This window comes from Mus musculus, chromosome 8 (assembly GCF_000001635.26).
Source record: "Mus musculus strain C57BL/6J chromosome 8, GRCm38.p6 C57BL/6J".
Classification (NCBI taxonomy): domain Eukaryota; kingdom Metazoa; phylum Chordata; class Mammalia; order Rodentia; family Muridae; genus Mus; species Mus musculus.
Window position 1 is genome coordinate 85,248,621 of NC_000074.6, and position 288,358 is coordinate 85,536,978.

General features: G+C 43.1%; 5 protein-coding genes and 1 non-coding gene across 12 annotated transcripts; 3 read left to right on the forward strand and 3 right to left on the reverse strand.

Annotated features, from left to right (window-relative positions):
* Positions 1–11,764: 11,764 nt before the first annotated feature.
* Positions 11,765–50,897, reverse strand: Vps35 (VPS35 retromer complex component). Its single transcript, NM_022997.5, has 17 exons — positions 50,835–50,897; positions 46,239–46,337; positions 41,086–41,182; positions 39,076–39,199; positions 37,721–37,903; positions 35,373–35,586; positions 33,221–33,304; positions 32,616–32,725; positions 30,340–30,436; positions 30,084–30,232; positions 26,200–26,407; positions 24,852–25,007; positions 22,073–22,195; positions 15,524–15,703; positions 14,691–14,930; positions 13,375–13,518; positions 11,765–12,689 (listed from the first exon to the last, which is right to left on the reverse strand). Exons 1-17 carry the CDS (start codon positions 50,835–50,837, stop codon positions 12,510–12,512), a joined length of 2,391 nt encoding a protein of 796 aa, NP_075373.1. The 5' UTR covers positions 50,838–50,897; the 3' UTR covers positions 11,765–12,509.
* A 114-nt stretch (positions 50,898–51,011) lies between these two features.
* On the forward strand, positions 51,012–59,659 carry Orc6 (origin recognition complex, subunit 6). 3 transcript variants are annotated; one of them, NM_019716.2, is made up of 7 exons: positions 51,012–51,372; positions 52,489–52,618; positions 54,176–54,339; positions 54,742–54,831; positions 56,589–56,701; positions 57,597–57,698; positions 58,966–59,659. In NM_019716.2, exons 1-7 carry the CDS (start codon positions 51,308–51,310, stop codon positions 59,088–59,090), a joined length of 789 nt encoding a protein of 262 aa, NP_062690.2. In that variant the 5' UTR covers positions 51,012–51,307; the 3' UTR covers positions 59,091–59,659. The 3 variants fall into 3 exon arrangements, 2 of the variants coding, with proteins under 2 accessions (NP_062690.2, NP_001157263.1); NR_028268.1 differs by lacking the exon at positions 56,589–56,701; NM_001163791.1 differs by lacking the exon at positions 52,489–52,618.
* A 6,860-nt stretch (positions 59,660–66,519) lies between these two features.
* On the forward strand, positions 66,520–66,626 carry Gm22336. Its single transcript, XR_003947663.1, has one exon. It is a non-coding gene; the product is annotated as a U6 spliceosomal RNA (small nuclear RNA).
* Positions 66,627–76,307: 9,681 nt separating this feature from the next.
* Mylk3 (myosin light chain kinase 3) lies at positions 76,308–137,720 on the reverse strand. 3 transcript variants are annotated; one of them, XM_006530825.3, is made up of 13 exons: positions 137,488–137,720; positions 111,860–111,953; positions 110,295–110,703; positions 106,547–106,947; positions 104,941–105,046; positions 104,217–104,310; positions 103,343–103,452; positions 101,743–101,884; positions 94,037–94,107; positions 87,748–87,876; positions 79,911–80,063; positions 78,528–78,660; positions 76,308–76,900 (listed from the first exon to the last, which is right to left on the reverse strand). In XM_006530825.3, exons 1-13 carry the CDS (start codon positions 137,491–137,493, stop codon positions 76,841–76,843), a joined length of 1,908 nt encoding a protein of 635 aa, XP_006530888.1. In that variant the 5' UTR covers positions 137,494–137,720; the 3' UTR covers positions 76,308–76,840. The 3 variants fall into 3 exon arrangements, with proteins under 3 accessions (XP_006530888.1, NP_001284541.1, NP_780650.2); NM_001297612.1 differs by lacking the exon at positions 137,488–137,720 and adding an exon at positions 132,239–132,421 and having other exon boundaries at positions 76,309–76,900; NM_175441.5 differs by lacking the exon at positions 137,488–137,720 and adding an exon at positions 116,069–116,704 and having other exon boundaries at positions 76,309–76,900.
* A 22,418-nt stretch (positions 137,721–160,138) lies between these two features.
* 4921524J17Rik (RIKEN cDNA 4921524J17 gene) lies at positions 160,139–184,221 on the reverse strand. Of its 2 annotated transcripts, NM_025722.3 has the most exons (4): positions 184,039–184,221; positions 178,240–178,336; positions 163,493–163,675; positions 160,139–161,270 (listed from the first exon to the last, which is right to left on the reverse strand). In NM_025722.3, the coding sequence occupies exons 1-4, from the start codon at positions 184,102–184,104 to the stop codon at positions 161,152–161,154; spliced, it is 465 nt and encodes a 154-aa protein (NP_079998.1). In that variant the 5' UTR covers positions 184,105–184,221; the 3' UTR covers positions 160,139–161,151. The 2 variants fall into 2 exon arrangements, 1 of the variants encoding a protein (NP_079998.1); NR_033144.1 differs by lacking the exon at positions 178,240–178,336.
* A 59,734-nt stretch (positions 184,222–243,955) lies between these two features.
* Gpt2 (glutamic pyruvate transaminase (alanine aminotransferase) 2) lies at positions 243,956–280,282 on the forward strand. 2 transcript variants are annotated; one of them, NM_173866.4, is made up of 12 exons: positions 243,956–244,069; positions 244,285–244,549; positions 254,645–254,734; positions 256,959–257,067; positions 260,559–260,689; positions 263,493–263,736; positions 267,538–267,617; positions 269,357–269,493; positions 270,828–271,002; positions 272,719–272,874; positions 274,636–274,748; positions 276,916–280,282. In NM_173866.4, exons 2-12 carry the CDS (start codon positions 244,307–244,309, stop codon positions 277,004–277,006), a joined length of 1,569 nt encoding a protein of 522 aa, NP_776291.1. In that variant the 5' UTR covers positions 243,956–244,069; positions 244,285–244,306; the 3' UTR covers positions 277,007–280,282. The 2 variants fall into 2 exon arrangements, with proteins under 2 accessions (NP_776291.1, XP_006530622.1); XM_006530559.3 differs by lacking the exons at positions 243,956–244,069; positions 244,285–244,549; positions 254,645–254,734; ... (1 more) ...; positions 260,559–260,689; positions 263,493–263,736 and adding an exon at positions 263,925–267,409 and having other exon boundaries at positions 276,916–278,940.
* The last annotated feature ends 8,076 nt before the right edge of the window (positions 280,283–288,358 follow it).

Here is a 288,358-nt window from a genome sequence, read left to right on the forward strand (position 1 = left end):
GTGTGTTGAATTCTCCCACTATTATTGTGTGAGGTGCAATGTGTGCTTTGAGCTTTACTAAGTTTCTTTAATGAATGTGGCTGCCCTTGCATTTGGAGCATAGATATTCAGAATTGAGAGTTCCTTTTGGAGGATTTTACCTTTGATGAGTATGAAGTGTCCTTCCTTGTCTTTTTTGATAACTTTGGGTTGGAAGTCCATTTTATTCCATATTAGAATGGCTACTCCAGCTTGTTTCTTCAGACCATTTGCTTGGAAAATTGTTTTCCAGCCTTTCACTCTGAGGTAGTATCTGTCTTTTTCCCTGAGATGGGTTTCCTGCAAGCAGTAGAATGTTGGGTCCTGTTTGTGTAGCCAGTCTGTTAGTCTATGTCTTTTTATTGGGGAATTGAATCCATCGATATTAAGAGATATTAAGGAAAAGTAATTGTTGCTTCCTATTATTTTTGTTGTTAGAGTTAGCATTCTGTTCTTGTGGCTGTCTTCTTTTTAGTTTGTTGAGGGATTACTTTCTTGCTTTTTCTAAGGCGTGATATCCGTCCTTGTATTGCTTCTTTTCTGTTATTATCCTTTGAAGGGCTTGATTCATGGAAAGATAATGTGTGAATTTGGTTTTGTCGTGGAATACTTTGGTTTCTCCATCTATGGTAATTGAGAGTTTGGCCGGGTATAGTAGCCTGGGCTGGCATTTGTGTTCTCTTAGTGTCTGTATAACATCTGTCCAGGCTCTTCTGGCTTTCATAGTCTCTGGTGAAAAGTCTGGTGCAATTCTGATAGGCCTGCCTTTATATGTTACTTGACCTTTCTCCCTTACTGCTTCTAATATTCTATCTTTATTTAGTGCATTTGTTGTTCTGATTATTATGTGTCTGGAGGAATTTCTCTTCTGGTCCAGTCTATTTGGAGTTCTGTAGGCTTCTTGTATGTTCATGGGCATTTCATTCTTTATGTTTGGGAAGTTTTCTTCTATAATTTTGTTGAAGATATTTGCTGGCCCTTTAAATGAAAAGCTTCATTCTCATCAACTCCTATTATCCGTAGGTTTGGTCTTCTCATTGTGTCCTGGATTTCCTGGATGTTTTGAGTTAGGATCTTTTTGCGTTTTGTATTTTCTTTGATTGTTGTGCCGATGTTTTCTATGGAATCTTCTGCACCTGAGATTCTCTCTTCCATCTCTTGTATTCTGTTGCTGATGCTCGCATCTATGGTTCCAGATTTCTTTCCTAGGGTTTCTATCTCCAGCGTTGCCTCGCTTTGGGTTTTCTTTATTGTGTCTACTTCCCTTTTTATGTCTTGGATGGTTTTATTCAATTCCATCACCTCTTTGGTCGTTTTTTCCTGCATTCTTTAAGGAATTTTTGTGTTTCCTCTTTAAGGTCTTCTACCAGTTTAGCTGTGTTCTCCTGTATATCTTTAAGTGAGTTATTAAAGTCCTTCTTGATGTCCTCTACCATCATCATGAGATATGCTTTTAAATCCAGGTCTTGCTTTTCGGGTGTGTTGGGACTAGGTGTGGTGGGAGTGCTGCGTTTTGATGATGGTGAGTGGTCTTGATTTCTGTTAGTAAGATTCTTAGGTTTGCCTTTCACTATCTGGTAATCTCTGAAGCTAGTTGTTATAGTTGTCTCTGGTTAGAGCTTGTTCCTCAGGTAACTCTGTTAGCCTCTATCAGCAGACCTGGGAGACTAGCTCTCTCCTTAGTTTCAGTGATCAGAGTATTCTCTGGAGGCAAGCTCTCTTCTTGCAGGGAAGGTGCCCAGATATCTGGTGTTCGAACCTGCCTCCTGGCAGAAGTTGTGTTCCACTCACCAGAGGTCTTAAGATCCTGTGGAGGGTCCTGTGAGGACCTTGGGGGTGTCCGGAAACACTGTGCGCAAGGCACTCCGGTGCTGGAGTGGACTGGAAGGGACTTGTGCCCCTGATCAGGCCGGGTTATCTGCTTCACTAGTTAACGCAGTCTCAGGTCCCATGCAATTGGATTGGAGCAGATGCTGTGTTCCACTCACCAGAGGTCTTAGGATCCCATGGGGGATCCTGCGTGGGTCCTTGCGGGTGTCCGGAGACTCCGTGGGCAAGGCACCCCAGTGCTGGAGTAGACCGGAATGGACTTGTTTTCCTAGATATTCTACCTCTAGGATTATCTCTCTTTTTATTTCTTTATTGTTTCTATTTCCATTTTAAGATCCTGGACCGTTTTGTTCAATCCCTTCACCTGTTAGATTGTGTTTTTCTGTATTTCTTTGTGTTCTGCATTTCTTTATGGGAGATATTTATGTCCTCCCAAGGTCCTCTATCATCTTCATGAGATGGGATTTTAGATCAGAACCTTGCTTTTCAGGTGTGTTAGGGTAACCCAGGCTTGCTGTGATGGGAGAACTGGGTTCTGATGTTGCCAAGTAGCATTGGTTTCTGTTGCTTAAGTTCTTGTAGTTGCCTCTGGCTATCTGGTTACCTCTGGTGTTAACTGGTCTTGCTGACTAGAGCTTGTCCCTCCTGTTAGCCTGATTATGTTGGGCCTCCTTGGGTCAGGCTGTCTCTGGGAGTGGGAGGGGGTCTGGAGAGCCTGATCTGTGAGCCTAGCTGTGTCAGACCTCCTGGAGGTTAAGGTGTCTCTGGGTGTGGATGGGGTGGGGAGAGGGATAGAGCACAGGATCAGCTCCTGGGTGTAGATGAAAGCTGGAAGGAAGGTCTCTATAATACTTTCAAAGAAGATTGTGGTGCTTTGAATAGGAATGGCCCCCATAGACTCTTGTGCTTGAATGCTTGGCCATAGAGAATGGCACTCTTAGAAAGTGTGGCCTTGGGGGCTGGTGAGATGGCTCAGTGGGTAAGAGCACCCGACTGTTCTTCCGAAGGTCCAGAGTTCAAATCCCAGCAACCACATGGTGGCTCACAGCCATCTGTAACAAGATCTGACGCCCTCTTCTGGAGTGTCTGAAGACAGCTACAGTGTACTTACATATAATAAATAAATAAATCTAAAAAAAAAAAAAAGAAAGTGTGGCCTTGTTGGAAGAAGTGTGGCCTTGTTGTTGGAAGCAGACTTTGAGGTCTCCTATGCTCAAGCTACTATGCCCAGTGTGTCACACAATCTCCTTCTGCTGCCTACAGATCAAGATGTAGACCTCTCAGTTCCTTCTCCAGCCCCATATATGCCTTCATGCTGCCATGTTTCCTGCCATAATGTGTAGCAGAATTTCCCCTCAATTAATTTAAATATTGATACAACAAGACGCCTGTGGTTCGGCAGAGGAAAAGAAAGGCAGGTGGAGATTTTTAAAGACGAGAGAGAGGACAAGAGGAGGAAAGAAGATGGAGGAAGAGAAAGATGATTCAGACTTCACATGGCTCTAAATAGCCACAGGTAGCTATGAATATCATAAAAGGATAGGATGATTGGGATAACTTGTCTAATCTAGCTTGTATCTTTATCAGTTGGCTCTAAATTGTTATGTGGGCATCTTGTGAATTGAGAATTTGATATACAAAACTGACTGATAATTATAAGCTTCTAGAGTTTTGATTTACTGGGTTAAGGGGATTTGTGACAACTAGCCATGTGTGTAGGAGGGGGTTGGCTGGGAAGCAGCCATCTGGGGCTAGCCATGGAGATGGGGAGACTGAGACTGCCAGAGCAGAGAGTAGCATGGGATGGTGACATTTTTAAATATTTCCCATAACAATAGTGGGCTAAACCTCTGAAACTGTAAGCCAGCGCCAATTAAATGCTTTCCATTAAAGGAGTTGCAGTGATCTCTTCACAGCAGTAAAACTATAACTAAAGACAAAGATCTATAGCCATTAAGTTATTCAAAAAATAAAAAAATAAAGGGACAGGGCACTTCCAAGCTCTTTGTGTGAAGCCACTACTACTCTAAAACCAAAACCAGGTAAAGACACAACAAAAAACCCAATATCCCCGATGAACGTAAATGGAAAAGCATCAATAAATTACTAGTAAACCAAATACAGGTACACAGCATTAAGGCCATCTATCACAACCAAGTGACTTAATCCTGGGAAAGCAGAGTTGGGTTTTCGTTGTTGTTGTTGTTGTTTTGATACAGGGTTTCTCTGTGTAGCTCTGGCTGTCCTGGAATTCACTCTGTAGACCAGGCTGGCCTCCGACTCAGAAATCTGCCTACCTCTGCCTCCCGAGTGCTAGGATTAAAGGTGTGTGCCACCATGCCCAGGTAGAGTTGGTTTTTATATATCATATAAATGGAGTTAGGGCAAAAAAAAAAAAAAAGTCATATGACCATCCCAATGGCTGCAGCAAAAGGCCTGTGACAAAAATCTAACAAACTTCCATGATAAAAGTCCTAGAGATAGAAGGCCTAGAAGGAACATGCATCAGCATATCAAGGTTATATATGACAAACATTGTTATAAATAACACTTGAAGCAATCTCATTATAATTAGAAATGAGAGAGTTGTCTACTACCCCCACTTCTTTTCAGTATAGTCCTCAAAGCAGTAGTTGGAGCAATAATGTAAGAAATCAATTGTAGGGACATAAATAGTAAAAATAAGTCAAATTGTTCCTCTTTGCAGATGTTTTAATATTATTCATAAGAGAGATCATATTTTTATTAGAAAAATTTTAGAAACAATAATTTTAACAAAGTGGCAGAGTACAAAACCAATGTACAAAACTTAAGGGATTGCCAGTTCAGATTTCAGGATATATATTATAGAATTACAGTTGTAAGGCCCTCAAGTTGTAAGCTTCAAGGCTCAAGAGGTTAGGTCCCACCCCCTAGACTATTCTAACAGTCAAAACCAGTAATTTCCAGCCCCTCAAAGTAGGAGAGTGGCCAGGACCCATCCTATAAGAAAAAAAAAAAAAAGGCTCAACTCCCAAGCCATCCTGTACAATTCTGCCCTACAGGAAACCTTGTATAAAGTCTGCCTCCTGCTCAGTTTTTTGCTACTTCTCTCCTAAGCAAAGGCAGGCACCCTCTTGCATCTTTCCCAACAAATCTCTTGTGTGAATCTGTTGTGCAGTGTGACTCTGTGGTATTCCTTGGCTTCCAACTGCCAGGATACCTTTCCCCTCAGAGTTGTAACACCTACAATAATAATGAAAACAACATAGTATTGACATAAAAATAGACACATAGACCAATGGAATAAAACAGAAGACCTAAATGTAAATATTCGTAACTTCAGTCACCTGATATTTGGCAAGGAAACCAAAAATATACACTGGAGAAAAGACAACATCTTTAAAAATAGTACTAGAAAAACTGAGTGTCCATATGTACAAGAATGAAATTAGACCTGTATCTATTACCTTGTACAAAAATTAGATCCAAGTGGATCAAAGACCTCATTTTAAAACCTGAAATGGTAAAACAGCTAGAAGAAAACACAGCCAGTACTCTATAAGAATATAGGCTTAAGAAAGGAGTATTTGAGGCCAACATCTGACAAGTGGATCTCATAAAACTAAAAAGCTTTCGATGAAGAAGAAATCAAAGAATGGTGGAGGATCTTACAGTAGACAGAGAATTAATATTCAGAATATACAAAGAACTCAAATCAGAGTCAAGAAATGAACTATTAAAAAATCGGGCTAGAGAATTGAACAGAGTTCTCATGAGAAACAATAAAAATATCTATGAAATATATCAGTACATGTTCATCATTTTTAGCAGTCAGAGAAATGATAACTAAAACAACTTACCATGGTCAAAATGACAAAGATCCAACAAAACAGCTGATAACAAATGCTGGGTGGTACGTGGGGGGAAAGAACTCAAATTTACCTTTGGTGGGAATGCATGTTCCTCAAATCCAAATCCTTGAGGAGCTGAAAAGATTCCACCATATTACCAGCTAGACCACTCCTTTGCATATGGCTAAAGGACTCAACAGACATCCTACTCCACAGGTACTTGTTTAACAATAGACACTGACCCCTATTTACAATACCTAGCAAATAAAAACAACTTAAAAGTCTTTTTGATGAATGACACAAATAAATACTTTTCATCTGTAAGGAAGTGAAATAAGGAAATTTGCAGGTAAATAGATGGATCTAGAAAATATTGATTCAGGTGACCCCTGCTTTTTTGATAAAGCCTTAAAGAACATTATTTTGTATTTACCTACAACTATATATAATACATATAAGTGTAGTGTATGCATTTGTGTACACATATGTGCATATATAACTCTTAAATGAAGTTATGTCACTTGGACTGATAATGCTCTTCACAAGAGCCATGAACTGCTTAAAAAAATCCTAGTATCCAGGATTAAGAAACCTCCATTTTAGTTGTTCAGAGTAATCTAAATGATTCCTAAAATAACAGGCTGTTATTGTTGCCCTTGCCTTCCAGAAGTTGAAGATAAATCCCTACTGTTGAAGACACCAGATACTTAAGATGAAGGACTGGGATGGTTTGAATGGGATCTAACCTGAAAGCTTTCCTCCTGCAGTCTTGATTCCATAGAACCAGAAAGGACTATGCAAACTGCTTAGGGAGAGAAGCAACCCTAGTCATCTCCAGCTGTGAGGCCTGAGAGCAATGACCAGCATGGGGAGATATCCCTAAAGATGCAATACTGGCCCTCATCTGAGGTGGAACCAATAGCTTAAGTCTAATTGGATTCCAGGCTTGCTCAGTGACTCAGAGACAGTGAAGTCATGGATCTTAGAGAACCTACTACTGCCATTTTACTTGACCTGCATAATATCTAACTGCATTCTGAATAGTTAACCTTATATTCACAGAAAAGTGTAGCTCTCAGCCTTCACCAAAGATGCTTCTCTTTGGAATAGTTACAGAAAACCATAGCTGGTCAAAATACAGAAGACAACTGATCTATAACACAATTCCTGAATCTAAGGCTCAGGAAACTTCTAAGAAAAAAGGAAAGAAAGACTTCAAGAGCCAGAAGCCCAGGAAGTCTGCTGTCAAATTGTAGCTCCTAGAAATGACAGAGAATCTTCCCTATGATACCTAAACAAGACCTGAACAAGAACATGACCAATAAGCATGTTAATGTGAAAGGAAGAAATCTCATGGGGTGTCACTACCGTCTCCGACCAGCAGAAAAGAAGCGACGAAACCGATGTCCTTCTCAAGGCAGTTTATTCAGGAACTTTACAATGTCCAGGAAAAAGGAATGCCCTGACCTTTCTCGGCCATCCCCCTTTATACCCCATCACCCCAGTCAACATAGGCACAGTTCATTGGCTCAGGACTACATTGGTCACATCATCCGATCTTACGTCGTGGTGCATCTGTGCAATGCAGCTCAAGGTACGTGGCTATCTTGAGGGATATGAGGAAGTCAGGTGCCAGTCATAAGACTTGGCAGCAGTCCCGGGCGCCATCTTGGGGCCGCGGCCACACCCACTCCTCACAATGGGGCATCTCTAGACAAAGAACTAAGTAGTCAGTTTGGAGAGATGGCTCAGCAGTTAAGAGCACTGATTGACTGCTCTTCCAGAGGTCCTGAGTTCAATTCCCAGCAACCACATGGTGGCTCACAACCACCTGTAACCCACCTGTAAACATCTGATGCCCTCTTCTGGTATGTCTGAAGAGAGCAACAGTATACTCACATAAAATAAATAAATCTTAAAAAAACAAAACAAAAACTAAGTAGTCTTCCTCCCATAGAGAAGGCCACTAAAATTGAATATTCAACACTGTATTAGTTACTGTACTATTGCTGTGAAAAGACATTACAACCAAGGCAACTCTTACAAAAGAAAGCATTTAACTGGAGACTTGCTTACAGTTTTAGAGGGTTAGTCCATGATGTTCATGATGGGAAAGACAAGCTTGGTGCTGCAGCAGTAGCTGAGAACTTAATATCCTATCTGTATATAGGCAGGACAGAGAAAGAGAAAGAGAAAGAGAGAGAGAGAGAGAGAGAGAGACAGAGAGAGAGAGCTAGACAGAGACAGAGACACAGAGACAGAGAAAGAAGAAACAAGGCACAAGGTCTGGTATGGGCTTTGAAAGCTCAAATCCCAAATCGCATCCCTCTAACACAGCCACATCTTCTCAAACAGTCCTATTAACTGGGGATTGAGTTTTCAAACATGAGCCTATAGGGGCCGTTCTCATTCAAACCAACACAAACACTAAGTGATCAGCCCTGAAATCACATACACCAATACTTAATAGACTTATCAGGCTTCATCTATATATTTACACATAAACACACACACAAAACAAAAGTAACAACAGCAATTAAAGGAGGAGGCCAGGAGTTTCAGAGGAAGTGGAGCATGGTAGGAGTTTGAGGAACAAAATAGAATGAATAGAATGCTATCACATCTTAATGTAAAAATGTCTATAAAATTAGGATCACAGGACTGAGCAAGGTGACACACACCAGTAACCCAAGAACTCAGGAGGCAGAAGCAGGTAGATCTCTGAGTTCAAAGTCAACCTCACCTAGTGAGTTCCAGGATAGCTGGGGTTACACAGAAACTATGAGTCAACCCCTCCTTGCAAACAGAATCACAGTTACATGAGAACATACTAAATTATGTATTACAATTGCAAAAATTTATATTTCACTAATCTGGAAATTCTAAATGTAATGGATGATTTTCTAGTGTGTATAACCTACCAAAGTTAAGCTCAGATGTAATAAATACATAATTTAACAGATAGTAATTGTTTTGCTAAATGGCACATTAAAAACTGCCTTCCAAATGTTTGTGCTTATACCCAGATTAGTGCTGCTCTCACCTTTGATCACAGCTTTTTTTATGGTGGAAAAAAGTCAATGCAAATTTGTAAGCAGTCAAAGTGTTGAGTGAGACATCTCTATCAACTTCCTTCCTACTTCCTACCTTGAGTTAACTTCCAGCTCCCAAGGCTCAGGGAGCATTGCAGAAGCGGGGGTAGGAAGAATGTAGGAGTTGGAAGATGTGAAGTACTACCTTCTGAACGAGTGATGTGGGACTGCACTCATCAACTCATATCAAGTCACATTTGTTCCAGTAGACGGTTCCATATGTAGACAGCAGTCACCACTCAATGATTTATTTGGGGGTAGGAGAGAAGACATGATGAGGAATGTGGTGTGTGTGTGTGTGTGTGTGTGTGTGTGTGTGTGTGTGTACATTGTAGCCTAGTTAGACGGTGGTGACCCATGCCTTTTATCTCTTGGAGGCAGGTAAATTTCTGAGTCTGAGGCCAACCTGGTCTACAGAACTAGTTCCAGGTCAGCCAGGACTACCGAGAGAAACCCCGTTTTGAAAAACAAAACAAAAACCAAAAATACAATGTATACTTCTATGAAATCCTCAAAGCATAATTTAAAAATATTCTTTAAAAAGAAAATAAAAAAGAAAAAGAACCAGAGGAGCTTATGGTAGAAGAGGCCTGTAATCCTAACCCTGAAGAGGAAGATACAGAGCGTCAAAGTTTGGAACCAGCTCGTGCTGTAGAAGGGAAACATATCTAAAGAAAAGTAAAAAGTTAGAACATAATTCTCTTTTGAGTGTGGGCTAGATTTCTAAGATCAGGTTATCACATGGTATTGTAGTATCCCCTTGCTCTTTCTGGGGTTTATCCTGGAGAAGCCAGCTGCCATGTGGAAAAGGACCCATAAGTTACACTGTGGAAAGGCCATGGGACAGGATCTAAAACCTCCAGTTAACAATCATGGAGTGTCCACAAACAGGCCAGTCATAACCAAACCTCCAGACGGCAGCACCCTAAGATGTGATAAAGCAGGCCGACCTAGAACCTAAGCTAAGCTGTTCTCAAATTTCTGATCTAGACTATCACAACATACTAGGTTGGCTCCTGAAACCCTGACAAGTGGTAGTGAGGAAATGAAGACAGGATAGACAAAACAGGTACAGGAAAGCTGGGAACAGGATCAGTAAGCTAACAGCCCAAACACTAAAATCTCATAGTGTTTATTAGGTACAATACAGAGGGGAGGGAGGAAATCTTGTAGGTGAGCAAATACCAAGGAGGAGGAAGCTACCGTTGGCAACTGTCCACAAAGACTAATACTCAGCTTCTAGAGGAAAGAGCCTCACCCAGGTAAAGCTCTATTACACATGGGGATGAGGCATTCCCTTCACCTGGCAGTCCCTATGTCAGCAATACATATTTATTCAAGACTTTATTTATCCAGGCTCTCCACCACGCCTCACACTGCACAATGGTGAAATGAATGTTTTTAGGCAGTTCCAAGAGTGACTGATACACAATAGTTAACTACACAGGTAGAGAACCTTTAGGGATATGATGGTAACTCATCTTACCCTAAAAGGGACGGTGGTGGTGGTGGTGGTGGTGGAGTGGTTGAAGAAGGTAATTAGCTGTAAATATCTAACAGATGGTATCTTATTCACTAAGCGCTTAAAACTAGAGTTAAATGGGTGAACACCACGCAGGAGGAACTGTGGTGGGCAAGAGAGCTTCCTGGAGACCAGGTCTGTTTCTGCATAGCTGCAATGGATGTATCTCAGAGAGGCACAGCCCCCAGGGGGCTCATCTCTAGACTGCCTCTTGCTGCTGCTGTACCTTCTCATGTTTGTCATTGCTATGTCCCTCCTGAATGTGTGAATGAGCATGGGGAGGCCCTCACTGCCTACAGTCTGGCGTGATTGTATGTGATTGTATCGTGGGAGACAGCCCACAATTTTCCTGCAGATCAACATGAACTTTCATAAAATAATATTGTTTAGATAAATTAATGATTTTTACAAATTCCTGATTTAAATAGTTATACAAAGTTAGGATAGTTGGTAGAAAGTTTAATTATTTATATTTATTTATAATAAAGTACAATGTGGCCCCTCCTTGTAGTGAGGGCTGTATAGGTTAGGAAAGAGTACAGTAAGCTTTCATACGTTACAAGCACATAATTGTACTTGGAAGAGAAAATAGACTTGAAAAAAGTTAATGAACAAAGAAAACATTCATTCTAGGTTGGGTCTGAGTTCCTTCATCTTGTGATCTAGGGATATGACCATAGGTTTCAGTGTGCAGCATGAAAAAGACAGGATTATGAACAAAGAGTAAATAATTCTGTAAGAATAGAGTCAATAATTTGCTAGTTTAGCTGAACAAGACTTCAAAAATAAGATGTAAGAAGATGATCTGTTGCTTGGTAAATACAAATTGTCAGCTAATCATTAGGAAAAACTACTTTAGACTTGGCTTGCATAAACTTTGTTAATCAATGACAAAAGAATTATTGCTTCTGGGTTATGATGAATTGGAGAGAGAAAGATGGAAAATGTTCAGTTAGGTTGAGTTTCGAAAGAAGAATATAAATCCATAATCCTGTAGTAATCTCCTTCTGTGTAATGATTTTAGCCTAACTTAAGGAATATGTTTTTGTGGTGGTAGTTTTTGGAGAATATATAACTGTGGCTATGAGGTAACCTTTTTTCCTTTCATAGAGAATTTTTGTCTAAGGTGGTATAAAAAGGCTAAGAGAAAAATAAAGTTGGTGGATCTTGTTGGAACCTTGCTTCGTGTACCGTGTGCATGTGAGTGTATGTTTTCTCCCTTTTTCATTGGCCCCAGAGAATTAAGTTTTGCTCCCTCACCCTTTTTGCAAGTTTTACTCCCTCAGAGAAAAAGTCTACTGAGTAATTAATCACTGACTCCATGCCTCCTTCTTGGTTTACTTATTTAACCTGTCAAAACTGGCCTTCAGCATTAAATAAGAGAATTCAGTAAGCACAAGACTACATGGCAACCATTCCACAGGTAATCTACTAATTTCCTTCATCAATTGTACAAAAAACAAAGATAATCCAAAATTGTTAACAGCAACTTTATTATTCCACTGATGAAAAAGTTGTAGTTGTGATGCATTTCACATAAATTTACAATAGTGGAGGTTATACATAAATTACATTAAGTCACAAAATTTCTATTTTATAGAATCAAATTACTTTGATGTATCCAGATAATGGCATAGTTCTTAATGGATAGCTGAGTCCAAATATGCAAAATATAGCTTCTGCTTCTGACCATGGTGCTTTAAAATTCTTCAACATGCATTAATATATTCTAGTTGTAGGGAATATATTACACATAGGCTTTATCTTGCATTCAGGGAAAGCCCACGCTGAATTTCACGCACAGTACTCCTGTCCTCTAAAGTAATCTCACATAGGACCAGAGAACGAAGAAACAAGTATGTTTGGGTTAGTATTCCTCATTAATGAAGAAAATACACAATCAACAATTCATCAAAATAAAAATAAGAAAGGAGAGCTCCATTAGTAGCCAGAATAAGTGGGTTTTGCTTTCAATTTTCACAGATCACAGAAGTTTAAAGAGCAGATCAGTCATGCTACTTGGGTGATCAGACAGACTTAAACAATTATGAAGTGAGTTAAGGTCCTGAAGGTGTCTGGAGGTGCTGGGTAAACACATCACAGGTAAGGAATGGGAAACCTACCTCAGCATTTCTGAAAGGCACAATCTATGGAAGGGAGACCTAGTTAAGCCCTTTCTGATGTGTAGAAAGGAGTATGCTGAGCTGTCTTCTTTTAAAGGATGAGACCTTCATAGATTGGCCCCTCAGACTCTGGTGATTCCCGTCTTGAGCGCAAGTGCTCCAATGTGTTGTGAAAATGCTTGTTTATTTGTTCTGTTTCTTCACTGGACTCAAGATTTGGGAGATCTTCTCGAATCTTTTGAATAAGTTGGTTCAAGACTTGAATGGTTACCTACAAAAAGAATAATTGTGTAGCAGGCATGTATCACAAAAGAAAATTTAGCAGCACTGTTTTAAGGAACTTGCATTACTTTCATCAAATACTTGAGTAATTATGAAAAAGAGATGAGAATATGATTCTGAGTTTAAGCAACATCTATTAGCTATTCATTAAGGAAAAAAGAATTGTAAAAACTCAAAATATAGAGCAACATAAACCAGCAAAAGAACAAAAAAACAAAACTGTATTTAACTTAAAAATCTTTTAAAAATGTATTTACTTCTATTTTATGTGCATTGGTATCTTGTCTGAATGTATGCCTGTGTGAGGGGGTTGGATCCCGGAGTTACAGACAGTTGTGAGCCGCCATGTGGGTGCTGGGTATTGAACCCAGGTCTTCTGGAAAAGCAGTCAGTGCCCTTAACCACTGAGTCATCTCTCCAGCCCCTAACTTAGAAATCTTAATAATTGCCATAATGCTACAAATGGACAATGCCCTTAGGAATGACTGAACTGCTACACAGTGACCAATCAAGCCTACAAGTTGGCAATGTGTATTTGGTATTTTGTTAATTGTACAGTATAAACAGAAAAAGATTCTGGATAATGGAAATAGATTGCAGGTAGACCAAGCAAAGTTAAATTTTCACAAATTAAAAGTATCAAATCTACAGAAAGAGAGAGCAATTTCACTTACCGCATCATTTTCTTTTTCATAGAAATAGATGTACCTGTTCAGAATCTCTATAAAGAGCTGAACTTGTAGAGAGGGGTCCATGCACTGATTTGCTATTTTTAGTGCCTTCTTTAGGCACTCCATGACCCTTTTACCTCCATGAAGCTAAAATAAACAGCATGAAAATATTAAAAGGATTAATGAATGAGAAATATCCCATTTTATCACCATCAAAGAAGCACAACACTATAAGGCTCTTTTATGCTGCAAAGAGAAACAAGGAAATCCTAAAACAAAGCAACTGTATTTAAAAACAGAACTGGGAGTGAGATAAAAATAAATAAATAAATAAATAAATAAATAAATAAATAAAAAATAAAAAAAAATAAATAAAAACAGAACTGGTGCCGAGTGTGGTGGCAAATATCTAACTTTAACCCCAGTACTTGGGAGACAGAGACAGGTAGATGGGTCTCTGTTAGTTCAAGGCCAACCTAATCTACATAGTGAGTTTCAGGACACCCAAAGCTACATACAGAGATTCCAACTCAAAACAAACCAAAAGAAAATTACAACTAGTAGTAAACAAACTGTAGTGACAATTTTGGCATTTTGGTTTCTTAAAAAAAAAAAAATTCAGAAATATTTTAAGGATATGTTTTGGTTTTAAGCCCAGATGTGAAATATGGGGTTGCTTCAGATTGTCCACAGCAGCTGACTATGATTTGCCTGGTGCTCTAGCAGGGATGTGATTTTGCCAGCTGTAGGTAGTTTCTGCAATTGTGTTATGTTTGGAATTCTGGGGACTTTTGAGAGAGTACATAAATGCTAGGGATCAGAGAGGCAGGGTTGTTGTTGTTGGATTGTTGGTTGCTGTTGGTCACAGTTTATTAAGTAGTGGTGCACAAAGCAAAGACAACAAGAAGAAATTAGATATCCTGATAGCAAAGACCAAACTTGCCCTAAGAACTCGACATCTCTAATCAGCAGAAAGTCTAACTTGACCCCTTTCCCCTCTATCCTTTTTTAATCTCTTATTTAGTGTTAGGGGATTGAAAGGGTGAAAGAAAAGGGGAGGAGAAAGGTGGAAGAAAGAAGAACCCACAAAGTAGCAAATACCAGCTACAACAGTTGCTGTAAACATAGCCTTTTTAAAGTAGACCCTTTACCACAGGGTGAAATGCTAACATTAGGACCCATTCATTTCCTCTAATAAAGCAAAGCAATTGTCTTTGTCAAATTTCCAAGCTCCCAATGTTTCACTTCCAAAGTCCAACGACAGGTGACCAATCCCTGTTACGAATTCTATCTCCTCTAACAACCAAGAGGAACCTTACCTCTTCCCCATTTTTGTCTGTGTTTCGGCCAGACCAAAAGAGATGCGCACATGTGCTCACGGCTCGGCCTTGATCTGGTTTTTTCAGAAGTTTTGATGCAGCAAGTGCACACTGAGTTCTCAAGGGTTCATGATTCTCTTCACTGAAGCATTTCATCCTCTCAAAAGTACCGATGATCAAGGTGATAGCAGCCAGCTGTGCTTTAGAATCACTGATTTCATCTTCATATAGAGAAAATGCCTGGTATACATAGAACAAAGAATATTCATGAACCAACCATCAATAGGAACACTTTCTAAAGTTCTTCCAAACCCCATTCTATGAGATGGTCCAAGTGCCATTCACACTAGTGCACGGTGTACCTTTCAGTGAAGAGGCACAAACTACAGCCAAAAGAACCCTAGTCCAACTTTCTTGAGCTAATACTTCTCAACTGAACTAACCACAGAATGAATGTTTTGTTCATGAAATACTTTCGCAGCTACCCACTAGTAAATCTTGGGTTTCTTCAGTTTCTGGAAACTCAACAATTTTGCTACTCTACAGAGGCAATGTGACTACCACAATGAAGAGATTCCCACAGGGTCAGATAGTTAGTCACAGATTAAAAGATAAAGGAGAGTGCTTGGCATAGTGGTGCACCCTTTTAATCCCAGCACCGAGGAGGCAAAGACAGGTGGGTCTGAGTTCTAGATCAGCTAGGTCTACATAATGAGAGCCTGTCAAAAAGCAGTAAACTAGTTAACACCAAGTGCATTCCCTTAAAAATAATGGACCAGTGACTGAACCCAACAAACTGGACAGGAAAACCCAAGAAGGAAGAGAAAGCTCACCTGGGACATAAATTCATATGCTACTGTTTCATGATTTTCAAAGCCAATTTCTCCAGCAGCTAATGCTCCTTGAAGAAAAAGTCTCAGTGGTAATTCAGCCAGCTCAGCTTTAATCAAAGCACTGATAGTCTGGTGAGCAAATGAAAATATCTTCTGGCATTTCTTTTCCCACTTGTCATCCTGAAACAGGAAAAACCTATCAAGTCCGAAGGTAATTTGTTCATTCTACTGAGAATTTCTAATAAAACCTCTAAGCAAAAGTACTGAATCTCAGGTCAGTTTCTCTGTCACTTTTCTTTTCCCTCATTTATAGAACGCAGAAGTAAACTAAGCAGGATATTTCCTTAAAAACTAAACCCATCTAAAGCTGCTGCTTCTGTAATTTATATAGATTTGATATTTCTTTTTCTGATTAGAAAAGCAATACATCCCTAAATTGAGGAAAATAACACAAAAAAACTTAGAAAATACAATCAACCCTGGTAACACAGTTGCTAATGTCTTCTTGTCCACTTTTTTTCTATGTAAATATAATGGAGATATTTTTGTGTAGATTTGTGATCTGTTTGCTTTAAAGCAGATCACTGAAAAAAAGTTAAAATTGGGTTCATACTACAAACGATTTGTATGTAACTTCTTGTCAACAAGATTCCTCATAATACTAAGTTATTATTATTTTAACAAGGAAGTATTCCTTCAACTCATTTATAATCTAATTGGCTATACAGTCCCCCTTTAGAAAGCATCTGTGAAAACATATAAAAGGTCAGAATATATACAAAGCTTTATTAATACCCTAATTATGTGCCAAGTGCTATGATTTAGCAGGTACAAACACGGGCCATAAGTCAGATAACCTGAGGTCAATCCTGGAGCCCCTAAAGTGGAGGGAGAGAACTGACTCTATAAACTCATCCTTCGTCCTCCACATACACACCACAGCATCATCCCAACCCATCATACACATAGTAGTAAAACACATAATGACATTTAAAAAACTTCCACGATTATCTCTTAGTGTAAAATCTTAGAAGAAGAATTAATGTATTTATAACACTACAGTTACACATTGGCAGCATGCTAAAAATATAGTACTAATTCACATTTCTACCACTACTAGATATTCTTAACATTGCAATTGCTTAAAATTATTTTTCTTTTCCCTTTGCCATCTAATTTCCAGAAAATTGTAAATACCAATGAGGTTAATAACTTTATCATGCTATACCATCCAAACTTCTATAAAACTGTAAATTCTCTTTACTTTTTTAAAGATGATAGTAAGACTTGTTACAAGGATTAAATACAATAATCCAAGTATGTAGTCCTTGTTACACTAGTTGCTACTTGGGGAGGGTGTCTTAAATTTTGTTTTCCCCTTTACTTTCTTTCTTTTTTTTTTCCATTTTTTACTAGGTATTTAGCTCATTTACATTTCCAAACCCCTTTACTTTCTTGTCCTCAAATTTTTTCATCTGATAACATTCCATATAACTTGCCAGCCCCTGGTCTCCTGCTGATGGTTTTAGGTTAGACATGTGAGATAGTATTCTTTCAGTAACTGGTTTATTTTACTCAGCATGCTGTCTTCCAGGACATCTATATTGTCACAAATGCTAGGGGTTCTTTCATTTTATTCAATAGAATAATGTTCCAGTATATGTATGCACAGATGTGTATGTATACACACATCATATTTTCATTACCCATCATTGAGGTGACTATCCATGGCCACTGTAAATAATGCTGCATTGAACATGAAAGTATACAATCTCTCGATAACAAAAACTGATTTCATCTTCTATGGATATTTATCCAATAATGTACTCTACCACTGAGCTACATTTCAGCCTAACAATTTTTGGAGTAGTTCTCCCCTCCCCTCCCTCCTTCCTTCCTCTTCCTCTGTCTTCTTTTCTTTTTTTTATTTTTGAGACAGGGTATTTCTGTGTGACAACTCTAGCTGTCCTGGACATTACTTTGTGAACCAAGGAGCCCTCAAACTCAGAGATCCAATTGTTTCTGACTCCTGAGTGCTGTGATTAAAGGTGTGTGCCACCATGCCTGGCCCACACCGTTTTCTATAGAGAATGCATTATATTTATATGCTAACAGTGGTCCCTTTCACCACTTGTACGTGATGCCAAGGAATAATCCTAAAGCTTTGTGTATGCAAAGTAGGTAATCTACCAGCGAGGCTATGTTTCCAGCCATTCTCCTGTCTTTTTGATAGTAGTCCACTAAAGATGAATCATGTATTTTCATTTGCATTTCCCTCGTGATTAATGTCACTCAGCATATTTTCTGAAGCCTACTGTTATATCTGTATGTGCCCCTCGGGAATATATCTACTTTGTCTATCTTAGTTAATTGTTGTTTTGGAGACAGAGCTTCATTATAGAGTCTAGACTGGCATCATCTGCCCACTTTTAGATCCATTTATATATTTTCTTACTACTGAACTGAGTTTCTTATTTTGTTTTATGGGGTGTTGAGATTTACTTTTATTTTACGATGACTGCTGTGCTTGCATGTAAGTATATTGTGTGTATGCTTGGTGCCCACAAAGATAAGAAGGGGATGAAAAGATACCTCAAACTGGACTTAAAGATAATTGTAAGCCACCATGTGGGTGCTAGTATTCAAATTCAGGTCTTCTGCAAGAGCAATAACCTCTGAGGCATCTCTCCAGCTCAGTGTTCTTTATTTTGGCTCTAGTGCCTTATAAAATGTATGATTTACAAATTTTTGTTCCATTCCATATACTATCTCATTGTACTGCTGTTTCCTTTGCTGTGCAAAACTTTTTAGTTTTATACAATCTATTTGTCCATTTTTGCTTTTGTGCCTTATGCTTTTAGTATCTCCTATCCCAAAAAATCAATAACAAGATCAAGGTTTAGTTCCTTAATCCATCTTGAGTTCATTTTTTGTGCATGATATGAGATAAAGAGCCTATTCCATTCCACTATAAGTGGATATCCAGTTTTCCAGTCCCCTTCATTAAAAACTGTCCTTTTCCCTTGTGTTTCTGGCATAGAATAGAGATTTAAGGAAGATGGGGCAGGGTGGTACATGCCTTTGATCCTGGCACTTGAGAGAAGAGAAAGGTGGATCTGATCTCTAGAGTTTGAGGCTAGCCTAGTCTACACAGAGAATCCTTATTTCAAAACAACAGAACAGAACAAAACAAAACAAAAAACAAACAAACAAAAACAGATAATCTGGTCACACATGGTTTTCTGGATAACTCCTCAGTTCTCCTGGCCTATTTGCATATATTTCTATTAGTACTACACCATTTTGATCATTATTGCTTCATAATATGGCTACTTTTTAAATTACTTTTTTAATTAGATATTTTCTTCATTTACAATTCAAATGCTATCCCGAAAGTCTCTTATTCACTCCCCCGACCCAGCTCCTCAACCCACCCACTTCCGCTTCCTGGCCCTGGCATTCCCCTGTATTGGGGCATATAATCTTGGCAAGACCAAGGGCCTCTCCTCCCAAAGAAGACCGATTAGGCCATCTTCTGCTACATATGCAGCTAGAGACACAAGCTCTGGGTAGTTCATACTGCTGTTCCTCCTAATAGGGTTACAGACCCCTTCAGCTCCTTGGGTATTTTCTCTAGCTCCTCCATTGGGAGCCCTGTGTTACATCCAATAGATAGCTGTATCAGGGTCATGTCAGCAAAATCTTACTGGCATATACAATAGTGTCTGCATTTGATGGCTGATTATGGGATGGATCCCTGGATGGGGAAGTCTCTGCATGGTCCTTCCTTCCATCTTAGCTCCAAACTTTGTCTCTGTAACTCCTTTCATGGGTATTTTGTTCCCCATTCTAAGGAGGGACGAAGCATCCACACTTTGATCTTCCTTCTTCTTGAGTTTCATGTGTTTTGTGAATTTTATCTTGGGTACTCTGAGCTTCTGGGCTAATATCCACTTATCAGTGAGTGCATATCATGTGAGTTCTTTTGTGATTGGGTTACCTCACTCAGGATGATACCCTCCAGATCCATCCATTTGTCTAAGAATTTCATAAATTCATTGTTTTTAATAGCTGAGTAGTACTCCATTGTATAAATGTACCACATTTTCTGTATCCATTCCTCTATTGAGGGGCATCTGGGTTCTTTCCAGCTTCTGGCTATTATAAATAAGGCTGCTATGAACATAGTGGAGCATGTGTCCTTATTACCAGATGGAACATCTTCTGGGTATATGCCCAGGAGTGGTATTGCTGGATCCTCCGGTAGTACTATGTCCAATTTTCTGAGGAACCGCCAGACTGATTTCCAACACAACAGGGAAATTTCTTAACCCTTTACCCCCTTTTATTAGTTATTTCCATTTTCTTTTCTTTTTAATTTTTTATTAGATATTTTCTTCATTTACATCTCAAATGCTATCCCAAAAGTCCCCTATACCCCCCCCTTGCTCCCCTACCCACCCACTCCCACTTCTTGGCCCTGGTGTTCCCCTGTACAAGCTTGCAATCCCACCAGCAATGGAGGAGTGTTCCTCTTTCTCCACATCCTCGCCAGCATCTGCTGTCATCTGAATTTTTGATCCTAGCCATTCTGACTGGTGTGAAGCAGAATCTCAGGGTTGTTTTGATTTGCATTTCCCTGATGATTAAGGATGTTGAACAGTTTTTCAAGTACTTCTCAGCCCTTCGGTATTCTTCAGTTGAGAATTCTTTGTTTAACTCTGTGCCCAATTTTTTAAAGGGGTTATTTGATTTTCTGGAGCCCAGCTTCTTGAGTTCTTTGTATATACTGGATATTAGTCCCCTATTGGAATTAGGATTGGTAAAAATCCTTTCCCAATCTGTTGGTGGCCTTTTTGTCTTATTGACAGTGTCTTTTGCCTTACAGAAGCTTTGTAACTTTATGAGGTCCCATTTGTCGATTTTCGATCTTATAGCACAAGCCATTGCTGTTCTGTTCAGGAATTTTTCCTCTGTGCCCATATCTTCGAGGCTTTTCCCCACTTTCTCCTCTATAAGTGTCAGTGTCTCTGGTTTTATGTGGAGTTCCTTGATCCACTTAGACTTGAGCTTAGTACAGAAGATAAGAATGGATCAATTCTCATTCTTCTACATGATAACCTCCAGTTGTGCCAGCACCATTTGTTGAAAATGCTGTCTTTTTTTCATTGGATGGTTTTAGCTCCTATGTCAAAGATAAGTGACCATAGGTGTGTGGGTTCATTTCTGGGTCAATTCTATTCCATTGATCTACCTGTCTGTCGCTGTACCAGTACCATACAGTTTTTTAATCACAATTGCTCTGTAGTACAGCTTGAGGTCAGGCATGGTGATTCCACCAGAGGTTCTTTTATTGTTGAGAATAGTTTTTGCTATCCTAGGTTTTTTGTTATTCCAGATGAATTTGCAGATTGCCCTTTCTAACTCTGTGAAGAATTGAGTTGGAAGTTTGCTGGGGATTGCATTGAATCTGTAGATTGCTTTTGGCAGGATAACCGTTTTGACTATATTAATCCTGCCAATCCATGAGCATGGGAGATCTTTCCATTTTCTGAGATCTTCTTTGATTTCTATCTTCAGAGACTTGAAGTTCTTATCATACAGATCTTTCACTTCCTTAGAGTCACACCAAAGTATTTTATATTATTTGTGACTATTGTGAAGGCTGTTGTTTCCCTAATTTCTTTCTCAGCCTGTTTATCCTTTGTGTAGAGAAAGGCCACTGATTTGTTTGAGTTACTTTTATATCCAGCTACTGCACTGAAGCTGTTTATCAGGTTTAGGAGTTCTCTGGTAGAATTTTTAAGGTCACTTATATATACTATCATATCATCTGCAAATAGTGATATTTTGACTTCTTCCTTTCCAATTTGTTGACCCTGACCTCCTCTTGTTGTCTAATTGCTTTGGCTAGGACTTCAAGTACTATATTGCATAGGAATATGGCTACTTTTATTGTTATAATGACAAATACTTAGTCATAAAGTGCTAGAAAACAGAACAGAAGCTATCCTGACAAAAACCTGGTATGTAAGCAGGTAAGAGTATTCAGATAAAAATGCTTTTAAAACATTATTAGAAAATCAAGTTTACTGAGCTTTATTCCGTAACATAAACCTGAATGTTCAACTTCCATGAATATGAGACTGAGGTGTTTTCTTTAAAATTATGCCACCGAAGACTAGCCATGGTTCTGTTTTAGAAAGAAACAAACTCTTAAGAGTAGTTGCATGCAATTCATAACAATATTCAATAACAAGCTTTTTTGAGAAGTGATTATACAGTGCTAGACCTTGTCACTAGGTAAAGTTACACTGATTCAGACCCTAAGGAAACGTTTTAGCATCAATTCAAACTGATTCAGTCTCATACTTCCAAGTGCTGCTATGTGATTTCTCAGCCAGTGTATAGTTCACCAGCGTCAGCTAAAATCAGCAAAGGGTGAGTAATGATCACTCATTCTGTGTGTGTGCTTGAGCTTTTCTACAACTTAGAAGATACAGTAAAGGAAAAGGAGAAACGTAGTGACAAATTTCAAAGTAAACCTACCATTTGGGAATTCTCTTTGTATCGAAAAGCCAACTGGTAAGCTGCAAATACCAAAGGTGGCAGTGTGAAGCGAATCCGCTGATTTCCACCAGCCCCAAAATGTTTTCGTGCCGTATTCAAAATCTGACAAAGAAAAAAAATTTAAAATAATTTTCCATGCTAGGATTATTTGTTTACAAAATTACATGGGAACTCTATTCCATAACTTTATTCCAAGCTGCTACTGTTTTATGATAAACCAGGCTTTACTGAAGTACACACTTCCTATATTATAAAATACTAACTCATTTTATATAAGCAAATTGGAAGCTTACACGGGTTGTAATACTAGCCTTAGGTAACTAGTCAAGAATAGATATGTGCTCTTTCATTCACAAACTATACTTCATTGATAAGGACTGCAGGCTGAGGAAGCTGAACAGACTTACATGTAAAAGTAGATTCTAGTCCTGTCTAGTCTTTATTGCTGCAGTGTAGCAATCTGCTGAAACATTCCATCCTGGAGAGAAGCTCCTAAGATTCAGGAAGTAAATAAACTTACAAGTCCCAGACAGCTGAAACTTGTAAGACTAACAGGTTCCTCCTCAAGGAACAATAAAGCATGCTGGTGGAGGAGACGGACCAGCAAGGTGGCCTGGAGGAGCTTGTCCAACATGGAAGCTGACTGCAAGTCATGCAGAGCTTCAGGACTGCAGCTTTTATGAGTTGTCACCTGTACCAGAGTGTGATTTTCAGTTATGCCATTGTCTTTGAGACAGCCCTGTTCCTGTGAATAACCCCACCCTCTTACTGCCCATACTCCTGTAAGTAATCCCAATAAACTCACTTGTTGGCCAAATTGAACATTAAATGGTCTGAAATCTATTCCTAATAGCAGTGAAGAGATGTCTGAGTTGCATCTCCCAAGGATAAGTCTCATACTGCCTTCCTCTTAGCATAAATTTCACTTGAAAAATGAGGTAGCATATTCCTATAAAACTGTTGGGAAGATTAAATGACACAAAGTTTCAATTATGTCATCAATACCTTGCACAAAGTATGTGCTCAGAAAAGTAGGCAATTATGGAAAAACGGCTCTGGTGTGTGTGTAGGAGTAGGAGAATCACTCCTAAAAGTCAAGGCCCTAAACTGAGCTCAGAGCTCCAGGAAGCCAGCTATTTGGAAAAAGTAGCTGCCTCAAACACCTTGTGGTTGCAGAAAGAGATGACAGACCCCGCAGTCTCCAAAACCAGAAAACAAACAAACAAACAAAAAACCCAGGTTATCTAAGGAAAGCGGCTAAATTCCCCTTTCCACCTTTCCTATCCTTAGCTTCAAAAGGCTACATATAACCCCTCATTCTCTTGAACTCTGACCACTGAGTGACTGGGGCCTATGCCATGATTAGTTGGCCAGAATTAGAGAAACCATCTTTCTGGAATTAAATAAAGCCTGTTCTAGCTATTTGGGGTTGTCTAAACTCTAATCTTTTAGATCTTCCTATAACCTTAATTATTTATCCTTACAGGTAGATCAAACTTCCTAAGCACACTTAAATTAAGAAAACTACAATATAATTTAAAAAGCCGTATGAAACAAATGTATGGTTGGTTCAGAAAGAAAAGAAGAAAAGAAAAGGAAAACCAAAGGATTGGGCAGATGGTTCAGTCAGTAAAATGCTTCTAGCATAAGCTGAGTTTAGATTCCCAACATCTTCATAAAAGGCCAGGCGCAGCCATGCAACTGCAGTCCCAGCACTGGGAAGGCAGAAGCAGCTGACTCCAGGAGCTCACTGAGGAACCCTGTCTAGAAAAACACAATGGAAAGTACCTGACTTGATGCTGACCTTTAACCTTCAGGTGCACCTACATAAACACGCAAATATAAACACTAAAGAATTCACGTAAAATACAGTATGTGATATATTTGGGTCTTGTGGATTTCTTTGATATGGTGACATACAAACATAACCAATCAGCCATAAATACTATCGATGTGACACAGAAAATGAGAGCAATCCCCTCCACACACACAGAAGGAAGAGCGAAGAAGGGGGAGCAACTTAAAATATTTCAGTATTCACATACTGTCTTGATCACATAGTGCATAAAAGACTCTCCCTAAGACAAATTAAAGAAATCAGCCTTTTAAATCATCCACTATCAGATGCCAACTTACCTACTTAGGTCACATTTAAATCTTCATTTCATAAAGATTAACTGAGGACTATGATAAAAGAGAAAGCTTTGTCTTGTCTGATCACTAAACTTTAAAGTCCTTCATACATTTTCATCTGACAAATATCTTCCTATCAGATTTTATGTCTCATTAAGTTTATTATGATAAACAACTAAACATTCTAAATGCACTACACTGTTGAAAAAGACACAGAACACAGAACAATTACGTAATATCCAACTAAAGGAAAGCAAGCTTTTCTGCAATTCTCAGGTTTTCAAGAGAAGCTGGAATACCTGACTTGTTCTTCATGAGTGCCAACAATTTAACTATTCATTTATACAAAAATAAAATCCCAGCTGTGCACGGTGGTACACAACTGAATTTGTAGCACTCAGGAAGCTAGGGCAGCAGGATCATAATTTTAAGGCCAACATGGCTACAGTGAGAACTTGCCTCAAAAAAACTAAATAGGTAAATAAATTTTTTTAAGGTCATGAACTTTAATTCAGTAACAAGTTTTTTAACACCTTAAACCAATGCAAAAGCTGCATTAAACCATTTTAAACACTTTTCTGCTCATTAAGCGTGAGGAAAGGTTACAGTAAGAGATAACTCATACCAAATACTGCTGGTCAGGATCATCAGAACGTAGCAGATGAATAAATCGGCCAACAAGGCTCTGTTCATCAGCGAAGTCTTCTGGATCAGGGTCTTCTACAGGTTGGTCTGGCTGATCCTGAATCAATGTGGACACCAAATTCATTATGGAATCTACCTGCAACACAGAAAGTAGAAAATATTAGCCTGACACTATCAACAAAAAAGGCAACAGTTTCTAAGTGGATACATAATGAAACAATATCAGCAAAATAATTCAGTGTTTTTGTAAAAAAGTTAGAATAAACAGTTTCACCCAGCTGTGAACTTTTTAAGCTACAGTAACAACCAGTTTGACAAAATTCGCCCATTGGTACAATAGTGGAATGAATATTTTAGGAATAACCAGGGCTTTCTACTTGGACTTAAGGTTTGTTCCACAGGGTAGAATTCATGCCTGGTACTGGTACTGCAAACCTGGCAAAGAACCCAAGGATTACGAAGAAAAAGGGCTAAGGCAGAGTCTACTACTATTATTTTGCTAAGTGGACATAGTAACAAACTATCTTCTAAATATCCTTCCAGCCACAGATTATTATAGCTTTCTCCCTTATCAATGATGCTTCTTTTTGCAGTGGATAACAGTTAATAGAACTCAAAGGGTAGAAAGTAAATGACTATGGAGTGTTAAGCCCTAAATAGCATGTCTTTAGCATACCCTCCCCAACATGGCTCAGGGAACACTGAAGAGGGGACAGAAATATTATAGCCAGAGGTCAAGGACTACTGCAAAATAGCACCTTTCCACAGTAGCTTTGATTGCCTGCCCAAGATCAAGCTAGTCAACACTCATCCTGGATAGAAAGGAAGTTCCCAAGGAGCCAACCCTAGCTGAAGAGCTATTGGCAAATACTGGCTACTGAAGGCGGGAGAGTCACTTCTATGGGGTACAGTCACTGGTAGGTTGCTTATATTCCCAGCAGGTGACCCTCTTCTACTCATTCACATACAGGAAGTAATAATTGAGCTGAATTTAAAAAAAAAAAAAAAAAAAGGAGGACATAAAATTGGGAGAAGTAGGGAGGTTGTTCCAAAGGCATTGAAAAGTTGATAGGTCAATGTATTCATTTATGGACAAAAATCTGAAAAGAGGTATGCCAAATGTTAATCAACTGTGGTGAAATCAGAGGTATTTAATAATTCTTTGTACATCTCCAATTTTTTAACTTCTATATAACAAATAAGCTATTCATATTTTTATTATTATGTTACCTCCTTCATTTATAACCAGTGTCTACAGCTCAATATCTAAAATCTTAGTCAACCATATTTTTCTAATTCCCTAGAAGAGCATATCTGTGTTCTCTTACCTGGTCCTGAGAGACGATTTCTGTGTTATAATCCAGAACATTACTAAGCACATAACAGCTCATGCTCTTTCTGGACTCGTAGTCAAAGTACTCAAAAAGTGGGTGGAAATGCTTTAACTTTAATACTGTTAAGATATTGTTGTAAGTATCAACAGGTATCTTCAAAAGTCTGGTAAGCTCCTTTGAAACTGCACTACTGGTAGCAATACTACAAAGAGAAAAACAGCAACCCTTTCATGAATAAAATTAATCTTTATAACAGAGCACTTGATTCACATTTTAAAAAAAAAAATCTTTATTTACCATCTATGGCAGGCAGAGGAGTTGGCCCCAGAGTCATGAGAATCAGAGAACTGGCCATGTCCCTTATTAGCTGTAACACTCAGGAGAGCAGGCTCTGCACCTCACCTGGGCAGCAGGGTAGAGCTGACCCTGTTTCCAGGGGTTGCTGGTGAGCCAGCCCCAAGGTGGAGAGAGCAGGAGAGCCCTCAGGAAGACCAGCTCAGATACCTCTCAGGCCCAGATCCAGGGCTCTGAATTGGCCCACTCCAACATCTATCGCATTGATGGAACTACTGGAGGGCACGAAGGGGCCCAATCCCATAGATCCAAAATTACAAGATCTCCATGACACAGGGCAACAACAGGATATCTGAGAGGAGTCCCACTGAGGCAGCAGAAGTCAGAGGCATTGTATCAGACCAATGAGTCTTTGCAATGAACATTTGTAAAGAAATGGGAACAAAAGGATGCATGAGCTCTGTATACACTGTTATACACTATAGCTTCCATGAGGATTTTTTCCTCCATTGGGGAGAGGATGCAAGGGTAGAAGAGACGGAAGGAGGAGATGAGAAGGATTGGGGTACATGGTGTGAAATTCACAAAGAACCAATAAGATGTTTTTAAAAATTCATTTACACATTTAAAGAAATAGGTCAAGCAAACTGAGAAAATCATATAATTAATCTCTTCTATTTCAAAATGATCTCCTCTCCAGACAAATATAGCCAGGCCTGGCTCACTCTTGGAGGGATAAAGGGTAACACAGACATCGTTTAGTTTTCTCTCTTATGTTAAAGGTCTGTACTGTTTTTCAGTTCACAAGAAATAACTATAGGGGACTAATATCCAATATATACAAAGAACTCAAGAAGCTGGGCTCCAGAAAATCAAATAACCTCATTAAAAAATGGGGCACAGAGCTAAACAAAGAATTCTCAACTGAGGAATACTGAAGGGCTGAGAAGTACTTGAAAAACTGTTCAACATCCTTAATCATCAGGGAAATGCAAATCAAAACAACCCTGAGATTCTGCTTCACACCAGTCAGAATGGCTAGGATCAAAAATTCAGATGACAGCAGATGCTGGCGAGGATGTGGAGAAAGAGGAACACTTCTCCATTGCTGGTGGGATTGCAAGCTTGTACAGGGGAACACCAGGGCCAAGAAGTGGGAGTGGGTGGGTAGGGGAGCAAGGGGGTGGGGGTATAGGGGACTTTTGGGATAGCATTTGAGATGTAAATGAAGAAAATATCTAATAAAAAATTAAAAAAAAAGAAAAGAAAATGGAGGGGGCTGGTGAGATGGCTCAGTGGGTAAGAGCACCCGACTGCTCTTCCGAAGGTCCAGAGTTCAAATCCCACCAACCACATGGTGGCTCACAACCATCTGTAACAAGATCTGACTCCCTCTTCTGGAGTGTCTGAAGACAGCTACAGTGTACTTACATATAATAAATAAATAAATAAATCTTTAAAAAAAAAAAAAGAAAAGAAAATGGAAATAACTAATAAAAGGGGGTAAAGGGTTAAGAAATTTCCCTGTTGTGTTGGAAATCAGTCTGGCGGTTCCTCAGAAAATTGGACATAGTACTACCGGAGGATCCAGCAATACCACTCCTGGGCATATACCCAGAAGATGTTCCATCTGGTAATAAGGACACATGCTCCACTATGTTCATAGCAGCCTTATTTATAATAGCCAGAAGCTGGAAAGAACCCAGATGCCCCTCAATAGAGGAATGGATACAGAAAATGTGGTACATTTATACAATGGAGTACTACTCAGCTATTAAAAACAATGAATTTATGAAATTCTTAGACAAATGGATGGATCTGGAGGGTATCATCCTGAGTGAGGTAACCCAATCACAAAAGAACTCACATGATATGCACTCACTGATAAGTGGATATTAGCCCAGAAGCTCAGAGTACCCAAGATAAAATTCACAAAACACATGAAACTCAAGAAGAAGGAAGATCAAAGTGTGGGTGCTTCGTCCCTCCTTAGAATGGGGAACAAAATACCCATGGAAGGAGTTACAGAGACAAAGTTTGGAGCTAAGATGGAAGGAAGGACCATGCAGAGACTGCCCCACCCGGGGGTCCATCCCATAATCAGCCACCAAACCCAGACACTATTGCATATGCCAGTAAGATTTTGCTGAAAGGACCCTGATATAGCTGTCTCTTGTGAGGCTATAGCAGTGCCTGGGTTAAGAAATTTTCCTGTTCTGTTTGAATCAATGGGTAGAAACTAGAAAAGAAAAAATAGTACATTAACACCTAAAAATTACAAATGACTTAGAGAAAAGCAGGAAGCCTACTTAAGAGATTCAGGAGGCAACTGTTGGGGAAAAGATACACACACACACACACACACACACACACACACACACACACACACACACATATATACATACATAACACATGTATATATGTATGTATATATGTATGTATGTATGTATATATATATATGCATCAAAATGCCTAAAGTGAATCCCAGTACTCAAGGAAACAGAGGCAATAGGGGATCTCTTGAGTTCTCAGTTCCAGGCCAGCCTGCTGGTCTACAGAGCAAGTTCCAGAATAGCTAAGGCTACAGAGAGAAATCCTGTCTCAAAAAAAAAAAAAAAAAAAAAGAAAAAAGAAAAAAAAAAAGCCAAAGTGACCCTTGTAGGGTGCCACAGGTCTAGGACAGTATGTCGGAGGAAGCATCCAGTGTAGGGAACATTATTCTTTTCTCAAAAGTATTAAAACCAAAGCTCAAATAAAAGAAAAATATTTAAATCATTTTGTTACACTGCAAATATATACATGTCCCTAATTTTTCAGCCTAAATATACATATGTCCTTATTTTTCCCAATTTAGTCATGTGCAGAAAACCTTTTTCTTTTTTGCAGGGGTGGGGTGGTGGGGTGGTTGATGATGTTTTCTAACTAGTTTTAAAACTGGCTCATTCTTGAAGCTGAAGAGATGGCTCAAAAGGTTAAGAGCATTGGCTGTTCTTATAAAAGACCCAGATTCTGTTTCCATCATCAACATGGCAGCTTTTAAATGCCTGTAACTTCAGTTTCAGGGTGTGTCAAGCCCCTCTTCTAGCCTCTGAAGGAACTAGGTACACATGATGCATATACAATAGTAAAGACAAAGCAAACAACTAGCTCAGGAAGAGATGTGAATTGGAGACACTGGACTTTGAAGCCTGTCTACAGACCTTATAGGCCACGACTTCACTACTGTACACAGGAAGTAAGCAGCTAGCAAAACTTTCTATCCTGTTTAGCACCACACAGGAAAACTCTCAGCATATACTTCTAACAAGACCAACGCTAACATTTCAAAAAAACTGAGAAAAGAAAAACTAATATAACGCTAAGAATTTTTTTCCATGTTATAACTTTGGGGTAGACAAGATGGCTCAATGTGTAAATACACTTGCCACTAAGCCTACCAACCTGAGTTCTACCCATAGAACCCACCTGAAAGAGACAAACAACTAAAGCAAGTTTTTCTCTGATCTCCACATGTGCATATGTTCTAACTCCCTCCCCAACAAATAAATGTAGTTTAAACTGTTTTAAATATAATTTTGACTTACTGTTCAAGGTTAAGCTTATTGAATATCTCCACTGTTGTTTCTAGAACTTTATCGACGTAGTCCACACGATCAGGGTAACATTTCATAGCAAGATTAATGAGAGAGACTTGTAAAGATACAACATCCTCTGATGGCATGTCTTGTCTGGACTGCAATGTTTAGAAAATCATATAATTTATTTTAAACAATTAGAAAAAAAGATATACCAATAGAGAAGTTTCAAAGTCGAGAACTTAAGAGAAAATTCTATACAAACCTGTATGACTGTAGCCACCTGTTGTGAAAATATGTCAAAAAGTTTAATCTCAGCTGGAATTCCGGGTCCATCTTCACGATGAGCAAATAAAGCTAATCTAAAAAAGAAAAAAAATTTTTTTTCTTTTTTTAAGATACAGGGATCTGAGCAATGGTTTCATTTTCTCTTTACTGCTTTTCTTTATTTTCTGAGTCTATTTCTTAGGACATTAAGAATGGTTTTTAAGATTATAACTAAAATACCAAGATATTACTATTAATTTCAGGTGAATTAAATCCCAAACAAGACTTTGGAAATTTAGCCTAGATGCATAACATAGTGATCGAAGGAAATTATTTTAACAATAAATGCTACTGTTGTTCTATGGAGGGTGGGATGTGTGTGTATGACTTTTTATTCAATGTCTTAACTAAAGTTTTGTTAATGATGCCTTATTCCATTGGCAATCATGTTTACTTATTTATTCACTTTCTTTATGTAGTACAACCTAGCCTAGAATTCACGGTACTCCTGTCTCTACTTCAGAAGTGCTGGGGTTACAGTCATGTGCTACCACACCCAGATTAAATAAATAGGGGCTGGAGAGATGGCTCAGTGGTAAGAGTACTTACTACTCTTGCAGAGAACCCAAGTTCAGTACTCAGCATCTATATACAATGACTGGAAATAATGTAAACTTTTATAAGCTGCATCTTAAGCTATTCAAAGTTGTGCATACTGCCTTACCTGTCGAGGTTGGAGCTACATTTTGTTAACTGATTGGGATTGCTAAATGACATTACACTACACAGGAAATTCTGGTTAACCATCTTTCTTCAGGAGTTGGCTCAATAAGCATGCAATGTATGCTCTCCAAGACAATGTGGAGACCTATGCTTTGTTAGTTCCTAGATCTTAAGATTAGTAACTTAATTAGATAGCTTAAAATATATATATAAAAAAAGTTTGCTGAAATAAATCTTTGGTGTTGTTTCTAAGTTCATAATGATATATGCTCACAGCAGGATAAATTATGCATTATTTATCATGTAGCAAGGCTACCAAGCAGTCGTTCATTACAGACATTATCAAAAGCCAAGTTATACATACATATGTTATGCATATATATGTGTGTATTATTTATATAGATATAAATGTTAAATATATTATATATAACATACACATAATATATTAATATAATATGTAAATATGTAAAATATAAAAATATATTACAATAATTTTTATATATTCATGTGTGTATATAAATATATACTTATACACACACACACAAACACCAAAAAGTTTTACTTTTAAACCCTGGATTTTGTGTGTGTATAAATGCAAGTGTCTATGGAATCCAGAAGGAATGTCAGGTGCCCTAGAACTGGAGTCTCAGGCAACTGTGAGCTATTAGGGTGGGTGTTGGGAACTGAACCCAGGTCATCTTCAAGAGTAGTATGTGCTCTTAACTGTTGAGCTAATCCCAACTTTTATGTTTTATCAATTAAAACCAATGGCTAAAAAAGTATACTTAGGAGGCTGGAGAGATGGCTCAGCTGTTAAAAACACTGATTGTTCTTCCAGAGGTCCTGAATTCAATTCCCAGCAACCACATGGTGTCTCACAACAATCTATAATGAGATCTGGTGCCCTCTTCTGGTGTGCCTGAAGACAGCTACTTATATAAATAAAATAAATAAATAAAAACTATACTTAAAGGGGATCTACTAAAAATGTGATTCTTAAAAATTCTTTATGAAAATGTGACAGCAGAATGATTACTTAAGCATTCTTAATCATGCTTATGTTGTTGTTAGTTTAAAAAACTAAATCAAGTAAGTTACTACTGAAAGATAATTTACATAATTGTGAAAAATTCTGTTCCTCCATAAGCTTTGGACAAGGAAAGATCTGCACAATAATGTCTACACATATCAGTTAAACAGATTAAAGAACTCATTGTAAACTAGGTATGGTGACTCATGTCTATGCCAGCACTTGAACTAAGTCAAGAGAATCAGAAATTCAAGGTCATTCTCATGTACTGGACTACATAAAAAAACCAAACTTAAAAAGCAAACAAACAAACCATATCCACATGCCTTCAAATGAAAAGGCAAACAAACCTTCACGCTTAAGTCAGGCAATCACTAACTAGATGTTGAACGCTAAATTATCTACAGCAAAACTAAGTTAAAATCAGTACTTAAATCACAGAAACAAATGATTTGTGAAAATGTTCTAAGTTTCTCATTTCCATTTCAGAGCATTTCCCTTCCAGTCCTGAGCAGTCTTACCTGTCAATTAAAGCAATGATTATGTTTTTCACATTTACATTTTGGTGTAATTCAGCACAAGCTCTAAGAAAAGGATTCAAAGTCTGAAGATGAAACTCATCAGGAAAAACCTAAAAGTCAGATATGATTAATCAATACAAGGAAAAAAACTTCACAAAAAATTCTGATCTTATGAATGGTATATAAAATCATTACTTATAGAAAAAAAACTTAATCTTAGATAATTAAAATCAAAACCAGAAATATCCCATTTCCAGCATATAAGTAAGTCTAATAAAACATAGAAAACTCAAGTTTATTTTCCTACATTTTTGAGAAAACAAAACAAAACAAAACAGATTATTAGTACAAAGACCAAGTTTGAAAATGGAAGTTTTCTATTCAAGAAAAAATTTTTTTCCTAAGATTTTTTGTTTTTCTTTTTCTGAGACAGAGTTTAGGCACGCTGGCCAGGTTGGCCTTAAATTCAGGGCTTCATGCTCACAAGTAGCTGGCACTACAGGCCATGCACCTCCATAGTGGGCTTAGAATTTCTTTTTCCCCAAACAAAAATGAAAATGAAAAAGAAAATCCTTTCAAGAATTCCTGTTCTCTCTCTCACTCACCTGAATGATGCACTCCATGAGATACTCCTGAGCCAGAGCATCCCTACAATTCACAACCTGCTCCAGAATGCCTGTTAGAACAATCTGAAGACAGCAAAGAAAAAGAGGTAAGCTAAAAATTATTTTGAAAATTCCAAAGTACTCCTCTAGCAATAAACTGAACATGAGAATCATTTTATATTGCTTTCATCCATACTTCAATGTTCAACTTTAAAAAATAGCTTATTATTAAATATAAAAACTTTGTTTCATAAAAAGGGTTTTGTTTTTTTTAAACAGTTTGTGCTTTTTTGTCTGTCCTAACAAGATTATGAAGATTTCCCTTGTGCTTTCTTCTAGAACTTTTAAATTATATGTAAGTCTCTGATCTGCTTTTCTAGAGCTTCTACACTGTGGGAGTAATGGTCAAGACAGAAAAGTTTCTTTGTTTGCACATACTAAGTAGATATTCAACTGTTCAGAGTAATAAATTAAGGTTACCCTGGGCAGGCACAGTAATCCCAGCACTCACAAGCAGATCTCTGTGAGTTCAAGGCCATCCTAAGCTACAGAGGACAACCTAATTTCCAGGACAGCCAGGACTAAAAAGACTGACCCTGCCTCAAAAGACACACAGTAAGTTTGCCTTTGCACCTTCATAAAAATCAACTGCAGGGCTAAAGATGTAGCTTAGTTGGCAGAGTTAATCTCTAGGACTCACTTAGGAGGATCAAAAGTTGAAGGCCATCCTTGACAACAAAATGAGTTGGGAGCCAGCCTGAACTACCTCAGATGATCAAGGGAGAGGGAGAAAGAAGAAAAGAGGTCAATATGTGAGCCAATAATTGGCAACGAATCCCAGGACTGACAAATCTAATTCACTCCTGAAATTTGGGGTTTTGTTTCATGTTTTTGGTGCTATGGATCCAAATCCAGAACCTGAAACATTAAATAAGAGCCAAACTGAGCTATACTTTAAAATGTGAGTGGGACCAAGCCCTGCCCTGCCATTTTCTTAATGTTTTTTCTGCTTTTACCCTATATCCATCTAGTTTACTACTTATAACTAATAACTTACAAAATTAAAAAATACCATCTAGACTTTTAAGAAAACATTTTGTTGGGAGCTGGTTAAAACCACTGGCTGCCCTTCTAGAGAACCTGGGTTTGGTTCCCAGCACCCACGTGGTGCTCACAGTCATCTGTAACTCCAGTTCCAGAGCATCTGACACCCTCTTTTGGCCTCTGGGCACAGATACACATGTGGCACATAAACACACATGCTGGTAAAAAAAACCTGGCACATTTTTTTAAGTCTTTAGAAAAGTGTGCTGATCCCTACTTTATTCCCCTTCACTGACTTATGTGTCTGTTCCTTTCATCACTCACTTTTCATGCTTCTCTCCACTGGGGTCTTAGTCAGGGTTTCTATTACTATGATGAAACACCATGACCAAAAAGCAAGCTGGAGAGGAAGGGGTTTATTTGGCTTACACTTCCAGATCATAGTTTATTACTGGAGGAAGTCAGAATAAAAAAATCAAGCAGGCCAGGAACCTGGAGGCAGAAGCTGATACAAAGGCCATGGAGGGATGTGCTTACTGACTCACCGCCCCTGGCTTGCTCAGGCTGTACCACCCACAATGGGCTGCACCCTCAAACCCCCACTGAGCACTAATTGAGAAAATGCCATAATGCTGGATCTCATGGAGGCACTTCCTCAACTGAGGCTCCTTTCTCTGTGATGACTCCAGCTTGTGTCAAGTTGACATGCAAAAAATACAGCCAGCACAACCGGTATATGTCAATACCACAAATCTACCTTCACTTCAGTGAGAGTGCATTTAGGTCCTTTTGTCCTAGTCTTTCAAAACTGCTGTGGGTATTATAGGTTCTCTTCTTTTTCTCACATATTTTAGAATCAGTTTATTGACTTTATAAAACAGTCAGAGAGGTAGATATGACTGAGACTGCATGAATCTATAGTTATATTTAAGTAACACTGTTACCTCGACAATACTGAATCTCTAATCCGTAAAGATGGTAGTACTTTTATCTAGATCTTTTTTAGTTAAAAAAAAATATTTTTCAATTTAACAAAAATACATTTAAAATAAGATTTTCAGTTTATATCTCATAATGTAAGAAAAAATGACAACAAAAAGATAAGAACCTGTTTGTAACGTTCCACATTTACACCTTCCAACTGACTAAGGCGCACCAAATTTGTTCCCACTAAAATTCTCAGTTCTTGTCTCTCTCGTTCTCTTTTTTCTCTATCTCGACTATGTCCTTGATGCTGCATCCGCACCCAGAGCTTATTCATTTCTGCAAAGTTGAGTAGTACAAAATCCATGGAATCACTGATATCACCAGTTGTTTCTTCACTGCCAAGAAAAAGTTAGAAAAATCTTAGTACACGTGACAGGATCAATTTACTCCTCCTCCATTCGTTTCCTTCTTACTCCACAACCACTCATGCTTCAAGAAGCACTTTCAGCTTCATTTCATTTGGCTCATTGTTAAACTTCAAGAATAGACTCTAGCGTAAGAAATAAATGCTAGGGGGAGAATACAATACATTTAAGGGGCAAATCACTTTCCATGACTCCCTGTGCTGAGCTCACTGGACTTTGCCCTTACGGCAACACACTAGAATATAACAAGATGTGCTCTATTTGGTAGCACACACTGAAATGGAAACAGTACAGGGACTAGCATGGCCCCTACAGTGACAGCATCTGTAAAGCACCCATACTTGTAAGGGAGCGTCACAGGGCTTCACACGATGCTGGCAGCTTCTGTTACTCTTCAGCTACCACACTTCTTACAAGAACTCAAGCATGCATGATGACCCAGCACCACTGAAGAGGGGTCAGGATGGAGGGCACTGCACTCCTGAGCATGATGGCTTCCCAGCTCCCACCATAAAGAAAGAGTCCAACTACAGCTGAATCATTCCATATCCTGACAAAACTAATGTCCAACAAAAGTTAATTGATTAAAAACAAAAATTAAAATCTTTAAAAGACCCCAAAACTTGACACTTAGGGTAGACTGATATCTGTCACTTTATTATTAAGATATTTTGGCTTCAAATGAAATATTAGCTTTATGAATAAAGACCTTATTTTTCTACATCTTATAAGACGGGAACTCAGTTTTTCAAATATTTTACTGGTTGCCTAATATTTAAATTCACAGTCAAATTATAATAATAAAAATAACATCATCTTCTTTGTACACTACTACATCTTTTATGTATAGTTTAGTTTAATACGTAGTAGTAGTAGTAGTAGTAGTAGTAGTAGTAGTAGTAGTAGTAGCAGCAGCTGTAGTAGTAGTAGCTGATTCCTGGCATAGTGACACATGCCTGTAATATGGACATTTGGGAGGCAGGAGGAGGAGGAGGAGGACTACATGCTCAAGGCAAGCACAAGTTATACAGTGAGAATCTTTTTCAAAATGAAAAGGAATGGAGGGCTAGTGAGTTGGTTCAGAGGGCAGAGGCACTTATCATGTAAGCCCTGTGGTATGATTTTGGTCCCAGAACCCATGTAAAGTTAGAAGAAAAAAAATCAACTACACAGTTGTCCTCTGACCATGACACACACACACCATGGCACACATTCACACATGCAAACACATATACATCATCACACACATACATATACATAATAATGTATTTACAAAGGGACTGATGCAGACAAAACAAAAACCCTACTGATTTATTAGTCTTAGAAATTTTAAAAAACAGATAAACTTTAAATAAAAGGAAATTATTAGTTCTCCAGTCTAGGGATCCATCACATAAAAAGTTTACCATACCTAGCAGCAATCTGCCATTGCTGGGAGAAAAAGGTGTCATGGATTTTAATGCTGGAATAGAGGCCACAAAAGAAACAGGGGTCTCTACAAACTATTTTTAGTTTTTTCCCCACGAGTTAACACCTTTAAAAGGCACACTTACAAAGATTATCTAATGTAATGGAAAAATGTTCTAGACTATATTAGATGCCTGAAATTCCGTCATTTGAGAGTCTGCATGCAGGAGAGCTACTGAAAATTCAAGGCCAGCCTAGGTTACAGTGAGTACCAGCCACTCAAAGCCACATAGCAAAATCCTGCCTTAAAACAACAACAAAAAATTAAAATTTAAAAGGCAGATTTTCCAGAGCCAGGCAGTGGTAGCACATGCCTTTAATCCCAGCACTTGGGAGGCAGAGGCAGGCGGATTTCTGATTTCAAGGCCAGCCTGGTCTACAGAGTGAGTTCCAGGACAGCCAGGGCTACACAGAGAAACCCTGTCTCTCTGGCATATTTTGCAAATATTTTTTCTAAATATATAATTGAATGTGAGACATTTTATCTCATACCACACACACTGAATTATATAACTCAATGAAAGTCTAGACACAACTTACTGACACCCATCATCTATTTCTGTATACTTTTCTACAATTTTAAGACATTTTACTACGGGGTTGGTGGGGACACTACAACTAAACCAAGATTACTTACTCTGTTGGCTCTCCTTCATCAGGTAAAATGTTCCTAGTACACTGAAGAAGGTAATTTCGAAGAAACAAACCCCTTAGCGGATGCTGCACACCACGGCACATTTCTACCAAATCTTTCAAAATATCTTTCCTGGATTGAGGAAATGACTTGACATATACAACTCCAACTGTGATCAAGAGATAACTAAGAGAATAAAAAATTCATTTGATTAGAGACAGAATATGTAAAAACTTGACTGTATTCAAACACACTACAAACATATTAAATAAACAAAACAGAAACTATATTGTTTTAAGCAATATTCTTTATGGGGAGAAAAATCACCTATCTTTAAATATAACTACAAAAACTATTTGGAAAAAAAAATCATGACTGATTTCAGTGGTCAGTCCCCTCTTAACTCATGAAGAATATGACCCAAGATACCGATCTGCTAACTGAAACTGCAGCTAGTATGTACCATTACTTTCCCTTATACATCTACATTTATAAGTGTATTAATTAGCCAAGGTGATTAACCACAGTAACTAACACAACAGCTGTAACTGTATGTTGTAACAAAAGATAACATAAGTGAATGACGTCTTTCCTCTATCTTACTATGCTGTATTCACCATTCTTGCAAAGATGTGAGATGAAATAATGATTATGCTGAGAATAACATAGTAGGTGAGTGAACATGGGGTAGCATTAGGCTATCTCAGCAGCACAGCTATTCCAACAAGATGGTTACTAAGTGACTAAAGGGTAGATAACATATACAGTATGCTCAACAAAAGGATGATCCACACCCCCAGTGGAACCATAACAAGTTTTATCAGGCTACTTAATATAGTGCAAAAACTGAAAATTAATTGCTTCTAGCACTGTCTTTCTAATATTCTAGACTATGACAACCATGGTTGCTTGTGGAAATTGCTACTCATTTCTTTCTCTTTGATTTTCTTATTCACACACCTGCTCTTTCTTACTATGGCAGGCCCAGCTAACTTAGATATGTAAGTTAGCTATGTAAACCAGACTACTCTTAAACTTGCAGCAATGTCTCTGCAGCTAAGTGCTGGGATTACAGTATATGTCACATGCCTGCCTCTTAAATAAAGCCAATGTTAGCTAGTCATGGTGCCTCATGCCTGTATTCTCAGCATTTGGGAGACTGAGCCAGGAGATCATGAATTCAAAGCAATGAGATGCTGTCAACAAAAAAGAGAGGGATGATTTCTAAGAAAAAATATATTATTATAAGGCAAGAAATGCAAGTGTGAGTTTTAAACTAGCATAAACTTTTGTTGGATGAGACTTGACCACAACACAAAGCCTAGAAAGTGTGGCTATAAAATATGTTAATTACTTACAGCCTTGGAATAATGTTTCCCGCGTACTGTACAAGTTCATAGAGATCTGCCACCTTTCTTCCTTTAGCAAATTCATCAGTCAGGTAGACCTCCAAGTAGTGCAGTTCATCAGAAATAGCCATATCTTTTAATTATGATTAAGGATTAAGAATAAAGGTAAATTAATTAAAAAAACAATAAAACAAACAAAAATAAAAAAAATTTTGCTGCAACTACTGTTGGAATAATTAAAACTTTTAGTCAGGGCTAGTGATCTAGCTCAGTAGTGGAAGCATTTACCTCTTACAAGAAAAGCTTTCTATTTTGATTTCCACCATTGGCAAAACAAAACAAACCTGCACACTTGGAATGCCTGGCACAGAGAGAGGTCCATGGCTACAACCCCAGCTACTCATGAGGATGCAGCTGGAGGGCCATGAGCTCAAAAGAAAACCCACTTATAAGGTACTTTACATTTAGATGGATGTTAGAAGGGAAGAGAGGATTTCAGTTGGCTTTTATTACTTTAAAATAAAGATTCATTGGACTGTAGAGATGGTTCAGCAGTAAAAAACACCTGCTGCTCTCACAGTGGATTTGGGTTCAGTTCCCAATACCCACATGATATGATAGTTCAGAACCATCCCAGTTGCAGGAGATCTGATACTCTCTCTTGACTACCCTGGGCACCAGCTACATGCATACATGCAATGCAAACAGCCATACACATAAAAATAAATAATTCTTTTCAAGCTGGCACATGTCTGAAACCAGCACTCAGGCAGAAGAATAGTAAGTTCTTCTACACCTGAGCTATACTATAACACATTGTCTCAAAAACAAACAAACAAACAAAAAAACCAACCTCCCAGCTACTTGGGAGGCTGAAGGTGAGGATCAGCTAAACTCAAGAGTGCAAGAGCGACCTCATTATCTTAAAAGGGGAATTGAGGGGGAATGCCAGGCATGATGGCATGCACCTGTTATCCCAGCACACAAGAGGCAGATACAAGAGGATCACTGTGAGGCCAGGGAAGGCTACACAACAAGATCTTACCTCAAAAACAACAACAACAAAAAAAAAAAAAACAGATAACAAATGCCACTTAATGGCTTCAATTTTTTTTCAAAAATTAAGAGCAATCTATTTGTGAAAATTAAAAATATGGGTATGGATTTAGTTCAATTGGCAAATTGCCTGTCTAAAATTAAGGTCAACAGCCAACACTGAAAAAAAAGGTGGGGGGGTGAAGGAAGGATTATTCTTAGAAAAAAGGGGACACTTTTCTCATTTAACATATCTGCCTAGAGGAGAACTAGTTGTCTAAAAAAAATAGAACTGACCCCACACATTTTTAATAAAAAACAAAAAGCCAGGCATGATGGTTCATCCCTATAACCCTAGCATTCAGGAGGTTGAGGCAAGAGGACTGCAAGTTTGAGGTTACCCTGGGCTAAGAAATAAGCATCCATTTCAGAGGAGGCAGGGTGGGAGGGAGGGGAGCACTGGTTGCTTTTCCAAAGGACCTGGGTTCAAGTACCAGCACAGTGGTTTGCAACCATCTGTGACTACAGTTCCGGGGAATCCAATGCCTTCTTTTGGCCTCTGCAGGCACTAGTTATGAGTGTGGTCCAGATACATACACACATGCAGATAAGACTTACACATACAAAGTAAAATAAATAAGTAAATAAATAAATAAAAATAAAACAATATAGAGTAGGCCTTAAAGGCCCTCCCACTCTCAAGTTCTTTTCTCACTTTTTTCTTAATAAATCTGTATAGGTTCTGCTTTAAATACAAATCTAGTAACAACAACAAAATTGGCCTTATCAAGAAATAAATATAAACCAGGTATGGTGGCACACGCCTTTGCTCCTAGCGCTCAGGAGGCAGAAGCAGGTGGATCTACCTGCGTTCCAGGACAGCCAGGCTACATAGAGGAAACAAAAACAAAAACAAAACAAAAAATAAACCAAACAATAAATAAATCTGGCCCAAGTGTTTATCCTTCAACAGTCAAAGGATACAAAGTTCATAGTAACTCTTTGGTGACAGCATAGAGGTCCGGAGCTCTCCAAGCATATTGGAGGCATGCTTCAGAGCATCCATCAGCTTGTTTTTGTCCTACAGAAATGCCAACGGAAGAAAAAAAAAAGACAAGAATGCTTCATTTACCTAAACATTTATCTTGGTCCTATTTAACCAAACACCTGTTACACAGTTTTAAGAATCTACAACACTTATTTTAATCACATAAAAATCAACTTCACAAGTCTCTTTATTGAAAATTTAAATTAAAAATACAAGAAAAAAAAAGCCTAACTCCTCACCAGGGCTATAAAGCTTGCAAGGCTTACATAACTAAGACAGTATGTTTCATAGAGTAACTTCAAACTTTTCAACCTCTACAAACTAGGAAACTAGTCCAAAAGTCCACATTTGACTGCAGTCAAGAAAGTAGGCATGCAGCCGGGTGTGGTGGCACATGCCTTTAATCCCAGCACTCGGGAGGCAGAGGCAGGCGGATTTCTGGGTTCGAGGCCAGCCTGGTCTACAGAGTGAGCTCCAGGACAGCCAGGGCTACACAGAGAAACCCTGTCTCGAAAAACAAACAAACAAACAAACAAACAAACAAACAAGAAAGAAAAAGAAAGTAGGCATGCTAAAGCAAGGTAACTATCCTAACAATGGCTTCGTCCCAGAACTTCAGGCTCTCGGTAGCTTGTGCAGTGATTAGCCATCTAAGTCTTTCCTTGTGTCCTTCAAGCTTCATAACCACCACATGCCCCACTTCACTCATAGATATAGACAATTTTTGAAACACAGTAAGAAACATTCTACATTCTCAGAAAAAAAAAAACAAGAGAAAACTCATTTTCTAAAACATTTAATTTTCTTTCCAATTTTATTGATAAGAAAATCAAAACAATAAGGCATAAGAGAATATTAAGATTTAGAAAATGTAAGACAATGGGGCTAAGGAGATAGCTCACGAGTAAAGTGCTTCCTATGCAAGGGTCTGAATTTGAATCCCCACCACTCAGGTAAAAAAACTGGGGTATGGCAGCACACATCTGTCATCCAAACTCTAAGGAGGACAACAGAGCAGATCCCTGGGGCTCACAGTTAGTCTAGCCTTTTCAGTGGACTCAGATGAGAGATGCCATCTCAAAAAATAGATGGAAAGAGAGGTGAGGAAGGGCTACTGGTACTTAGGACCCTGCTGTTGTCACTCTCCAAGATCAGGGAGGAAAATCAGGACTTAGAGGCCCCACAGCAGTCACAATCTGAAGCCAGGTAGTGGGTAAAGACTTAGTAACTCACTGCCAGTCATTATCTAAGGTCACAGAAGTTACCAAAACATAGTTTCCCATTACTGGTTGCATTCGGAGATCAGAAAATGTAGAGAGCTTGGGACCCACTGCCAGCGGCACTCTGAGGACAAAAAGGGAACAAAGGGCTAGAGAGATGGCTCAGAAGTAAAGAGTACTTGCTGCTCTTCCAGGGGACCCAGGTTCAATTCCCAATACCCACACGGCAGTTCAAAGATGTCTATAACTCCAGTCCTAGGTTATCAGACCTGACAACCTCTTCTGGCCTCTGAGGGCTCCAGGTACACATGTGGCTCAAAGATACACATGCAGGAAAAATACACAAAATTATAATAAGACATAGATAGGCCCTAGAACTTTAGCCCCATACCAGTCCACCCTGTTAAGTCAAGGTGCCGCTGAGATTCTACCTAGTTCTATTTCCTTTCCGATGAGTGGATAAAAAAAACATGGCACATATATGCACAACTGAGTTTTACTCAGCTGTAAAGAAAGATGAGGTTTCGGACACTGTAGCAGAAATTTTCAGTCTTATTTTTACTGTTTCTATATTGGAGGCTGCTGCACGGATAGATGATCTTCATCCTTGCTGTTTTCAGAGGAGCTTGGTTTCCTAGAGCAGATTGTTAACTTTCAGAATTCCTTTTTCTTGCTGAAGTAGAGTCCTGGTTTTCCTTGTGAATGATTATTCATATTTGTAAGTTCTGGGTTTATAATTCAGGTTGGAGCAAGGTGTGAATAGCTAAAGGAAATAACTTGTTGGCAATATAGGAAATGCCATGGAAATGAACTGTGTATATACCTCTGAGAAGAACAAAATTAATCTTTTTTATTTTCTGTTAAGCACTAGTCACTATAGTGCATCTCCTGGTTCGGTACTGTATTTTATACGCAATGTACATGCTTTAATATTTTAATTAAATATTTTTAATACATTTTGTACATTAATATTTTCAGTTTGTTTAACCACTTTGATGCTAAAATTTTGCCATCCCGTTCCCATTTTTTCCTTTACAATTTTAAACATTTCTCTTCATTAAAAACAATGATAATAATAATAAAAAAAGATGAGGTTTACAGGTAAATAGATGGGATTGGAAAAAAGTACATCATGCTGAGTAAGGTAAAAAACATCCAGAAAGACAAAAACACTGCACGCTCCTTCTTAAATGTGGTTCTTTGCCTTCAATCTTTAGCTGCATTAAACTAGGAATACCTATAGATACTAAGAAATTAGAAAGAGGCTTTAGGGTAGTAGTGGGGGTAACGAGGAGGTGGAAGGCAGAAAGGCCTTGAGGAAAGGGTGCAGCAGAACACAGTGGTACGGAAGTGGAAAGGAGTGAGAGGAAGAGGAAAGATTTATATAAGGCAAGGGATGGGACAGGAGGGAAGGGTAAAGGAGGAAGCAGCAGAAGGATAGCTAACACTAAGGATGTATGAAGACGCTATATGGTAACTCATTATTTATACGTTTATTTAAGAATATGTAAGTCGGGCTGGAGAGATAGCTTAGTGATTAAGAGCACTGACTGCTTTTCCAGAGGTCCTGAGTTCAATTCCCAGCAACCACATGGTGGCTCACAACCATCTGTAATACCCTCCTCTGGTCTCTGGTGTGTCTGAAGAGAGTGACAGTGTACTTACTTACATTAAATAAATAAATAAATCTTAAAAAAAGAAAAAGAACATGTAAGTCTTATAAGGAGTTTAACTGGGGCACCCTACACAAGGAAATAACTGTCCTTTCGAAGCCATAGGTTACTAAACAAAAAGTTCTAAGCCAGGTATAGGATATCCCTCTATGAGTGTTGGTCAGCAAGGTCCCAGAAGCCCCCAAACAATATAAATATGCTATTGCTACTGCTCATGTTTTTCCCACCAGAACTCAGTGATAAGATCCTACTGCTGAAAAGAGCACATATTCCAGTTGCAGTAAATGGGAAACTTGAGAAAATCAAGCTATTAACTGATCAGAAAGCTTCTTCTCAACTGGCTACTTTTCATAATACGAGAAGATGTGATACTAGGGGAAGAAAGTCACCAACAGTCTTATCCAGATGAGAATCACTGACGGTAAAATAATGACCAGCCTGGCAAGATGTGCCCATTGGTGCAATAGTAGTCATGAATGTTATAGAAGTAACCAACCACCTCTTAATTGGCTTTAAGGCCCTCATCACAGTACTATATAAACCTCAACAACTCATGACAGGACCTGTTAAGAGCACTTGTAGCTTTTGTACAGGCCCTGGGTTCAATTTCCAGCACCTACATGGTAGCTCACAATCATCCATTAACTCAATTCCAGGGCATCATCTCCACCAGCACCAGGTATACACAGGTACATATACAGACAGGCAGTTAACAATCATACACATAAAATAGTCTAAAGAATAAATAATCTAGGTGAAAGGGCAAAAGTTCTTGGAGGAAAACCTACTACTACTGTTTTGCTAAACAGTAACAAACTGCCTTCTACATGCTTACAATTAAAGTTGCAGATTAGTACAGTTCTCTACCTTCATCAGTGACACTTCTTTTAAAGGTGGAAGGAAACTAATACAGAGACACAACTGGCCAAAGTGACTGCAGAGTTCTCCACCCTGTCCCCGAGGCTCACAGACTGTCTCAGAAGAGGGTGAAAAGAATCTAGGAGCCATAAGTTGGGGAGGAATGCAGTCTTCTGACCTGATATGGCCACTGCACTCACTGCAGCTATGGATAGCTATACAATGTCGGATCTGTCACTGTTTCACCCTGTGTGCAGGAAGAGTTAAGGTTCCACTGCTCACTGAGTGACTAGAGGCTTTTAATGGGTCCTGGGACAGAGTATGTCATAAGCTGCTCATGTTCTGGGATCTAACCCCTCACTCATACTCATGCAACCCTACATAATTAACATAAAAGATGTAACTTAAGAGGGAAAGAAGGGTTTTAGCAGGAGAGAAGGTAATAGAGCACAAAAATAACCAAAGTTAAGTTCTGTTCGTGTGTGTGTGTGTGTGTGTGTGTGCGTGTGCGCGCGCGTGCATATGTGTGTGTGTGTGAGAGGGGGGGGGGAGATTGAAATTGTTTATGAGATCAAGGGCAACTGAAAGAAAACATCTGACATCAATCAACCTCTGAACTCCATACACATGCACAAATACATACATATACTACATGAAAATGTAAGACACTTTACAAAGTATCATTATTATTCCAGCAACTTTTAGCTTAAAGTATCTGCCTATGTGGTTCAATTCTTTAAACTTTAACACACAGAATATAAAGTACTTACGCAGATTATTCCTATCTTTAGATAATAAAAATATATAAACAAATATATATGTAATTTTTGTTTTTGTGTTTTAAGGGTCTCACCTCATAAACCAGAACTGGCTTCAAGTTCATGGTCCTCTTTTGTCTCCAGAGGTATTGACCACATGTATGTATCTTTAAGTATAGTTTTTAAGCTAGTTCCTACAATAAAAGTACATATTCACAAGTTCTCAGGATACTCAGGTGAAATAAACTTAGCTGAATAATTCAAATTGAGGCATTCAAATCTATTCATTCATTAAGTATTCACTGAACACCCATTCTATATTAAGTTCTCCTCAGGTCTAAGGTATAAACCAAACAGGCTCAGATACTTAAATTAGATGTTAATATGCCAATGTATAACTGAACTTTGTATCAGGGCTCTTTGTTCCTGAGTCTCTACAGTGCTAAGCACAGATGAAGATGAGACAGCTGCTGGCGGTGACACGACTGACGGAGAGCAGAGATGACATAATCTTACAACCGGTGGTGCTTGCTTGGGGATTTACAGCATACAGCTGTGTCTTTCACATTTCCATACTTACCAGGCATCTTTTCATCTGGAATGACTGAACCTTCACAGCCTGGATGGCTTCATCCAAAAGTTTTTCCTGCTCATCCTGGGGTGACTGCTGTGTTGTAGGCTAAAATGAAGATTTTAAAAATACTTTCATTAGTGGCTCATAAGCACTTTCTCCTGTCAAAAAGAATTTTTAATTTCCATAGTTTTAGTCATAATCCTTTTCCAAAACTTTCACCAAAGGCCCTTTCTAGCTTCATATCCCAAACAAATTTGTCTATTCTGGCCTCAGCCCAGCATGGTGATGTATGCCTTTAATCCCAGCACTGGGAGATGGAAGCAGGCACATTTCTTTGAGTTCAAGGCCAGCCTGGTCTACATAATGAGTACCAGAACAGCAAGAATTTCCTAGTGAGACCCTGTCTAAAAATGACCAAAATATCTGGCATCAAAGAAACCTGTGGTAGGAGTTTATAGTTATGTTCTGCTAATATGCAGTACATCCAATTGGAACATAGCTATAAAGCCAAACCTTTTCTTATGATAATTCTAGTATAAATTTAAATTTTTAATAACTTCTCTCTCCCTCTCAACTACATTCACCTACATTTTAGTCTACTTTACACCAAAAAATGAGTTTATAAAAACACAGCCCCCAGCCGGGCGTGGTGGCTCACACCTTTAATCCCAGCACTCAGGAGGCAGAGGCAGGTGGATTTCTGAGTTCGAGGGCAGCCTGGTCTACAAAGTGAGTTCCAGGAGAGCCGGGGCTATACAGAGAAACCCTGTCTCGAAAAACCAAAAAAAAAAAAGAAAAAAAAAAAAACCCCAAACCCACAGCCCCCTCCATCATAACAAAAACTAAACAACTTGGAAATAAAATAGCTAGAATTGTTAATGACTTAGAAAAAGGTAAAGATAGTTTCTTCAAATACCTACTATTTCAAATATACAGATAAGCAGCTAAAAACAAAGTAAATCTATTCTTCCATGTCATCAGCAAAACTCTGCTTATAAAATGAACTCATTCTCCTTGTTAAGTAGAATTAACCCATACTTCATGTTTAATATCACCATGTTAACATTACTTCCACAGCCTGCCTAACAATGTAATTATAAATAATCATGTGTTTGAGATCCAGCATACACAATGTGTGCTTCATAAACGTTCACTGCACAGATAGGCTGATTCTAGGCCTTTCTGATCATATATTTGATTAAAAAAAACTAACCAGCAAATTAATGGATAAGCAGTATACACACAACAGACTATTGTTACGCCATAAAAAGGTCTCTAGTACTGAAACACACATATTATAGAAGTAAACCTAGAAAACACTACACCAAATGAAAGAAGTCTGACAATGCACGCTGGAAGACTCCACTTATATGAAATATCTTAAACAGATAAATCATCCACAGATTTACTAATTTAGAAGAGGAATGGTGGGCAAACCACTGATTAATGACTACAGAATTTTCTTTTGAGGTAATGAAAATATTTTAGAACAAAAGGTAATGTATTAAAACCCATTTACCTGTTCATTTTACATAAATTCATTAAAAAAATTTAAGACTAATTAGAGGAAAAGTACCTCTCTGCATAATGTTAGAAAAAGTAGAAGGATTTACACATAAACATGAAAAAAGGTCATGTTTCATATCTAAGACAAGTATAAGATTAAATAACAACAACAAAAATCCACTTCTGAAATACAATGGTTCATAAAAATTAAAAGCTTTGTCTTGGCTTCACTTCAGATAAAGAGAAAAACTGAGTAGAGAGCAATGCCGTGTGCTGTTTTTGCATAAAATAGTAAGATGAGTTTCCTACAACTATTTCTTTTCAAAAATCATAAAGGACTGAAGGGATAACCTGAACTCAATTCTTAGTGAGCTCAATTCTTACTATCCACACACTGGGTGGTTGGAAACCAACATAACTTCAGCTCCAGGGAAGCCAACACCATTGGCCTCTACAAGCACCTGCAGTCACATGCTCATACAAATGAACACACACATGTAATTAAAATCTTTTAATGAAAAATGCTTATTTTAATTATAAATTAATTAAAAAACAAGTATCTTAAGAAACGTTAATTTATATAGGAGAAATATTAGCATACACTCCCAATGTCCGTCAGCTAAGCAGTTCTACCCTTTTCTCTAACTTTTATTACTCTAAGTACCTTATATACATAGAACTACACAGCATTTTCCCTTTTGTATCTGGCTTATCTAGGATTATGTCCAAGATTCATCTGTATGAAAGCGTTTATCAGAATTTCTCTCTTTTTAAAGACTGTGTAATATCCCAGTATCTGTATATACTTGTGTGTGTATGTGTGTGTGTGTGTGTGTGTGTGTATACATTTATTGATTCACTCAATATAGACATATGGATTGTTTCCAGCGCTGGCTACTATGTGGAAATAACCTATAAATGGGCTATAAGCAATCACAAATTTTTGGTACAGACTAGAAAAATAAAAAAGCACACAAAGTTATGAATATGCACAGCACTCAGTAACGAGCGCTTCATAAATGTCAGCTATTATTATATCCAGTTTGAGAGTATTTACCTCTACTGGTTATAGGGACCTGTTTGTTGGTTAGTTTTCCCACTTATAAGTTGCATGTGCAATATGACAATACAACATAAATTGTAAAATAAACAGAATCATCATGTTGATGAATATAGTATTTAAACCTGATGAGAAAGCACAAATCAATACTTCAAGGAGAACTGAGGGTAACAAGAAAACAGGAAATTTAAAATAATTTAGGTTGGGGAGTTTGTGTCTAGCAGGCTGAAGGCCTTGGGTTCAATCCCCAAGACTGCAGAAAAGACAAAGTTAACCGTCTGGATCCCATACACACACTAACTTAGCAATACCCCAGAAATCCGATGACGGAGCACACCATGAACATTAAATGGCAAAATTCTTTCTTTGTGCAGAATTTCTGCCCATTCTCCTCAAAATCTGTTTGCATTACCTCCAAAGCTCCTAACACAACCTCTTTCCCACCAGGAGCCCAAAGAACTATAGCAGAATGTTTCAAAAGCACATCTCTGCCATTTATTTCTATCTGGTGCCTAGCACATTCTATAAAATTGAAAGTACACCAGATGTTTGGTTAGTGCTGGACTCAGGATTTTTAGGAGTACAGTACCAGTGATATCAACACTTGCTTCCAGATGCAAAAGTGAGACTTAAAGGCTAACTACCTACTCAAATCATAAAATTGCCTATGACAGAACTGATACCCAGGTTCCATTTTCCAATAAAATTCACAGGGAAAACTGGTCCAATCTGGTTCCCCAGGCACATAAATATAATTTATAGTGTATCCTCAAATGCTTTGTATTATAAAACACTATGTCAACCAGTAAGTGTTGAAAAACAAAAAAGTTAAACTTCACACCAGTCATGTGCCAAATCTCAATTGTACAAAGTTCCGAGGGGGGAAAACATCTTGTAAGGCAATATATTATATTAAATATACATCAAATATTTATCAAATTACGGGAACAAACGCTCAGAACTCAGCCAGCCAGAACCAAAGATGACATAAATACCAAGCTGATCGGAGTCTAGCAAGATCATCATAAAGGTCCATTCCAAAAAAAAGGAAAAAAAAAATCAACAAAAAGATTTAATGCTGGTTTTTCCTATTAACACACTTAAAGTGAAGTATGTGCAGTGGCACATAGAATTATCAATACAAAGAATGAATATTGAAATTAAAAAAAAAGGACATAAGCATAGCACATCCAAAACCACTACCTGTTCATACTACAGCAAATGCTCGTATAACGCAAGTGACAACTTGCCCTGTGGAAAACAGGATCCGAATTTTGCGGAAGTTCCTGTTTATAAGGCTAGTGCCACAAAGCATCACGACATGCTATCGTCGCGGAGAAACCTTTGAATGACTGCTTCCAGCAAGTGAGTTAGAATCCTCAGAGAGCAAATGCGAAACGGAGACCTGTCTCCTATCTGATGGTTGGGCTCAATGAAAAGAAAGCAGGAGTCCTTCGGGAAACTCACGTGAGCAGGTCCCTAGAATTCGCTGACAGGCGCTGCAAGATGAAGGGGGCTCTGCGGCCACGGAAGGCCGGGAGACCACTGCGCCCCCCCCCCAAGGATATTTCCAGCAGAGAAAAGGCAATGGGACCCCCGAGGACAGCTGAGTACAAAGCTGGAAATGCACCATCTGGGCGCGACCCAGCTACGGCGCCAGCTCAGAAGCTCGGGGGCTCCTCACTGTCCCAACTCCGCACAGACCCGGGAGTCCGACTCTCAGAGGGAAGGTGGCCGTTCCGTACAAGAGTCTGACGCAGGCCTCCACCGACACCCAGAACCTGCAGCCCGCGACACCCCTAAGGGAGGCTCCTGGTCTCGGGGTAACGACCAAATTCTGCGCCACCGCCCACCGCAGCCCACCGCAGCCTAACGCGGCCTTCCTCAGCCCGTGCCAAGCCCGCAGGCCCAGCCTGGACCGGACCGGCCTCGATCGAAATGCAGGGCCTCCTACTCCGCCAGCAAGGCTCCTGTCCGCCGAAGGAAAACGTGGACTGCGACTCGGCAACCCAGGCCCACCGCTTCCCCTCACTCACCATGGCGACTCCGGGGACCACAAGCAGCAGCGCCTACCCCGCCGGAGCCGCCCGCCGTCAGGTGACCGAGCCTTGCGAGCCCCGCCCTCTCTAGCCCCGCCCTTGGATAGAAGCGGCTTTTCGATTGGCCCACTTAAAATCTCGCGTAGTTTGGGGAGAATGGGCAGCCGGCGGTGTATAGTGGACGGGGCGGGGCGAGAATAGTACAACGCTGCGGCGAACTAGGGACAGCAGGAAGGGAAGCCTTAGTTAAGGAGATCCGCGGCCGAGGAAGGGCAGCGAGAGAACCTTCTGCGCGTCCACTTCGCCTGGGCCCGCGCCTCATCGTGTGCACATGCGTAGAAGGATGACCAGGATTGGTGTGTGGAACGGTCTCAACCTCTGGTCGCAACCAATCTGGACGCGCCGGGGGTGGGTCTTAACCCTCTGACAATCTGCGCGCGCATTGCTCTTGGCGCGCATTTCTTCCAGCGATGGAGTCGGAGCTGGTACGCCGCCTCGCCCCGCGTCTCGGCCTTGCGGAGCCGAGTGTACTGAGGTGAGTGTGGCCGTGTGTGCGGGTAGACGTCCCAGACTGCGGCCCTGGGTCCTCCCAAGGCAGCGTCGGATGAGGGACTGGCGATGAGGGAATGACCGCACACTGGTCTGGGCGAGACTCGGGCCCAACATCAAGAAAAACTGTTGTTGGCTTGTAGAAGATGGTTTGAGAGGACGTATATAGTCGTCCTTGAAGCACTCTAGCTCTGTTGGATACACTGTGGTCGGAAAAGCCGGGGAGGACCTCTTGTCATTCCTTCAGACTCGATAATCTTGATAAGCCAGCCTTGCAGGGCAGACCCTGTGCAAATCACTATAGATGGCAAGAGAAAGGTAGATTATGGTACAGAGTGAAGAGCTGAAGTGATGAGCAGGGCGTAAGAATTCCAGAAAAGGCCGGGCGTGGTGGCGCACGCCTTTAATCCCAGCACTTGGGAGGCAGAGGCAGGCGGATTTCTAAGTTCGAGGCGAGCCTGGTCTACAAAGTGAGTTCCAGGACAGCCAGAGCTATACAGAGAAACCCTGTATCGAAAAATCGAAAAAAAAAAATTCCAGAAAGGGCCCAGTGGCGTTGGGGCTGATTTATTAAATAGTGGCACGCATGGGAAAATATGGTAAGAGTGGCCCAAATAGCTTCCATTTTCCGAAGCCCTTGAGATTAGGAGGGTCATTGTAGGATCTGTCTTAGGAAATAAAGCTACAGCAGGCAAGTGTGTAGAAAGTTCGTAGGTCTATTCCCAGGGCTACTGACCGGAAATACAATGGGACCCAGAACTATTTTCACAAGCCGCCGAAACTGAGACCCAATCAGTCATTAAGGAAGAGAAAGGGATTTAATTTACTCTAATCTGCCTGAACCAATTCTTTATACTTGTTGAAATAATGTAAGAAGGAAAGGTAATGTCCAAGGAACACGCTTGGACACAGCTAAGTCTGGAGTCATTTTGGTTCTATGTAAAGAACTTCCACCTCTCCAAAGGATGTGCTTTCTAGGCCCCAAATGAACTTGCACAGTAGTTAGGTGGTGTGCAAGTCCACCATGCTGAATTCAGTTCTTTGCCTAAGTGTTGACAAAGTTCTGCAGCAGTTTTAGTGACCATACTGCCTTTATAACCAGGAAAGCAGAGGAGTTCCTGCGGCTGTCTAAGGTGAAGTGTGTCAGTCTGTCTGCACGTAGCTCAGAAACCAGCAATGCTGTCATATGCCTGGACCTTGCAGCTTCCTGTAGGAAGTGCCCCTTGGATAGAGTAAGTTGGCTCCAAAGGACATTTGAGTGATCTGATGTGACCCTGAGGTTTCTTTGTTTTAATCTTCTTGTTGGCGGCTCCGTTTCTTTTTTATTATTACGGTTATATGTAAGTACACTGTAGCTGTCCTCAGACACTCCAGAAGAGGGCGTCAGATCTCATTATGTTTGGTTGTGAGTCACCATGTGATCGCTGGGATTTGAACTCAGGTCCTTCGGAAGAGCAATCACAGGAGAGAGTTTTTAATCAACTTCAAGGGTACGATCTATCCTGACACAGAAATCAAAGCAACTTGAAGAATCTACATGGCACCTACAGTCATGAAGCAGAAATCAAGTAATCTTTGTACCCAATTCAGTTTCTCCTTTTTTTTTGTACATATAGGATCCCATTGCAGGAGATTTTGCCATCAGAAATGGTCTGTCCACCTCAGTTAATCTAATGGGCACAATCTCCCCTAGGCATGCCCAGTGGCTCTTTTTCCAAGTGAGTCTAGATCTCATCAAGTTAACAGTTGAGAGTAACTCTCACAGTTTGTCCAAATCTTTAATGTTTAAAATTAGAGTCAGGAAGAGTCACATGTTGAAACCAAATGTCAGTATTATTTACAAGATCCATGAACTGCTAGTTTCTTCATCCATCAAATAAGAATAAAAACCGTCTTTTACTGGATTATTATTCTGACTAAAGAAGGTATCTATCTTCTTTATGTAGTAGATGTACACAGTACTTGTGTCATAATGGATGTATTTATTCATTAAAGCTCTGTTAACTTTTCTGTTGCTATCTAACTCTTCAGTCTCTTTTACCCTGGCCTCAAGCTATGATACACACTTTGTGAGTCATAGTTTTGTAAAGGAAACACTTTTCCACCCTGGAATGCTTTGTTGCCAAGTTCCTTTCTGTCCTAACGTGACTCTGCTTTGTTGTATATCTTTTATAAAGCTCTCCATGATTTCCCAAGATAGACTTGGCTCCCTACAGTGGTGGATTATCCTGTTCTTCCCTTCCAGATATACACTTTCCTCACCCTACACCCAGTACTTCCTTTAATTTTCCTAGTGGTTTGTTTTGTGCAGCTGAGACAAGCTATACTATTTAGTCGTTTTTAAATTATTTGTAAGTGCTCTTGCTCCTCTCTCTCTCTTGCTAGTCCCTTCCTGCTCCTGCCCTCTCCCTATTCCCTTCCCCTCTCTCCACATGCTTATGGCTGGCCTCTACTCTTCTACTTCTCTACTCTCCCTCTCTGTTTCTACTACCCTCTTAACTCCCCTTCCCATACCCTGAATAAACTCTATTCTATACTAAAAAAATATTATTTGTAAGTATGCATAATTGTACCTTTCTATAATACGAATTCTTTGAAATAGTCTGCTCTTAAAGTGATTGAAACGTTTTGGGTTAAATAAAATTAGTATATAATTAATATCACAGACTGGAGAGGTGGCTCAGCCATTAAAGGCTAGGCTCAAAACCAAAAGCATAATTAATATACCTCTTAATAAATATTTAAGAAGAATAATACTGAATTTAAAATGTGTGTTTTTCTTTTCAAAGGCATATTTAATTAGGCTCTCTGGTTTGAACAAGATGGTGTATCAGAGCTGTCTTAAATCTTTTGAGTGTTTACTAGGATTAAATTCAAATGTTGGAATCAGAGACCTAGCTGTACAGTTCAGCTGTACAGAAGCAGTGAACTTGGCTGCAGAGATACTGCAGAGGTATGTATAATTTTATAATACTTACTCTATGTGTATAAGTGTTCGCCTGCATGTATGTATGTGCACCCCATGCATGCCTGCTGCTCTCAGGTCAATAGAGAGCATCAGGTCCCATGGACTGGAGTTAGAAATGGGTGTGAGTTACCATGTGGATGCTGGGAAGTGAGCCCAGGTGCTCTCTAAAAGCAGAAGTGTTCTTAACTGCTGAACCATCTCTCCAGCTCCTAAATAAATACTAAAAACGTTGTTAGAAGCACAGTCAGCGAACAAATGCTAACAATAGGTCAGGACAATTTAAGTTAGGGGCCAAATTTTGTTTTGTTTTCTCAATTGTTATTGCATTTTCAGTCCCTTTAAGATATTTTCCTGACAAATAATTTCACAAACATTGCTGTCTCCTAGCTACGAGTCTGGTCTTCCTGAAACACAGCGAGCAGATCTTGACTTGTCCAGGCCACTTTTCACCACTGCCGCACTACTCTCAGCATGCAAGTAAGAGTTCTTGGGCATTACTTTATTGTGCTGGGTTTGCTTGTTTGTTTTTGCTTTGAGAGAGTTTTATGTGTAGTCCATGCTGGCCTGGAAGTCACTATGTATCATAAGCCAGCCTTAAACTCATGATGATCCTCCTGCTTCAGACTCCCAGATGCTGAGATTTCAAATGTGTGTGACTCAACACCCAGCTAGTGTAAGTGTTCTTTCACCATCCGGAAATGTTGCCAATATGAGCTTCTCATCCTCAGAGAACACTTGTCATTCGTTCTCCTCGGCTCAGCACAGTTTGCACTGTAGCCCTGGAACACTACGGTTGTGGCCTGGTAATGAGACTCTTGGCTTGGCTGATAATAGAGCTGCCAACTTCAAACGAGTGTTCAAGATGTTTACTTGCCATGTGGCACCCATGTCTGTAAACAAGGTATTCTCCTTTCAGACCCTACTTTTACTAAGTGTAAGTTGTAAATCTGTCAGGACAGTGATCGTGTTTGATTTTCCAGGCATATTGTTTAAAAAGAACTGAAAAACATTTCTAAAATAAATTCTTACATTTAAATCACCAAAATACTTAGTTATTAGTATACATACTGAATTATTCCATGAAATACTAATTTTTTATATCTTTGAAGTTGTTATTTTACTTTTTTTTTTTGGGTTTGTTTTTTTGTTTTTGTTTTTTGGGGTTTTTTTTGTTTGTTTGTTTTTTCGAGACAGGGTTTCTCTGTGTAGCCCTGGCTATCCCGGAACTCACTTTGTAGACCAGGCTGGCCTCGAACTCAGAAATCTTCCTGCCTCTGACTCCCAAGTGCTGGGATTAAAGGTGTGCACCACCACCGCCCAGCTTGTTATTTTACTTTTAAAGAAAACTTTCTACAGAAAAATCATGTAGTCTGTTAAAGAATATATTTCTCAGTTTCCAGTCATTAATTTTGGTGTACTTGGCACTTTTAGCAGCATACCTAGGAGTGATTGTCATCCATAGATAATATTCTTTTAATTCAACAAGGGTATGTGTACGAAGAAGGAATGTAATTGATGTTACAAAAGAAACTGAAAATAGTCAAATAACTCCACTTTTGGAACTATATTAAACTGAACACGAAATGGTTAATTGTCTTGGGGGGGGTGGGTGTTGCTTGCCATATATGCTGCCTGTGGAGGCAAAAAGAGGACATTGGCTCCCCTAGAACTGGAGTTACAGGTGGTTGTGAGCTACTATATGGGCGTTACTCGGGCCCTCTTAAAGAGCAGCAAGAGCTCTGAAGCGCTGAGCCATCTCTCCAGCCCCCTTAACCACTGAGCCATCTTTCCAGCCCCAGGTCTTTTGCTTTTTAATTGCTTGCTGTAGAAGAATATGAACAGGATTGAGGCTTCAGGAGTAGGGCAAAGAGATGTGACACTCCTGTGTAAATAGAAACATTCTCAAAGCGAGTTGAACACTTAACAGATACTGAGTCCATTCAGCAAATTGGTAACATCTGAGAGGCATGAAGCGCTGTAGCAGATGTCTTTGTTTGTTTGCCTCATTTACTGCTGAACAGATGAATTTTCCGCTCTCAGTTTAATAAGAAACTAAAGGACTTAAGAGAGCAAATCTGCAAGCTTCCAGCTAATGACATTTGGAAAACAGGAAAGTCCAGACAGCTGGAGAATTTTAGTAAATCGTGGGCAAAGGGCCATAGGTTTGTAATCTGTTTTTCTTGCCCAGAAAACTGGTGATATTGAAAAAACAAATTTATGAAATTGTTTTTTAGAATTCTAAAGATAAAGGTGGATAAAACCAAAATGATAACTGCATCCGGTGTGAAAAAGGCAATACTTGATCGACTGTGTAAGCAGTTAGAAAAGATTGGGCAGCAGATTAACAGTGAGTATTCTGTGGTTGAAAATGCTGATTTTATTAATTTTTTAGTGAGATAATTGACATGTCTGCCCTGCGAATAAAGTGGTTTAGTACCTGTCTTAGTCAGGGTTTCTATTCCTGCACAAATCATTATAACCAAGAAGCAAGTTGGGGAGGAAAGGGTTTATTCAGCTTATATTTCCACATTCCGGAGGAAGTCAGGACTGGAAATCAAGCAGTTCAGGAAGCAGGAGCTGATGCAGAGACCTTGGAAGAATGTTACTGGCTTGCTTCCTCTGTCTTGCTCAGCTTTCTTTCTTATAGAACCCAAGACTAGGCCCTCCCCGCTTAATCACTAATTGAGAAAATGCCTTACAGCTGGATCTCATGGAGGCATTTCCTCAAAAGAGCCTCTTTTCTCTGTGATAACTCCAGTTCATGTCAAGTTGATACACAAAACCAACCACTACAACTATACCTTTAAAAAATATGATTCTACAAATCTATGCTGAGAAAATACATTCCTTAAGAAACATCAGTATCAGACAAGCTTGGTGGCACATGCCTGCTATTCCAGCACTTGGGAGGCAGAAGCAGGCAGATCTCTGTTCAAGGCCAGCCTGGTCTACAGAGTGAGTTCCAGGTCAGCCAGGGCTACACAGAGAGACCCTGTCTCAAAAGAAAGAAAGAAGCTGCAGTGTTAAGTGCCAGTATCTGAGTACTGCTTGGGATGGGAGTGATTCCATGTCTAATAAAAGAAACAGCCAGAACAAGAGGAGCAGGATTATCTATCTGCCGCTCCATCTCTTTTTGCTCCTCTGGGTACTGGCTTTCTATCATCCAGCTGAGGACTTAGATGACCAAATGTAAAATTGATTAGAAAAATTAACCTTGAAACCAACTTTTCTTTTTCTAAAAGGAGACTCTGCAGATTTAGCTAGACCAGCACTGAAGAGAAAGAAGCCAGAGTTTAGTCCAACACTGAAGAAAAAGGAGCCAGGACTTGAACCACCAGCAAAAGGTAGGGTACACTAGCTCTCTTGGTACTGAAATTGGTGCAGTATAATTTATACACTGAGCAGTCCTGTGTTGATCCCAACAGTTTATATGACAAGAAGCAGCACTAGAGGAAAGCCTGACAACTAATTATTTGATAAGACCTATTTTTCAAGCCAGGCATGATTTACACACCTGTAATTACTTCTACATGCTTAGAAAATAGACACAAAGGATTACTGTAAATTGAAGGCCAGATTGATCTGTATAGTGAATTCCAGGCCAACGTGGGCTACACATTGATACCATCTCACAACAACAACAAAACAGCCTTTTAAGCAATAATTAAAGGAAGTAACAGAAGTGTGAGTAAAAATATATCTGGTGGCCAAAGAATACAGATATTACTAATTTTTAGAGGTATATCTGGTACAGCATGACATGTCTTTAATCCCAGCACTCAGAGACAGGGCCAGGCTGATCTCTGAGTTCCAGGCCAGCCTGGTATACAAAGCAAGTTCTAGATCAGTCAGAACCACACAGTGAGAATTTGTTTAAAAAAAAAAAGAGCGAGAGAAGAGAAAGAAAAGTGTGAATGTTGGTAACTAAACTGTACCTGGGTTCATATTTTACTTTGCCAGTGTTAAAATCTTTAGGCAAATTAAACAATTCAAGCAGACTGACTCATAAATTGGACAGCTTCAAATCTAAAATTGGTTCCGAAAACACCACCCAGTGGTTAAACAGAAGTCCTAATAGAGTTAATTAGGTTATAAGGAGATAGAAAACATCCAATTGAGTCAAACTACTCATTTACTTTATTTAAGGATATCTAGTGTGAGGTCCCTGTTTGGATAACCAGAAAGGTAGCTTTTGTGATGGGCTGCTTTTTTTTTTTTTTTCTTCCTCTAAAAATATATTTCCAAATTAAGTTCTAGTTACCTACATAGGAACTCTAGCTACAAGAACAATCTTGATACTAATGGCTAATTGTTTAACACTACCTACTGGCTGTGTGCATTTGAAAAGGTGATAAAATTTCTACAAGCTTCATTCTCCTAATCTGTAAAATGTGACTAATGTTAGCATAATGTTGTGATGGGATTACTTGAGGTACAAGGTTGATGTCTTAGAGTGCTTAGAGTATAGGAGAGAAAAGTGAGAGCTGCCATGTTACACTGCACTCTAGGGTCTTAATCTCTTACCTTAATTGAAGTAAATACTTGCCAATTTTTACTTTTATGCCATTTATAAACTTGTTTAAAATTGCATTTGCTGACTTTCTCTCACAGAAATAGAAGTAATAGAAACCCTTCATAAACTACCTAAAGATGAAGATCTGACACAGGATTATGAAGAATGGAAAAGGAAGATTTTGGAAAATGCTGCCAAAGCTCAGACAGCCACAGCAGAGTGATTTCCATCTCACTGCAGGCATGTGCAGTCTGTCTGGGAGATGAAGGGTGTGGAAGTCTTCTCTAAGCCTGAATTCCAGGTGTGCTGAGGAGTGTCTCAGTACAGAGGATGCTAGCACTGGGCACCTCACATGGACATTAGATCAACCATATTGCCTCTGAAGACTCAGATCTGTCCTCTCACGTGGGGTGAAATTGGGACCATTTTGCTTCTATGTGTTTAAGAAAATTTCCTGACTAAACCTAGAATGCAAATTTCAAGCTGAAAGACATCTCAGACATTTTATTTGGTTTTGTGGTTTTTTAAATTTTATTTCACTAAATGTTATATAGCCTAAGTTAATAAATATTTTTTAAACATTTTTTTAAATGTGTATGAGTATTTTGCCTGCATGTATGTCTGGTGCAGTGGAAGCCAGAAGAGAATGCCAGATCCCTAAGCCTTGAGTTACAGACAGTGAGCGTTGCCATATGAGTGCTGGGACTTAAACCCCAGTCCTCTAGAAGAGCAGCTAGTGCTTTTTACCACTGAACCATCTCTCAAGCCCAATAAATGTTATTTTTATATGCATTTGAGTTGTGATTGTCAGCTTTGAGTAATCTTTCTTAGGCAAAAATCTGTATCTACTCAAATTTTAAAAAAGCCCATGTTCCTGTGTAGTGAGCCCTAATACCTAGAACACAGATTAAGACTTCCTGGGTTTAAGACCCAGTCTACTTTGCCACTTGAACAAATAAAATTAACTTCTGTTTGCTCCATCTAGAAAGTGGGAAATAAAAGGTACTCCTTTGGCTATAGATGTGGCTCAGTTGCTAGGGTTACAAACATGAAGTCCTGAATTTTGATTACCATCACTCCATAAAACCAGGCTTAGTGCATCCCTGTTACCCCAGCACTTAGGAAGAGAAGGCAGGAGAATCAGAAGTTCAGAGCCACCCTTAGCAACATAATGAGTGGGATACATGAAACCCTGTCTCCAAAACAAGAAAAGAGAACCTTTCTCACTGCTGCCTAGAATAGCTGGGAGACCCAATGCATCAAAGCACTATAGTGCAAATATCTGCTGTGAAGAAACAATAAAGACAGGCCTGACATAATGAATTACACATTAGTACGTATTACAAAACAATCCACCGAAGTTTACTTCTTTGCTATCCATACACAGGAAAATGTAACCTTGGTAAACCCTTTATAGAAGGGGCTTTATAGATTTTCATACAGTATATTCTGATTGATTTTCTCTTCCATCTTCTAGATACTCCCCACCTTCCCACTCATCCAGCTCCATACCTTCTTTCTATAGGAAACAGGCAAAAGCACAAGAAACATGCACATACACAAAACCCATAAAAACAAAATTTCAGAACAAACCAGAAAAGTGATATGAGACCAAAAAAAAAAAAAATGTACAAAATAACATGCAGTTAGATTTGTGTTGGCCACCTACTGCTGGGCATGAGGCCTGCCATTTAGTGTGGTTTATATAAACCCAGTGACACTCCATTAGAGAAAACTAATTTTTCCTTTGTAGTTGTCAAATTGAAATGTTTTTTTTGTTAGAGCTCGTGCCCACCTCTCCCATCTCAACATTGGGACCCCATCTGTCTTGGACCCGTGCAAGCCCTGTGCATGCCACTATGTCTCTGAGTTCACATGTCTATCAGTCCTGTTGTATCTGTAAGACATTCCTGTGTCATCCATCTCTGGCATTTATTTTTGTTTGTTTGTTTTTGTTTTTTTGTTTTTCGAGACAGGGTTTCTCTGTATAGCCCTGGCTGTCCTGGAACTCACTTTGTAGACCAGGCTGGCCTTGAACTCAGAGATCCACCTGCCTCTGCCTCCCAAGTGCTGGGATTAATCTCTGGCGTTTATAATCTCTGCCTTGTTCACATAGCTCCCTGAACCCTGAGAAGAGTCCCATTTAGGACTGGGCTGAGTGAGACAAATGAGCTATAGGTGTAACAATATCATTAGGAGTCATTTTATTGCTATGTTCCTTTAGCAGAACAATAGTATTTAGTTTTTCCCTAGGGCCAAGATCTGTCTGGCCTCAGATTCTTAGCCACTGGGGTAGTGTCAGGCCTGGGTTCCATCTCATAGAGTGAGTTTTAAATCCAATCAGATAGTGATTGGACACTCCCACAACATTTGTGCCACTATCGCACCAGAGTAGCATCCCGGCAGGTCTCCATTGTTGATCAGAGGGTTTGTAGCTGGACTGATGTTTACCTTTCTCCTCTGGCCCTGTGCAAAGTACCTTCCAGCACCATGAACACAAGTCAGTAGGGATGAAAACTCTAGGTAGGCACCAGCTGGACTTCTACATAATGACATGTAAGCATTGTTTACATCAACAGGGCCTTACCATCAGTTTGTAATAGCATTGACAGTTGCCAAGTTATTTAGGGGTTTCCATGGTGTCCCTTCGGACAATAACTCAATTAGATGTAACTAATTCTTGGCACTACAGGTTTCACTTAGCAGCAAAAGATGTCTAGTTGGAACATTATCTTCCTCATTGTTTGGTGACTCCATTTAGATTACACACACACACACACACACACACACACACACACACACACACACACACGTTTTAAGAAGCTTCTACTGTAGTAAGTTTCCAGAAGTAGAAGTAAGGGCCTTCCTCAAAGGCCCATCTCTTCATAAGTATATATTCGTATTTTCCTGTTCATGAGAGATCTCTCTTCCCTCCTAGTTCCTTACTTTGTGCCTAACCCCTATGATTATATGGATTGTAGCATGCCTATGAAAGCCTTAAAAGCTAACATCTACCTGTAAAAAAAAATACATATGGGAGTGGTTAAAAGCTCTGACTGCTCTATTAGAGGTCCTGAGTTCAATTCCCAGCAACCACATAGTGACTCACAACCTTCTGCAATGAAAGCTGATGCCGTCTTCTGGTGTGTCCCAGACAGTACTCATATACATAAAATAAATAAATAAATCTTAGGAAAAAGAAAGAAAGAAAAATATATGCCACATTTGTCTTTTTCAATCTGGTTACCTCATTCAGGATGATTTTTCCCCCTAGCTCCACCCATTTACCTAGGAATCTCTTGATTTTGGTTATTTCCTTTTAATAGCTGAATAATATTTTCCATTGTGTAAATGTATCACATTTTCATCATCTACTGATGGGCATCTAGGCTGCTTTTCAATTCTGGCTATTATGAATCGAGCAGCAATGAACATGGCTGAACAAGTATCTTTGTAGTAGTATGTGAAATACTTTGGATATATGCCCAAAGGTAGTAGAGCTGAATCTTGAGCTAGATGTATTCCCAGCTTCTTAAGGTACTGCCACACTGGGTTCCATAGCGGATGTACAAGTTTGCACTACCACCAGCAATGGATGAGTGTCCCCCATACCCCACCAGCAATGGATGAGTGTTCCCTATACCCCACATCCTCGCCAGAACTAGGTGTCATCTATCTATCTATCTATCTATCTATCTATCTATCTATCTATCTATCTATCTATCTATCTATCTTTCTATCTATCTATCTATCTATTTATTGCTGTTGACCATTCTGACTGGTATAAGGTGAAATCTCAGAGCAGTTTTGATTAGCATCTCTCTATAATTAAGGATGTTGACCATTTCTTTCAGCATTTCTCAACTATTTGAGCTTCATCTTTTGAGGAACTCTGTTTAGTATCCCTTTTTTATTGGGTTATTTCTTAATGTTCAGTGATTTTTTTTTAGTTCTTTATATATTTTAGGTATTAACCCTTTATTGGATGTGTAATTGGTAAATATCTTTTCCCATTCTGTAATGTTGAAGTTGCCTTGGAGACCCCAAGATGTTAGACATGCCAGAACCATGGGATACTTGTCAAGGAAAGTTGCCAATAGGGAGTAGAACCAATCCAAGAGAATGAATTGTGTTATAGTCAACAAAGCTAAAAGAAGTGTTACATCAGCCATGGAGATCCAGAGTTTAGCGTTTGCCCAGCTAGTTTTCAGTCTTGCTTTGGTCCAGTACTTCCTCACTCTGTTCCCTGCGTCCTGGAACAATAATGTATATCCTGTGCCATGATATGTTGAAAATATGTGATCTGATTATTGACTATAATTTTATAGGGATTACAGTTAAGAGATTGCATAACTCTCAGAAGAGACTTTGAATTTTGGACTTTTTTTTTTTTTTTTAAGATATGTATACAGTGCTCTGCCTGCATGTATGCCTTCAGGCCAGAAGAGGGCAACAGATCTCATTACAGATGGCTGTGAGCCACCATGTGTTTGCTGGTTATTGAACTCAGAACCTCTAAAAGAGCAGCCAGTGCTCTTAATATCTGAGCCATTTCTCCAGCCTAACTTTGGACTTTTAAACATTGTTGATATATTATGGGAAGTTTTGATATTGGACAAGGAGTACCCTTGGGGGAATAGAACAAAGTAAATAAAATAGATTGACTTAAAAAAAAAAGGTATCCATAGGAATGTGGATTTATGTCTGGAATTTTAATCCTATTCCATTGATTAGCATGTCTGTTTTAATGCCAATAGCATGCTGTTTTTAATTCTATATCTCTGTGGTATGGCATGAAATTTGGAATGTATTCAGAATTGGTTTAATTATCCTGGGGTTTTGTGTTTTTGTTTTTGTTTTTGTTTTTTTTATGAAGCTGAAAGCTATCCTTATGTTGGAATTTTGATAGGAATTGCACTAAATCTGTAGTTTGCTTTTAGTATGATGGCCACTTTGATCATATTAATCCTACATATACATGAGCATGGGAGATCTTTCCATCTTCTGAGATCTTCAATCTCTTTCTTCAGTGTCTTAAAGTCTTTATCATATAAGTGAAAAAACTCATTTTTATATATACATATGTATATATATATATATATATACATACATATATTTGGTATTTGTATATGTATGTGTATACTTCATACACACACACACACACACACACACACACACACACACACACACACTATTATCATGAAAGCTATTGATTCCATGATTTCTTTCTCAGTCTGTTGGTCATTTGTATATAGGAAGGCTTGACCTAGACCAGCAAGTCATTTTTCAGTGATAGGGTCCAGTAAGAGGATGGAAAGCTGGGGTCAGGAGAACTTTTCTAAGCTAATGGCTTGTGCTATCTTACTACTTATTGAAGAAAAATGGGACAGAGCAAAAGCCATCATACAATGGGACGACGTCAGCAGGAAGCTAGTTTAAGTAGTGTTCCACCAGGGTAACACAGGATATCTCAAGGATATCACAGAGCAGCCTTAGGACTGATAACTCTGTTCTCTTCCATGAGGAAAGCCAAGCTCTCAGGAACCAAAACCTGAACCTCTCAAGGCCCTGGCCCCAGCCCCAGCCTGGACCTTGCCAAGTCTCCCCCCTGGGCAAAGACACAGAACTAAGTTCCTTTTTGTAAGTTGTCTTTGCTGCTTTGTGGGTTCTTCTTTCTTCCACCCTTTTCCACCCCATTCCCACCCTTTCAACCTCCTAACTCTAGTAGAAAAATAGAAGAAAAAAAAAAGACAGCGAGGAAAGGGAGCGATGTCATCATTAGACTGCTTCCTGCTGATTAGGGGCATCTAGTTCCTTGGAGGCAAGTTTGATCTTTGCCATCAGGATGTCTAATTTCTTCTTTTTCTTCTTCGTGCACTATTCTGAAGAGTCCCCAGAATTCCAAATTTCACACATTAGCAGAAACCATTTGCAGCTGACAAAATCATGCTGCTGCTAGAGGATGGGGCAAATCACAGTCAGCTGCTGTGGACGGCCCATATCCCACACCTGGGGTTAAAATTAAAACATATTCTTGACAGGCGGTGGTGGCACACACCTTTAACCCCAGCACTTAGGAGGCGGAGACAGGCAGATTTCTGAGTTCAAGGCCAGCCTGGTCTACAGATTGAGTTCTAGGACAGCCAGGGCTACACAGAGAACCCTGTCTCAAAAAAACAAAAAACAACAAAAAAAGTTCTTACATTTTCCTGGGTTTTTTGTTTTGTTTTGTTTTAAGAAACCAAAATCCCCAACGTGTCACTACACTTTTTTTTTCTTCTCAGGGGCCTCTGAAAAAGCCTTGGCTCAGTCTGGCTCTGACCTCCAGGTCAGACCTCCTATTATTACTCTATTCCTATTATTCATAATTTGGGTTTTTTTTTAAATAATATCCCAGATTCCTTGGATATTTTTGCCTGGGGTTTTGTTTTGGTTTGATTTGGTTTTTAGTTTTAACATTTTCTTTGCCTGAAATATCTATTTCTTTTACCTTGTCTTCAACATCTGAGAGTCTTTCTTCTATGTCTTCTTGTACTCTGTTGGTGAAGTTTCCTTCTGACGCTCTTTCATTTCTGACTTCCTAAATTTTTCATTTCCAGTTTGACTTCAGTTTGGATTTACTTTAGTGATCCCATTTCTACTTTAAGGTCTTGAACTGTTTTCATTACTTCATTCCACTGTTTGTTTGTGTTTTTCCAGATTTCATGAAGGGATTTGTTCACACCCTCTCTAAGATCCTTGAACATATTCATAGTAGCTCTTGGGAAGTCCTTGTCTTCTGCTTCAGCTATATTGCACTTCTCAGGGCCTGCTGTAGTAGGGTTGCTGGGTTCTGGTGGGAGCACATTGTCTCAGCTGTTAGTGGTTGTGGTTCTGCGCTGGTGTCTAGGCATCTGGGGTCTGGATGATTGAGGTGATTCTAGGTGTTGTCTTAGCTGGTATGGTTCTGTTCCTTGGGTTCCTTTGCCCTCTCTGATCTTAGGAAAGCGTGGTGACTCTGAGTTGCCTGGTAGAGCGTGCTTCTGCAGGTCAGTGGGTGGCAGAGAAGCATAGGGGTGGGCTAGGAGAAAGGCTGAAAGGGGCATCAGGAAAGAGCTAAGGGCATCCTGTCCACACAAAGAGGTGGGGTCACCAGAGAGTTATAGGTATGGTGAGAGGAGGAGGCCTAGCAAGTAGGTTGTAGTAAGACAAAGAATAATCTGGAAGGATACAGGTGAAAGGACCAGGGAGGTCTGACCCAAGAGTTGGAGTTTTCAGTGAATGGAGTTGAGGTGAGACATGGTGCACCTGCAAGTAGATTGTTACCACACTGAGGGTGCGAATGGAGGACAAGCAGAATGCTACTCACCTACCTGTGTCCCTGGCAGGTGTGGCCACAGGAGTCCCACCTAGAAAGTGTTTCCAGGTGTTGGAGGTTCACACAAAGAATGGGGATGGATTGGAAGGGAGGGCTGAGAGTGTCCACAAAGAGGAGGGAAACTGTGTCCACACCATGGTCTTGTGGAGTCCCCAGGGAATGGAGGTAGGGTGGAAGCAGGCTTATTCAGGGATGGAGATAAGACTGTAAAGATTGTGGCCGTTGTAGATGTTAAAAATCTGCTAGTAGCATCATGTCATAGATGGCTTTGACTAAAATTAAAATGAATGATTGTCTACTCACTTCAGAAGTACGTATACTAAAACTGTCAGAATACAGAGATTATTACCATGGACCCTGTGCAAAAATGACAGGCAAATTCATGCGATAGTTAAAGTTTGAATCTGAAAAGTACCCCAAAAGTTCATGTGTTGAAGATCTGCTCTCCAATGTGGTGTTTTGAGAAGTGATTGGACCATGAGGACTTTAACTCATCAAAATATCTAATCCACAATGGGTTCCCAATTTGAAAGGGTGATGATAGAAACTTAGAAGATGGGACTTGATCAGTGGGGTTGGCATACACATGGGGATTTTAACTTGGCTTCTTTCTCCCTCTCTTTCTGTCTCTGCATCATGGACCCCATTGGATTAGCAACTCTGCTATCTTCCCACCATGATCTCACTTCTTTAAAAAATACAACTGAACCAACCACATAGACATGAGCGCCAACAAATCTTTCCCCCTTTCAGTTTTCCACATATGTTGCCAAAATGGTAGCACGCAGATGGGACAGCTCCTCATGGCTAGCTCAGCCTAATTGGTTATAGAACTGAGGACCACCAGCCCAGGGGTGGCCCAATTCACAATGGACTTGTCCCTCCTATGTCAATTACTGATTTACAATATGTTCTACAGGTTTGTCTACAGCCCTATCTTATGGAAGCAATTTCTCAGTTGAGGTTTCCTCCTCTCAGATAACTTTAGCTTGTTTCGTATTGACATAAAACTGCCATGACAACCAACCCCTTGTCAACTTGATACACCAATACAACAATATTACAAACTTAAAAGTACCATAGCCTTTACCAGTTCAAGCACTTTAAAAGTCTAATCTCTAAAAATACAAAATCTCTTTTAAAATCAAAAGGAAAACTCCAAAATCCTTTTTTAAAAGTTCATAGTAACTCAACTGTGAGCTATTATAGCGGGGATCTCTGCAAATGCCACAGCCAGAAGAGTAACAATCCTCATTAGGCCAGAAGGAAATCTGCCTCAACACAACCAGTGTTGGTTCAAACTTCGAGAGTATGACCTAAAACAGTTTATTTTAGGTATATTTAAGTACAATTAAAATTTGGGGGAAAAAATCCCTATCGTGGGACCGTGAAAGGCAGCCTGTTTTCTGGTCGACCTAGGTTTAAACCCCAGAAACCAAGCAGGTGTTCCTGCAAGGGACAGAAGGCTGTTTGCCACACTCCCAGACACTAGGATCCTAACACAAGACCTCAGCTCCATAATTCTGTTGCCATCAGTCACGTAGGGCAATGCCCCAAGCCCCTGGTATTCTGTCTGGATTCCATCCCCACAGTTACTTGGCAACAGCCAGGTATGCTCCTCCTCACAGTTACCTGGCAACAGCAGGTAGGCCGGCCCACTATAAAAGGGAGTTTGCCCCCTCCTCCCTCTTTTACTCTCTTACTCTTGCCTCTCTCTCTTGCCCTCTTGCTCCCTTTCTCTCCACATTCCCTTCCCCCCTCTCTCCACGTGGCCATGGCCAGCCTCTACTTCTTTACTCTCTCCATTTCTCGGCCATTCTCTGCCTTTACTCCCTCTCAGCTCCCCTTTCCGCCATGACAATAAATTCATGAACTGCCTCAATGGAGCAGGTCTTCCTCTAAAGACCCGAGTGTCTAATCTCCTGCATGAGGCCTCCTTGTGCTCTCAGACACAGTCACCACCAAACCAACCTGTCAGCTGAGCAAGCCAAGGACTCTTGTCCCGAGGGACCCAGCTGGAGCGCTCTCCTCCCCTTCTTTTCCCTTTGGCCCAGGATGGAGTCCCTCAGCAGGCCCACACTCTGTTCTCAGCTCTTCCGAGACACCCAGTGGTGTCTGTGGTGTCCAAGAGTTCAAGACAACTCTGGCATTTCAGCGGGGACCTCAGACTGCACTTCCCCACCCGTGGAGTGGGGTCCTGTGGCTTCTCACAGCCCGATGCCTGCCAGGTGGTGACGTGGGCCATGGGGCATGTGCAGTCAAACTTCTTGCATCCACCTGCATGAGCGGCCCTAGCCCTGTGGTGGGCCGGACATGGCACACCATTTTAACCCACATCCTAGTATAACACAGTCCCATGTGAACAAGAAGGAATAATTACATTGAAACTCTTGTCAAAGTAGATGTCACTTCTTCCATGACAATGGGTTCTCTGGATAGGATATATGTGTTATCTTAAGGACTTGGGGAGGATCTGGGGTGGTCTCAGTTATATGGATAACAACACAAAAGTCATCTAGACTATTATCTACCTCTAGTCCTGGGTGTGGAAGCATAGAAGAGACCCTGGCCAAGAGATCCAGTACAAGGATCACCTAAGCCATTAGCTAACTCCGTTCCCAGCCTTTGGAGCAGAAAACAGGTTACACATTACTTGTTTCCCTAGAGAGTGAATGTGAGGATCCTTGTACTCTCCCTTCTAATTTTTTAATAGAGTCCAACATCGAATGCATTACCTCTATGACTAGCCTAATTAATATAGACAAGTATAAGAGAATTATGCAGATCATTAATTTGACTATCAATAGTATGAGAAAAAAAATCTGACATACTAACATATGCCAGGAAACTGTAGACAACAAAGATTGTGTTTGAACAAGAAATAATTGATAGTAACTCTATTTTGTAAAACTGTGGTTCTCAATCCACTAGCTCCTGATTAATTTCTGCTAATATTTTTTTTCTTACATTGTGAACAGGTGTGGTATAACTATGAACAGTGCCCTGGTGATGGTAGGTAAAAAAAAAGGGACTTGTACAACTTAAAAACAATTATGTCATTTCCACCCAAAACTTGCTTAATTAAGCATCACTGCATAGCTATCAAAAATACCTATGTAAAACTATTAAAACAACTAACACTGTGCAAATCATTGTCAAGACAGCTTCATAAGGGCAAGGGATTACATCATCTGTAGTCCCAGGAAAGGGCTGATGGTGACTAGGATAACATTTACTTTATGGAGGTAAGATGGCTACATTGAGGTCAAATGTTGACAATACTTAATAATTTATGATGTTATCAATTCAGTTATGAAAGAATTTGAAACCTGGTTTAAAGATTTCTGGTACTCCCTACTGACTAGGGTTCATAGTACTAGCAGGTACTTGACATTCTACCAGAGGAGAAAAGTAAACACCAGTCCAGCTACAGACTCTTTGATCTACAATGGGGAGCTACCTACATGATATGCTGGTGCAATAGTGGCACAAACGTTATGGAGACAACTATCTGATTGGATTCAATGTCCACACCATGAGATGACACCCATGCCTAACACTGCCCAGATGTCCACGAACCTGAGACTAGACAGGCCAGACCAGGACAAATGTTATTGTTCTGCTAAAAGAACATAGTAAGGTAGAGGGAAGAGCTGATACTATAATCAGGTTCCCTAATTGGTTCTTGATTGTGTCCATAAAGATGGCAGAAGCCAATTTCTGGGCGAAAGGAAAGGTGGGCCTTCTAGGTCCCAGGAAAAAGAGAAGGGATGCAGAGAGGGTAGGCTTTTTGCCTGGGTTTAGAACAGGAGGCACATACAACCATGTAAGATCTTGGGTGGCTGGTAACAGGGGCCTCTGACACTGGCAGATGGCTGGCATAGGCTAACTGATAAGGTTAGGACAGCAGATTCTTCGCCCAGCTACTGTGTTATCTGGCTAACTTTAAAACTGTCTAGTGTTTTCCATCCACAGGGCTAAGGAGGTCAGGAGGAGAAAGAAAGCAGCTGGGCTGACTGTTGACAAGCTTAGCAAAGCTGGCCGGGAGGAATGGGCAAATTGGAAGTGAGGCCGGTGGCAGCTGATCTGGGAGCTAAACCGGGAGATGTCAGAGCACAGGCCGAGCTCCCAGGAAGGTGGTAACATGGGATGGTGGGAGCTTAATCTCGGAGCTAAACCGAAAGCCTGGCCCTGGGGAAAAGGAGGAAGCATGTTTTAAAATTACATGCTACATAGCAATAACATGACTCCTAATGGGATTCTATTATACCCACAGATCAGTGCCTCACTCAGCCATCATCAGAGAAGCTTCCTCTTGTAGTGGACGAAAGCTAGCAATGCAAAGACCCACAACTGGACAATGCTAAGGAAGTGAGAGGCCTTGGACCACTCAGTCCTATATGGAATGTCTTATTAAACCCCTCCCCTCAGGGCTCAGGAACTATGTGGAAGAGGAGGAAGAAGGATTGTAAGAGCCCGTGGGGATGGAGGACACCCAAGGAAACAAAAAAGACTCTAAAAAGACTCTCTAAAATTTAGAGTCTAAATGGAGCACTGTATCATTAGAACTAATACATGCAGATTTTCTTTTTTTGCTTATCTGTGAAGGTAGATATGATAAAATTATGTACAGACTTTTTCCCATCAGCTCTCATTAGTGTCTGTGTGTTTAATATGAGTTCAAGAGAACTCTTCATTCAACACGGCCCATGAGAACCTAAAGAGTAGAGTACCCTACCTAGATCTAGACGTCAGTTACGCTCTGCTTCCTTTGCTGCTATGACTGTGGCCAAGGTTTCCCATTGGTCACCTTCTTAATTCTCTGCTTCAAGATATCAGTGATATACTCCACCTCACCCTTTTCCCCCCAGTTTTTACATTTTCAACTCCTCTGTGGAGTTTTCTAAACCTTGAGGGGTTGATATGCATATACAATTATGTTTTTCTCTTTAAGCCCGAGTATTGGGATGCTGTTCCAAATCACTAGTGAAGACCACAGTCACAGCACTTGCCCCTAATGCTTTGACTAATTAGAAACCAACTGGAACAAGAACTTCTCTTCACCAAAATCTTGCTAGTGTATGCAATGGTGTCAGCATTTGGAGGCTGATTATGGGATGGATCCCCGGGTATGGCAGTCTCTAGATGGTCCATCCTTTCGTCACAGGGCCCCCAATGGAGGAGCTAGAGAAAGTATCCAAGGAGCTAAAGGGGTCTGCAACCTATAGGTGGAACAACAATATGAACTAACCAGCACCCCCCGCCCCCCCGAGCTTGTGTCTCTAGCTGCATATGTATCAGAAGATGGCCTAGTCGGCCATCACTGGGAAGAGAGGCCCCTTGGTCTTTCAAACTTTATATGCCCCAGTACAGGGGAACGCCAGGGCCAAGAAGTGGGAGTCAGTGAGTGGGGGAGTAGGGGGGGTAAGGGGGACTTTTGGGATAGCATTTAAAATGTAAATGAAGAAAATACCTAATTAAATTAAAAAAAAGAACTTCACAGCTGAATGCAGCAGCAGTATATGGGTGTAAGCACACATGTTTAGAGGACAATTTAATGATAATTTCCATCTAAGCTAACATTCCTCATCAGGACCCAAGTGTTTCCTAGCCACAGGGTTTTGTCCTGTTTTACAAGAAGACGAATGGGGTGCTTCCTATGAAGTGGGCTTTAATCATACTGGAAAACTTATTGTACCTTCAATGGTTGTATCATTACAATGTTAAAGGGCACATCTTGCCTGGCATGGTGATAGCCTAACACATAGGTTCCACAGCTTAGCAAGATGGTTGGTGACAATTCAGCAGCCCAAATAGCCCTGTTCTGCATTAGAAATGCCAGCCAGTTAGAAACTCAGCTCAGCCAGGCGGTGGTGGTACACTCCTTTAATCCCAGCACTCGGGAGGCAGAGGCAGGCAGATTTCTGAGTTTAAGGCCAGCCTGGTCTACAAAGTGAGTTCCAGGACAGCCAGGGCTATACAGAGAAACCCTGTCTCAAAAAACAAACAAACAAACAAACAAACAAACAGCATGTGGATTCTTCAGTAATAAAATTGTTTCTCTAGACAAACACCAAGAACACAGGAAAAGAATAGCAGGAATCAAATAGACACAATGTGAGCTGGAGAGATGGCTCAGCAGTTAAGAGCAGTGACTGCTTTTCTAAAGGTCCTGAGTTCAATTCCCAGCAACCATGGTGGCTCACAACCATCTGTAATGGGATATAATGCCCTCTTCTGGTGTATCTGAAGTCAACCACAGTATACTCATAAAAAGAAAAAGAAAAAGAAAAAGAAAAGAAATAGACACAATGTTTTCTCAAGACCTGCCCAGCCCAACACAAAAACTATTTAAAACAGACTTATTAAATGTTTTTTAATAAACAAGGGGCTGAAGAGATGGCTCAATGGTTAAAAACACTAACTGCTCTTCCAGAGGTCCTGAGTTCAATTCCCAGCAATCACATGGTGACCCACAATTATCTGTAGTGGGATCTAATGCCCTCTTCTGGTGTGTCTGAAGACAGCTCTAGTGTACTCATATAAATAAAATAAATAAAATCTTTAAAAAATATTTCAAATATAGTTAATCCAGTGACAAAACTAATTTTCTAATTTTAACTAAGTGTAAAAATGGATACCTCACTTGATTACTAGAAAAAGTTCTAAGTATGTTGCAAGGTATTTGAGTTCATTTTCTACAGTATAGTTTATAACTTTACATATAGATTCTATCTAATAAAAGCATGGCATCTGAACTGGTTGTAAGTATAAATTACATGTCCCATTTTGGAGACTTAATATGAGCAGAAACAATATAAATATCTGGCACATGGGGTCAAATTATTGACGTTAATTTAAATGGATATTTTAGAGGAACAATTACGAAGTTCAAACAGTGTGTCACTTCTTTTGCATTTCTATTGGGCAAGCTTCTCTGGACCAGCATGGCAACCTGTGTGTCATCACTAAGTGCCCTAAGTTCCGTTATCCTAGATAGAACTCAAAAGATCCCCTCTGGAGACTACTCTTAAACCTTTTCCCAGGAGGAGGCCTGATACTTTGCCAGATCCTTTACTGCATCGCTAAGATTGTGCTCAGAATCCTGCTTCAGCTGTTCTTTCATGGTCATCTTGGAGCAGGGCTTTACATGGTGGCTTTCTGTCGAGAACTGCCGTTAAACGGGGCAGAAAGCAAACCCTCAAACCCAGTGGAAAGGTTCTAACACTTTTTATTTATTCATAAACAGCAATAAGCAAATAAATGGCAAAATGGGCCCGTACTCGTTCAGACACGCACCCCTCACTAACCTTTCCTGTCTGACAGGTGTGGCCTGGCTTGGGCAGAGCACAGGTGAATGAGACTTGATGTTTCCTGCGTTTCGGATCCACTGGAGTTAGACCGCGGCAGTGCAGGCTTTGTCATCTGAGTGGCAGGCATCCCCTTGGGCGTTTGTGTGGGATCCACTTGGATTGTTTCTCGACACGATGTTGTCTCCGTTGGGCCCTCAGGAATTGAGCGATTTTGCCATTCCAGACTGGAGTTTTTAAGCTAAATTCAGCCAAATACAACTAGGGCGTTTCATACATGACTTCATGGGCTTCTTCATCACCTGCACCCACACACGCTCTCCATGGCTTGGTTATCTGGGGCAGCGGGTGAGGTCTGTGGTGTTGCCTCACCGTGGGCTCAGGTGGTGGGCATGAGTTGTTCTTATCACTCGCACTCACTCTGGGGCAGCGAGTGCAGCCGCTCTGGCGGCTTGGGGAAAATGCCTTCTGAGACCATGTGTTCTATACGCTCTGGAAATCTCAGCATCTGACGAGAGCTAGCATTGCTGAGGAATAACCTCTCTGTCTCAGCAGTAGAATAACCTTTCTGTCTGCACCCAGAAAGTCTTTAATGTGTGTGTGTGTGGGGGGGGGGAGGTGTCGAGGGTAAGAAAGCTATGAAACTAACTAAAATCTAAACGTCACTAGACACTGAGAGTGCTGGATGATGGAATCTGGGAGGCTGGAGAGAAATCTCAGTGGATAAACTCCTTGTCATGAAACTCGGTCCCTAACACCCACACAAGAACCTGTAATCAATCCCTTGCAGAGACAGCAGAGACAAGAGCATCCCTGGGGGTTTTGGCCACCAATCTAGCCAAAGCAGGAAGCAAAGAACAATTGAGGGAGGCACTCAATACTGACCTCTGACCTCTAGCCCCCATGGAAACATGCACACACACATACACACATACACACACACACACACACACACACACACACACACACGGCACTAGGAATACTACACACAAGTAAGAAATAAGGGAATTAGAATGGTTTAGTTTTGAGTAATATCCTTTTAAACCACTTTTCAAGTTGGCAAAGTATTTAAATGCACACGGGAAGTTGGCAATGTGTTAGTTGCTCACCACATTGAGAACTGACATCTCTGTGGACCAATAGCAATGCACACCACAGTGATTACACATACTTCCTTCTAAAAATGTCTATTATGACTATCCACAGACTGTAGAGGATAACAGTTTTCCTCCATTCCTCTGTGATGGGTCGTTTCTGAAATCTGGACATTAGTTACCTTTTTCTTTTATACAGTGTTTATCAGTATCCAAACTTACAAGACTAGAAATTCATAACCAAGAAAGGGGATGTCAGAATGGGTAGAAATTAAAAGAACAGCTAGGGCATATCAAGTTTTAAAAGCACATTAAAAAATTTTTTTAAAGATTTATTTATTGTTATATGTAAGGACACTGTAGCTGTCCTCAGACACACCAGAAGAGGGCATCAGAACTCATTATGGATGGTTGTGAGTCACCATGGCTGGGATTTGAACTCAGGACCTCTGGAAGAGCAGTCAGTGCTCTTAACCGCTAAGCCATCTCATCAGCCCAAAAGCACATTTAAAAGAAGCAAATTTGGTCATAGAGATTGATAGGTTTTAAATTTTCAAATAATACTAGAGAAATGTAGGCTGATACTGTTGTTTTTTTTTTTTTAAGGCCTCAAACTTGTAATCCTCCTGTCTCAGACTTTTGAGTGTTGGAATTGCATATATAGCCACTGTACCTAGCTGATGTTTTATGCACACCTCTGTGTATAAGTGTGTTTGTGTGTGTGCATGTGCACATATGTTTCCCAAGACAAGAGTTTATCTGTGTAGCCCCTGGCTATCCTGGAACTCATTCTGTAGACCAGATTGGACTCAAACTCACAGAGATCTATCTGCCTCTGACTCACAGGACTAAAGGCATGCACCACCACTACCTGAACAATGTTGATTGTTAAAAGAGAAGTTAAAACATACTTAAGGGTTGCTCTCCTCACATATTCTGAGAGCAGAGATCCCAATTTAGTCATAATTCTAGGAATTCTTGACACTGGAAGTCTTTTCACTGGAAGAAACAATGAATAGCATGCCTTTCCTTGCAAAAGAATCTACTGAGTTCTGTTTTAAATGATATTTTTTATTATTTGAACACTCCATACATTAATACATGCATATTGATCATATCCGTCTACCTGCTTCCAACTGTCCCTAATGTCCTGCCCCATCTCCCTCCCCCCTACGTGTACTCTTTCTCTTTATTTTTTGCTATTAGTTAACCTCCCCAGACTAATTAGTACTGCCCATGGCACATGGGTATGTAGCATCCACTGGGGCATGAACATCTACTGCTAGAGGTGGAAGGAAAACGATTCTCCCTGCCTCATCAGCCATCAGTTGCCAGTAGCTCCGCCAGTAGGGGTGGGCCTCAGGAGTTTCCTCCCATTCTCATTGGAATTTTGACCAACTTGATCTTGTGCAGGTAGCCACAGATGCTGTGAGTTGACGCCTACAAAAGCCATGTCATGTCTTAACGACATCTCGTAGGACTCGTCTTCATCTACCAACTCTTACATTCTTTCTGCCCCTTCCTCTGAGACGCTCCCTGAGCCTTGCACAGGGGGGGATTGACTCACCCAGAGCTGAGTGCATAGTTTGCATTTTGATCAATTCTGAGTCTTTGCACTATTACCCACTGTAAAAAGAAACTTCTTTCACTAAAGTAGCAAGCAGCTCAAATCTACTGACTCCTTTAAAAATATATTTTATTAATTCTTTAAGAATTTTATACAATGTTTCCGTCAAATTCATCCCCCACTGTTGGACCTAATTCCTCCCTCTTCCATACCTCACTCCCTACTGGCTTCTTTAATCATGACAAGTTTAGAATTCAAATTTGACCAAAAGCCAAGTAGGATTTCCCTGCCCATCCTGAGCGTGCCTGCTCTTATTACCAAAAGGAAGGGTGCGGGGGAGCAAGCAGCATATGAGACCTGCTGACCTTACGAGGCAGAAAAACATTCCTAGGGCTTTTAATAAAAACACTTTCACCTACAAGAAGAGCAACAACGTAGCCTGTTTCCTTGCTTTCTGCCTTTTCCTTTTCTTCCCCCTTTTCTTCTTTTCTTTCTTTCTTGCTTCCTTCCATCATTCTTTGCAAAATAAGAAAAATCAATAATAGCAAAGCGCCAATCTCCGTAAAATCTTGAGTAATCTCTTCATATTACCACTTCGTGTTGCCTCAAGAATTCCCAGGCCCAGTGGAACAGCAGAGTTGAAGATTAGGGACACGTTGGAAATTTCCGTAGCCTGTTGACTGCAGTCACCACGTGGAAATGTTTCTTGAAGTAAAAAGGGGGAGGGAGAAAAAGAAGAAGCACATTTTTATATCGAGTACTTAAAAAATGATGGAAAGACAAGTCTAGGCACTTGGGCTTGTTCACATCTAAGTGGGAATGATGGGTCTCTGAGGTGGGTCTTTGGCTTCTGAGCTTTCTCTTGGGCTCTTTTCCTTCTTTGTTTTGTCCAATTCCAATGTGTTAGTTTTTGTTTTGTCTTGTTATATTGTATTATCTTTCAGAAGCCTAGTTTTTGTTTGCTTAGTTGGTTTGATTTGGTTTCTCTATGTAGCCCTAGCTCACCTGGAACTCACTTTATAGACCAGGCTAGCCTCAAACTCACAGAGATCCGCCTGCCTCTGATTCCTGGGTGCTGGGATTAAAGGTGTGTGTCAATACCTGTTGGTTTTCTAATGAGAGGCAGAAAGGGGGTGGGTCCAGATGGGAGGAGGAGGAGAAGCTGTGGGTAGGAGAGGGAAGGGAAACTGTAAAAGGGATATATCATGTGAGGAAAAACATCTATTGTCAATAAAAGGATAAACAAACAAGCAAACAAACAAAAAACCTGATACTCTATAGGGGTACCAGGTTTCCAGAGTAACTGAAAGTCGCATTCTGGGACATGATTGAGAAGAAAAATGTTATTCTGCCCTTTAAAGTGGAAAGTAGAGCTCTCTAGAACATATTTTAAAATTGTGACTCATAAATCATTAGTGGGTCATCAAATTTAACGTGTTGTGCACTAGAAAGAGCTCTAAACAAAAGGCAATGGCATAGGAAAGAAAAAAGGCTGTCCTGCACTACTGAAGTAAAATGCCTGCTTCACATGACTGAAGGAAAGCTCCCAAGGAAAGAGGCTTGGGTTTCATTGTCTGTTTTTGAGTTGGGGGAGGGAGTTATGTGGGGTCTTCTTATTGTTTATTTGTTTGTTTTATGCTGAGGTTTGAACCAAGAGCGTCACACATACTGAGTACATGCTGAGCCCAGCACAAAAGCCTATTGATTTTCCCCCCATGGGGATATAAGTCAACACCAAAATTTTGGGAAGCTGGTTCCCTGGGAAACAATTATTGTTAAGGTAGATTCCATGTTAATGGTATCAAACAAATCCTTGGTGAACAACACTTAAAAGCTTTGAAGTTTAGGTTTGATATGGCTTTCCTGTCTTACTTTCTAAAATGTCATAGGAGCAAGTCCCAAAGCTACATACAGCTAAGCATGGGTCCTCCAAACTGTCATCACTGAGAATAGATTCTCAGTTTCATCCTGGTACTTCAAGAATTCGGACAACTATGGGCCACATCACTTTTACACCATTGGTTTCCCTTCTGAGGCATTTTTATTTGTTTGTTTGTTTAGAACCTGGTCTCACTATGTAGTTCTGTCTGTCCTGGAACTTGGTATGTAGACTATGCTAGTCTTAAACTCATAGTGATCTGCTTCTCAGAGTCCTAGGATTAAAGGTGTACATTATCACCCCCAGACCCATGATCTTTTAATCAAACTAGCAGCTATGACACAAGAGAGAAATCTTTCCTTTAAATAATCCTTATATTTAGAATCCACGTATGAGAAAAACTTGGCTGTAGTTCTTTCAAATGCAGCTTTTACTGAAGAAAACCCAAAATACCTTCCATTTACTCTGAGCCATATATTTCTGCAGCAGTTGTTGGGATCTGAGGCGAACGTTGGAGCCCGAGGCTTTGGCAGGCAGGTGACTTAACCACTCGTGTTTCAGGCACTGTGTGGCGCTCATCCTACAGCTGTGGAGTCAAACATCAGTATATTGAGTTGAGCTTGTCTTTGTGAGTTGTCTAAACGTCTGTTCTGTTGGGTGAAAAGTCTGAGTCTATGGTTCATCGTTCTGGCAGATTCATGCCACGCTCTCAAACCTCCCCTCCCTACAGGAGCCAGTGAAATCTATCAGTAAAAAGTTCCCTGACCTCTACAGAAGATTGTGACCTAGGGACTCACCACTGCCTCCCACAGAGGGCTGGGAAGCTAAGGCAGAACAATGGAAGGCCAGCTGCTACTAGAATTGCTCTTAGGAGAACATGATACTTGAACAAAATCCATTTCTCCTGGAGGAGTAGAGCATTAGCCAGCTCATCTGAATTACAGATTGATTACAGAAAGATTTTACAGTAAGAAACTGAAGATCCATGAGCACTGAGCTGTCCTGAAGCCTGGATGCTTGGGCCTTTCTCCTGGGGTGTACTTTTGTGTCAATTTCCAATTATTTTATGTCTGAGTATCAAGAAAACCTCAATGGCTCAATCTATGACTTTCATAAAGTTCCATGTGTTGGCCAGTTTTAAGTCAACTTGAAACAAGCTAGGGTCATTTGAAAGGAGTGAACCTCAACTGAGAAAATGACTTCATAAGTCGGGCTGTGGACAAGCCTGTAGGGCCTTTTCTTGATTAGTGATTGATGTGGGAGTGCCCAGCCTATGGTGGGTGGTGCATCAGCTATCCCTGGGCTGGTGGTCCTGGCTTCTATTAAAAAAAAAAAAAAAAAAAAAAGCAGGCTGAGCAAGTCAGTAAGCAGCATCCCCCCATGGCCTCTGCATCAGCTCCTGCCTCCAGGTTCCTGCCCTCACTGCTTTTGATGATGAACTGTTATACAGAACTGTGAATGAAATAAACCCTTTCCTCCCCGTGTTGCTTTTGGTCATGGTGTCTCATCACAGCAGAAGTCACCCTAAGACTTTGCTGAAGTCTAAGAATGCCTTTGTGACCAAGAAATGAAGTACTCAGACCTGTATTCCAAGGGTGATATCTACATACCTCAACTTTTTTCAACATTAGCTTATTATAAGTGGTAACATGGAAATAAAACTCATTTGTGATATAACTCTTCTAAGACTCTGCTGTCTAGCTGCTGCTCATTTTAATATTCCAAGCAAGTAAAAGACTAAGAAATTTCTCAGGAAGAAAGAATTCAGCATACTAGCTCAGCACGCAGATCAGGGCCCATTATAATGGCCACTGAATGACCAGCAAGTAAAAATACCTCTTCTCTTTGACCAGTAACCGGGAAACAAAGTCCTTGGCTTCCTCCGACAGCCCTTTGAAGGTATCAGCATCGAAATCCCAGCTGCAGTTCACAATAAAATTCATGGTCTCTGCATCTGTCTCCCCTAGAAATGGGGACAAACCACTGAGTCTATGGAGAAGAGAAAGGACCATGAGTATATCACAAGCTCAGTGTATCACAAGCTCGACTTCTGTAACTGCTCCATTGCATAAATTGGCTTCGCATGTTCTCATGAAGGTGGGAGATGGGGGAGAGGACATTCTGAACAATCTCCTATCTCATGCAGCTCTTTCCTTATCTCTACAGCAATGGCTCTCAGCCTTCCTAATGCCACCATTTAATAGTTGCTCATGTTGTAGTGACCCAACCATAAAATTATTTTCATTGTTATTTCATAACTGTAATTTCACTACTGGTATGAATTATAATGTAAATATCTGTGTTTTCTGATGGTCTTAGGTGACCCCTGGGAAAGGGTTATTCCACCCCCAAAAGGGGTCAAAACCCACAGGTTGAGAACCACTGCTCTAGAGTAACTGTAAAGTGTATTCTAACACAATGTGTCCACTAATCAGGTCTGTATTTATTGACTTTTGCTGTTGTTTGAGACAGGATTCTCGTGCCGGGCGGTGGTGGCGCACGCCTTTAATCCTAGCACTTGGGAGGCAGAGGCAGGCGGATTTCTGAGTTCGAGGCCAGCCTGGTCTACAAAGGGAGTTCCAGGACAGCCAGGGCTACACAGAGAAACCCTGTCTCGAAAAACCAAAAAAAAAAAAAAAAAAGAAAAAAGAAAAGAGACAGGATTCTCTAGTTATCCCTGGGTGTGCTGAAACTCACTATTATGACATACCAGGCTGGACTTGAACTCAGAGAGATCCTTGGGCCTCTGCCTCCTGAGTGTTTGGGATTAAAGGCACCAGCCACCATGTTCAAACAGCTTTCTATTTCTCTGATTCAGGCTCTAATAGATACTATTGTCCTTGAAGCCCATGAAATATTAGCTTTACTGGGCTCAGGCTAAGGCAGAGAGGCAAGATAACCTAGCTGACTGACTAAGGCTTTAAACTTTCCCTGCAGGATACAGCCAACACAAAGCCTTTTGTAGTCCCTGGGGGCCATCAAAGAAAGCTTAGCTAAGCATGGGTGTGTGTGAGCCAAAAGCAGCATTCCTCTGTGGTTTCCACTTCAAGTTCCTTGAGTTCCTGCCCTGTCCCCCCCCCCCCCCCAGTGTTGGTAGTATCTGAACCTCTGACCGCTCCTAAGTTGCTTCCATCCAAGTCTTATTACAGCAACAAGAATGAAACTAGAACAGGCTTAAGAAAATAGCTCAGGAAATCCAGTCAGAGAGAGAAAAGGAGCCACTCTTTGACATAACCACACAACACTGTTAATGTACCTCTTCTCTGACTGGTACCCAGTACCTGCATCTCTTTGCTTGATGTCTTTCCAACTGAAGCTTGTTTTTTATCACCCCGAAATATCAGGAAATTGACTCAGGCCCCACACTTAAGAACAACCCACAAAGAAGAAAGAACTGCTAGGAACCAACTCTTTCACCCCTCTGATAAAAATGCTCTGAGGGATGTTCTGCAATGGATTCCAGAGTTTCCCAGCCTGGTACATGTGTATTTCCTTTCTGTGCTATAAACAAGTCTTTCTCAATTTTGGGGCTCCTCCCAGCACTTCTCATCCTGACCTCAACCCTAAACCTTCCCCTCCCAGGGTCTTGGCTTCTCTTCCCTATGTAACTCAGCCATTTTGACTGCATGTTCTCTTGACTGTCTTTGTTGCCATGTGCTTTCTTGGTCTCTTGGCTTGCTCTTAGCCTCTTGGTCTTTGGCTTCTCCCTTGGTCCACTTGCCCCCCCCCCATTCCTCTTTTGCCTCCCCACCCCTATTCATGGTCTAGTTCAGTCTGGACTCTTCCAGATGCCTCTGGCTGTGCTCTACCTCATATCTGCAATAAAACCTTCTCAACTATACTTAGGAGCAGACATGTCCCCATTTTCATTCATCTGATGCTGAAACCACAGGATTGGTATAAATGAGCTCCCTTCCAAGAACTTGGCCTCTTCCAACCAAGCTGCTGATTTGACTCTCCTGAGATCATTTGCTACCACCTACCATATCTGACTCCAAATTCTAGAGTCCACCCCCTCAGCTGTTTCTTCCCTCCACCTGCTCCAACTGTATCTGCTTCCTTGCCTACTCTGTAAGTATCCTTTTTTCTGGCTTGGAGTCTCCTACACTCTCTGGCATGCCCACCACATGGGCATCTCTCTACTAAGAAACCTCCTACACCCTCTGGGACCCATCATGAAGGTGGACCCAGTCCACCTTCAGCAGTTTTCTCCTCTATCTGTTCTAACCACTCATCTCTCCTCTTCTTCTCAGTATCATCCCAGAGCTACCTGCTTTGTCTGCTATTACTACAAAAGCCGTACAGGTATGCTGGAAAGCTCCTCTTGCTCTTCTGGGCCTCTACCACATAGAAAGAGACACCTCTCCTCTGTGATTTGGGACATATCTCTGATAAGTATCTCAATCTGCTTGGGGAGACCAAAGATTGAAATTCTTGTTACTACAACTCTTACTTCCTCTACTTCCTTTGTTCTTAAAGCACCATCCTGGATCATCCTTGACTCTCCTAGGAGGCAATCCTTTAGCTTCTTTGTACCCTCATGGTCTCTATAAATTCCCTTGGGTCACCTTAAAGAAAGGGACCTCACTTGAGAAAATGCCTCCATAAGATCTGGCTGTAGGGCATTTTCTTATGAGTGGTTGATGGGGAAGAGCCCAGCCCATTATGGGTGATGCCATCCTTGGGCTGGTAGTCCTGGCTTCTATAAGAAAGCAGACTGAGAAAGCCACAGGAAGCAAGCCAGTAAGCAGCACTGCCTCCAAGTTCCTGCCCTGTTTGAGTTCCTGTCCTGACTTCCTTTGATGATGAACAGCGATATGGAAGTATAAACCAAATAAATCCTTCCCTCTCCAACTTGATTTTTGGCCATGGTATTTTGTCCCAGCAACAGAAACCCTAAGACAGCAAATAACTAAAAATAAAACAAGTTTGTTTAGATCAGTTATACTTAATAAAAAACGGTCCTCAAACTCTTCAGAGACCTGCCAAATACGACATATAAAGTGCTTAATTAAAAAAAAAACAACAACAACAACAACCCTCCCATGATAGAAATTCCAGCTCCTAGAAGTGACCTTAAAGTCTCCAAAGAAGACAATGGAGCACAGAAGACTTCTCCTGGATTATGGTAATGATGACCACTGGCAAAGAACTGCCCCATGTCTCAATCACTGATTCTGCCAAAACTATGGACGCTGTTGGGTTGACTGCCACACTCTGCCTTGCCACAGCAAGTCAGTTTTTCTAGGTTCCTCCTCCACAGGAAAATCTCTGAGTCTGGCAGCTGAAGATGTTATCCTGACCATTTTTTTTTTTTGGATATACCTAGGATAATATAAAAGCAGGCTAGAAATAAAGTTGCTTCAGCCTCAGTACGGGTTGGAATCATGTTGCTATTTTGTCTGTTTTTCTTTTTCAATCCTTACTCCTTCACTTGAGACCCTATTGACTGACTGAGCTGGCTTGGTCATTCATAGAAGCCATCAAGATTAAGGGAACCTAGCATAACCATCCAGGCGGTGGTAAGTCTATCATTTTAATTGATATATAGGCTATTTGGATTATACTTCCTGTTATAATTTATCCTTCTCAGATTTCTGATAACATTGATGACTTATTGTAGCTTTATGTTAAGAGCAGCAAGCACCCAGCTCCTCCCTCAAGGATGCATATAGCTAGCTGCCTATTCAGTTCAGGCTTCTCTTTCCTAGAGCTACTGTGTCTCCAGCTGAGAAAGGCAGACACCATTTGCTTCGCTGTAAGACTTCACCCTGAAAGAGAGAAACTTACAAAACAGGTTTCAACATAATTTTTTTACTATTCCTTCATTTTAAGAATATTGCATTGCAATGACTGCTCTCATTCATCAGTCACTTGTATCTTGCCAGGAGCCATCTAGGAGAAGCTAAAAACTAGCAGGTGATCGTCCTGAGATGGTTCCGCCATGGATTAAAATCTATGATGGATTTGCTCCTTTAGGCAAGGCTGAGGAGCATTTCATTTTAGGAAGGATTCCTGCTATTAATATGCCTTTTCTGTTATTATTAAATATATATAACAATCACTAGGTATTAGACCATCCTTTTGAGCAGAACTCTGCAGAACAACCAAGATGTACTGTCTTGTAGTGGTGCTGTATAGACAAATAGATGACTTCTTCTTAATGATGATCCTATAAGAATTTTTAAAATTATATTAGTAATTATTAAGCTTTTTTTATAATAGGACTACTCTGTTAATCAAAACTGCAATGAGAACTCTGCCAGTCTTCAAGTCTCATGAGTTAATTGTTACTTCCAACATTCCAAGAGGTTGTAAAACCATTAACCAAGGTCATAAAAAGGGAACTAACAATTTATTACAGGTGCAAGGACAGAAGATAAAATATTGCCTGGGTTTATCTATACAAAGCTTCATTAATAACTTAGTCACAAAAGTTATAGTTTTGAACGCCGAATGATCCATAGAGCTGGTGACAGATGGTAAATATTTAGCCATGGATATGTATGTAAACTTCTTATTCAACTTATGTTTGAACTTCTAGTGAACTTTTATTTATAAAAAAGGGGGTGGGGATACATGGAAAAAAACATGTGATCTATTCTCCTGAAAAAGGTACAAAAGACTAGGAAAGATCACATTCAAGAATATACACTGGAGAGAAAGCATTGGGAGTAAGGCATTGGGAGCAAGGCATTGTTACATCAGGGCAAGATTAGAAGGAGAATGCAGAATGGAATAACTTCAAAATTATAAGGCAACTTAAATGTGCAGAATGCAGAGGTAAAGAGGAAGAAAGAAGAGCAGAAGTAACAGGTAGGCTTCTCTTTACCATGGAACAAAACAGGTCTTTTCTTAATAGCAAGGCAGGCTTAGTCTTACTAAAGAGAACAAAGCTTTCTTCTTCAGACTTGGGTTTAATTCATTTAGTAATGAAAGGGCAGAAGCTTCTTTCTCTATGCAGTAAAGGTTGGAGCTCATTTTTCATCCAGAATGAGTGAGTTCTTTCCTCACTGGCACTTGGTCTTCTGCTTCATATACATAAGTATGGATCTGTGTGTGTAAGTATGTAATTATGAGATAGGTATGTAATCTGGTTCAAATGGAGATTTATGAATGTGTGTGCGCATGGATCTGTATATGAATTTATGTGAATTTAATACATATTTGCTTGTGTAAAGGTTCTTCCTTCTGCGAGCATGATTCTCTTCTCCTGGTTCAATAGAAGTTTTTTGCTCCAAACTTCCCCCTAGCCTGACAAGCAAGAGGCATCTGGACAAGAGGGAGGAGGCTCTAGCAATTAATCTTTCACTTAATCCTCTGCTGTTTTACAATGATTACCAGAGACTGCAGTATATGGCCCAAAAGGATCTCAGGCAGGTCAGCTATAGAAGCAAAGTGACTTAGATTTAAAATAGGTAAATGTTTTATTATTATACAGCAACCCTAAATATCACATAAGACCAAGTCTTACCCTCTGATGCTCTTCCCTCTCTGATGCCTCAAGAGAAACTAATAAGAAAGAAGAACAGCTGAGGCTGGCCCTTGGCAGTGTCTTATGATAAACAGTTAGATGGAAAAGAAAAGGTTTAAAAGAAAAAGGTTTATGTGAGTTGGAAGGGTCTAAGAAAGTAAATACAAGATGTAAAGGTCTAAGGTATGTAAAAAATGAGAATCAGATTTCTTTCTCTCTATATATACTATTATTATTATAAGACTTCAAAAGTTCAATTTCAGCAACCAGTGGAGTCCTAATAAGCTATTATCTAGCCCTGTAAAGCACTGACTGCTATTATCATAATCACAGGCTCAAAGTTTATATTTCTTTTGGTTGTCTTCTAAATATGGACTTAACAGTGCTTCTCATTGTGCTGAAAATATCAATGTCCAATCTATATACCCAGCCCTCTGTACAGAGGAAAGCCAATCTATACACTCAGCCCTCTGGACAGAGCAAAAAGTGTTAATGCTTTGGAGTCACTTTTTTGGATTCCCAAGCTTTTACTACAACTCAATGGCGTTAATCTACTACCTTTTCTACAATGTGAATTACAGATTTCAACGAGTGGTAATGCTAATATATCCAAACATATCTTTTTTTGGTAAACTTAAAAAATTCACATAAACTTCAGGTAGCTGACTGAGTTGGTTCTGCCTTTTACAGGTCAAAGGGACTACAGATGAGTACTCATATCAATCAACAGCCTAAGTTTTACCACTTCCATATTCCTGAGGATGGAGTTTCTGTCTGTCTGTCTGTCTGCCTCTCTCTCTCTCTCTGTCTCTGTCTCTCTTTCTGTGTGTGTCCCTCTCTGAGTCTCTGGTCTTAAGATTCTCCTGCTTCAACTTCCAGGATCACTAGTCTCAAAGTCTCAAATGTACACCAAGTTAAATAACTTCCCCTCAGCTCTTTACCTTCTTTCACTAGTCTACATCTGTCCCAGCAGATTTCTATAAAGCCCAACCAAGTCCTTTTTTTTTTTAAAGCTCCTGACCAGGGGCTAAACTCCAATCCCTAGAGGAAAACCACAAAGTCCACTTGAGGAAACATCCTATGACAACACCTTCCCACCCCTGAGTAGCAACAGCCAGTCAGGCTACAACAACAAGGTCAAGATACATATAGATAACCTAAGACATCCTGCACAAAATAGATAACCTAGCCATCCTGTTTTTCAGGTGGTTTTGGCCCCCACCAACCATGTTTAGTTCCTACAGATTACACCAGAAATGCAGTTTTTAAAATATTAGCTTGCTGACCCATATGGAAATTCCCCAAGCTTGCTGTAACCACAATCAATACCCTGTACCCCTAGACTCGAGGCTCTCACTTCTGACCTGTTGCAATGGTGACAGTGAGAGTTCTTGCTTGCAAGCTCCTGATAAAGACCCTTATGTGTTTGTATTGGAATTGTCTCCTCGGTGGTCTTTGGGGGTGGTCCCTACGACTTGGACATAACAAGTACCAATTTTAGCTCAGATGCAGTTATCATCAGCAAAAGGCTGTGATGTTAGATCTCAAAGACCACCCCACCCAAAAGGAAATAAACAACAATCATAACAACAATCAAATAAACAAACAAAAACCCAACCTAGATGTCTATTTAACCCATCAAAGCAGATATTAGCCATCTCTCCCAGTAGTACTCAGTACCCGTGGCTTACCCCACCCCCTACACTAAACCTCTCCTTCCCAAAGGCCAGCTCTCCTTCCCCCAGGTTCTCTTTCCTATGTAAACTCAGCCTTTCTGACTGTGCATGCCTATGGCTCCTGGTTCCTCTCTCGGTTCCCATGCACTCTTGGTGCTTTTGGTTGGAGATCCTCTCTTGCTCTGCTTGCCCAATCTCCCTTTTCTTCCCACCCCAACAACCCAGTTCAGTCTGGACTCTTTCAGATTTCTCTCCCTCAAATCTACAATAAGACCTTCTCCTCAACCATGTGAAGGAATGGTCTTGTCCTTATTCTCATTTAGTAGCTAGAAGCAAGCTCCATCTGTAGCACACCTTAGCTGACTGCTTTTCTTCCCTCTCACCGCGCTGCTCCTCTATCAATGTTCCTGATGACCCTTGCCACATTGTGTTTTTCTGCTTCTAAAAGTACCAGTAAGATGGATAGCCCAAGCCCCACCCAGAACCAGCCCCCTGCTCCTGTGCCCCCCGCCCCAGGACTCACAGCATGTAGGTGATAACTCCCACACTCCACATGTCTGTTGGAAATGACACAAACTCATAGTTAACAACTTCTGGGGCCAGGAACTCCGGAGTACCAAAGTTCACCTTTAGCTTCTCCCGAGGCTTGTATCTGAGAGGAAGAGAGAAGAGTTAAGGACATATGAAGGGAGAGAATGTGGAGCAAAGGTAGATCCTGGGAAAAAAAAGCTTCCTCACCCTACCTGTCAGGTATGTTGCCTGAGCCCCACATTCACACTACACAAGTGGTTTCCTGGGGGAATAATCATACCCTCAGACATGCCTTCTAGCCACTCCATGTTGGCTTACAGACAATTCCGCTAGGCTCCACCCAACAGCCACCTGCATCCACCTGTAGACACCTGCAACCACCTGCAGCTACCTGCATGCCTCCATCCAAGTACAGCAGCCTATAAAGACTGCTCACTACTCCCTCTCCCTCCCCCCCCTCTCTCTCCCTCTCCTTCTCTCCCTCTCCCTCTCCTTCTCCCCCCTCTCCTTCTCTCCCTCTCTCCCCTCTCCCCTCCTCCTCTTCCTCTCCTTTCTCCCTCTCCTTTCTCCTTCTCCCTCTCTCTTTCTCTATCCTCCTCCTCTCCCTCTCTCTCTGATCCTACGTGTTCCTGACCTCTCTTCCTCTCTTTCTGTTTTTCTCTCCTTCTTTCTCTGCCTTTGCCCCTTTCCAGGCCCCTCCTGCTCCCTTCCCCCTCAATAAATCTTTACTCTAGGCCTGTCATGGGTGTGATTCCTCAGGGGGACACCTTGGCAGGGCCTGTCAAGGCATTCACCATACACATTATAACACCACTTTACAACCCATAACAAGAAAACTACAGTCCTTCTATCCATTTACAATCTGAAGATGAGTGGAGACCAATACATCAAACTTGACGTGAAATCGCGTGAATAAGTACAAACATATGGGGCTGAAGCTTCTGGAGAGTGACTGCTTTGTTGGTGTGCACATATGCTAGAGGGGTCATGGTAAGAAAAGGCAGGGATGAACATTATCATCAATCATGAGGGAAATACAAATTACAACTACAATGTACTTTCATGTGCACCCATATACATTTCTATAGTACTAAGTGCACACATACATATAAGAGAGGGAGAAAATATAGCATGCATTGACTAGAATGTAGAGAATTCAGATCCTTTGTGCAGTGTAAGTGAAATGGAGCAGACGCTGCTGAAATCATTAAGGTGAGCAGGGTGTGGTGTCTGAAACTGTAATTCCAATACTCAGGAGGCTGACACAGCAGGACTGAGGTGAGTCGGAGACCAGGATAAGTTACAGGATGAGTTTAGACAAGCTTGAGTAACAGCCTCTGTCTCAACAAAACAAAATCCAGAGAGGTGACTAATAAAACATAATTATGTAATCCAGCGATGTTTTGAGCACATAGTCAAGAAAATGAAAAGTAGCACACTCCAGGAGAAGCTCTGTGCTTTGCTGTGCCCTGTTTTCACACCTGTGACCCGAGAGTGGGATTCCTTCCACCTCAAGTAGAAATTCCTTGAAATCAGCTCCACTCCCTAATGCTGGGGCTGGCCATGGGAGTTGCTTTGCTAATAGAATGAGAGTAAGATTTCACTGGGCCAATGCCAAGCTAGGCCATAACTGTTCCTGTGTCACTGCCACAAGAAGAGAATGAGAGACACGGTGCACATCTGACGTCACTGAGGGCTGGAGAGATAGCTCATTGGTTAAGACCCAGGTCCAAGGCCAGGTGTGGTGGCACACACTTTTAAACACAATACAAGGGAGGGAGAGGCAGGCAGATCTTTGTGAGTTTGAGGGCAGCCTGGTCTACAAATCCAGTACCAAGACAGTCATGGATACACAGAGAAACCCTGTCTCAAACAAATAAACAAACAAACAAAAAAAACTCTAAAAAAACAAAACAAAAGGCACGGGTTCAATTCTCAGAATTCATATGGCGGCTCACGACCATTATAACTCCAGTGCCAGGGAATTCAATACCTTCTTCTGGCCTCTATGGGCACTGTACACATGTGCACAAATATACATACAGGCCAAATGTGTGTGTGTGTGTATTAAAACTAACTAGCTCAATGATCTCAAATAGTGGTCTATAGGTAAATGTTCACAAATAGCTGTCTAGACTTTTTTTTAAAGACTTGATCTGCAGTAATTGCCAAGTTGTGTGATCAAAATACTGATCTTCCCAGGCTAGTGTCAAGGGTCCATCATGAAGTTACTGGGTGATGAGATTCGGTGGCCTATCACATAACACTCAAACTTTTGAGCCTAGCATTCAGGATTCTTCTTTAGTAATCTCATCTTATACTGTGCTCTCCCTAGATCAGTCTGCTCACACTCACTGGCTCTCAGGCCATAGCTAATGCCATCTCCCATGATACCCCTCTACAGCTCCTGTTCATACTGGCTCCTGCTCTCAGAAGAGCTCTAAAGCTAACTGGGTTCCTCAATTTGTAAAAACTGGAAACTATCACAAGTCAATCCTGTATCCCCACTGTCGCCCTCTTCTGAGCTGGTAAACATTCACTCTACCTGCTCATGACAGATCCGGTCCACAAGAAGCGTCCCTCATGCCAGGAGCTTCTAGTGGTTGCTTCTTGCTCTGAATTCAGTGTGTCCTGTAAGTGGTCATATGACAACTGCACACCTGGCACTCAAGTGTGTTCTGCAAATCTTGTATGTGCATTCCATCCAGCACAATTATTATACAAAATGATACAAGTGTTAGACCACAAGGATCTCAAAAAGGGGATTTTAGGGTGCCAAAAATTATTTAGCTATTGTGATGGTTTGTATATCCTTGGATCAGGCAGTGGCACCATCTGGAGGTGTGGCCTTGTTGGAATGGGAGTGTCACTGTGGGTGTGGGCATAAGATCCTCACCCTAGTTGCCTGGAAGTCAGTCTTCCACTAGCAGCCTTTGGATGAAGATGTAGAACTCTCAGCTCTGACTGTGCCTTGCCTGCCTGGATACTGCCATGCTCCCACCTTGACGATACTGGACTGAACCTCTGAATCTGTAAGCCAGCCCCAATTAAATGTTGTCCTTTATAAGACTTGCCTTGGTCATGGTGTCTGTTCACAGCAGTAAAACCCTAACTAAGACAGCTATTATGGGTTTGCAAAGGGCCAGAGGACAAACACAGCTGCACTCCATGGAGAGGAGGACACAGTGAGTGTGCAAAAGGGTCTAAAAAGGCCTGCTGGGGGCAGATGGTGATGAGAACTAGGTTGGAAAGCAGCAGTCTCTTGTATAAGACACACATATGTGCAAAATAATCCCAAGTTTAGAAAACATTATTTAGGAAACAGTGAAGCAGGTTTCCGACATCATTGATTGTGGTTTTTCAAGTGTGTGGGTAGAGGGCTTATATTGCTCACTGAAGGTGGTGGGGTGGCAAATTTCTGTTATAGCAACAGCACGGAGGTGATGAAATATGCCTTTCACTCCTGCAAATAGGTAACATTTCAGCCCATGGAGGCGCAACCCCAAAAGACTGCCACTGTCATTTAGGATGCTTCCTGAAAGCAGGGACAGAAGCCAGAAGCTGACCTGGCAAGGAGTTCAGCTGCTGTGTGAGTGATGGGGGAAGGGCAGGATACTCAGAGCATCACAGACAGCTCCTTGTGGGAAGCAGCCATCAAGACTACAGAAAATATGACCACAGAGGCACACACACATAATCCTAGCACTCAGGGGGCTGAAGAAGGAAGATCAAAGTCTGAGGCCAGCCAAGCGCTACATAATGAGATCTTGTCTGAAAAACAAACAATGAACAAAGCTAGGTGGTGGCACATGCTGCAATCCCAGCATGCGGAGGCAGAGGAAAGAAGACCAAGATTTAATGGTCAAAGTCAGCCTCACTGCAGAGCAAGTGTGAAGCCAGCTGAAACTTGCTCCCCCACCCCACCCCCCCAAAAAAAAACAAGAATGAAGAAAGGGAGGGGCTAAGCTGTTGCAGGATTTTCCCTGTCCAATCACATAGGGCAGCAGGAGGCCTGTATTTGGACAGGGAAAAGGGAGGCAGCACTAAGAGTTACAGAGTCAGAGAGCATAGAAGGGAGAAGGAAGATGGCGGGCAGATGTGAACCAGTATGGCCCTTAGCCAGCCGCAGTTATGGTATTATAAGGTTAGAATAATTGGGATAAAGCTCTTATCATTATCAATTGGCTCTGAAATTATTGAATTGACTTCTTGTAAATTGAGAATTTATTGACACATATAATTAATCAATCAGATTTATTTATTAAGAGTTTTGATTCTATCAGGTAAATGGATGTTGAAATGGCTGACTGTGGGGTGGGCAGTTATTGTGTGGGCCTGGTGGCAGAGATCTGCCAAGGAACTCAGGAGCTCTGTGCCAGAGAGACAAATGAGTTCAGAGAATCATGCATGGGCCATGGTGGTCCACTAGAGCGGGAACGTGATCCAGCCCTGCCCGGGAGTTGGCGGGTTGAGAGAAGCAGGAGTACAGGGCGTTGATGGGTTCATTTTTAATATTTCCTCGCAACAGTAAGGAGGGAGGAAAGAAAAAGAAAGGGGGAAATGTCAGAAAAAATTCAGAAAGAATTGAAAATCAGCTACCATGTTCAGAACTATCCAGAAAATATGTGATTCCCAGAGAATGATCATTCTTAGAGGAAAGAAAAATTGGAGGGGAGCTTGGAGGATGGGCACACACCTAGTGAACCAATGTTAGTTAGCATCTTAACTGAGACAGAAGGCTGGTGGACAGTCTTTCTAAGCTCCATAGATTTGCTGTAACCTCTTCCAGGAATCCACACTGCCAATTGCACCTGTCATGGGCATGAGACTGTCAAGACTGGAAAGTAAAATTATGTATACTTTAGGCTGTATGAAATCTAAGGGTCTTTAAGATATCTTGGAAATAATAAACAAGAAGGGCTGCAGACATGGCTAGGTGGTTAAGAGCGCTTGATGCTCTTTCAGAGGACCTAGATTCCAGCATCCACATGGAAAGTTACAACCGTCTGTAACACTAGTTCCAGGGCATCTGATGTCCTCCTCTAATTTCTGTGGGTACTGCACACATGTAGTGCATAGATACATAAAATAAAAAATAATTCTTTATATATATAAAGTCATGTACAAGAGCCAGTGAGATACTCAGTGGATAAAGGTGCTTGCTCCCAAGCGCAGTGATGAGTTCAGCTCCCAGGGCCCATACAGAGGAAGGAAAGAACCAACTTCTGGAAGCTACCCTCTGATTTCCACACAGCACCTAAGGCATGAATTGTTCCTCCCTGCTCCCACATACATAAATAAAGGTTACCAAAGCTTTAAAATGTATACAATGACCACTTAATGTGCTGAAACCTGGGGCCTAACAGAGTTTGCATTACCCATATTAGATTCCATTCAGCCCTCATGACTCTCTCCATATGAGCAAAGATGTCATGTATCACTATTGGTCTAAATTCTAATGTAGTCTTCAGTGGCTCCAGATCCACTTGCGTGGCTCCGCCCTATCCTGTCACATACGTGTTTTCATATGTAAGTCAGCGATTTTTCAGAGTGTAAGGATGGAGGTGGGTGTATTGAGCGGCTTAGACCCTAGTAGAATGGAGTGCTATTAGAACTTAGTCCGCCCTGAACCCTGCTCAGCGATCCCCTAGAACTATTTTGTTCTGCTTAGACAGGTGGTTTGAAGTACAGTTAACCCCACAATCTTTTAGGACAAATGGAGCCTGCACGACAAACCCACTACATAAATAGCAAGCCAAAGGCCACCAATCTCCATGTGAGAACTTTCTTACATCTATCCCCAAACTCAAAAAAATGCTAGATCTCAGACAAGTAACTATATTGAAGTGTAGAGAGAATGTCTTGTAAGAATTACCTGTCAATAAAAAAACCCTATAGTCAATGAGCTGAAGCAGGAAATAGGAGGTGGGACATCCAGCAGGGAGAGAGGATTCTGGGAAATAGTGAGGCGCAGGGGGATTCTCCTGGAACTCTGAGAAGGAGATGGATGTAAACCAGACGAGTAGCTGAACTCAGGGAGATGGACATGGGAAGACAAGGCAAGGCAACCAACCATAGAGCTGAACCCAGATTAGAATAACAAGGATAAATAAGTTAAAAGCAAGTCAGAGTACAAACTGAAGCTTATAGCCTAGGCACTATTAATAAATAATCAGTTGTTATTGCTGGGAATTAAGTGGTCAAAAGAAAAACTCAAAACTTACATCAAGAGAACTAGAGGTGCCGCTGAAAGAATTTTGTCAGTGTACCAGGACCCTTACCTTCTAGCCAGCCCAAAGTCAATGATCTTAATTTGATGCCCTGTCTGGCTGACACACAATATGTTCTCAGGCTGGAAGAGAGAAGGAGGAAGTTATTTTACCATTATTACCCTGGCTGAGAAAGCCTTCAGCTTTCTCCTTTATTGTCCACAAGCCTCTGTTTTCTAGACTACACGAGAAGTAAATGGCTCAGGATAGTTGTATGGGGCTAGATAGGTAATAAAAATAAATGACTGCACTAATGAAGTGGTTTGTGTAGGGAGCTGGAGACTTTCTTGGCTCAAAGGTTAAGAACATGTACTGCTCTTGCAGAGCTCAGTTCCCAGCACCCATGGTGGACAGCTCAAAACCACCGTGCAGCTCCAGCTCTAGTGCATCTGACAGCATCTCTTGGTCTCCATGGACAACTGCACTCACATGCACATTCTTACACAGACACACAGACATAAACACATAGACACAGACACAGACACACAGACAAACACACACACACACAAACACACACACACACACCAAATTAAAAACAAAATCATGTTTTAAAGGCATTGGTATAGACTGTGAGGCAATAGGACGTCTGTCCTGTGGAAAGAGAAACCCTGTCCAGTACCATCTGCTGCTCACCAGGAAAGAAACCGGGACAGCAGTCAGAGCTTCTCAGGCTTCAGGAGAAGTCAAAGAGCCAGATTTTTGGTATGAAGATTCCATGTTTTAAAATGTTGACAGTGAAATAAAATGTAGACAAACATGTATGATGTGATAACTGAAGAGCATGCCTTTAAGATGGAGATCTGGCCAATGACCCGTGAGACCGCTGCTTTGGGATAGTGCTTCTAATCACTGGCTGCATATTGGAACCAGAAAAGCTATGTTTATTTTATTTATTTATATATTTTTTGGAGATGAGGTCCTCTTGTATTCCATATTGGCCTTAAATTTGCTACACAGTCAAGTATGGTCTTTTTTTTTTCCATTTTTTATTAGGTATTTAGCTCATTTACATTTCCAATGCTATACCAAAAGTCCCCCATATCCACCCACCCCCACTCCCCTGCCCACCCACTCCCCCTTTTTGGCCCTGGTGTTCCCCTGTACTGGGGCATATAAAGTTTGCAAGTCCAATGGGCCTCTCTTTCCAGTGATGGCCGACTAGGCCATCTTTTGATATATATGCAGCTAGAGTCAAGAGCTCCGGGGTACTGGTTAGTTCATAATGTTGTTCCACCTATAGGGTTGCAGATCCCTTTAGCTCCTTGGCTACTTTCTCTAGCTCCTCCATTGGGAGCCCTATGATCCATCCATTAGCTGACTGTGAGCATCCACTTCTGTGTTTGCTAGGCCCCGGCATAGTCTCACAAGAGACAGCTACATCTGGGTCCTTTCGATAAAATCTTGCTAGTGTATGCAATGGTGTCAGCGTTTGGATGCTGATTATGGGGTGGATCCCTGGATATGGCAGTCTCTACATGGTCCATCCTTTCATCTCAGCTCCAAACTTTGTCTCTGTAACTCCTTCCATGGGTGTTTTGTTCCTAAATATAAGGAGGGGCATAGTGTCCACACTTCAGTCTTCATTCTTCTTGAGTTTCATGTGTTTAGCAAATTATATCTTATATCTTGGGTATCCTAGGTTTGGGGCTAATATCCACTTATCAGTGAGTACATATTGTGTGAGTTTCTTTGTGAATGTGTTACCTCACTCAGGATGATGCCCTCCAGGTCCATCCATTTGGCTAGGAATTTCATAAATTCATTCTTTTTAATAGCTGAGTAGTACTCCATTGTGTAGATGTACCACATTTTCGGTATCCATTCCTCTGTTGAGGGGCATCTAGGTTCTTTCCAGCTTCTGGCTATTATAAATAAGGCTGCTATGAACATAGTGGAGCATGTGTCCTTATTACCAGTTGGGGCATCTTCTGGATATATGCCCAGGAGAGGTATTGCTGGATCCTCCAGTAGTACTATGTCCAATTTTCTGAGGAACCGCCAGACTGATTTCCAGAGTGGTTGTACAAGCCTGCACTCCCACCAACAATGGAGGAGTGTTCCTCTTTCTCCACATCCACGCCAGCATCTGCTGTCACCTGAATTTTTGATCTTAGCCATTCTGACTGGTGTGAGGTGGAATCTCAGGGTTGTTTTGATTTGCATTTCCCTGATGATTAAGGATGTTGAACATTTTTTCAGGTGCTTCTCTGCCATTCGGTATTCCTCAGGTGAGAATTCTTTGTTCAGTTCTGAGCCCCATTTTTTAATGGGGTTATTTGATTTTCTGTAGTCCACCTTCTTGAGTTCTTTATATATGTTGGATATTAGTCCCCTATCTGATTTAGGATAGGTAAAGATCCTTTCCCAATCTGTTGGTGGTCTTTTTGTCTTATTGACAGTGTCTTTTGCCTTGCAGAAACTTTGGAGTTTCATTAGGTCCCATTTGTCAATTCTCGATCTTACAGCACAAGCCATTGCTGTTCTGTTCAGGAATTTTTCCCCTGTGCCCATATCTTCAAGGCTTTTCCCCACTTTCTCCTCTATAAGTTTCAGTGTCTCTGGTTTTATGTGAAGTTCCTTGATCCACTTAGATTTGACCTTAGTACAAGGAGATAAGTATGGATCGATTCGTATTCTTCTACACGATAACAACCAGTTGTGCCAGCACCAATTGTTGAAAATGCTGTCTTTCTTCCACTGGATGGTTTTAGCTCCCTTGTCGAAGATCAAGTGACCATAGGTGTGTGGGTTCATTTCTGGGTCTTCAATTCTATTCCATTGGTCTACTTGTCTGTCTCTATACCAGTACCATGCAGTTTTTATCACAATTGCTCTGTAGTAAAGCTTTAGGTCTGGCATGGTGATTCCGCCAGAAGTTCTTTTATCCTTGAGAAGACTTTTTGCTATCCTAGGTTTTTTGTTATTCCAGACAAATTTGCAAGTTGCTCCTTCCAATTCGTTGAAGAATTGAGTTGGAATTTTGATGGGGATTGCATTGAATCTGTAGATTGCTTTTGGCAAGATAGCCATTTTTACAATCTTGATCCTGCCAATCCATGAGCATGGGAGATCTTTCCATCTTCTGAGATCTTCCTTAATTTCTTTCTTCAGAGATTTGAAGTTTTTATCATACAGATCTTTCACTTCCTTAGTTAGAGTCACGCCAAGATATTTTATATTATTTGTGACTATTGAGAAGGGTGTTGTTTCCCTAATTTCTTTCTCAGCCTGTTTATTCTTTGTATAGAGAAAGGCCATTGACTTGTTTGAGTTTATTTTATATCCAGCTACTTCACCGAAGCTGTTTATCAGGTTTAGGAGTTCTCTGGTAGAATTTTTAGGGTCACTTATATATACTATCATATCATCTGCAAAAAGGGATATTTTGACTTCCTCTTTTCCAATTTGTATCCCCTTGATCTCCTTTTGTTGTCGAATTGCTCTGGCTAATACTTCAAGTACTATGTTGAAAAGGTAGGGAGAAAGTGGGCAGCCTTGTCTAGTCCCTGATTTTAGTGGGATTGCTTCCAGCTTCTCTCCATTTACTTTGATGTTGGCTACTGGTTTGCTGTAGATTGCTTTTATCATGTTTAGGTATGGGCCTTGAATTCCTGATCTTTCCAAAACTTTTATCATGAATGGGTGTTGGATCTTGTCAAATGCTTTTTCTGCATCTAACGAGATGATCATGTGGTTTTTGTCTTTGAGTTTGTTTATATAATGGATTACATTGATGGATTTTCGTATATTAAACCATCCCTGCATCCCTGGAATAAAACCTACTTGGTCAGGATGGATGATTGCTTTAATGTGTTCTTGGATTCGGTTAGCGAGAATTTTATTGAGGATTTTTGCATCGATATTCATAAGAGAAATTGGTCTGAAGTTCTCTATCTTTGTTGGGTCTTTCTGTGGTTTAGGTATCAGAGTAATAGTGGCTTCATAAAATGAGTTGGGTAGAGTACCTTCTACTTCTATTTTGTGAAATAGTTTGTGCAGAACTGGAATTAGATCTTCTTTGAAGGTCTGATAGAACTCTGCACTAAACCCATCTGGTCCTGGGCTTTTTTTGGTTGGGAGACTATTAATAACTGCTTCTATTTCTTTAGGTGATATGGGACTGTTTAGATGGTCAACTTGATCCTGATTCAACTTTGGTACCTGGTATCTGTCCAGAAATTTGTCCATTTCGTCCAGGTTTTCCAGTTTTGTTGAGTATAGCCTTTTGTAGAAGGATCTGATGGTGTTTTGGATTTCTTCAGGATCTGTTGTTATGTCTCCCTTTTCATTTCTGATTTTGTTAATTAGGATTTTGTCCCTGTGCCCTTTAGTGAGTCTAGCTAAGGGTTTATCTATCTTGTTGATTTTCTCAAAGAACCAACTCCTCGTTTGGTTAATTCTTTGAATAGTTCTTCTTGTTTCCACTTGGTTGATTTCACCCCTGAGTTTGATTATTTCCTGCCGTCTACTCCTCTTGGGTGAATTTGCTTCCTTTTTTTCTAGGGCTTTTAGATGTGTTGTCAAGCTGCTAGTATGTGCTGTCTCCCGTTTCTTCTTGGAGGCACTCAGAGCTATGAGTTTCCCTCTTAGAAATGCTTTCATTGTGTCCCATAGGTTTGGGTACGTTGTGGCTTCATTTTCATTAAACTCTAAAAAGTCTTTAATTTCTTTCTTTATTCCTTCCTTGACCAAGGTATCATTGAGAAGAGTGTTATTCAGTTTCCACGTGAATGTTGGCTTTCCATTATTTATGTTGTTATTGAAGATCAGTCTTAGGCCATGGTGGTCTGATAGGATACATGGGACAATTTCAATATTTTTGTATCTATTGAGGCCTGTTTTGTGACCAATTATATGGTCAATTTTGGAGAAGGTCCCGTGAGGTGCTGAGAAGAAGGTATATCCTTTTGTTTTAGGATAAAATGTTCTGTAGATATCTGTCAGGTCCATTTGTTTCATAACTTCTGTTAGTTTCACTGTGTCCCTGTTTAGTTTCTGTTTCCACGATCTGTCCTTTGAAGAAAGTGGTGTGTTGAAGTCTCCCACTATTATTGTGTGAGGTGCAATGTATGCTTTGAGCTTTACTAAAGTGTCTCTAATGAATGTGGCTGCCCTTGCATTTGGTGCGTAGATATTCAGAATTGAGAGTTCCTCTTGGAGGATTTTACCTTTGATGAGTATGAAGTGTCCCTCCTTGTCTTTTTTGATAACTTTGGGTTGGAAGTCGATTTTATCCGATATTAAAATGGCTACTCCAGCTTGTTTCTTCAGTCCATTTGCTTGGAAAATTGTTTTCCAGCCTTTCACTCTGAGGTAGTGTCTGTCTTTTTCCCTGAGATGGGTTTCCTGTAAGCAGCAGAATGTTGGGTCCTGTTTGTGTAGCCAGTCTGTTAGTCTATGTCTTTTTATTGGGGAATTGAGACCATTGATATTAAGAGATATTAAGGAAAAGTAATTGTTGCTTCCTTTTATTTTTGTTGTTAGAGTTGGCATTCTGTTCTTGTGGCTGTCTTCTTTTTGGTTTGTTGAATGATTACTTTCTTGGTTGTTCTAGGGCGTGATTTCCGTCCTTGTATTGCTTCTTTTCTGTTATTATCCTTTGAAGAGCTGGATTCGTGGAAAGATATTGTGTGAATTTGTTTTTGTCGTGGAATACTTTGGTTTCTCCATCTATGTTAATTGAGAGTTTGGCCGGGTATAGTAGCCTGGGCTGGCATTTGTGTTCTTTTAGTGTCTGTATAACATCTGTCCAGGCTCTTCTGGCTTTCATAGTCTCTGGTGAAAAGTCTGGTGTAATTCTGATAGGCCTGCCTTTATATGTTACTTGACCTTTCTCCCTTACTGCTTTTAATATTCTATCTTTATTTAGTGCATTTGTTGTTCTGATTATTATGTGTCGGGAGGAATTTCTTTTCTGGTCCAGTCTATTTGGAGTTCTGTAGGCTTCTTGTAAGATCATGGGCATCTCTTTTTTTATGATTGGGAAGTTTTCTTCTATTATTTTGTTGAAGATATTAGCTGGCCCTTTAAGTTGAAAATCTTCATTCTCATCAATTCCTATTATCCGTAGGTTTGGTCTTCTCATTGTGTCCTGGATTACCTGGATGTTTTGAGTTAGGATCCTTTTGCATTTTGTATTTTCTTTGACTGTTGTGTCGATGTTCTCTATGGAATCTTCTGCACCTGAGATTCTCTCTTCCATTTCTTGTATTCTGTTGCTGATGCTCGCATCTATGGTTCCAGATCTCTTTCCTAGGGTTTCTATCTCCAGCGTTGCCTCACTTTGGGTTTTCTTTATTGTGTCTACTTCCCCTTTTAGTTCTAGTATGGTTTTGTTCATTTCCATCACCTGTTTGGATGTGTTTTCCTGTTTTTCTTTAATGATTTCTACCTGTTTGGCTGTGTTTTCCTGCTTTTCTTTAAGGGCCTGTAACTCTTTAGCAGTGCTCTCCTGTAATTCTTTAAGTGACTTATGAAAGTCCTTCTTGATGTCCTCTATCATCATCATGAGAAATGATTTTAAATCTGGGTCTAGATTTTCGGTTGTGTTGGGGTGCCCAGGACTAGGTGGGGTGGGAGTGCTGCGTTCTGATGATGGTGAGTGATCTTGATTTCTGTTAGTAGGATTCTTACGTTTGCCTTTCGCCATCTGGTAATCTCTGAAGCTAGCTGTTTTAGTTGTCACTGTTAAGAGCTTGTTCTTCAGGTGACTCTGTTAGCCTCTATAAGCAGACCTGGAGGGTAGCACTCTCCTTAGTTTCAGTGGGCAGAGTATTCTCTGCAGGCAAGCTCTCTTCTTGCAGGGCAGGTACCCAGATATCTGGTGTTCGAACCAGACTCCTGGCAGAAGTTGTGTTCCACTCACTAGAGGTCTTAGGATCCCGTGTGGAATCCTGTGTGGGCCCTTGCGGGTGTCAGGCGTCTCTGCTGGCAAGGTAGCCCGGGGCTCGAGTCGAGCGGAAGGGACTTGTGCCCCAGATCAGGCCCGGGTAGCCTGCTTCCCTATGTACCGCAGTCTCAGGTTCCGCGCGATTGGATTGGGGCAGGCGCTGTGTTCCACTCACCAGAGGTCTTAGGATCCCGTGGGGAGTCCCGTGTGGGCCCTTGCGGGTGTTGGGCACGACTCTGCTGGCAAGGTAGCCCGGGGCTCGAGTCTCAAGTATGGTCTTTAACTCCTCATCCTCCTGCCTCTAGCTCTGATTGCTGAGCTTACAGATGTATGACGTCACATCCAGTTTCATGTGGCGCTCAAACTCAAACCTAGGGCCTTGTGCATGCTAGGCAAGTGCTCTACCAACTGAGCCACATTCCCAGACCTTCATCAGGGACGTTTTTATAAATCCCAGTGCTCAGGTCCCCACAATTTCAGGAATAAACCCAAAGCAATTGGTCACAGAGCATAGGTCTCTGATTGGTCTGGTCACAGAGCATAGGGTTAGCTGGCTATGGTACACATGTCTCAATCCTGGCACTCAGAAGGCCAAAACAAGGAGAATTCACAGATTTGACGCCAGCCTGAACTACAATAGTGAAATTCTTATCTCAGAAAAAGGGAGAAGGAGCTGGGGCTATAGATCACTTGCCTAGCTTGCAAAGGTGCCATTCCCAGTAGGTGTCTGCAACTGTGCAATGATGGCTATGACCCATGGGATTGGAATGGTGGCCTTGACACACAGGATGCTCAGAAGACACCTGCCAAGGCCTGACATACCGCTCACCTTGAGGTCCAGGTGCAGGATATAGTGCTGATGCAGGTAATGCACACCCTCACAGATCTGCCTCGTGAACAAGACCACATCCAACTCAGTGAGGTGGTACTTCTCATCCGTGATCCGGTCAAAGAGTTCGCCTCCATCCACACTGCCAGAGAAAAGTCAGAGCCAGGTGTCAGACTGAGGAAGTCCTCAGAGGGGCTGAGAGGAGCCCATCCAGGTGTTCCTAAAATTGGTCACAGCCTACTGGACACTCAGGGCTGGTTAAAAGTGCTCTGGTGGACACTGCTACGTAGGGTTTTGTTGGGGCCTTTGCTCTGTCATATTCCCTACCACTGCATGCTAGCCCATTCTAACACAGACCTCCCCTTTTTCTCTCCTTCAAAGTCACAACTGCAAGGTCTTTTGCTACTGTTTTTCTGCCAGAGTCAGAAAGCAGCCACTTTCAACCCCCATACCCCGACCCCCACCTAATAAGAATCTCTCTGTGAAAACAGTTGTTTGATGTGGGAACCCTGCTGTTGGAGGTAGCCTAACAATAGGGTTTCAAAATCAGCTGCTTAGGAGATCCAAATATTACCCACATGGACATGGGCCCTGAATGAAGCCAGGAATCACCATTATCTGGATACTACCTGTGACCCACAGTTATTATCCTAGTGCCTGGGAGGTGGAGAAAAGTAGGTCAGGAGTTCAGGCCCATTCACAGCTACATCATGATTTCAAACATGGGCTACATGAAACCCTATCTCAAACAAATTAATGAATGAGTTGAGTAACTGAAAAATTAAAAAGAAGCCTACAGAGGAAACTTAGCCACGTGTGAGACAAGTTTTTGTTTCTCCAAATACTTTGGCCAATCCCAGTGATTGAACCCAGCATCTCATATATGCCAGGGAAGTGCACTGAGCCCTGTTTCTCCCGCTTTTGATGGTTGTATGTTATAACATTTTTTTGCTCTTATTATCCCTGTCAGAAGGTAAACAACAACACAAGCTTAAAGATAAATGGCCCCTAGTTGATGGCTTCAGTGTTAAGAGTCAGTTTCAGGTCTAGAGAGAAGGCTCAATTCCACAGACAGAGTGAAGTGCAGTGAAGTGAAGTGAGCTATAGTACACTCATATGAATGAACTGCGATCCACCCCAACACAAAGTGAGCTGTAGTACACCCAGACACAGAGTGAACTGTAGTACACCCCACGTAGAGAGAGCTGCAGTATACTTCTGCAGACATAGGTGTAGATACAATGTAACTAGATTCTTTATATTTTCATGAAAACTAGATATAAAGATTTTCCATTTTCTGTCTACATTTTCTAATTAACAACTGTTAATCCCTCACACAAAATCACTAAAACATGTTTAGGACAAACTAGCATAATGTCTGCAAATCAGATCAGAAATGCTACACACTGGCTTGTGACAAAAGGACTTTGTCTTCCAAGTTCAATGCTCAGGTTCAAAGGACTAGACCAGGGAGGGTGGCATGGCTCTGGGCATGCCTGTGAAGAGTAGAGAAGGAGAGCTTGGCTTGGATGAAGGCTCTCAGTCCCAGCCTTGAGCCCACCCTGAAGGAATGCCACCATCCCACTTCTAAGATACTTACTACTCCATGATCAGAGTGAAGCTGCTCTTGCTCTCAAACGCATCATAAAGTTGGATCAAGTTTACGTGGCTGAGCTGGTTCATGATGTTGACCTCATTCTTCACATCCTCCTTGTGGGACCAGAGGAAAAAAATGGGTTCTCCAAGAAAACAGATCAGGAAAAGAAGCTACTTGCATCTCCCAAGATGTGTACACATGGGGATGTGCACATGCACACAAACACAATCACACTCACATACACACTCATATTCATACACATCCACACACAGTCACATACACATATATATATCCACTCACACACTTACATATATACAATCACATATAAAGTCATAATTCATACACACATATCCACACACACTCACATAAACACACAGTCACACATACATTTTCACATTCACTCACACACTTATATATAAACACTGTCATATATGTGTGTGTCACATATTCATACACACTCACATACACACAGATACACATGTAGACACACAGAGAGACATACACACACACACACACACACACACACACACACACCTTATGCTTCTTTCAACCCCTGCTCTCACATCAGGTCTCCTTGTCCCATCACCCAGATGTGTTCTTATAACAGAAAGTACCTTGCATCAACCCACCCACTCATCTCACAGACAGACAGGCGTGTTGGCAGAGCCACAGTAGGCCGCTCACACAAATGAGGTCTGGACTAAGGAATGTGGATAACTTAGTGTATGGCATGAATCAAGGTGAAGGGGGAGAGAAGACATCAAGTTTCTGCTTGGCGTGGAGGGGGCTGGGTACTAGGGGCTGGAGGAGGGTACCATGAGGGAAATAAGAGTCTGGGCCTTGGCTAGAAGGATCTGGCCTGGAGCAGATGCCTCACCCGGTCCTTTACGTTCTTCACTTTGATGATCTTGGCTGCCAGTGCAAGGCCTGTAGACCTCTCTGTACACCTGTGCACCTGGCCAAACCGACCCCTACGGAGACACAGGGACACAGTGAGCTGAGGCGATGAAAACCTCACCTAACTATGAGAGTCGCCATTGCTCTCCTCTGTACACACACCATGTGGGCTGTTACCTTAGTGATCATTCGCCCCTGGATAATCCAAAGCCTAGAAAATCACTTCTTTACCACCCACATCATGTTTAGGCAGTGAAGAAGTGAGAAAACAGAAAGCCGGTGGCGATATAATAGAACAAGGGGGAAAATGTTCCAGTCCCTGCAAGCAGCAGAACTCGGCAGCTTCAGCCATGTGGCTCTGGCTTTAGAGTAGAAGTGGTTACTGGGACAATTGATGCTGATTAGCTGGGGCTAAGAAATTATCAGTGATTAAGAAAGAAAACAAAAAGCATTCTCACTTTACCATGGGCTATTCTGGATATGGGACTATCCTCCTTATCCACTCCATATCATGCCAGCCTATTTACCACACCCATGCCTAGTACTCCTGCTTCCTTTGGGATGTCCTACTTTGAGGGCCTCCTGCACCTCTCCTCCCTTACACATGCAGCCATCCACATCCTAGGAACCTCAGTTCCTCCTCTATGCAGGTCAGCCTTGGCGGTACAGTCTCTGCCCCTCACCCAGGCAGATGCTGCACTTACCCTCCTAAGACTTCATGTTGGGATACCGTGTAGCCTGCTGAGATCAGGGTATCTTTGATGCTCACTACCCGGTGTTCAAAAGGGGCTGGGGGTGCTGCGCTGTCATCTGCAGAGAGACAACAACAACAAAAAAAAATCTGTGAGTCTCCTTCAGGTAGCTTCCTGTCCTAAATGTCAATTGAGTTACCAGACGGCAAGCCCACTGCCCTCCTTATGGCCCCAAAATGTCAAAGTCCTGTCTCTAGAATTATCCCGATGGAGCCACACACTTGGCAGAAAAAGCAGCCAAGCTCAGTGAGAAGATTTTCACGAGGAGGAGGAGGCTGTATTTAAAGGCAAAGGAAATAGTCAGAGGAGTGTGAGAGGAAGGAGGCTGGAAAGCAAACCCAGCATCCTCACCTCTCAGCCTTGGTCCTCACACAGCTAATCTCAGTTAGATCCCCGAGAGCAGGAGAGCCTGTGGTGGAGCCCAGAATGGGCATCTCTCCGGGCATGGGATGGTGGAGGCAAGGGTTAATGGATCAAGAGGGGAAAGCAAAGGGCACCTAGCCCTTGGGAGGACAGGGGGCGGGGCAGGAATAAGGCATTTAGGATTGGGTTTTTCTCTTTAATTTTATTACTGAGAGAGAGAGAGAGAGAGAGAGAGAGAATGTGTACATGTGTGCATGTGTGCACATGTGCCTGCTGTACATGCTATGGCACACATGTACATGTGGAAGTCAGAGGATAATTTTCAGGAGTTGATTCAATTCCACCATATGGACTCCATGAACTGATCTCAGGGAATCAGTCTTGGCAGCATCAGGCCTTTACCTGTTGAACTGGCCTTTGGTTTTCATTTTGATTGGGTAATATGAATGCTTAGAAATGTCACATGGGGGGCTGGTGAGATGGCTCAGTGGGTAAGAGCACCCGACTGCTCTTCCGAAGGTCCAGAGTTCAAATCCCAGCAACCACATGGTGGCTTACAACCATCCGTAACAAGATTTGACTCCCTCTTCTGGTGTGTCTGAAGATAGCTACAGTGTACTTACATATAATAATAAATAAATCTTTAAAAAAAAAAAAAAAAAAAAAGAAATGTCACATGGGGGGAGGGTATGGGGGACTTTCGGGATAGCATTTGAAATGTAAATTAAGAAAATACCTAATTAAATTTTTTTTAAAAAAAGAAATGTCACATGGAATCATTTTTAAAAAGGAAACATACAGCAATCACAAACCACAGTAGGTTTTATGTTGTACAGGGATCAAACCTGGGGCTTCAGCTCTATATATACTAAGCAAACATTCTACCGACTGAGCTAAATCCCTAGCCCTCCTGTTTTCTGCATTCTTACCTGCCTTAATGTCAAAGGATGCTAATGGTGGAACACTCAAGCAGGGAAGTTGCTTTGAGAAACCTAGCCAGTTCAACCTCAGAGGCTCCTACTTCCCAACCACCAAAGCTGACTTAAGGCCCAAGTTTAGTCCTTCACATTCGGTATCTTGGACTCTAGCACCGGAACTTACTATCCAGAGCCTTACACTTTCTTAGAACCACGTCATTGATGGGCAGTACAGTAAGACACTCACTCACCTTACAAATGTGCACAGACTTACTTACCTAGAACCACAATGGCAGCCTCTGCAGCAGAAGATAGCCTTCCAGCTTCAGTTCTTCCTGGGCCCTGGGCTGCGTGGTCCTTCCCAGGCTCAGGGCTCACTGCTCCTGGGTCTATGCCTTGCTGCAGGTCTGTGGTCCCAACAGTCTCATCTCTCCAGTCCCTTGTAGCCAAGCTTGGTCCTCTCATAGGCTCAGCCCCAGACCCTATCTCCTCCTCTGCACTCATGCCACCATTGTTGCTGCTCCTCTTTGGCAGGGGTGGAAATGGTCTGGCTCCTTTAGGGATCTGGTCTTCTAACACAGTCCCAAGGCCTGGAGCTTCTGCAGAGCCAATGGGACTGCCACTTTGGGTCTCAAGCAACTCCCCAGGAGTAGCCATCTCTTGCATATTGATAGGGATCCTAGGCAGAGAGAAATACGGTCCTGAGGTTCAAAACAAGGATGGTCAGCTGATGAAACTCAGCAGTAGAACATTGTTTAGTCATAGTTAGCTTCAACTGTCAACTTGACATAAGCTTAGAGTCACCTGGAAATAGAAAACTCCCAACTGAAAAATTGTCCAGATCAGACTGGTCTGAGGCCACATCTATGAAGCATTTTCTTAATTGCTAATTGATGTAGGAGGGTCTAACCTACTATAGACAGTACTATCCCTAGACAGATGGCCCTGGGCTATATAAGAAAGGTAGCAGAGATGCGGAGATCCACAGCCAAACAATAGGTTTTCCTACAGAAGAAGGGAAGGAAGGATTATAGGAGCCAGATGGGGCCAAGAGCACCACAAGAACATGGCCCACAGAATCAACTAACCAGGGCTCACGGAGACTGAACTGACAATAGGGAGCCTGCATGGGTCTGACCTGGTCCTTTGCATGTATGGCATGCACTGTTGTTGTGTTAAGGTTTTATTGCAATGAAGAGACACCATGACCAAAGCAACTCTTATAAAGAGCAACATTTAATTGGGGCTGGCTTACAGTTTCAGAGGTTCAGTCCATTGTCATCATGGCAGAGCCTAAGCAGACATGGTTCAGGAGAAGGAGATACAAGTTCTACATCTTGGTCTGAAGGCAGCCAGAAGACTGTCTCTTGTGTACTAGGCAGAGCTTGAGCACTAGGAGCCCTCAGAGCCCACCTACTCCATGACACATTTCCTCCAGCAAAGCCACACCTATTCTAACAATGACACACCTTCTAGTAGTGTCACTCCCTATGGACCAAGCATTCAAACACACGAGTCTATGGAAGCCAAACCTATTCAGTTTGTATTCAGCTATACAGTTGTGTAGCTTGGTGTTCTTGTGGGAATTCTAACAGTGGGAGCTGGGGCTGTTTCTGACTCTTGCCTGCTTTGGGAAATCCTTTCCTCCTACTAGTCTATGTAACTTGTTATGCCATGTTTGGTTGATGTCCCTGGAAGACTTGTTCTTTCCTGAAGGGAAACAGAGAAGTGGATCTGGGAGAGGGACTTGGAAGAGAGGTGGGAGAGGAAACTGTGGATGGGATATAATATATGAGAGAAGAATAAATAAATTAATAAAAGAGAGAGATAGAGAGAGAGACAGAGAGAGGGGAGAGAGAGAGAGAGAGAGAGAGAGAGAGAGAGAGAGAGAGAGAGAGAGAAGAGGAATGTATGAAAAGCTCCTGTGTTCCTTGAGAGTTCATTCTGAGAGAGCACTAACTGAAAGGCTTTCCCTGGACTGTGGAACTTCTAAGAGCTTATTGTTTTGGAAGTTCCTCCTGCTAGACTGAGGTATTGTGTGGAGACAGTAAGAGAAACAGTGGCCTGGGGAAGAGCCTAACTTTTCTACTATTGTGTGAGTAAAACTGGTTAAGATTACAAGTCAGTGGCCCACACCTTCCATGCCCAGAGCTTTAGTGGTAGAGGAAGGCTCCATCCCCAGCTACACGTGCGCGCACACACACACACACACAAATATATATACACATACACATAAATATACACACACATAAATATATACACACACATGCATACATGTATATACATACACATATATACACACATACATATACATATACATGCATACACACATATGCACACATATACACATATATACATGCATGTACACACACATACACATACAAACATATACACCACATACACACACATATGCACATATACACACACATATATATGCACACATACACAAATAAACAGATGTACACATACACACATATACACACATACAAACATATAGACCACATACACACACATGCACACATGTAAACATATAACACATACATATACACATTCACATATACACACATACATATACACATTCACATATAAACACATATACACATGTACACACATACAGACATATATACACACATTCATATATACAGACAGACAGACACATACATATACATACACATACACACATATACATAAACACATACTCACATCTACATACACACATTCACATACACACATATACATACACACACAGGCAGTAAACTCTATGTTATATGTCCTTTATCTGTAATAAAATGGAAAAAGAAAAAATACAGGGCTTTTCTCCAGCAGCTGAAAGCCCTGCCCCACTCTGAGGTCTAGGCCTTTGAGAATGGAGGTTGACCACAAGTGGTGCAGCTGAGAGACGTGGCAGCCTGCTGAAATTAAACACTGGGCAAGAGTGCTTAGAACTAGATATTCATCACCGATGGTAGAGGGATGAAGGTTGGTATCCAAGCTAAATCACCCTGAGCCTATCTCAGAGCAAGAGATCCAGAAAACGTGGCAAGCCAATTGATGGAGGATTATCCAGGTGGTCAGTAGGAAAGGCCATTGGACATTGCAGGCCTCGCTGGTGTTCTTTTCCGGTGGAGTAGGAGGTGACCCCTGTGTCGTGCAGCTCTATGTCATGCTTGGTGTCTAAAGCCTCCTTACCTACAGCACAGAACGCCTACCACAGGCATTGCAAACTAATGATAAACTTTGTGCTGCCAAGTTCAGATATGGTCTCAGGACAACTATAGAAGCAGCCCCTTCTCATCAGAACTGACACTTAATTTCCAATCTCCTTTTCTCAAAAACAAACAAACAAACAAACAAACAAACAAACAAACAAACAAAACCACATTCTAGGGGAGGAAGGGCAGGTGGTAACCTCCTCACTTCCTGAGAACTGCTTCAGGTCTGGTGTGTCTGAAATTCAGCTCAGGGCTGCTATTGGGATGGAAAGTCCTCACTGAGGGGCTTTTGATGGATCCACAAGTTACGGAAAGTTCACTCCTACCACAGTTTCCACATTCAGAGCACACGGATTTAGTAAGCTGGTCTCAGATCGCAGCTTTGCCTGTGGTGAGACTCTGAGCCTGGATTTCACCATCAGAACAACAACACGACAACCTTCACATTCTGGGGATGCTGGGAGGATAAAGTGATGCCCACGGAGGGCGGCACCAACGCTGGAGTGCTGGAACATGCTGGAGTGAAAAACAAGAACTCTCCAGTGGTACCTGAAGACCAAATGGTACCAATGGCACCAGACCAAAGGGACCAGAATCTCTGGGGTGATGTTTCTTTTTAATCCCCACTCCCTATTCCTAGGTAATTCTCATAACAAGCAGGTGGACACTAGTGCCCCAGGATCCCAAACACAAGCTCTTCCTCCTGTGAATCCAGTGAAGCTCTCTCTATGTGATGGTCACCAAAAATGTGCCACTGGCCCATTGGCCATGCTGTTAATTAGACCCACGGCCCAACACAGAAGAACATCCTTACCTGGGAAGTGCATCACCACTGTGAATGTCACTGTCTGGAGTTAGTGGTCCTAGGGGCTGAGGGAGAGGCCCTGAACTCAGCCTCATGGCCTCTTCTGAAAGCCAACAGTCAGGCTTGCTGGATGAGGTTTCTTGACCACCACCTTGTGACATCTTGAGGCTAGTGAGGACCTCGCTGATTCTGTCGATTGCTACGGACAATTCCAGGGTGGCTCCAGTGTTCTCACTGGCTGTCTCAGGAAGCCTGGATTCTGCTTCTGTGGGTAGGGGTACTTGGCCTGGGCCAAGAACTTCAACTCCCTGCCTCAGTGAGGCTCCTGCCTGGGTTAGGTCAGCTCCCTTCAGTGACGTATTGATGATGAGAGGCAGCCCCTCCACTGTTCGCACAGGTATGTCCTCCTTTTGGCTCTCTACAAGATAACAGGCTGGGTGAAAACACACTCTTTAGGAGACACTGATTACAAGGAAAAGACGAGCGAGCATATATGCAAATCATCCCATGTAGCACACGTATAAAACCCCAAAACTGGACATAACCCACGCTGCCATCCGGAACGTGTCCAGAAGACGGAACACCCACCCAATGGAGTGTTGTACAACCATTTTTACGATGAGAGAACAGAAGTTTGAGAGATGGCTCAGAAGTTAAGAGCACTGACTGCTCTTCCAGAGAATTCAGGTTCAAGACCCAGCACCTACACAATTGTCTATAATCCCAGTCCCAGAAGATCTGTTGTCCTCTCTGGCCTCCTCAAGGCACACAGACATATGCAGCCAAAACACCAATACACACTGGGAAAAGAAGGAAGGATGTTTGTGAGTGTGTACATGTGTGTAAACAAACAACTACTTATAATGTGTTTATGTAGACTGGACCACACAGGAAACATAGGGACTTCTTAAATGATCAGGAGTAAAGACTTTAAAGAAGGTCAGAGGCTAGACTTCTCTTATCAGACCTTATTTTGTCAATTTGACTTTAGAACCCTAAAAATATTATTCAAAAAAAAAAAGAATTTTGTTTTCTTGAAATAGCATCTCACTGTGTAGCCCTGAGGGGCCTGAAACTCACAGAGATCTGCCTACTTCTGCCTTCTGTGTGCCAGGATTAAAGGTGTGTACCAGCATGCCAAGCATGTAAAGTTTTAAAAAAAAGAATTAACTTTTTAAAAAAGCAATCCAGCTAAACTCTTGTTTTGTTTTGTTCTTTAGGTTTTTTGAGAAGGGATCTTTGTTGTAGCCCTGGCTGTCCTGGAACTCACTCTGTTGACCATGCAGGCCTTTAATTCAGAGATCCATCTGTCTGTCTCTGCCTACCGAGTGCTGGGATCAAAAACCCACTGACCAGTCTAACTAAACTCTTAATTCCATCACTCTGGGGATGGAGGCAGGAAAACCAGAAGTTCAAGTGGAGTTTGAACTCAGCTATACAGTAGAGTTCAAGACCAGTGTGAACTACATGAGACCCTGTTTCAAAAAGCCAAACAAAATTAAGACGATCATACCACAGGTGGTTTGGTTAGTACTTTTATTCTGCAGTTAGAAATAAGCGGTATAGCCACTCGCCTTCCCACAGCGTCCTAGAGGCGTCAGCTTGCACACCTCCTGTAGTCAGTACATGGTTTGGCTTCACTCCAGCAACTTCTGCTTGCTCCTTGTTCTAAAAAACAAAATAAAACAACAATCACCAAACATAAAAACAGTCTTTCAAACTTCAAACATCTGTGGACCACCTACAGCATGCTTAAATATAGTTATGTTAGTTCATATGACCCACAGCAGTGTTAGGGAACATATCGTATACCACTCTGGAGATAAAGACACTGAGGTAGGAAGAGTCTAGTTTCAAACCCAGAATCCATGACCTTTCCAGTGCATCACTGAATGGCTAGGGAGCTGGGGTCTCCTGAACTAGAGTACAAAGGTCTTAGGCCAGGAATGGAAAAAAACAAACAAACAAACAAACAAACAAAGAAAAGAAAACAAAACAAAAAACCCTCAATCCTAAAACATCAACTCAAATCAACTATTCATGCTGCTATAGTTCTGGCTGAGACTGGATTCCAAAGTCAAATCTATGCTTGAGGGATGGACCACCACAGTCATAGCTAACTTCAGCTTAGGAGCTAAGGAACTGCCTCCAGCTGAGTTTTGTTATTTGGGCCTAGAGTTGCAAAATCTTCTTTGTTTTCCAAAAGAAACTTTTTCGGTTTTTTTGTTTTAATCAGATTTTAGACATTTTGTTTTAATCAGATTTTATTAAGGCATAAAATTAAATAAAAATTAACTTATTAAAGTATCACTTATATATAACAAATTATACATATAAGTTATAAACTCTTTGTGAGGCAGAGTCTCACTCAGTATCCCTAACTGGTCCAGAGCACTCTATCAAGACCAGATACACAGAAATCCACCTGCATCTGCCTCCTGGTTACTGAGATTAAAGGTGTGCACCCCCATACCAGTTCAACAAATGTGCAATATAGAATCCTGCCACCCTGATCCCTAGAATTTTAAGCCAAAGCTTTACATTTTCAGTGTTGGAAACCAATTAAAATCATTTAATTGCTGCAGATAAAATATATCTTTAGCTGTTTAATATCTCTGTGCTCTCCAATAAGGACTCAGTGGCTGAGGCAGGAGAGGCCTGTTAGTGGCTGGTCATATCTACAAGGGACCAGGGAATTGTTCACCAGAGCTGTGCTTTGACTTGGGAGCCATACTTGGGACTCTACTGGTCAAAGGTTCAAAACTCCTGGGGTCCCCAACAAATAGGTAGAAACCTTTTCTGTCCAGCTCCCTGGCCACAGAGTGACCAGGACCAGTATAGGGCTTTGAATATGTATATCAGGCCCTGGTCTCTAGCAGACTCTTTAGTTTTAAAGAAGAGCAGCGGAGCATCCCTCTGGACCAGCGGTCAGCAGCCTTACACAGGGGGCTCCTTGACACTGGTCACTGTTTCAAAATCGCTCTATAGATGTTGAGTACCTTTTGTGTGCTGGACACACATTTCAAAATATTTCAGGTTAGTTCCCTAATCCTGCCCACTCTTGAAGGCAAATAATATTAACTAATGGGATGACTCCTGATTTACAAAGAGAAAGTAAGAAGGTGAGGAGCTGGCCAGGTGTTGGAGGCAGACTTTAAACAATCGAGTTTGATTTGAGAGGCCAGGTTCCTGCCTCACTGCGGCTCAGCTCCCAGGCTGAGGTTAGCCATGACTGTGGCATCCCATCTCCCAAGCATGATTTGACCTTGGAAGCCAGTCTCAACCAGAACTATAACAGCATGAATCGTTGACCTGAGTTGATTTAGGATTGAGTTTATTTTTCCACCCCTGGCCTAAGTCCTTTGTCCTTCAGGGCAGTTTTCCAAAGTCCTCCCCTCTCCCAAGTCCCCCTGCCTGTTTTTCCTGTGCCTCTCTCAGTCCTGTTCCCTTCTCACTCCTTTGTGGCTCCAGGGCATGAGCCGCATCCATGGAGATCACATGACAACTTGCAGGAATTGGTTCCATCCTTCTACTACGTGGGTCCCAGAGTCAAACTCAGGCTTTCAGATATTACAGCAAGCATCATTACTCACTGAGACATCGCCTAAGCCCAAGGACATGAAATTTACTCCATCTTTCCCTCCTTCTCTCCTTTTCTCTCTTTCCCTCCCTCCTTCCTTCCTTCCTTCCTTCCCTCCTTCCTTCCTTCCTTCCTTCCTTCCTTCGTACATATATGTGCATATGACACAGTGCACATGTGGAGGTCAGAAGATAAAGTTCTTTCTTTCTGTTATATTGGTCCTAGAGATTAGATTCAGTTCATGAGGTTTCGGGGGTAGTCATCTTTACCTACTGAGCCATCTTGCCAGCCCAGTTTTGCTCTTTAATAACACGGACCGCACATAACCCAGCATCCAGCACATAAAAAAATCTATGCTAGCTGTTATAATCCTCACGTCATCAGTGTGACCCAGACCTGTGCAGCAGACAGCACGCCTCTTCCTTCCTCTGCAGGATCTATCCTGCTACTCCTGTTTTGGAAACTAGAGGCTTTTCCACAGACTTCTCCATCAGTAGAGGCCAACTTGTACAGGCTGTCCTGAGGCAGACCCTGTTGGCTCAATCTGTCCTTTTCCTCCTTTTCTTCTGTACAGGATGGTTTCTGTGCCCATCCATTTATGAGGGCTGATGTCCTAAAGCCTGGCTGTGTTGGGCCCACCTGCAATTGAGCCCAAAGATGAAGGCAGCTGGCTTCTTATGGTAATCTAATTCATTATTACAACCAAATTAAGGTTAGTGAGCACTTTAGAAGATGAGGCAGGTGGTAGGTGGTATTCTGGGACTATAGTTCAAAGGCAGGCCACCTGTGTTGTATACGTGAAGCCCTGCGTTCAGTCCCCAGCATCACTACCATAATATAATATAAGAAAGTAACCAAGCCCTGACATGGTTTCCAGACTTAACAATGTCAGGGTGTAGTTCAGTTCTACATATTACTACACTCCTACTCTCTTACGAGACAAATAGGGGGTCTCTAGATGTCTCTGGAGTCTAGATTTGGGCAGTAAGAATATGTTAAAGACCCGTGGCTGAGCCTCAGTTCACAGAGTTCTCTGAACTGCACGTTCATCCTTGACAAGTTAAAAACTTCATGTCATGATCCAGTTAAAATCTGACATTCTAACTGAAAGATAGAACGCAAACCAGCAGGCAGTCACTGATAATGAGAGTTAAACAAAAAGACCAGGGAGAGACAGCGGGGCAATGCAGACAGGCATTGTACTGACCACCAGCACTGACCGTCACCTCATGTATACACCATGGCAAACATGAAAAGACATGACTATGACTTCCCCTGTTCTCAAATGCTTATATAGTTACAGAGTGCAGTTAATTCTATTATTCTATAAATACCTTTTATAAATAAAAAAAGGGAAAGGTGTAAAACAAAATAGGAAAGTTCATGAACAGGCAGTTCACTGAAAATGTAAAAGGTTTTAAACCATATTCCATCCGTTAGTAGTCTGTCACCTTCTGTTCTTACATGAAAGTAGTTACTAAAGGCTGCTGTCTGCAGTACTAGGAAACCGAGAGCACCGTGCCCAGCCTCCCGTGAAGAGCAGGTCATGTAAAAACTATAAGGAAATGTGCTTTTGCTTTGTGCTTAGTTTCTGTTTTAAGGAAACAGGGGTTGGAACTAATGATCCAGGATTCATAAAATTTATGTAAATTATTTATAAAAGAAATTATTAACAATGTTCAAAGCCTTGAGGATGTAGCTTTAGTAACTACAAGACTGGGTTCAGGCTCTCTAGTCGGGAGAAGGAAAAAATGAAAAGGGAAATAGAGGAAAGAAGTTAGAATGATGTGAATCCTCAGACAAAGAGAGAGAGCACTTGACCCGACAGCTCTACAAGTCATTAAATCAGCACCGCTCCCCATTCCCTCTTTCTCCTCTCCTTCCTCTCCCTGAGCTCAGACCTCAGCACTCTCACAGCTAGTTTGTCCCTCATGTCTCGGTCGGTTGCCTGGAGTTGCCCAAGGATCCATTCTGACTGGATCACCACCTCATTCTTTTTGTTTTTGAAGAGAGTGGGGATCACTGGACTATGTGGAAATCCATCTATGGTCTTTAAATTTCCACCTTTCATTTCCTCTACAACAAGACACAGAATACACAAGGAAACACTGTCTCCAGCTCTCCTAAGAACCATTTCCTGTCCCAGTTCCCCATCAGGGTCTCCGGAAACCACTCCAGCCAGGTCAGGGAATCCAGAACCAACCTCCTCCGGGCCATCGGCCAGACTGCCTTTTCTCCCGGGCACGGTTCCTTGCATGATGAAATCAGCCACCTTGGAATTCTGGAATGTGGACCCTACCAAAGTAATAGCCCTGTCCACAGCCACCACCATCTTGAAGAGGGCTTCGAGCCTGGCACCATGCTGGGCACCCTCCTGCCGCACAGCCCTCACCAGCTCCAGGACCTCAGGCCATGCGGCCTGAGCCGTGGTTGGGGGAGTGCTGCCAGACCCTGCCAGACTCAACTCCCGGGAGGCCTCCAGCCGATGCAGATCTTGTTCCAGGTGATCCATGCCTTGGCACACACACTGCAGCTTCTCTGTGACATCTTCTTGGAAATGCAAGAGTCTGTCGACCTTCTCAGTCAGCACATTAAGTTTTTTGTCCATGGTGGCTAAGCAGGCTCCGCCCAATGCTGGCAGACCCTGGGGGGCCAGACCCTCTGGGTCCTCCTCTGAAACTCCTGACATCCCAATTCGGGTTTGCTAAGGACAAAGGCAAGGAACCTGCAGCACCACGGATCTGCGGATCTGCCTTTCACTTTGGTGCTAACATCTGGAAGGCCATTGTCCTCCGCTGGTAAGAGCCTTGCTGCAGAGCCTCAGCCTGCCCTCCTGACTGAGCTGTTTGGGGGAACGGAGAGGGCCAAGTTCTCTGTGTTTCTGCCTTGTCTATCTCGCACTCAGCCACTGAGAGAGTGACAGGCTGAGTTTGGCCCAGGCCCTTCTCCTGGGGCCTCTTTGACATCATGGTAACAATTAACATTCCTCTTTAAGAGGCTGCTGACTGCAGATATTTTAAGAGTCTGCCCAGAGAAGGCTGGGGCTCATATAGTTCTTGCTAAAGAATGGAAGAAAAATGTCTTTTAACATGCAAACAGGGAAGGGGAATCCATGAGACCCAACCCTTAAACAAAGAACTGGAGACAACCAAGGAAAGCTGAGAATTAGTCTTCCCCAGGGATGAGCCCTAATTGGTTATCCCATACCAAGTGGTCGGCCCTGAAATAATATGCATACAACTAACGCTAAATAAACCAGTAAATTGTATTTATAGATTTATGTGTTTTTATACATATAATAATAACAATAAAGAAAACGAATTTGAGAGGAACTGAGAGGGATTGGATGGAGGAAAAAGAAAAGGGAAATTATATAATTGCAATTTAATTTAAAAGAAAAATAACAGGGTGCTGTTGGTGCACGCCTTTAATCCTAGCAATTGAGAGGTAGAGGCAGGCTGATTTCTGGGAGTTAGAGGCTAGCCTGGTCTAACAGAGAGAATTTCAGGACAGCCAGGGCTATACAGAGAAACCCTGTTTTGAAAACAAACAAACAAAATAGAATAGAATAAAATGCAGAAAAACATGTCCTCATTTACATACAAATTCACTTTGATCTCTAAAAAAGGATAAAAGTATGCATACTAACAAACTGTCTTAAAGTAAACTCCTCTGTGATTTATTATCCCTACGGGAGCATCTCCTCAGCTAGACTATGCAAAGGGGTTTTCAGAACTCCAGGCGCTGAGGAGACGGAATCCCACAGCCACACACACATTTAATTCCCAACACAAGGCAAGACGAAGGCAGAGTAACCTATGAAGCCCCGCCATCGAGCTCGGCCTTTAACCATCATGAAATGTTAATGTGTCTGCAAACTAAAAATGAGCTTTCTGTTGCTGTTCCCTGTTTGGATGGTCCATGATACGTGGATTTGGACTGCCTGTGGGGAAAGTCTACAGCTCATGCCTCTAGCAAACATGCTCGTGGGACCCCTACCTAAACACAGATCTGAGAAACAACAATCTAGCGTACTCACGAAATGCAACCCCACAAGTCATGTTCCTTTAAAAAAAAATACCCTCTGCCGACATATACCAGCGACCTCCTGGCTCCCTGTAATGATGATAATGAACAAATCAGACAACAGTGTCTCAGGTTCCAAGCTCTCTAGTGTCACAGAGAACAAGGAGGCCTGTGTTTCTGTGCTTTTCAAACACTTCAAAAATACTGTGCTTGAGTCAGACTCTTACAGAAGCATCAGCACCTGAGGTGGACACATTCAGGTCACAGCTGGTATGGGACACAAAAGTGCCAAGGATGTCCCAGGCCAGTATGACAACTTTCATGCAGTCCCTTGAAGGAAATAGCAGGGCCTGAGAGGAAAACATGCCCAGGCTACACAGGCACATGGTCCCGAGGGTGGTTTTGCCACATACAGGAAGGCACCAAGGGAAGGGGGCTTTGGTGTCCCCCCAGATTCCCTTTACTGAACACAATCAGTTTTGATAAACTGACCTGGAAATCTGAGACCCATAGGCACCATCAAGCCATTTTGCTATTTTAAGTCACAGGTAGCCTTCCAACAGTGTTCTTGCTATGTTTGATCACAACCCCCCATCACCTCACCCCCGACAAGACACCTGTTCCCCAGCCTGGAGCTATCCAAACTCATTTCTGGGCGTGCTCCTGAGTCTTGGTGATGGAATGAGCATGGCAAGATGGAAAGGAACACTGGTCTGTTTTCTCTTGGTGAGATTAAAGACAGATACATGGAGTGGGGCTGTAGCTCAGCTGGTAGAGCGGTTACCTAGTGTCACAGAGCCCTGGACCCAGCATTACACACAGTAACCCAGCACATTATGTACCAGGTACTGTAGTGAGTCAGCCTGACAGGGATGAATATTTCCTAAGGAAACATTCGTGTCCCTTGCTCTGGCTATCAGACCATTGAAACATGGACCTGTGAGCCACGGTTCCTGAAAAGATGCTGCCTGTGAAGGCTCCTGCCTTAAACTCCAGGTTTGGGCAACATTTGAAAGGCTGCAGCTTCAGGGCTAAGTTACAATTTATCTTGGGTGATCGATCTTTAGCTTACCAAACAGCTGCTCCTTGTCCATGTCTGTGTTGGACCTCACATTCTGACAAACAGATAAAAACCTTGGGAATGTACTAATTTAGCACAACCCTAGTCTCCACCAGAGACTGCCATCTCAGGGCTGAACAGGGGGCTCGGCAGCATAGCCGCCAGGACACACCACACAGTAGCTTACAACTGCCTGCAACTCCAGTTCCTGGGGATTTGACACCCTCTTCTGACATCTGCTGACACCATGAATCATACAGTACATGCACACATGCAAACAAAACACTCATACACATAAAATAAATAAGCCTAAAAATAACTTTTTATAGGGAAGATATCAGATCAGAGAAGATCTGGAGCCTATTAAAATCCCCCATCTCCCTGTAACTACCTCTCTGTTCCCACCAATGTTTTTTGGTTTGTTTTGTTTTTGAGACAGGGTTTCTCTGTGTAGCCTTGGCTGTCCTGGAATTTGATTTGTAGACTGGACTGGCCTCGAACTCTCAAGAGATCCATCTGCCTCTGCCTTCTGAGTGGCAGGATTAAAGGCATGCTATGTCACCCACTCAGCCCCAAAAATGTATTTTTAAAGTGCCTTGATTTGTGGCACTCTTTGTTCTGTTACCATAAAAACTCCACGAAACTATTTCCATGTTGAAACAATGTATTTGGAAAAAGCTACAAGTCTGTTCCAAGGACCATGGTCACTTATATTTTAGCTCTAAAAGAAATCATCTCTTACTCCCTTTGAGTTTAGAGCTGTGTGTTAACTTCACACTAGAGTATCCTTAGGAATCTCACGCCTAGCCAGGGAAAACCTAAAGCTGAGCCAGCCTAAGCAAAACTTCCTCCAGAGAGAGAACTTTACAACCTTGAGGGATAATGGAGCCAAATCAGTGATGGGTCAGAGACATGCAGGAAGGGGCCTTGACTAGGCCTATTTAGACATGCGTAGTTCTCCTGTCTGCTTAACTCTAAACGTCAGGACCCCTGAAGGCAGACTTGGGTGAGACTCACTGGATCTATTTGTCCCTTTTCTTAAAATGGCCACATTGAATAAATCTCTTTTTTCCTGATTGTTGCTATTAAATTTGGTTCGTGGCTCATTGAGAAGTGAATGATACTATGTTGTTGGGAAACAGGCTGTGACCTATTTAGTAACAACCAAAGACACTATGAAGGGACCAAAAGACACATTTGGGATGGCTGCCACCTGCAGGTGGTTGGCTTTGGATGGAGAGGAAAGACTAGAAGGTTCTAACAGCTGCTACAGTCATATTATTTCAAGGACTTTTTTTTTTAAAGATTTATTTGTATGCACATTGGTGTTCCTCCTGCATGTGTGTCTGTGTGAGGGTGCCAGATCTCCTGGAACTGGAGTTACAGACAGTTGTGAGCTGCTCTGTGGATGCTGAGAATTGAACCCAGGTCCTCTGAAAGAGCAAGTAGTGCTCTTAACCACTGAGCCATATCTCCAGTCCCCATCAAGGACATTTTTCTATCTTACTACTTCAGGCAGCATCAGCTGCTTCCTACATATACTTGGTGAGTTACATGGTAAGACTTTGTATCACAAACAAAACCACTTCTGTTGGATTATTGCTATGCTTTGTCCTTATAACAAATCATGTGTTAGTGATATATATAAGATTTTTATTGAGGTTAGGATATAAAATAATAGTTGCGTGTTTGTAAAGGGTCCTTATTAAAGTTCTTTTTCCAGGGGCTGGAGAGATGGATCCATGGTTAAAAGCACCTGTTACTCCTGCAGAGGACTCAGGTTCAGTTCCCAGTACCCATATGAGGCAGCTCACAAGGGCCTGCAACTCCAACTCAAGAGAATATGATGACTCTTTATGACTTCAAAAAACATCTGCACTCATGTGTATACACACATGTGTGTATGTAGACACATTTAAAAATTTTTTAATTTCATTGTCAATGAACATTATAGGAAATATAATTCTACAAATAGTAATTTTGGGAATCTATATTAGCTTCCTCTATGTATGATTTAAAAAATATATTTCATTAATTCTTATAAAAAAGAGAAAAATGGCTGGGTGTGGTGATGCACTCCTTTAATGCCAGCACTCAGGAAGCAGAGACAAGCAGATCTTTGTGAGTTCAAGGCCAGCCTTGTCTAAAAAGCAAGTTCCAGGGCAGACAGAGCTACACAGATGAGAGAGAGAGAGAGAGAAATTAGAGTTTAAATATAATGAATTACTAATTTATTAAAATATGCCTTCATTAGGTGGTCAGAAAAATATCTAAACTGCTTTTGCTAGACAAATGTAATATTTTGGGGATTAGTCTGAATATGAAAATATTTTTATATGACTTTTACACCTTGGTCCATTTTATTTTATTATTTTTATTTTATTGATCTCACTATGTACCCCAGGCTGGCCCCAAACTCACAGAAATTTGCCTGGCTCTGTCTCTGCCTCTGCCTCTTGAGTCCTGGGATCATGTCATTATCACTCTGTCTGGTGGTCTATTTTAAATATATATATGTAAATATATAATATATGTGTAATATATATATATGTACACGTATATGTAAATATATTAAAATATGTGTATATAATTAATATTAAAATGAGTTAATTTTACTATTGTGATAACTGCTGAGAAATAATATATTTGCTGTGAGTATTATTATAGTATAAGGTATTTTAATGTCTAAATCATAGTATAGAATTAAATATTTTAATATCTAACATGTTGCCAGGAGTCTAGGAATTGGGCTTCCCTTTTGTGGATGCTAAATCTCGTGTATGGAGAATTTGGAAACAAAATCAGAAGAAAACTCAAGGTCCTTTTGATGGAGTTTGAGAACAGAGAAATGGGACAGGCTAGACATTTGGGTTGCTGAGGGAAGAAAGGGATTTAAAAAGAGCCTTTTGAGTTAGAGTTCCCCCAAAGGGAGGGGTGGGTCTCAGTAACAGAGATCTGTATGGGGCTGGATGGAGGAAGGGCTCTCCAGAAAGAAAACACCCAGAATGTAGAGCAGACACTTGGAATTTGAACCTGTTACCAAAGGAGGGATAGAAAGTCATGAGTTAGAACTCAAGAAAATTGGACAAACTTGATGCTGAGATGCTGAAGACCTCTAAGAGGTCACATGAAGACAGAGGACATTTATGTTATGATATTTAAAACAGATTGAAAGTTTATGTTTCTACCCAGGACCTGAGAGGGAACTGAGATTCTCTCCCTGTAATGGAGGCATTGGCTTTCCCTCAGACCTCCACCAAGCCATAATACCTGTGTCCTCTCTCCATCTATATTTCCATCATTATTTTCTTGTGTCTTACCCAGGTAATGGGAGATGAGGCCCATCTTTAATGGCCTCCAATCCTGCTAAAATGTGTCTCCTGTCTAGTTAACAAGTTGGCATAAATCTACATTATAAAATACTTAAGGTAAGACCAGTGTCATTCAGCTGGGCCGTGGTGGCGCACGCCTTTAATCCCAGCACTTGGGAGGCAGAGGCAGATGGATCTCTGAGTTTGAGGTCAACCTGGTCTACAGAGTGAGTTCCAGGATAGCCAGGGCTACACAGGGAAACCCTGTTTCAAAAACCAAAACCAAAACAATGTAATTCACAAAAATGTATTAGGCTTAGTCTCTATCCATTGAACTATTAAATTCAGTTCTCATATTCATATACAACATACTCTCATGATACACACAGTATGATGTAACTCTGACAAATGCAATGTGATGAAAATGTTAGTACAATTTTTGTTCACAGAGCTGGAGAGGTGGCTCAGTGGTTAAGGGCATTGGCTGTTCTCCTGGGGGACCTGAATTGAATTCCCAGTACCCATATGGAGGCTCACAGCTGTCTGCAGCTCTAGTTCCAGGGGGACCCAATGCCTTCTTCTGGCCTCTGAAGGCACCAAGCATGCACATGGTGCACAGACATGCATAAAGCCAGAACACTCATGCACACTAAAAAATAAGAAAAAGAATTTCTTTAAAAAACAAAAACAAAAACAAAAGAAGATTATGGTTATATCTACATAACTGTATCTATATATCTGTATATAGCATATATGACAATTTCAACATTAAATCTGTTTAGAGGCTTGCTTTTACTTTTCTGTACTTTTTTAATTTATAAAAAGAACCCCATTCCTTTGTAGTAATATAGAGAATTAGCACCCTCTTCTCCATCTTTATTTGACTATATCTTCCATTTGTTCCTTTGTTCAAATAACTCTATTGCCTTCCTGTATTGAAACCTGTCTCTTAGGAACCTTGGTGCTGCAGTAGACCATGCTGGGTGTTCTGTACTTGAAACTTGGCTGGGGTGGATCTCCGTGGGTAGATCTGCCTACTCTACCAGAGGCTCTGGATTTGAGTCCCAGCACTGCCCCAAATGGGAGAGTTGAGTCATGTAAGCCTGTAATTCCAGGGTGGAAACTGGAGGATCGTGACTCCAAAATCATGCCTGGCCTTGGCCAGCTCCAGGTCCTCCTGTCTTAAAACAAGAGGAAACTACATTGTATATTGGAAATTATGATGTTGTCTTCTCTCTTCTGCCATGACTGTTTGTTAAGCTATTAGATGCATGTAAAAGTTTGAATGAGCTGCCCCCATAAGTCCCTGGCTCCAGTTGAGGGTTCCTGTTTGGCAAGGCTTAGGTGGGATGGTGTGGCTAGAGGAAAGTATGCCAGTGGGGGTGAGCTTAGAGGTTTCAAAAGACTCTCTCCATTTTCAGTTCCATCTCTGTGTTTCCTGCATTTCAAGATGCAAGCTCCCAGCTGTTTCTGCCTCCGTGCTATGGTGCTTGATGCAATGCGTCCCCACTGTGATGGGACTCTTCCCTCTGGATCCGGGGGCATATGCCAAAAATAAACCCTTTCTTCTACAAACTGTCTTGGCCATGGTGCTTTATCACAGCAAAAGAAAGGTAAAAAAAGACAAGGAACTCTAAGAGGACTTAATAAGACACTATTTTTTAAAGAACAAAAATACTCCTAAAAGAATCTGCATGTCTCTACTATCTTGCACCCTTTATCTTGCCTTACTAGTATATAGTTTAACTTAAATTTATCAGTTTTCCTCTTTACATGAAAAAATGGACAGGCCTAAGAGATAGCAGTTGTTTACGCTTCCTCATTACCCAGTGTCTTTTAAAAGACACATCTCATTGTAAGGAGACATTGAATGCACTGTCTGGTTACTGCTCACTTGGGTTCAAAGCAGCCCAGGGAAAGCAGAGCAAAGCCAAAGTCTATGGATGCTTTTCCTTTGTTTCCCACTGTCTGCAGTCCGACCATTCCTCCCTGGTGGATAACATATTAGTATTTTACCACCACCACCACCACCACCACCACCACCACCACCACCACCACCACCCCCCGTTGACTGGTTTGGAAGAGTTTCTGTGTTTGTGTCTTGTGTTCTCATCTCCAAAGTATGACTTAGAGGATTTCACTAGAGATAACAAGCCAATTTTTCAAGTTTTCATTTTGCTTAACTATATAAAAGGTTTCACTCAATTGAGAAGTTCATCTAGTTATTGTTACAGAAATATTATACTATTCTTAACAACATTTTAAAATACTTGTGGGTTAAAAAATTAGATGTAATTTAATCTTCCAAGGATTCAAAGTGAGCATCTGTTGATACCCAAAATATATTTAAATTCTGTTTTTCCTTTCTAGTCATTCACTGACTATGTTATCAATAGTTCAGAATCACGAGGATGTGGAAGTAGACGGTTTTGTTTTTTGGCTCTTAAAATATGGGTGGTTATTTTAAAATAATTTAGTACTTTGTAAAGCATTTGTTTGATGAAGACCTGGGAAAATCACAAGGCAGTCTGCAGCCTTACATCCTTAGGCCATTTTATGGCATTTCCAAACTGAAGTCCATTATTCTGCTCTTAATAACATTTTGTGTGTTTCCAGATACATTTAAGATTTGGCTGCAGGGGAAACAACAGCAGCAGCTGCAGCCACAGTCAACCCAAGCAGTGGGCACATCAGGTCTGAGTGGGTCCTGTTTCCCCTTGGCTTTGAGCCAGGCTAAACTAATCGTGAAGAAATCAAGGCAGCCCCATGGTTGTGCCCAGGATGGGAGAATGACAGAGTGGGGTGGGGTTGGTGTCGGGGGTGAGGGAGGGGAGCTGAGAAGAAAATGCCTCCCGTCCACAAGCTGTACTGAAGTTTGCTATTTTAAAGCACCAACGGAGGCACTCTGTTGTACAGTCCTGATGTGTTTCTTCAGTTCCTGTAGTTCTCTACTGACTCCTGAAACTGACTGGTTCCTGCTTAAAATGGATAACGGTAAGCATAGGGAGTCCTACCCAACCCCTGTGGAAAGGGTGGCAATGCTGACCTCTTAGTCAGCTTAAACAGCACCTTAATTCTTCCATCTGGACAACCCTGATGACTGAAACCCTGGTATAAGTCTGCTTGCCCTGACAAAGTAAGTATTTCTTATTATATACAAGATGCAGTTGCTCATGATCTATTTTTAGCAACTGACCCTCTTCCTTACTCTGTAGGAGGTCTAAAATTTTAGTCAGTGCTGCTGAACATTTGCCCTGCTGAGAGAAAAGTTCTGAATCTCACTTTCACAGGAGAAACTGACTTCACATATTTAAAAAGACTGCTGTATAACTCTTTTATGTAATGGTGCTCATTGCTTTGGCTCTGTTATATACATAAGCAATCTATGATATAAACCTTAAGGAAACATTTTACAAAGATGATAGTCTATAAGATGGAATTGTTGTTGACACTAACCTTCTCTAGGTCTTGTGTATTCCCGTGCTGTATAGTTCTATGTCAATTTGACACAAGCTAGAAGCATCTGAGTGGAGGGAACCCCGGTGAGGGCATGCTTCCACAAGTTCCAGCTGTGAGGCATTTTCTTGATTAGTGATTGACAGGGGAAGGTCAGCCCACTGTGGGTGGAGACATCTCTGGGCTGGTGGTCTTGGGTTCTATAAGAAAGTAGGCTGGGCAAGCCATGAGGAACAAACCAGTAAGCAGCACCTCTTCATGGCCTCTGCCTCATCCACTGCCTCCAAATTCCTGCCCTTCAAATTCCTTCAATGATGTGCGGCGATATGGAAGTGGAGCCAAATAATAAACCCTTTCCTCCCCAGTCTGCTTTTTGGTCATGGTGTTTCATAGCAGCAATAGAAACATAAACTAAGGCACCCTTTTTTCCAATGTAGTCATGGTGAATAAATCTCTTTTTTTTTTCTCTTTTTCCTATTAATCTGTGTCTTTTTTTTTTGTTGTTGTTGTTTTTTTGTTTGGCTTTTCGAGACAGGGTTTCTCTGTGTAGCCCTGGCTGTCCTGGAACTCACTTTGTAGACCAGGCTGGCCTCAGAACTCAGAAATCCGCCTGCCTCTGCCTCCCAAGTGCTGGGATTAAAAGCGTGTGCCACCACCGCCCGGCATAGATTTATTCCTATAACAATACAGCAAGAAGCTCTGGGTGAGCCGATCATGGGGAGACCTCTGAAGGAGCAGCAGCAGTTGACTCTCAGAACCTTTGAAAGAAACAGAGTACCAAAAACTGACAGTTCCCAGAAGTAGGCTCTGACACCCCTGAGAGTGAGCATGGAACACACCCATGTGAATAATCACACCCATGTGAATAATCACACCCTTGGGAAATCACGCTCGTGGGAAATCACGCTCGTGGGAATCATACCCACAGGAATTCTTGTAGATCTTTCTAAGACAAGGAAGCGCCAAGACCACCAGTTCTAAATCCTTTTCTCTGTATATATGAAGAGTGAGTTTATGCACACATAGGTTCTCTGGGGATTGAGTTATGACTATTCTCTAACTCTCACGAATGTACAGGACACAGCAAGAAACCAGGTGATTCTCTTAAGACAACAGTGCCTGCCCAGAGAATGAAGAGGGATCACCTCCCTATGTCAAAGACCAGAAAAGCAGTGACTACTGGGTTGATAAACAGTAGCAAACCCAACACATTTTCTCCTTGCTGAGGGACAGAGCAGTTGGTCCACTCTTGAGAAAAGCAGGCTAACCTTTGCCCTGCTATGGGGGGGGGGGATAGAATTCCCCTGGGGTGGGGGCATTCTGAACCCCAAGAGCTTCACATAGTCCTTTGGTAACTTGACAGCAGGTGAGGGTGCGTGGAGAGAAGAAACTGAAAGGTTTTTGTTTTTAAATGCTATCAATGAGGCAAGAGAACAGGAAACAGCAGAAGAGAAAGTCCCACAGGGGAACACATGGAAGGTGGCAGTAGTAGAAATACCTACAGCCTTTAGTCTACATGGACCTCATTCAGCTAAGTGAGCATGCTCAGAAAAGCTTGATTTATATAAACTTGGCATAGTTAGGAGGTGCTATGATGACCCATAAGGGTCACCACGGGACCTCACTTACTCATATCCCCACCCACCCACCCTTTGCCACTTGTTGCCTAGCCACAGGTGAGCTAAGACACACCTTCAGCTTCCTCAGTATCCTACCCTTAATAAACTGTCTCTGTAAGTATCCATGCTTTGCGACAATGCGTTGTAAAGAGTACAAGAACCTGGACCTTCCTGGTTTATCCTCTGGACTCAGATCTGTGCCTGTCCTATCAAGTCTCACGTTGAAAACACATCTTCCATATTTTTCTCATTCCCTGAAGGAGGCACAGCTCAAAGAAAGCATTAGAAAATCCAGAATTGTTAAGCGTGAAGGCTTTTTACTTTCTTCAAGGGAAGGAAATACTGTTTCCTCTTCACCAGAAAGACTGAAGTGGATGTTGTTTTTCAACCTGGTGATCCTTTGGGTATTCTATTAGAAGACAGCTTTCCTGAATCCCCCAAAATCCTGAGCATTGTTTAGGTCCTAGACCTGAGCCCTGTCTCTCAGTGAATAGAACCCATCATCATGGTCCCATGAACATTTCATGCTCCTTCATTAGACTCTAACCTTATGCTTATTACAGACCCTTCCTCCTTATGCCTAACCCCAGCACTGTCTATAAGGCAATAGAACTCATTCCTATTGCAAAGGACACAGGGGCTTTGCTGCCGTGCTAGAGAGTCTATGTAGCTATGCTTACAGCTTTACTATGATAATTGTCATGTGGAAACTTTTTTCCAAAGTTTGCTATGCTAAATGTGTGAGAATAAACCACGAGGTCAGACTCTGGAAGTTCTGGTCCAGTGCCAGCAAAGATGGCTCTGACTAGAGTCCATTCTTCACCTTATGCAAATTGTCCCCCCCACTGGCTGTGAAGCTTTGAGGGTGGGGGTGGGGCCCAAGGCTTTCCCTCCACAGAAACTTGATAGGAAAGAAAGTGCTAGAGTATGTATTAAAGTAAGACATACTCTCCATCGAGAGGATGGAAGGTGAGGCATTGGAGAGTGAGGGTTAACTGTGAATTTGTGGGAAATGGAAAGCTGTTGAAGAGAAATAAAAAACAAAACAAAACAAAACAAAACAACAAAGAATAACCTTCCGCCTAGCCAGGAACAAAGGTGAATACAGACACACGAGAGAGAAAACTTTCTCTACACAATCTCAGAGAAGCTGCTGGTCCCTGAGACACTGACGGGTAAAAGACAGTGCCAAGGGTTAGTCCTTCCCCACATCTCCACACAGAGAAGATACAGCCAGGAGACTGCACCTCCTGACAAAGACACTGCTCCTAGGGAAACTCAAGAGCCCAGAACACAAGGTTCTATGTACCGAGACAGCGAGGGCCCCTTGGGACACCCCCAGGATGATCTTCAACTTCCAAGCAGCGCACAAACCTCAGCGGCTCACTCGGTGTTTAGTGCCATATTTGAAAATACACAGAGACAAAAAAAAAAAAAAAAAGAAAACCTCTCCCCCCAAAAAATAGGAGATTAATGGAGAAAAAAATATATTCAAGGAAGAAACAAAGAATATGAGCAACAGAATAATTCAAAATAGTTGTCATTCATAGCCACAAAATGTAAGGAAGGCAGTCCCAGCAATTAAAAGAAGGCTTATGGAAAGAATTGGATGCAAACAAAGGTGAAATTTTAAAGTATAAATACTAATTTTTAAAATACAAAAATATGGATTATAAAATATAGTTAAGATACTATCCCAGGGCTGGAAAAATGGCTTAGCTATAAGAGCACTTGCTGATCTTGCAGAGGACTTGAGTTTGGTTCGGTTCCCAGAGTCCATACGATGGTTCAAACCATCTTCAACTTTAGTTTCAGGAGATCCAGTGTCCTCTTCTAATCTCTGTGGCCACAAGGTTCGCATATGGTGCACATATATACATGCAGGCAAAACACTTGTACACATTAAACAACATACATCTTTAAAATTTTAAAAATATTCATTCAGATGGTGAAACTAAAAATAAAGACATAGGGTCAGTGAGAGGGCTAAGTGGGTGAAGACGCTTGCTGCCAAGCTTGGCAACTGGAGTTTGATTCCCCCAGAACCCCCAGGGTGAAAGAACTAACTCCCACAAGTTGTCTTCTGACCTTCACATATATACCATGGCATTTGAATGCAGACACATATGAACACACATATACATACAAAATAATCAATAAATAAGAAACAGACAGGTGTAACTTAAAATTTAAAATAATAAAAAAGTCAATATGAAGACATATGCATAAGAAGCAAAAAGAGGGGTTGGAGAGCTGGCTCCATGGTTAAGAGCACTGTCTGCTCTTCCAGAGGACCAGGCTTTGATATTTAGCACCCACATGGCAGCTCACAATCACCTGTAATTCCAGTTCCAGAATATCTGGCATCCTCCTTGCATTTCCTATGGTACCAGGCACACATGTGATACACAGATTACATACAGGCAAAAATACCCATGCACATAAAAATAAAATTAAGAAGACAAGCAAAAACACATTCTATGTGTTCAGCTAGTGTCACATCTAATTAACTGGAGTTTCAGGAATTTGTCAAACAAATACTATAGTCACTATGCAAGTTTACAGCAGAGATGGCCCGGCAGCTAGGAACCCAAACTGCCTTTCCAGAGGACCAACAACACCCAGGACCTCACAATAGCCTGAAACTCCAGTTCCAAAGGATCTGACACCTCTGGACTCCATGGGCACCAGCAGGCATATGTTCATGCTTCTATACACACACACACACACACACACACACACACACACACACACACACACGCACACACGCACGCACGCACGCACGCACGCACATGCACTCATGCACACACTTTAAAATGAAATAAATAATTTTAAATGAAAACATATGTAAAAGCTTCTGGGAATTAGAAAACAAAGTCACACAACAAATGGTTGAAGCTGGACATCAGACTTCTCATCCTGACAACTGGATACAGTAGGTTGCACATAGAGCTCTGGATTGGGAAGTGTTTCCCCTCAGAATTTTAATCACTTTGCATCCTTGCCAGAGAGTTCCACAGGTTGCAAAGATGTAGAAATCTTAACACTTTAGTTTCCTTTCCTCGAAGCACTCTCCCTAGGATGGAGGCTTTAAAGATGAAATCCGATCAAAGTAGAGAACGGGTTTTAACAGAGGCACAAAGGTGAAACAGAAGAATGAAGAACACCCCCAACAAGGAGGAAGGAGTAGGGAGCAGTATGTAAAATAGTTAGCGAGGGGTGGTCAAGCACGCCTGGGATTCTAGCACTTGGCAAGTAGAGGCAGGCAGATGAATCTTTCAAGCTTGAAGCCACCCAGAGCTTTATGAGAATGTGAGCCCTTATCACAAACTCCAGAAAACTGTAGACACACACACACACACACACACACACACACACACACACACACACACACACACATGCACTGTTCTTTGTTTTGTTGTTAAGGAGTTGGGGGAGTGATTTGCACAGGCAAGGCAGGCAAAACACTCCCAGTCCTAAAGCTATGTAAGAAATGTTAAGAGCTGGGGCCCAGAGGCAGACTAACTTGACTTAACTCCTGCCTCTCCCCCACCCCCAGTTATTAGCTGGAACTATGCCCAAGGGTTACTTAACTTCTGAGTCTGCAATTCTTCCCTGTTCTGTGGCATAAGAAAAATAACAATATGTGTATTTCCTGGAGTTGACAGAAGGTTACAAGAGAATGCTGAACCTTACAAGGCTTATCAGTGATTGACACATTGGAAGTACTCAGGGGTTGGCCTGATGGTGGCAGGCATGGCAAACAGGGAACAAACAGAAATAGACAACCCCACCCACACACACACACCTCCCACTGAGAAACAGTCTCACAGGAAAGAACGGTGTTAAAGTACAATCATTGACTTGGCGATGAATATTTACAGTCCTAATGAAGTAAGTGCTTTCTTATGTGAGAGGAGAAATGAATGAAGTTCAGGACCAGCTTGAAAGGTGCTCAGCCATTTATCTAAGAGAAGTCCCAGGATGGGGCTCTAAGAACAAACAAACATGGGGGCAAATTAAAAAAAAAAAAGCCAAATAATTTCCACGGTCATCTGTGGGAAAAGAGGTCTATTATGGGGAACTCAGGACACACATCTAAGAAACAGAACACAAAACACCCCTCTATTTTGTATATTTATAACATTCCTGCCTGCATATGGCAGAGAAGAGGTCCTATTCTACCAAACTCAAATATTAAGAGACTTTTTTTTTTCAAGAGAAGGAAGCAGATGCCCAGAGAGTGCCCATCACAAATGCCACAGGGACAGCTGCGTGCACAGAAAAGACTTCACCTGTCTGCCTGCCATGGTTTCCCTTCCACGGGAGCCTTGTGATGCAATACACTGGACTGGACAGTGAACATCAACCCCACATATGCGCAGTGTCCAGCACATGGCTAGTATTTTTAAGTTGTAGAGATTAAAACTGCCATCCCTACCCCACCTCTCCGCCCCAACCTGGGCTGTCAGCCCAAGAAAGCAGTAATGGATGCAGGCAGAGAAAACGTTTCTCAGGCTCCAGTCAGTCCATCTCCTAGATGACACACACTTAGAAGGTACATGCATGTTCTCCGTGGGGCTAAGCTTAGTTAAGAAAGGAAGGCAATAGAAAAGCAGTTTCAGAAAGCCATGCACAGTCCAGCGTGCTAGAGAGTTAGTTGACGTTTGACATTGCCTGACCTTTACGCCCCTGCTAGTAGCTAGGGAGGCCCAAGATGTCTATCCACAGATGGCCATACCCACAGTTGGCTGTACCCAGCCACCAGAGCTTCCTATTGACTGCAGCATTTCTTTGCAGGAGGACCTAGGCCTCAGGACAATTGTCATTGTCTCCTATGACCCTACCAATTGTTCCTCGGGCTCTAACTTCAAAGCACCATGGCTCAACGCCACCCTTACCGCAAATATCTGGGTGTAATCTGATGCCCGCTGCTGGCCTCTGGTGCTGGGCCTGCACAGTGCTGGGACAGGGCACAGAGTTCCCATCCTGTGACCACAGTGGCCAAGTTCTGTTTACTTTGCCTGGAGATGGATGCTGCCCAACTATTCAGAGCCCTGGTGGGCTGGTTGGCTGGGGCGACTTCTGTGGAGGAGCTCGGGCTTAGCGATAAGCCTGGTATTTCCGCTTATCTTTGACCCTGTCCAGGCCCCAGAAGCATCCAGCGGCTTCACTTGGTTATCTGCTTTGCTGGGCTGTATCTGCCTTCCCCACTTCCTGCATCACTTAGCAAAGTGTCTAATTGTGAAACAAACAGCAAGTAGTCTAAAGAGGGAGGAGAAAAGAGAGGGAGTCCTGGGCCTGGGCTGAGCTGATTTGAAAAACTCAAATTGGAATCTGGTGCAGGCCTAAACACACTGGAATCCTTGTCTTCAGACTTTCAGATCTCAGAAGCTCCTAACCAGCATCAGAATGGGTCAGAGACCCTAACTTTTTTCTACAGGGCTGCTCCTACTCTGGCCGGGAGTCTAGTTGATCACCTCTGGACTAGGTGGGTTCAGCAATTACCTTTCCAAATAATAGGACTCAGGAAGCCATAACTAAGTACAGATTCCATAAGAACTCAGGCACACTGCAGCTCAGAAGAGGCAGTGGCTCAAGGCTGCTGCTGAATGAGGCACCAAGCCTTCAGATCTTCGTAGCGAGCCCACGGGAAGGCAAGAGAAACTTCAGAAGGTATGGGTAGCCTCCCTTTGTTTTCCAATGGAAAAAAATCTAAAGACCAGAGAAGGGAAAGGGGTTTCTGAAGATCACACAGCAGATGTCGGACAGAGACAGAACCAGATGGCGGAACTGATGGATGCCCTTAGAGAGATCGTGGAACTCCCTGCCTGTTCTGTGGGTTGAGAGACCTCAGGGGCAGCTGGACCGGGTCATATCAGCCTGTGGGATGCAGGCTTGCCTTTAACACTCATCTGAGGATGTAAGGAATGGGCTGAAACGCAGGGATTCCCAGATACCAAGATCAGTTGCTAATTTTTTCACAGGAAAAACAAAACAAAACAAAACAATGTCTACAACTTGTTTTACCATAGCAACCCCAGGAAGAGAACCGAAGCCATTCCAAAGCCTGACAGGATGAATCCAGAAGCCACCTGGAAACGCAATCCAACCAGGCAGCTCCTGTGAAAAAGCAGAGTGGGAGGACAACTGTGCTGGAACCCTGCCTGGGTGTGACCATCCCCTCCAGGCCTTTGGTGGTTGGTAGATTTGCCTCCAGGCTTCTGCTTTCAGCCATTCTTACAAGCCTGAGTTTATCTTTTAAAATGAGTTCAAGGAAGTTCTAAATACACAGAAGGACTTGATTTTAAACGTAGGCAATCATAGTCTAGTAGTCTAAAACTCCCTGTTGTCAGTCTAGCGTCTGCATTTCTCCCTAGAGGGATGGATGGACTTGCCAATTGCCAACCCAGAAAACCCAAACAAATGTACCAAGTTAGAACTGGCCAATGGCCTGTGTTTTCTCCTGCCAGCTCACATTGGAGCATGTTTTCACATGTGCTGCTCTGAAGAGGAAGGGTCTCTGTTTGACCCTTGATGGGATGGAGGCTCACAGTGGGGAGCTGAGCCTCTCCATCTCTGAAGCCAGTGTTCACTGTAGAGGGGGGAGTCTCTATAGCCTCTACTCCAACACACACATTGAAGACCTCACCTCATCTCCTGGTACCTTTCTCTCACAGTCCAGACCCACCTGCTCACATAGTGGGCTGGGCCCTCCTACATCAGTTAGCCATCAAGAAAATGGTCTACAGACATCCGGTGGACCACAGGGCAATCTGATGGAGGTAATTTTTCAGTCAAGGCACCCTCTTCCCAGGTTCATCAAGCTGACAACCAAGGGGTTGTTAGCCATCACAGTGTGACACACAGTGTGACACAGTGTCAAGTCATAACTTTCCATGTCCCCAAGCACTCATATGGATATCACTATATAAAACACAGTACATGTCAACAGTCACTCAGTCTCTATACATCTCAATGCTTTAAAAATCCAGGATCTCTTCTGGAAATCTAGATTCCCCTAACTGTGGGCTCCTGTAAAATCCAAAACAATACTTTTTAATCCCTAGATGGCAGACCCAGAGCCATCAGTTGCAATCAGATTAAAGGAAAACCAAACTCCAACAGTGTAAAAAGCTGTGCTCAATTATCTAAGACTCACGAACCTCTGGGATACAAAGGACTTGGACAGATCTGCAACTAGCAACACACACATTTTGTCTTATAGGCTCCCTCCAATTCTACCCTACACTTGCTGCTGTCTTTCTTTGGTGGATGTCCCTGCCTCTCTGTCATGCTGGTTGGTGTCTCCTCTTAACTGAGGTAGCACTTCCAACAATGGCCTCCTGGCTCTCTGCAGGGACTGCAACCCTGCCACAAGGTGCTGAGTCTCAGCCGCTCTCCATGACCCCTCTGTGCCTTCAAAACCAGTACCATGTGGAGATTCTTACACATTACCAAGCTTGGCTTTGCGTGTGAAATGCAGCCCCAGCCCCTTCTGGACCAGTGCGTCCGTATGCTGACGCCGAGGAAATACCTCCGAGAAGATTTCACCTCGGTGATTCCAGTCACTTATTTACCATAGCTGGTGTTTCAGGCCTAGCTAACGAGCTTCAGTCATTCACATTGGACTTCATTTGGAGCCAGCCTCTTGTTAATCACACCTATTCCGTCAGCCCCAAAGGACCAAACAGCCCAGATTCTTAATTCTAAAAATCACATGAATGAGCCTGATACAATCTTAAGGGTCTTTCACACTTCTCCCTGAGACTTCATAAATCAAGCCTCCAGAGGTGCTGTTCTCAGCATCAACTTCCAAGTCCCACAAGAGCTCCTCAGATTCTCAGGAAGCAGTGGCTTTTCCAGGCCCAGTCGTCAAACATTTCTACAATCCTCCCCCAACACAACAGGTCTGTTACAGCAACACACAACTCTAGGTGCCCAATTCTGTCCCAGTTTCTTTTTTGTTGCTCTGATAAGCAGCATGAAAAAAAAAACTGTTTTGGGAGTAAAGGGCTTACAGTTATCACCGAAGGAAGACAAGGCAAGAGCTCAGGGTAGGAGCTTGAAGGAGAGCCATAGACAACACTTCATATTGGCTTGCTTAGTCTCTTTTCATATATATATATATTCCCTGTCCATCTGCACAGGAGTAGCACGCATGTGCACATACCACACACACACACACACACACACACACACACACACAGAATGAGCTGGACCCTACTGCATTACTTAGCAATCAAGAAACTGCCCCCCACACACACATACAAAGAAATGCCAACAAGCCAGTGTGGTGGAGGTAATTTCTGAGTTGAGGATCTTCTTTGTCAGGTGTATGAAATCGACAACTGAAATTAGCCGTCACAGTCACTCACAGATATATGCAAAGGACATGAGTGTGCTGGAGTAAAATTGTCCAATATACAAGTTTGTCTAGCCTACCTGTGTCTAACAAAAGAAATTTTATCTTCATCTACTTACAGACTTTCTCTGCTCTTTGCCTGTACCTATGAGAGAGAGACAGAGACAGAGAGATCAATTTAAGGGACTCAAGGGTCTATAGAAGAGGCCCCTGGCTCATCCAGATGACATGGGAAGAAGACTAGGAGAGGAACCCACCAAGCATGTCTGGGGTCTGAGGTCTGACAGTCCCTCAGGAAGCCCTGCCATGTGAAGGAGTGAGAGAAGACAGGCTCAGAAAGCCTCTGTCCTGGGAAACAAAGTGTCATCAGAATCAACAGAAGGATCGGCATGGTGCTTGGTTGTGGTTGGCTGGCCTCCCACAGCTTTTCCAGAAACTTAGCCATGGAGGGCCACTGTGAGAGGAGAGGCAAAAGGCTTGAGGGGAGTATCTGGAGAAAACAAGGTTTATACTGAGCCTTGAAGGATGGATGTTGTAAGAGGCCGAGGAAAGTCAAGTCTGGTTGGAAGAGAACTAAGAAAACTCCAGGTAGAGCCTGGCAGCATCTGGTGTCTCTTTAGGACCTGTCCTCAGGTCAAGGTGCCATGAAAGCTCAGTAGAGTCAGTAGGGTGAGTTGGAAAGTTAGGAGAACTAGACCGAGAGCAGCAACCTACCTGGGTAACCATCCTCAGGACTTCTCAAGATGAGAAAGACCGTGATCATGGCACTGAGAGAATGGATAAAGGTGATTAAGAGGGCCTGACACGGGCTGGTGAAATGGCTCAGTGGGTAAGAGCACTGACTGCACTTCCAAAGGTCCTGAGTTCAAATCCCAGCAACCACATGGTGGCTCACAACTACCCATAATGAGATCTGACGTCCTCTTCTGGTGCATCTGAAGACAGCTACAGTGTACTTACATATAATAATAATTAAAATCTTTAAAAAAAAAAAAGAGGGCCTGACACAAAACCACTTCTGGGATGCAGGAGACTTTTTAAATCTTGGATGGTGGCCACATGTGAGATCAATTGCTTGGTCATAGGCAAATAAATCTCTTCAAAAGTAGAAAATCCCATGGGAGAAATAACAAGAGTTTTGGGTTTTTTTGTTGTTGTTGGTGGTGGTGGTGGTGGTGGTAACTTTTTCTATTTTTTTATAAAATATAAAATACTCCATAACCCAAGGTAGCCTGGAACTCATGTGTGGTCTAGATTGGCTTCAAACACACAGCAATCCTCCTGCCTTGGTCTCCCCCCCCCCAGTACTAGGATGCAGGCACGAACCATGATACCAGTTGTGCTGTGCTGCTTGTTTTTTTTTTTTCTTTGTTTTTAAATAGACTCCCATTCAACGTAGGAAGAAAGGTTCTTGACTCCATGAACAATCCATAACCTCCAAAGCATAGTTAATTGGGGATTTTTTTTATAATGCGAAGTTGCTGAGCATTTGCAAACAGTCTCCAGCAATGACATTTTCGCATGATTTAAGCACCTGTATCATTAATCAGAGTTACAGGTTTGGAAAAACGCTCTATGAATTCTCAAATTCATATGCAATTTCCCCAAACCTGGTCAAACTCAAAGCAAATGTATGCACCCAAGACCAACACGCTGTTTATTTGTTGTTGTTATTTTTAAAACCAGACTCTGAAAGCATTTCTGGGGGGGTTCAAATGCACCCAACACACTGCTGAAAACACAAACATGGAGTAAATTTATCAATCACCTAAACTCAAATAGTACCTTCATCCGTGGATTCCAAGCGTCCAGTCAGAAATGCAGTGTTCCTGCAGTAGGATGTGGAAATATCTCCATCTCACAGGCAGATGCCTTTAGACCTGGACAGGTAAGAAGCTCGTCGACAATTACAATCCCAAGCAAGAGCCGTGTAAGCTGTCCCCTGGCCTCCCTTCTTCAGCTGGCTGTCCCTTTGAGCTTCTTCATTGGCCCTAGCATAAATCATGCACAGACTGCTTTTGCTGGTGAAGAAAGGGACATTCTATTTCCTGCCCCGAAGCTGGCCAGGTGCCCTGGCAGTACCACATTTAGACACAAGTGCATCATCCGTGCGTGAGTGGGGAGTTTGGCTCCTTGGAAACCTAAGTGGCTTGTGTCAGCTGGCCCCAGCCCACTGAGGGCTCCTCTGGGCCATGCTGCCAACTCCTCTACTATCCAGCCTGCACACAGCCTACTAGAGATGCAATAGCATTGAGTAAACAAATGAGAACTCCTTCCCAGCAGACCTGCTGCCCCACACTCCACAGCCCAGTGTAGCCCACAGAACTGATTCCTTGCTATCTGGGACTCAGATCTATAGTCTAGGATAGTCACCCATCTCTTATTTCTGGCCATTGATTGTAATCCCAGATGTGGCGTTACTTTCACATAATAATTTGTCATAGAATGATCATTTTAGAATCAGGTCCAGAAAGCCAAGGAGATTACTGAAGTATTTACCAGATAACCAGGACTGCTACTAAGTCAGTGTTTCTCTGGTAGTTGTAGTCACTACCAGGAATCAAAGGCAGGGCTGGGAAGAGACACCATAACCAAGGCAACTCTTATAAAGGACAACATTTAATTGGGGCTGGCTTACAGGTTTAGAGGTTTAGTCCATTATCATCATGGTGGGAAGCATGGTGGCAGACTTTGTGCTGAAGGAGCTGAGAGTTCTACATCTTGATCTGAAGGCAGCAGCAGGAGACTGCATCTCACCCTGGGCATAGCTTGACCCCACTGATACACTTCCTCCAACAAGGCCACACCTTCTAAGAGTGCCATTCTCTATGGCCAAGCATTCAAACACATGAGTCTATGGTGGCCATGCTTATTCAAACCACCACAACTACTGAGAGAAGAGTACCCCCCAGCCTGATGAAACCTTGAGAGAGATTCTGAGAACTGTGAGGTTAAAAAACAGAACAACAACGACAACAAAAAATGCTGTGAAACAGACTTAGTGTGTGAGGAACAAACTAAGACAAACAACATGGTAGGAAAGGGACAGCAGGGTCTGGAGCGCTCACTTCAGGCGTGGGTATTTGTTAGGAAGGTTTAAGAAAGTATGAACTCCTTTATTAACTATAAGTAAAATAAGTGAGATTTTATTCTGCAGAGTGAGAACATGAATTTTAATAAAGTTTTGGTACACCATTTTTTTCTTTTCTGAACTATATTTCTAAATATTACCATATGTTATGTGTGGTTGTTTAACTTGCTGTATTTTATCCAATTACGGTTTTTAGCTTAATCTATTGTAATTTTTTACAGCTGTGATGAGGGTTTTTCAGTTTGAGTTGCATAGATGCTGAGGGTCAATTAAAGAAGAAAGTAATAGAGTTAGCTTTTTGAGAAAAAGAAAAACTTTAAAGCTACTTCTATGTCAACAAGCAGGAAAAAGAATGATAGCTGTTAGATCGATAGCTGTAGAAAGCAATCAACATCTGGACAAGTGGCAAAAAACTCAAAATACACACCATCCCTGAAGATTAATTTTACCCTTGCCATACCTCTTCAGAGCACCATGTTACAATCCTCACTGCCAAGAGACATCCAGTCACACAGACTCTCTTTTTTTTTAATTGGGTATTTATTTCATTTACATTTCCAATGCTATCCCAAAAATCCCCCACACGCTCCCCCACCCACTCCCCCACCCACCCACTCCCACTTCTTGGCCCTTTCGTTCCCCTGTACTGAGGCATATAAAGTTTGCATGACCAATGGGCCTCTCTTTCCACTAATGGCCAACTAGGCCATCTTCTGATTCATATGCAGCTAGAGACACGAGCTCGGGGGGGGGGGGAATACTGGTTAGTTCATATTGTTGTTCCACCTATAGGATTGCAGATCCCTTTAGCTCCTTGGGTATTTTCTCTAGCTCCTCCATTGGGGGTCCTGTGATCCATCCAATAGCTGACTGTGAGCATCCACTTCTGTGTTTGCTAGGCCCTGGCATAGTCTCACAAGAGACAGCTATATCTGGGTCCTTTCAGCAAAATCTTGCTAGTGTATGCAATGGTGACAGCGTTTGGAAGCTGATTATGGGATGGATCCCCGGATATGGCAGTCTAGGATGGTCCATCCTTTCGTCACAGCTCCAAACTTTGTCTCTGTAACTACTTCCATGGGTGTTTTGTTCCCAATTCTAAGAAGGGGCAAAGTGTTCACACTTTGGTCTTTGTTCTTCTTGAGTTTCATGCGTTTAGCAAATTGTATCCTATATCTTGGGTATCCTAAGTTTCTGGGCTAATATCCACTTATCAGTAAGTACATATTGTGTGAGTTCCTTTGTGATTGGGTTACCTCACTCAGGATGATACCCTCCAGGTCCATCCATTTGCCTAGGAATTTCATAAATTCATTCTTTTTAATAGCTGAGTAATACTCCATTGTGTAAATGTACCACATTTTCTGTATCCATTCCTCTATTGAGGGGCATCTGGGTTCTTTCCAGCTTCTGGCTATTATAAATAAGGCTGCTATGAACATAGTGGAGCATGTGTCCTTCTTACAGGTTGGAACATCTTCTGGATATATGCCCAGGAGAGGTATTGTGAGATCCTCTGGTAGTACTATGTCCAATTTTCTGAGGAACCGCCAGACTGATTTCCAGAGTGGTTGTACAAGCTTGCAATCCCACCAACAATGGAGGAGTATTCCTCTTTCTCCACATCCTTGCCAGCATCTGCTGTCACCTGAATTTTTTATCTTAGCCATTCTGACTGATGTGAGGTGGAATCTCAGGGTTGTTTTGATTTGCATTTCCCTGATTATTAAGAATGTTGAACATTTTTTTTCAGGTGCTTCTCTGCCATTTGGTATTCCTCAGGTGAGAATTCTTTGTTCAGCTCTGAGCCCCATTTTTTGGCGTGACTCTAACTAAGGAAGTGAAAGATCTGTATGATAAGAACTTCAAGTCTCTGAAGAAAGAAATTAAAGAAGATCTCAGAAGATGGAAAGATCTCCCATGCTCATGGATTGGCAGGATCAATATAGTAAAAATGGCTATCTTGCCAAAAGCAATCTACAAATTCAATGCAATCCCCATCAAAATTCCAACTCAATTCTTCGACGAATTAGAAAGGGCAATCTGCAAATTCATTTGGAATAACAAAAAACTCAGGATAGCAAAAACTCTTCTCAAGGATAAAAGAACCTCTGGTGGAATCACCATGCCTGACCTAAAGCTGCACTACAGAGCAATTGTGATAAAAACTGCATGGTACTGGTAGAGACATGTAGACCAATGGAATAGAATTGAAGACCCAGAGATGAACCCACAAACCTATGGTCACTTGATCTTTGACAAGGGAGCTACAACCATCCAGTGGAAAAAAGACAGCATTTTCAACAAATGGTGCTGGCACAACTGGCGGTTATCATGTAGAAGAATGAGAATTGATTCATTCCTATCTCCTTGTACTAAGGTCAAATCTAAGTGGATCAAGGAACTTCACATAAAACCAGAGACATTGAAACTTATAGAGGAGAAAGTGGGGAAAAGCCTTGAAGATATGGGCACAGGGGGAAAATTCCTGAATAGAACAGCAATGGCTTGTGCTGTAAGATCGAGAATTGACAAATGGGACCTCATGAAACTGCAAAGCTTCTGCAAGGCAAAAGACACCGTCAATAAGACAAAAAGGCCACCAACAGATTGGGAAAGGATCTTTACCTATCCTAAATCAGATAGGGGACTAATATCCAATATATAAAGAACTCAAGAAGGTGGACTCCAGAAAATCAAATAACCCCATTAAAAAATGGGGCTCAGAGCTGAACAGACTCTTTCTTAAGCATGGCCACCAGGATATCAGTAAAAGCAGCCTAAAAGAGAAGCCGCAACATAGACACAAAAAGTCAACTCTCCAGGAAGCAAAGGTCATCAGGGAATGGAAGCAAATGACTTCAAACTTTAAAACTAGGCTGGTCTGAAAAAAAATAAGATAAAGTGAATAGAAACTAATAATATAATAGCTGAAACAAATGTTCAAAATAATAAGATAAAAGAGGCAATATCTCTAGGAAAAGACTAAAAGGGAAATGTTTAAAGACAGAAAAAAAAAAAAGATAAGACCCAAAAGTCCAATATATTCTTCACTAAATGGCCAGGAAAAAAAATGCCAACAAAACCCCCACACAGTTCTCACCTTAATAGTAATAAAGGATGCCAGGTGATGGTGGTGAACGCCTTTGTTCCCAGCACTCAGGAGGCAGAGAAAGGTGGAGTTCTATGAGTTCAAGGCCAGCCTGGACTACATAGTGAGTTCCAGGTCCGTCAATGCTAAGTAGTGAGACCTTGTTTCAAACAATAACAATAGCTAGGTGGTGGTGGTGTGCATTTGATTCCAGCACTGGGGAGGTAGAGACGGGCCTGTCAGGCCTACAGAACAAGTTCCAGAAACCGTGTCTCAAAAACAACAACAAAAGCAATAAGAGAATTAATTCTGGAGCCATTTTGAATGACCGTGGCCGAGCAACACAGATTTAAGTTACCCTAAATTCCAGGTTCCAATGTAAAAGCAATTTCAGAGTTTTACAGAAGAAAAAAAGTTGTAAATCAAGGCAGATTTAAAACACATCGATGGGTCTATCAGAGAGGTAGATACAGCAAGGCAGGTGGAACTTTTCTATGGGTTGAAGAAGCTAGGTCATGACATTCTTAGCCTTGGGGTTGGTGGCAGGTAGGTGTCTTGGTTAGGATTTCTTTTGTTTTGATAAACACCATGACCAAAAGCAATTTGGAGAGGGAAGGGTTTATTTCACTTCCAGATAACACTTCATCACTGAGGGGAGTCAGAGCAGAAATTCAAGCAGGACAGGAACCTGGATGCAGGAGCTGATGCAGAAGCCATAGCAAGGAGGAGTGCTACTTACTGGCTTGCTCCTCATGACTTACTAGGTCTGCTTTCTTTATAGAACCCAGCACCATCAGCCCAGGAGTGGCACCACCCACAGTGAGCTGGGCCCTCCCCCTTCAATCACCAATCAAGAAATGCACCACAAGCTTGCCCATGAGCCAATCTACTGGGACCATTTTCTCAACCGAATTCCCTCTTCCAAAATAACTCTGCCCAGTGTCAGGTTGACATAAATCTAGCCAGCACACTAGGGATCTGCTAAGTTAATAGATTGCAAAAGGTTTTTTTTTTTTTAATCTGTTAGTCAGAGGATGTTAGTTCCAACACAGAGGTGGGCAAGGAATGGCTGTTCTGGAGCTAAAGCTAACTCAAGATAAGGTAATCAGGCTCTGGACTTGCAACATTCCAACCGCTTCACATCACTGCACCTCTAACCAATCAGTCAGTGTCTGCAGAGACAGCTGTTCTCCAGGCAGTCTCACTGATAAAGGGAGCTAGGTTTTGGGTTACCTCCAGCTGTTTTCCCATCTTTTTTATCACTTACCCCCAGGAGAACTTTGATGGAAACCCATTTGGTGACCTCAGTGGGAGAATAGTTCCTACACTTTACCAAACCACCAAATTAAGATGTTTCTCTTTCGTGGCACTAAGCTGTTTAACAGTTGTAGTCCCTGTGGTGGTTTGAATGAGACGCTCTCGGAGAGCTTCATGTATTTGAGCACTGGTCCCCAGTTGGTGACACTGTTTGAGAGGCTTAGATGCGGCCTCGTTGGAGAAAGTATATCACTGGAGGTAGCCTTTGAGAAATCAAAGACTTGTGTCGTTTCTAATGTGCCCCCTGCGTTTTGTGCTTGTGGTTCAAGGGAAGCCCCCCGCTTCCCGTCCTGTCACCACACCTGCTGCTTCTTGTCCTCCCTCTGCTCCACCATCATAGAGAGAACCCTCTAAAGATGTGAGCTGAAACAAACTCTTCCTTCGGTTGCTTTCTGTCATGATACTTTATCACAGCGACAGGGGAATAACTGACACCTACCTTGTGCAAGCAACTCCGTCCCCAGCTTTAACTGGGTGGGGCCACGTTCTTCTCATCCAAATGCGGACTTTTCACTTCTTTCCATTCCACTCCCTCTTCTCTCCCTGTAAATATTGGTGAAAAAGTAAGCAAAATCCATACCACAACCAGGCCTTGGCCTAGATATTAGTCTATACTAAAATTTCCTCAGCCAGACAACTTTGCCCATTACTCTTTTGTTGTTATTGTTTTGTTTCAGGTTTTGAGATGGTGTCTATGTAGCCCTGGCTGTCTTAGAACTCACTGTATAGATAGACCAGGCTGGGCTCAAACTTTTAGAGATCTGCCTGCCTCTGCCTCCTCAGTGCTGCCTCCCATGTGCATCCCTATGTGTGGCTTTGTCCATTGCGTTTGAATTCAGCCTGGGGCTGGAGACATGGCTCAGTGGTAAAGAGCACTGACTGCTCTTCCGAAGGTCCTGAGTTTGAATCTCAGCAACCACACGGCTCTCAATCATCTGTAATGAGATCTGACGCCCTCTTCTGGTGTGTCAGAAGACAGAGACAGTGTAGTTACACATATTAATAAATAATTCTTTGGGCCGGAGTGAGCAGAGGTCCTGAATTCAATTCCCAGCAACCACAGCTACAATGTACTCATATACATAAAATAAATAGATAAAAAATTTTTTTTGGTTTTTCGAGACAGGATTTCTCTGTATAGCCCTGGCTGTCCTGGAACTCACTTTGTAGACCAGACTGGCCTCAAACTCAGAAATCCACCTGTCTCTGCCTCCTGAGTGCTGGGATTAAAGGTGTGTGCCACCACGCCCGGCAGATAAGAATTCAACCTGATTCAAGTTTCCAGGAGACAGGCAAAACACCAGATCTTTGCCAGAATACAGCATGAATATCAGAGCGCATGTTTACTGTTCATACTTCCACTAGCAGTCTGGGCTTTTCTCTATCTATAAGTCCAAATCTTCAGCATCCCTAGAAATCCATTCCAAAGGCCCAAGAACCATGCGTCAGAACATGTTCCAAATGCAGTCATGTGAGGAGATTTCTGAACGCTGGTAAGAAAACTCCAAGAAACCAAGATAAGAGTCTTGTGACCTCATTTTCTTCAAAATCATGGGATTGTTCTTGGACTTTGCCTTCATGCCCCTCCCAGATGTGGTGGACAGGAGTGCGTTTACTTCAGGTTATTCTTACAACTGGCTTTTGTTATTTGTTTATATGCCTCTACAGAAAGACGTCCTTGTTTTTGCTGCGTGTGGCTGTCCGTGTGACTGAATGCTTTACTCAGGTGACTCTTCCCAACCCTCAGTATAAATTAGCTGATGCTCTGAATAAAGTTGACTGTTGCATGACACGTTAGTCCGCTTCCTTTTCAGGCCTGGCTTTCCCAGGTCCCACCTCCTTTAGAGTTGTAAACAACCACCTGCTCAGGTTTATCACAGAAACCACCCTCTTCTTGGTACCAATTTTCTGCATTCATACTTTTCTCATTGCCATGACCAAATACCTGTTAGGAAGCACTTCTGGGAGGGTGATTTTGGCTCATAGTTTGGGAATAGATATGCCAGAAGGCATGGTGGTGGGAGACTGCAGCGGCAGCTTGCTCGTGTGGCCAGAAAGTTGAGCTGAGCTGCAGGTTGGAGTCCAGTGGCTGTTCCTCCCAAGCCCAAAGCCTCTGCAATGATTATGCCTAATAAGAAGTGGAAATATTTCTGAGTTCGAGGCCAGCCTGGTCTACAAAGTAAGTTCCAGGACAGCCAGGGCTATACAGAGAAACACTGTCTTTAAAAAAGAAGAAGGAGGAGGAGGAGGAGGAGAGGAAGAGGAAGAGGGAAGAGGAAGAAGTGGAAATAATATATTGCCCCGTTTGGTTTGGATAAGAGTGGGGTGGTAATTTCAATTTCTTTTATTTCCAGAGATGATTATAAATAAGGTCTAGAACTAGGCCGTGCATGGTGGTGCATGCCTTTAATCCCAGCACTCAGGAGGCAGAAGCAGGCAGATTTCTGTGAGTTAGAGGCCAGCATGGTTTACAAAGTGAATTCCAGGAGAATCAGGGATACACAGAGCAGCCCTGTTCCAAAATAACAACAAAACAAAACAAAACAAAGAAAAGATCTGGAGCTGAGTATACAACTTGGCGGTAATTGGCAGGGTAACCAGAGGCCACTGGGGCATGTGAAGTAGGTACCTTTAGGGATGTTAGCCAGGTGCAGTTTTGATGGGGCACACAGACAGCTGTACCCACAGTTTGTACAAATGGCGCCCAAAGGCAGGTCTTGGATGTGGAGTTGTTGGTGAAAGGACTTGAGCTGAGCCTATGTAACTTGTCCTGCTCTTGGGTAACTCCAGCAGTCCTTTCCTAGGTCAGTTTGAATTTTAGAGAGATCTCATGGCTACCGTTTATGAAGCAAGCATTTTAAGGAAGGAATCCTTGAGATCAAAGGAGTCAGATCCACTGGCTCTGGAGAGAAGAACTGGGACTCTCCATGTATCCAAGGCAAGGATGGGGGACAGAAGTGCTGAGCCCTCACCTCCAGGCAGATGGAGGCCTTTGGAAGGTGATCCTTGCCATTATCTACCTATCTGAGGCCAAAATTTTCCTTTGCCCGGTTCCTAAGGCTTTTTCTTTAACATGATTGTCTGTATTATTCCTTGTTTTTCTCTGGTGTGTGTCCAAATGGATGCCAGAGGATTTTTTTTTTTTTTTTTGGTTACTGATTTAATGCAATCTTTGGAAGTAGGGGCCCTGACATATTGGCACCTGTCCTGCAGAAAGGCCAGCAGCCAGTGTCCCTGCAGATTGGGCTGCAAGTAGGTGTTCTTGCTGAAGAATTGCAGCCGGTGCCCCTGCAGTCGCCAGCAGTAAGCCCCATGACCCTAGAGTACAAAGCCACAAATGTGGCTTGTTTTTATCAGTTAGGTCATGACAGGATCCAGAGACTGACTCAACTAGAGTCTCTGTCATTGCCAAGAAGTCATGCACCACCTGAGAGATGCTAAATGGGCTTCCAGCACGCAGGCTGCCTTCTTAAGAACCACAGGACAGCCAGGGTTTCCTCCCCAAACCCAGGAGTTGGTTATCTGGGATTCCAGAACAGGGTGACTCCTCATTTAAGAATTGAGACATGTTTTGCTAGGGTTAAGGTCAGAGTTAGGACTGAGTTAAAAAGAAGTATTTTTATAATTGAGATGGAGTTCTGAAGAATGGATGACACCAGGTAATCCCTAATGTAACAATGGTCAGGTGAAAGAGGACAAGAGGGAGCTTCCGACTTCAGTCATGGAGTTGGGGACAGTGACAGACAGCGCACCCACCAAGAGAAGACAGGCAAGAAAATAGCTGAATGATGAGATCTAGCAGTTGCAGAATGTCACAAGAGATGGCACAAAGAAGGAAATACAGGCAGATGGAGAAAAACTGGATTTGGTCTGGAGTGTACTAGATAGAAATTCCCAGGAGGGAATCCCAACTGGTAACAAGTCCTGGCTTCAACCAACGGTTATTTTGAAAGTCCTCCAGAAGGAGAGGAGAGGGCAAGCACCGGGGTCAGTTCTGTCCGAATGAATGGGATGGGAGGGAGCTAAGTTTTAGTGTCATGGGTCCAGTGGGGACTGCTTTGTGCAAGCAGATAGGTCTTCTAAGATGGGAAAGGTTTTCTAGTTTAGCAGTTGTGGGGCAAGGAGAATCATTTTGTGTGGTCTTGACCATCAAAGGTCCAGGTGGGATGGTAGGCATCTGCCAGGTAAACCAGGTCTCCTATCTGGAAGGCTGTGTTTTCCTTCTCAGTGGGGAAGGGGAGGGAGGATTTAAGATGGTGGGATAAATGCCCAAGGGAGAATGCATGACCTTGAAGGGACTGAAGTTTGTGGGATTTGGGGGCAGAACCTCACAGGGGCTAGAGGAAGAAGCTTTATCCAGTCTCATCAGCTCTAGGAGTTTGGTCGGTTTCCTTAACGGTTGAGTTCGTTCCCTTTGCAGAGACTGTGAGTGATAAGGGATGTGGAACTTCCAGGGTATGTTAAGAAATGAGGTGTTGTGAGATAACTGAAGTGAACCCTTGGACAGAATAGCGGCTGAGAGGCCAAAGAGGAGAATTACGGCAGAGAGAAGGAGCTGGGTGATGGTAGAGGCTCTTTTGTTGGCAATAGGAAACTCCTCCACCCATCCCGAAAAAGTGTTGTTCAGAACCAAGAGATATTTGTATCTTTACCTACAGCCTATGTATTGTCAGTCTGCGACCAGCAAAAGCCCTCTCATTGGTGAACAGGGAAGGTGGTGAGCTGATGTTAATATGCAAGTAGATGTCTCAGTCTGGAAGAGCTGCAGAAGAAAACCTTTATCTTCTGGTCTCAGCCTGACTGGGTATTATGAGGAAAGTGAGAGTCTGATTAGCTGGGCAGAATGGGAAGTGTGTGTAAGAACCTCAGGCATGGGGGGTGGGGGGAGGGGCTTGAGGGTTAATGTATGTGTGAACATTATAGGGTGTGAGCGTTGAGTTTCTGTCCCTTGAGGTCCTGGTGGGTGAGAGCAGCTTCCCTGGCCAGTTTATCCACTGTTTTATCAGCCAGGGAGACATACTGTCAATCCTTTTGGCGTCCCCTGCAGAGACTGTGGTGGTGGGTAGCAATGCCACCTCTAGGAGTTTCTGTATATGGGTGGCATTGGTAATAGCTGATCTTCTTTGTGTTAGGAATCTGGGTCTCCAGATTGGAGTAGATAATGTTGTAGGCATACTCGGAGTCAGTATAGATGTTAACCTGTTTATCATTGGCCAGGACGGGGGCTCTTGTAAGAGCTGTCAGTTCTGCCTGTGGAGAGATGGGGGGCTTGTGGTGGGGGAGTGGGGTGTCCTTGGATAACGGCATATCCAGCTGCACGTGTGTGCAGATGTTGTTGGAACTACCACATGTGCCAGTCCACGGTCTGTGGGGAGAGGTAAATGAGATTCGTGAGAATGGATTTATGGAGAGACCCAGGATCTCAGAGCAGAGGTGATGGGAGGCTGTGGCTGAAGAGGTGGTAGATCCAAGGGAGCAGGGTTGAGTGAAGGGGAGAGTTCAAGGGTAAGGTTGGGGTCCAGAAGAAAGGCATGGAGGATGTGCACCCCAGGTGGGAGTCAGGAGCGGAAGCCTTGATGGCTTTGGAGACCCTCGAGGAACTGTAAAGTAAGCTCATAAAGCAGCTGTGTCGTGAGGATTTGTTACCTTCTGGAACTTGGAATGAAGCGGTAGTCAAGGTTTATAAGCGCAGGGCCGAGCCTTTTGCAACCATGTCCAGTTGTTTCAACAGATAAGCTATGGGAGACTAGGAATCCCATGCTACTGGACAGCTGCCAGCACTTGCCTCTGAATGCAGTGAAGGAAAGAAAGAAGAGTCCAAGGGGAGCAGAAGTGACAGGGTAGGGCCTGGGACACGGTGTTTCAGCTGATCTATGAGGCTCTAGCAGGACTGTAGAGGGAGAAGAGGTTCCTGAATGCGCCCCCTAGTGGCTTAGAGAGGGTGTGCTATGCATGAGAAGTTAGGGATCCAGATATGGAAAAAATGAAAGGCCCAGTAAATTATGAGGTCTTCCTTTGTCTTGAGTAAGGGGTGTGTGAGCAGCTCTGAACCCAAGAAGAGGATGGAGAGGCTCCTAGCGGGGAGAGACCTAGATAATCAACAGTGGGGGATGCAGACCTTGTCCGGAACACCCAGTAGCCTCAGGAACCCAGAGCACTGAGGAGTGTTATGGGTTGGCAGAGTGTCCTGGTGAGGTGAATGTCCTACAGAAGAGAAGGTTGTCCACATAGTGCAGAAAGAAAGTCAGACAAGTCCAGGGAAGGTAGAGCTCCTTTTGTAGGACTTGACCAAAGAAGTGGGGGTTGTCCTGGAAGCCCAGGTAGGAGCGTCCAAGTGAGTTAGAGTGTTGGGGTCTCCTCAGGTGAAAGTATACAGAGGAGTGGAGGCAGGGCATACAAGTAAAGATCTTTTAAGTCGAAAACTGAAAAGCAGGCAGTGCTGGTGGGCATGGATAAATGGGGGTGATAGCAGCTAGGGGACTGTGGGAAAATGGGCTTTATAGCCTCCTTAATTTTTCTAAGGCAATCAAGTAAAAATGTACAACTATCCATTTGCAGATAGCATTATTAAAAGCTAGAATTAACAACTGATTTTAGGAAAATTGAAAAATACAAAATCAGTTGGATTTTTTGTTTGTTTGTTTGTTTTAAAAATAGGATTACCGAGCCGGGCGTGGTGGCACACGCCTTTAATCCCAACACTCGGGAGGCAGAGGCAGGTGGATTTCTGAGTTCGAGGCCATCCTGGTCTACAGAATGAGTTCCAGGACAGCCAGGGCTACACAGAGAAACCCTGTCTCAAAAAAAAAACAAACAAAAAACAAAAACAAAAACAAAAACAAAAACAAACAAAAAAAATTACTAAGAACAATTCCCAACACGCTGCGACTCCAGATCCAGTGGATTTGGTGCCCTCTTCTGGCCTCCATGGGCATCTGCACATATGTGATGCACATAAATTTAGGCAAGTACATATACATACATATAAATAGAAGTAGAGTAATAATAAGTTCTTTGTTTTTATTTGATATGTTTGGGTGTTTTCCTGCATTTATGCCTGGTACCTGTGGAGGTAAAACGTCAGATTCCCTAAAGCTGGAGTTACAGACAGTTGTGAGCTACCATGTCGGTGGTAGGAATCAAATCTGGGTCCTCTGGAATACAGCCAGTGAGTGCTCTTAACTGCTGAACCACCTCATGTGCCTCCAGGGTCAAGTTTTGATACAGGCTGGCTTCAAAATCCTGATTCTTTTGCCTCTATCTCCCAAGTGTTGGAATTCCAGATGTGGGCATCCACTCCTGGCTCACTTGCATTTCTTTATATCAGGAACAATCTTTATAAAAGAGAAGGGGAAACTTACACTGACGTAATATAAATATAACTTAATACGTAGGGATACATTTACTCAAGGAAGTGAAAGATCTGTATCCTGAAAGCTAGAAAACATTGGAGTTGAAAAAGTCACAAATAAGTAGAAAGATATTTCATGCTATGAACTTGAATAGATTTGAACGTACTGTTCAAATGTATCTAGTATGTAAAATGATAAACACAACTTCTATCAAAATCCCAATGATGTCTTGCACAGAAACTGAAAATAGTATTAACATGGAGGCAGAGAAGACTCCTCCTAAAGCCAAGACAATTCTGAAACAAATAGGAAGGTACCACATGTTTTGTTTTTATTTTATGTGTATGGATGTTTTGCCTGCATGCAGGTCTGTACATCATTTGTGTACCTGGTACTCCCAGAGGCTGGAAGTGGGCATCAGATCCCCTGCAGCTGGAGCTACAGATCATTGTGAACTGCTATGTGGCTGCTGGAAATTGAATCAGGTGCTTTGGAAGAGCAGCAGGTTTTCTTAATCACCGAGTCATCATTCCAAACCTGAGATTTCATGTTTCTTGATTTCAAAGTATATTACAAAGCCACTGCAGCCTTTGTGCTGCTGGCACAAAAGGCACTTATCAATGGAACAGAATACAGAGCACAGAAACAAAGCCATGGATTACATGCAAATGCTGGCTGGCATAGTGCACTGTTTCGCTGCACGTTGCAAATCCTTAATTTTTCTAGACAAGCCTACTACAGGTTGGCTTGGAACTCACTAGGTAGCTGAGAATGGACTAGAATTCACAGCAGCCCTCCTGTCTCAGACTGCTGAGTGCTAGGATTATGTGTGTGAGCCATTATGCTTCAATGTTTATTATTTGTATGTGTAATGTGTGCACACACCTGTGTGTGAGTATAGAAAGAACATGAAGGGGAGGAGCCCTGCTCCATCACTCTCCATCAGTGTTGGGCATTTCTTGACAAGGGTTACCTTGTTTGACCGTTGTTGATCTACATTCACTTGTCATTATTCCAGTGTCAGCCTTTGCCATACCTTCTGCATACTTCAGACTGTTGCTAGGCTGGCCAGTAGCCAGTATGCCTGAGTGATTCTCTCCTTTCCCTCCACAGTGCAGGGTTATAGGCACTTGTAGCCACGCATAGTTTTTAAATTTACATGGGTGCCTGTAGGAAGAACAGCAATATGAACTAACCAGTACCCCCTGAGCTCATGTCTCTAGCAGCATATGTAACAGAAGATGGTCTACTCGGCCATCATTGGAAGGAGAAGCCCTTGGTCTTGCAAAGATTATATGCCCCAGTACAGGGGAATGCCAGGGCCAGGAAGCAGGAGTGGGTGGGTTGGGGAATGGGTGGGGGGAAGATATAGGTGACTTTTGGGATAGCATTTGAAATGTAAATTAAGAAAATATCTAATAAAAAATTGTTAAAAAAAAGAAAAAAAAACTTACATGGGTGCTTGCATAGCAAGCTCTCTTCCCTAGTGAGTCATCTCCCCGTGCCCACCGTCCAATTTTTTCTTTAGAAATGGAAACTTAGAGGCTGAGAAGATGACTGGGTCAGTGAGGTATCTGCTGCACAATCATGAGGACTTGAATTTGGATCCCCAGCACCCACATAAAAGCCAGGAGTGGTGGCTCATATCTGTAACCCTAGCACTTGGGCCAAAAAGACAAATAGAGCAATGGGGCTCGTTGGCTCCTCAGGCTCTAGAAAGGGTGAGCTCCAAATGCAGTAGGAGACCACCTAAAACAATAGGGATGGTCAGTAATAAAACACTCACTGCCTCCCTGTGCTTTCCACATAAGCACATGCATGGACACACACCCTCAAGCACGTATGTATGAGCATCTAAACAGCACATATACACAGGCAAGTGTGCCCACATACATGCATGCTTATGTGGATGCATAAGCACATTTTTGTCAAATGTTGGGAATACTTGCAATATTTCAAACTCAGTGTTTCTAGTGTTGGGGTGATCTGTGATCTCTACAAACCACACCCACACAAGTTGTCAAACAATGTGTTGTGTGTGCTCTAACTGCTCCACTAACTGGCCATTCTTTTCAGTCTCCTTGGAGCAATTTGAGACAACACTGTAATAAGACTGATGAATAGTTACAGTGGCCTGTGGGTGATCAAGTCAAAGGAAGATTTATACATTCCTCAAATTAAATCAGAAGCTAGATTTGATTTAAGCTTAGTTGAAAACAGCCACACAGACTAAATGTAGGGCCTCTTTGAATACCAGTAGTTAACCAAGCTGTCATGCAAGAGGAAAGGGTTCCTGAATAAGAGCTGCTTACGAGAAGTCTGAGGCTAGCAGAGGTGAATGCTCAAGGTTCAACATCCACTTCCAAAAAAAAAAAAAGGCACAAAGTGAATGCAGGAAGCTATCAACAAGACCTAGGCCGGGCTGTGGTGGCGCACGCCTTTAATCCCAGCGCTTGGGAGGCAGAGGCAGGCGGATTTCTGAGTTTGAGCCTGGTCTACAGAGTGAGTTCCAGGACAGCCAGGGCTACACAGAGAAACCCTGTCTCAAAAAACAAAACAAAACAAAACAAAACAAAACAAAACAAAACAAAACAAAACAAAACAAAACAAAACAAAACAAAACAAGATGACCTAGCTAAAATCACTGATGAAGTTAGCTACAATACTATTTTTCAATATAGCAGTAAGCAGCCTTAATTTGCACGATGATGTCTAGGGCTTTCCTATCTGTACAAACATCTATGCTTGACTTCAAAGTTCCAAAGGATCCGCTGTCTGACACGGGGACTGTGGTGGTTTGAATGTGCTTGGCCCAGGAAATGGCACAATTAGGAGGTGTGGCCTTGTTTGGAAGACGTGTGTCACTGTGGGGGGTGCTTTGAGGCCCTTCTCCTTGCTGCCTAGAAGCCAGTCTTTTCCTGTTTGCCCTTGGAACAAGATGTAGAACTCTCAGTTCCTCCTGCACCATGTCTGCCTGGATGCTGCCATGCTTCCCACCTTGATGATCATGGACTGAACCTCTGAACCTGTAAGCCAGTCCCAATTAAATGTTGTCCTTATAAGAGTTGCCTTGGTCATGGTGTCTCTTCACAGCAATGAAACCTTAACTCAGGGACCAATACAACTGGGAACTACACTTAAGGCAACAATCATCACTCTGAAAAATTCTTTTTAAGACATGCATAATGAATCTACTGTGTATTAAGAAAATGAAACAAGACCCAGATGACGTTTGTTTTATAGCGTGATATTGTGAATCTGTTAGCCCACTGATGAGATCTAATGCCCAGAGTCAGTGCTCATCTGATGGCTCAGCCTCTGGTTCCCTAGGAGCACTAATAAAAATGTTCAGGACTAGTGTTTACTTGCTCTTGCACATCCATTCTGCAGACCACGGGTCAGGAGCAATTGTGACGTTCAAGTCACAAGAAACTTTGCAAGGTTCTATAGTTGTGGATTCCACTCTTGGATCTAAGCCTGCTCTAGATGTCATTAAGATTCATGGGAGGTAGTTAGATTTCGGTAAGCATTTGGAAAAAAGTTGATTCCATCTTTCATAGTTGACTTGAAGCAGAAAATAAGATGTGAGTGAACTACTGCAGCATAGATAGGACTTTGATAAGGGGCTGGAGAGCTGCTTTAGCAATGAGGAATGTTTGCTCCTCTTCCAGAGGAGGGCAGTTCAGCTCCCAGCACTGACATCAGGTAGTCCATGAACACCTATAAGGCCAGCTGCAGGGGCTCTAACCTCTCACCTCCATGGACACCTGTATAACTGCAGGCTTTTCCACCCATGCCCCAGTTCCTGAAATAACAACTCTGAGACTTAATTATATATGAATAAATGCTAGGTCGTAAGCTTGGGCGTGTTCCCTGACTAGCTCATAGTTTAATTAACCCGTTTATTCTAGCCTATAAGTGCCACATGGCTGGTTACCTCTTCTCAGATTTATGTGTCTGCCTTCTCGGAGTTTGGGGTGAATCTCTTTCCTCACCTAACTCTATCCCAGAACTTCCCTCTCCCTACTGGAACTCCTACCTCCTATTTCCTGCCTCAACTCATTGGCCAATCAGCTTTTTATTGACAGGTGATGTTTCCATACAGTACACGAGATTCTCTCTACAGTTCCCTCTTTTAGTCCAAAAAAGCCTCTTTCTCTTTAAATGATAAACTATAAACAATAATAACAATTATGAAAACTATCAGGTAAGATTATGTTGCAGTCTGTCCCCCCTCAACATAGATGTAGCCATTTTGTTCCATGCCTGCCAGCTATTTCATATTGTTGCTGTAATATGTCCGCCAGTCATTGACACAGAAACATAATGACTCAGAGCAAGGCCATACTGATCACATATCCTGTTATGTTCTGTAGATTCTGAGATTTATTAATCTTAAGAAATTCCACAAAGGTTTACATAGGACTCATCAAATTAAAAGTCGATATGAACTGTTATGTCTAAAATATCTTGCATCAGAGCTGACCACCGGGCAACCCTTTCTGAACCTAGGAATGAGTTCACAGAGGCTCTTGTGGGGGTTTTATCTTTATAAGCTAACAGGGAAATATCTTCGATGCCAGAGCTGAGCCTACAGTCCTGATCAATCAGGATTATGGTTGTATCCAACAAACTATCCCTGTCTGACTGAAATAAGTGTTGGTATGGTTTGTGGGTGACTCATAGACCCCCCCAACAATTACATTCACAATTCCAGACTATATGTATTTAGCAACCTTGGAGAAACTATTGTACTATCTATCCTATCTTCGTAAGTTCAGAATTCTATACCTAAATCAATTTCTATCATAACTTGCATTACCAACCTAAAAACATCTTCTTAAACCTAAAAACAGCCGGGCATGGTGGCGCACGCCTTTAATCCCAGCACTCGGGAGGCAGAGGCAGGCGGATTTCTGAGTTCGAGGCAAGCACATGGTGGCTCACATCCATCTGTAGCTCCAGACCTACAGCATCTCAATGCCCTCTCTGGCCTCTGAGAGCACCACACACTCACATGGCGCATATACATCCATGCAGGTAAAACATTTAAGACACATAAAATGGGTGGGGAGCTGGAGAGGTGGCTCAGAGCATTTAAGAGCACTTAATGATCAAGAGGGTCTTGTCCTCATCTAGCCTCCTAGGGCACCTACACTCACGCACTCCATACACAACTAGATATAAGTAGCTTTAAGTCAAATGTGACCATTGACAAGGTAGCAGCACCTGAGAGCAACGCTCTCAATTTTGAAGAAATTCTACTGTGAGTACAATGCTAAAGTAAAAATCCACACAGCACCGCCCCAACTTAAGTAACCATGAGCATGACCAGGCAGCAGCCACCAATACCAATGCAGGACTTTCTACCAGTGACGAGATGACTTGTCCAAGTCTCAAATGATCATTAGCATTTTCCAGCAATAAAGTATTTGTATCTTAAGAAACAATGTTGTTGTTGTTGATGTTGGTGCTTGACACAGGGTCTTGCTACGTAGCTCTGGGGGGCCTGGGACTCAATATATATGAAGCAGAGAAACTGGATATCCACATCAAAAGAATTAAGCTGGAGCCACATCACACATAAGAACCAACGTAAAATGGACCCTGGGATGTAAGAACCACAAGAAGGAAGCTACTGGAAAACCGTGGACAAGCCCCAGGCTAGAGCTAGAGCGAAAGTCTCCTGTACATGCAAAGGAGAAAACAAACTAAAGGCAACAAACACACAAACAGGAAAAATATTCACATGCAAACATGTAAAGGACTTAAGATTCACACTACACGAGGACTTCTGACAACTCAGCAAAAAGACAAATAACCTGGTTAAAAAGTGAGAGAAGTGCGAAAACAAACTTTTGTTTTTGTTTTTTGTTTGTTTGTTTGTTTGTTTGTTTTTGAGACAGGGTTTATCTGTATAGTCCTGGCTGTCCTGTCTTTATTTAAAATATTTTCCCATACAATATATTTTGTCTTTATTCTTTCCCCCAATTTCTCCCAGGTCCTCTCCCTACTTTGCTACTTACAGAACTTCAAGTTCATTCTCTGTTTCTCTCAGGAAAACAAAACAAAAAAGGAAAACAATATAAAAAGAAAAGAAAAATCAAAACAAGCTAAAAAAATTCACTAAGAAAAAAATAAGAGAAAAAGCACACACAAAAACCTTGGAGCCCATCTTGTGTTGGCCAACTACTCTTGGACATGTGCTCCACCCTGGAATGTGATTGGTAATACAGTGATACTCTGTGGGGCAATGGGCTATGCACAGACAGCCTGGTTTCCAGTCGAGCTGAGATCTTGAACCCCGTGGTACCCAATGGGTAGAAATTTCCACCTACATGGGACAAAAGGTGTTTGATCATATATCAAGGAGCCCTGGCTCCTGTCAAAGTTACCACCTACACAGCCCCCACAGGAGAGGCATGTGGTTGTCACATAGACAATGGCATTCTGGCTAGACTCCTCCCCACGGTTACCTAGCAACAAGATAGCAGCCCACTTTAAGCTTTCTTACTCTCTAACTCTCCTCTCTCCCCCTTCCCATCTCTCTCTAAGCTTTCACCTCTCTTACTCTCTAGCCTTCTCTCTCTCTCTCTCTCTCTCTCTCTCTCTCCTCTCTCTCCCCCACCCTTCTCTCCTTGTGGCCACAACTGGCCTCTCCCTCTCTCTTTCTACCTTCACTCTTTCTCCCTGCCTTTCTGCAATAAAGCTCTAAAACCATAGACTGTCTCTGATCATGAAGGCCCCCTGTGCTTGAACAATAGGATAGGCTCTTAATGGGCTAGGCTTTCTCTTAAAGAGCCATGTCTAACCTGCTGCCAGGAGGCCTTCCTATGTTGCAGCCACTGACCAGACTAAGGACTCTCGCCTGCGTGGGACTCCCACCCACACCTCTCTTCCTTTCCCCTCCAGGCTGAGTGCCACCCTGAGGCCCCCATCTGTTCTCAGCTCCTCCGCCGTATCCAGCGTGGGATGCTGAAGACTGAGAACCTGGTACCTGGGGCTGCCCCTTGTCCACCACCCGCCCTGTGGGGTCAGTGGCCTAACACAGCCAGATGCCCACCCGGGGCTGTGTGAAAAGCGTTCTGCAGTCCTCCCGTGTCCGCCTGCCCAGAGCACAGGAACTCTGGCAGGATGTGGGCACTCTCTCCTACTCTCCTTTTCCCCTACACCCACAGCCCTGCAATACTCTACTGGAGAAAACTGATATTTCCTTTCCCAAAAGGCATTAATTGCAAGTAGCTTCTTAATTTAGGGATGGAGCTGTGTCTACTACCCCTCTGAGAAGACATTTTAAGTGTTCTACTCGGAGGGCTAGTGAGACACTTGCTGTTTAACAACAGAATTTGGTTCCTATCATCCATATTGGGCAGCTCACAACCAACCACCTCTAACTCCAGACACACACACACACACACACACCACATACACACACACACACCACATACACACACAAATCTAAAAAAGGAAAAATAGAAGATTGTGTGATAACTTATATATAACACAGCTCAAGGCATCCTTACAGTGAAAAAATGGTTCATATTTAAAACCAATAAAGAACAAAATCAAGCCTCAAGCATTAAACTGCTCCCCAAAACATCTTAGAACACTGCGAGGCTGAATGGAGTAGGAGCTTGTCCTAGTTCGCCCGGATAAGGCATCATGATGATCAAAAGCAACGTGGGAAGAAAGGGTTTCTTTGGCTTACCAATCTTATGGAGGCATTGTCTCAGTTAAGAGTCTCTCTTCCCACTATAGCTAGGACCATGTCTGGTTAACAAAAATCAATGAGCACAGAGGTCAAACATACAAACCTGTTGTTTGGCCTGCTTCCCAATTTACTTTAATATTGCTTACATTTGAATATTTTTAACACACCTAATTTTTAAATTATCTTTAAGAGATCTTGAATAGCCAGGTGGTGGTGGCACACACCTTTAATCTAGCATTCAGGAGACAGAGGCAGGCCTGGTCTACAGAGCTAGTCCCAGGAGAGCCAAGGCTACACAAAGAAACAAAACAGATTTTAATAATCATATATGGATAATAACACAGAAAAAGTTTGGGATTAAGTAATTAAGGTACAATCTGACCCAAGAACATTTGCTAACAAGTGACATTTCAACACCAGAGACAGTGTTCTGAGATTCAACACCTAGGCAAATTAAATTACTTAACTTTTTAATGACAACTGGAATTAAATCAACAGGAGAACAGTGTTTAGAGAAATTGCAAACAGGGGAAGCAGAATTTAATTGGCTAACTGCCCCCCCTGCATCGCTCAATAAAAAGAAAAGTTGAAATAACTTCACACTTTAATAGTATCTGAAGTAAAATTTCCCCATGGCAAGCTCAACTGTCACCGTTTAATGACAGTCAATGAAATTTTAACTTGACTTTTCTCTAAAAATGTTGGGTTGTTTTGTTTTTGTTTTTTTTTTTTGGGGGGGGGGAGGTCGAGACAGTGTTTCTCTGTATAGCCCTGGCTATCCTGGAACTCACTTTGTAGACCAGGCTGGCCTTGAACTCTGCCTCTGACTCCTGAGTGCTGGGACTAAAGGCGTGCGTGCCACCGCGCCCAGCTAAAAAAGTTGTTTTAAGTGGATAAATTCTGATGTCAGTAATTCTTTATAGAGATGAGTATTATTCTAGGGCTGTGATTTACTGACACAGAAACAGGTTCTCATATAGTAGCCATTTTAAACATTTTTTGGCTAAGAAATCTAAAGGCTTTTATGTTTCAGAGATTAAAAAAAACAAACAAACAAACAACAACAAAAGTTTTATTAGGAGTTTCAAATGCATATACCTGCTATCCTAAGTAGATGAGGAAAGTTATGTAGGCAAAAAAAAAAAAAAAAAAAAAAAAATCCTATGACTTTCAGACCAGCCTGAGATATATGCGATATACATTGGGAGATGTTACACAACGAGAACTCATCACTCGTGAGACACTGGTGAGGAACAAGGGAAAGAAGGGGAACAAAAAGAACGGGGGGGGGGGGGGGTGAAGGGAATTCTTAAAACCCTACACCTTGTCTACAGTGTCTCTAAAGCTCCCTCTGCTGGACACCGAATAAAGGGAGGAAAAAATGTAGACCCACCAGGAAATGACAGATGAAACTGAAACTGTGGTCATTCAAGTAAGAGGTCCCCTCCATAAGTCTTGGGCAGTTCAGTACTTGGCCCCCAGTGGGTGACTGTTTAGGGACAACTAGGAGGTGCAGCCTTGCTGGAGGAAGTGTGTCACAGGGAACCTTGGGCTCTGTGTGTGGGTTGAGATGTAGGCTGTCAGTTGCCGCTCCAGCATGCTCCGTACTGTCCCACTCCATCAGCATGGATGGTCTCACCCTCTGGAACTATAAGCCCCAAATAAACTTTCCTTCTACAAAGGTCGCCTTGGTCTGTGATATATTACTGCAGCAGCAGTAAAGTAACTACCATGTAACTCATACATATGTACTTTTTGCTTTGTTTTTGTTTTAGGAGTCAGGGTTTCTTTGTGCAGCCCTGGCTGTTCTGGGATTAAAGGAGAGTTGCTAACACATGTGAAGAGGGTTAATCACCACACTGGTATGCCAAAGGGCGAGTATAAGGAATGATGATTTAATACTGCAAAAACTGGCTGAAACACTTTACAAACTTCACTAGGACAAAAAGCTACACCACACTACTTAATCTACTCGCTTTCAATATTAAGGTTTATTTTTTTCCAGGATGAAGTAACAATTTAAATAATTACCAGAATTATGTATAAATGAACATTCAGACAAAAAAAAATCACTGTTCACAAGTAGCTAAGAAATATTTTGCAATTTATATAATAAATATATCTGTGTTTAGGTTAACAGGCACCATCTTGATAACAGAAAAGTTTTTTTTAAAAACCAATAAATAAAACATTCAAGAAAACAAGGTGTTTATATCTGAAATATGATACAGCCTCAAATGCTTTTCTTCATATAGCACCCAAATTTCCAAACTGTCTAGAAAGTTTCTGAAAATATAACTCCTACTTAAATCATTAAAATAGCGCCCAAGAAAAAGGTCAATTAAAGACAGAATTTATAATCTATATTCGTAATTCTCCATTCAATAAAATATCAATTACCAATTTATTAAAAGTCAATGGATTGTATATATGCAATCTGTTAATGGTGAAAGCCTGAAATACATACATTTAAAAGTCACTCTCCTGACAGGACTTAAGACACTGCATCTCTGGTGCGAACCTGAAAACTAGCAAGCACGTCAGCTGCTCCAGCTGTGTGTTCCACCCGTACTCCTGTCCCTCCAATCGGGAAAGACCCATCCAGGTTCCGGGGCTTTTCTGGTCATTTTGTTTGTTTGTCTTTGTAAATACATTTAGTAATATCCCAACACAAAACACTGATAATGATCCTTGGTAAACAAGGAAATCCCAGCAAAGTCTAACGCACAGCTTTGCTCCCAAAGCGTGGCAGCAGACTAGGAAACAGAGAAAGCAACCAAAGGCCCTCATTCACACAGTCTGGTGCTCCTCAGAGTCCACGACTGCCTGAGGATCTGCTGATGCAATCCTGAAGAAAGTGGCAACCAACAGAGTTTGAAGACAAATATCAGAGAATAAGTCTTTGATTGATAATTTTTCTATTTATTTCTGCCAAGGCAACTGAAAACACGAAAGCCTTCTCATCAGAGAGGTTAGCATAGATGTCGATTTCCTTTTCCTGTTTTTCTGTGGAAAGAAAAGGGGAAAAGTTAAATACCAAGGTACCATTTTTTTTAAAAGTGGAAAAAAAAATAGGATTGTACCATAACATTTCCCGAAATTCATATCAAAAGAAAAAAATTAATAATTTGGCTTCTAGGGATGTAGTTCTGTGGAATAGTTGCCTAGCATGCGTAAGGTTCATGTTCCCGAACCAAGAACTGGGGGAACAATGGCTTTCTTAGGAGACAGCGGTCGTCTGCCTTGGTCTCCCAGTGCTGGGATCAGTGGCACATAGCACTACTGTCAGCAAAAAAATATTCTTACACAGAAAATATCTGAAAAATACTCACTGACAATAAATGCTTCCCTTTTCAAGTAAGAATAAAATTCCAGCGCTGCGAACGTAAAATGCATCTATGCCCAGCAATAGCCTTTCCTTCCCCAGCTGCCAGCAGACATTTCTTTAATCTCAATTCAAAAGCACCCCCTCCCATCATTTTCCAGCCTTTATTTCAACTGAAAACCAAGTTCTATTTTCTGACTAAGTAGAACTTTTTGTTTCTTCTCTGTGGACTTTTCTTGCCAGGTTTCTGTTCCAAAACAGTCTTTCAAATAAGATTTTCTGATGACCTCATTGTTAAATAAGTGTATTTAAATTAAGTAAATGACTGGAAGAGTATAACAGGAAGAAAAAAAGTAAGATTACACAAAGAGTTGAGAATCACCTATGGGAAGCCTTTCACTCAGGTACAAACTTTACTTCTGTATTTACACAGTATCAAAACACCTTTCATTTTGGTAAAAGCTAAAGACAATATATGTCCGAGAAACCATGAGTAATTCTGTGTCTCAAATCATGCTGGGATTAAAGGTGTGTGCGCCACCACGCCCAGCTAACATTTATATTTTTATACTAAATTTTTGTATACCTAAAATTAAGTACTTAAAGCAATGCAAAATGTAACCAACAACAGTTATAAATATATTTCATTGAAAATGAAATTGTGTTGGCTGAGGGTTCTAAATAAATACAAAGAACAGCTATAATTACTAGTTTCAAATCTGTATCAATCTGTATACGTTATCGAGGCTGTGACGTCATTCTTCCTACTCTTTTTTTATGTGGCATTTTTCCATGATAAAACTTTTTAAAGATGTATCCATCACAGAAAGAGAGAAGCTGTTAAGTCTAGAACTAAGTGATGAGTGGAAACTGCTTCTCAGAAGAGAGACCTGGAAGGAGAGACAGAGTGATCAAGAACACACTAACCATGCAAAGCTAGCTGGGGAGGAAGCACTAGAACCCCCAAAGAGCAATTAAAAACTGCACACCAACATCACTTTAAAAAATATATAAAAACAGATTTCAAATCCATAGAACAGTTAGTTAAACTAACTGCTTAGACCTGCTTTAAAACAATCAAAAAACAAAAACAAAGTACAATAATTTTTACTGGTATCTGAAAGATGACTTAAATATACAATTATCAGCCCGGCGGTGGTGGCGCACACCTTTAATCCCAGCCCTTGGGAGGCACAGGCAGGCAGATTTCTGAGTTCGGGGCCAGCCTGGTCTACAAAGTGAATTCCAGGACAGTCAGGACTACACAGAGAAAGCCTGTCTCGAAAAACAAAAAAAAACAAAAACAAAAAAACAAAAAAAAAAAAACAAAAAAAACAAAAAAACAAAAAAAAAATCTTTGAACCTTTTACCACTAATTTATAACAATATGGAATTTTACCTAATGTAACCCTTTAGGTTTCCAATAAGAATCTGTGTTTTGTTTTGATTTTTAAAACTAAGAATGTATGGGCTGCGAGTGTGGGGTCAGAAGTAGACCTGTGTACTGCGCTCAAAACTCAGCACTGCAACAAAAAAAAAAGAAAAAAAAATTTTAAAGACTACTTTAATTCTTTTTTTTTAAAAAAAAAAAGATTTATTTTTATGAGAACACTGTAGCTTTCTTCAGACACACCAGAAGAAGGCATCGGATCCCATTACAAATGGTTGTGAGCCACCATGTGGTTGCTGAGAATTGAACTCAGGACCTCTGGAAGAGCAGTCAGTGCTCTTAACCACTGAGCCATCTCTCCAGTCCAAGAAAATGTTTTTAAATCAAAAATGAATCGTGATTTTTCTTTTTTTTCCGTTCAAGAGCTCAAAGCTTCCATTATACTCACTACTATTACCTACTCATTACCTTTTATCAGTTTGATATTTGAAAGGGTGCTGGGATTAACCATACCTCTCTCTTCCTCGTGTTTTTTGGCGGATGAACTTTTAGGTCGTCCTCTCCCTCGTCTGATATGATCTGAATGGCTGTTACTTCGAGATCTCTTTCTGTTTTCTAAATCTTTATTTACTGTAGAATTTATCTTCTCTCGCCTAACTCTCTCTGTTCGCCTCCTCTTGGCCTCGTGCTTGTTTTCTGTATGGATAAATAAAAGTGATTTATTTTAGGGCTTCGCAACAACAACTTGCCATGTTCTCAGTACCTTCCTTTTCCTTCCTGGCATATTCTGTATCTCTGTAAACTCTGGCCACAGTTCCCCCACACAGAACAATCAACAGAGTTCAGAGCTATTAAGTTAGGGAAAGTCTTTTAAGAGAAAACAACTGTCTTCACTTGGTAACTTAACTACTCCACAACAACCTTTCTGCTTTTGCCATCACGTTTCCAAGTTTAACACAGTGAAAACACATGGAGGGTGGGGTGGACCCACTGCTTCCTGCCCCTGACCTGAATTACAAAGTGAACTAAGTATGTCAAATGGGTAGAAGCAAAACTAGCCTGAGGCATAACAGGGGTTACAATAAAAATCAACCACAGAGCACCCATATAACATATTCTAAAAACACAGAAAATAAGAAATTTTTACCTAACCCACAAAGAAGGGAATCATTGATATAACAGAACTGTATTCCATAAATTGAGTAAACAATCCAGGAACTTTATTAATATAGTGATTTCACTCTGTAAGAAGCCACTCCCCCTATGCCAAACAAATCAAAACATTAAATTAAAATAATTTTTTTTACTTCAATATACATCTAACTTCAAAAACCAGAAAACTAATTTCCCAAATACCTAAAACTACAATGGTAACAGGGGAAAGATGGAGACTTCAGGACCAGTCTGAGCTATACAGTGAGACTATCTTTAAGAGCGGGGGGGCGGGGGGGGAAGATTGCACAGTGGCACATGCCCTCAGGAAGGAGAGGCAGGTGGATCTCTATGAGTTTGAGGCTACCCTGGTCTACATAGAGTTTCAGAACAGCTAGAGCTACATAAAGAGACCCTGTCTCAAAGAAAGGGGCAGCATAAGTCAGTATTAATTTCTTCTACATGTCATTGTAGAACAGCTTATCCTAGACCTAAGACTCAAGGATACTGGATTACATAAGAATAACACGAATATTCTATTATTCCAGACTGCAAAACGTCACCAAATATAATTAAGGACTTATTGAAAGATGTAGGATCTAATTGAAGAGGATTCTAATGACCATAATAGGACAATCTGAATACAAACTAAAACATTAAATATCCTAAAACCACAGTATATCACATTAAAAGCTCAAGCTACTGAGCCATATACATATGTACTGTATATGACTATATAAGCCACTGTGTGTAACCATTTGTACTGTATATGACTATATAAGCCTCTGTGTGTAACCATTTGGTGCCTCTCTATGACAGAGAGGAGACTTATTTGTTACAATGTCTATGGCCTTATCTTAGGCTTGTTCCCATCAAGCTTGTAACTCAAGTATCCTGCGTATACTAAAACTGAGTTCTGCCACATGGCTGGTTACCTCTCCTGAGTTTCATACATCCAACATTCTCTGCATCTGAGTAGCAAATCTCCTGCGCCTGTCTCTCTCCCAGAGTTCCTATCTCTTCCCAGAACTTCCACCTTCTACTTCCTGACTTTTCTAATAGGACATAAGCTTTTTATTTTAACCAATCAGTGGGTGCTTCAGGCAGGCAAACAACAGAGGCACAGGTTCACACAGTGCTTATAAACATTATGCCTATATGCCTATATATATGCGTAATATACATATGTGATATATACATACATAAAAATAATACTAAAGAACCTGATTTTATTTTTCTATCTGGAAGACATCATTTGGTAGCTGAAGAGCAGACAAAGAGAACGTCTTCATCTTTAAGTTATTAAACCTACTAAATAAATAAGTGCTAGAACAAGAGTGTTACCAATTTCTAACTTGCAATGAATTAAACATCAACAGCTGCTAACATCACTAAATGACAGACATGAAGTACCGATTGTAGTCAGGTAAAAAATAAAAACAAAGAAGCTAGTCTCACGGCTTTTGGTTGTTTATCTTAAGTAAAAGCTCATGATCTTGTTGTCTTCATAGCAGTCAGCTTAGAACTGGGCCAAGGGCTCATTCTCCTTTTATAGCCTCCCAGTTCTAATGCTCACATCTCTCCACAGCCAGAGTTCTCTTAGGTCTGCAGTTGGGCTCAACACACTCAAGTACCAGCACGACCATCTTTGTAATTTTAGCCTTCTTAGGGAAAATAGGCTTAGTCTGGCCGCTCTAGACACACTGTCTCCTGCCACACACCACTTTCCTGGGCACACCAAGAGTTCCTGCCCCTCCTGCACTGTCACTTTGCAGAAAGTCTGGCAGGGCTAAAGAATGTTTACCATGTTTGCAGTAGCAGTATCAGCCCTGAAAGCCAGTTTCATCATTTTAAAATCCAACTTTCAACTTATAAAAAACAGATCACTTAAGGAATGTGTTAGCCTACATCACTAGGATACAAGCACAGTGTGAAGGGTTTCTGTTCAGTAACTGTCAAAGCAAACTAGGAGTGTGGAGAAGCAGAAGGTAAGCATCAACTGATATGGTGGTCTGAATGAAGATGGCCCTTACAGACTCATAGGGAGTGGCATTATTGGAGGAAGAATGTCACTGGGGGTGGGCTTTAAGGTTTCAGAAGCTACAGCCAGTCCCAGTGTCTCTCCCTTCCTGCTGCCTGCCAATCCAGAATGTAGAACTCTCAGCTCCCACTGCCATGCTTCCTGCCATGATGATAATGGATCAAACCTCTGAAACTGTAAGCCAGCCCTAATTAAATGTTTTCCTTATTAAAAATTGCTGTTGTCATGGTGTCTCTTCACAGCAACTGAAACACTAGGACAGTTAAACATTCACTATTAAAAATTATCATTAATGTTTTATAATAGTACAGTGTTTTAAAGGCTTTTCTTTTTTCTTTTTTTCTTTTTTGTTTTTTCTTTCTCTTTTTTGAGACAGGGTTTCTCTGGGTAGCCATGGCTGTCCTGGAACTCACTCTGTAGACCAGGCTGGCCTCGAACTCAGAAATCCACCTGCCTCTGCCTCCCAAGGGCTGGGATTAAAGGTGTGCGCCACCACTGCCCGGCCCAAAGGTTTTTCTTTTAGGGATTTGAGAGACAACTTAGTAAAGCACTTATCACACAAGCATCAAGACTCAAATTTGATTCCCACCACCCATAGAAGATATGGGCATGGCGCATGTTCTTGTAATCCCAACACTGGGAAAGTGGCAGCAGGCTGATCCTTAAGCTTGCTAGCCAGGTATCCTACTACAATCAGAAAGACACAGGTCCTATTTAAATTATTCTGACTCGTAAAACAAAACTATTAATTCTAGATCCCGTGCCCTATAGTTTGCCCTGTTCTTGCCCTCCCTGGCCCAGTGACGTCTCACACACACACACACACACACACACACACACACACACACACACACACACACACACACACACCCAGTCTGTCTCCAGGACGAAGACCTGAGAAACACCTTCTGTGATGAGCAGTCAGGCCAGGGCTGGTGCGTAAGTTTACGTTCCTGTCTACTGCCTGCTTCCATGTCCTTTCCATATCGGCCACACCAGAGCAGGCTCAGTACCCTGATGGTGGCTATCAGCACGAAGCTCCCCTTTGAACCTGAGGGGCTGCTAGAGTTCCTGTGAAGGATGAGCCCCACAAGCTCCTCTTTACAAATCTGCTTGCACTGACACAGTTCCCAAAGAACTAGAGGATGGCTCCTGGGAGCATTTGTACGCACATGCAAATACCCACATACTGACACACATACATACACATAAACTTTTAAAATCTTTTTTAAGAGAAAAAAAAAAAGCCCAAATCAAAAATATACAAAGACACCATCATTACGATATTACATAAAATAAAAACAAAACAGAAAAGTGTTGGTGGAGCCGGGCGTGGTGGCGCACGCCTTTAATCCCAGCACTCGGGAGGCAGAGGCAGGCGGATTTCTGAGTTCGAGGCCAGCCTGGTCTACAAAGTGAGCTCCAGGACAGCCAGGGCTATACAGAGAAACCCTGTCTCGAAAAACCAAAAAAAAAAAAAAAAAAAAGAAAAGTGTTGGTGGGAACATGAAAAACTTGAGAGCTTTTAGGCATTACTTAGTAGAAACATAAAATAGTCCAGTCCTGTGTATTATAATAGTTTCTAAAAAGAATTACCAGCTGGGCGTGGTGGCGAACGCCTTTAATCCCAGCACTTGGGAGGCAGAGGCAGGCCGATTTCTGAGTTCAAGGCCAGCCTGGTCTACAGAGTGAGTTCCAGGACAGCCAGGGCTACATAGAGAAACCCTGTCTCGAAAAACCAAAAAAAAAAAAAAAAAAAGAGTTACCAAATGATACGTGCACACACACTCACATACATACATTCATTCATTCTCTCTCTCTCTTTCTCTCTCTCTCACTCACACACACACACAGACACACAACCACACATATAGGCACACACACAGACATGAACTATAGATAAACTTAACCATGTGATTCTTAGGCAGACTGTGGAGCTGCAGACAAAAGAAGCCCTAGTTAAACAGAGACTAACGGGCCATTCTGGTGACAGTTTGGAAGACCAAGCTCAGCTCATGAGTTTTCAGAGGAGAGCAAGGACTCTCTACTGGGAACTAGTTACAAGCCATGTTTGTTAAATTGTGGCAAAGAATCTGGCTACATTCTATTCCTATATTGAGATGCTGAGCAAGACTGAATTCAAGAGTAATTAATTAGTTTCTCAAGGAAATTTCAGCAGGGTAATGTTCAGCCTATGGAAGTTTCTGTTCTACAGGAGAGCGAGCAAATGAAGATTAGTGTGGCTTCAAGGCTTCAATGCTCCCCAGCCCGGCTCCACTTCCCATCCACTGTTTCTCGACCTCACGCTCCTACTTCCACGCCTTCCTTGTCCTGATGGACTGGACTTCTTAAGCTAAACCACAACACATTCTTATCTCTTAATGCTTCCTGTCAAATATATTGTTACAGCAACAAGAAAAGTAACTAATACGGTGCCAGAAAATGAAGAAACCACCAATGAATCTGCAGCGCACCTATGGTAGAACAGTTATTCGGTTTTTGGTGTGTGTGGGGATATTGTTTGGGTTTGTATTTGTGTTTGTTTGAAGACAGGGTCATTATGTAGCCCTAGCTGTCCTGGAATTCAAAGAAATCCACCTGCCTCTGCCTCTCCAGTGCAGGGATTAAAAGCACCACACATCGCCTCAGAGATATGTTAACAAGTTACTACATTCTCTCAAGATTCTCTTGTAAGGAAAGTGACCAGGAAAACTAGCTCTAACTAATAATACATTTAGTGGAACTGGTAAGGTTTCCAGAAAGGTTTTTCTTTAAGCATGGCTGGTATGCCTCTTTATTCTGTCCTCCCATTTTCTTCCTGCTGGGAACGTTAATGGGTACACATATGCAAAAGTTACCTTATAACAAGTATGACAGTCCACCCTTCCCTATGAGAAAGGAACCCAGTCCTTTACCCTGTGCCAGTCACTCCATTATCAACAGAGTGGTCTCTAATACTGACGGACCACCCAATAAGTACACGGGAATAACAAACAGGTCAAGAAAAAGAGGAACGTGTCCTGAGGGCAGCTTGGTTGACAGAGTATTTGCCTGGAATGCAGGAGGACCTAGGTTTGACCCCAGCACCACTTGTCATCTCAGATGCTGGAGAGGTGGACGTCATCTTTGGTTACAAAGTGATCTTGAGTTGAACTCAGGATACATTCTACCCTGTCTTTAGACAGTAATTAATTTATAAAAGATAAGTAAAAACTGCCTCAACTAGTAGAAGTCTTGAGCCTTCAAATGGAAGATTTGTATGTATACCAGTGAGCTTCCTACCACTGAGTTATACCCCTAAGCCTGAAAGACAACACTGCAATCTAAGGAAAAGTTAAGAGTAATATTAGTGCGAAAGTCACCGTGGATGACATAAAATAAAATGCCATGTGGTTTGGGTTTGTTTTTTGTTGTTGTTTTAAAGAACTTTCTAGGAGCTGGGTGTGGGGGCACGCGCCTTTAATCCCAGCACTCGAGAGGCAGAGGCAGGCAGATTTCTGAGTTTGAGGCCAGCCTGGTCTACAAAGTGAGTTCCAGGACAGTCAGGGCTATATAGAGAAACCCTGTCTTGAAAAAACAAAAAAATAAAAAAGAAAGAAAGAAAAAACTTTCTAGGTATGAGACAACTTCTGAGGAACACACATACACATACACACTCTTGAGGAACACAGGAAAACAGCAGGGACACAGAGAGGACAAATAAGCATACAATTATCTTGAGAACACGTCGAAAGGAAATTCCAACACAAAATTGTGCAAAAGACCTAAAAATAATCATAGACCAGCACTCACTGGGTGTTCTTTTAGAGAACCTATGTTCAATTCCCAGCACCCACATGGCAGCTCAGTACCATATATATACATATACACATACACATACATATATATGTCCATATCCATACATATATCCATACATATATATGTCCATATCCATTCCCAAGGGATCTGATGCCTTCTGGCCTTGGGGAGCACCAGGCATGAGACATAAATAGAGGAAGATAAACCCATATACATAAAAAGAAAAAGAAAAAAGCAAGTTTGAAGACAATTTTTATTACAGTTTGAGAGGAAAAAACACAGGGCAGGAGGAGGCAGGAGGAAGGAGATGAACGAGAAGAAAAGATATAGTAAGGTCCAAGAAAACAAGCAGGTCCAACAGTGGAGTTTGGCAAGCTGCTGCACATTACTGCCTTCAACATTACATACTATTTATTGCTTGTTCCCACTTGGCAGAGAGGTAAACGCCTTTGATCCTAGCTCTTGGAGGCAGAAGTAGGTGGATCTCTTTGACTTTGAGGTCAGCCTAGTCTACAAAATGAACTCTGGCTCAATCAGAGTTACATTGTAAGACCATGTCTTTTTTTTTTTTTTTTTTTCCTATTCCTAAGGAAATAGGAAGAGTCGTTATGCTCTTAGTGAGATCATGGAGACCATGCAGTTAGACTTCTCAGACGGCCCTCTCTCTCTCCAGGCAGTCACTAGCACACCTTCACCTCGAGCCTGCTCAGTTTTCTGAGTTCCAGCTCAAAAAGTGTAACCTTTCCTTACCCTTTATGTCTCTTTTCCCATGCCAGCCACAGTCCTAACCATGTTGCCCTCCCTGGCATTCTGAACATGCCCGCTCACTCTCTCCAATCCCTGATCCTCTGTGCAGCTGCCTGACACCCTCCACTGTTGAACCTGCTCACTTTCTTGGCCCCAAAAGCCCCACAGTTGCGTCTTCCTCTCAGCCGTCTCCTTCCTCCTGCCCGCCATGCTTTTCCTCTCAAACAGTAATAAAAAGTCTTGGAACTTGCTTCTGGGTCTGCTTTTAAATTAATTAACAAGACTAAGAACCCACAAAAAAGGGACCCCTGATGCTGTTCTTAGAGGCCAGGGATGAAGTAGATAGAAAGGATCTCTGTCTGTGCAGCCAGCCCAGGCGAGCCCACAGCTCCAAATCTTCCTGCCTAGGCCTCCTGAGTGCTGGATCTCTCTCTCATTAAGGTGAATTTATCATTTTAACATTTTTTTTTTGCCTTTGCTTGTTCATGAGTAATATGAAAAGTTGTGGTTTACACATTTAATCCTTCTCTCAAAAAAAAAAAAATAAGGTGGTCATTGGACTGACCTTACCTGAGACATCTTCCCACTGAAAGGAAACAAGTAAAGTGTTAGTCAGCTCCCAGGTAATTGTCTCAAATATTTTTTCTCACCTTTAAAGGAAGTTTATGGACTCAACCTGATTTAGAATTTGTTTATATATTTTTTTGGGGGGGAGGGCTTTGACATAGGGTTTCTCTGTGTAGCCCTGGCTGTCCTGGAACTCACTTTGTAGACCAGGCTGTCCTCAAACTCAGAAACCCACCTGCCTCTGCCTCCCAAGTGCTGGGATTAAAGGCGTGCGCCACCACTGCCCGGCTTGTTTATATTTTCTTCTACAGGTTTTAAAGTTAAAATTCTGGACAGGAAAAAAAGATCCAGCCAGTAATTAACTGTAAAATGATACCTCCGATGAGAATCTACATCTGGAAAGTAAGATATAGAACAAACTGAGTTAATTAATACTTCCCTTAATAATGGTAACTGGATAAATAGCTGATTCATAACTCCTCCAGGAAGGGTGAGGGTGAGATGGCTTAGTAGGGAACAGTGCTTTGATCCCTGGAACCCACATGATAAAAGGAAAGAACCAATTTTGGCATGTTGTCTTACCCTGCCTCCAACATGCATGTCATAACATGTATTCCCCACACACGAGCAAGTAAATGTAGGTGCAGTACAGATTCACAACTTGAAGAAACACTGAGCTTTCTTTAATTCCTCTTTTAGAGAAATACCTTCAGCATTAGATGTAGGTAAAGGACTATAAATGTTAGCACTTGGAAGACTGGGACCATCCTGTGCTAGGCCAGCAGTGGGTACATTGTAATATCCTCAATTTCAAGTTTATTTGAAAAGTTGTTTGGGGGGGGGGGGGCTCTGTGGGTAAAGATGTTTGCTGCACAAACCCGACAATCTGAGTTTCATCCCTGCACGGACTCCTGAGAACTACCATTTGACCTCCATGTTCAATGTAGCACATGGGTGCCAGCACACAGACATATACACAAAATAGTAACAAAATTTTAAAACAGCAGTGATAGGCATTAAGCCCAAGGCCTGTGTATGCAAGACAGGCATTCTCCCACTAATCTACATTTCTACCCCTGCAAACTACACTTTTTAAACTCTAGGTCAACAGTTCAACTTAGAAATGAAATCCTCAATTAATAACATTTTGAGATTATTATCTTATGTGTACATGTGTTTTGCCTTCATTTGTTTCTATGCACTACATGCATACAGTGGCCCCAGAGGCCAGAAGATGGTGTTGAGGCCCTTGGAACCAGAGTTACAGGTGTTTGTGAACCTCTTATGGATGCTAGAATTTAATCCAGGTCCTCTGGAAGAGTAGCCAGTGCTCTGAACTGCTGAGCCATCTCTCTTACTTATTCTTAAATACTTATTTCATACAAAAACAAACAAACAAACAAATAAAAACCTTGCAAAACACATCCCATTTGGAATAAGTCAAAGAATAACTGCCTAAGGTTCTAGGTTCCTGCACAAAACATTGTTTTGGTTTTTTTAAATTATTATTATAAATATTTATGTTAATTCTGCTGTCTGGAATGAGGAATGAGTCACATGCTCAGGTGGCTTCTTGTGAACCAATCCCCTAATGAATAAAGAAGCCAATCACTGGGTAAGTAGGCGGGACTTGTGGGTTGGACTGAGGAAGAGGAAGCAGGAGAGAGTTAGGTCCTTTTGGAAGGGGGCAGCAGAGGGGGAAGATGTAGCTGCTAGAATTTCCTGGTAGGAAATCAGGAGGAATCAGACTTTAATAAGGCTTACAAGATTAGGTTTTAGTTATTGTACCCAGAGATTGAGTTACCATTGTTTCTTTTCCTTCACACTGAGGCTTGTCTGGGTTCAAGAGAAGAAGGTAAGGCGGCAAAGTGTGAGTTTGCCAGAGGTGTTCCACAAAGGCCAGGGGGGAATCTGAAGCGTGGGGTTGGTGTGGGGTTGGCATTGTAGCAGCCTGCCAGTAGGAACCTAGGGAGCTGAGTGGAGAGTGTGAAGTTCTGAGTCAGTCTCCATAAGATAAAAACAGGTCCGCCATTGCCTGCCAGTGCACCGGCCAGGCTGCTGGGGCAGAGGCACATGCGCAGGAAAGTGTCAGGTTTTGTTTGTGTGTGTGTCTGTGTGTTTTCAGATTTATTTTTATGTATGTGAGTGCACTGTAGCTGTACAGATGGTTGTGAGCCTTCATGTGGTTGCTGGGAATTAAATTTTTAAGACCTCTGCTCGCTCAGGCCCTGCTTGCTCCAGCCCTTCTCACTCCAGCCCAAAGATTTATTATTATATCTAAGTACACTGTAGCTGTCTTCAGACACACCAGAAGAGGGTGTCAGATCCCATTACAGGTGGTTGTGAGTCACCATGTGGTTGCTGAACCTTCAGAAGAGCAGTCAGTGCTCTTAATCGCTAAGCCGATTCAACAGCCCCATGTAAAAAAGAACATTTTAAAGCACTTTTACATTGTGGCACACACCTTTGATCTCAGCCCTCAGAACTGGAGAATAAAAATACATATAAATGATCTGTTATATAAAGCAAGGAATTATTAAAAGTTTAAAATTGGGTTGGTGAGATGGCTCATTGGGTAAGAGCACCCGGCTGCTCTTCCGAAGGTCAGGAGTTCAAATCCCAGCAACCACGTGGTAGCTCACAACCATCTGTAACAAGATCTGATGCCCTCTTCTGGAGTGTCTGAAGACAGCTACAGTGTACTTACATATAATAAATAAATTAAAAAAAAAAGTTTAAAATTAATTTTGGTGAAAAGAAGAGAGATACGTGTTATAAATAAAGGTATGTTAAGAAATGATTGGGGGGCTGGTGAGATGGCTCAGTGGGTAAGAGCACCCGACTGCTCTTCCAAAGGTCCAGTGTTCAAGTCCCAGCAACCACATGGTGGCTCACAACCATCCGTAACAAGATCTGACGCCCTCTTCTGGTGTGTCTGAAGACAGCTACAGTGTACTTACATATAATAAATAAATAAATCTTTAAAAAAAAAAAAAAAAAAGAAATGATTGGGGCCAAGCCAGGCATGGTGGCACACGCCTTTAATCCCAGCACTCGGGAGGCAGAGGCAGGCGGATTTCTGAGTTCGAAGCCAGCCTGGTCTACAAAGTGAGTTCCAGGACAGCCAGGGCTATACAGAGAAACCCTGTCTAGAAAAAAACAAAAACAAAACAAAAAACAAACCGGGGCTGGTGAGATGGCTCAGCGGGTGAGCCTCCATGCTTTCCAGTGAACACTGTGCAGGGCAGATTCACTGTCTAGAACTTCACTGACTGTGGAGAGAGGAGGTGGTTTAAGTCCACAGCCTAGTTACGATTTATCCTAATTAAGATTTATCCTGAGCTATCTTTTATTTTATTTTATTTATTTGTTTTATATGTGTGAGTACACTATTGCTCTCTTCAGACATATGAGAAGAGGGTATCAGATACCATTACAGATGGCTGTGAACCACCATGGGGATGCTGGGAATTGAACTCAGAACCTCTGGAAAAGCTGTTGATGCTCTTAACCGCTGAGTCATCTCTCCGGCCCCTGAGCTATCTTTTTATCCTTCTGGCTAACAGCAAACTCTTTTGGACTTCTTTAACAGCCGGTTAGTTTGCACTAAGCATCAAATAGCATCAGGGATCTACAGCAGAGCTTTCCCTACTTCACTTTAAAACCACCTGAGATCCTTTCCACTAATGTATTTGAAAAGTGCCTAATTTGTAACTCTTTTGTTCTGTTACTTTTTAAATTTCATCAAGCTGTTACCATTTTGAAACATGGAATGTGAGGTAACCTAAATCTGTGTTCCTGGGCCATCTCATATTTGGCGTCAGAATAAATTCTCTCTACTTTTAGTTATGTCTTTGTTTTCAGCATACATATTTTGATATGTTCATAAAAACATAGTATAACTACAACTGAAAACAGTACATAGATTTTTAGCAGGCTAAGCATTATATACAATGCAATGACTCCAGTACTAGATTGCTCATGCAAAGCAAATAAAATGAACACAAAAGAATTGTCTGAGCTACTGGTTTACTCCAACAGTACTCAACCATGACTTTCGTTATCTTGAAATTAACCCAACTGTCATCAACATATAAACTGGTATAGAAAAGACTCTCTCACTCACACACATACACACACACACACAGAAAGAGAAAGAGAGATTAAGAAACAGATACAGACACACAGTCACACCCTACCATGCATGAATATTATTCAGCTACTAAAACTAAAATCTGTAGGAATGTGGCAGGCCAGAAGATGAAATAGCTGCTTTTCTTGTTGCAGCACAGAGCATGGGCCCCTGCAGTAAGGAAGCAGAGAGAGCACGTGTTGTCAGCTCCCCTTCTTTCCTGTAGTCTAGGACCCCACCCCAACAGAACTGTGCTGCCCACATTCAGGGTGGGTCTTTTCTCCTCAGCTAAACCTCTCTGGAAAACCCTTCAGACATGCCTGGAGACACGTCTCCTAGGTGATTTTAAGTCCAATAAAACTGACAATGAAGATTAATCTTCACCTAGATCATCACATTAAATGAAATAAGCAAAGGACAGAACAATGTTGTCGCTCGTGTTTCCAGAAAGTGGTTATGGGAAGACACGAAGCAAAGGAATAAAATTAGGTTAAGTAACATGTACCAAGATAAAATTTGACTGAAAGAATTAATTTTAGCATTCAATAGCTAGTTTGGTAACTTCAGTCTATAATAACTTACAACAGATTTCCAATAACTAAAAGAATCTGAAAGCTCCCACACTGGAAATAATAAGTGTTTGAGGAAATGCAAATGCTAATAGCCCTGCCATATATATTACATATATGATTCAAATGCTTGTGTTATGCCTCATAAATATATACACGTATTATTATGCATCAATTACATTTTTCAAATGTACCTCTTAAAATTCCTTATACACTGTGGATTTCCAAGGTAACTCTTTTTAAAAAAAAAATCTCATGTGTATATTTGTGCACATGTGTGTTTATGTCTATGTGTGTGAATACATGTATGTGCACAAAAAGAGACCAGAGGACAACCTATGGATGGATGAGTTCTCGCCTGCCTGCCCAGGTTCTGGGGTGAGTTCATGTCTTCAGGCTTACTCATCCATCGTCTTTACCCACTGAGCCCTCTCCCTGGCCTGACTCTATCTACCCTCTTTATCTTCCAAGAATTCGCCCCTTGTTATCACAGCTACCCCTTCCTCCTTCTCGATAGCAGAAGTATCCTTTCCTCAGAAGGGAGTAAAAACAAAGGTGGCCTCCAGTCACATTACAGGATGCACCTCACTTCAAATTTCTAGAAAGCATTTGTCATAAGGTGGCTATTTTCCATTTATCTGTTCACTGTCTACCTCACACTCATGAGACTGTACATTTCATGACAGCAATCATGAAATAAGCAATGCTTATACAACTTACTCTTACTTATTAATTTTTGAGACAGGGTCTGCTATGTAGCTTTGGCAGGCTTGAAGTCACAGACATCTATCTGCCCACCTTTGCCTCCCCGAGTGCTGGGATTAAAGGCAGGCACCACCAGACCAACTTACTCTTACTCTGACCTCACTGCTCTAGTTTTATCTTTTAATAAATATGCCTACTGAATAAATCCAAGTTGTCTACATTAACAGGAAAGAAACAAGTCTACGCAAAACTATTTTCTAAGTATTCTCAGGCAGGAAACTGTGAATAACAATAAAAATTCCGATCATACTGAACCGAGTTACATTTTTCCAGACACACATACACACACACACACACACACACACAAAAAAACCTTTACCCTTCATTTAAAAAAAAAAAAAAAAAAAAAAAAAAAAACCTTCTCTTTACAACAGATAGAAACCATTGCAGAAACCACAACCAATTAAATTAAAATGCAGAATTGTGGGAGCCAGGTCCAGATGATACATGTCCAAAGCCAGTCCTGCACCTTAGAGTTGGGATCATTGAGGAAAGGGGGACAGAAAGAGTCTAAGGGTCAGAGGGACAGGAAATCTGCTGTGAGAGTGTATCTCTTAGAAATGTCAGAAAACCATCCCCATGAAGTCTCACCAACACAGCTTGCCTAAACAAGAATTGACTAGGGATGAAACCAATAGATATACTCACATGGAAAGGGAGTTCATGTGGCCTCAATGCAAAGCTAAGGAATATTGAGAGAACAGGTATCCCTCCAGGAGGGGCACACCAACTAACTATCTGGTATCACACAGTCAGCCCTGAAAACACACACACAACTAACCTCACAGGACTCAGCAGGTTGTACTTATATAGCTCTCTCTCTCACACACACACACACCAACAATAATTAAAAAAAAAAAAGAGGTCAGCCATTTGAGAAAGAGAAGGGACTGTACAGGGAGGGAGTCAGGGGAGGAAAGGGAAGGGGGAAATGATATAATTATAATCTTGAAAAACAAACAAACAAAAAACTTCAAAGTTATTACAGATTTTACCAGCATTGTGAAAGGAACAAAAATAAAGACAGTGGCCCACCAAAAGGTGAAGTGGTAACTGGAGGCATAGCCATATTACCCATATAAGGAACACTAAGCAAGGGGAGAGGCGAGAAGGTAAATGTTAACTACTTTGTTTGAGAGCAGAGGCCAGACAAAGACCTAGGCTCTGTGACTCCGCTAACAGGACAGTAAGGAGGAGCAGCAGTGGGGGACAGGACAGCAGGGAGATGGTGCTGACAGACTGTTGCCCACATGTCAGAGCCAATCAAATGATAGACTTAGAAGCTGTCCTCCACTAACCCAACATCAATTATCATTCTTATTGAGCTATTTTTAATGTTTTTAAGTACAATTTTAAGTAGATAAAAATAAAATTAAAACTGTATTACCTACTACCAATATTATAAGGGAGTTCACATTTAAGGGAAATAAAGCGATGTCACAAGTTGATTTTCAAGAGCTAAGCTGCTGTGTTTAATTTTCACAATTACCTGTAGACGGCGGTGATTTCTCTGAATGTTTTGCATTTAGTAGTTTTCTGCTAATAAATATGTAACCACAGGGACATGATTTACACGCAACAGGAATCTGCAGGGAAAAAAGAAAAACTACATCACTCTTCTTCCATTGTTAAATTCCTCAGTACTTCCAGAGTGTCCTGGTGAATGAACTAGCTGAAGAGCCTCAGGTTAAACTGAAACCTTTGACTGAGATAGTTATCATTTCACAAGTACTCACATTTTCCTAGTGCTTACAACACCTGAATATCTGTGGTGCCAGTGTCATAAATACTAGATGCAATGTGAGTGTGTGCAGATAGGAGTGCCCAACAGAAAACCTTAACAGATCAGGCCAGGGGAGATTAGCTATGACAAAAGGCAGCGGATCCTAAACTGTTAACACTGACGGCAGTTTATAGCAAGTTTAAGACAAACAGAAGATTGTGAGGCTCCACTGGAATACTGAGAATGGAAGCTGCAAAGGTAAATGAGCTACGAGTCACAAAAGGAAGAAACCAGGAATGGACCCAACCAACTACTGATCTGCGAGTAGAATTCATACAACTGAGGGCTAATAACAGATAGGAGGGAAAACAGTTCTATTTTTGCATTAAAGCCCTGAACACTGGATTTTTCCCTTTAAGAGTTGTTATTATTATTATTATTATTATTATTATTATGTGTAGGAGGTAAATGGGGCACTGGGGAGTCCACTCTTTCCCCTGCTTTTACTCCATTTCAAACTCAAGTTGTAAAGCTTGCATTCAAACCCCTTCACTCAGCTGCCCTGGCTTTGCCTTACTGAGTCAGGGTCTCCTGTGGCCCAAACCGGCCTTGCTGTTTAGCAAAAGCGACCCTTGATTTCTTGATTCTTCTGCCTCTGTCTCCCACGTGCTGAGATTACAAGCACAACACAGAATCTTTAATTTACACTTAAAAGACAACAATCAGGTGTACAAGATGGCTTGCAGGTTTAATGATCTAAGTTCAACACCGGGTAAGAGGCAGGAGAAAGCCAACTCTCAAGAGTCTATTCTCTATACATAGATGGGAGCAGCTGTACACACACACAGAATTAACTAATTAGCTAATTAGTTAAAAAGGGAGAGGAGAAGGGCAGGACCTGATGGTATGACTTACACTCCTAGCACAGAAGACTGAGCCAGGGAGACCATGACTTCAAGGCCTGCCTGCCTGGCCTAAATCAGTTCAAGGTCAGACACTAACAAAATTAAAAAGTTAGGCATGTAATAACTCAGCAGTAAGATACTTGCCTGGTATATACACAATCCTGACTGAGTTCAACATTTAACACTACCAAATGAAAAATAAGTATAAATATCATATAAGCCTCTTTCCATAATTAGCAGGTAAAATTGGCTTTGAGACCCAGGTGCACACTTTCTAACTCAACTGATAAGATGATTTCCTTTAATGAGTCCCACTCAAGACACGATCCCATGTCTAAGCTAATCATTCTAAAGTCCTGGTTAAAAATGGAATGAACCTCTCAACTTCTGTCCCAGAAATTTAAAACAAAAACACTGCAACCAGATCCTATAAAAAGAAACTTCAGGCAGGCTCAACAACCTGAATAATGTTAGTCTCATTGAATTACAGCTCTAGGGGGTTTGTAAAACTGCAATAGACACCCATTAAATTTCATTTAACATTAAGATAATAATTTAATTCTAGCGTTAAACCTTTAAGTTTTTAATGGAAAAAATTCCAAAGTATTGTTTACTAGGATTTATTATTTATCAATTCACTCTTTGAAAAATATTATTTAGGTTGTACATTTTAAAGGAAAAAAGGGTCCTCTGTACATTTGCCCAATGTCATATTAGTGGTGACTACTACACCATGTCTAGCACAAAACAGACATTCAATAAATCCTTGTGGGTGAGGAGAAAATCCTATTAGTTATAAAAGTGGTAACACTGCTATAATCTACAAACAAGAATTTGGACTTGAAACCAAATAAAATTTAAAAGTAAAAAAAAATTTAATGATACCCCAAAAAAGAAAACAAAAACAAAAAACAAAAAGAAAAAGGGATTGGGAAAAACCAGTAAAGAAAACTCATTTATAGAAATCTCATTATTTTTGCTTTCTGAGGTTTTAGTCACCCAAGGTCAGTGAGAAGGATATTTAGAAAGAGATTAAGGTTGTCAATGCAAAAACACAGCACTTACATCAAAAGGAGTAAGAGAGCTAATTCTGGATCTAAATATGAGTAACCAAGGCCTAGGAACAGATCTAGGTTACCCCAAATTCTATGTTGCAACATGAAAGCAATCCCATGAAGTTTTTATATAACAGAACAAAGAGTCATAGATCAAAGCTCTTTCCAAGTACATTGGTGGGAACAGTAAGTTGGACGCTACAGCAAAGCACAAAAACCTTTGCTATAGGCCTCAGATGCTGTCTGATAAATCTGTTAGCCTTTTGATTGGTGGAAAACCAGGGTTCTAAGTTAGTTCATCTCAAAAGTGTTTTATCTCTTCAGATTTAGGTGTGACACAGAGAGAGGCAGGGACTGGCTGTCTGTGGATAAAGATAGCTCGAGCGTAACTGGGCCTGTAACATTCCATCCATACCACATCCCTCAAGGTTCAGTCAATCAGCCTTTGTGCACAGAGTCTTTTCAGGAAATGCTCATTCACAAGACCTCGTTCTGATTGCTTATGCCTAATTTACAAATTTCATTATAAGTGCATACATATACAAAAACACAGTACAGATAGGTTTACCATTGTCTGAAATTTCAGGCATCTACTACAGGTCTTACAATGTATCTGCCTAAAATAACACTCTAATGGTAAACAGATCACATACCCACAGCACACATGCTTACTGGATGTGACATACATGGAAAAACAGTGCATTGCTTTTAAAATGAAAGGAAAACCAAAAATGCACACGAAAATATCAGAAAACTGACAAATATAACATACCCAAAATAGTTGAGTAATTTTCCAGCCAGTGAACAAGACCTCCATGAAAATAAATAGCATGAATGTTTAGAAGTTATAAAACTATGTGTGGCTTTTTAAGGGCCCACATAAGAGATGTTGAAAGCTGCTAGAAATCTGGCTGCTTGCTTCCTTGTGCTAGCTTTTTAAACTCAGGGGATGTGCCTGTCTTGTCATCAAATGGAGAAATCTCACTTTAAAGCTTTGACACTGATGTTTCTAAACTATAATCTAATTCAATATTCATGAAATTTAGAATCTTGGCAATATTCTAGTGTTTTGTTTAAAATGTTACTTGCAATTATAATTCTTTTCTAGTTTAAAACTAAAAGTGTCTACTTTTTAATTAGAAAGCTAAAATTAATCTATTACTTCCTTCAATTCAAGTACTATTTATATATTAATATATACTTACATCAATATATACTAATATTAATATATTAATAACACACACTATAATTAATATGTATATATCAACAAAGGGCTCAAGGCCTTGGTTTTTGAACACTACCATTGGGGAATCACCAAAAATTAATTTGTCATCATGTATATTCTCTTCAGTATTAAGAATAAAAGATGCCATCAGGGCGTGGTGGCGCACGCCTTTAATCCCAGCACTTGGTAGGCAGAGGCAGTCGGATTTCTGAGTTCAAGGCCAGCCTGGTCTACAAAGTGAGTTCCAGGACAGCCAAGGCTACAGAGAGAAACCCTGTCTCAAAAAAAAAAAAAAAAATCAACAAAACAAAACAAAATAAAAAAAGAATAAAAGACCAAATAAAAAACCAATTTCCTAGCTTCTAAAAGATTAAATGTGTTCACTTTCCAAAATTTGCATAATGACTCCCTAAACCCCACTGTGATGGTATTTCCAAGTAAGGCTGTCCCAAAGATAATTGAGTTTAAGTGAAGTGGGAAGCTCCTAACGGGATTAGTGACCTTAAATGAGACTAGAGCAGTCACTGCCACAGGAGAACACCAAGGAGGCAGCGGGTATCTACAAGCCAGAATTCTCACTAGAACCCAGCCTGGCCTTGAACTTCCATCAGAACTGTGGCCAAGCAGATTAATGTTCATTACTCATATCCAGTCCGGGGTATTTTATTATTGCATCTAAAACCAAGCCAGAGCTGACTTTGGAGGAAGGAATGCAATGTGGAGCCTGGGAAACGGCTAGGCAGGAAATCTCAGTCCCAACCCAGGGGGCCTTACAGGATGCAAGCAGAGAGCAGACTGCCCCAGGCTCTTCTCTGCCTCCCAGGCTCCCAGGCACAAACCAAAAAGAAAAAAAAAAAGGGGGGGGGATATTATATTGTATAGCAAAGTAAATGTCATCTCTCCAAATAAAACTCTGGTTTGTTTTACAGCCTCAAGTCTAAAAGCTAACGTCTTCTGCTCTTCCTTTAACCAGGGTTTTTTTGTTTGTTTGTTTGTTTGTCTTTTGCCTTTTTCAATTTTCAGGGGTTTTTTGTTTTTCTTTTTAACTCATCAATGTGTGTGATTGTGTAGGTGTGAGCATCGCAGCACGGGTGTGGAGGTCAGAGGTTAACCGTACAGCCGTTCTCTCCTTCCACCTTTACAGGGATCTACCTCAGGTAGTCAGGCTTGAGCAGAAAGCACCTTTACCACCTAAAGCCATCTCACTGGCCAATAACCAGGAAATTAAAAACAGATATTTTCCCCAAAAGATTATTTTATGCCAAGTAAAACAAGGGACTTGTGCCCTACAGAAACAGAATGCATAATTCATACTGTAAAAGCCTTAACTGAAAATTATTTAAACATCAAAGTAATCTGCCAACAGACTGATCACAAAGTGCAAGTTTGCTACAATTTAGTTGGGTGGAAAGAATGAACGTAACTCTACATTTTGGAAAACATGACTGTTTTGATATTGCAGACTGGTATGCTCTATCGACTAAACTTGCACAACTTTCCATCATCAGCATTTTTAAACATTGCCTATAAATCATACTGAATAAAACATGTAACTTTTTTGTTTAAAGATTTTAATAAACCTACAAGGACACGCCCTAAATAATATACTTAAATCAGATTTTAAGTCTCCACCCATTTCCAATTACTCCAGAGAGAAGGAGGGGGGAGGGGAAGAGAGAGAGGTAGTCATTTTAGGAAGATTCAGGAAAAAGAAGTACAGCCAGATCTGCATGCCGGCATGAAGGCCTAAGGATGATTTTAATGGAATGAGTTTTTGTTCATCACACTATAATTAGGCGTACTTAAATGTAGGAAAAGAAAAATGATTTTTTTAAAAATTACGACTATTACTCCATGAGTTCAGTCTAAATATGAATGATTTCAAATTCACGAATCCGCATATTTAAAAAAAAAATCTGTAAGCAGACATGTCAAATTTACAACAGTAAATAGCACGAATGGGACGGGGCACACGCAGAGAGGAAGAGCCTCAACGCCGACTTTATTCGAACCGTGTTCCGTTAACAACGTAGTGGAAGGACTAGAAACCACACATCAAACTGGTTGGTTTTTTTGCGGCGTTCCGGAAGTCCACAAATTTGCAAAAAAGTTAGCACCATTACTGTCCTTTTGTCTGCTTTATGCTGCCACCCAGGTGGCGGGGAGCGACAGCTGAGAAGCAGCACCGCACTCTCCCCAACCGCGAACAAAGCCATGCGGGGCGGCAGGGGTCCGCGGGCCGGCCCGGGACCAGAAGGGGCAGCGCCGGGTCCCCGCTCCCAGGCCCCCGCCGCCCGCGGGCCGCCGCGCACCGCCAACCGCCGCCGAGCAACGGCCACCCGCCCTGCCCGCCCCGCCCGCTCGCGCCGGCCCAGCCCACCTGTTGGTCGCACTCGGGGCACGATTTGGTGGCCATCTTCACTTTCTTGGCTCGAGTTGCAGACATGCTCCCCTCCTGAGCAGCGGTGGAAGCAGCGCCGTGCCTCCGCTGCTCCACACAGCGCGTCCTCACTCCAGCCGCGACCCAGCCGTGGAGGCGCGCGTGCGCGTGCGCGGGGCTGCGTGCGGGTTGGAGGAGGGGGGCGCCGCGGCCCTTCCAGGGAAGTCCCATCGCCACGCCCTCTAAGGCGGTGGACCGCTCGGGGGCGTGGCTCCGACGAGACTCCACCAACCAACGCACAGGTGGGCCGAGCCCTGGTGCTGGGCACGCCCCCTCGTCGGCCCCAGAACCAGAGCCTGAAATGGTTACTGGCAACGGAAAACCTCTCTGCAAATGTCAGCAATGCTAATCCGAGAGAAATTATAATAGACACTCGATGAAACCCCTAGGCTTCCAGCGTCAGGGGTATAAACTTCACTATTCATTAAATAATTGCCTACGATCCACTATTAAGCACACCGAATAAGAAATGTCTGCCTTCAAGGAACAGTCTACAAGGCTTTGTTTTTGGAGGGGGTGGAGAGGTTGGTCTGGTTTCATCTTGTGTATCACTGATACTGAGTAGTTTAAAATTAAAAGCAAATTATTTGAAAAGTGAAACAAAATGCTGTGCACTCCTATCATCCCAGCTTTCACTGCTCTTGTTCAGATCTACAGTGAGAGAGCAGAGAGATATTTTTAAACTGTAGTTTGATGAAGAAAGGAGCATGAGCTGGGTATAAAGTTGCAGAAAAGGGAGGGGTAACACACAGAGCATCTGCCATTGTTAAAGAGACTCCTCATACTCTGTACTATAGGAAAGGTATCTCAGGACAAAGACACTACCTGTCCAAAAAAAAAAAATCTAAACGTGTGAAAATGTAAAGTCAGTTAAAAGAAGTGTGTGTGTGAATAGAGTCCTTAACACAAGGGTTCCCCAATCCCAAATAACCCCCTAAGGAAGTCTCCAGGATCAGCCTTGAAGGGACACAAAACTTCTGCCACTTTGGATCAAAGGGAGCAGATGACATCTGGAGCTGACAGCATTATCTTGGGCTACTGGTCTTGCAAGTAAGAGAAATGTAATGTTCACTGCCTGGACACACACACGACCTTTACTCTCTCAAGAGGGCACACTAAGCCCGGTGTGGTGTCTGCACGCTTTTAATCCCAGCACTCAGGAGGCAGAGGCAGTCGGATTTCTGAGTTCGAGGCCAGCATGGTCTACAAAGTGAGTTCCAGGACAGCCAGAGCTATACAGAGAAACCCTATCTAAAAAAAAAGAAAAAAAGAAAGAAAAGAGGGCACACTAGGGAGATGGATCACAGGAAGAAAGAAAGTGGGCTTAGAGTTAGTGATTTTTCTGTATCAGCTGGGGTCAGAACTCACAGTCCTGTTTGATTGCCAAGTTGGAAAAGAATTGACACACGAATGTGGGTGGAGGGCAGGGAATTACTGTTCCATGCCACTAAATTCCTGGAACAAGACAGAGGCCTTTTGTGTAAACAAAGTCTCTCAAAGTCTCTCTCTCTCTCTCTCTCTCTCTGCATATGTGTGTAACATTTGTGCAAAAGTTTTATGTATTCTGGCAGATTAAAAAAATGAATTTCTTGTCAAGATTCATGGCATTCCATTAAAATTTGATTATTTAAAAAGAGAGAGGTGTAAGTATGAGGGGCCACCAAGCCTTGTACTACAAGCTGCAGAGACCAGGCATGCATGGCAGGATCAGATTTCCTGCAAGGCGGCACCAAAAGACTATTTTCAAAAGCTGTCAAGGTGAATCCTTAGTTTCAACAGAGACCCCAAAATATTAGAGATGCCACAAGCATGGTACATGCATGAGGAAAAGCTCTGGGCTTGGAGAACTGGACCAGAAGCAGCATCACATGAGCTGTAGTTGGGATAGGGGAAGACTGGGCCTGTCCAAGGATCTCAGATGAGTCCATCCCAAACCAAGAGGCTGAAGGTGAAGCTGAAGGGCATAGTGATTGATCTGAAGGTTTTAGTCTTCACTTGATCGTATCTTTCTTTACTGTGCTTCATTCATGAGAATATTTACTCTCTATTGCGGGGCTCTGGGTGTAGGGGAAGAGGGGAGTAGGAGAGAGTGCCCGCGACCCGCCAGAGTTCCTGTGCTCTGGGCGGCAGATGCGGGAGGACTGCAGAACGCTTTCCACGCAGCTCTGAGTGGGCATCTGGCTGTGTGAAGCCACTGATCCCACACAGCGGAGGGATGGGCAAGGGGCAGCCCCCGTACCAGGTTCTCAGTCTCCATCATCCCACGCTGGATACAGCAGAGGAGCTGAGAAAACACACTCTCGCCCCAGAGATACCAGAAGAGGGCAGAGGGAGAGAGGTTCCCATGCAGGCGAGAGTCTTTAGTCCAGTTCATGGGTGGAACACAGGAAGGCCTTCTGACAGGAGGTTAGAAGTGGCTCCTTAGAAGAAAGTCCATCCCATCGTCCAAGCACAGCGGGCCTTGATGAACAGTCTATGGTTTTAGAGCTTTATTGTAGAACGGCAAGGGGAAAAAGAGAAGGTAAAAGAGAGAGTGAGAGACCAGTCAGAGCCAAGAGGAGAGAAGGGGGAAAGAGAGAGAGAAGAAGAGAAAGAATAAGATAGGTGAAAGCTTAAGAGAGTAAGAGCTTAGAGAGAGTGTGTGAGGAAAGTAAAAGCTTAAGAGAGCAAGGAGGGAGCCGGGCAGCGGTGGCGCACGCCTTTAAATCCCAGCACTTGGGAGGCAGAGGCAGGCGGATTTCTGAGTTTGAGGCCAGCCTGGACTACAAAGTGAGTTCCAGGACAGCCAAGGCTATACAGAGAAACCCTGTCTCGGGGGAAAGAAAGAGAGAGAGAGAGAGAGAGGAGAGAGAGAGGGGAGAGAGGGGAGAGAGGGGAGAGAGGGGAGAGAGGGGAGAGAGGGGAGAGAGGAGAGAGAGGAGAGAGAGGAGAGAGAGGAGAGAGAGAGAGGAGAGAGAGGAGAGGAGAGAGAGGAGAGAGAGGAGAGAGAGGAGAGGAGAGAGAGGAGAGAGAGGAGAGAGAGGAGAGAGAGGAGAGAGAGGAGAGAGAGGAGAGAGAGGAGAGAGAGGAGAGGAGAGAGAGGAGAGAGAGGAGAGAGAGAGAGAGCAAACAGCCCTCTTATAATGGGATTGTTATCTTGCTGTTGCTAAGTAACTGTGGGGCGGAGTCTAGCCTGAAGGTCAGAAGCTTGGGGCATAGTCTACTTGACAGTTAGCCACGAGCCTCTCCTGTGGAGGCTGGGGGGGGGGGGGTAACTTCTAAAGGAGCCAGGGGTCCAGGAGACATGAGGGAACGCCTTCCGTCCCTTGTAGGTGGGAATTATCACCTCCGGGTACCAGGGTTCAAGGCCTCAGCTCAACTGGAGACTAGGCTGTCTGTGCATAGCCCATTGCCCCACACTGTACCATTGTGTTTTAGAACTATGTAACTTATTCTGGTTACTTTTTATTTTACAGAGACTCACAGTTGTGTTTTAGAACTATGTAACTTATTCTGGTTACTTTTTATTTTACAGAGACTCACAGTTAAGAGTGTGCTTGAGAGCCGGGCAGTGGTGGCACAGGCCTTTAATCCCAGCACTCGGGAGGCAGAGGTAGGCGGATTTCTGAGTTTGAGGCCAGCCTGGTCTACAAAGTGAGTTCCAGGACAGCCAGGGCTACACAGAGAAACCCTGTTTCGAAAAAAACAAAAAGAAAAAAAAAAAACAAAAACAAACAAACAAACAAAAAAAGAGTGTGCTTGTATATAAGCAGAAATTTGGACTTTGGGCATGTTTTGTTTTAGACACAGGATTTTATATAGCCTGGGTAGGCACCAAACTCACTGTATAGCTGAAGTATGAAGCCACAATCATCCTGCTTCTACCTCTCAAGTACTGGGATTATAGTCACTTGCCACCACACTTGTAGTTTGAAGACTGTTAAGACTTTGGTGACCTTTAGAGAGAGACTAAATATACTTTAAATTATGAGATGAACATGAGAGAGTTAATATACATGGGCTTTGATCCCAGGTGGAATCACAGGGTAAAGGGAATCAGAATCATAAAAAGAAGGAAATCCCAACATATGATACACGTATATGAATTGTAAAGACATTTTTCCTTTTTTTTTTTTTTGTTTTGTTTTGTTTTGTTTTGTTTTGTTTTGTTTTGTTTTTTTTTTTTGGTTTTCGAGACAGGGTTTCTCTGTATAGCTCTGGTTGTCCTGGAACTCACTTTGTAGACCAGGTTGGCCTCGAACTCAGAAGTCTGCCTGCCTCTGCCTCCTGAGTGCTGGGATTAAAGGCTTGTGCCACCACGCCTGGCTAAGTATACATTCTTAAAATGAAAGCAGACCTAAGAAGAAACTTTAGGGCCCCAAGTACCTGCAGCAAACAGACAAACAGATGAGGGAAAACTCAAAAAATTTAATAAATGATACATCTTAAGGCACTGGGAAAATAAGAACAAATTAAACCCCAAAACACTAAACAGGGAGAAATAATATCAAGGAAGAGACTGGTGAAGTAATACATGGCTTGGATTTTTTTTTAAAAAAATGTTTAATGATGTATATTTGTATGCTTCTGTGTATAGATATGTGCCTGTGAGTTTTGGTGCCCAGGGAGGACAGAGAGAGATTCGGTCTCCCAGGGTTGGACTTACAGGCAGTGAAAGACCTTGGAAGGGAGACCGTCACTCAAGTCGTGGGATAATAGCGGACCCCCAAGAACTCAGGAGAGAGCAAGCTTGATGCAAACCACATGAGGAAAGCAGAGCTCTGGGGACGACTCATATCCCACACAGGAGAAGAGGAGTTGACCCCGAGGGGAAAGGGGTCCCAGTTTTTATAGGCCCTCAGGGGGGAAAGGAGGAGGGAGTAGGGGATTTCCCATTCTAAACAATGTCTATCTTCAAGAAATGGGTATGGGAGGGGTACAAGGAAAGAGTCTGGTGCAGGTGCAGCAACTCCGGATTGGCCCGGCTATGGTTGCTGGGGAGATTTTCCGACTCTTCCCCAGCAACCAATATCACAAACACCTGGCAATGGGCTTCATCAGTGGGCACACACATGGGTTCAAGGAATGGTCAGAACATTGGCAGACACACAAGTTCAAGGAGTGGCCAGAGCATTGTGCACCTCTTGTTTTCTAAATCAGCGAAGCTAGTTCTGCTAACAATGAAATCTATCGTGCCAATTTCAGGGCTTCTGTGACCTTTTACATTCTGGCAGGATCTATTAGCAATTGTGAGCCACTCGGTGCTGGGAACCAAACAGTAGTCCTCTGCAAGAGCAGCAAAGGCTCTCAACTGCTGAGCCCTCTCTCTAGTCCAAAGGGTTGGAGTTTTGGACAAATAAACAAGATTGACAAACCCTTAGCCAAAGTAACCAAAAGAGAGAGGGAAAACTCTAATAAAATTAGAGGTAAAAAGGAGATAGTACAACAAATGCCAATAAAATCCAGGCAATCGGGGCTGGAGAGATGGCTCAACTGTTAAGAGCACTGACTGCTCTTCCAGAGGTTCTGAGTTCAAATAGCAGCAACCACATGGTGGCTCACAACCATCTGTAATGAGATCAGATGCCCTCTTATGATGTGTATAAAAACAGCTACAGTGTACTTACATAAAATAAAATAAATAAATCCTTAAAAAAACATTCAGGCAATCATATGGGTATAATTTAAAAGCCTATATTCTGCTAAACTAGAAAACCTAAAAGAAGTGGGTGACTTTCTAGATGCATAAAACCTATCAAAATTAAACCAAGATGAAATAAATAATACATACAGGTATAGCAGTGAGGTTGAAGCAGTAATAATTAATAATAATAATCTCCCAAATAAAGAAGACTGTCCAGATAGATCCCCTGCAGAATTATATCTAGTTATCAAAGATGTTATTAAGTTATTCAATAAAGCAGAAAGGTAGGGCTGGAGAGATGGCTCAGCGTTTAAGAGCACTGACTGCTCTTCCAGAAGTCCTGAGTTCAATTCCCAGCAACCACATGGTGGCTCACAACCATCTCTAAGGAGATCTGGTGCCCTCCTCCAGTGTGTCAGAAGACAGCAACAGTATACTCATATACAAAAATAAATAATCTTAAAAAAGAAAACATAAAAACAGAAAGGTAAAGAATGACTCCAAACTGTTTTTACAATGTGAATATTGTCCTGATACCAAAACCAGATCAAATACACACACACACACACACACACACACACACACACGAAAATTATAGGCTGATCTCCCTCAAGAACATACATGCAAAAAATCTCCATATATTCTCAAACTGAATTCATGAAAACATCTAAATAGTCAAGTTGTCTTCATTACTGAGATGCAGAATGGCTCAACAAACTGAATCAATACATGTAATAAGTCACATAAGTAGAATCAAAGGCAGAAATCATATGATTACCTCATTAGGTATAGAAAAGGCCTTTGAGAAAACCAAACATCCATTCATGGTAAAAATCATGATGAGACTAGAGATGAAGGTATCATATATGAACAAAATGAAGGTTTGATATGACAAACCTATGGTCAACATAGTGCTAAGTGGATAAAAACTCAAAGCATTCCCATTAGGTCCAGAACAGGACAAGGGTGTTCACGCTCTCCACTTCAATAAATACATTGCTTGAAGCCTTAGCCAGAGCAAGAAGACAATATAAATGAATAAAGGGGGCATTTATAGGAAAAAGAAGTCAAAGTATCCCCATTGAAGAGGATATTATTTGATAAATAAGAAACCTTAAAGTCAGTGCTGGAGAGATGGCACAGTGGTTAAGAGCACTGACTGCTTTTCCAGAGGTCCTGAGTTCAAATCCCAGCAACCACATGGTGGCTCACAACCATCTGTAATGAGATCTGATGCCCTCTTCTGGTGTATTTGAAGACAACTACAGTGTACTTATATACATAAAGTAAATAAATCTTTTAAAAAAAAAAGAAACCTTAAAGTCTGTGTGTGTGCTCGTGTGTGTGTGTGTGTGTGTGTGTGTGTGTGTGTGTGTGTGTGTGTGTATGAACTAATAAACACTTTCACACTTTCAGCCAGATGGCAGGATATAAAAATAACACACAAAATCAGTACTCTTGGGCTGGAGAGATGGCTCAGCAGTTAAGAGCACTGACTGCTCTTCTGAAGGTCCTGAGTTCAAATCCCAGCAACCACATGGTGGCTCACAACCATCTGTAATGAGATCTGGTGCCCTCTTCTGGTGTGTCTGAAGACAGCTACAGTGTACTTACATTTAATAATAAATAAATATTTGGGGGGGGGTTGAGGCAGGGTTTCTCTGTATAGCCCTGGCTGTCATGGAACTCACTTTGTAGACCAGGCTGGCCTCGAACTCAGAAATACGCCTGCCTCTGCCTCCTGAGTGCTGGGATTAAAGGCACGTACCACCACACTATAAATAAATCTTAAAAAAAAAAAAAATCAGTGCTCTCCCCATATACCAGTGACAACCTAAATGGAAAAGAAACCAGTAAAATAATCTGTCCCACTTGCATAGCCACTCCAAAACTAATAAATTTCCTGGGGATAAATCTAACCAAGGAAACAAAAGACCTCTACAACAAGAACCTGAAGAAATCAAAGAGGGCGCTACATGGAAACACCTCTCATGTTCATGGAGGTGAGCATTGTGAAACAATATTGTGAAAATAATCTTCCTACCAAAAACAATTTAAAAATCAATACAACCCCAATCAAAATTCCAAGCCATTTTTCACAGGCATTAAGGAAAAACAAAACAAAACAAAACAAAACAAAAAACTGCTTGTAATGCTCATTTGGGGTTGCCTTCCTGTCACTCACCTCGAGGGACTAATTGAGGGTTGACCTCCACGCACCAGAAAATAAACCTCTTGCTTTTGCATCGGTCTGCATTGTGGTGTCTCACTGGAGGGTGTCTTGAAATAAGTACCACTGACCGAGGGTTGGGGTCTTACAAAACCATGGACATGTGTTTCTTATGGGTTTGCAATCTCTGGATGCTCAGCTACATTTTTTGATACAGCCCAGGCTGACACCACTTATATTGATTGGGCTGGGCCTCCTGTGTTAATTAGAAATTAAGAAAATGCCCCCTCCACAGACCCGCCCACAGGTTAATCTGATGGAGGCAATTTCTAAATGTATTTCCTTCTTCCCTGGTGACTCAAGTTGACACATCTGGTAAGAGTGTTCAATTTCCAGGAAGGAGAGGACCCACAGTTGTCCTCTAACCTTTGCACAGGTGCTATGGTGTGTGTGTGTGTGTGTGTGTGTGTGTGTGTGTGTGTGTGCGTGTGTATAATTAAAATGTACTTTACATTTTTAAAAAAGTGGGGGTCTAGAGCCAGGTGGTGATGGCACATGCCTTTGATCCCAGCACTCAGGAGGCAGGGACAGGAGGATCTCTGCGAGTTCAAGGCCAGCCTGGTCTACAGAGCTAGTACCAGGACAGCAGGGGCTACACAGAGAACCCCTGCCTTGGAAAAACAAACAAACAAACAAACAAAAACCCAGAAGGGAGAGGGCTGGAGAAGTGGTTCCATAGAAGACCACCTGTGATTCTTTCCGATAACCTGGGTTCAGTTTCCAGCAACCATGTCAGCTGAGTCAAAACTGCCTGTTAACTCCAGCTTCAGGCATCCAATACCCGAGTGTGGCCTCTGTGAGTGATGTATATACACCAAGCTACACGCACACATAAATGAGAAAAAATAATTTAAAAAGAGGAAACAAAAAATGGCCATTAAATGCTTAAAATGTGTTCACCATCCCTAACCATCCGGGAAATACAAATTAAACTCCTTTAAGATTGTACTTTGGTGGGAACATGACAGCCAGCCCTAACCTGAAGGCACTGTGTTACTACTGCCTGCTCTGTCCCAGTCAGTTAGTGACATTTCACCTAGAGCTCAGACCTGTAATGGCTAACTCCCCTGTAATGGCTAAGGAAACCTCACGCGGAACCAGGCATCCCTTAAGGGCTCATGACCTTTGCCTGGGAATGTCTGTGAGGTCCTAGAGGCCCTAGGTGAGAATGGTATAATAGTGTTCCTGCTGTGAGGTATTTAACCGCTTCGCTTCGGCTTTTGTAAACCTATTTCAGTGGGATTGGAATGAAATGGTCCTTTTTATTTGTATATAATGGGAAAGAGAAACAACAGAGATGAGTAAGACAATTTTCTTGCCCAGGTGTGGATTCCACATGTAATTCTAAAGTACATCTTTAAATGTCACCCTGATTCACCTTTATAAACTGTCCTTTAGCCTCTTTCTGCAGGGCACATTGTAAGGCTGTCACCCTTCTGCCAATAGCAAGAATAAATGCATTTAATCTACATTTGAATTGAATCTAAGCATTTGAATTGAGTCTAAGTCTTTGGTAGCAGTCTTTGGCTTGGATTTGAACACACACACACACACACACACACACACACACCCCAGCCTCACCCAGTCCAATACAAATGACTTTAAATTCTGGTGTGAATATGGAGGAAGGGAATCCTTACATACATTTAGTGGGAATTTAAGTTGGCAAAGCCACTTTGGAGATCAGTATACAGGGTTCTCAAAAATTACAAGTAGAACCACCAGCTGACTCAGGGATACCATCCCCGGGCATATCCCCAAAGGACTCTCCATGCTACCACAGGGATGCGTACACATCCTTGCTCATTAATGCTCTATTCTCAATAGCTAGGAAATGGAATCAACCTGGATGCTCATTAATAAATGAATGGGTTGGGGAAATATGACACATAGCCACAATGTGATTTTATTCAGCCATAAATGAAGATGAAATTATTAAACTTACAGTAAAACGGATGGATCTGGAAAAAATGTCTATTGAGTGAAGTAACATGGACGCAGAATATCTAATGTGGTATGTTCTCTTTCATGGAGATCATAGCTTTGAATTTTTAGAGATGTATTCATCTGCTTATTTTTAAATTCAAAAATCTGTAGAGGCCTGTAAGCAAGAAAGGTGCCACAGGGCGTAGGGGTGGAGTGGGGTGATCAGAGACCTTAAATGAGAGATAGATGGTAGAAAACACGAATGTAAAAATGGAGGGAGAACTGGGCATGAGAAGATTTAAACATGGGTGTGGGTGTGGGGTGGGGACAAAGATGTGATACAAGGCTAGGGTTAGCCAAAATAAAGCTATACGAAGAGCCTACATGGAAATCCACTTCTTCATAAGCCAATTAAAAACATGATTTTTTAAAAAAGGCTCTGAACATAGGTAGCACCCCTTGGGCGGATGACCCTGATCCCAGAAGCAGGGGTTTGCTCTTGGCTTTTTCCTCTAAACTAGACCATTTCTCCCAGCAGGGAAGGGTTGGATCACAGAGTCAGCAGGTAAACAAAAGGTCACAAAGTCATGTGCCAGGAAGAACAAAAATATAAAAAGCAGTAAGCAAGCTCTGCCAGACTGAAAAGAGATATTTGGACAAAGGAAACTCCAATATCCCAAACCAAAAAAGGCAGTCCAAAAATCTAAAACTGAGATCAACCTGGATGGTAGGAGGATTTCTGGTGGCTAGATAAAAGCCAGCATTATTCCTCTGGAATTTGTGAAACCGATTTTTCATCTACCAAAAGATAGGTCCCCTACCTCTGGCAAAAGGGACACTGGCACCTATCAGCATATCAAAGCACATAATGGCCTCCTGGCACCCTCAAAGTTCCAAGTTCCTGTTACACATTTCAAATCCTGCACCTCCTCCTCTACCCCAAACTCCCCAACTCACAGGCCCAGACACTCATTCCCTTCTAATCCTGCTGTTCTCTCTCTCTCTCTCTCTCTCTCTCTGTCTCTCTCTCTCTCTGTCTCTCTCTCTCTCTGTCTCTCTCTCCTGCTGTTCCTTCTCTTCCTATGCGTTCTCTATTCTCTCTCCCTTGCTAGTCTTCTCTGTCTTGCAGATAGCCCTGGGCATGTTCAGATGTTCAGTCTATTTCTTTGTCTCTCTGCTTTGGACTCTTCCAGATGCCTCCAGCTGTCCCCTCTCTCATACCTACATTAAAACCCTTCCCTTTAATCATACTATAGAGTGGCCATGTTGTCAGCTTATATAATTTACTTAAGCTAATTTGATATCACGTAAACAATATGAACTGTAAGCTTATGTAAATAATGTAGCATACATAGTCATTATATAGATTTTTTTTTTAAGTTGGAGAAAATAACCTTGAAAACCTTGTTTTTAAAAAGACTTAAAAGTCAGGCAGTGCTGGCGCATGCCTTTAATCCCAGCACTCTGGAGGCAGAGGCAGGCGGATTTCTGAGTTCGAGGCCAGTCTGGTCTACAGAGTGAGTTCCAGGACAGCCAGGGCAACACAGAGAAACCCTGTCTCCGGGAAAAAAAAAAAAAAAAGCCAAAAAACAAAAACAAAAAACAAAATACAAAAAAAACTCAATGTTATAAGTCAAGTTAAAATGTATCTGCTGCTAGCTTTACTTCAACTTGATAAAAACTAGAGTCATTTGAGAAGAGGGAACCTCAATTGACAAAATGTCCCTACCAGATTTCCCTGGGGGCAAGCCTATGGTACATTTTCTTGATTGATGATTGGTGTGGGAGGGCCCTGCTTACTATAGGTGGCCCTGCTCCTGGGCTGGTGGCAGTCTTGAGTGCTACAGGAAAGCATACTGAATAAGTCCTGAAGACCAAGCCAGTAAACAGCTGTGTTTGATCTCAGCAATAGAAACCCAAACTAAGACAGTGACTTAGCAATGTAAGAGCTTGGTCTACAAAGTGAGTTCCAGGGACAGTCAGGGCTATACAGAGAAACCCTGTCTCGAAAAACAAAAAACCAAAAAAAACAAAAAAAAAAAAAAAAAAAAAAGAAGAAAGAAAGAAACTAGTGACTACTTAGCACAGCTGTTTCTATTATGTACAGAGTAATTTTCCTAGATTTTTATTTGTATTAGAGCTCCTGTAATCCCCACCATATGAAAGAAATTTAACTGAAATCTTTGAAAAACATCATTTTAGAAATATTACAGTCTCAATTTAAAAACCTCATAGTTAACATTTTTATATTAAGAATATCTATGTAGGGCCAGGCATAGTGGCATATGCCTTTAAACCCCAGTTTGATCTAAAGAGTGAGTTCTAAGACAGCCAGAGTTACACAGAGAGATACTGTCTTATAAAACAAAACAAGAAAACAAAAACAAAACAAAACAAACAAAAGAAAAAAACCAGTTACTTTTTAAAGAGACCAATAGAGGGCTGGAGAGATGGCTCAGCGGTTAAGAGCACTAACTGTTCTCCCAGAGGTCCTGAGTTCAATTCCTGGCAACCACATGGTGGCTCACAACCATTTGTAATGCAGATATGATGCCCTCTTCTGGCATGTCTGAAGAGAGCAATGGTGTACTCACATACATAAAATAAATAAATCTTAAAAAAAAGAAAAGAAAGAAAGGAAGGAAGAAAAGAAACCAATAACAATTAGTTCAAAAATAATTGAGCCCTGAGGCATCCCAACTGACAAAAAGTCATTTTATATCCTATGATTTTTGTTACCCATGACTATAGCACAAGTGAGATGAAATTAATAGCTTCTCTTTAAAAATCATTAAAATCACTGGGTGGTGGTGGCCTTTAATTCCACTACTCAAGAAGCAGAGGCAAGTGGATCTCTCTAAGTTTGAGGCTGGCCTGGTCTACAGAGTGAGTTCTAGGCCAGTCCATCAAGGGCTACACAGAGAGACCCTGTTTTGAAAAACAAGTAAACAAATAAAATGAGTTTGGAGGCAAAGTCTTACTAAGTATTTTCAGCTGCCTTTGAAATCATAAAGATCTACCTGCCTTTACCTCTCAAGTGCTAGCTAGGATTAAAGGCTGTGCCACCATGCCTAGTTCCAATGTCAAATTTTATAACCTAATGAGAATTTTATGACCTTAATGATCTTGTTTTATGTAAATAAACAATATTTTAGGACTTTATGAGACATTTAATAGACCCAAAGATACCAACCATTTTGATAGTTCTGAAGAAGGTAAACGGGCACCTGAGTTTATAAGTCCACACTTGAAGGCCTTTTACTACATCTTCTAAACACTTACATTTACACACACACACACACACACACACACACACACACACACACACACACACGAGAGAGAGAGAGAGAGAGAGAGAGAGATATTTAAGGAATGCCAATACATACAAAAAATTTAAAAAAAATTTCAGCATGGAGAAAGAGATGAATGAAAGAGAAAAATCTAAGTTGTCAGGTTTATGACCCAGTTGTTTTGGGAAATTTAAAATATTTTAAAAAAGACCTGCTCGTACCTGTGCTTCTGCCTCTGCCCCAGCTGCCTGGCCAGCCATGCACTGACAGGCAAGGGCCAACCTGTTTTTATCTCGGGGAGACTCTCCGGCCAGGAGCTTCCAGAACGTCTCCACCCAGCTCGCTGAGTTCCCACCAGCGTGTTGCTACCACACCAACCCTGTGCTTCAAATCCCCCATGACCTTTGTGGTGCACCTCAGGCAAACCCACACTTTGCTTTCTTGCTTAAACTCGCATGAAGGAAAACACAACACAAACTTAGCTCAGAAACGATGGTAACTCAATCTCTGGGTGCAACAATTAAAATCCTAATCTTGTAAGCCTTATTAAATCTAAATCCTCAGGTGGCGAATCTTGACGGATCCACCATCGAAACCCGGGAGACACTAGTAATTACATCTTGTCCTCATGCTATCCCCATCCAAAAGGACCCAACTCTCCTCCTTCTTCTCTTCCTCTGTCCAACCCAGAAATCCCGCCTACTCGCCCAGTGATTGGCTCCTTTATTCATTAGGGGATTGGTTCACAAGAACAGCACCTGGCCCATCCCCGACACATACAAGCAATTACACAGAAACACATATGATCACACATTACACAGTTACACAAGGCAGATGAAGAGCTCCCATCTCTAACTTTGGAGTAAGTGAGGTTAACTCTGATGGTATTGATAACCACCTTTTGCTTAGCTTGTTAATCTGTCTTGCCTCTAGTCCTAAAGCGGTCGTGAGGGGTAGATTCCTCAGACCTCAGCTGTTTAAGACAGTGTTCAGTGCTGGAATGATGGATCAGTGGTTAAGAGCACTTTTTTAGCCGAGAGTGATGGCGCACGCCTTTAATCCCAGCACTTGGGAGGCAGAGGCAGGCAGATTTCTGAGTTCGAGGCCAGCCAGGGCTATACAGAGAAACCCTGTCTCGAAAAACATACAAAAACAAACAAACAAAAAGAGCACTTGTTCTTTCAGAGGTCCTGTGTTCAATTCACATGGCAGCTCTCAACCATCTGTAACTCCAGTTGAGCATGAGGTCCTCTTCTGGCCTTCATGGATACGGCATACACACACACAGTGCACAAACAAACATGCATGCAGACATATGTTGAGAAGGCTAGGCTGATTCCATGACAGGCTTCAGATAGGCAGTTAAGGAGACTAGGCCTAAATCTCTCTTTCTAAGAACCGGGCAATTCCGGGCAAATCCAGAAGCTGCCTCGCCACCTGGACTGAGGCAAGGACAATGGGTCAGCGGCAGTTTCCAGACTTCCTCAGCTACTTCCTCAGTAACAGTCTCCAGACCTCCCCAACAGGTTCCCAGCACCCACTGGGATGGAATCAACAGATTACATAGCCATCACCTATCCTGGAATCCCCTAATGTGCTTTATTTAAATCAGGCCTGCAAGTTCACTTGGTTGTCGCTCTATTCTGGTAATAGGGAGACCTCAGCATGCTGGACTTCTGCAGAATAAAACATACTTTGTTTTTACATACTATTGAGTCTGGGGTGGCATTCTTCAGTGAATGGACCCTTACAATGTGAGCACAAAACACCCATACAAATAAAACTAAAATAAATATTATTTAAACACAGCATTTGATAGTTGCATCTATTAAGCCTAAGATTCTTGTATTATTGAACGTTTGGGATCCTGCATAGTTCTGGGGGCTGGTAAATGTATCACTTACTGCTCTGTGGATGTTCTGTGGCATGTGATCTGTGTACCATGACAAAGGCAACTTATGGAAAAAAAGAGTTCATTTGTGTTTACTGTTCCAGAGGGGTAGATTTCATCCTTCATGACGAAGCAAAGGCAGAGTGGCTAGAGCAGGAAGCTGAGGGGACACCAAACAGAGAGAACATACAGAAAGGAGTAAAGTGTTTTAAACCCCAAAGCCTTCCTTGGTGACATACTTCCTCCAGCAAGGCCAACCTCCTAAACTATTCCAAACAGTGCCACCACCTGGGGACCAGATATCAAACATCTTAGCCCATGGAAGATACTCTCATTTAAATCACTGGAGTAAGTTTCAGAAATAGTCTTTGAGCAGTAAAAAGAAAAACAGGGCAGCAAATATTATGAGAAAAAAAGTGTTGCTTGTCTAAGAAGGTAGAAGGGAAGGGCCAGGTGTAAAATGGAAGCACAGCTGGGGAGGGAGAGCAGGTAGGTACATTTGTGAGCCTCAGTTTACACAGTTTGGGCAATGGATGAACTCACAGATCAACACACTGAACAGTGAGGATAGGATTAGGAGAACTCAGGGGCTTGTTAGGGCAATGGGCAGAAAAAGCTGTGCTAAGGGCAGGAGTCCAGAGACAGAGAGCTGAGTACAGAGAAAGGGCCATCAGAACCAAAGCAATAAGATGAAACCCATAAAGGTCATCAGAACCCTGATGAGTTGTGAGGTTGCTGAGAGAAAAAGGGACTGCAGAGGGTTGGGGGGTAGGGAGAGACACCGCTGTAGGTGGACATGGCTTGAGTAGCTTTGGGGTGTGGTAGAAAATATTTAATCTCAGTCTGGGGCTGCTACCCCACCTTTGACAACCATTCGGTTCCCAGATAAAAGATACAAATGACCTTTCTACTTATAATAAGCCATTATTAGCACTAAGGTTGGCAGATATCTATCCTCTATGCTATTGAAATCTATTTCCTATTGATAACTGTCAGTTATGGTCTACTGTTTTGTTTGGGCTTTTCTTTTTTTTTTTTTTTTTTTTTTTTTTAAAGATTTATTTATTATATGTAAGTACACTGTAGCTGTCTTCAGACACTCCAGAAGAGGGAGTCAGATCTTGTTACAGATGGTTGTGAGCCACCATGTGGTTGCTGGGATTTGAACTCCAGACCTTCGGAAGAGCAGTCGGGTGCTCTTACCCACTGAGCCATCTCACCAGCCCTGTTTGGGCTTTTCTTAACTCCAATTGACCAGCCTTTCTTGACTCCTGACCCACGGTGTCTTTCTCCCTCTCCACCTTCTTCTCTCTCTCCTTGTGGTTTCCTCTAAGTCCAGGCCCCAGAACAACAAGTTTTATCTATCTCGATTCTGCTATAGGCTGAAGGCATCTCTATTCACCAGTCAGAAATAATTTGGGAGCTAGGTCACTTGTGTCTACATGCAGACTTGTTTCTGGGGCAACCGGGTCTTGGGGGCCTGCACTTAGCATTACGATACATAGCAACAGACTAAGCCTCAACAGGTGGAGGAGGGGGCGTAAAACAAAGTGTTCATGAGAGAACAGTTGCCCCAGGAAGTTTCAATTCTTTCCTTTCAGAGGTGCCTGTGAGAAGAGTATCAGAGCATAAAGACAGCCTTTAATAGAGTTGTTAAGATTTTATTAACTTTAGTCCCATTGAATGGCTTCTCAGTTAAGGTCATAAAAATGTTAACGTATATACAGAAGAAGATAGTAGGCTGGGTATTAAAAGGCTAAGAGAGCCCAAGGTAATTTTAGCTTTCAATCTGTAACATTTTAACTCTCTAAATTTACTGTTGAAGTTCATTAGATGAAGTGTTAACAAATGCCACCAGGAAGTATTGCATTTAGTTTATGGGTGATTGGCACCACTGGGGTCATCAACAATAAATATCTGATGAAAGCTAGCAAGAAGGGAGCCAAGAAGAAATGGGTTGATCCACTTGCTAAGAAAGATTGGTTATGCAGGGTGGTGGTGCAGGCCTTTAATCCCAGCACTTGGGAGGCAGAGGCAGGGCATCTCTATGAGTTTGAGGCCAGCTTGGTCTACAGAGAGTTCCAGGACAGCTGGCACTTCAAAGAGAAACCCTGTCATGAAAAATCTAAAAGGAGGAGGAGGAGGAGATGGAAAGGAAGAGGAGGAGGAGAAAACAAAAATTAAGTCAGGCTAATTATTGAGCATGTTCCAGTCAAAACTGGACTGATTAGCTTCTGTGTTATGGATTCCCCCCGGGGGTAAGGGTGCTCATTATTATTTTTTTAAGATTTATTTTATGAATATATGAGTACACTGTCACTGTCTTCAGACACACCAGAAGAGGGCATTAGATCCAATTACAGATGGTTGTGAGCCACCATGTAGTTGCTGGGAATTGGACTCATGACCTTTGGAAGAGAAGCCAGTGCTCTTAACTGCTGAGCCATCTCTCCAGCCTCATGTTATGGGTCTTATAAAGACAAAATGTGTTCCAACGCCCAAAAATGATAGGCCATGAGTGAAGTTTAAGTCCACTGGAAGAAGGTAATGGAAATCATGACCTGACAACTACAGAGAAGACCTCGAGAGAGGCTAATAAATGGATTCTGGACAGCATAGTGGAAGACATAGAAAAGACTTGCCAATCTATTTATCTTCATGATGTACAGAATGTAGAGGGGTTTGAATGAGATGTCTCCCCCACCACCACCACCATACTCTTAGAGATTTGACTATCTGGTCCTTGACTGGCAGTCCTATTTGGGTAGATTTAGGAGGTGTGGCCTTGCTATAGGAAATACCTCACTCAAGTACCAGGACAGGCTTTGAGGTTTCAAGGCCTCTTGCCACCCCAGTTTTCTCTCTCAGCTTCCTGTTTGTGGTTGGAGATGTAAGCCCTCAGCCCTCAGCTACTTCAGCTGCCATGCCTGCCTCCTATACTTCCTGGTCACGTGGTGATGGATTTATTCATCTGGGACCGTAAGCCTAAAACAAACCTTTCTTTTTATAAGTTGCTTTGGCCGTGGAGTTTAATCACAGGACTAGAAAAGTAAGCTATCTGGCATGTCTTTGTTAGAAAAGAGAGAGCACTGGAAGGCCTTCTGGAGAAGCTTCACTGTCCAGGGCCTTGTTCTAGAAGAGCTGCTGCTGGGGAGATGCACGCTCAGGTTGAAACAATGACCATCAACCACCAGTCCAAGGATTGGTGTAAAATCCAGACAAACAATACTTGCAGAAATTACACTACAGGCTTTAACTATCTCTAGTAAAAGAACAAAGCAAAATCTCTGTTTTTAAAAGACAGTTTTATATACACTAATAAGATTTTATCAACATCACTCAGAAATCAATACTTACAAAATCTACAAAATCTTGTAAATAAAGAGTCAGGACTCAATTTTATCTGGATGTAACAGAATCTTGACCTTAAGATTCATAACTATATATATATATATATATGTATATGTATATATATGCAACATATATTATATATATCATAAGAACTATAGTATAACCATCCTTTATAAGTTTCTTAAAAATATTTATTTATTTATTTGTTTGTTTGTTTATTTTTTGGTTTTTTCGAGACAGGGTTTCTCTGTACAGCCCTGGCTGTCCTGGAACTCACTCTGTAGACCAGGCTGGCCTCAAACTCAGAAATCTGCCTGCCTCTGCCTCCCGAGTCCTGGGATTAAAGGCATGCGCCACCACGCCTGGCTTATTTATTTATTATATGTAAGTACACTGTAGCTGTCTTCAGACACACCAGAAGAGGGCATGAGATCTCATTACAGATGGTTGTGAGCTACCATGTGGTTGCTGGGATTTGAACTCAGGACCTTTGGAAGAGCAGTCAGTGCTCTTAACCGCTGAGCTATCTCGCCAGCCCATATAAGTTTTTATAGAGATACTTTAATGTAAACCATTTTCTCAGCTGGACATGATCACATTTAACCATTGAGGGGCAGAGGAATGTGTGAAACTTTATATCTGGGCAGACAGAGTGAGATATGGAAATAACTTCCTCTGTAGAGGTGTGTGTGTGTGTGTATGTGTGGTGTGGTGTGAATTTGGTCAGTTTAACTCAGTTTTCTCTGAAACACCTTTTTATGGCAACTAAAAGCGGTGTTGCAGGAGGGTCTGGGGAGCAAGAGTGGGGGCAGAAAGAAACAGTGTGACAAAAGACATTTTGGTAAGCTAGAGCAGCAGTTTGGAATTCTGTGGATTGAATAGAGATGAGCTTTGTAGTATATGATATATATGGCCAGGTGGTGCTGGTACATACCTTTAATCTCAGCACGCTGGAGGCAGAGGCAGGAGGATTTTGGAGTTCAAGGCCTAGTCTACAGAACGAGTTCCAGACAGCCAGAGCTACTTAGAGAAAGTCTGTTTCTTATATTTTTTGGTTGTGAGCATAGCCTTTAATGTCCAGATAAATCCAGTCTCACGGCCCCTCCCCCCACCCCCCAAAAAGTAATGGTGTTGAGCTCAGCACTAAGAGCAGTAAAGACAGCCAAGGTGGGAGTAGCCTTTCTGTTTTCCAGGGGCTGAGAATTTAGTACTTGCTTTGATCTAAAAGTTAAACTCCAGGTACAGTGGTTTCTCCTGGAGATCCTTGGAGGCAGGTCTGGACCAGGTGCCCAAGCAAGGGGATGGCCTCTTGACTGCTTTTTTTTTTTTTTTTTTTTTTTTTTTTTTTAAGAAAAAGCCTGGGGAGCAGGAAAGAGCAGCAGGATGTGGCAAGAACGCTCAGAGGGAGCAAAGCAGCAGCCAGAAGCCTCAGGATCTACAGGAGCAGAGGGTTTGCTTAGCAGGTTTGCTGAGAAGGAAAGCCTGAAGCTCTGGCAGCTGTCCTCGCCAGCAGGCAGACAGAGACAGCGCCCCCGCCCCGCCCCCGCTCCCGCCCCCACTCGGGTCCCCAGCCCCACCCCCGGAGAGGCTGATCTTTAGTTGCGGAAAGGCAGCATACACTTATGAGAGAAAGCAGCGTTTGTGTGTGTGAGACATGTGTGGTGACAAGTGTGTGTGTGTGCGTGTGCGTGTGCGTGTGCGTGTGCGTGTGTGTGTGTGTGAGAGAGAGAGAGAGAGAGAGAGAGAGAGAGAGAGAGAGAGATGACCACAGCAAATCAGGAGTGGGATTAGATCTAGGAAACAATTGGGGAGTGTTTTTATGAAGAACTGGAGCCTGAAATGAAAAGTGATGTAACCGAAGCAGTAAGAGAAAGGGTCGAATGCAAGAGCCTCAGGTTCCGTTCCACTGCCTTAATGTAAGGTCCTTTGGAATCTAGAAGTCAGGGGCTGGTGAGATGGCTCAGCAGGTAAGAGCACTGACTGCTCTTTCAAAGGTCCTGAGTTCAAGTCCCAGCAACCACATGGTGGCTCACAACCATCCGCAATGAGATCTGATGCCCTCTTCTGGTGTGTCTGAAGACAGCTACAGTGTACTTACATATAACAATAAATAAATCTTTAAAAAAAAAAAAAAGGAATCTAGAAGTCAACTGTGTCACACTCTGGCCAATGGTAACCATCATGGAGGGGTACTGAGGCCAGACCATGCGTGAAAGGACTGGTATAGGCACAGCGTGCCCCAAAACCAAGTTCTTAGCATAACCCAGAGAGACAGAGGGCCGGAATAATAAGAGACAGAGTTAGAAGAAGAAGGAGGTTGAGGGAAAAGGGGAAGGGAACAAAGGAAAGGGGAGGGATATCTGTCCTAGGGGAATAAGAGACTACCTCTGAATAGAGAGGAGACAGACATGGCCCACAGGCAAATGGTAGTTTATAAGGGTGAAAGGGGAAACCTTATGTTGGAATGAGCTGTTGAATTTTAATTGGGCATGTTAATTAGCTCAGGCTGGCTAGAGCCTCTTCAATGAGACTTAGGTTTCTGTTGCTGTGATAAAACATGCCCAAAAGCAGCTTGATGTGGGAAAGATTTATTTTATCTTCCATGGTAACATTCCATCACTGGGGGAAGTCAGAGCAGAAACACAAGCAGGGCATTTCCTGGAGGCAGGGACTGAAGCAGAGACCTTGGAGGAAGACTGTTAACTGGTTTCATAAAACCATAACGAGGCACACTGTTGTCAAGGAGTCACACTGTCTGCAAGCATAGCCGAGTGTCAATAGTGGCAGGGGTTGGCTCTCTCCCATGGGATGGGTCTCGAGTTAGGCAGTCACTGGTTGGCCGTCCCCTCAATCTCTGCTCCATCTTTATCCCTGTGTATCTTGTAGGCAGAACACATTTTGGGTTGAAGGTTTTGTGGGTGGGTTGATGCCCCTCTCTCTTCACAGGAAGTCCTGTCTGGTTACAGTAGGTGACCAGTTCTGAAAAGGAAAAGTTTCACTAATCTTAAAAAGATTCAGGACTGGAAAGATGGCTCAGAGTTAAGACATGGATACAGTTCTCAGAAAACCTCCCCCTCCCCTGTCTCTCCCCTGCCCCTTCCCCCCACCACCCCAGCAGCTCACAGCTCTTTGTAACTCCAGTTCCAGGGACCCCAACCACCTCCTCTGCCTCCTAGGGAACCAGGTACATATGTGACACACACACACATATGTAGACAAAACACTCATACAGGTACATGTGTGATGCACACACACATATGTAGACAAAACACTCTTACAGGTACATGTGTGACGCACACACACATATGTAGACAAAACACTCATACAGGTACATGTGTGATGCACACACACATATGTAGATAAAACACTCATACAGAAGTAAATATTTTTTTACTGTTAAAAACAAAAGGAATGTTCACACTGGATTTAAAACTTAGTAGAAAACCATGATAAGCAAGATAGCATAGCAGTGAGACAAAGAGAGGTGAAGAGTCGGTGAAATAGAGTATGTGAATAATGTAGAATAATAGAATAATGTATGTGAACAGCTGTTCACACGTAGAGTCAGGTGATGTTTGACAAATAACTCAAGACCATTCATAGGCAAAGAATAGATCACTCAATGAATTCTGACAGGACAACTACATAAAGCCATGCAAAGAAAGAAAAATTTGACACCTCCCTCCACCCCCACCCCGTCCCCAAGAACTGGAGAGATGGGTCATCAGTTAGGGGCAGGAGTTGCTCTTGCGAGGACCTGAGTTCAGGTGCTAGCACCCACATGGTGGCTTACAACCATCCATAACTTCCTTCCGATCCAGGGTATCAGCTTCCTTCTAAGTAACCCCCGATTAGGCAATACTGTCTAGATATGATTTACAGCTCTCCTGACAGGGGCTGGGGAGAGAAGCAGAGCCCCAGACTCCTTGGCCAGGTTCACTCACTGGGAGCCAGAGTATGTGCTACAGGGGTAGCTGGTGTCTGCTTCCCCACGTGACTCACAGCAGCCCTCCTTCAGGAGACAACAGAGGAAGCCCTGCCTTCTTTGCCATCGCAGCCTGGAGTGGTGCCCCGGCCCAGGTGAGCTGGAGGGAAGCAGGAACGGACCCGAGCTTGGCCATAGGCTTTTGTTCTTAATGGGTTTTTATAGACTTGTTGAATAAATAAATGCTTCTTTGCCTGCTGCGGGATCTTAGCGCCAGTCCCAGCTATCTTAAACAGTGTCTCTTGTCATTTTGTCTGGCTTTTTTTTTTTTTTTTTTTTTTTTTTTTTTTTTTTTTTTGGTTTTTCGTGACAGGGTTTCTCTGAATAGCTCTGGCTGTCCTGGAACTCACTTTGTAGACCAGGCTGGCCTCGAACTCAGAAATCAGCCTGCCTCTGCCTCCCAAGTTAAAGGCATGCGTGCCACCACCACCCGGCTTGTCTGTTTCTTTGTTTTCACTGTTAAGTTTGTCTCTTTGGGAGCACATCTATGGAGCACTTTGTGGTCACCAACCCTAAACAAAATTCTCTAAACTGTTTTTTGTTTTGCTTGGGGGTTTTATTTTCTTTATTTACTTTTTTGTTGTTGTGCTGTTTGTTTTTGAAGTAGGGTCTTGCCTATACTCCAAGCTGGTCAGGAACTCTCAATCTTTCTACCTTAGCCTCCCAAGTACTGTGATTACAGGTGTACATTTCCATGCCTGGCTCTGAACTGGTATTTTTGTCTTGTAAATATACTGGGATTTTGTTCCAGAACTCAAGCATGTTCAACAAAATGTTATCCTACATAGACCCGTGTTCCTATTATTTACATGTTGTTTTATGGAAACAAATGTAATGCCTTAAACACCAATTATTTAGTTAGATTTCAGTTTTGTGGCTCAGGAAAGACTTAGCTGTGTGGGGATCACTTAGTATTTATCAAGAAGGTGGGGTAGACTGGCAGTTCCAGGCAGACTGCATTTCCATGCCTGGTGGCTTGGCAGGGATGGTGGAGCACAGGACAGCTGAGCCCATCTCTCTCTTTAGTACTTAGAGCCTGTTCACATGTCTTCAGTAAGATGGTCCAAGTTTTTCCATGGTGGCTCAGAGCTTCAGTAGTGACTGTTCCTGGAGACTAAGAAGGAATGAGAACCTCTTCTGAAGTCTCAAAAAACTTCCGATTGGCCTGAAATCTAGATGGGATGTCCCTGCCTAGGAAAGGAATAAGGTTTAGAAGGATGTAAATTGAGCTGACTGAGGCTTGACATCAAAGCCAGGAAAAAGAGGATCTGACCAGCCACGAGGTCAAGCTGGAGGAGGGCTTAGAGCTGAATAAACCCCTCTCGTGCTATGAGGAATGTAATTTTGTTCCTTCCCTATCACATCCAGGATTACCTGAGGTTCACATCTGTAGAGACTTAGACTATGGGAGCCTCAGAACTCTGTCAGTCGTCAAAAAGGTGTAAGGCCCCTTTCTCATTAGGATCCTCGCAGCCCAGGACAAAGTCAGGGTCACCAATAAGGCCCTTGGATGGAGGTTGGCTCTCCCTCACGAAGAAGGAAATTGTTGCTTCCAGCATCCCCCACTTTGCACGTTAGGTTCTTGGGGAGGCTTGTAACCCGGCATCTTTTGGTCATTCTAGTCTAAAATAAACTGGTCAGCATATTTCAGACTAGATAGAATCCTCACACCAAGGCTTATTTAAGTCTCGAAGACTAAACCAGATGGCCGCTAGATGGCACTTTCGCACTTGCGGAGATGAGAGGCGCAGCTGCTATAGCTGTGGCCTTAAGTTGGGTTTGTCTTTTGGCTCTCTCCTCATTCAGCTGTTCTGACGATTGATGATGATGATTCGTCAACTAGCAAAGACCTCGAAGACTGTGTCTCATAAAGTAGGGAAAGGGTTCTGGAGTCGCTGGACTCGTTTTTTGAAGCTTTCGTCTTGTAGAGTATGTAAGACATCTTACTCTGCCCCAACGTCTGGTTTTTTTGTTTTGTTTTTCGAGACAGGGTTTCTCTGTGTAGCCCTGGTTATCCCGGAACTCACTTTGTAGATCAGGCTGGCCTCGAACTCAGAAATCCGCCTGCATCTGCCTCCCAAGTGCTGGGATTAAAGGCGTGTGCCACCATTGCCCGGCTCTGCCCGGGCTTCAGAAGACGCTTGAATTGTAAGATGTAGTCTCAGAGTGGCTTGACTTTCTATAATCTCGGAGTCAAGGTTAGTATGGGTGCACATGGTTTCAGCTTGGGTAGGCTCAAAGAAAGCAGGGTTTTGTTTTTGTTTTTGTTTTTTTGGAAGCTCCTTGTGTTGTCTCCTGTAGGTTTGATAATGGCCTTTTCCATGGGTGGGGCATGGCCTAGGGAGGGAAGAGTCAGGAATAATTATTCTGGGGAGTTTGGGTGAGGTCTGTCCCTTCAGAGAACAAAACGGTCACCAGGTTGTTAATAATCCCACTCTCAGCCTTCTGGATGGGATGCAGGTTTTGGTTTTATCTCCTCTGTTGAGGGGGAACCCTGTGTGATTAATATTCCTGGCTCTCTTAGTGCTGCTCTGTGAGTACCGGGTCCTTATGCCCTCTATACCGAGAGATCACATCTTCAACTACACACGGACGGACGGCAGAGAGTAAATAGGTGGGGTGAGCCTCGCAAGGTGACACTTTCACAAAGAGCCCCATCCGGGTCTATGATGGACATTTCCAGTCAAGCAGCCTCAGCAGGATATAGAGAACCTGTCCTAAATTATGACAAATGAGGTTTAATTGTAGCATACAGTTGTAATCCAGTGTACCCTAGGGCAGCCAGGGTTACCAACCTGGGAGCAGAAAAGAAGGCCAAATTTTGTTAATAAAAAAATATATAAGAGGGGCTGGAGAGATGGCTCAGTGGTTAAGAGCAATGACTGCTTTTCCAGAGGTCCTGAGTTCAGTTCCCAGCAATCACATGGTAGCTCACAACCATCTGTGATGGCATCCAATGCCCTCTTCTGGTGTATCTGAAGACAGCTACAGTGTACTCGTACACATAAAATAAATAAATAAATCTTTAAAAAAATAATACTTTTTTAAAAACCAGAAAAATAAGAATTCCTTTGTTGCTTCTCATTTTCAGAGTCTGAGGAGCAAACCTAGGCTGATTTTTGATAATACATCCCAGAAGTGATTCTGAGTGTGTCCCATAACACGAATCATATCAAATTGCCCTTTAATTCCAGCACTTAGGAGACAGAGGCAGGCAGACTTCTGTGAGTTCAAACCCAGCCTGCCTGTATGGTCAACAGAATCAGTTCCCAGCCAGCCAGTGCTACATAGTGAGACATGTTGTCTCAAAAGAAAAAGAGGGAAGAAGGAAGGAAGGTTCATTTGGTGAAAATTCCACCTAAGGCAGCTATTTCTTGAATCAAATTTGTGCTCAAATTTCATTTCTCCCGAGAAGCTGTTCCACTTGGTATTATTAGCCAATTACATAAGACAGGCTCTGGACACTGATCCCCTGAAAGAACAGCCAGTGCTCTGAACCACTGAGCCATCTCTCTAACCCACTATCTTTTAAAAACATATTTATTTCTCTTTATGCATATGAGGTTCTGCCTGCATATGTGTGCTTGTGCACCGTAGGTGTATGCCTGGCACCCAAGGAGATCAGAAGAAGGCATGTGATCCCTCGGAGTTGCACTTGACTTTTAGCTGCATGTGGTTGCTGGGGACTGAACTCTGGTCCTCTGGAAGAGCAGTCAGTATCCTTGACCACGTCATTTCTCCAGCCCCTGGAATGAAAAAAAAAATATATGTATGTATATATGTGTGTGTGTGTGTGTGTGTGTGTGTGTGTGTGTGTGTGTGTGTGTATGTGTGTGTGTGTATGAATGAAGGATATGGCTCAATGGTTAAGAGCACACACTGCTCCTGCAGGGACCTGGGTTTGACCCCTTTTCGGACTCCACAGGTACCCATACTCACCTGTACGCATGATCACACACACACACACACACACACACACACACACACACACACGTTGTTAATATTCCTGTCCAGTGAGAGGTATAAGCATCTTCCCCTTCTCCAAAGTCCCAACGACAAACCAAGTACAATTCCACCAGAGCTCACCCTGGAGAACGGCTTAGTCCTTTGGACTTACAGAGTATAGCTAAGAAGTTGCCATCAGAAACATGCTTGGCCAAAAAGAAAGAGACCACTGCTCCAGTTAGTGTCTGGACAGAGCAAACCTTTGCTTCTGGTCCAAAGGTTGCTGTACTCACAAACAAAGGGCAAGCACATGGGACAGCAAGTGTGCTTGGTTTTTACTTTAATGTCTGCGGTGACTGCCATTTCCCCATTGGCTAGAGTCTGACCTCACAGTCTTTTGTGATTGGCTAGTTTTAAAAGAACTAGTCAGAGAATATGAAGGATGATGGGGAAGAGCCAGCCAGCCACTTAAGTTCCAAGAATGCTGTAGGACCTTTTTCTTTTAAATAAAAGTGTTATCAGGTATAGAAGTTTTTTTTTTAATGAATAAATGTTTTTTAAAATGGGGGGGGTGTAAAAGATTTTGAATCTTGGTCATAAACCAACGTTTTATAGTATTTAACAGAAAAGAGTAGTGTTTACAGTTTCTTACACTAGTTGCAGTAGTCTGGGTGGTTATACCACAAAAGGCCACACTAGAAAGTCTGTACCCAGCATAAACGACCCACCCACAGCCAGAGAAATGCATGATTCTTCCCTAGTACTTCCCAGCCTGTACGCATTATCTCCTTGAGGCCATGCAGAATTAGGGCAGAATGCACATAACTGTTAGGAGCGTGTGGTTACTCAACTAAGAGTCACATGATCCTCTTCAGCCTTCCTTCTATGAAGGAAAGTCAACAGCCAATAAGCCCAGTTATAATGATCTTCTGCAAGCAGAACCAACTGATCTGATGATGGTGACAGCTTAGCTTAGAGATAGTCCTGCACAAAACACAGACACACAGAGACACACACACACAGACTCACACATACACCACATGCATACATACATATTTATATACACACAACACACATGCATACACACGTACGCATACACACATGCTTACATACACACATGTACACACACATACACACAAATGCACACATGTACATGCACCCATGCATCCACATATATACATACATACACAAACACATGCACACATGCATACAGACACACATGCATGTGCACATGCAATTAGAAGTAAAAATTAAGCTAGAGAGATGGCTCAGCAGGTAAGAGCACGTGCTGCTCTTACAGAGAACCTGTCTTTAATTACCAGTGCCAATATGACAACTCCCAAATATCTGTAGCTCCGTTTCCAGGGTATCCAATGCTCTCTTCTGGCCTTCATGGGCATCAGGCCCATAGGGTACACAGACATAGATGCAGGCAAACCATTCATAAACATAAATTTTTAAATATTTAAGATAACTTTGTAAATTTTTAGATTGTATTAACCTGTGCTTGAGTGTATGTAAGTGCACCACACGCCTGCAAGCGCCCAAGGAGACCAGATGAGGGTGACGAATGCCACAGAGCTAGAGTTGCAGGCACTTGTGAGCCACCTGCAGTGTCTGGGAATTGAACCTGGGTTCTCTGCAAGAGTATTACGTGCTGTTAACTGTGGGGCCATTGCTCCAGCTCCATAAAAATAAATCTAAAACAAACAAACAAAAAACCCACCTGGATAATCAGTCTCTAAAATCCACATTATTCTAGAGGATTAGACTAAGGCACAGTGTAGTGCTGTGGAGTGACTCTCACGTCTCCATTTCAGTAGCCTCGACTCAGGCTCTAATGTATGCTAAGCTGTTGGGAAACATGTTGCAAGTGTGGTTTTAAAGGTCTTCTTGAATATGAAATGTAGGGATAACGAACCAACCCTCCTCCCCCAAATTGGCTGGCCCTGGGAAGTGTTTCCGGTTGGAAACAGCCAGTACATCATCACTTGCAAACACTGAGGCTGGGCAGTAGATGGCAACAGGACCTTGTAGTGTAGTTACTCAGAGTCGCCTCTTAGAGAAAGCCATCAGGTCACTGACTCTGGTGTTCACAGCCCAACTAACGCCAGCTCTCCACTTTCAGAACGCAGCAGCCCTGGGTACTTATTTCAGCATCTTGTGTATTTTGGCCTGCCTGCCCTTAAAGGATCTGAGAAAGCTCTGGTTCTTATCTTGTCTCACCTGCCTGCCTTCAGCATGCCTAGACACACAACCGAACATGCAGGTCAAAGAAAACAGAAAAGAGGAATGGAAGGAAGGAGAGAGGAAGTCGTGGAGAGCCTGAAATTTCTGCCATAGAAAGTAGTGTTTGGCCTGTCCCTCCTCCTGGCTAAATGACCCTAGGTAAGTACTTAGATTGGCTTCCTCCAACATATTTGGACTTAGCAGAGGTATGACATAAGTTGAACTTAACAAAGATATTTAGTTACAAATGACTGAAGCCTTGTGTAAACAAACTTATACCTAATAAAAAGATGGGGAAGTTATTTGATCAACACAACAATCTTTATGTTAGACAGGGCCTCTAGCCTAGGCTGGCCTCCACACTGCCCTCTTGTGTCAGTTTCTGAAGTACTGGGATCACTGACATGGGCAACCACACCCAGTCAGATTAACAGCTTTACAAGGTACCTGAATTCAAACCCAACAAACCCAACTGTTTCCACGCGCATTTTAGGCCTCCCTTAGCCCAGGCGTTGCCTCTGTTCATTCCTTCCCTTTCTCCCAGTCTCCCAAGGAGGAAATGTCTCTCCTTGTAGTTCTGACCAAAATCCCAGGCTTGCCCAGGGTCCAAACTCATCACTAAGTTAACTTCATGGGAGGAAGGAGGCTTGAGGAAAACCATCACACTCAATTTAGTTATACCAAGTGCCCGTTGTTAAAGGGGGGGGGGGGGAGGAGGGAATCACATGGCAGTGAAATCAATCAGCAGAAGCCAGGATGGCGGGGCAGCTAGCTCTCTTTCAACTCTTTCATCTCTTCATCCAGTACACCCTAGTATGTGTTCCTGGAAGCCCTTCCCCTTACACTCTCCACAACACAAAAGGTTTTACTTATCCAGTCTTTGGGTCCTTTCACTACATAGCCTTCTAGCATATGTGCCATTAAAGTATTCATAAGCTCTAAGATGTATAGTATCATATGTAGTTGTTGATCTAGTTTGTGTCTTCCCACTACAGACTTTGTAGTATAGTGATCACAGGTTCCCTACTATTAAGGTCATAGTTCACCATGTCCATATAGGCCTCCAAGATAGCTGCAAAATGGAGGAGTCCCCTTCTCAGCAGGGCTTCCTCGTCTCTGTCCGATCTGATCAGAAGAGCACAACTCCCACATCCTCCACTTGAGGAAAGTCATGTAGTCTTTGGCCAAATTGCAGGTTAAACTTCCTCTCTCTCCTGACAAGAACCTGCCTGGCAAGTTCCTGGAATTCCTTTTCATATAAATGAAGCATTGGCAGCACCTCTGCTCTAGTCAACAATGTTCACCCACCCTGGACATCTCTACCCACTCCCCAAGACCTAGATAGCTCTTCTCCACCCCAAATAAAGTTGAGCTATCTCCCTGAAGCTGATCCTGGAAGTCATTCCATCATACTTGTGGCTGTCTGAACCCTGCCCCACACCTCTGCTCCCCTCCCCCTCCCGGGCTAGTGGCCAATGACATCTGAGGAAGAAGAGGCCCACACACAGGGACAAGGATTAAACATTTCCAGAACCTAGTATAGCAACTGGCATGTAATATGTACTAACTAAATATCTTTAACTCATTTGATAATTATCTATTAGACACCATGGTATCTAATATTAATATTGTCAACTTGACAGCATCTAGAATTACCTACCCAGGAGACAAAACTTTAGGCATAACTGTAAGGGAGTTTTTAGATTGAGTTAATAGAGGTAACTCAGCCTAAATATTGATTGCATCATTCCATGGGCTAGGTGGCACAAGCCTTTAATCAGTGGGACTCAGAGGCAAGTGGATCTCTGAGAGTTCCAGGTCAGCTAAAACTACACAATGAGGCTCTGTCTAAAAACAAAACAAGAACAAAAACAACCAAAAAAAACCCTTATTTTTTTATTTCTTAGTAATTGTGCACAGATTTGCATATAAAAGAACCAGCAATGATTAGCCTCATTAAACAAAGCAATAACAGCAAAAAACTATGTAGAAGCTCATTAAACTAATTTAGTTTCTACTTGTAAAAGGAATCTTTCAAATCTTTAGTAGAATAAATCTATATCACTGACAGTCAAAAATATTAATTTCTTCCAGGTTCAGGAACAGTGTTAGTTATTAGAAATAGATTATGTACAATTGTTTCTCACATAGACAAGGACAAAATACTTATTTTGTCTGGGCAAACAGATATACACAAGGGTTTCAAATAGCAAGGTTGTCCAGATGCCAGATTTTTTTCAGATGTCCTTTTAAATGTGTAAGCTACTGAAAGGTCAGCATTATACTACTTATAATGAAACCTTTTAGGACTGGAGAGATTGCTCAGCACTTAAAAGCAATGGCTTCTCTACCAGAGGGCCCAGGTTCAATTGCCAGCATCCACACAGAGATCTGCAGTCTTCTGTAACTCCAGTTTCAGAGATCCAACAAGGACACTGCAAACATGTGGTGCACAGACATACATGCAGACAAAACAGCCATACACAGAAAAATGTTTTACAGGTTATGAGTGATGATGATGATACTGGTGATGAAAACTTGTCACAGAGGGATTCCCCAAAGCTCACAATTATCCATTTTAAACAGGTGCCAGTTGGTTTCTGGAATCCGTAGCTAAAGAAAGAAAATAGCAGTTTCTCAATGCATCATGAAAAGGTTCCATCATTTGTATTTAAGAGAGCAGAGTTTGGGTACAGCTGTGTGAGTTTGGGTACAGCTGTGTGGACGATCAGCTCCTCTTGTTACCCCTTGGTGGTGGTTTGAGTGAGACATCTCCCATAACTTTGACCATTTAAATACTTTGTCACTCCCCTACCCCACCCCAGCCTCCATTGGTGATGCTCTTTGGGGAGGCTCAGGAGGTGTGACCTTGGAGGAAGTAGGTCACAGAAGGTAGGATTGAAGAATTTAAAGACAAGAAGGAGGAGGAGGAGAAGAAGAAAAGAAAAAGAAGGAGGAGAAAAGAAAGGAAAGAAAGAAATGCTATCTTTTGCTTTCTCTGTTTCTTGCTTGTGCTTCAAGATATGAGACCCCCCTCCTCGTATGTCTGTCACCATGCTTTCCACCTCTGCCACGATGAATTCTTCTCCCTCTGGACTGTAAGCCAAATAACCCTTCTTTCTTTTTCTTTAAGTTGTCTTGGACATGGTGTTTTATCACACCAACAGAAAAGTAATTAACACACCCTGTGCAAATCACTTTATGCACAACACAGTCTCTAGGAGTTGTCTGTTTTTCTCCTCTTGTCCCATGGGGCTGCCTTGCATGTCCCCTTTCTCAGGGGGTTAACCAAGCTACTCAGCCTGGTGGCAAGCAGGACTGTGATCTGGCCTGATGTGCCCACTGCTCATATTTCTAGGCACAGAGCCATAAGACATTGATGCACTAAACTTAAAATAGTTGTTTACTTAAAAGACTTCAGCACAAACTAATATGCAAATGAGCCTTGGCTTATTTAAGACAGTTTCCAAGGATGCCAGAAGTCAGAAGTAGAAACACAATAGTTTTAAAACAAAACTTAAAATCTTGTCCTTTTTTAGTCAAGTACAGGATGTTATAGAGAGAATCACATCCCTGAGAATGTCTTGCTTCTCACATGAAAGCGCCAGCCGTGCAGATACAGAGCTGCAGAGCTCCATGTCACAGGGCAACAGCAGGATATCCAAGAGAAGTCCCCATGAGGATTCAGTATACTTGATGTAGCAGAAGCCAGAGACCTTGAAAGACCAACAACTCATTGCAATGAACATTTGCAAGTAAAGATGTGTGGACAGAAGGGTGTGTTGTGTGACACACCACAGCTTCCAGGACAAGATCTTTAAAAAAACAAAAACAAAACAAAACTATTCGTGGTGGGGGGAGTTTGCAAGGGTGGAGGGCGGGTACAAAGGGATGGGGGGATGGGTGGGATTCGGGTGCATGATGTGAAACTCACAAAGAATCAATAAAAAGTTTTGTGTGTGTGTGTGTGTGTGTGTGTGTGTGTTAAAGAATGTCTCATTCCATTAGACACAAAGCAGGTTCTAGTTTTTCTCCTGGTATCTTTACATTAGAACATTTACAATTTTTAAATATATGACTCTCATTTTATTAGGTTTTCTCCTGGTCATTTTTCTCCTATGTTCTTTTCATCCTTATATTAAAGACAGACCAAATTTTCCTAATAAATAATGAAAAATCCAACAGTTTCAATCATTAATATTGAAGTTTCAAAATGTCTGAGGATGCCAGGTGGCCAGTTATGCCTTCAGACTGCTTTATATTTTGCCCAGGTCCCCAGTAGATGAATACTCTATACAAAGCATGAATTATTTTTTTAGATAGCCACTCATTTCTACCCAATAATTGATCAATTACCTTCCTCAGCAACCTCATGATTTTCCCCAAATAGTTAGTGGATTCCTGGACAAAAACAGAGCACAGTTTTTTTTTTAAAGAGTTATTTATTATTATATATAAGTACACTGTAGCTGCTCTCAGACACACCAGAAGAAGACGTCAGGTCTCATTACAGATGGTTGTGAGCCACCATGTGGTTGCTGGGATTTGAACTTAGGACCTTTGGAAGAGCAGTCGGTGCTCTTAACCACTGAGCCATCTCTCCAGCCCCCAGAGCACAGTTTTTTAAATTATTCAGTTGTGTTATTTTTTAAATTTTTTTATTTTTTTATTTCGAGACAGTGTTTCTCTGTGTAGCCCTGGCTGTCCTGGAACTCACTCTGTCGACCAGGCTGGCCTCGAACTCAGAAATCCACCTGCCTCTGACTCCCAAGTGCTGGGTTTAAAGGCATGCGTCACCACTGCCTGGCATATTTTGAATTTTTGAAAGGTTAAATCGAGGTAGGATAGAAAGATCGGGAATTCAGGGGAAATGTGAGAGAAAAGAACCCCATCCATCTTGGAGTCTTAGAAAAATCAACTTCTTGCCACTGGAGAAGGGGGGATTTCAGTACCATTAACATTTTCTGTAGAGATCATGAACAAGTATTCCTAGAAAGAAGCTGAGTCTTGCCAAGGCTGATTGCTTTGAACGTCAGTGGTGTGCAAAGGTCGTGATGTTCTGGGTCCAGAGCCTAAGTGCTGTGAGGTGTCCACCAGAGAAGGCCACTTAGACGCTGGTTCAAGTCATGGAGAGTCCTTATTAGGTGGCCTGTGACTATACTGGGTATTTGGGATCCCAGTGAAGTCCGCAGCCTTCCTCAGGGTGAGCTTTTAAGCACAAAAATCATGTCTTGGGTTGACATACTTCAGTGAACAAGACCAGTTAGCCAGAAACAGAACTACAAAAGCCAAAATGCAGGGTTAGTACATTTGGGGACTTTCCAAGAATTATGGACTTTAATGGGTCAGGCCTTTGTTTTAGTTTTGGCAAGAGGCTCTGTCTACCTGCTGAGTTTTACAGCCTGAACAGTGCCTCCACCACAGAGTCAGTTGTGCTGAGGTCTGGGGGGGGGGCTTCTAATTACATAATTATGATTTATTTGGGCATATCTTTAGCCCCCTAAAAACCGTTTCTGATCTATCACTGTTTCCGATATAACAACCTGTGATTAACAGATAAAACCCTTTTGGAATCTATTAGTTTAGCAGACCATTAACAGATTTCCAGCCCAAAAAGCTAAGAATCTGATCAAGTGGTATTTGATGATTTTGCTGTGTGTGGTGGTTTGAATAGGAATGACCCCCATAGACTCATGTGTTTGAATGCTTGGCCACCAGGGAATAGCACTATTAGAAGATATGGCCTTATTGGATAAGGTGTGTCACTGGAAGTGGTGGGCTTTGAAGTTTCAGAAGCTCAAGCCAGGCCTACAGCAGGCACTTCCTGCTACCTGAAGATCCAGATGTAGAGAACTCTCAGCTCCTTCTCTTGCACCATGTCTGCCTGCATGCTGCCATGCTTCCTGCCATGATGATAATGAACTGAACCATAAACTGAAACTGTAAGCCCCAATGAAATGCTTTCCTTTATAGGGGTTGCCTTGGTCATGGTGTCTCTTCACAGCAACAGAACCGTAACCAAGACACTCCAGTTGTCTGTTACTCTCCTCTCTGATGCATCCATCAGCGTATTTTTAAAGAGTCTAATTTTATGACTTTCTTTGTTCTGTTACCATAAGAACTTCATGAAACAGCTTTTATGTTGGAACATAGAATTTAGGGTAACCAAATTGACAAGGCTAGAGACTCCTTTTACATATAGGTATTTTATGTTAAAACATCAATGATCCAGCTTAAGGACCAAATATATATAGCCTGGGATCCTGCTTCATTCCACTCCCCTGACATTGTCTGAGAGTCTCAAACAAACATAAGCCTATATTAAAAATGTCTTTGAATCTGAGTTACTACACTGGCTAATCCTGAAATTCCTTTAAAAATCGAAGCACAAATCCTGGTTAGACTTAAGTTGGGATCTCTCAAACTTCTAGGAGAATCTGTTGGGCTTCTTAGCATAGCAAGGGATGTCTCCTGTGCCTAATTCTTTTACAAAGACCAAAAGGTGGGCTGGAGAGATGGCTCATGGGTTAATAGCATGTACTACTCTTCCAGGGGACCCAAGTTTGATTCCCAGTACCCACCTGTAACTCCAGTTCCAGGGGGATCTAGCACCTCTGGCCTCAGTGGGCATCTGCGCTCATGTGCACATCCTCAAATAGGGATACACATAATTAAAATGGCAAAAACGAATGTAAATGAGTTAAATACCTAATAAAAAATGGAAAAAAAAATAAAAAAAATAAAAAAAAAGAAGGTAGCTTTAAAAAAAAATGGCAAAAACGAAAATGTAAAAGGAAAACAAAAAACATTTAAAAAAACAAAACAACTATTTTTTTCTATAACAACCAAATAGTACTTAGATACCTCATGCTCACTCAAACTGCTATCTCTGGCCCCCAGAAGAAAATTATTTTCAGAGTGACTGGGACAGAAGTAGAAAAGGAACGTATAATGCTATTTCTAGGTCTTCCGGTTGCTCCATTTTGAAGTGAGTGAAGGAATTGAACTTAAACTGAAGGAGCACGGACATCAGCAGGAAGACGGCATCAGGGCATCAGCACTCCTCCTGGGGACCATGTGCATGCAGCTCAGACAGCACCTGAAGCCAAGACAGCTGCACAGTCTCAAATACACAAAATTGCCCGCCTCGGATCACAGGACAGGCTTTCCAACGAACAAGTGCTAATTCACTGAAGAAATGTAAGTATTTGAACAAAGTCTAGGCTAGAAAGGGGGAACTCACTCCTTGATTTGGAAGACGAAAGCAGGGGTATGTGTATGCGGGTGCCCACAGAGTTCAGAAAAGGGTGTCAGATCCCCAGGAGCAAGAGTTACAGATAGTTGTCTGTCAGACGTGAGTACCAGGGAAATAAACTTAGGTCCTCTGGACTAGCAAGCAGCACTTTTAACCTCTGAAACAGCTCTCCAGCACCTCATAAGAACATTCTATCTACAAACATGAATAATAATTTAATAACTTAATAAACACAAACTCCCATGTTGCCCCTATAGCAACAGTATTGCTTCGGTCTTAATTATTTTTACAATGTACATTTAAGTCAATGGGGATGGACCCCTCCTTCATAGTCACCTTTGGAAGCCCCACCCCATCCCATATTCCAAACAACACACACACACACACACACACACACACACGCATACATACATATACACACACACACACTTACACACACACACTCACACACGCACACACACACACACTCACACACACACACTCACACACATACACACTCACGCACACACACACACACACACATACACACACACACACACACACTCACACACACACACACTCACGCACACACACACACTCACACACTCACACAGGAAGTCCCGCATTTGCCCTTTCAAAAGATCCAAGATACCAGATGAAAGGAAGAGGGTGAAGCTTCCAGGGCCCACTAAGAGAAAGTGCTTTCCCTGGGTTAAAAGAATAGGTGGGGCTGGGGGTTGGGTTCTCGCTCTGGTCTTGGGTAAAGATGAACCTCACTAACCTCTTCCAGCAACTGTAACAGTCATTACACACCGTGCTCCCTTCCCCTGTGCAGTGATTTGCAGAGCTTTGCAGTCAAACTTGCCTGCTTTGCTGAGTTAAGGCTGAAAGCAAACAAACAAGAAAACCCGGCTAACCTTCCCTCCTCTGAGTTTTTTATCTCTTCTTCAGATACTGAGCAACTTACCAAGCATGCCCATCCCGACCCTGGGCACTTTGGTTCACTCTCCAGTGACAGTTCCACACTACCCCACCCCACTCACTACCCCACCCCATCCACACTACCCCACCCCACCCCTTTCCCCATAACCATGCCCATTCCTCCATGAAATTGTGAACAGACTGCCCCTCCTGAGCCTGTCTGCTTTGCCTTCTCTCGAGCATCCCTCTGAGTCCTGTTTCCAAATTCCTGTATGATGAAGACTAAGCTTGTAGTAGAAGTGGTGGTGGCAAATGCCTTTGATCCCAGTGCTAGGCAGGCAAAGGCAGGCAAATTTCTCTGAGTTGGAGGCTCTCTGGTCTACAGAGTGAGTTCTAGAACAGCCAGGGCCACAGAGAAAAACCCTGTCTCAAAAAAGGGGACAGTTAGCAATTCCTCTGTCTCCACCCAACAGTTACTTAGCAAATGTTTGGGTAGCCATCGGCCACCTCTCTCCCTCCCTCTCTCTCCTTGTCCCTGTCCTTATCCATGCCCCGCCCCCATTCCCGGTTCCTTGCTTCCTCTCTCTGTCCATCCTTCGCTGTCCCACTTCTATTCCTCTGCTCCTTTTCAGGTCTCCCCTCCGATCCGGGCTCCCTTCCACTAGTAAGCTTCCTTTAGTACTAGGCTGTGGATGACTTAACTGTTTAGGGGAACACCTCAGCAGAGCACACTGAGTATATTATAAGTGGACTAAGTAAAAAGTACCTTAACATTCAGGCTAATATAAAATTGATATTTAAATTTTTGTTTTTTGATTTTGGGTTGTTGGTTTTTTTTGTTGGGTTTTTTTTTTTTTGGTGTTTTTTTGTTTTTTTTGTTTGTTTGTTTTTGGGTTTTTTTTGTTTTTTCGAGACAGGTTTACTCTATGTAGCCCTGGCTGTCCTGGAACTCATTCTGTAGACCAGGCTGGCCTCGAACTCAGAAATCCACCTGCCTCTGCCTCCCAAGTGCTGGGATTAAAGGTGTGCGCCACCACCATCTGGCTTCTAGCCTGACTTTTGCCAGTTGTTCCATCTATGTGGGGATCAGTCAGAGTCTTGCTTGACTGTGGCTTCCATGAAGCACTGAAGAAGTTGCCTCTGTGTTGACTCTTCTTTGTAGGCTGGACATTGGTTAGAGGTACTGGGTGGGTCTCCATGCCCTCCCTGAATAAGAGAGCAAGTGACTCCCTATACAGGATATTTTTAAAGATGACTCACAGTCCCCTGGTACTGTTGACTTTGGAGGACAAAAGGTAAAATATAGATTCTTTCTAATCCCTCTGTTCTCACAGTCCAGGCTTCCAAGTATTCAACACCCATAAGATCAGTTATACCAGGCTGGAACTATTAACTACTGTGTAGTATTTAGAGAAAGCCTGAGGAAAAATCAAGCACTTTAAACAATTTTATGTATAGGTGTGTGTCTTAGCTACTGTTCTATTTGCTGTGAAGAGACACCATAACCTGGGCATCTCTTATAATGGAAAGCATTTAGTTGCGTGCTAGCTTACAGTTCCAAAGGTTTAGTCATCATCACGGTAGGGAGTGTGGCAGCCAGCAGGCATAGTGCTGGAGAAGTAGCTGATGTTCAGTGCCTGACGTTCAGGCAGCAGGCAGATCGAGGAGTAGAGGCTGCATTGGGACTAGCGTGGGCTTTTGAAACCTCATACCCCACCCTCACTGACACACCGCCTCCAACCTTCCCCATACCTCCTCCTCCTTCCCCAAATCTTCCACTAACCGGGGACTGAACATTCAAACCTACGAGACTATAGGGCCCATTCTCATTTAGACTATCACAGGGTGAGTGCCTATGTGTTATGTATGTTTGTGAACCCATGCATGCCTGGTGCTAGGAGAGGTATTAGAATCCGTGGATCTAGGGCTGGAACGATGGCTTGGAGGTTAATAGCACTGGCTGCTCTTCCAAAGGTCCTGAGTTCAGTTTCCAGCAACCACATGGTTGCTATCTATAATGAGATCTGGTGCCCTTTTTTGGTTTGCAGATAGACATGTAGGCAGAATGCTTAATACATAATAAATAAACATGAGAGAAAGGAAGGAAGGAAGGAAGGAAGGAAGGAAGGAAGGAAGGAAGAAAGAAAGAAAGAAAGAAAGAAAGAAAGAAAGAAAGAAAGAAAGAAAGAAAGAAAGAAAGAAAGAGAGAATCCTGGATCTGGAATTACAGGCTGATGTGAACTGCCTAATGCAGATGCTAAGAAGCTAACCTGAGTCCTCTACAAGAGTTGCAACTGAGCCTTCTAAATTTTAATTAAACATACATTTTTGTTCTTTAATCCAGGCCTTGTTTGGAAGAGATGATCAATAACTACAATGAGCTAAGCAGAAGTTTAAGATCAATGTACTGGGGCTGGTGAGATAGCTCAGTGGGTAAGAGCACCCGACTGCTCTTGCTAAGGTCCGGAGTTCAAATCCCAGCAAGCACATGGTGGCTCACAACCATCCGTAACAAGATCTGACTCCCTCTTCTGGAGTGTCTGAAGACAGCTACAGCGTACTTACATATAATAAATAAATAAATAAAAATTTAAAGATCAATGTACTGAAATTTGAACTTAGAATTTTAACATCATATACCTAATGTCTCATCTTTTACCTATGGAACCTGATTAACCTTCCAGCTTCCTTTCAAAATTGGAAACATCTAGCCATCCTAATCTTCATACCAAAGTTCCCTTTTGCTAAAAATATTGTGTAACTGTGGGTCTTTCTATGTCTACCCCATTTCTCAAATAATGGCACAGAATCTTGTATTTACTTATGACTGCCTTTGGCCTTCAGACTAGGCTTAGGCTTAGGCTTGCCCTTCGACTATCTCTTAACTTGCATTAACCTTTATAGTATTCTATGTCTGCTGCATGGCTGGTTACCTCTCCTCAGTTTCATACATCTGATTTCCTCTGAGTCTGGGTAGTGAATCTCCCATGCTTCTCTCATCCCAGAGTTCCTCTCCCTGACTGCAAGTCCTGTCTTCCTCTTCTCCTTGGCTATAGGACACAGGCTTCTTATTTAACAAATCAGAAGGTGCCTTATGCAGGTAAGGAAGGACAGAGACCACATCTTCACACAGTGCACAAAAACAGTCCTACAGTCTCCCTTTTTTTCCTCTAATACTATCTTCTATGTCTTTTCTTAAAACCTTGAGACATAGGAACATTAACAGATACATTTGCCATCTGTTGTGAGGAGACCAAAATGTCTTCTCGCACCCCCCCCCCCCCCCGTGCCCTTAATTAGGTTCTGATGAAAAACCAACATTTGATTTCACCACAGTTCACCCTGGAAAGACAGTGAGTTTCTTTGGTTTAGCTAGAGCAGGGTTGAGGGGTTACTGACAGGCCACAGAGAACTGTCCTCCGCCAGTATGGGTGGTGGCTTCCACAGAGCGGCAAAGGCGGAGCTCAGTCTTCCTAGTCTTCTCCAGCGTTTCTTTACCTCTGGCTGGAAGGAGGGGCTCAGAACTCAGTGAGGGTCCAGTGACCTCCGTCCTTACTCCTTCTATGGAGGAGAATCAACAGTCAACAAATCCGAGCAGACAGAGCTTCTCCAATAACCAATTAGAAATTCCCCTCTCCCCGCCAGGTTGCTTGTACTCTGATTTTTGAACACTTCACCCACCCTCAGGAATTGGTGTTAGGTGTTCCTTGGCTTTAGGCTCCTGAGAAGCCATCAAGGAGAGCTGGATGTGGTGGTGCAAGCCTTTTGTGCCTTTAGTTCGAGCATTTGCAAGACAGAGACAGGCAGGTCTCATGAGATTAAGGCCAGCCTGGTCTACATAATGAGTTCCAGAACAGCTGGGGATATATAAAGAGACTGTAAGTAAAAAGAAAGTGTGGGAAAACCCAGCTAGTTAAGGTCAAAGTGTACCATTATCCAAATAGCCTTCTGGGCTCGGTGCAAAATGGAATACTCCTTCTACCAGCAGTACCCCTACTCTGACCCTGACCCCCACACACCTAATGAATGTCACGTAACCTTGGTGATTACTTCCTTTCTTCCAAGAAGAACCTGGTCAGCTAACACTTGAAATTCCTGGAATGCCTCCCAATGTTAATGAGTACAACCTTTGCCCACCCTGGATATCCCTGTCCTCTTAAACCAAAACTGGATAACTCTTGAATCAGCCGAAGTAAAGTTGACCACCACTCCACCCCCACTCCCCACCGCCACCTGTAATCTCTGCCTCATTTGCCCTCATGGACCAATACCCACCAAAGATTCCTGGGGGCAGGAGGAGCCTCAGGAAAGAAGGTAGGGAGGGAGGAAGGAAGAGAGGGAAGGAGGGAGGGAGGAAGGAAGAGAGGGAGGGAGGGAGGGAGGAAGAGAGAGAGAGGGAAGGAAGGAAGGAAGGAAGGAAGGAAGGAAGGAAGGAAGGAAGGAAGGAAGGGAATAAAAAGAAGGTAAAGAGTGGCTGGGGCTGCACAGAGCCAAATGCTGGGATTTCACAGACAGGTATTTTTCACGTACTTCATGTCAGTGGCATGTCTCCTTTACTCCAATCTCCCAGATGGCTGGAACACCACAGAGTAGTTGGCCACTTTTTTAGTTTCTTACCTTAGTCTTATGCATAGAAGTTGTCTGGTCGCTATGGCACTGAGGGACTGAGTTAGAGTCTCTGATAGGCAGATAAATAGGTTAAGTGGAAACTTGTAGTTTCTTTGGAAAGTCAGTTATGTCAAATGATGGTTTGCTGGGGCACACAGGTGAAAGGATGTCTTGCTAAAGCAAACAAGTGAAAGACTGCTATCCTGAAGCAGACACAGGTGAAAGGATGTTTTGATATAGCAGACACTTGAAAGAACCTAGGATGAAGGAGTATAAATATGACCCCACAGACATGGGAGGCAAGCATTGGGCTTCAGCCTGGTGTCCTCCTTCTTCACCAAAGACATACATGTATTGGTTCGCCTTACATAGTGTTGTTGAGCCCAACTTGTGTCTGCCAGTGAGAGAAACTTGCCCAAGAACTGCTCGTGAGGTTCCTGCAGCAGGTTGCTGCTTCCATGGCCTCGCCTTAGGCTGACTGGTGAGCCTGGTGGTTTCTTCAGGATTGAACTACAGCTGCCTGGAGTCTGCCTGCCTAGAGGACTGGTCTACAGCTGCTGGATTGTATTTGGTGTTTGCTATGGGACTGAACTGCTGACAAAGAAGATCTTCAAGCTTGCCCCCAAAGAACTATTACTGAACAGGTCCACTTCCCCAAAATCCTAATAACTTTTCTCTTCTACTACCTCTGCTGGGTGGTGAGCTAGAGGAGAGGTTGAACCCTTATTAAAAGTAGGTTGCAAAAAATTTATGCCAACAGACAGGGAAAGGGGTTATGACTAGGTAATAAAGTGACTAACTTCCAAGATGGCTGCCTTCTTCTTCATCCTCCTGACCTGAGACAAAAACTTAAAACAATGGCATTGTGGGTGAAAGGACAACATAAACCCTCTTTGTCTCCATTTAAGGACCAGACTTGATTTTGAAAAAAATAGACATAAGGCACCAGCTCCAGGAATAGACCCTAAGTCCCAGAAACTAGGCCATAAGACACTAGCTCCAGGGGCAGACCATAAAATCCAGAATAAGATCTTAAAACTCCCTCCCAAAGAACAGCTTGGGGATAACCACAAAAATGGGGAAATGTCTTATCTCAGAATGGGCCATCTGTGCTGGGCAGCCCTATTTCATAATATAGTTAAACGTTCATGACATAGGAATGCAGGCCACTGACCACCTGTGACACCCCTAGCACCTACCAATGACATTTTAGATTACCTAATCCTTCTAGAGAATCCCCCGACCCCGTTCCCTAATAAGAAGGCTTGAATGCCTGGGGTAGCCATTTTGGAGAATGGTTGACCCCCTGCATGCTGGATGTTTCTGCAGAATAAACACTTTTTGTTTTTGTATACTATCTGAGTCTGGGGTCTTCCTTCAACAATTTTCAGATCCTTACATGGGCTTTTGCCCATCTCAGTAAGACCCATGGTTGCTGATGAACTGGCCCAGCTAGTTCAAGGCCTTATGGGGGCATGTTTACATAATAGTTGTTGGCCAATCAGCCAATCTGTCTTTCTTCAAACTGACCAACCCTGAAGACCCTTCAAAGACTTAAAAACAAACAAAAAACCCTAGCCCTTAAAGAGAGAATGGGCTCTCTCTCTCTCTCTCTCTCTCTCTCTCTCTCTCTCTCTCTCTCCTCACTTACTCCCCCATTCCCCACTGTGGATGAATGTGATCAGCTGCCTTACTCTTCTGCCACCATGATTCCCCTACCTACCATGATGGATTATACTCTCAAACTGAGCCAAAATAAACCATCTTCTTAAATTGTTTTTATTATGTATTTTCGCAACAGGGACAAAGATAAATAATAATATAACAAGTCCAACTAGGCTGTATTCTTTCCTGAACTTCAATTCTAGTGAGGGAGACAGACATGTAAATCAATGGCCACAGTCCAATTGCAATACTTTCTCCAAGAATAGTACAATCAAAGAGCCTGAAGAAGAAATGTCAGAATCAGAGAGATCCAAGAAAACTTCTCAGTAGATGAGGTGCTGCCTAACTGTAGAAAATCAAGACCCAAGATGGGGAGGAAAAGGGTGGACCAGATGACTCAACAGGAAACAGTACTTACTTTTGAGCATGGTGATCTGATTTCAATTTTCAGTACCCTATGGTGGAAGGAGACAAGAAGTCCCTCAGGTTGTCCTCTGACCCCAACATGTATACAATGGCACACACACACACACACACACACATACACACACACCCCACACCACCACCACCACCATCAAATAAAATTAAATAAATGTAGTCAGGCAGTGGTGGCGCATGCCTTTAATCCCAGCACTTGGGAGGCAGAGGCAGGCCGATTTTGAGTTCGAGGCCAGCCTGGTCTGTGAGTTCCAGGACAGCCAGGGCTACACAGAGAAACCCTGTCTTGAAAAACAATAAGTAAGTAAGTAAATACATAAATAAATAAAAACTCTTTTAAAAAAATGTCCTTCAAAGCATGTTGCTTCCAAGGAAATGTTACAAAACTTGACATGTTAGTATGGGGTGGACTAGATGGCCTTGGTCTCAGGATATCGACTCTTTGGAACAGGAAGTAACTATACAGAAACTAGGACACACAGATAAGCCAGTGCCTTTAAAGAGAGAGATGAATCAAAAAAGAGCTTTCTAAAAGGAACAAGGAGAAGGCTTGATTTTATCAGTGTCATAACAAGTTTGTTTGCAGAAATGAAGATATCCTAGAGACATTTGTGTCTCTCAATTTGACTCTCAGGCTATTGAAACAACAGACCTTAAAGAAATGAGAAGAACTTCCGTAGGATCTAACTAGGGAGAAGAGAAATGTGACAGCAAGCAGGGAAAACTCCATGAAAGAGGTTTCACGTAGTTCTAACAACCTGTCAGTCTCCCTGACAGGAAGAGACTGGAGCCCAGCCAGCCATGGGTCAATGGGAAGGACCACACTGTCTCCAGGACTGCTTATTTAAACTCCTTATTTAAACTTTTAAAATCATGTCAGGACCTCAAACCTTACTTATCTCAGACTTGAGGGGTTTGCTGGATATCCTTGTTCCTCTTTCAAATGTGGCCACATAGAATGAATCTTCTTTGTCTGCTTTTCATGATCAGTTAGGCTAATTTCATTGGCTTGTTGAGAACAGGTGGCCAAACTTGGCTTCTGACACATGGTATGACCTTCAAATTTTTGTTAACGGTGCCTGATAGGGTAATCATTATACAGTAAGTCCTCAGTAAATATGTGAGTGCTTGTGTTGCTTAAAACAAAGGCCAACTCTAGCCAGGGAGACCACGTATTAGGAATCCAAGTCCTAAAGGAAGAGGACTAGAGAGAGAGAGAGAGAGAGATGACTCAGTTAGGAAAATATTTTGCCATGCAAACGTGAGGACGTGGAGTTTGACCTCTAGCATCCAGGGGACTGGAGAAATGTCACAGTGATGAAGAACACAGGTTGCTAATCCTGATGACCTAAGATTCAATTCCCAGCACCCACAGGGCAGTTCACAACCATCAGTAACTCCAATTCCAGGGGATCCAATACCCTCTTCTGGCCTCCAGTGACACCAGACAGGCACATAGTGTACAGACATAGATGCAGGCAAATGATCCAAACACATCCAATAAATGTATTGATTGAGAAAAAAAATCTAGGTGTGGGAGCATGCACTTAGGAATCTCAACTCTAGGAAAATGAAAACAGGATGATCTCTGGGGCTTGTTGGCCAGCTAGCCTTGGCTCATTATCAAGTCCTAGATCCCTGTGAGATACTATCTTATAATAAAACAAGATAGTCAAGTCCTAAGAGAAAACATCCAAGGTTGACTTCTTGCTTACACACACACACACACACACACACACACACACACACACGAAAAGAAGGCAATAGGAATTTCTTCAAAAAAGATTTGTGTTACCTTTATATAACAAAGCAACACATGCTAATAAAAAAGGGGGAGGGGGAGGGAGGAAGAGGGTTGAGGGAAATAAGTGCCAAGCCAGGACACAGAGAATTCAGCATTTGAATATTGAAATGGAGACTAGGGACACAGTCATCTTTTGTGTCTTGGGCCTAATTTCCATGTTTGAAACCTGGGATTTAAAATGGCCTATTCAGAAAGAAAATTTACACTTCATTAGAGCAAATGTTCAACTGGAGTCCATGATTTCCATCCAGTTGTGAGCTGTACTTGTGAACCAGCTGTGCAGAGCAGCCAAGGAGAGTGGTGGACAACAAACGGCTTATTAATCAGTTCGTTGTATCATATGACACAGGCTGGGAACAAAACCATGACTCCAGTCCTGAGCTCTAGAGCCGTGTTTGTGAATCAAACGCCATGTTGGAGGCTCATTCATCAGCTATCCTTGAAACTCTAGACCAACTTCAAAACAAACCCAACTCCATCCTACAAGTGGGAGGTCTTGGAAGCTGTTGATTGTTGATTGTTGTTGAGTGAGGAGATAATGAAAAGGCCATTTTCAGTCAGTCTTTCTTAGACTCTTCAGAAATATGCTTGGATTCCCACAGTCCTGCCTCCCTGGGGACAGTTGGTCTTTGTTTAAGCAGCACATACTGGTCTTTATCCAGGCATTCGCATACTTACTGAGGACTTGCTGTGTAATGATTACCCTATCTATCAGGCACTGTTACCAAATCTGAGGGTCACTGCAATGTCAAGGACTGATCTAGACCTTGTCCCAGGCCAGTCAATGTTCTAAGTGCATTAAATCAGTTTTGTGTCACAAGGACCTTGCGAAGGGGAGGCTGATAGCTTTCATTTGCACAGAGAAGTTTGATAATTTATCAAGGTCACCCATTCTTCATTGGGAAAGACAGTATTAGAACCAAATGGTCTTCAATACAGTCCACACTCTCAACCACGTGATATGCTGCCTCTGAAGAAAAAAAAAGCCCTGATCCCTGTCATAGCCCACTCTGATAAGTGTGCCTGGTTATCCTGCCTACCTCTTCATTCAAGAGTTTCCGAAGGAGCCGCACACTACATGGCTAATCGCAGCTTCCCCCTGACCCCTGCAATTGTCTCCGGCTGCAACTCTGACCCACTGAAGGCCAGCAGGTTAGGAAGGAGATACTATTCAGGCTTCCCAGAAGCAGCCCCGTTTTCTTTTATCTGGCTTTTCAGCCTATGAGAAGCACCCACTTTACCCCTTTGCTGCTGTGGGGTAGTGTTCTCCACAGAGATAAAAATCAGAGTGAACAGAGTGGAGAAGAACATGGGTTCTGGTCCAGGCCTGCAGCACTCAGTTCCAAGAGTACAGGGCTCCTGGGGTTGCCCAAGACAAGTCCTTCTTTTGACTTGATTTATTTTTATTATTATTGTTGTTATTTTATTTTATTTTTTGGTTCCTTAAGATGGATAGTACTGGGGGCTGGAGAGATGGCTCAGCTGTTAAGATCACTTACTGCTCTTCAAAAGGTCCTGAGTTCAAATCCCAGCAACCACATGGTGGCTCACAACCATCCGTAATGAGATCTGACAGCCTCTTCTGGTGCATCTGAAGACAGCTACAGTGTACTTACATATAATAAATAAATGAATCTTTAAAAAAAAAAAGGATAGTACTGTGTAGTCCTAGCTGGCCTGAAATTAACTTTGTAGGCCAAGCTGGCATTGAACCCAAAGAGATCTACCTGCCCCTAGGTCCCCATTGCTGTAAACTAGGGTTGTATTGCCACTGTCGCCACCCCCATCCTGCTAAATGTAGCCACTATTTTTTTTTAATGACCTGGAGTGATGGCCAATATATACCTTTTATTTTGTGTGTGCCAGGGACAGGGCTCTGGATATAGACCCATACTTGTGCATTACACTTTTATCCAGACAAAGGACAGGAAGGGCATAGATAATTCTTCAAAACCATTCATTTTATCATCATAGTTAATCTCCTGTTAATGTTAAAATTTCCCAAAATGCTGCCTCAGCAGGGCAATGGTCAGAGACCAGAGTCTATTGAACACAGGAATGCTACACCCACTGCAGTGAAGTCTGCTTGACTTGATAGGCCTAGAGGCCTGGAAGCACTCACGAGGCAAAGAGTTTCAAGGAAACTATGCCTCCTGGAACCTTGGCATTCCCATAGCCTGTATTCTCAAACCCTGTCCCTGCGTTAGTCTGGTGTATGCTCTCTTTCAGTTTTGTTTTATTATAAGTGCCTTTAAAGATTGATTTTTGACATAGGTAAGCCTCTACCAATGTTCCAGTGTCCTAGAAAATCCTTGAAGCCGATGAGCTTGGAATTCAGTAAGAATTCAGTGAGAATGTTACCTATTCAATAACATTCAAATTTACTTCTAGTAGAGACTCTAAAAGCACTGTCTGCTCTTCCAAAGGTCCAGAGTTTAATTCCCATCAACCCCATGGTGACTCAAACTCATCTGTAACAGTATCTGATACCTTCTTTTGGTATGTCTGAAGACAGTGTCAGGGCACTAACATACATAAAATAAATAATTAAAAAAATCAAGTCAATGGTGAGGTGATTCAGTAACATGTAAGATCTGTTCTTGCAGAGGGCCCAAGTTTGGTTCCCAGTACCCATACCAAGCAGTTCCCAATTGCCTATTGATGTGTATATACGCTTGGACTTGACAAGATGCTGAAACACACACACACACACACACACACACACACACACACACACACACTACAGGTAGAGAATAAGATTAAGTGCACATGCATTTGGGAGAAAGAAAATTTTTTCTTAGATGTAATTTGAAATCCAGAGGAATCCACCCTCAGGAATAGGTAGTAAGTGGGAACTGTAGGCTATTGATTAGCAGATGGACTTATCTGGATGGAGTCTATTGGGTCCATGAGAGGTGGATCTGAGTGGGTTTCCTGTAGCTTATAAGTTTACAAAAGAGATAACAACATAAGCTAACAACATGTATAGTCTTTAAGATGAGCCTTTTGTGGGTCAGAAGGAACAAGAATTTGTGATTATGTAGTTGGATCGTATAGTGAAATGTTTCACTTGAGTTAGGCAAATTTATAAGAACTCGAATAGTGTTAGGACAGTGGCATAGCAAGAAGAAGAAATATGAAGCATTTAATTGATGGAAACTGAGTTTAGGTAAGAAGTTAGCTCTGTCTCCTAGCTGTCAACCTACAGTTACCTTAGCTGTCAATGTAGTCAGAAATCTGAGGAAGAATAAATTATAATCTAGTAGGCATATATTATTTTAAAAATGACAGAGTTCACCTATAGTCCAGTTTCTTATGGCCTCTATGGTCTCCATGGCAATTTGGGCAGAGTCAGTCTGGCTTCCAAGCCCAGAAGATATAGAGCCTTTTTCTCTGTGAAAAGGATACATGTGCTATAAGAAATGACTTACCTTGATATAGGCAATATAAGTCATTTGACTCAGGGTATCCAGTTTTGTCCATTGCGTTTCTCAGTGGTTATCACACCACAATCCAGGCAGTATCTTGTAGCTGTGTCCAATTCTTCTGAGACCTTTTGGGTCTCAGAACTGTTAGACTTCAGGAGATTCTATTAGTCATGAACTTAAATATATTAATAGTGAGAAGACTTCTGACAAGAGTGAGGGCTGTATCGATTGGTTATATCTGAATAGAGTGTACCATGATTTAATGGCAGTAGCAAAAATCATTATTTATCAAGATAGGATAGGAATAAAAATCGTAAGTAACTTTGACAGGTTGTGTAAGTAGAGAAAAACACATTTTGTATTAGTAGAAAAACACATGGCTTAGAGTTGGCGTGGACCAGAGTAAGAGAGCTGGCAGTAGTGGCTTGAGATCGTGGGGACAGAAAATGAGTTTGTCCCACTGGGTTCAGGCCTGTGACAGGAACTAAGCAGGCAGGCAAGCCTGGGGAATGGCTAGTCTGTGGAGTGAGGGACAGGCAGACACACACATGTGCAGTTGAGGCACCAGGAGTGCACTTGGGTGGAGGGGGAACTGGTGTGCAGCCCACAGCCTGAGGAGCACAGATCACTAGGAGCACAATAGTAGCGTGGGCCCCCAAGGCACACAGGGCTACAGCGCTGCTGAATGGTGGTGGCGGCGGGGGCAGCAGCAGCAGCAACAACGGTGTTAAGGGGGAAGTGCCATTCTGTGGTGCGCATGGCTCTGACACAGGCAAGTGGGGCAGAGCTTCCTCCTAGTAGCCGGAAGTCCCAGACCAGTACTTCTAGCTGCGAGCTGGCACTGCACCACCCCACGGTGGGCAGAGGAAGGGAAGCACCTGAAGTAGTTTGTTCAGTATCCCAGCAACATGCACGCTATTCTTGTAGTGCACAGTGGGGTTAGCCACTCACTTTCTGAGTCCCTGCCAGAGAGAGAGAGAGAGAGAGAGAGAGAGAGAGAGAGAGAGAGAGAGAGAGAGAGAGAACTCACAACACAGGTGTGTGTGTGTGCACATGAACAAGCACAGGCAGACGGTCGAGCGCACATGTGTAAGTGTGTGTGCGCACAGAAAATGGCTTTTCTTTTTTTTTTTTTAAGATTTATTTATTTATTATATGTAAGTACACTGTAGCTGCCTTCAGACTCTCCAGAAGAGGGCGTTACAGATGGACCATGTGGTTGCCCCCTAGAAAACAGCTTTTCAATTAACAGAGTCCAAAGGAGACCGAAAGAAAGCTGTTTTTCTTGTGGCTGTAGCAGGCAGTCAAGTAAGGGCGGTGGTGGGCAGAGCACAGGAGTCCTGAGTGAGAGAGAGCACAAGTGTAGGGGCGGCAGATGGTTGCCTGCTTGTGGGAAAGCAAGTCTCACAGAGTCCCTGGCAGGATGCAAAGAGTGGGGCCAGACCCGCTTTTCACATGGCAAACTTGGAGCAGAGCTGAGGAGGAAATACGAGAGGAGGAAGGGCAGGTGGGGCCAGACCTGCTTTTCCAGAGGCAAACCAGTGGTGACAGTAGCCATATTTTTGGGAGTGAACAAATGAGGGAGGGGGGTGGGGAAGCCTACACTGGCGAGAAAGTGCCAGGTTAATGGCCATGTAGAGATATTGTTTTCTGCTTACTGTGAATTAGATCAAGGCAGTCCAGTAAATAGGGACAAGGAAGTGAAGACTGACCCATGGGTAAGAGAATAGGGTTATTAACTGCCCTACCAGAGTCCTGAGGGCATTATAGATAAACAGAGAGATTCTAGCACAGGCCAGACCACCATGTTGTCATGTGGCGGCTGGGGGCTAAACTCTGGGCCAGTGTCCCAGTGCTATAGAGAACAGTTCACCCGGGCTCAGGGATTTCTCAGCATTGATAAAGAAATGGTCTCAAAGGAGAGAGGAAAATCTCACCCAAGGGAAAAGTCCTAGAAGGGGTCAGTGAAACGACTGAATGTCTCTATCCTCAAGGACAGTACAGGGGTAGCTCTGAGCTCAAGAACTCTCCCCTGGGACCATGGAGACATTTACTCTGAGCAGTGTGGGCAGTGGGCTTAGCAGTTCTCCAAAGTTTGGCTCGGGAGCATTGGCTCTCCATGTGATAGCAGGGGGATGCAAACCTGCAGAGTTTCTAAATCCCAGTCACAGAACCGTATGAAGTGTTTATAAAAAGATAAAGAGGGCTGGCAAGATGGCTCATCAGGTAAGAGCACTGACTGCTCTTCCAAAAGTCCTGAGTTCAATTCCCAGCAACCACATGGTGGCTCACAACCACCCGTAATGAGATCTGATGTCCTCTTCTGGTGTCTGAAGTTAGCTACAGTGTACTTATGTATAATAATAAATCTTTTAAAAATATATTAAAAAAAGATAAAGACCAGCACTCGGGAGGCAAAGGCAGGCGGATTTCTGAGTTCGAGGCCAGCCTGATCTACAAAGTGAGTTCCAGGACAGCCAGGGCTATACAGAGAAACCCTGTCTCAACGCCCCCCTCAAAAAAAGGGGGGGATATATTTTATGGACGTGTGATGAGGTATGGGAGAAGGGGGTGCCTCTGTGAGCCTATGCTGAGGCATCCCTTCCCCCCGAGGGACCAGCCATATGAATATAGAATAGAGTTTATTCAGGGAAGGAGTCAAGAGGGTAGTAGAGGCAGAGAGAGAGAGAGAAGTAGAGGCTGGCCATGAGCATATGGAGAGAGGGGGAGGGGAATAGGGAGAGAGTGGGAGCAAGGCAAGAGCAAGAAAGCAAGAGACAGAGGAGTGGGGCAAGCAGGCCCTTTTATAGTGAGTCAGGCATACCTGACTGTTGCCAGGTAACTGTGGGGCGGAACTTAGAATGCTAACACCTATAATTGCAGTTCCAGGGAACCTGTGGTGGTTTGAATTAGATGTCTTCCATATTACCAGGCATTTGAACACTTGGTCTCTAATATAGTGATGGGGTGTTGGTCTGCGTTGGTCTGAATATTGGAGAGTGGCTGGCAGGGAATCCTTTGCCCTGCTGGTGAGAGTGAAAGGTCTCTTGGGGCTCCGGTGTGGCCAGAACAACCAAAGCATTACAGTTTTCTGAGGGGAAGCTGGAGCTAGGAGGGCTGCTGGGCCTCTACCAGTCGCTGCTGCTCCTGAGCCAATGACTGGCAGAGGGAAGCAGCTAGAGGCTAACGTCAAGGCCCTGGTTGATTGGGCCAGGTAGAGGTCCAAAGCTTCAGGAAAGAAAATTGTTGCTTGGAGTGTTACAGCTCAATAAGACAAGGACTCTGACAAATGAAGAAATTACCACAGTCAAATATTTTTCTAATTATTTATCTATATTCTGACTGCAATCTCCCCTTCCCTCCTCACAGTCCCGCTCCCCACACTCAAATATTACACCACCCCTATCACACAGCTGTTGTAGATGTGTCTGGATGATGACATTCAGATCTTAGCTTTTGCCTTTTAAGATAAGGTCTTGCCAAGTGGACATGACCAGTCTCTCTACCTTACAGCAGTCTTCCTGCCTCAGCATCCCAAGTGCTGGAATTACAGTACTATCTATCATGTCAAGCCATTTCCTTAAACTGAATGTCTTAGTTAGGATCTATTGCAGTGAAGAGACACAGTGACTACAACAACTCTTATTAAGGAAAACATTTAATTGGGGCTGGCTGACAGTTTCAGAGGTATAGCTCATTATGGTGGGAAACATGGCAGCATGAAGGCAGATATGGTACTAGAAAAGGAACTGAGAGTTCTACATCTTGATCCACTTCCAACAAAAGGAGACTGTGTGCCACACTGGGTGTAGCTTGAGCATCAGAGACCTCAAAGCCCACCCCCATACTGACACACTTCCTCCAGCAAGGTTATATCCACTTCAACAAGGCCACACCCACTTCAACAAGGCCATACCTTCTAACAGTGCTATTCCCTATGGGTCAAGCATTCAAACAGGAATCCATGGGGCTATTCCTATTCAAACCACCATGCTGAATATGCATTAAAAGGGGGAAACAAGCCATCAGTAACTTCATTACTTAAAGATAAGCACGATTCATAATGGACATTGTACATTTCAGGCATTCTAATCTATTCAAATATTCACAGAGAAGATAAAAAAAAATCTCAGCTATCACTTTTAAGCCCTTTGAGCATCCCTCCTGGTGGACAGGAAATGCTGTCATCTTTGGTGACCTGTAAAGAAATGGGTTCATTGTGCAGAGAGTCAGTCTGTTTGGAATGGCTGTGCAACTTCTGACATTCTTAGAACATTAAGTAGCTCAGAAATCAGATGGGCATTCAAGAATTTCTGCACAGGCTAAAACTGGGTACATGAAGTATTATAGCATTTGAAACCAGCATTCGGATCCCTTTGATGTAGGTTTTCCCCTGAGGCTCATCCAGTCTGGCTCTGAGTCTCCTCTGTTATCTTGAATTTGAGAGCATAGAGAATTATAGTTAAAGGGAATTTGGGTGGTGGAAGCTAGTGGTCTGCTAAGTTAGTAGATTTAAGAAGGATTTTTAATCTGTTAGTGAGAGGATGCCAGGTCTGATAAAGAGGTGAGCAAGGTATAGCTATTTAGGGGGTTAAATTTAGCCCAAGATAAATTATAATCATCTCAACCTCTCCACATCACTGCAGTTGAAATCAATCAGCCTTTGCAGACTCAGCTCCTTTCCAGAAATTCTTCTTCAATTTCTATTTCCATAATAGCTGCACTAACGTATATTCCCAGGAACAGTGTATCAGAGTTCCCATCTCCTCCCTTCTTATCCACTGTGTGTGTGTGTGTGTGTGTGTGTGTGTGTGTGTGTGTGTGTGTGTGTGAGATTTGGTGTGCCTTCCAACTGGGTGAGATGACATCTTACTATAGCTTTGATTTGCATTTCTCTGATGATGACTCAGGGTATTGAGCACCTTTTCCTATATCCATGACCATTATCTTTTCTTGAAGATCTGTTCAGCTCATTTGCCCCTTTTTTCTCATGTGTATATGATATATGAAATTATGTGTGTACATGTATGGGTAGATGTGCATGTGTTTGGATAGCCAAAGTTGAAGACAGGCATCTTCTTTGTTACCTCTTGATCTTATCCATTGAAAAAGCGACTCTTAGTTGACCCCAAAGCTTGCCGATATGGTTAGTCTGAATAGGCAGTTTGTCCCCTTTTCTTTTTCTTTTTTTAAAGATTTATTTACTTATTACATGTAAGTACACTGTAGCTGTCTTCAGACACTCCAGAAGAGGGGTCAGATCTCATTACGGATGGTTGTGAGCCACCATGTGGTTGCTGGGATTTGAACTCAGGACCTTCAGAAGAGCAGTCAGGTGCTCTTACCCGCTGAGCCATCTCACCAGCCCCCCTTTTCAAATCAGAATATTAACCAGGGTTCTCTAGAGTCACAGAATTTATGGGTAGTCTCTATATAGTAAGGGAATTTGTTGATGACTTATAGTCTGTAATCTAACTTCCAACAATGGTCAGCAGGAGCTGTGAATGGAAGTCCAAGGATCTAGCAGTTGCTCAGTCCCACAAGGCAAGCAGGGGAAGGAGAGAGAGTCCATCTTCCTTCTTCTAATGTCCTTATTTAGGTCTCCAGCAGAAGGTGTGGGCCACATTAAAGGTGTGTGCCACCAAGCCTGGATCTGGGACTTGCTTTTTCCCAGATGACCTTGAACTCAGAGATCTCCCTGTCTTAATCTTCTGGGATTCATAGCCACTATGCCTCAAGATCTCCATGCCAAGATCCAGGTCAGAAACTTGTATCTACCAGCCTCCAGGTTAGGATCCCAGGAGAGCCTTCCAATTCTGGATTGTAGTTCGTTCCAGATATAGTCAAGTTGACAACCAGGAACAGCCACTACACTTAGTTTCTTGGATATCTGGGTATTAATTCCTTATCAGATTTGGATTTTCTGGGTTGCTTTATGTGAGGAAGCAGAGAGTTACTTATTTGTAAATTACTGCTGTATGTATGTGTGCTCATGATGTATGTGCGAGGGCAAAGGTGCCTCAGCACGTGTGTGGAGGTTGGAGGAAACCTGTGTGGAGACAGTTCTCTATCAGCCTGCCAGGCTTGCATGGCAGCCATCTTTGCCCCGGAGCTACCCCTTGCCCTCTTACTGTTTCTGTTTTTGAGGCAGGATTTCAAGTAGCCCAGACTGGTCTCAAACTTACTAGGTTGCTGAGCCCCCCTTTTTGAGACAGGATCTTTAGGGACCCTAAGGGCTTTTCCAGTCATACGCCGTCCTTACAGCCTCCCCCTCCCGCCTGGGGTCAAGGCTTTAAGTGTCTCTATCTGGCTTTGGGCTCACTAAGTCACTCTGTAAACCAGGCTGTCCTCAATCTCACAGCGATCTACAGCCTCTGCCTCTGGAGTACTGGGATTAAATACTTGAGTTATCATTTAATCCCAGCACTCGGGAGGCAGAGGCAGGCGGATTTCTGAGTTCGAGGCCAGCCTGGTCTACAAAGTGAGTTCCAGGACAGCCAAGGCTATACAGAGAAACCCTGTCTCGAAAAACCAAAAACCAAAAACCAAAACAAAAAATTACTTCCTGCTTCAACAAGCTCCCCTTACCCCACCAAGACCACAGCACCAGTGCCGCTGTCCTTTATCCTTCTCTGAAGCTCACAGGTCACTTAACTCTGGTTAGCTCTCACTCAGCTTCTCTGCTTTCACAGAACGCCATTCCTTTCTACCCAGCACTCATTACGGTTTGTCGTCACGTTCGGGTACGTGATGAGCCCGGTGGCATCTGCTTTTGTTACGAAACTGTTCTATGTGGGACAAGCTGTTCTGCTTATCAATGTCTTAGAACTCAGCACAGTGCCTACTACACGATACGTCTCCAATAAGACCTTGTTGAATTAAGGAATGACGAAAAAGCCTTGTGAATGCATGACCAGCTGTGTGGGTGGGCTGCCTTTGTTGTATGTTTGGAACACTCATCTTGCCAACCGGAAGGCATTCATGGGCTACTCAGTCAAGATTTACTTTCATATTTAGGATCTTTTGACTCCTGGCTTGCCGTGGGTATGGAGAGCAAAATAAAAGCAAAGTTCATGGAATTGCCACCCCCTGTTACACGAGCCATGAAGAAAGTTTTCAAAGCTCAGATAATTGTGATCAACAGTTCATATTTCCAAATTCAGAGTTACACAAGATTGATTCTAGAGTCCCAGCGAATCAGTGGGCTAGGGGGCGGGGCGTAGAGAACGGTGGGAGGCCAGGACTCTAGCACCTGATTTATGAAGCACAGGTCCTACTCCATGCCCCCTGGCTGGCCGAACAAGTTGTTTAAACCGAGGCTCTGCAAAGCAGAAGTAATTTTGCTTGCCCTTTTGTGCTTTGTACACAATTAAGGGTGGTTCACATGAGGTGTTTTGGTTGGTTGGTTCTTTTGTTTGTTTGTTTTGGTCAGTGTCCTTTCCTCTCCACCTCAAGAATGGTAGACAGGCCACCTACCACTGAGTCACACCTCTAAGCCTGGGAACTTTCTTATGCAATCTCACAGACACAGTGGCACTGGATATGGTAGGGACATGAGCTACTTGTGTTTTGCAACAGTGATGTGGGAGCCAGTGTAACTGGGCAGCATTCTGGGTGTTTTTTCTCAGTTGGCCTTGTGTGTACTCCTGAAAGACCTCCTCTCACACCCCTTATTTCTACTGATTAGGGTAGAGATAGCTGGAATGACAGACAGCACAAGCTGGAATGACAGACAGCACAGTGACTCAAAGGACAGTGTCTTAGCTTTTTATTGCTGTGAACAGACACCAAGACCAAGACAACTTTTATAAGGACAACATTTAATTGGAGCTGGCTTAAAGGATCAAAGATTCAGTCCATTATCATCAAGGTGGAAGTGTGGCAGCATCCAGGCAGGCATAGTTCAGGAGGAGCTGAGAGTTCTACATCTTCATCTGAAGGCTGCTAGCAGATACTGACTTTCAGGCAGCTAGGATGAGGGTCTTAAGCTCACACCCACAGTGACACACCTACTCCAACAAGGCCACACCTTCAAATAGTGCCACTCCCTGGGCCAAGCATATACAAATCATCACAGACAGGGATGAATTTACCTTATGTGAGGTCGAAGTTGAGTGGGGTTTGGGCGTGGAGGTATGTGTTTGCATGGCTCTTCAAAGGGGCAGAGTGAGTAATAACAGAACATTGAAAACCATTGAAGTACTTAGAGGTCCTACAACACTGGGAGAATCTTCAACCTGGAGACTAAATGCTGCGCAAAGAGACAAAGGCTGAGGAGGGGACCTTGTTAAGAGAGGTGTTGGTCAATTAAAAGCCCAAACATGAGAATAGAGAGTTATCCGGTGGTTAAGAGCACTGATTGCTCTTCTAGAGGAATCAAGTTTGGTTTTCAGCAATGACATGGCCACTCACAAATGTCTATAACTATAATTTCAGGAGATCTGACACCCTCTTCTGGCCTCTGTGGGCACTGCACCCACATGGAGCACAGACATACATGCAGACAAAACACTTGTATGCATAATATAAAATTAAAAACAAAAGCCCAGGCCGGGCGTGGTGGCGCACACCTCTGCACTCGGGAGGCAGAGACAGGCGGATTTCTGAGTCCGAGGTCAGCCTGGTCTACAAAGCAAGTTCCAGGACAGCGAGGGCTATATAGAGAAACCCTGTCTCGAAAAACCAAAAAAAAAAAAAAAAAAAAAAAAAAAAGCCCAGACAGCCTTTTTTCCTGCTTGCTTTCTGGGAGGCAGCCCACAGGGAAGGCCTGGCTCACCTCTCTACTTCTTTGCATCTCTCCCTTAATAAACTATTTCTTTCCTTGTAAGAGAAGATGACAGAGAAGCAGCAGCAGCCTCCTATACCACATAAATAACTTCTTTGCAGGGACTTGACAAGTCAGACTCGTTTACTAAGGAATACTTAGAGCTATCTTTGGCTTCTGTTCTCCCTGACACATTCCTCTTTCATGAGTAATCGATTTGTTTGATCAAAGTGTATGGTAGTCCCTTGAGGAGAGATCAACAAGAGTGTGGTGTAACTTCAGGATCCAAGTTCTGCCAAGTCCCACCAGAACTTTCTCCTCAGTTGCTCATGGTAGGTACTGCTGCCTCCATTTCACACATGAGGAGGACAGTGACATGCTTGAAGTCAGGTGACTCAAAAGTGGTTGTGTGCAATTATTCTCAGCCCACCACCACCTCAATTTCCTGCTTCTGTCTCCCCTATACTGCCTCTCCCCTACACTGAATAAATAGTGTCTCCTTTTCCCAAGTTTCATAAGACAAATGTGTTTGTTGCGACTGTGCAAACTCTGGGCTGTTTGGCCTCAAAACTCCCAGAATTACAAAATGTTCAAGACACCAAGGGAAAAAGGAGGCCATTTAACTCAATTTATTTTGCAGATAGGGAGTCTGAGGCAGAGGGAAGGAAATCAACTCCATCATGTCCTCCATCATGTCTTCCATCATGTCCTTCATCATGTCCTCCATCATGTCCTCCATCATGTCCTCCTTGCAGAAGTTTGTGGCTCAGCCTGTTAGCTTACATTTCTTTCTTTTTTATTTTTTTTAAGGAATTTTTTAAAAAAAGATTTATTTATTTTATTTTATTTATATGAGTACACTGTAGCTGTCTTCAGACACACCAGAAGAGGGCATCAGATCCCATTACAGATGGTTGTGAGCCACCATGTGGTTGCCAGGAATTGACCTCTGGAAGAGCAGTTGGTGCTTTTTTTTTTGGTTTTGGTTTTGGTTTTTGAGACAGGGTTTCTCTGTATAGCCCTGGCTGTCCTGGAACTCACTCTGTAGACCAGGCTGGCCTCGAACTCAGAAATCCCCCTGCCTCTGCCTCCCGAGTGCTGGGATTAAAGGTGTGCACCACCACGCCGGGCACAGTTGGTGCTCTTAACCGCTGAGCCATCTCTCCAGCCCCCTAGCTTACATTTCTACCTTTGCACCAATTGCACACTCAACCTAGTCTTGTCCCAAGCTTGCTCCGTGTAGTGGCTATTCCTGGTTTTCAGCTTGACTATATCTGGAATGAACTGCAATCCAGAATTAGAAGGCTCTCTGAGGCATAGTGGGTATGAATCCCAGAAGATTAAGACAGGGAGATCTCTGAGTTCATTGTTATCTGGGATTAAAGGTGTGTGCCATCACACCTTTAATCTGGACTATGCCTTCTGCTGGAGACCTACATAAGGACATCGGAAGAAGGAAGATTCACTCTTCTTTGCCTGCTTACCATGTGGGACTGAGCAACTGCTAGATCCTTGGACTTCCATTCACAGCTGCTGCTGACCATTGATGGGGAGTTGGACTACAGAATGTATGCCATCAACAAATTCCTTTACTATATAGAGACAACTATATAGCTGTTGTTTACTGTATAGTTCTGTGACTCTAGAGAACTCTTTCTAATACACTCCGCATGTGCAAAATGCATGTGTGGAGGGATCTACTGGCTGGATACTTTTGCCCAAAGTAATTGCCACCATGTTCTGTGTAGTCAACAAATATTTACTAAGTGCCTATATAGTGTTAGAGATGTTGTGAAATCAACGGACAGAAACAAAACAAAACAAAATAAAAACATTGTTTTTATCCTTCTGAGTCCTCTAGAAGTATCTAAATGAGGTAAATTTTAGATGCTAGGAAGGCTAGAAAGAAAATAAAATGGATACAATGGATGTGAGGTGGGCCTTCGGATAGAGAGGTGATGCAAAACTGTAGCACTTGGTGTGTGGTCCCTTCCTACAACCTCCCTACCCCCATCCCCCCACCCCACCCTCCCCATACACAGATTTTTGCTAACAAGAACGTTGATTCTGAGAAGGAGACTGGGTGGCATATCAAGTTTCAGTGGCCCTACTTCCTAACCAGCTGCCCCTGAGTGGCTAGGAGAACCATATGGCTGGGATGATGAAACTCAAGGCGAAGAGTGCATCACCACGCATCCCACGTCACTGTAGGTGTCCCGAGGTGAGGGTGAAGGGAGGCGGGGTGTGCATCTAGGGAGAAGCAGCCAAGTAGCAAATAAAAAATTCCAAAAGCCTCTGGAAAGGACAGTCGCTGCCTTAAAGTAGGGATTCTCTGTCACCAAGACCCCGCCCAGACGACCGCTCCCCACCCCCCGCCCAGCCCAGTCTGGCCTGCGCCAGGCTTTAGAGGACTTGTAGTTTATCCGGTTCATCACTGCAGTGTTGATACGGTCAAGACAACTACAAGACCCAGAAGTCAGCGCGCAGGCCCGAGGCGGAGTCGGCGGCGGTGGGTGTGCGAATACAGGGAGCCAGGAGGTGCTGGTGCCAGGCGCCAGGATGCGGTGGCCGGCCACCGGGTTTGGGAGCAGCCCAGGCTCACCTTAACCGGAGCGGTGCGGACGGTCCCGCGGCGACAGGCACGTTGCATACCCACATTAGGCGCAGCTCCGGCAACCTAGCGGTGTAGCGTCTTGGTGCTGCAGTGGCAGGGTGCAAGGTCCCAGTAACCAGAGGGTGGGAATACAGCCCTGGAGCTAGGCTGGCGCTGCCGGCCGAGAGCCTTGGGTTCTTGGGGGACTGGTGTCCACCTGGGGCTGTGCGTGACGTCTTGCTCTCCTTCTTTCTGGGCCAGGGCTAATCTCGGCAGGTTCGCGATGCAGCGGGCAGCGGTGCTGGTGCGGCGGGGCTCCTGCCCCCGCGCCTCGGGCCCCTGGGGCCGTAGTCACAGCAGCGCTGCAGCCGAAGCCTCGGCGGCGCTCAAGGTGCGACCGGAGCGCAGCCCTCGAGACCGCATCCTCACCCTGGAGTCCATGAACCCGCAGGTGAAGGCGGTGGAGTACGCTGTGCGGGGACCCATCGTGCTCAAAGCCGGCGAGATCGAGATGGAGCTGCAGCGGGTGAGCGCAGGGCCTGCGGGGGGCGAGGCCAGGGGGCGTTCATGGCGGGAAGAACTGTGGCAAGCTACTTTGGGGTCCTCCTGAAGGACCTCCAACCCTCCGAAACCCCCCACCCCCTCGGCTTTCAGCTTCTTCTTTGTGCCATTTTTGGCTAAAGCGAGAGAACGCCCCCTCTCTCTCCCGTCACCCACCAGTGCCCCGCATCTGGCACAAAGTGAGGCCTTCGACGGTTCACTTGTTGAATTGTGCCCAGTTATTGAGCGGCCTCTGCTGCCAGGCACTGCGTGTTCCCTAAGTGCCCTACCCTCGTGGATCCCTTGGAAGGGGGAAAACAAGCAAATATAGAAGTGAGAGTTTCAGATAGAGAATAAGTAAGTTCTTTGAAGTGAGACGAAGGGGCTGGGGGGGGGGGTGGCGAGGTGAAAACCCTGTTAAGTAGGAGCGGAGGGAGGAAGGAAGACTGTGTGACTGGCTGGTTTGTTCCCGAACCCTTTTTTCTGGCAGAGGCCTGCTGGGTGTTTGCCAGCCACAGTGGCTTGACAAGACCGGGACTCTGGAAAAGAGATGGGTAGAATTCCTTATTTTGTACCCCGAGAACCTTTGATTGCTATAGTGGGAGAGTTGGGTCCTTATGACCTTAATGAGGTGAACCTGGGACTTCATCTTGGTGATACCAGCCAGGGAGGCTGGCTTGAACTTAGCTGTGTCTCCCTGTCCCAACTAGGGTGGTTTGGCCGTATGTGAAACCAAGTTCTTTGTTCTGGGGCCAAGGTCTGACTATGTAGCCCAGGTTGTCCTCGACTCCACATCCTCCTACCTGCACCTGCTATGCGTCGGGGTTTACAGGCATCCAGGCACAGAACACAATGCCCTGCTAAGATACTGGGTTTTAAACTGGGTGAGATTTGGAAGGCAGAGTCAAGAGGGAACATCACTACTAAGATTAAAAAGAAAACGTTAGCTGGGTGGTGGTGGCACATGTTTTTAATTTTAGCACTTGGGAGGCTAAAGACAGGCAGATCTCTGTGAGCTCTAGGCCAGCCTAGTCTGCAGAGTGAGTTCCAGGACAGCTAGGGCTACACAGAGAAAGCCTGTCTGGAAAAATCTTAGGAAGAAGGGAAAGAAGGAAGGAAGGAAGGAAGGAAGGAAGGAAGGAAGGAAGGAAGAAAGAAGGGAAGGAGAGAAAGAGAAAGAAGAAAAAGGTCACCAGATCATTCTGATTCAAGATGTGGATGGATGGGAGGGTTTCTTGATTTTGTTTCCATACTCAGCAGATCCCAGTGTCTGCAGAGTAGCATGGTCACTCAGTATCCTTGAGTATGTAAGAAGAACTCTTAGAATCTCTCTCTTCTTTCCATTGGAATTTTTTATGAAGCCTACCTACATCAGATACCCAATTCTACTAAAAACGCTGTGTCGGATCCATCAGTGTCTATTGCTGACTCTTTGCAGGGCTGAGTTTATTTATTTATTTTTTTAGATTTGTTTTTATTATTTTAAAATATGTATATGTGTGTAGTTATGTGCACATAAGTGCAGGTGCCCATGGAGACCAGAGAAGTTTCTTGGTGGTACAAGCTTAGGCAGGTCGATTTCTGAGTTCAAGGTCAGCCTGTTCTACAGCTACACAGAGAAACCCTGTCTCCAAAAACCAAACCAAGCAAAGCAAATCAAGAGTTGGATCTTCTTGGAGCCGAAGTTCCAGGTGCTTGTGAGCCGCCTGATGTGGGAACTGAACTGGATTCCTCTGCTACTAACCTTCCACCATCTCTCCTGCCCACTGGGCTGTTTAAAGGTTGGCCCAGAGAAGGCTGGCTCCGTTTTTTTGTGCCTGACACACTGGTGGGCTAGAGACATAGAGCCTGTGCATTTCTTTTTCAAACTTTGATATCTGGGAGGCTGCAGCTGTCTCTTCTCAGGACAACAGTCTTCCTGCTAAAACAAAGCCAGGCTGAAAGTGTTCCCTGTTCTGCCCCACCACAGTTGGTTTCTCTGCATCCAGAGCTGGGAGAGATTCCAGGAATTCTTTCTATCTTTCGTGAAATAGCTGCTTTCCTGTTGGACCCGTAAAGCAGAGGATGGGGAGAGCTAGAGAGCACTGGCCTTAGTCTCAGGCCGCCATACTGTTATTCCCGCTCCATTGCCCCCCAGTTCACTATGTTTTGGGGGGATGTTTTAGCGGCAGAGAATGTGTGAGAATGGTCCAAGAGCAGGCAGTGCTGTGATCAAAGGCAAGAAGCTGGGAAGTTCTGGGTCTAGCGGCAGGTTAGGGATTGATGTAGTTAGTAGAAGTCTGTTTGGCGGAGGGAGGTGGGGTGAATTCGATAGAGAAGATAGACAGAAGTCATTTGGACGACTCAGGACTGGACCATGCATCCTGGCTGGGCATTCGAGCTAGGAAGGGTTTCCAGCGGTGGTAAAGCTCAGGTAGGTATATGTCTTGGTCACTGGGCCAGAAGCATCCTGACTTCCAGAGCAGAAGTTCCACACTCCCAAATGTTTGAGACGTCCAAGCTAGATGAGAAGTCCTTTCTGTCCACCCCTACTCTCTGATATTTGTCTTTGTTTTGAGACAAGTTCTCACTATCTTAACAGACCTGGAACTTTCTGTGTCAGGCAGGCTGACCTGGAACTCACAGACGTCTATCCAGCTGTCTCTGTTTCCCAAGTGCTGGGAAGAAAGCCGCACACCACCATACCCTCTCTGCTGCTCTCATTCAACTTCATTAGCCATATTTGTCAGTTGTTTCTTTTCTTTTTGGAGGTTGGGGGTTCGGGGCTGGGGACTTTAGATTTTAGAGCTCTACTAACTGGAGGCAAGCACTCCACGATTGACCTAGAGCTGTATTCAGAGCCCTGTTTATTTCCATTTATTTTTTGTTTGTGTTGGCTTAGTGGTTTTTTCCTATTTCTGTTTTGAATCTCTGATGCAAATTGGACCAATATTCCAAGGGATTTGATCTGGCTGAGAAGTGTGTATGGAATACGACTCCAGGCAAATTCCATGTATTCTCTGGGCATCAGTTTCCCATTCTCTGAGCTTTGTCCCGGGCAACCTGAGGTGATGTCTGTGTTAGGTCCCAGAACCTTATGTTAGCTATGGAATTGCTTCAGTGGGTGCTCCTGTCAATATCACAGGTCAGACACGTGGCTTCGGTGTTTGTCTTCAGGGTGGCGGACAGGGCTTAGTCCCAAGCTTTTTACTTCTCTGATAAGATAGCCTGAGGGACAAGGAGAACAGGGTAAGGGATGTGAATAGCCAGGCCAGGGAGGCCATTGCACCCTGACAGCAGCTCCACCAAGGGAGAGTCTGTTTTGGGGTTTCAGATCCCATTGTTCATTGGGAATAATAGCACTTTTTAATAAGCCTCAATTAAAGGGGTTTTGAAAGGATCTGACAGTTTCTCAACCTACTTCTTTTTTTTTTTTTTTTTTCCTCTTGCTTTTTTTAAAGGCAAGGATCAGGGCTTGGTGCAGTAAAGTGAAGGAATGGCTTTATTCTTCCAGTTGTAAAAGTAAACACCAGCCAGGTGGGGTGACTGGGGCCTGTATCCTACCTATTAGGAGGCTGAGACATGGGGGTTACTTGAGTTTAGGAATTCAGGGCCAGTCTGGGCAATATAGGAACATTCTGTCTCAAAGGTTAAAACTAGAAAGTGTTTGCCAGGTAAGCACGAGAGCATGTGTTTGTTCCCCGGAGCTTCCGTGAAAAGCCAGGCATTGGTTGTGTGCACTTGTGACTCCAGTGCTGGTGGATCACACCAGGAGGATCCTGGCATCCTCCTGACCATCCTGAGGATCCCTGACCAGACGCTAACCTACTCAAACCAATGGGAAACCCTGTTTCAAAACTTGAAGTGGCTGACTCCTGAGAAACCACACCCAAGGTTGGCCTGTGACCTCCACTTGTACACATATACACACATGCACCTACAGGGACATGTACAAAGTACACAAAACAAAAACAAAAGCTCACACAGGGCAGAAGGTTTAGAATTAGAAAAGACTGGTTACTTTTGTTGACATCATTGTGTGGTTATGAGGATAAAACGTGTGGAAGACTGCGTTGGCCTTTCTGAATCTCTCAGTGTGCAGCTTTCTGGGTCAGCTGTAGCTTTGCTATAACAAATGATCCTGAATGGAAAGAATTCAGCTTTACTGACAGTCTTAGTTAGGGCTTTGCTGCTGTGAACAGACACCATGTTCAAGGCAAGTCTTATAAAGACAACATCTAATTGGGGCTGGCTTACAGGTTTAGAGGTTCAGTCCATTATCATCAAGGCAGGAGCAGGGCAGCATCTAGGCAGACATGGTGCAGGGGAAGCTGAGAGTTTTACATCTTTATCTGAAGGCTGCTAGTGGAAGACTGATTCTCAGGAAGCTAGGTTAAGGGTCTTACAGCCCACACCCACAGTGACACACCTACTCCAACAAACTCCAACAAGGCCACACCTCCTAATAGTGCCACTCCCTGGACGAGTATATGCAAAGCATCACAGAAATCTTTTTTTTTTTTTTTTTTTAAAGATTTATTTATTTATTATATGTTAGTACACTGTAGCTGTCTTCAGACACTCCAGAAGAGGGAGTGTCAGATCTTGTTACAGATGTTTGTGAACCACCATGTGGTTGCTGGGATTTGAACTCTGGACCTTTGGAAGAGCACTCGGGTGCTCTTACCCACTGAGCCATCTCAACAGCCCCTTTTTTTTTTTTTATGATTTTATTCTGATGCCTTTATCCTTGGCATATAGATGATGTTTCTTTTCTTTATGTTGTATGTATTCTAATCCTTTCTCAATTCTCCATGTTAAAGCAAGCAAACAACAACAACAACAAAACCCTCAGAAAACAAACAAACAAATAAACAGGTTCTCTTGTAGCCTAGGTTTTCCATCCTGGAATGCAGAAATCTTTTTTTATTTTTTATTTTTTAGATCTATTTGTTTTAGATTTTTATTATTTTATGTGTATGTGTGTTTTGCCTGTCTGTCTGTCTGTCCATCCCATGTGTGCTGGTGCCTGTGAAGCCAGAAGAGGGTGTCAGATCCCCCAGAACTGCCACTATGTGGGTGCTAGGAACCAAACCCAGGTCTTTGGTTAGAGCAGGGAGTACTCCGATGAGTCACGTTGCCTTTCCAGCCCTGTTCCTTATAAATCTCCGCTTTTCTTGTTGTCTGCATGAATTAAAAAAAAAAAAAAAAAAAAAAAAAAGTCCGGGCGTGGTGGCGCACGCCAGCCTTGTCTACAAAGTGAGTTCCAGGACAGCCAAGGCTACACAGAGAAACCCTGCCTCAAAAAACCAAAAAAACCAAAAAAAAAAAAAAAAAAGGAAAGAAAGAAGGAAATAAAAAAGAAAGGACATTTAACACTCCTTGGTGTGGTAGAGGAGGTTTGTTGTAGACATGAGGGAGAGCATAGCCAGAGGCAGGGACATCTGGGGGAGTCCAGAATGGACATAACCCTGAGCCAGACCAGAGGAGAGAACTGGGAGAGTAAAGGGTGGATGACTAGAGAAAGGGTGAGGTACCTAAATTAGGGAAGGGAAGCCCAGCCCCTGGGCTGGAGGAGTTTAGGGTAGGGGGTGGGGCATCCCAGCCATACCCTGTAAAAAGTCAGGACTGGTAGATGCTGGAGATCTTGGCAGCCAGACCCACTTTGATATGTTAAAGAGGCGCTTTGTTAGGCATTTGTTCTCCGTTTGAGACTACCATTGCAAGAGTGTTACTCTGTGCTAAATCTCAGCTTCTGTTAAATGAACCTGTTTTCAGGACCTGTGGGATCTCATTGGGTTTTGTCTCCAGTGCTTCTTTCAGGACTTCCTTCCTGCTCTAGTCTGATTAATTGTCCATTTGAGTCTGGGATCTAGGGGCCTTTCAAATAGTTTCTGGGGCCTGGGAAGGCCTCACTTCCACCCTGTGCCCAACTCCTTTCCTGTACCCACACTTGGTCAAGATTTATTTGTGTGTGTGCACATGTATATGTTTGTGTGTGTGCATGTATGTGTTTGTGCATGCGTGCGTGCGTAAGTAGAGGTGCCCACAGAAGTCAGAGGCATAGAGCTAGTGTAGCAGAGGGTGTAAGCTGCAGGGCATGAGTGCTGCTCCTGTGTTCGGGTTGTCTGGCAAAGCCTTAGAGCGCACTCTCCCCACTGAGCCTTCTCTGCAGCCTCTGTACACTTCTTCTTCTTCTTCACTTCCTGTATTTGCTTTGGTTTTTCTCTTTGTTTGGTTCCCGCCTACCTTCTCTCACTCGCAGGCTCCTTATTTACTGTATTAGGAGTGTTTGTTGAATCAAAGGGAGACCCTGGCCTTCTTCAGCATATCTCATGAAATGCCTGGGCCATCCCTTGAACAAGAAAACTAACTTGTTTTTATCCCTGCCTCCTCTCCAGGTTTACCAGGGTGTGTATAACTGACAGGTGTGTGTGTGTGTGTGTGTGTGTGTGTTTGTGTGTGTGTTTGTGTGTGTGTGGGTTTGTGTGTGTTTGTGTGTGTGTGTGTTTGTGTGTGTGTGTGTGTTTGTGTGTGTGTGTGTGTTTGTGTGTGTGTGTGTGTTTGTGTGTTTGTGTGTGTGTGTGTGTTTGTGTGTGTGTGTTTGTGTGTGTGTTTTTGTGTTTGTGTGTGTGTTTTTGTGTGTGTGTTTGTGTGTGTGTGTGTTTGTGTGTGTGTGTGTGTGTTTGTGTGTGTGTGTGTTTGTGTGTGTGTGTTTGTGTGTGTGTGTTTGTGTGTGTGTGTGTGTTTGTGTGTGTGTGTGTGTGTGTGTTTGTGTGTGTGTTTGTGTGTGTGTGTGTGTGTGTGTGTGTGTGTATTTAACATGGGAGCTGGAGAAGAGCAGGGGATCCAGATTTGATTCCCAGACCCCACACTCGGAAGCTCACAACCATCTCTAAATTGAACTCCAGGGGATCTGATGCCATTTTAGCCTCTGAGAAAGCCTATACTTGCCCCTGCCTCCCAAACCCTAGGATTAAAGGCATGCACCACCACCTTTTTTAAATAGCATTTTTCTCGAGTGTGTGTGTGTGTGCACGTGCATATTTTCTTGCACATATAGGTGCACACATGTGTAGGGTGCATTAGTAGCCATATGACAACATTGCTATCGCTTTTTAGATGCTGCATACCTTAGATTTTGAGACAGGGCTCCCGTTGGCCTGGAGCTCATTGGTTCAGCTAGGTTGGTGAACCCCAGGAGTTCACCTGTCTTCACCTCCCCAGTACTGAGATGACAAGCATACACCATTGCATTTGAGGTTGGTTTGTTGTTGTTTGTTGTTGTTGTTGTTGTTGTTGTTGTATTAAATGTGATTCTGTGCGTTGAATTCAGGTGGTTGGACCTGAGACACAGGCACCAATTGAGCACCTCCTCAGCCTTCCTGTTTTGATAACTGCTTTTGTCTCGCCTTGTTCCCGTCTGACGTGTCCACCAGTCCAGTGTGGCCTTTAATGCTGTTGGACTGTGGACTGGAAGGGCGATGATAAATCTTTTTCCTTTTCGTCGGAAGAAGTATTTCACCACCTTCCACCCCTGCAGAAGTGAAAGTGACAAGAAGAGCCCCGCTCCCTTCCCTAGGCCCTCCCCTGTGCTGCATGGGATGCACTTGGGAGCTATATGTGTCCAGGTGTGTTAGACAGAGGGACTCACACTGTATGTCTGTTAGTGTCTCTGTTGAGGCGCTGCGCTGGGGGCACTGAAACACCGTGTGTTCATACAGGCCTGGATAAGCACTTTGGGCCCAGTCTGGGGTATCTTGGTGTTTCCCAGCCCATGTTGAGCTTGTCTGCCCAGAACGCTCTTCTTAGTGGCTGCTCTTGGCTATGTAGAATGGTCTGCTTGTCTATTCAAGGGGGCTAGTTTCCTGCCCCAGGCTCATCTGTCATGCAAAGTGTCTATAGTCTGTGGGCACAAAGCTCCAAGTATGGAGGTGCTTAGTCTTCCCAGGCTTGGTGTCAGCAAGCCCTGAATTGGCTGAATAGTGCCGGGGGAGAGCACAAGGAAGGGCCATCCTGGGCTAGATTCCAGGCATTATCTCCTCCTGTATTGTGCTGGCCTGGGGCCCAGGCCTACAGCTGTGTGTTGAGTCCTGGCTTTCATTGCTGTGACAGATTTATTTTTTACTGAAGAATAGGCTGTGGGGTACCACAGAAGTCATCTATGCTCAGGAGCAGTAGAAAGCTCCAGTGACTTAGAGGCTGATGCTGATCCAGAGCTCCTCAACTGGAACCCAGGCCAGTGCTAGGGCGCGCGAGCCTGCCTTCTGGACACTGTGCCTTAGGTAGGTAGGTGCCTCGTATCTCCCACACTCCCAGCCGTGGCGCCTGCCTATGGGATGAGCCTTGCAGCCCGCATTCCCCTCTCTCCTGCTCTCACCCAGACCCAGCCTGGGGCAGCAAGTGGTGCCACCACCTGCTGTGGTCTAGTGGTGTTTGACTGCCAGAGTAACGCTGCACATTGGCCATCTCTGAATAGCTCAAAAAATGGGACACAAGTTACGTGCAGGGTCCCCTGTCTCCCAGACACACCTTTCAGAGACTTGAGCTCTGTTTCTCGTGAAGCACTGGGGCCTTTTCTAGGCTGCTTTTCTTGGCCTGCTATGCCTTGTCATGTAGGGATGTCAGACTTAGGTGGCAGCTCTTTCTCTTTCTGGCCCACTGTGCTTTTTTTTTTTTTTTTTTAAGTTGAGAGGTATTCAACTGTAAAAAAGCATGGTGGGGAAGGGACAGATGACTCAGTAAGAGTGCTTGTTATGTACACATGAACCTGAGTTCAAATCCCCAGCTCCCAAGCAAAAAGCCAGGCATGGTCTCACCTGTACCTGAAACCCGAGTGCTGGTAGGAGTGGAGACAGAAGGATTGCCAGGGCTGGCTATTGATCAGCCTAGCTAAAAACCAGTGAGCTCAGGGGACAGGGGGGAGATATCCTGTCTCAGAGAAGCAAGATGGAGAGTTTTGAAGGATAGCTCAAATCCTCCTCTGGCCTCTACATGTTTGCCCATAGTCAAGCACACACCTGAGTGTGGTGCACATGTATGCACACACGTACACACATGTGGATACGCACATATACTGTGCACAGCTGGGACAGGAGGTGGGCAGGCTGTCCCAGCCTTCTCCTTCCTCCACGGTGACATGCAGGGCCTCCGTCCTGGACTAGCTGTGTAAGGCTGTGTTTATTCCTCATTATATTTTCAGTTACCTGGGCAGGTCCTTAAACCTGTCTAGTCTATGCCTCCAGGCTAATTCTGGATTTCTCAGGCTGTGTGTGTGTGTGTGTGTGTGTAATCCCATGTTTTCACATCTCCATGTTCATTTTTACCTTTGTAGCAGCTAAGTGTCTTTTCCTCATCTCCCAAGTGACATCCAAACATCTGTTAGTTCCTCTGTGACCCCTACGTCATTACCTCATCTGTCCTTACTCTTAAAAAAAGGAAGAAGAAAAGGAAACTAGCAAATTTGCAAAACCCGGATTGCAAGAGAGCAAAGCCAGGAGTTAACTCCTGGGATGAGTGTCTTCTGGAGGTGAACTTGAGCCCAGCATCTTTAGCCCCTTGTGTGTGGTTTCAGAGTGAACCTGCTTGGGCACAGGGGACAGGAGCATCTAGGCTCTCCACCCTTGACATTCCGCATGTTTTACTGCTGGCTTCTGTTCCTTCTCTACTGCCATTTTGGTCCCAGTGCCTTCTTTTAGACATCCCTGTAAGGTGACAGGCCATGGATCTGTCTCTGGATGTCCCGGCCACTGAACAGCTTTTCCAATTTGTCCAGAAAGTGGGGGCATACAACAGAGTAGTTGCTAATCACGCTGACTCCGAGTTCAAATCCTACTACAAATCCATTTGTGACACTGAACAAGTTTGTTAGTCTTTTGAAGCCTCAGTTTTCTCACTTGTGAAATGGGTTCCCTTGGCCTTCCTTGTGGAAATGGTTGTGAAGATTAACTAGGGTCAGGCATGTCACAGGCACTGTGCTTGACATTTGGGGAGGGATCAAAATAGGATTGCTTATTAATATCCTGTGGCAGTGCTCCAGCTTGTGTTAGGAATGTAGGGTCTATGAGTCGTTAAGTAACCACCTGCCACCTTCTCTCTGCAGGGTATCAAAAAACCATTCACTGAGGTAATCCGAGCCAACATTGGGGATGCCCATGCTATGGGCCAGCAGCCAATCACCTTCCTCCGTCAGGTGAGCCAGCCCTCAGCAACAGGCCTCTGGGGGCCCTGAAGTGGAGTGGGGGGAGGGGGACCAGAATTCCTAGGGGATGGGGAAGAGACCAGAACAGCAAGCACTAGCTAGCATCCCTCAGGGGTGTGCCACAGAAGTAGCAGCCCTTTCAGGTACCTGGTGTCCCTGTTTCTCTCTCTCAACAATTCCCCTTCCATTGTTATCAAAAATACCTTAACACACTTTGGGGTTGGTCTGGGATAGGACACTCCCAGAAAGGCTCTTCTTCATCATTGTTAGGTCTGGGGTCCTGGCAGAAGAGCTTCGGTGAGGGTTCAGGTATACATGTGGACAAAGAGATGCAAGCACAGGGGGGTGGGGGCAGGTAGCCCGGGGTGAAAATATAGCCCCAAGGGAGCCCCTGGGTTTGAGTGTTGGATCTGCTGCTGACCGACTAGTGGCCTTGTGCATGTGGAAATCCTCAGGGTGCCTTGGAGGGCAGATGGAGGTCAGCCTCCAGCCCAGCAAAAAGTGGAGGTTATGGCAGCCACAGCCACCTACTCGCATTGCCTCTAGGGTAATGCAGCTCCCTCCCAGGGACTCTAAGTGATGGTGGTGTCAGGCTTTATGTCTGAATATCAATGGCAAAATGTTGCTTGGGGGCTGGAGAGATGGCTTAGCGGTTAAGAGCACTGACTACTCTTCTGAAGGTCCTGAGTTCAAATCCCAGCAACCACATGGTGGCTCACAACCATCCGTAACAAGATCCAACTCCCTCTTCTGGAGTGTCTGAAGATAGCTACAGTGTACTTACATATAATAAATAAATAAATCTTTAAAAAAATGTTGCTTGGGCTGACAGTACAGGATCAGCAGGCAAGAGATAGGAAAAGCTTGGTAGGAAAATACCACTGGGTAGCCTGAAGTGAGGTAGGAGACAGAGCAGCGATAGGAAGCTTTTTCCTGTAGAAGGACTGGGCCTGTTTCTGACCAAAATAACAGTCCTATATGTGTAAGGTCCACAGGCTAGGGCAGGTAACAGACTTTGGGAGTGGACAGCTTTGTCCCCTTTTCCCAACCCGTGTCACCACCTTCAGAAGGGGTACAAAGTGGGGCTTCCCTCACCTTGGGGCAGAGGGCTTATTGGAGCCAGAAGGCTCCAGTCACACCCCCTGCAAAACAGGAGGACATGCAACAGGGTCTGAGGGATACCCTGCAATCATTGCTGAGTTTCAGAAGACTGGAGATGTGTGTGTTAGGGTCCAGCATGTGGAACTGGGGGACAAACAGTACCTCTGCCAGAGGAGAGGCAGGAAGAAGGCCAAGGTCCTTGATTGTAAGCAGGAGTGTGGATCTGGTCTTGGGTGGCGAGTAGGTTCCCCAGGTCACTTGCCTCTACAGGCTGTAAAGGACTCATCCCCAAAGCCAACCCAGCCCCGGGGCCACAGTTGTCCTAACTTGTCCTGCATGGTGTCAGCTGCTCGAAGCCATCATCTGTCTCTCTGATCTTCATAATGCCCCTGGGAGAGGGGGAGGCTAGGTTAGTGCTCATTATACAGAGGAGGAAAAGCCAAGAAGCTGGTTTGTCACCTGACTGGTATCAGAGATGTGACCGGTTCTTCCCTTTAGTAAGCCTGGCGTGGTCCCTCAGCTGCCAGCTTTAAACAGGTGTGCGTGGTTTTACTGGCACCTAGTCACACAAAGCCTTAAGCTAATCCTCTCAGTTTTCATGTGTTGGGTGATTTTGTGTTACAGGGAGGAAAAGCCGTTCCGGCTTTCAGATCTGGGGATTAGTCCAAAGGAAGACAAGGAGGAGGAGGTCTCAGGCTATGTGTCTTCAGGGGTCTTACAACCTTGTTCCTGTCAGCAAGGGTTTGCTTCCCACTGTGGCTTGGCCCCTTGCCTAAGAGACCCTCTCGTTCTTATGATCCTGGACGTTTGGGTCCAGTGTTTGTAGATGAGTGGGAACCAGGGCAGTGGCGAACCCTCATGTTCTACCATGACTTCTCCTTTGGCTCCCCACTCTTGGGCCAGGCCATGGTTGTGTTGCCTCTCATCCATCAAATTCTCTCCTGCTGCTGAGAGCCAGCATCTTGCTCTTTGGTACCCTGAGCTCCTTCTGCCCAGCCCTCATGGAGAGGCTGTGACGCAGTGTTTGGGGTTGTTTTCTTCTCACTTTACCTTGCTCGGTGTCCTGAGTGCTTGGGTACCATATTGTAAACTCAACTGTACCGTCTTTCTATAGGTGATGGCACTCTGCACCTACCCAAACCTACTAAACAGCCCCAGCTTCCCAGAAGACGCTAAGAAACGAGCGCGGCGGATCCTGCAGGCTTGTGGTGGAAACAGCTTGGGTGAGGCACAGCTTGCAAGGCCCTCGAGGATGTGAAGTGAATGTGGGTTCCAATGGGTCTGGGCCTATCAGCAAACACGTGACTGTTGAGTGTGTGGAAGGTGGCTGATGTTCAGAGTGTGTACAGATGCATACTCACCTTCCCGTGTACCGAGGCAGTGATCGATCATGCCATCTTTTGGTGAGTCAGGTACTTAAGTATAAGTACCTCCATCCTTCTGAATTCAGGCTTGTTTAGGCCAGCAAAGGTTTAGTTCAGTGACCATCAGGAGGCTAAATAGAATGTCAGTTCCCAGCGTTGCTCAAGTTTCTTGTGTCTGTGGCATTGTCTGAGGATAGGAAGCATCCGGACTCTCTCTGTCTTTTTCTCCAGTTTAATTGTTCCCATTACCCCTCCACTCCGCTGTTTTCCTTCCACCCTGCCTCTGTTCCTCCTGGTAGAAAGCCCAGGCCCAGGGCCAGCGGTTTGCCTCCTGATAGAGCACCAGGTACCTCAGGCTCCATAGAAGAGAGTCCTGGGACTTGACCCCCTGTGGATGTGAAAATGGTATTTTTCCTCCCTACCCTGCTTGAAATCCAACTCTTGGCCTCTAGCTCTTTGTTCTCATCTCATTTTCTTTCCTGTTTATCTCCTCTGCTCTTTCCCCAGTGCCTGTACAGCTTTCTTAAAGCTTTCTTAGGATGTGTGCCCTGATATTCTGAGGTCCAGAGCCAAGAGTGAGATAGATATTTTTTTCTGAATTGCTTTGTCAGCCCTTTGGTCTCTGCCTCCCTCCATGTTCCCTCCCCACTTTTCTGCTCTGTCCCTTACTGTGGGCTCTGTGCTTATGTGCTGGCCGTGGTGTCTCCATCAGCGCTCTTGGTTTGGGCACGGTGGTATCTCTGTTAGGAAAGGGCCGGTGTCCCCTGCTTCCCTGCCTGACAGCCTGAGCTCTAGACCATAGGCTGGCAGGGAGCAGCGTGTGTGGCAGGGCATTTCTTCCCCTGTACCCTCCACCCAGCACAGAGGATAAATGTGTTTCTCAGAGACCCAGTAGCCCTGAGATTTCCAGAAGCTCTGGGGAGGCAGGGGGAGGGAGCTGGCTTTATGTGTATCTACTGTGAGTGGGGAGGGAATGGCCTTTGACCTTTGTCCTGCCCACTAAATCTCATCTATTGATTTTTGTCCCTCTTTGTCAGCTAGAGCTAGGGGGTAGGTGGGAGGCCATGCCTATGGAAGGGCGCTCTAGGGGTGTCATAGCAGACCAAGAAACCATAAGGATTTTGTGGTCTACCGGGCCCTGTCCCAGGAACTCGTGAGTGCAGATGAGGGCAGTGCATTCTGAGCCTTCTTCTCATCTTTAAACGAGGATGTGTTTTCTCTCCACCTCCTGCCCTTGTAAGAAAGGCTAGTGTGTCTGCTAGCACTTCATGTTAGGTGACAGTACAACCAGGCCCTGCCCACTGCAAGGAACATCCCTCTTAAGCATGGATGCTGAGGTCTCACTGTCTGACTGAGCCTCAGGCCACCCAAAGTGTTTCCCGCCATAGGAGGAACAGGAAGTGGAATGTGTCTGTGTTCTCTGGAAGCATGCTGACCTAAGTGCCAATTATTGAATATGTATATGGAGGGTTTTAAATTTTTTTTTTGTTTTTTTGTTTTTCGAGACAGGGTTTCTCTGTATAGCCCTGGCTGTCCTAGAACTCACTTTGTAGACCAGGCTGGCCTCAAACTCAGAAATCCGCCTGCCTCTGCCTCCCAAGTGCTGGGATTAAAGGCTTGAGCCACCACCGCCCAGCGGGTTTTTAAATTTTTAAGCATTTTAATTTAATTTTATTTTATGTATATGGTCATTTTGCCTGCATATATGTCTTTACACCACTTACATACCTTGTATCTGTAGCAATGAGAACACTGGATCCCTTGGAACTAGAGTTACAAACAGTTGTAGCCACCATGTGGGTGTTGGGAGTTAAACCCAGGTCCTCTGGAAGAACAGTCAGTGTTCTTAACCGCTGAGCCATCTCTCCAGTTCATTTATAATTTTTTAAAAAATTTTATGTATGTGTTTTTGCCTGCTTTATCTGTGTGTGTCCCAGCTGTGTGCAGTGCCCACTGAATTAGAAGACAATGTCAAATCCTCCTGAAACTGGAGTTACAGGACGCAGTAAGCCACACCTGTGCAGAGGGTGAATCTGGGACCTCCGCAAGGACGGCAGGTCCTCTTAACTGCTGAGCTGTCTTAAAGTTCACCCATGCTTTCCTCATGACCTTTAAGATTGTTTTTCCTTAGCCAGGCATGGTGACTTGCCCTTTAACTCCAGCAGTCAGGGGGCAGAGGCAGGCAGATCTGATGAATTTGAGTCTAGCCAGAGCTACATAGAGACCCTCTCTTTAAAAAAAAAAAATGTTTCTTACTAATGCTCTCTTTATTGTCCATCTGACAAGCAATTCAGTCCTTATGTTGTGTCCTGGATACGAAATATCCAGGTGGGAGCTGTGGGAGTTGTCTTACCCCACTCAAGACACAGCTTAGAGCAGGCGCTCTTCCCCACACTGAGGGACACAAGTGGCTGAGAGGAATGGCGCCTCTGTGCTCATGGAGTGTCCTTCCACTTTTGAGAGAAGCAAACAGTAACAATAATCGGGCTGGAGAGAAGGTGCAGCCGTTAGGAGCCTGTCTTGCTTTCCAGAGGACTGGAGTTGAGTTCCGAGCACCCACGTAGGACTACTCACAACTGCCTTTAACTCCTGCCCCTGGAGGGTGTCTAGTGCTTCTGGCTTCTGCAGGCGCTTCCACTCACGTGCATACACCCACACACATATACTTACACACACACATAATTCTTTTAAAAGTGACTCCTAAGGATTTTATATGTGTGTGTCGTTTGGAGCTTTCATGACTTACCAGATAAGAGGCAGAGAGCTAGAGGACTATGTATAGAGAGAGATGAAGAGAACAGACTGGAGCTTGGTATGGTGGAGCACACCTTTAATCTCAGTGCTCAGAAGGCAGAGGCAGACAGATCTGAGTTTGAACTCAGCCAGGTCTACATAGCGAGTTCCAGGCCAGCCAGGGCGATATACAGAGACCCTGTCTCACAAAACCTGACAATAATGACCAAAGGTTGACAGCCAGGCTCGAGAGGGGGTGAGTGCAAGAGAGCTTGCAGATGCCCACCAGAGGGGGGCAGCACAGCGTGGGCTTCAGGACTGGGTGTGAGCCAACAAAAGGTGGGGCTGGGCTATTCAGGCTGGCTAGGGAACTTGGTACTTTAGAAACCAAGGCTCAATATATAGAAGATGCTCAGTAAACCCTGGGTGGGAGGATGTGTGGGTGGATGGATGAGCCCAAATAAGTAGGTAAGCATCTTGCCATAGCCCAGAGGAGTAAGAAAGAGGCCCCACCTTAGTGTTCACCGCCATCTTTATCCGCAGTTGACTACATGGCTATCACACTTACTCTATTGAACATCTTGCCTCTAATCCTCATCTTGCTTGTCGTCTCACAGGATCTTACAGTGCTAGCCAAGGCGTTAACTGTATCCGTGAAGATGTGGCAGCCTTTATCACCAGGAGAGATGGTGTGCCTGCAGACCCAGACAACATTTACCTGACTACTGGAGCTAGCGACGGTATTTCTGTATGTGCAAAAGTGGCCTTGTTTGTTTGTTTGTTTTTCATGACAGGGTTTCTCTACGTAGTCCTGGAACTCTCTTTGTAGACCAGGCTGGTCTCAAACTCACAGAGGGCTGGGACTAAAGGCATAAGCCACCCATTTGTATACCCAGTGTTCACTTAGGTGATGAACAACCTTGCAAGTTAGGACCAAGTGCTAGGCAGGCGGGATATAGGCTCGGTAGATAGAGCAGGCCACCCTCTAGTACTCCTGTCCCAGTAGCTTCTAGTCCCTGATAGTTTGCATGGCCCTGGGTACAACTGTAGCATCAGTTTCCTTCAGAGGCTCTGGCAGCAGGCCCTGCTGCCGGGGAGCTATAGGATCCCTGAGGTTGCTTGCTGGCCTCTTTGTTGCTCAGCACATGCTGTGTTCTTCCTTTGCTGCTCGGTCTCTGCTTACAAGCCGGTGTCATGACAGACTAGCATTAACACACATACATAAAGGTCACCCCCCGAGTGTTCAGTTTCTGTTCTGTAGTGAAAAGGACATATACTATAACAGCAGCAGGAGCCATAAAGGCCCTCGGAAAAAGACCTAAAGATGCAGCAATGTATGGGGCGGGGGGGGGGGCGCGGAGGCAGGGGAGGAAGTGCTTTCTAAGCCAAAGATCAGTGTATGCAAAGATCTTGATCTGGAAAGAGGCCCAGTGTTTTAGAAATGAGTCTCAGGTAGGTGAGCTCACACAGTGGGGGATAGTTACCCAAAAAAGGGCCAGGGAAGCAAGTCCTGGCTAAGTTCTGTAGGGTCCTAGAAGCCACGCTCAGGATTTAAATCAGAACATTGGCACTTCAGTAAAGGAAGGGAGTCCACACGATTTAATCAACATGCAGCTCAACTTTGGCCTGGCCAGAAAGAGCCAAGTAACAGTAACTGATGGAGCGCTTAGGAGATGAGGAGCCGAGCAGCAGCAGCATGGGGCACGTGGACTAGAATCAGTGGTTCCGTGGCTGAAGAGTCTGCTGTGGCGTGGGCCACGTGGACTAGAATCAGTGGTTCCGTGGCTGAAGAGTCTGCTGTGGCGTGGGGCATGTAGACTGGAATCAGTGGTTACATGGCTTGAGACTCTATTGTGGCACGGGGTGGGTGGACTAGAATCAGTGGTTCCGAGGCCGAAGACTCTTCTGTGGCATGGGGCATGTGGACTAGAATCAGTGGCTGTGTGGCTGAAGAGTCTGCTGTGGCTTTGGTGAGGTGGGCTAGAAACAGTGGCTGAAGTCTGAAAGTGTAGGCTTGTGGAGGGTTTTTATTTGTTGGCTGGTTCTGTTTATTCCTCAATGCTGAGGATCAAACCTGGTTCTTAGGATGGGGCAAGTGCTTCGCTTACTTAGCTGTGCACCCCCCATTCACTTTTGGCATATTTCTCTTAGGCTCTAGCCCTCTGCTAAGCACCATTAACTTGTGCATTCTTCCTATGAGCTGAGCAGTGGTTGCTATTATCTTTTCTATCTTATAGGGGCTCTTTGTCTCCTCACAGGCTCTTGTTTTGGAGTTGAGTGTGTGTTTCCCAGAGCCTTGCAAGTAGATAATGCATTAATCTCCTACTTGAGCCCATGAGGAAGTAGGCCCCGAGACAGTAAGTGCGCATCATACTGTTCAGTCTGGCGGGAGTCTCGCATCACGGAACTGAACCTCAGATGAACCCTGTGCATATGGAAAATGGAAGCTCTCCCAGCAGACGGTTTTAGCTTGCTGACTCCGAGAACCATTGCCATTTTCACCAACACCTCACACGACCCCACGGTTTCTTTTCTTCTTTAAGATTTATTTATTTTATGTATATGAGTACACTGTAGCTGTCTTCAGACACACCAGAAGAGGGCATCAGATCCTATTACTGATTGTTATGAGCCACCATGCGGTTGCTGGGAATTGAACTCAGGGCCTCTGGAAGAGCAGTCAGTGCTCTTAGCCACTGAGCCATCTCTCCAGCCCCTATGGTTTATTTTCTTAAGAAATATATAAATATTTACCCCACTTTGCTTAAAAATGGGTGGAAGTACCTATCACCTGGTAGCTGGTGGCACCATTTCACCAGTCTCCTATGTAGGAGTCTTAGGTGTGGGCCAACTGATGATTATATTGATAAAGTTGAGTTTAAATGAGAATACCAGGGTGAGGCATGAATAATTCTAGGGCAGGACCAGCTTGGAAACTGTTTTAGAAAGTGTTTGCTTGTTTGGGTGTCTTGAGACACGGTCTCACAATGTAGCCCAGGCTGGCCTCAAACTCATTATGGCCCTGCCTCAGCTACCCAAGCCCTGGGATTATGCATGTATTGCTGCATACCTGTCACGTGTCCAGTCCTCACTACATGCCATGCATTAGATCAAGAACTTTAAGACAGTCTATGTTTCGTACTGCCCACAGCAGCCCTCATGTTCCTGTTAAGGAAACAGAATCAGGGAGCTGCAGTAACCTTGATAGGCTTGCACTGGAGGCTGCAGCTAGACAGCCGGGGCTGCAGCTCATCTGGCTTGTCTGCCCATTGCCTCTTGAAGGATGAGAGAAGCAGCAGGAACCCTATAGATTAACTGTGGGTCTCAACCTCTTTGGGGAATGTTGACTGACCCTTTCACAGAGGTCACCTAAGACCACTGGAAAACAGATATTTACATACGATTCATAACAGCAGCAAGATTACAGTTCTGAAGTAGCAATAAAAATAACTGTAGGGTTGGGGGTCACCACAAGATGAGGAATTACATTAAAGGGTTGTAGCGTTCAGAAGGTTGAGAACTGCTGCTGTAGATTTTGCTTGTTGTTGCAGACAATCCTGAAGCTCCTGGTCTCCGGTGGTGGCAAGTCACGGACCGGCGTGATGATTCCCATCCCCCAGTATCCCTTGTACTCCGCGGTCATCTCTGAGCTCGACGCGGTGCAGGTCAACTACTATCTGGATGAAGAGAACTGCTGGGCTTTGAATGTGGACGAGCTCCGGCGGGCATTGCGGCAAGCCAAAGACCACTGTGACCCTAAAGTTCTCTGCATTATCAACCCCGGAAACCCCACAGGTCTGTACTTGACTCTCTGGCCACGTTCTTAGGGGCTTGGAGTGGCTGGTGTGCCAGACACTTGACTACTCAAAAATTAAGTTACGCAAGGTTTTCTCTGTTCCAGTTTCCCAGTTCTCTCCAGATTTGCTAACAGCTGTGAGCCTCGCCCCAGGCCACCTCAGGAGATGAGAGGCTGGTATCTTTTTTTTTTTCAGTTTTTGTTTTGAGCAGGGTTTTTATTCCTGACAGGACCTGTTCTTTTTCATATTTTACATCCAATTGTAAAGACTCATCTCCTTGAGGTTATTCACACAGACTATCACCACTCAGTCTAAGGTTGTTTTGATGCTAAGTTCCTCTTGTTTCTCAGCTGGATTCAGAATGCTGGTATATGAAGTTTGGCTTTTCCTTTGAGAGGAAAATTCAATATTAAAAAAAAAAGAGCAAGCAACAACAAAAAAGCCTGTTTCTAGACATTGAAAAGCACTCAAATTTTGTATATTTCTTTTAAAAAAGAAAAAAAAAAAGGATCCATCCCTGCCTGTTGTGACTCCCAAGCTGCTGGCTCGTGTGTCTCCAGGGCTCTTTGGATCAGAGAGCAAGCACTCCTTTCTCCTTTGTTGAGCTAAATTGAATTGAGGCCAGAATACATTAGAGTTGATTGTGGAATCTGCTGCTCTGAGATGTGAAATGATGCTGCAGTCTGCTGAAAACAAGCACTTTAATTCCTGCGTGCAGGCAGAGGTGTAACTGGTGCAAACACTGGTGTGTGTGCTCCCGTGCCTTGGTAGGGGAATGGAGTTCTACCCACGATGTACTTCAGGGAAATGACACAGAGTTGTATTCTCAATTGTGCTTCTAGGCCAGCATCACAAAGCGAGCTTTGAGAACCTCTCAGACCAGTCCAGACAGCAGTCTTTACAGCTGAGGAGAACCACTTCCTTAGGACTGTGGTTCCTAAACTTTTAAAGCTTGTTAAAGTGAAAACTATAGACTGTGCTCACTGACACTTTAATGACTGGGCTAGGGCTGGAGAATTGGCAGGTCTACTCAGTCCAAGATGACACTTGTGCTGATCCCAGGGCCACACTTGGAACAGCAAGTCCGGCAGCATTTGTATGCTGAGTCGGCTGTTGAGTCAGTACTTTTTTGTTTGCGTCTTTGGAGACTGCGTTCCTGTCTGGTCACATACTTGCTCTGTCATCTGGGCAGGCCTCAGACTCAGAGCAGCCCTTCTCCAGGCTCTGAGTGCTGGGACTACAGGTGATTGCCTCTGGCTTGTCTTTTAAGTCAGGATTTTTTACTCAGGCATTTATCTAAATCTTTTTACTTAGCTGCCTTGGAGAACATACCTCCTGTTCTAAGTAAAGAGATCCTGTGACTGTATATTACTATAAGTAATATTCTCTCTCCCTCCCTCTCTCTCTCTCTCTCTCTCTCTCTCTCTCTGTCTCTCTCTCTTTCTCTCTCTGTCTCTCTGAGACTAGGTCTTACTATATAGCTCTGACTGTCCTGGAACTTACTATGCAGACCAGGCTGGCCTTGAACTCACAGACATCTGCTTCACTGCCTCCCAAGTGCTGGAACTAAAGTCATGCATCACCATGTCTGGCCTCATGAGTCATCCTTATGAGATTAACTTTTAAGTGGGCAACCATCTTTCCTTGCTTTCTGGGGTCTTAATGCATGGAAATCAGTCAGCTGCTAAAAGAGGGTGGGTGATAGGAAATGGAAACTTTCCAACCACATACCATAGCCAGCTTGGTTAAAAGATGCCAAAGAGACTTGAGATGTTAAGCCAGGGTGCTTCTGGTTTCAAGACGAAAATCCAACTCAAAACTGAAAGACCGTATGGTGGAGCTGTGGAGCCCGGGCATAAAGCAGTAACCTGAATCAACATTATTGTGTTTGCTTCTCAGCTCCGCTGTCCTCTGAGTTGGGTTCCTTCTTAGAATCTGTCCTTGGAGGGCCTCAGCAACTCCAGCCATTGCTCATCAGATGAAACCTTAGAACACATCTTCTGTGATCTCACTGAGAGCCGTAGCCCAGGAGCTCACTGACTCTGGGCTACGGACTCTGATAAGACAGCTCTTTTACTTATTCACTTAGAAGCCCTCCTTAGGCTGGCCTCGAACTTGCAACCCTCCTGCTTCAGCATAGCAAATGCTTGTGTTAGAGGTGTATGTCATTACACCTGGAGGTTGGGCCAGGGCTATTCCTCTTATCTCCTGCTGGGGTGTCCTCATAGGACATCTGTGGTATGTTATAGGAGAGAGGAAGTGTAATCACAGATGTTTCTGTCAGTTTATAGGGAATTCCTTTTGCCCATCTTCTGGTTTGGCCCTTAGGCACTTCCTTCCAGCTTTCTGGACCTGTATCAAAGCTGTGTCTTATGTCTCCTCAAACAGGGTGTAACCTGACCCCTGTAAAGCCATATATGACTTTCTCTTATTCTCTCAACTGTTCATGTTTGTCTCTTTGGTGTCTTCATGTGCAGTGATTGCTGAGTCCCAAGCCCTGGGTAAGCATAAATTTGTCTTTATTTTCAAGTGTGCGTTGTGTGTAGCAGTGGAATTCTTATATCTTTCCCATCCCTTTTCCTCTACCAGTCTGAAGCCTTTTCAAGAGTCTGGCCCTTCAGTTCCTCTTTGTGTTCCCCTTTGCATTTTGTGAACATGTTTTGGTATATTCTAGTGCTCACATCTCTGCTTGTATTCCATTCGGATATAGTTAGGAGATCACAAGACCCCACTAAGGGTTTGCAGGCTGCATCTACCCACAAACTGGTCAGCCCCTGTCTGCAGGAGTAGTGCTGGTTCCATGTAGAAATCATTCTGTAGATAAATATATATACATTTTTTTCTTTTTAGCCACAAGGTAACATTCTACATGCTTTTCTCCATTATGTCTACACATGCAGAAATTATTCATGTGTATAGATCTATATTTGTGCATATATGTGTAACATACATATATGCTGTACACACAATAAAGAAATCAGCAAGCCCGACTGAGCTTCCTGGTCTTACTCAAAGCCAGAGGAAAACTCGGGGAAAGTTCCACTCCCACCTTCTTACCCTTCGCTCTCTGACCCAGTGGTGAGCCTGCAGGCTGCTGACCTAGTGTCTTGCTGTTTGAAGCCACTCTCTGACATGGGTAGTGGGTGTGTCTTCCCTGTGGTGTTGAGGCACGTCCTGAGGAAGCCAAGAACAGCAGTGTGTTCTCTCAGTGTGCAGAAGCAGCTGGCCGGAGGCACCAGCCTGGCTCATTCATTCGGTGTTCTGCAAGCACTGATTTGCGCACTCAGGGTAGATGCTGAGCTAGGATTAGCTTGTCACTTCCTTGTGGGCGTGTGCATCTGCCTTTCTCGGAAGACACCCACAGCTTTTCTTCAGTAACTCCAGTTCAGTTACCATCTCAACCAGTCCAGTTTGCTTCATTGCTTGCTGCTGGCGCGCAGTCCAGGAGCGTTAGGGACCTGATGAACTCCACTCCGTCAGTGTTAGTTCCTGCTTGCTGTGACACTCCCATGCCTTCCTGTCCTCCAGAGAAGACACACATCCTGCACACATGTGCACATGGCAGCCAGATGTGAAAGGCCATTCCTTCCCCGTGTCTGACTTCATTGCGTTGGTCAGGAGTGGAGCCTGTAGCCATGACTGGAGCTTGGCTTTGCTGCCTTGCCCAGGAGGTAGGAGGGTGGTCTCTTGGGATCTTCAGGGAACTTAGGACACCCAAGTGATTTGGGTGGGAGTATTATTTGGGGACAACTTACATAGCATTACAACCTACATTTTGGTTTTCTTGGGGATTTTGTAGGCCAGGTACAAAGCAGAAAGTGCATAGAAGATGTGATTCACTTTGCCTGGGAAGAGAAGCTTTTTCTCCTGGCTGATGAGGTAAGAGCAGTCCCGAGATTGGTGGGGACATTCAGAGAGGGAGGGGGCAAGCCCTCTTGTATAGGGGGAATTGTTATTATTCAGGTCTGATGGTTCTAGAGCCATAGAGAACGTCCTAGGCAGAATGATTCTGGGCAAGCAAAGGTGAGGATGTTCATTCTTATCCTATGAACTTGGGACATAAATTATCTCTCTGTCGGTTCGGACTCTAGTTGTATTGTACACACACACACACACACACACACACATTCTCTGTATATATGGGAGACTGAGAATTCACTGGGTAACCCAGGCTACCCTAAACTTACTGTATAGTTTAGGCTGGCTTTAGATTCACAGCAGTCCTCCTGCTTTAGTCTCACAGTGTTGAGACTACAGAATTTTAACAGATTATTTTAAACTTGGAGGAGGAGATGATGATGATGATGATGATGATGATGATGATATATATATGGTTGGAGCCTGGACTCAAACTGTGTCTTCCAGATCCTTCTCCTTTCATCTCTGTATGTTGACTATCTTCCCAGCCTTGAAAGCAGCTTTTCACCCTTGTAATTCCAGCAAGTTTACACCTGATTGGTTCAACTTGAGCCATAATTATTGGGCCAACCACTGTAGCCTGGGGTTGCAATGTGCAAATTGGCCAGGCCCAGGCCAGGTGCGAGTTCTCTGCCCTTCCCAAACTTCCACCTGGAAAGCCAGGGGGCCTCCCTGAAGGAAATGCAGGGGCTCCTACCTAAGAGGGGTGTGTGTGGGGGTAGCTGCCCTGTAGGGGAAGAGGCTGAAGCCACTCCTAAGGCACAGTTCCCTGCCTCTTGGTGGTCCCTGCCTTCCTTCTCATTTACTCTCCAGCACTTTGTGAGCCTGGGAGGATGTCAGGTCTGTAACTGTAACTTCTCGAATGCCAATCACGAGGCCTGGGCTTCCCGTTCTTTGTGTGATTTGGAGGAAACTGAGAGTCCGTCGTAGCCATTGACGCTTTCCCTTCATTTCAGCATGTTTATTGTCTCCTTTCTCTTTAAGCACCCTGCTCCGTTACCACATTTAATTTGCCATAAGTAATCATCGATCTAAAAACCTTACTTTCTAAAGATAAAGAAAGAGGCATCAGTGAGACCTGGGGATTCCCTCTGGAAGTGTGCTGACTGGGAGGAGGGCAGGCTTCTGACTGCCCCACTGACGCAGCCAGCCAGCTTCCCTGAGTGTGGAATAGGCGGGGTGGCTGTGAGTGCTAGATCCAGAGACAGGGAAGTGCGGGGGTGTGCTCTGGCAAAAAGAGCAGAGACAAACCTGGCAAGTGGCATAAAGGACATCCCACAGAGTTCACCCCAGAACAGAGGGCAGGGGACAGGAAGCTGCTCCCACTCATAGAAGAATGAACAACGCTTTAGGAGAACATTTGCTGGGGAGGATGGAAGTCCCTGGTGTCACCACTGGCCTGATGCATCAGACAGGCAGGCTAGAAATGGGTAAATGTAGAAGTCAGGGGAGCTCCTGGGCTGTCTTAGGATCCAGTCTGAGGCTTGTTCTGGAATGTTCCTTCAGGCACATTCTGACTTATGTGTGGAAATAGCATCGGAAGTGGGGCTGGCTGGCTTGTTCAAAGCTGGATTTTGTGGCCTTCACCTGACAACAGGTTAACTCCGTACCTATGCACCTCTCCTGGGTGTAGACCGTTGGCTACTCTGAGCCACAGCCTTCCAGAAGGACTCATGGCGACTGTCATGTTTCCCCTGCAGGTGTACCAGGACAACGTGTACTCTCCAGACTGCAGATTCCACTCGTTTAAGAAAGTGCTTTACCAGATGGGGCACGAGTACTCCAGCAACGTGGAGCTCGCCTCCTTCCACTCCACCTCCAAGGGCTACATGGGCGAGTATGTCTGCCGCTTCTCCTCTCTGCCACGGGCGGGTCTGTGGTCCCAGTGCTTACACTCTCCTTTCTGCCTGCTGCTCTACTTGTGGTCCACCCACATGGTTAGAAAGCAGCCTTCATCACTTGCCGCTGGTGTAAGAATCAGGAGACAGACTGTATCTCTCTGGCAAATCTAGTGGTATAAGAGCCATCCCTGTACAGAGGCTCCAGGGAAATGCAGCCAGGCTCAAAAGAAACCAGACTGTGGATAAGTGATGGGAATGAAAACAGGTCCCGTAGCAGCTCTGAGTCTGGAATCTTCTGCTCTAACGTTGCCTGAAGTCTGAAGGTCCATGAAGAGAGGAGTTAGATGGATAGGTACCAAGCTCTGTGTGCAAGACTGCCTTAGCACTGGGGTGGTTATAAGACCGATATTTGGGGCCCATATTTGTGACTAGTGTTTACTGAGCACTTACCCTGAGATCGAGGCACTGAGGACTCTGCCGTCACAAAGCCAGTGTGTTACCAAGGAGTGAAGAACAAGGCAGAGAGGAAAGCTATGCAGCCGGTGGAGAACTGAAGTCAGAGAAGAGGTAGGACTGCCAGAAGGTGGGACTGGAGTAGGAAGGGAGACATTTGGGGGAACATTCTAGGTCGAAGGAATAGCATATGAAGCCTGAAGAAATGTTTTGGTAGCCAGGCGTGGTGGCACACGCCTTTAATCCCAGCACTCGGGAGGCAGAGGCAGGCAGATTTCTGAGTTCCAGGCCAACCTGGTCTACAAAGTGAGTTCCAGGACAGCCAGGGCTACACAGAGAAACCCTGTCTAAAACAAACAAACAAACAAACATAAAACAAAAAAACAAACAAAAAAGAGAAATGTTTTGGTTAGGTCAAGGGAGCCACCTCCTTACATTGTTTTTGGTTTAATTTGATGTAGATTAAGTGTATATGAGTTAGGTTTCAGGGAAAGCAGCTCTAACAGAATAGCCCAAAAGTATAGAGGTTCAGAAAGGGTGACAATGTATTTTTTTTGGACATAGTTGTTCAGAGATCCCAGGAAGGCAGAAAGGCAGAGCCGGCTCCTTGAGGTGGTTTAAGAACGGTGGCTTGTGAGTCTGCTTCTTCAACATGTAGTAACCACCCGTCAGACGAGAAGGGAGAAAAGGAAAGAGAGTTCTTGCTTCTCCCTGTAAGAGAGTGACTTGTAGTGACATGTTCACCTAACACTGGCCAGAACTCAGCCACAGCTGCCTGCTGGGTATGGAGGGTGTGGCGTTAGAGATCTGGTGTCCAACCTGCGTTTATGAGGGCTTCTTCTAACTGGCGGTGGGCTCCTCCCTCTCGTCTCTCCAGGTGTGGCTACAGAGGGGGCTACATGGAGGTGATCAATTTGCACCCCGAGATCAAAGGCCAGCTGGTGAAGCTACTCTCGGTTCGCCTCTGTCCGCCAGTGTCAGGACAGGCCGCCATGGACATTGTTGTGAATCCACCGGAACCAGGAGAGGAGTCCTTTGAGCAATTCAGCAGGGTAAGTCAGCTTGACCTGTGTCCATCACTGCTATTGCCAGGGTCATGGTAAGTGAGCAGCCACCACTCCATGTGGCCCTGCATCTGATGGTGTGTCTGGGTGTGTCCACCCGCAGCCATCTTTCAAGGGGGCACCCTAATGTCTCTTGGTTGTTGAACCACTCTCATGAGTTAAGTCTAAAGATGTAACAGAGATGCAACAGTTTGGAAGTGGGAAGACTTCCTGTGTGAGTCAATGGACTTTTCTTTTTCTCTGTGAGCATCGTAAAAGTCAGTTCCCAGATGTGCCCCACCCCCCTTTGGAGAGGCGTGTGTAGGGGGAGGTTGGCTTGTTTGTTTTTTTTGACACAGGGTTTTGCAGCCAAACCATTTTTTAAGTCAAGATCCTCCTGCTTCAGCCTCCTAAAGGCTAGGATTATAGGCGTACCTACAGCACTCCCTTCTCCTCGACAGGACTCCCTCCTCCTCCTCTTTTTTGTAGTAAAATACAAACAACTGAACTTTTTTCTCGTTTTAAATATACACTTCTATCCTGCTGTAGTAAATACCTTTAATCCCAGCACTCAAGAGGCAGAGGCAGGAGAACCTCTGTGAGTTCAAGGCCAGCCTGGTTTATATAGTAAGTTCTATGACAGCCAGGGCTATTCAGAAAGACCCTGTCTAAACAGACAGATGGACAGATAGACAGTTCTTTTTTTTTTTTTTCTTTTTAGAGATTTATTTATTTATCTATTTATTTATTTATTTATTTATTTTTGTGTATGAGTACACTGTAGTCTGTTTTCAGACACACCAGAAGAGGGTATCAGATCCCATTACAGATGGTTGTGAGCCACCATGTGGTTGCTGAGAATTGAACTCAGGACCTCTGGAAGAGCAGTTAGTGCTCTTAACCGCTGAGCCATCTCTCCAGCCCCAGACAGGCAGTTCTGTTTCATTAAGGAAAGCCACTCAGATGGTTGTGCAGCCCTCTCTCATCCCATCCATTTCAAGAACTTTTATCCCCACTTGACACATGAGACCTAGTAAACACATAGTCTCCACTCTCCCATTCCCCGGTTCTTGGCAGCCAGCATTCTACTCTGTCCCCATGAATTCCCTAAGACACATATGTATAGGTGGAATTACACAATGTGTGTTCTTGTGTGACTGGCATATTCCACTCGGCACAGTGTCCTCCAGGTTATCCCTGTGGAGGCCTGCCCAGAACAGCAGAGGTCTCTTTGGGATTGAAGGCTGGGGCGTATGTCACTGTGTGGCTGCACCACGCTTTGTTTATCTTCTCATCCTCAGCTCTCATCTTAGTTTCCCTCCTGTACAACAGAACTTACAGGAATTCTGATTGATTCTCTTCCAGCTTTGGATGCTTGTCCAGCTCTGGGACTGTTGCCGACTCTGCTCTGCCTGAGTCTCCATCCGTGTACACCTCACTGACGGAGAGTACAAAGGGATAATCCCTAGATGACATGATGGGGCTGGTCCCCAGGGACACTCGTGACTCTCAGAGAAGTGTTTCTAGGGTATTCTACCCAGGGCCAGGGCCATTCACACTGATGGATGAAAAAAAAATCTATGTAGAAAGACCGGTCCATGTGTCTATGCCTACCTTCTTCCCCTAGCCATGTACAGTGTTTGTTACATGCAGCTTACTTTCTGTCAATCTGTTCACATAGCCTTGTCTAGAATCACTGATACCTGTGCTTTTTGTCATCATTAGGAAAAAGAATTCGTCCTTGGTAATCTGGCCAAAAAAGCAAAGCTGACAGAAGATCTGTTTAACCAAGTCCCAGGGATCCAGTGCAACCCCTTGCAAGGAGCTATGTATGCGTTCCCTCGGATTCTCATCCCTGCCAAGGCCGTGGAGGCAGCTCAGGTCAGAGCGGAGGGCTGGCTGGCTTCCTGGATTCACTTGAGCTGTCTCTGACATGGTTGGCTTTTTGCTTTGGTGAGCCATGGTGCTGACCTTAGGAGTTCTGAACTCTGTGTCCTCCTGGACAAACGCAGTTTACCATGCAATAGCTTCTTAAGAGTCCCGGCTGCAGCAGAGTATGGTGGTAATAGAGCAAGTAAGAGGCTAACCCCAAGTGAGAGTCCAGGTTGAGCCTCCACGGTGTACTCTCAGGGTGGAGGCATAGCTTAGCTGTTAAGACACTTGCTGCTTGCAGATGATGAGCCTGGCCTTCAGCACCTACATGGTTTCACTCACAGCCTTCACAACTCCAGCTCTAGGGCGTTAGAGATCTAGGGCATTAGCCACGCCCTCATCCTATTTCCAAAGACACCAAGCATGCATGTAGGACCCAGGCATACAAGCAGACGAGACACTCATACACATGAAATAAATACATCTAAAAACCACTAAAACAGCAAGGCATACTGACTCTGAAGGGCAGGACCCAAGAAGAGTGTGATACTGGTGTTGGAGAAGCAATGAGAGTCCTCACCTCCCCCAGCCATTGCCTCCTGCCACAGTGACTCCTGAGTGTTCACGATAGAAGCCTTGGGTTTGGCTTAATGAGTCTTCAATGGAGCTGAGAGCCTGCTCTTCCAAGTCCTCGTATGCTATTGCAGACCATGCTCTGAAGCTCAAGGGAAAGTAATGTGTGCATCCCTGGAGTGCCTGAGCACCTTGTTAGACACTGGGTATCCAGGCCCACCCGAGATCAGACCCCGCCTGCCAGAGCCCGAGACTTCCCGAGAAATTGTTGTATAACCCACACTGTTTGATGTTGGTTTCATTGCTGTGACCAAACACCTGACAAGGTAGAAAGTCAGAGAAAAGAGATGTCTTTGGCTCCCTACGTTATGGTTATGGCCCTCTGGTGGGAAGGCATGAGTCATGTGATGATGAGGCAGAAGCACACGGCTCCTTGCTCATCTCTGGGTGAGGATGCAGAAGCAGAGGAAGGGGAAGCCATTGCAGGTTTTCTTTCTCCTACCCCAACCGACGGGCACATCCTCCACATTTCCTCTGCAAATGCCTTCAGGCACGTGTTCAGAAGTGTGCTCCCTAAAGCCCGAGGCTTTTCTAATCCTATCGGCTTTCGTAGCCTTCCTCAGCACTGTCAGCGGTTGCTCCCGGGTGTATCTCCTGCAAGGCCCTGCTGGATTTAGATCCCAGGGCGCCGTTTTCAGATCATTTGTGTGACTTGGCACATAGATAGCCATCTGCAGCCAGTGCCTGTTGAACAGTTGCTGGGATGGGGATGGGAATACTGGAACCCTTGAATGCAGATCAGGGGTGTCACAGCCCCTGCCTGGCCAACAGTAGCTTCAGATGTCTGAGTCCCAGAACCAGCTTCCTGGCTGTGACCTGGAATCCTGCTTTACTTTGCCATCAGGAAAGGGAGAAGGAGGGGTCTGCCACAGAAAAGAGGCACTGACACTGCATTTTGGTTCTATCTGGCTTTGAGCCCTTCACGCCAAGTGAAGACTTATATTTATAGCCCAGGTGAGACCCCACTGTGTAGCTCAGGCTGGCCCTGAATTCAAGGCATGTTTTTTGTTTAAGCTTCTCAAGGGCTATGATTATAGGTGTAAACCAAAACCAGCTCTGTTTGGGTTTGGGTTTTTAATGTGTGCAGGTCTCGTGTACAGCCAGGCATGACTCTCAAGTTCTGTCCTCTTCCCACAGTCCCATAAAATGGCTCCAGACATGTTCTACTGCATGAAGCTCCTGGAGGAGACTGGCATCTGTGTCGTGCCTGGCAGTGGCTTTGGGCAGCGAGAAGGCACTTACCACTTCAGGTGTGACACTTTCTTTTGGGGGTGGTTGGTGTTGGTCCCTTGAGTTCTTGCTTTAGAGACTGCAGGGTCTGAGCCTCTCTTCTCCTTGAGTGACTCTCATCATGGCAGGCTCAGACCCTCTGTCACTACATAAGGAAATGGGGGTGCTTTACAGCCCCTCTAAGTCTTCCTGGACTGTCCCGCCTCTCGGCTGCTTCCTGCCCCTGCCACCCTCTATGCTTCTGAATGCCCAGGGCAAAGCCAGTGCCTTAGTTAGATTTCTGTTGCCATCATAGAGAGCTTTTCAAAAGCAACGTAGAAGGAAGGAAAGTGTTTATTTGACTTGTGGGTTAAGGTCTATGCTCAGGGAAAAGCCAGGGCAGGAACCTGAAGGCAGGACCTGAGACAGAGCACAGGGGAACGTTGCTTACTGGCTTGCTTTCCATGGCTTGCTCAGCCTGCTTTCGTATGTAATCCAGGACATCTGTCCAGGGGAGGCACCACCCATGGTGGCCTGGGTCCTTCCACATCAATCATTAATCAAGAAAAAGCCTCCACAAACTTTTATATTTTATAGGCTAATCAAATGGACGGAGTTAGTTTCTTGGGAGAAATTCTTCCCAGATAAATCTAGTTTGTGTCAATTTGACAGAAATCCCAACCAGGACAGCCTGGCACAGAACAGGTGTAGCTCCTTGGCTGCACTATAGGCCATGACACTATCCTGGGCCCCAAAGCCTCTTAAGGTACTACACTGAGACAGAATTCGGTCCACAAACCGAGAGGCTGTTTACAGCCATGCCTTGTCCAGCTCTGTACAGATGGATACATGGATTCCCAGAGTTGTTAGGCAAATGTTCCTCACAGAGGCCAACTCTGATCATAACACAGTTATTTCTTCACAGCTCCTGCAGCAGTGTCTCTTGTAGCAGATGCTAAAAAAAGAATTGTCATGAGTTGCTGACGTCTAGAGCCAAGTCTTTGAACAGTCAAAGATATGGGCTGTGTCCTCAGATGGACTAACTGCCTACCTGGCCCTTTTATCCTTGGTCAGGTTCTCTGCTGCGATCCACGGTCCATCTGAAACAGAGAGCTGGGGTGGCAGGGTAGCCCAGTGGTAGATCGTACGCAAGTGTGAGGTCCCAGTGTCCGTGCCCATCACGTCACCAAGAGTGTGATTGAGGTGGGAACAGTGTTGTCAGGACTGGAGAGAGAGGTTACTTTTGTGGGAACTGAAAATGTCTTTGAAGTGAAACCTGTGATTTGAGATTGGCTTACTGTCAGCAACTGAATACTGGGACACACCCATATGTCTCAGCACACACACACATACACACACACACACACACACACACACACACACACACACACATGGGGGCGGGATTCAATTTCTGAAAGAAAGGCTAAGAGTTGTGTTCTAGGATTAGAATATAGTTTGACCACTTGTCTAGCATGTATGAAGCCCTAAATTCAATCCCTAACACCACAAAACAGGAAGAAAAAAAAAGTCATGTTCTAGAAAGGTCTCTGTACTAGTCAGAATGTGTTCCTGGAGCCATATGTGGTGGGGCATGCCTGTAATGCAATCACTTTAAGAAGCTGAGGCAGAAGGATTACTGTCACCTCAAGGCCAGCCTGAGCATCAGGGTGAGTTCCAGATCAGCTAGTGTCATATGAAAACCTGTTTTATAAAAGAGGAAGGAAAGAGGAGGAAAAAAGGGGCCGAGGAAGGCAGATCTCTGTAATTTCAAAGCCAATCTGGTTTACATAGCAAGTTCTAGGACAGCTGGGGCTACGTAGAGAAACCCCGTCTTAAAATAAATATACAGCCGGGCGTGGTGACGCATGCCTTTAACCCCAGCACTTGGGAGGCAGAGGCAGGTGGATTTCTGAGTTCGAGCCCAGCCTGGTCTACAGAGTGAGTTCCAGGACAGCCAAGACTACACAGGGAAACCCTGTCTTGAAAAATCAAAATAAATAAATAAATATACAAACAACAACAGCAACAACCATGGTGCCGCCTTCTGCGGTAATGAAGAATACATTTTGGTGACTCAGAATCTGGTTTATTGCTTTCCGGGTCTGACTGTAGTAGAAATGCCTGTGTATAAACACTGGCATTCTATGTTGGGTGGTGTTGGGTTCATCCTGTGAACAGCCAGGCTGATATTGTTCGCCTTCCTGACAGAATGACCATTCTCCCTCCGGTGGATAAACTGAAGACCGTGCTCCACAAGGTGAAAGACTTTCACCTGAAGTTCCTGGAGCAGTACTCATGAGGACGCCTCAGGCACCGGAGCCAGACCCTCCCAAGACCACCCAGGCCTTCCTCAAGGACTCTGCCTCAGACCTCAGACAGGCCACCAACGCTGTTCATCTTCATTTCCCCAAGGAGACTTCTTTCTTTGTGCCTTGATGTTTGAGAGTTCTTCGAGCAAACAGTGGTTTTGCAATGTCTCACAGGCCCTGTTTTTGTTTTTGTTTTTGTTTTGTTTTGTTTTGTTCTTTTTTTAAATGCAACCAAAGTAGAGTCAACCTGCTCGGCAGATGTACTTGGATTCTCTGAATCGCTATTCTGTTTGGAGAGTTCCTTTGGGTCTTAAGCAGCCAGAGTACATGGAAATGAGATTATGTCAGATCTGGAGAAACAAGCAGGTGTTGGGAAATATGTGACTTGACATGATAAGGGCTGGGAATCCAGAAATCAATAGTGAGATCCATGAAATCAAACCCTGACCAGTGTGAAAATGTAGCCTTTTGGACAGTAAGCCTGCAAGTCTAGTGAGAACTCAGAGAAAGCTGACCATTCTGGTCTGAAGATAGGCAGCGCATCACAGGCAAGAATATCGAAGTCAGTAGTAGGACAGGGGTCACATCAGATACCAGCTCAAATTGCACTAGCTATCTAGAACAGTTTTCTCCAGGTTTGCCTGAGCCTTGATGCATACCATCGCCCTCTGCTGGTCGCAGCAGAGATAAGCAAGGGCTGAAAATGGAGGCAATCCTTTCCCAAGGCCCTGAAAGTTGTTTTTCATGGTTTCAAACTGAATTTGGCTCATTTGTAACTAACTGATCACGGTGCCTGGTTACACTGGCTGCCAAGAAGGAGCGCATGCAATCTGATTCAGTGCTCTCTTCACATCAGTTTCCTGCCTCCCTCCCTCATCTGCGGACAGCATCCTATCTCATCAGGCTTCCCTGTGTGTCACAAAGTAGCAGCCACCAAGCAAATATATTCCTTGAATTAGCACACCTGGGTGGGCCATGTGCGCACCAAGGAAACAGGTGCTATAGGGAGCGCCAGGCCAGGCTTGTCTCTTAACTGTCTCGTTCTTCAGTGAGAGTGGGAAAGCTGTCCGGAGCTCCCGCGCAGGAGCCTGGGTACCCACGCAGCGAGTCAAGGGAGTTTTCGGAGCCAGAGAGAGAAAGATGTGAAGGCTGTGGAGTAAGGCTGAAACCAGCCTCCTGCCCTATAGTCCCACACTGCAGGGGGTGCGACTTTAAAACAGAACTTCAAGTTGTTAACACTCACAAGCATTGCATTACTGTGAAGGAAGTAGCCGCATCCATAACAGGATGTGATGGTCTACAGCTTTTCCTTTAAAAGCTGAAAAGGTACCATGTGTGCTCGCTAGGCATATAATCCAGATATGCTCCAGAGTTCTGAGATTCTTCCATGAAAGGTTAACTAGAAGCTAGAATATTTTTTTATATTTTTGTAACAATTGGCTTTTTTCATGGGGGGAGGGGAGTAGAGGGTTAGTATTTATAGTCCTAACAAGTCCAAAAATTTTTATAAGTGTCTTCAGATTATAAATAACCCTCCAAATTTTGCAATGTTTACATGTTTTTTTTTTAAGATGACAAATATGCTTGATTTGCTTTTTAAATAAAAGTTTAGCTGTTCTAAGAGATTAACTTCAAGTAGGATGGCTGGTTATGATAGTTTGGATTTTCTACAGGTTCTGTTGCCATGCCTTTTGGGTTTCAGCATCACTCGAGTCGCAGCATGTGGGTGGGGCTGTGGAAACCTGGCCAGGCTGGACCTGGTCAGCCACACCTCAGAGACATTGTTTCCATTTGGATGTGAGCAGGCGCAGGCCTGCATGCTCTTTCCTACTTAGCATCATCAGTTCTTCCGCCTCCTTAGCATGGTTCTTTGTAACAGCCATGCTGGGAAGCTCTGAACAATAAAATACTTCCAGAGTGGTGACTGAGCAGCTTGGTCAATAAAAACTAAAAGTTGCGTGGGGCTGAGTATGATGGCATACACTTTAATCCTAGGACTGGGGAGGCAGAGGCAGACTGGTGTCTGCGAGTTTGCGTCCTGTCTGATTTACCTAATAAGACCTAGTCACGCTGGGCAGTGGTGGCTCACGCCTTTAATCCTAGCACTTGGGAGGCAGAGGTAGGTGGATTTCTGAGTTCAAGGACAGTCTGGTCTACAGAGTGAGTTCCAGGACAGCCAGGGCTACACAGAGAAACCTTGTCTTGAAAAACAAAAACAAAAACAAAAAAGACCTAATCACAACAAAACTGAAAACAACAGAAGCAATAAATGGTTGGGTGGATGTCACTGTTGAGTGGATCTGTGTATATGTGCATATATTTTTAGTATCTTATATATTTTAAATATGCACAAGTATAAATATATGTGTTCCTGAACAGTACATTTACCTAAGTATCACAAACTTGGTTAACCAACAGCTTCTGCTTCTTTTTTTTTTTTTTTGGATATTTTCTTTATTTACATTTTAAATGTTATCCCCTTTCCCAGCCCGGAAACTCCCTATCCCCACTCTGCCTGCTTCTATGAGGGTGCTCCCCCACCCACCCACTCCCGCCTCCCTGAGCTAGCATTCCCCTACACTGGGGCATCAAGCTTTCACAGGACCAAGGGTCTTTCCTCCCATCGATGCCCAAAAAGGCCATCCTCTGCTACATATGTGGCTGGAGCCATGGGTCACTCCATCTGTCCTCTTTGGTTGGTGGTTTAGTCTCTAGGAGCTCTGGGGAGGGGGCGGGGATGTTGGTTGGTTGGTATTGTTGTTCTTCCTATGGGGTTGCAAACCCCTTCAGCTCCCCCAGTCCTTTAACTCCTCTACTGGGGTCCCAGCTTCTGCTTCTTAGGGTTTGACCCTAAAGACAGGGAGTTGCTTAGTTGGAGAAACTTTGGAGGTCTTTTGTTTCTGTTTTTGTTTTGAGAGCCTTGCTCTCTGGCTGCCTAGTATGCTAGTACATCTGTACCCCAGGCTGACTTTAAACTACTGTGTAGTCTAAGGCTGACCTTGAACTCCTGAGGCTCTTGCCTTTACAGTCTACACTGGGATTGTGCCACCATTCCTGGCTCTAACAAGTTGTTAAAACTAATGTGGACTTTTGCTTTCTGCTGGCAGTAAAGTAAGAAGAGATTAAGGCCGGAGAGGTGGGGACAGGAGCTGGAGAAGCGATGGGTTGGGTTGTGCTATACGACATTGTATTGATCTTACCCAGGTTTCCCAGTTCACATTTGTCTTGGAATATGGCTTTCAAATTTAAAATTGTTTTTAAAATATGCTTTCTATATCTTTATTAAAATTTAGAAAGTATGCAAAGAAAAATAACTAGGACTCTAACTAGGAATCATTAGGAACCCACTCAACACAGTTTAAGCAAAGAAACTGACTATCCTGTGTAAGCTGTAGGGAAACTGGCTCTGTTTCTAATGTTTACTCTGGCAGAGGTTGCCTTGCCCCATTGCACATAGAAAATCTCATGGTCCCACGTGTCCTTTCCTGAGTCAGATATTTTGGCTTGTGAGAAGAGGGTGCTTTGCACAGGAAGGGGAGCCGTGTACAGAGGAGGTGGGAATGGCTGTTAGGATCGCCAGCCTTGCTGAGTAACATTGAGTCAGAAGAAACAACCCATGAAAAAGGGATGGTGCTACACTAACAGAGGCCACTTTAGTGTGGGTGTGGAGGATGTGTGTTCAAGAAGTGTATGTGTAGCTGGGCATGGTGGCTCAGGCCTTTAATCCCAGTACTCGGGAGGCAGAGGCAGGTGGATTTCTGAGTTTGAGGCCAGCCTGGTTTACAGAGTGAGTTCCAAGACAGCCAGAGCTACACAGAGAAACCCTGTCTCGAAAAAACAAAAACAAACAAACAAAAACCAAAACAAACAAAAAGAAGTGTATGTGTGTGCACACGAGTACAGGAGCTCACAGAGGCCAGAGGCATTGCATCCCCTGGTGCTGGAGTTGTGTAGTGAGCTGCTTGTGGGAGTCACAGCTAGTTGGTAGCTAAGTGGACAGAGAAATGTTTTGTAGCTTCCCTCACAGGAGCCCACATAGGAACACACACCAACTCTCTAGGGAGTAAATTATATTTTATTGTACAGTTGAGTGTGTTAAATACAGATCAGAAACTACAGATATTATTCTAGATGGGAGGGGAGGGGGTAATGTTGAGATGGTCTCACTGTGTAGTCCTGGTTGGCTTTGAACTCCTGCCTGCTCGCCAGTCCTCCTCTCTTCAGTGACTTGTGCTCCCCACCATGGCATGCTTTGTCAGCAGAGGCCTGGAGTGAGACAACAAGCCTTTAAATTCAACCAGATTCAGGCTCTTATGACACAGGCGGACTATTTCCCAGAATATCCCATGAATGGTCCCACTGGCTCTTCACTGGGAACCTTGTGAACCAGGCCTCTGCTGTCCCCATTGCTCTCAGAATTATTCTCCAGGTTCCCACGGGCATGACCCACTAAACTATGCCTGTAGTACTCAAAGGCTTTTCTAGCCCAAAGTTTCAAAACTCTTCCATGTTCCTCCAACAAACCAGTTCCAAACAGGTAAGAACTATATGGTTGGGTTTATCATGGCAACAGCCCCACTTCATGACAGTCTTTTTTTTTTTTTTTTTTTTTAGTATTCTTTTTTCCTGTTTGCCATGATAAAACACCTTGAGAAAGGAAGAAAGAGTTTATTTGGGCTCACAGTTTGAGGGCACACAGTCCAAGGTAGCAGGGAGTCGTGGCAGCAAGGCCTTGAGGGAACTGTCCACCCTGATGAGTGCTTGTATTGAGCCCACTTTCTCCTTTTTATTCATTATGGGACCTCAGACCACAGAATGTTATGTCCCACATTAAGGGTGTGTCTTCCTCTCGCAAATAACCTAACAAAGATTAAACACGTATATGACCAAATACTTGCTGTCATGGTGCTTCTAAGTCCTACTAATTGTCGTTCAGGATTGACCACAGCACTGAGTATGAGGCGCATGGACTTGTAGTCCCGACTCTTCTGCCTCTTCTTCCCTGGTACATTACAGGGTGTGTACCATACCCAGCTCCAGACCCTTGGATTTCCAATGATTCAATATAATGTCTTCAGATGGGTTCCACACTGTTATGTATGGTATGTTTTTAGTCACTGGGTTTATAAGATATCTTAGAGTGTGTATGGATTAATACTAACAAAGCATTAATCACTGGAACATGATAGACTCATGCTGTAGAATGTCTTGGTCAGATAAAAATATGTAACATTGGCAGCTGTCCAGATGACTTACCATGAAGCCTGAAGATGTTGGTTTGGTTCCTGGAACCTATATGGTAGAAAGAGACTGTACTGACTGCTACAGGTTATCTTCTGAGTTCCACATGCACACCATGGAGCAAGTAAGTGCAGGGCCATGTGGTGGTGCACACCCTTAATCTCAGCACTCAGGAGACAGAGGCCGGCAAATCTCTGAATTTGAAGCCAGCCTGGTCTACATAGCAAGTTCCAGCCAGTGAATGCTATGTAGCAACACTCTATCTCAATAGCCATGAAGTGGGACCTCATCCCTTTAGCCACATCCTTGGAAGGAAGAGGCCAGCCTAGTCTACAGAGTGAGTTCCAGGACAGCCAGGGCTACACAGAGAAACCCTGCCTCAAAAAAACCAAAATAAATAAATAAATATAAGAAAAGATAAGGAAGCTGTGAATGTATTTGAGACAGATGTAGGTCTCTGAAGAAATGACAGGAGTGTGGCCAGTAGAGTTTGCTTCTCTGTCCCTAAAGCCTTGACGAGAATCTGAACGTTAGTTGGATCTCCTTTCTTCTATGGGAAGAAGCTTGTTTCTGTACTAGGGCTTTCACAGTGAACTGGTTTAGACATCATCACTCGAGGGCTGATGATCCAGGTTGTGACTGAAGTAGCTGTCTTTACTCTTCTGTCACCGTGAGAAACCAAGCCAGCTTGCAGAAGGGAGGGTTATATAATGTTTATGGTTCCAGAGGAATGAGAAGCAGGCATACTGGCTGGAGCAGTAGCTGGGTACACATCTCTAACCACAAACAGGAAGCAGAGATGGCTAACTTAAAAGGGGAAGAGTCCTTTGAAAGAAGTCTACCTCCAGTGATATACTTCCTCCAGCAAAGCCACAACTCATCTTCCATAACTAGCTACCAACTTGGTGGCCAAGTATTCAGCTGCCCAAGGCTCATGGGAAGAGATCTCATTCAAACCACATACCCGGGGACCTAGACTTTGAAGTTCCAGCTATAAGATATATCTTTCTGGACCAATGGGTGATAAAAGAATGGGAGTATTTTGTCCTACCATGCTCTTCTTAAAGAGTTGTTTGGAGATGTCGGGAATCAAAATATTTGGGACCAGGGCAAGTTCTACCTTCAGAAGGAATAGCTCAGTTTTCCTGATGTATTCTGTAGAATTAATCTTTAGATGCCCTTGAAAAGGCCACAATTTAAAGATTCCAGCTACAGCTAGTGGTGCACAGAGGAACCCAGCTCCTGGTGGTATCAGGTTTGGCACATAAGGTCGGTACTGGGCTTTTACGTGGCTATCTCACTAATAAGTACCTATATTTTCTCAGCTATCTACACAGCACTGTGCTTGACTGAATGCATCCTGTACCCCTGTACCATGCTCATAATTTCTTGTACAAATTGACTAGCAAATAATGGGCTGACATCAGCTTCAGGTGTGTGATGTGGGCTGATATCTTAGTATCTGTTTATCTTGCTTTCACAGCTGGAGATTTTTAGGTCTCCAGGTTGAAGTGTAAGACCAACAAAGCACTGCCTTTATGTTTGGTCATTACACAATCCACTCCACCTGTGAGACAGTAAAAGAGCCGAAATGTTTTTGAATATCAGTGATCTGGAATTGGCCATTGGTTTCTGGACCTTCCATGACTTACTTCAATCTTTGTCCAAGTTATAAATTCTGCATCCAGTGTCCTCGTTTATCCTAAGTAGATGCCATTAAATACAGATTCCCATTTTATGGGTTTGGTTCTATTGTGAGTTATAGCACAGCTTTCTATATTTAAAAATTATACTTAAGTGCAAATCATTACTTGTTTGAGAAGCCAAATAATATCATCTTAAGAGCCTTGATGGTTTAGAAAGAAAAAAAAAGGTTATAAAAAACTTGCTGGTGTCCAGCACTACAGGATTGTATTCGTTTTTAACATATCTGAGAGCCAGGCATGATGGCACAAGAGATTAATCCCAGGATGAAGTGGGAGAATCACTTGATTCTAGGCATTGGAGATCTGTTTGGCCCCATTTTGGCCCTGGTTTGGGCCTTGAGGACAAACCCCAGCCTGGCTCAGTTTTGAGACCTGTCTCAGTCACTACTGTATCAGGGTGACTCAGCAAGACCTGTTTAGCCCTGCCTCTGCCCCGCCATTGCTGATGTAGAGCTTTGCCATTGGTCCTGTCAGTCATTCTATAACCTGTCATTCATTCCATAACCTTCATCACCCCTCCCCACCTCCTACATCATCTTACCCGACCAAAAATCCCCTTCCCTATGTTCTGAACTTACATCAGCGAGAGGCTGATGCCATAAAGTTGAGTTCCTTCTTTGACAGACTCCGGCCTGGGTGTGTTTCTTTTGGGCCATTGGCACTCACCATCCCACTTAGCCCAGGTGAGACCCTGGAGGGATCTGGACCTCTCTCCTCTAGCCTGAACCTGCCGGCAAGGAGCCATCCGAGATCAGCTTGGGCAATACAGCAAAAACTCATCTGGGGAAAAAAAAGGCCAAGCATTGTAACTCACGTCTTGCCTAAAACTTATAATCCCAGCATTCAAAAGCAAAGGCAGGATGATCTTGGAAAGTTCAAGGCCATAGAAAAGAGAAGCTTCGGTTTGCCTCCCAGTCCTGCATTACAGGGCTAGACTGTTCTTTCTGAATTTGTTTTCAGGTCATTATTTCAGATCCTCCACATCTAAGATTTAAATCAAATAGCACGAAGCACTTCTGTCAACATTTGGATTGCCAGTGTTGTGTACACTAGGAATTTGTGGGTGTTTGGTACTACAGGTCAAATCCAGTGACTTACTCATACAAGGCAAATGCTCTGCCACTGAGTTCCATGACCAGTTTCAGGGGAACCAACACTCTCTTTTGGCTTCTACACAGTCACCAGGCATGGTCAGAGAACACAGGCAGATATTCAGAATAAACACCCATACACATCAAACAATAATTTACAAACGTAAGGAAGAGCTAGAAAGATGGCAAGTGAAAAAGCCAGTAAGCTATACACTGGGGACTGGAAATGTGGAGCCACACCTCGTACGCATGGTGCGGTTAGAACTAACTATACAGCTGAGCTGGGAAGCACAAGAGCAGTGTGTGCATTGAGTGTCCATCCAGGAGAGGAACTGATATGTGAGCAAATTGTATTAGACTGGCTTGCATAATAGGAGCTGAATAGGCCAACAGTGGCCAACTGCATGCTGAGGAAAGCCAAGAGCACAGTAGCCCCTCAGACCAGAGTGCTGGACACTTCAGCAGTCCCAATCTGGCACTGAAGACCTGCAGATCCTAAGCTCAGTCTGAAGCTGGATTCCAATGTCACTTAAGGGTAGTGGCAGTCGGGCAGCAATGGGATTAATACACCCACTTAGCAAGAAGCAAAGGCAGGCAGACAAGCAACACTGGTTTTCTGGCCCTCTTTAAATCTAGGCCAACTGCTGGAGGGTGCTGCCTGTCTGGAGAAACAGCTTCTTCCTTTAATTCCTTCCAGAACTGCCCCCACACACATGCTGGCCATGAGACATGTTTCTTAAGTTATTTAAGATCCTATCATGTGGACAACTGGACTCACCATCACAATGGGCAAGGCCACTGCTTGGTTAGGTGGAATGAGCAGATAGGCAGCCCTTGCACAGACTGGACAGACTCAGCCAGCTTCCAAGTTGAAGAGAAACTTGTTTGTGCTACTGTCACCAAACCAGTTGGTGATGACAGTGGTGGTGGCTATGGTTAAGTCTTGCAAAATATTATCCTACCTAAGGATGTGCCAAGAAAGGAAGCTGCTGAGTTGTGAAAAAAATCCCTTTAGTGTGAAGCTACACTATGGAATTTGGTGGTTACTTGTGCCCCAAGTTAAGTCTGGCTACTTATCCTCAATATGCCAATAGAGAGAGCCCAAGTGGAAAGCAGAAAAGTATCCAATGTAGTCACATTGGGAATGGGATGAAGAGATTCAGCAAGCTCCTGAAGTCCATCTTCAGGGTCCGTAAGTAAAATTAAAAGTTTAAAAAAGGGCCAAGGGCCGGGCGTGGTGGCGCACACCTTCAATCCCAGCACTTAGAGGAGGCAGAGGCAGGAAGATTTCTGAGTTCGAGGCCAGCCTGGTCTACAGAGTGAGTTCCAGGACAGCCAGGGCTACACAGAGAAACCTTGTTTCGAAAAACAAACAAACAAAAAAGGGCCAAGGAGGGCTGGAGAGATGGTTCAGCGGGTAAGAGCACCGATTGCTCTTCCGAAGGTCCTGAGTTCAAATCCCAGCAACCACATGGTGGCTGACAACCACCTTTAATGAGATCTGACACCCTTTTCTAGTAAGCCTGAAGACAGCTCCAGTGTGCTTATTTATAATAATAAATAAATCTTTAAAAAAAAATAAAAGGGGGCCAAGGATACACACATCTAAGCAGTTCCAGTCAAGGTATGGTTGTGCCCACAACTGGCCCATTGTCTGGGCTTCAGTCTTATCCTGTCAAGGGACTGACAGGCTGTAGAACTGTGTGAAATCTCTTTCCAGGAAACACACTCCACCTGGCACCCTTTCCTTCCCTCAGCATCAAATTTCTAAGGAAATTCCCGTTTCTTTGGGGATCTATTGTTTCCTCAGATCGAGGCAAAAGCTGTCATTTCTGTCAGATGGGTTACAGTATCATCCTGAGGCCACCACAGAACCAAGAGAGATTTTCTGAGGCAGATGAGAAGTGGCTTGCTACCGAAGCATAGACTTCATTCCTCTAACCAAATCCTCTTTATAGAATGCACCCGGATTCAGCACCTTCACAGACCCCTCGATACACTGATTCCTGCTTCATAAAGGGACTGTAGACACCAAAAGAGGAAGGGGAGTTCTTTCACATAGATAAACACAAAGGTACAGCAGTGGAAGGTTAATCAGAAAGCCAGGGTCAAGATTTTACCAATCTATTCCTCAATTCTGGGGCTACCTGTGTTCCATTTTAGCTGTAAGAAAGGTACATACCACTGGGCAGTGGTGGCGCACACCTTTAATCCCAGCAATTGGGAGGCAGAGGCAGGCAGATTTCTGAGTTTGAGACCAGCGTGGTCTACAAAGTGAGTTCCAGGACAGCCAGGGCTATAAAGAGAAACCCTGTCTCGAAAAACAACCAACCCCCCCACCAAAAAAAAAAAAAAAAAAAAAAAGAAAGGTACATACCTTCATAAGTTGGTTCACATTTCTCATCAAGAACCTAACTAACTAACTGATACTATACTGCATTATTAGATTTTCTTTGGTGTATTTTTGGTTGGTTGGTTGAACAAATGTCTACTGAGTCATGAGCTGCCCAGTTCACAGGGGAGGGGAGAGTGGAGATCTAAGGAGCAGCTATGCACAAGGCCTACCCTCCAGAACTGGAGCAACCTATGGACCTAACTATAGTATAAACATATAGAACAATCCGAGGAGAGTAGGAGCCCAAGTATATACTTCAGAAGGAATTGTTGAAATGAAGGGTAAGAAACTGGAATCAGGGCTGGTGCATTTCTAGGCTGAGCTAATTGAATTGCCCTGAATTCTTCAAAGGCAGCCTAGAATACAACAGCAAATCTTTTGTCTCAAAACAAGTATTTCTCATGTGTCTAAAGCCCTGAAAAAGAAGGAAGTTACCACTATCATCAGAGCAACAGGCGCTTCATGCAGATGACGATGAGATGACTATGCAGGGTTCTGGAACATGGAAAAGGATAAAGTGCCTCAGATACATAAATAGCCAATTAAACATATGAAAGGATACATGAACATTAGTCATCAGGGAAACACAAATCAAAACTGCTTTCTATCCATGGGAGAGGCTGTAACCAAAGGCTGGGTCAGATGAAAACTGTCCTTGCAGTGCTGGATGGTAAGTGGGTGAAGCCTTGGGGGTTAGAGAGATGGTTCAGTAGTGAAGAGCACCAGCTACTCACCCAAAGGACAGGAGTTCAAATCCCAGCACCCACATGGCAGCTCACAACAACTGTAATTCCACTTTCAGGGGATCTGACACCCTCACTCCTCGTATGTGGAGGCAGAACGTCAATTAAAAAAAAAAAAAAAAAAAAAAAAAGGTCGAGCCACTTTGGCAGTTCCTTAGATGGTCTT

What these genes read in the sequence shown, in the direction of transcription:
- Mylk3 (NM_175441.5), bottom strand. Translation starts at nt 116,554, where the DNA reads ATGTCAGGAGTTTCAGAGGAGGACCCAGAGGGTCTGGCCCCCCAGGGT. An exon ending in CAACATGAAGTCTTAGGAGG is followed by an intron (nt 104,311 to 104,940) that starts GTAAGTGCAGCA and finishes GTGTCTCCGTAG; the next exon opens with GGGTCGGTTTGGCCAGGTGC. An exon ending in GACTTTGGGCTGGCTAGAAG is followed by an intron (nt 87,877 to 94,036) that starts GTAAGGGTCCTG and finishes TCTTCCTCTCAG; the next exon opens with ATACAAGCCTCGGGAGAAGC.
- Orc6 (NM_019716.2), top strand. Translation starts at nt 51,308, where the DNA reads ATGGAGTCGGAGCTGGTACGCCGCCTCGCCCCGCGTCTCGGCCTTGCG. An exon ending in GCGGAGCCGAGTGTACTGAG is followed by an intron (nt 51,373 to 52,488) that starts GTGAGTGTGGCC and finishes CTTTATAACCAG; the next exon opens with GAAAGCAGAGGAGTTCCTGC. An exon ending in ACTTGAACCACCAGCAAAAG is followed by an intron (nt 57,699 to 58,965) that starts GTAGGGTACACT and finishes TTTCTCTCACAG; the next exon opens with AAATAGAAGTAATAGAAACC.
- Gpt2 (NM_173866.4), top strand. Translation starts at nt 244,307, where the DNA reads ATGCAGCGGGCAGCGGTGCTGGTGCGGCGGGGCTCCTGCCCCCGCGCC. An exon ending in TCGAGATGGAGCTGCAGCGG is followed by an intron (nt 244,550 to 254,644) that starts GTGAGCGCAGGG and finishes TTCTCTCTGCAG; the next exon opens with GGTATCAAAAAACCATTCAC. An exon ending in GAGCTAGCGACGGTATTTCT is followed by an intron (nt 260,690 to 263,492) that starts GTATGTGCAAAA and finishes TTGTTGTTGCAG; the next exon opens with ACAATCCTGAAGCTCCTGGT.
- 4921524J17Rik (NM_025722.3), bottom strand. Translation starts at nt 184,104, where the DNA reads ATGTCTGCAACTCGAGCCAAGAAAGTGAAGATGGCCACCAAATCGTGC. An exon ending in GCCCCGAGTGCGACCAACAG is followed by an intron (nt 178,337 to 184,038) that starts GTGGGCTGGGCC and finishes TTTTCCCTGCAG; the next exon opens with ATTCCTGTTGCGTGTAAATC. An exon ending in AAAACACGAGGAAGAGAGAG is followed by an intron (nt 161,271 to 163,492) that starts GTATGGTTAATC and finishes TTCTTTCCACAG; the next exon opens with AAAAACAGGAAAAGGAAATC.
- Vps35 (NM_022997.5), bottom strand. An exon ending in GGAAACATTATTCCAAGGCT is followed by an intron (nt 37,904 to 39,075) that starts GTAAGTAATTAA and finishes TTATTCTCTTAG; the next exon opens with TTATCTCTTGATCACAGTTG. An exon ending in TCATGGAGTGCATCATTCAG is followed by an intron (nt 32,726 to 33,220) that starts GTGAGTGAGAGA and finishes TCTGACTTTTAG; the next exon opens with GTTTTTCCTGATGAGTTTCA.